The sequence below is a fragment of the Lissotriton vulgaris genome, unplaced genomic scaffold (assembly GCF_964263255.1).
Source record: "Lissotriton vulgaris unplaced genomic scaffold, aLisVul1.2 SCAFFOLD_974, whole genome shotgun sequence".
NCBI lineage: Eukaryota > Metazoa > Chordata > Amphibia > Caudata > Salamandridae > Lissotriton > Lissotriton vulgaris.
Genome location: NW_028248043.1, coordinates 160,058 through 448,415, shown reverse-complemented (window position 1 = coordinate 448,415; position 288,358 = coordinate 160,058). Strand labels below are relative to the sequence as shown.

Here is a 288,358-nt window from a genome sequence, read left to right as displayed (position 1 = left end):
CTGGCACGACTCCGGCTAAGCAACGGCGTCCCACTGCGCGGGAGAGGACGACTTTAAATAGGCGTCTCCCAACCCAACTCGAGCGTCAGGACGCTCCAAGATGGCGCCCGCGCAAGAACACACTCACTCCAAACCAAGATGGCGCCCAAAGTATCCAAAGTATCCAGCCCCGGGACCCGGACCCGCCGAATGGCGGTGAGTTTTCCAAAAATTAAGTGCGAGTGAGGGGACAGAAGCCCAGCAGAGCGGTGAGTAAAATCAGGGGATAAATAACATAAGATAACCAAGATAAGCTAAAGGTCGATTTAAAATATCAAATTATCACAGGCAGCTGGCAGCGCGACCTGCGCTAGTGCAGCAATGATCAGAACGATTAACAGAGCGAGTCCGCCTTAAATAGGCGTCTCCCAACCCAACTCGAGCGTCGGGACGCTCCAAGATGGCGCCCGCGCAAGAACACACTCACCCCAAACAAAGATGGCGCCCAAAGTATCCAAAGTATCCAAAGTATCCATTCCTGTACAGCGTGTAACACTATAGCGTGCATCACTGTACAGCGCGCAGCCCTTTACAGCACAGACGCCTCTACTACCACTGTAAAATGCACACTCCTGTACAGCATGACACACTTCAGCGCGCACCCCTCTATAGCACAGACGTCTCTACAGGGCGCATTTCTTTGCAGCATGCACCCTTCTACAGGGTGCACTTGGGTACTGCATGCATCTTTATACTGCATGCGCCTCTATACTGCGCGCCCCCCTTTACAGTGTATATTGCTCTAAAGCACACGCCATTGTACAGTGCACACCACTCTACAGCGCATAGTATTGTACATCGCACATTTTCTACAGTGCACAGCATTCTACAATGGACACCACTCTAGAACGCGCACCACTCTACAAAATGCGCACCTGTAGAATGCATAGCACTCTACAACGCACAGCACTCTACAATGCACACTTTAAAGCGCACATTGTTCTACGACGCACCTAATTGTACAATGAGCACTACTCTACAACATACACTACTCTACAACACACACCTATTTACAGCGCACACCACTCTAGCACGCACACTAATCTACAGCACATATCACTTTACAATGCATACCAATCTAAAGCACATATTAATTTACAGCGCATATCGCTCTGCAACATGCAGTCCTCTACAACACATAGCCCTTTACAGCGCACAATGCTGTACAGTGCACATCCCTGTATAGTGCATAAACTTCTACAGCATATAGCCTTTTACAGCGCATACCATTGTACAATGCATGTTGTACTACAGTACACGTCGTTTTACAGCGCACGCTCCTCTACAACGCATGCTCCTTTACAGCGCATGCCCCTTGACAGCGCATGCCTAATTACAGCACATGCCCGTTTACAAAACATGCCCTTCTACAGCACACATTGTTTTGCAGTGCATACTACTATACAGTACATACAATTCAATAGCACATACTGCTCTACAGTATGCAACACTACAGTGCAAAACATTCTACAGTGTGCAACATTTTACGCACATATCAATCTACAAAGCACTACTCTACAACGTACACCGCTCTACAGCACATTCTACTGTACAGCATACATCACTCTATAATACACATCACTCTATAACATACAGTACATATTACTGTACAATGCACCACAGCTCATGGTACAAAGAGCCAAAGGTTTGGGTGCCCGTCATGGTATTGCAGCGCCAACCTGACAAGGGGCAGGCTCATATGATGAAGCATGACACCTAGCTTTGGGTGTGTAAGAGCCCTAGTTACGATAAGGGAATCCCCCCTCCCTTGTCCCTGCAAACACGAAGTGGTCCAGTTGGACTCACTATGCTTTGGCCCCTCTTGGTCCTCTACCAACCACACACAGAGGAACTTCTTACTCTCTTTGCTTACTAGTCATTTTGGGGCTTGTACATGGACGTCGTTAAACACGCCCCCCAGTCCCTCCTTTTGTTGAATAAATTATTAAAGAGATATCCCTCAACAACATAGGTAGCTGCTTATTCAGTATACCCAAAGACATGCCGCGCACTGCTCCAAGCATACGTGCCCGTGTTTCTAAAACTAAAATGCTGTAAAATATGTGTGTGACGTGCAGCCTCACATACAGTCAGTTGCACACTGTACTATCTATGTAATGTGCTTAGTGCAGCAATACAGATATAAATACATAAGGAAGTCAGCCACACAGACTGAAAATCGTTCCCTTATTAGTTATATGTATCATGTGTTAGATTCAGAGTATTCATATATATATATTCATATATATATATATGGAAAAGCAATGCGCCAGGCGCTTCGAGAGGGCTCACCAGGAAACCATCAGCCATCCAGCCTTTAATAGCCCCAAACACACTCACAGCATCCCTCCAGGGTTTCAAAAGAAGTCCGACGCGTTTCAGGGCAGACACGCCCCTTCCTCATGGACAACACAGTGCACAGTAACACTCATCTGATCAAGTTGAATGCGTTTTTATTCAACAAGTGGGACGTCCTAAGTGGGCGTGGTTTAACATGCTGCACTCCCAGGCATGCTGGAAGTTGTAGTCTTTAGAGATGAGTGCAGATTGTTCCTTGAGTAGGTAGTGCACAAATGTCACAGATTTGTCATCTTGATTAAAACACCTCACAAATTGAAGGTCGGGGGGTTGGCTGGAGTGTGCAGAGTTTCTTCATGATGTTTTCCTGCTGCAAGGCGCGAAGATGAGTATCTCCGCTCGAGTCTCTGTCATGTTGGTTGCCTTGTAGCATCTAACGAAGCGGAGCCGCTCCCACGGTCGAGGCAGACCAGAGAAATGTGGAAAAGCAATGCGCCAGGCGCTTCGAGAGGGCTCACCAGGAAACCATCAGCCATCCAGCCTTCAATAGCCCCAAACACACTCACAGCATCCCTCCAGGGTTTCAAAAGAAGTCCGACGCGTTTCAGGGCAGACACGCCCCTTCCTCATGGACAACACAGTGCACAGTAACACTCATCTGATCAATGCATTTTTATTCAACAAGTGGGACGTCCTAAGTGGGCGTGGTTTAACATGCTGCACTCCCAGGCATGCTGGAAGTTGTAGTCTTTAGAGATGAGTGCTGATTGTTCCTTGAGTAGGTAGTGCACAAATGTCACAGATTTGTCACCTTGATTAAAACACCTCACAAATTGAAGGTTTCCTGGTGAGCCCTCTCGAAGCGCCTGGCACATTGCTTTTCTATTATATATATATATATATATATATATATATATATATATATATATATATATATATATATATATATATATATACTTACAATTAAAAGCACACACTTACTTTACAGCTCAGTTGTTAACTCTTTGCACTGATGCTCAAAAACAATAAATATTTGCCACAAACCTTGGAGTGATTTGATCAATAAATGCCAATTTCCCAATACCCAGCTCCCAACCACCCTTTACACTTGCAGATTAGCCTTAACAATTGCAGATTAACTCGTTGTAGTGTACATTTGAATTTCTTTCAGTGTTCCCATACAACAGCACTCAACCTCTACACAGCACATTTAAAGCACGGCAGCGAGAACATTACTTAAGTTTCAAAAGTGTATAAGTGCTAGGAGTTGCAGCTCGCCTCAGTTCTGCAGTAAAACCGGTTAGCTGAGCTCGAATCTGGAATTATTCTCAGGGTCTGAAGATATCATGGAGGTGATTTATCTCAGCCTTTCATAATTTTGTGTTCCACACATTCCGCTCAGTATAGTGTCAGAAAAATGGGTTCATTTCAGATCCCTGTGTGCAAGCAGCTGTTAGGAGCGCACTTGTGCGTGCTCGGAGTTCACTAGTCTATGCTGAACAATCTGCATCTGTTCACGCCAGAAGTGCGTGAGTGTTTTCGGCATTACCCCCTGGCTGATAACTGAATCCATGTGAGTCTGTCATGACTAGGAAAAGTGGACGGCAGTCAGACATGTTTGAACTGGAAACAAACCACCAGTCTCTGTGCCCTTTCATCATTCAGAACTCTTGTTCCGCACACCCTTTGTTCCATTGTCCTTACCCTTATGCCCTCTTTCGTACTGTTTCCTCCCTGTGTTTTTCTCTGCGCTATTCGCTTCTCTTCGCCCTTTATGCTTCAGTTCTCTGTGCCCCTCTACACCCTTGGATTCTCCTGACCTCTGTAACCTTCTATTCTCAGCGTCCTTGTACCTCTTCCTGCACCATGCGATGCTCTGGGTCTCTGGGCCCTTCAGTTCTCCTAGCCCCTGCACCTTCCTTCTTGGGACCCTTTGGGCCTCTCTCCCTGGGGCCTCCAGTTCGGTCTCCCTCCTGTACTCTCTGTTTCTCTGTGCCCACGACCCATTCGTCTCACTCTCTCTCTTTCCTTGCATCCTCTGGTACGCTAGGCCCCTCCTCCACCCTTGGCCTTGGGTTCTCTCACCCCCTCCCTCTGGTTCCTCTGCATATTGCAGTTCTCTTACTTGAGCCTTCGGATCTTTAGTCCCTCTCTTTCTCTGTGGCCCCACTCCCTTCAGTACAGTGGGCCTATGCAGCCTTCGCCCCCCCCCCCACCCCTACAACTTTTGGTTCCATTTGCTCTCTTTCAAGTTTTCTAAACACCTCCACCCTTCGGTTCTCTGCTTCTTGCACCCTTCGGTTCTCTGGCCCCTCCACCCTTCGGTTCTCTGCTCCTTGAACCCTTCGGTTCTCTGGCCCCTCCACCCTTCGGTTTTCCTCCTCACCACTGGGCCCTTCAGTTCTCTTGGACCCTGCACTCTTTAGATCTCGGGGCCCTTGCGGCTTTCGGTTCTCTCTCTCTCCCAGCACCATGCGCTTCTTTGGGCCTCTGAATCTTTCAGCTCTCTTCTCCTGCACCCATCGGTCCTGGGACCTGTTATGGCTGTCTGTCTATCTCTGCTCCCGCCGGCCCTGGGGTCCCTTCTTGCACCCTATGGTTCTGTGGCCCTCCTGTACCCTACGGTTCACTCTCTCTTCGCCTCTCTCAGCGCATTACTCTTCCGTTCTCTTGCTCTCCTTGCAACCTTTGGTTCTCCCCCCTGCATCTTTCGTTTATCTTGCTACATATTTCGGTTCTCACGTCCATTTGGGTCTATAATAATAAGAAATAAATGGGGTCTCTTTTTCTCTCCTTACATCCTTCGGTACTCTGGGCCTCGGAGTCCTTCCGTTCCAGGAGTCCCGTCGCGGCCGGCAAGAGGGGGTAAAGGGGGGTGGGGGGAGGGAGCTCGGCGCGAGTGTGGAGGGAGCGACAGAGTAATGTAAATAAAATTTCAACTAAACTTACCTTAACACCTTCCTCCCACTGCGTCCTCCGGATCACGTGCCACCGCTCCTGCTGCTCCTGGCTGGGTCTGCCTTAACCTAGGCAGCCTGCCTCCCGCTCCCCTAAGCCACACTCACTGCATGTGGGGGGCGTGGGGCCCCTCAAGAGATTCATTCCCGGTCTGATCTGGGCGGCGCGAGGAGGGGCCCAGTCCCGAGTTAGAAATGGTATCTGTTACGCCAGGGCCCGGGCGTGCGCATGCGCACCAACCATTTCATTAATGAAGAGGCCATGGCATGTGCGCACTGAAGAGGCTTGGTTGCTACCTTTGCTGAGTGAGGGGCCCCCTGAAGCGCGAGGCCCCCTGCCCCCCCCCCCCCGCACTGCGGGGGCCTGTGTTACGCCCCTGTGGAGAAGGGGCAAAGTCAGCCACTGTCCGATGGCAGAACACCGAGGGACATATTCAGAAAGGCATATTGGAATATATGAAGCAGGTACTTACTTTTACATGCCATTGTGAACTGTCTCCAAAAGATTAAAAAAAATAATAATGATACACACTTGGTGCACATAAAAAGCTCTGCACTCTGTGTGTGCACTTTCACTAATATGGAATTGGACGTTTGGGGCCGTTTCACAAAAGTGCAATAGCATGTGAAAGAGCATTCGTGCATTACTACTTCCTGGCCTCATAAATGCCTTTGTAAACAGACCTCTCTATCCTGTAGGATGTGCCTCCAAACAGCCTACACCGAAAATCAATTGGTGCTGGGGTGCGTGCAGGGCGGCTGGGGCCTCTCAAAGTATAAAGTCCACTCTGTCGAGCAACTGTTGGATGAAAAGTCCCATGCACAACCAGAAAGAAGCATCTCTTATTAGGGCTCCAAAAGTTAACGTTAAAAATCTTTATTCATGCTATTTTCACTTCATTCTTTTTCTTGAAATTATCAATATCAGGATTTCCGTCCTTTTACAGCATTCTTTCCATTTAACAATAATTTCAGCTCTAGCTCCTCCTCAGACTCTTGACAGGCATCCCTTCCACAGAAGTTTAAGTGAGTCATGCATTAAACTGAGGCAACGCCCTCCACAGACTTTTACACCACTCATATTAAAGAAGCATTTGCAATGCAATAGATCTCGCATTTACGCAAGTTTAAGCCATTGGCATTGTAAATGACAATGCCTTTTATGTTTTAAAACCAAAACATAAATAAAAAGCATTGTCATTTATAATGCCAATAGCATAAACTAGTGTAAATACGAGACCTATCCTCTCCATCCATCCATCCATCCCCTCCACTCCACTCCATCCATCCATCCATCCCCCCACTCCATCCATCCATCCATCCCCTCCACTCCATCCATCCATAAATCCACCCATCCATCCATCCCCACTCCATCGCTATCATCTTGCAAATCATCTTTATACACCAATACAGACTTTGTTAAAAATGTAATGCAACACATTGTCATATACAATGCCAATAACTCAAACTTTAATGCTGCGAGACCTATTGCATTGCAAATGCTTGTTCTTATTCATGGTGTTTATGTAAATGACCGTGTTCAAGGGAATTGCTCTTTTATATTCATTAATAATAGTGCTACAGGGAAAGCACCAGGACGATGTATACAAATCCAATATAGAATTATGGGCCCCACTTTTAGCGAATGTCTTAAACAGCTGTAATAAACATGCGTTTTTTTAACACATGGCAAGAGGCCATTGTGATCCCCATTTTTAAGAAGGGGGACCGTAGTGAACCAAAATGTTATCGACCCATCTCGTTATTGGATTCACTCATGAAGGTTGCTGGGAGGGTCATACTTAACAGATTGCAACTTTGGGTGGAAAATCACGGTATACTTTCACAGTATCAATATGGGTTTAGGGCAGGACTTGGCACAATGGAGCATGGGCTGAACTTAGCATTGATAATAGCCAAGTATGTAGCGGCTAAAAAAGTATAATTATTTTTAACTTTTGTAGACCTAAGCTCGGCCTTTGACTGTTTGAACCATGACAAACTTTGGACCACATTACTGAAACTGGGTGTTCATCCGAATCTGCTAAATTTTATAAAGGAACTATATCGGGGGGCTGGAGCAAGGGTAAGGAACGGAAACAAGGGAGAATGTACTTCCAAATTTGATATAAAAAAGGGAGTGAGACAGGGGTGCATGCTTGCACAATTCCTGTTTAATTTATACATAAACTGTGTAGCCTCTCATTTTACGGAAGAGCCGCAGGATTACCCCAAAATTAGGAATACCCATGCCCCCATTTTATTATATGCAGACGATGCAGTAATTATGGCACAGACCCACGTCGGCCTTCAAAGATTGCTTATCAAATTTTCACAGTACATGAGTGATAGAGGCCTAAAGATAAACATAAGTAAGACCTTCACTATGAGCTGTACTATGAAGAAGTCCCCAACATGTAAAATCTTTGTTTCAGGCACAAAAAAAGATACAACTGACACATTTTCTTACCTGGGCATTAACTTTGATAAAAGGGGGACCTGGCCCTCGGCAGCCCAGGCTAGAAAACTGGTATTCTCACGAGCAATCGGGGCTGTCCTAAACTTCGATAACAAATTGGGGGGACGTCCAGTCCCAGTATTATTGGATATTTACAAATCTATATGTGTGTCCACTGCAATATACAGTGCAACGGTATGGGGGATTAAAGAAACTCACACATTACAGCTGTGTGAGAACGCATTCCCCCACTACCTGTTAGCCGTCTCACAGTCCACTTCTACCTATGTGTGCCATCAAGAACTAGGTATTCATTATATCTCAGACCTTATTAAAGTCGATCCATATTACTGTGTCATAAGGAGTGGTCGAGTGATGAGACAGGCCTGAACAGAAATGTAATTTTGGATTGCCTTAAGTTAGAGGGGGTCAGAAGGATTCCCTGGATCATGTATGTCAAAAGATTTTAGCCGATATTGGACATGAGGAATATTTTGACTCCCCGAGTTGCCTTGCGACAGTTTCAAGGAAGCAGCTGAAACAAACTTGCTTGCAATTTTTAGAGAACAAGCGATGGATGACTGAGAAATGTAAGATCTCAGTCATGGAGAACCATTTGATTCTCCAAGGGCAAGGCATCCAGCCGTATTTGATTCCGGTGCAAAGCTGTTATTCTCGCATGCTACTCACACAATTTAGAGGGGGGGGCTTTTTTAGATTGGTTATGTTTCCTGATTTAAATTGCTGGTCCAATAATCTGATATTATGCCCCTGTGATGATGTTTCAGCACAGTCCACTTTACACTGTATACTTTCTTTCAAATTTTACAGTTGCTCAAAGAAAATATTTTTAATCCCAGTTCTGAGACAGTGGGGTATAAGACAATGTAGGACAGCGGTATGGGGACTGAAAATGATGGAAGACGAATTGATCATGTACCTTGTGTCATCATTCCTAAAAACTATAATTAGAACTAGGATCTCAATGAACTGATTTAATATAAATGTTGTAATCACGGTAACCTCTCCCTTTTAAATGTATTTTACTCTTTTTTAATATACTTATATGAATTAAGACGCAAATGTTTATTTATTGCTTTTATTGTGCTTTTATGATTTTTCTTCTATCAAAATCGAATAAAGCTGTTTTTGACTTTGACTTTGACATATAGTGCAAATGGGTGACCTTTCAAATTCAAACAATAAACAAGACAATAACAAAAATTCTCCGCCCTTTTTAGGTCTTTTACTTTGGCTAGGCCTATTTTTTAAAATAATTGCTATAGTGAGCCAGGACATGAGATGGTTGTACTTCGACGTTTCAACCCTGTATGTATGTATGTATGCAACTACTTAGCAAGGAACGATTTGAAGCAAGAGGCTATTCTAGACAAACAATAGAAAATGCCATTGCCAAAACAGCGACACTAGCCAGGGATGATTTATTGGTTAGAAATAAAGAAAAAGATCAGTGTCCAAACCAAACTGTAGAGGACGATAAAAGCTTTCGCCTTATAATTGGATACAGCAAACAACACAAGGCAATCCAAAAAATCATTCAGGGGGAATGGTCTATACTGCTCAGTGACCCCGTATTAGGACCCCTGCTACCGCAGAGGGCGTCCATTACATACAGTAGAGCTCCCTCAATGAGAGACTACCTGGTGGTACCTGATCCTGAAATAATTAATAAACCAGCCTGGTACCAGAACGTAAAGGGTTTCAGAAAATGTACAACATGCAAGGCATGTACACACGGGGCCAATACAAAAACTTACCTTAGTCCATTCAAAACAAAACCATACACAATAAAAAAATGTTAACCTGCAAAGCCGAATATACGGTATATGTTCTAACTTGCCCATGTGGACTTATCTACGTAGGCAGCACTAAGTTACAAGCACATGTTAGAATACTCCAACATCTCCGCGCCATAACTAATATGGACAATGCCTATCCGGTGGCTCAACATTTTAAGGCACGCCACGGATCTAATAACAAAGGGTTGTCTTATTACCTAATAGATGCAGTCCCTCCCAATAGGCGAGGAGATAGGGAGAACAAATTACGCAAGTTGGAGACCAGGTATATTTTATTATTAGATTCGAAACATCCCAATGGATTGAATCTAACGGAAGACCTTTACACTTGTCTAGAATAATGATGACCAATAAATTTCCTGTTCACATGCCCAGCGATATGATAATTAGTGTTCAATCCAACAACAATCACAACTCATCACTTTTCGGAAGATAGATATGATACACATAGATGAATTTTAGGTTTATGTATTCAAGAATTTTTATAACTTTTTGTACTGATGTTTTTTTTTAAATATTTGTAAATATCTTAGGATGTTTTAAATATTTTTAAATATAAATCGACTTGTATATGAAATCTTCTGATAATATGATCATGAGTTGTAAATATCAGTTTATCACGATGTACAGATATGCTTATTTATTCAATGGAATCGATTTGAGTGTTGAAACCCTTGAATCTAGTATATTTTGGAAATCCTAAATAGTTCCAAATAGATGTAGATTACACACGATATGAAGTTGACATGGAAAATTGCTTCAGACAGAATATGATATTATATAAGAGATTAAACAGTAATGACGAGAGAATGTATATGTCTAACAATACGGGTACACAGATTACATTAGCGAGCTTAGACTCATTTGGTCTGTGAGATAAAAATGGTACGAACAATAGACCAATTGACATGATTTTAACATCACCAGCACATAGAAGCACAATATAGAAACATTCGCTATGTAAGATGAAAAACCTCTATACAATAACAAATACAACTGAAATCAGGCTTTCGTATTTTACAAGGATTTTTTCAATCAAAATATGATGTTATTGATTACTAAAACGGTTTAAAATGTATAATAATGTAATTTACTGATATTTATGCATTAGCCAAAATCTCAATATGAGAACATATACAAGTTTGCACAGTTGTTAAACAGCGCAGAAATGAGAAGCGCATAGAGTATTTTGTCTATTTCCATAGTGAAATGAACTCACGTGATTCACTGAATTAATGCACTGTCACTTTAAAAATGCTTCCCGAGTTTGAACAAATTGTCGAGTGAACAAGCGGCGTCCGCGCTGCGAAACGCGTCTCAGACACTTGGGTGAATAAAACTTAACAGCACGAAATCTGGGTCCGTGTCCTGTTTTGCTGGCATCGCGTGAGTGAATACGTGGCGGCCGTGCAGGATTTGAATATATATATATATATATATATATATATATATATATATATATATATATATATATATATATATATACCACTGAAAAAACAATAGGTTTCACACGTTATAGTTAGGAATTTGCATTTAAAAAACCTTAGAAATTCACTAAAAAAAACATAGGTTTCACACATGTTATAGTTAGCTGGACATTTCCCTCATACAAAACCATTGAAATTCCCCCGTTATAGTTAGTTCATCTAACTATAACTCACGCGCTCGCAATGCACTGCTAATTACATCACATATTACATCACTCATGACTTGGTCAGTGACATCACTCATGACATCTCAAATGACATCACTGATGACATCATCCAGTGAAGTTTTTGTCTTTCTGAAAAATAAATATTTTTATATATGTATATCTAAAGGTCGATGGAAGAATAAATGGGTAAATTAGTGTCTAAATGGATTTTTTTTTGTAAATTTGATTGTATAACTGCCTTATTAAGTGTATCTTAGTGAATACATGTATTAGCGAGTAATGTTTAAATATGTAAATATCTGTATCAGTGTCTCACTTTGTGTATAAGTGGCTGCATGGGTTGGTGAATAGCTACACGAGTGTCTATATGGGTTATTAGTTGTTTTTTTTTAGTATCAGAATGAGTGCCTGTATGGTTTGGTGGTGGGTATTACTTAGCGCACAGATGCATGAATGACTGACTCACTGTTTGTATGTGTTTTGAAGACAGCATGTGTGCATGACTGTATGGGTGGATGAGTGTGTGTATGCGTGTGTTAGTGAGTGAATGACTGCCTCAATAGTGTCTTTATGAGTAAGTACATATGTTTTAAACTAGTATATGTGAGTATTGATGTATATTAGTAAGGATATATGACTGTGACAGATTGGAAGAGTTCCTGTATAAATAAGTATGTGCTTCTATAACTGATTGTTTAAGAGAGTAAGTATGTGTACGTTCCTGTAAAAGTAAGTGTAGTGGTGTGTGTATAGCTGTATATGCAAATAAATGGATGTTTGATAGTTTATTTGCATGTGTGAGTATGTGTGACAGTAACTGTATGGATGAGTGTCGGGTATAACAGGATGTATAGGTGTATGAGTACATATGATGAGTGAGTACATGTATGAGTGGCTATAAAGAAATGTTGGTGAATGAGTGGATGTGTACATAGATTTTGGAATTACTGAATAGGTTGTTTTAACTGGTATTGGTAACTGCATTTTTTTGTAAATGTTAGTTTCTATTTTTGAATGCGTGTATCAAGGGTTATATTAGGGTGAGAGGAGGTCTGCCACTCTTTCACAAGGATGATGTCATCAGTGATGTCATTTGAGATGTCATCAGTGATGTCATGAGTGATGTCACTGACCATGTCATGAGTGATGAAATATGTGACATCATCAGCAGTGCATTGCGGGCACGTGAGTTATAGTTAGCTGAACTAACTATAACGGGGGAATTTCAATGGTTTTGAGTGAAATGTCTAGCTAACTATAACATGTGTAAAACCTATGGTTTTTTCAGCGAATTTACAAGGTTTTTTAAATGCTAATTCCTAACTATAACGTGCCTAAAACATATGTTTTTTTCAGTGAAAAAAAATATATATATATATAAATATAACTGCAAATGTCCTCAGCGGGGGGAGCAACAGTAAGCTGGTGCTGGCGGCAGGATAAGGACACTCCTGCAAGTTTATGTTTTAGCGAAAAACAATAATCACGCCGCACTCCTCCTGAATGGTTTCAAAAAGCTGGTTTATTCACCCATTTTCATCTTGCACTCCTACGCGTTTCGAACTATACAGTTCCTGTTCACAGTAGCATTACAAGTCCTTCATTGATTTCTACTTATTTATACCGCGACTCCACTGTTGCCATTATGAGGCATTGCGGGCTCTGTAGTTTCTTTAGTTTTATCAACAATTATCAATGCCGCAGGTTATCGGTTTTATGCTTTTCCTCCCACTGTTCATTGTAGATATTTCAATACCTGAGTGGTATGACAGTCCGGGTGGTGAGCATGATTATCATGTATCCCTAATTATTAATGATTTTTACACGGCTGAGTGCCTGTAAACCCGAGTTTATCCGGATATTTATTAGAATTTAGAAAAGTAGGCTAAGTGCTCATTACAACGATTCAGGGTCTGTACTTGGGCGTGTTTACCGATAAGCCTGTTCCATAGATACAAATAAACAATATAAAATAATATTGATAACTACTAGTAAATATGTGATACATTATTTCATTTCCAACCTTCAATAAGATTCAATATCTTTGTATAAAAAATTCACATGTATTACAAATATAATGAAAAGTCCGTGAAGATCATAGATTCGTAGATTGCAGCCAAGTTTTGGATACTCGCATATTTCCATTATAATACATGAAGTTTTGTGTACTGAGTTCATATGTCCTACAGAGTCTTATAAGTGTACATGCATTTCTTCATCTGCATTCAGACCTCCGGGAACCTTGGTTTTAAAACGAATAATCAATTTTTATTCCAGACGTCTCTATTACCCCCTCTTTCGTGTTCCATTACCATGGCAATGCCCGAATGTTTTATGTTTTGCCATGTTTTGTTTTTGTGGATCATCATGTGTTTGGCTATAGCATAAGATGTGTCCTTATTTTGGATCGCTCTGATATGTTCTAGTATTCTTTTTTTCAGAGCACAGATTGTCGATCCAATATAGCGCTTGCCACATTCACATTCAAGTAAATAAACTATGAAGTGAGATTCACACGTGATTTTAGTAGTTACTTCGAAATGTTGCCATTAGGGTCTTTCAATGATTTTAGATTTCTTCCAACCTTGCATGCCTTGCATGACATACATTTTGTAAATCCTCGTTGACGCTTTTGCAACCAGGTTTCAGCTTTTCTCTCTGTAAAATGACTATTCACCAGTATATCCTGGATTGATGGAGCTTTTCTGAACGAGATCAGCGGTTGGTTTCCAATCCGATTTCCAATATCTGGATCCTTTTTGAGTACGTTCCAATATTTGATGAGTGTTTTTTTAATTTGAAAGATTTCTTTTGAATATGTCAAAATCAGACGGGGAATGTCATCCTTATCTCGTTCGTCTGATTTTTTCTTAACTATTAGTGTCTCTGCTCTTGTTTTGGTGCGTGCCCTTTCTTCCCCACGAATAATATCAATAATATCCCTGTATTTGTAACCTCTCCTGGAGAAGCGTGTTTTTGTTTCTTCAAATTTGTTCTCCATTTCGGTTGTTTCAGAACAGTTTCTCTTCATTCGGAGAAATTCTCCGTACGGGATACTACGTTTTAGGGATGTTGGATGAAAGCTTGACCCATGCAGGATACTGTTTGAGGATGTTTTTTTGCGAAACAATGTTGTTTGAAGTTTGTTGTTTTTTATGTACACTTTTGTGTCCAAGAATTCTATTTCCTTTTGTTGGACATTGAAGGTGAATTTGAGACCAACTTCATTGTTATTGAGGATGTTGATGTATTCAAGAAGTTTAGTTTTTGTACCCTTCCACAGAAGAAAAAGATCGTCAATGAACCTTAACCAAAATACCACGTGAGTGGTGTATGGGTCGTTTTCTTCTCTCCAAGCCATGCATCTCTCCCACCATCCCATGGTGAGATTCGCGTAGCTTGGAGAGAAGGAAACCCCCATGGCAGTCCCACGTTTCTGTGAATACATTTTGTTGTTGAAAGTGAACACATTGTTTGTTAAGCATGTTTCAATAATGCTCATAATCATTCTGGTATGTTGAATCTTTCCAACTGGTCTTTGTTTCAGAAAATAGGAAATTGCATTCAAGCCAATATTATGATCTATAGATGTGTACAAAGACACAACATCAATTGTCACCAATAAGTAATCTGGTTGCCAAGCAGTGTCCATAAGAATTCTCAAAAAATCACCAGTGTCCTTTATAAATGAACTTAAAGTCGGGACTATCGGGGCCAAGAAGAAATCCACGGATGATGCTATGTTTTCCAATAAAGATCCACAGCTTGATATTATCGGACGTGCTGGTGGTTTATGTAATGTTTTATGCACTTTTGGCAAAAAATAAATAGTTGGAGTTATTGGATATGTGACTGTTAAAAAGTTCTTCTCATCTTGATTTAACAATCGTTTTCATGCCATTCCGCAATTTGTTTGTGTACTTTATTTGTCATTTCTACAATTGGATTTTCTGAGATTATTGTGTAATTGGCCGTGTCACTCAATTGTCGATTAGATTCTTCGATCTAGTCACTTCTGTCCTGAATCACAATATTTCCGCCCTTGTCGGCTGGTTTAATTTCAATAGTATTGTTGTCTTTTAGGGATTGTAGTGCTTTTCGTTCGTTCCATGAAAGGTTTTCCTTTTTTTTGGGATTTATGTTTTTCATGGTATCCAATTCTGCAACTACTAAGTCTTGGAATACATCTATGCGATTACCAGGATAGAGTACCGGACAAAACTTGGATTTTTTCTTGAATTTTGTTCCTGGATGGATGTGTAATTGAATTTCCATCTCTGTTAGAAGTTGTGTATCCGTTGTTTTAGTCTCCTCAACTTGGTGTGCTAGTTCAAATGCAATTCTCATACTCGGTAGTTCAGAAATTGCCAATGTTTCTGGTTGCTCAGTTAGAGGCGTTATCAGTGATGAATCCCTTCGTGTTTTACTAAAAAAAAAAAAACGTTTTATTTTCTGTATTTATTTGTACATGGCGATTTTAGTTTCCACATTGTCTTGATGTTTTTCCGGGCAGAATGTTAGCCCCTTATTTAGTACTTTTTTCCCTGTTTCGGAAAGATTATAGCTGGATAGATTGATGATCAAGTTAGGTTCAATATTTGTTTCATTATTCAGGTTTACTTTTTTTTCACTGTCCTGTTTTGCAGTGGATAACTTTGTTTTTCTTCCTCTTCTGGTTTTGTGCTTTGGGTTTTGCTTATAAATTGACCCCTTCCACGTCCACGGCCCCTGATGTTTCCTCTGCCTCATCCCCTTGTTGTTGTTTTCGGATTCTGTTGATCTTGATATAACATTTGCATCTTGTCTAAAAAAGAATATTTTTTTGTTGTTATTTTTGAAATGGCAGTTCTTTGTTCTCCCTCACTTATATCAGATTCTGTTTGACTTGGTATCGTGATAGTGGGGATTTGTGCAATTGTTTGCTTCGTGCTGACTTGTTTCTTTAGAATGTCGAATCTTTTCGCAAAAGTAAATATGGTGCCGTTTTCATAGTCAGTTTTGTCTATTGTAAATTTGCGCTGTTTCCTTTCCTCTATTTCATTCTCGTGTTTATCAAGGTTTTTCCCATGATTATACGTAATTTATTGATTTCATCCTCTTCCTCTCCGGTTGCTGTGATCAATTGTTCTATGACCTTGATTTTTGTGTGAATTTCCTCCACATTTTTCTTCGCGTATTTTACTATTATTTGTATAATTTTACGCGAACATTCCATATTATTGTGGCCCCATTCTTCAAGCATCTCAGGTCTTGTGTCCGGGTGATTGGGTAAAGTAAAAATGCGTAATGCTCGTGGTACTAGACCTAGTTCAAGATATTTTTCAAGGGTGATTATTTCCCATCCACGAGATATTTCCTTTCTAAGAAGCTTTTCTAGTTGCAGGAATAGCTGTTTCAATGTGCTTATCACAGCATTTGGGGTGGAAGATGTTGAGGCTGTTGCCCCTGTAGTGGGTTCAGTTTTTGAAAACATACTCTCTGCTTTTTCCAAGCGCTTGGCGGCTCTCTTCTCCATGATACAATTTTATTTGTAATTCGTGACTCTTTAAGGTTGGAACAGTGATCTTTTGTATCACATTTATTGTATAGGTAGTCTCAGTCCGCTAATCGATTTCTTTGATAGCCTGACTTGTTCTGCATCCAGTGCAATACGTTGGCAATCATATCCGAGGCGTTGCCTCATGGGTTAAATGTATTTTTTTATCAGGATAGCGTTATGACTTTTTTGTCAATATCCCTCTCAGTCCTTCAGTAGAAAACCGAGTGAATGGCACTCGCTTTCAGCTCAATTATAAACAGCAAAGTTACTTATACTGGCATACACAGTAGCATTCACTTACCCAGAAGACTCCCGAATCGCTTGATGTCCTCCGACACCTCGTGTCGAACCTCTACCGGGTGTTGCCAGGTAAGGTTTCTCGCTGATATCTTGTTTGTTTGATGATCCAAGTTGTTGACGAGCAGCGTGTTGTTCAGAACAGAAGCCGGCAAAGTTACTTCGGAAAGGTCCCAGTTTTCATCTGCATTCTGTCTTTTTACTGCTGACTCGTGACTCAATTTCGGCAGATTGTTCACTGGATCGCTTTGAGCTGGGCTCTCCCCCATAATCACTTATGTAAACGCAAATGTCCTCACCGGGGGGAGCAACAGTAAGCTGGTGCTGGCGGCAGGATAAGGACACTCCTGCAAGTTTATGTTTTAGCGAAAACAATAATCACGCCGCACTCCTCCTGAATGGTTTCAAAAAGCTGGTTTATGAATGGGCGTGGCCAAGATGGCCGCAAGGTCGGACGTGTAATCGCGGAGCTCCTCGCCCTGGTCCCTCGTAACCCCCACAAAGCCCCCTAAAGCACAGCAGATTGACCCCCCAGGCGCAGCAACAACGCTACACAAAGCGAGGTGGACCCGAAACCCCCGGAGGGTGAACCTACGGGGCTGCTGCTGGACATTTGGCCGCTGCCGCAAATCGAGACGGGAAAGGGCCGAAGACAGAGCTCCGAGCTGCCTAGACCTGCTGCGACCCTGCGGATGCCCGAAGCTACTACGGGGCAGAGCTGGTGAGTCGGCGACGGCTCCCCGGTGGGGGTGTGCCCCGAAGCGCAGGAGAACCACGCAATAGCCTCCGGCGAGGACAAGACGCCTCGCGGCTGAGGAGTGCTGCGGCCCGGGCGAGCCCCTAATCTAGCCCCCGGCTTGGGCCTGCACGGACGCCGGAGCGGCTGCCGGGAGGAGACACGAGCCCCGCACTACATCGGCCGGGCCCCCGGCGGTGAACCGACTGGGACGCCGACACACGACGCCTAGGAGCCTGCGCTGGGCACCGGGAGTGGACGCGGCTTGCGTCCGGGGCTGGCCTTGACCGGAAGACTCTGCACACCGGGCCCCGGCTTGGGCCTACAAGGCGAAGGCCAACGGGGTGCGCACACCGGGGGCCCGCCTGCTCCGGCGAGGTTGCGCCCGGGATCCCCAGTGCGACTCCCCCGCACAGCACAGGGCACTGCATCGGGCCCACAAAGACTGCACACCGGGCCCCGGCCTATACGGCAAAGAATTGCGATGTGCGCACATCGGGAGCCCGCCTAGCCCGGCGGGGTTGTGCCCGGGATCCCCAGTGCGACCCCCCCGCACACCGCAGAGCACTGCATCGGGCCCACTTTGCAGCACCTCCCACGGATCCCGGCCCAGCCTGAGCTCCTGTGCTTCGGCAGAGGGCCCATCGACAGCCTGGAGCACTGATCCTGCAACGGGGAGGCCGCTTGGATCTGCCGGAGATATCGGGCCTCTCGCATAGCAGTGGGGGTCCCTGATACACCACCTGAGCCCCACCTGACACGTCAACGACCCGAGGCACAACACACTCTGAGGTGAGGAGCTGGGGAGACTCGGGGGGCCTGGTGATCGAGCCCCCGGTGGGAGGAGAGACGAGATAAGCCTGAGGCCGAGCACTCTCCACCTGTGGCCTCCAGGCCTCCATAGCACAACGAAGGGAGGGGTGGCCGGTGCCCAGACCGGACTGAGGCCGACGGGCCCACACGGCGGAGGAATTTAGTGGGCGTGTGCAGGCCGGGGGCCCGCCGGACCCCACCACAGCCGTCCCTCTCGAGCCCAGGCACCAGTGCCCATTCCTGGAGAGACCGCTGCGATCGGCCCCAATCGAGGTCACTGGGCCCCACTTGCAACAGGAAGGGCCCCTGGAGTAGCACCTGCACCCCGCCTGCCGCGGGGGCGACCCGAGACACAGCGCATGTCGAGGTGAGGAGTTGGGAGGAATCGGGGGGCCTGGTGGTCGCGCCCCCGGCGGGAGGAGCATTGGTGTGGGCCCGGGGTGCTGGGAGCCGGACTTGAACTACACCCGGAGGGCGTGCCACGGGCCCTGTGGATGGATGGTGCTTGGCCCCTACTGCACTGCCATCTGCAACCCGGGGGTGAGGGCCGGCCCCTGGCAGAGTTGGGACGCACGCCACGTTCGCTTGCACCCCAAGCCCCACCATCGCGGCACGCAGGTGCCTAGAGCCACAAACCCACCTGCAATTGCATTTCCACTCCACTGGGGCACGGGCTGCTCATCTTCTCGCCCCGAGATGTCGAATACTACCCGCAGAGGGGGTCGCCCGATCAACAAACTCCTAATGAAGTCCTCCTCCAAGTCGGAGAAATCCCAGGCGCCCACATCGCCGGCAACCCAGACTGGCACCCCGACCAAAGAGACTGCAGATGCCCCTATCACGAAATTGTTCCTAGAGTCCCTCTTCAACACGCTGTGTGAAGACTTCCAGACTCTCAAGCAGGAATTGGTGAGCGAGCAGAGGAAACTGCGCCGGGACCTAGATGGTCTGGGGGAAAGAGTGGTAGCGGTGGAAGAATCGAACCACGCACGCTGTGAAGACTTGGTGCACCTCCAGCAGGAAGTTCTCCGTCTCCAAGAACAGCAGGTACCTCGAAAACCGCTATCGGCGGAACAACATACGGGTTCGGGGGGTGCCACTGAAAGCGGAGGGGAACAGCGTCATGTAATATCTTCAGGACCTCTTTCGTGAGGTTCTCAACGAACCTGCAGACTTCCCCATTCGTATTGACCGAGCACATCGGGTGGGATTGCCTCGCCGGGCCCCGGCCCCTCCACCGGACATCTTAGCGTTCCTCCCGGACTTTCCCCTCAAGGAGAGGATACTGAGAGACGCCCGTAAGGCACAGCCCATCCGCTTCCGAGGCCATCCCATAGAGCTCTATCAAGATCTCTCGGCTATTACTCTTCAGAAACGCAAAGACTTCAGAGTTGTCACCGCGTTCTTGAGGGACAAGGGTGTGCCCTACTCCTGGGGTCACCCTTTCCGTCTGATCTTCAAATGGGAGGGAACTTTACATCAACTCCGCTCACTTCAAGACACCTGTGCCTTGCTGGCCATTGAGCTTCCCGACGACGGTTCGGACGGGGCTTCCACCCCGAGATCGTCACAAGCGACCTGAACCCACTTGACAGAAGGAGACTGGCAACAAGTGAGGAGATGCCGCGTGCCTAAACACCGCCTCTGCCCGGACCCAGGAACGATTGCCAAGGACAGAGCCGCGGCCATTGAGGAGGTCGTTAAGGAAACCTCCGCGAACTCCTGATCTGAACATCGATGGGGGGCCAAGTTTACACTGCTTCTTTTGAGTGGGGGAGGGAGGGGGGTGGGGGGCCGCGAGGGCTGCCACTGCCACGACCCACTTCACCTCTCTCACCTACAGGCCTGACTTGACTTTGGATAGGCCTGGGACTATGACTTTGGGTTGGGAATCACGTGTTGGGGTTAGGGTGGGACAGGGGGGGAAGGGCTGTTGGGTAAGGAGGGCTGGGGGGGTTCCGGGGGAGAGGGGGGTTCAAGGTTGGGGAAGTTGGGACTTGGGGTGGGTGGGAAGGAAGGTACTGAATACCTCCCGGTGTGGTACATTAGAGTCGCCGCCAGCTGGCATGGGGACCTGGCGGACCCCGGGCAAGTCGAACACATTGCACTACTTACACAACTCCTATGAATGGCTAGTTCTCCGCTGAAAGTTCTCACCCTAAATGTGAAGGGGCTTAACAACCCTATCAAGCGCAGGGCTGTCCTGTCCTTTCTAGAACACTCAGGTGCAGAAATCTGTCTGCTCCAAGAAACTCACCTACTCTCCAAAGACTGGTACAGGATGCGCTCAAGGGCATTCCCAATCCAACATTATTCATCAACCCTGGAGAAGAAAGCGGGGGTGGCCTTACTAGTGGCACGTCACTTTAGGGGGACGGTAGGGGACAGAGTAAGCATGGGCGAATTTTGCGAATCTCGCGTTCGCGAATTTTGCGGATTTGCGAACTCGCAATCCGCAAAATCCGCGAATTCCCGCGAATTTGCGGATTTTTTTTTTTTTTGTGTTCGCCCGTGTTTCTGCCAGTTCGCGAGGGTTTTTACAATTTCGCAATTTGCGAACTTACCTGTCGGGTCGCAAGTTTTGCGAACTTGTTGTTTCTACGTGTCCAGCCTGTTTGGGACACTCTTCTTCATCACTGCCACTCTCTGTCACCACTGCCACTCTCTGACTACTCATGCCACCCTCTGGCCCACCCATGCCACCCTCTGTTTCATCACCACACCCTCTGGTTGTCCAGTGTACATTATTTTCGGCAAAGCAAAGCACACCTTCCCTGCCTCAAGTGACCTGAATTAATTTGGGGCTGATTAATGTGTCACAGAATATTTTTTTAGCTGGCACCTGCTTCCTTAGTGCGCCCTGATTAGTGATCTTTTGCACTTGCTAAGTGCTTTCATTGTTGCAAAATTAGTTACAACACCTGCCCTGCCCCAACTGACAATAATGAATTAGGGGCTGATTAATGGATTTTAACTTCCAGCCTGGCTCCTGCTTGTCTCCCTTAGCTGTAATTCAGGACCTTTGTGGCATATGTGTAACTATTCTGAGGTTCAGAGCAGGGTCACATAATAGTTGCAACTGGCAACTGAACTCTGGAGGGGCCCCTCAGGAAGCACTACAGGAAATGGCTACTAATGATGAGCCTGAACTTTTGAACCTGGTAAGTAGTTTCAGTTTTGCTAAGATCGTATTTCTGCAATTTAGCACTTATTCGCGGGGCGCGAAGTTGTACTGGGAAGCCGCGAACTCACGCGAACAGTGCGAGCAGTGCGAGCAAAATCCGCTGCTCGCGGATTTGCGGATTTTGCGGGAGATTCGCGAATCTCGCGGATTGCGAATTTCCCGAAAATCCGCAAAATCCGCGAGCGAAACGGATTTTCCGCCCATGCTTAGGACAGAGTGGCTGAAATCAAGGGGAGATTCCTAGCCCACACACTTCACATAGGGGGGCTGGACATGGTTTTAGGAACTCTATACGCTCCAAACGCCAAACAAGAGCCATTCCTCAAGGGGGCACTAGCGGACGCACTGCAGCCTAATATACAAGCGGTACTGGTGGGTGGAGACACAAACCTGGTGATGGATCCCAACATTGACAGGTCCGGCCACCGACAGGGGTTTGCCGGGGCGATCACAACGGAGGGGAGCCGCTGGATATCGGAGGAAGGGTTCACGGATCTATGGCGCAGACACCATCCCGCCACCCCGGGTTACACTTTCTACTCCCACGTACACCGCACATACGCACGCATTGATCACTTCTTCGGCAGCGCGGACGTGTCTTCCTTGATAGACGATGGACAGGTGCTCCCGGCGGCGCCGTCAGACCATGAGGTGCTGTTGCTGCACATGCACACCCCGATAGTCACTCAACGAAAAGGTAGATGGCTCCTCAATGACGCCCTCCTGCAGCACGAGGGGGTGACGCAATGGCTTCGAGACCGCATCACGCAATACCTACAGACCAACGACACCCCGGAGGTTTCCCTAACTGCGGTGTGGGGGGCTCTTAAGGCGGTGGCGAGGGGGGAGCTGATTTTGGTGGCTGCGGCGGAAGGAAAAGAGGCTCTCATTATCCGAACAAGTGCTTGCACTCGAGCAAGCTCACAGTCGTACCGGGGCTCCCAGGATATGGAGACAGCTCAAGGCGGTCAGAATCCAACTCGCCAGTTTAGATCTAGATAGGGCGGAATACGCAGCCCTGCGACTGCGACATACGTACTATGTGGGGGAGAACAAGACAGGGTGCTTATTAGCGAGCTGCCTCAAGGCCAAGACCCCGAGAGCGAAAATATCCTCCGTCCATGCCCAGGACGGGACACTCGCCCAGGACGACGTCCAAATAGCAGAGGCCTTCCGCGGGTTTTATGCCTCGCTGTACACGGCGGAACCGCCGAGCGAGCAGACACCCCCCGACATTTATATCCGCGACACGAAGATGATGAACCAACCAAGGTCTCCCTCAAAGCTCCCATCAGAACCGAGGAGGTCATCTCCGCGATTGCACATCTCAAGCCTCTGAAAGCCCCAGGCCCAGATGGCTTTTCGGCCAGCTTCTATAAGGCTTTCTGCCCCCAAATCGCACCACTGTTAACCAGACTCTTCAACTCCTTCCAGGGCAGGGGATCTATCCATCAGGACATGTTCGACGCTGACATTGTAGTCATCCCTAAGCCGGGCAAAGACCCGTCCCAATGCAAGGCATATCGGCCCATCTCCCTCCTTAACCTCGATCTAAAATTGTTCACAAGCGTGCTAGCCGCTAGATTGGGCCCGTGCCTGCCAGGAATCATTGAGCCAGACCAAGCGGGATTTATCCCCAACAGACAGTGTGCGGACAATACCAAACGCCTGCTTCATGTCATTGATAAGGCCCACTACAATGACTCCGATGCGGTCCTCCTGTCGGTGGATGCCGAGAAGGCGTTCGACAGGGTGGACTGGGGATACCTGGATGCCGTCCTGGCGCGCTACGGCTTCGGTGACCGGTTCCGCACTTGGGTTGCTAGCTGTTATGCCGCCCCACAAGCCAGGATCTCGGTTAACGGGATACGCTCGACACCCTTAGACATCCGTCGGGGAACCAGACAGGGGTGTCCTCTTTCACCCCTGCTCTTTGCCCTATACATCGAACCCTTGGCCCAACGGATCCGAGATAACAAGTCCATAACAGGCGTCAGTTTCGGCGGGGAGCAACAGACCATAAGCCTATATGCAGACGACATCCTGGTGGCCTTAGAGGACCCCTCGACATTGGTACCGGCTTTCCTGTCGGAGATAGAGAGTTTCAGGAAGGTATTGGGGTTCAAGATGAACGTAGAGAAATCCCTCATCTTGCCTCTGGGTAGGAACGCAAAAGAGACACATCGAGGCCACCAAACGTATGGGGACCTTCGAGTTCAGATGTCCATACCTTACTTGGGCATCTCTCTGACCCCGAGCACAATCCAAACAGTTGAGGGGAACTATACGGCTCTACTTGCTGCCCTCAAACGGGACCTCGAGAGGTGGCGCCGTCAGCCGCTTTCCTGGCTAGGATGCGTGGCAGCAGTAAAAATGACCCTGCTCCCCAAGATCTTATACTTATTCCAGACCATTCCGGTTACGCCCCCGCTTGGCGTGATCAAACAACTGCAGGACTCCATCACACACTTTGTGTGGGCGGGTAAGCGTCCGCGTCTCCGCAGAGACCTAAACACGTGGGCCACAGCGGACTCGGGGTACCTGACTTACTTCGCTACTTTCAGGCAACGCAACTTCGCTACCTCCTGGAATGGAGCAGGTCCGAATCGGAAAAACTGTGGTTGTTTCAAAATCGAGCCATGGGTCGGATGTCCCTATGGAAAATCCCATTCCTGAGACGCACGGACAGGCCCTCATATCTCAAGAAATCCCCCATTACGAGGACGATGATGCAGGTATGGGACAAAGTAGCGGTGCCGAAAGGCCTTACCACGTTCCTGTCCCCGATGTCCCCCCTGTTGGAGAACCCGGAGTTCCCTCCGGGACTGGCCCCCGGGTCATTTTCGCAATGGCGAGAATCAGAATGCAAAGCGGCTGGTGATCTCTTCGACCCCAAGGGCTTTATGCAACTTCGCACGTTACAAGACTATTACACACTTCCACAGATACAATGCTTCCAGTACTTCCAGCTCAGACACTGGCTCACGGACAAAGACGTGCAACCTCACGTAAGCAGACCCCTGACAGACTATGAAAAATGGCTCCACACGAAAAAAACTGATAGACACGCAATCACTGACCTATACCTGATGCTTGGCCCACCTCCCCCTGCTGCACAGTCGGCGGGACAGAACAGATGGGAACATGAACTGGGGTGCACCTTCACAGACAGGGAGTGGCAGGACATATACTTCAGAGCTCACCACACCGCCCGCAATGTAGCCAGTAAGAAAGCGGCGGTGAAAATAGCGTTCTACTGGCACCTCACACCGGCACGACTTCATCAAGGCAACCCACGCAGGGACCCTAGGTGCTGGAGAGGGTGCGGGCAACAAGGGACACTCACCCACATCCTATGGGAATGCACAGAGGTTCAAGGGTATTTGGAGGAAGTGCTCAAGAGCTTCGACAAGCATTTCGACACCGAAATTCCACAATTCCCAGCATATACAATCCTTGGCCTTCCCAATGCCATCACGTTCCCTCTCAAATCTATCAGGGGCAAACAGATGGGATTAGCGATGGGGGCAGCCACCCAACATATCCTGTCTCTCTGGGGCACCTCTAGAAAACCTACTCATACGGGATGGCTCCACCGCCTGTGGTATATCATGGGCATGGAGAAGATACAGGCCTCCCTTACCCAAACCAGAGACACATTTCTAGATACATGGCAACCCCTCGTCTCTCTCCTTTCAGAGGAGTTTAATGAAATCACCTGCCCAAAATACCTCAGGGTGCTCAGGCTCCCAAGCGATTTCCAAGGGGAGCCTCGTTCACCTACCTGACCGCCACTTATCTTACCGACACTGGGAGAATTGATATCTTCACGAATGCCGCACCGGGGAGGGGGACTTGTGGGTGGGCAGCGGGAGGGGGGGAGGGGGTGGGAGGGCTGGGTGTTCAGGGGACCAGATTAACGCTTAACTTCGTCTGCAGGGCCTCCCCAGCTTTCAAAGTCACGTTCTACGCAGCTTCGATGGGCCCAACCGCTGGGGAGAGGCGGGGTACCTGTTTCTGGCAGGGCGACCGCATGCTCGCCCGTGCCGTTGTTGTGTCCTATGTCTATTGTGTTAATGCTTCAATAAAAGATTTAAACCAAAAAGCTGGTTTATTCACCCATTTCCATCTTGCACTCCTACGCGTTTCGAACTATACAGTTCCTGTTCACGGTAGCATTACAAGTCCTTCATTGATTTCTACTTATTTATACTGAGACTCCACTGTTGCCATTATGAGGCATTGTGGGCTCTGTAGTTTCTTTAGTTTTATCAACAATTATCAATGGCCCAGGTTATCGGTTTTACGCTTTTCCTCCCACTGTTCATTGTAGACATTTCAATACCTGAATGGTATGACAGTCCGGGTGGTGAGCGTGATTATCATGTATCCCTAAATATTAATGATTTTTACATAGCTCACTATTCTAAATTCTAATAAATATCAGGATAAACTCGGGTGTACAGGCACTCAGCCGTGTAAAAATCATTAATAATTAGGGATACATGATAATCATGCTCTGACTGCGGGGGATATTGAAGCTCTAGCCGTTATGAATGATCTAGCAGAGGAAGGAGATCCTATGACCATGATACCACCGATAGTCCAAAGCAGGAATTGCGCAGGTGTGACTCAAACTAAACCAGATAGTCCCTTCAAGCCTAAATCACGGTTCTGTCCCATGATGCTAGCTGATGCCATCAATACCTTTGCAGATGTGATGGTCAAGGACCTTTGGAGCCATTGCAACAGAACAAGAAAGAAGAAATCAGGCAATGGCAACCTCACACAACAGCAGAGGAAAGCAATACATGACTTGGAAAAAGATGATAAGATCATATACAAACCATCCGATAAGGGCGGAAATGTTGTTTTGATTACAAGGGATTTCTACATCAAGGAAGCCCTATCCCAATTGGAGGATCAAAAGAACTATATAAGGGTGACCAGAAAGACATTTGATGACAGTGTTCACGCTTATCGCTCCCTACTCAACAAATGGTATCACAAAGGGATGCTCAGCAAGGAGGAGTTTGCCTTCCTGGAATGTAAGCATCCAACGGTACCGACTTTCTACCAATTGCCTAAGCTGCATAAGCATCCTACAAGTCCACCTGGACGTCCGATTGTTTCGTCTGTGGGAAGCCTGACGGAGCATATGTCAAGGTTTGTGGACTACTTTATATACGATTTTGTGAAAATGTTAAAATCATACATAAAGGACACATCAGACTTTCTCCTCAAAATTGATGAACTAAACTGGACTAATGACTTGGTAATGATGACACTCGACATCTCGAGCCTCTACACAAGAATTGATCATCTCCAAAGGGTAGAAGCAATAAAATGGTACCTGGAGAAAAGGCCCATCAATCTTACGGCACATAATGAAATGTTACTTGAGTTTATAACTTTTTGCTTAAGTAACAATATATTCTTGCTCCAGGATCAATTTTACAAACAGTTGTGTGGCACCGTGATGGGCACCTGCTTCGCCCCCAGCTACGCGAATTTTTACGTTGGCTGGTGGGAGGAGCAGGTGGCCTGGGCGGCAGAGAATGCCGTTTGGACAGAGAGAGTGATATCCTGGAACAGGTACATAGACGATTTGTTTATCGTCTATCGAGGGACGAAAGAATGTGCCAATGCTTATGTCGAAGTACTAAATAAGAACAATCTTAATCTCAAGTTTACTGGTGAAATTAGCACTGAGACAGTCAATTTTCTGGACCTTAAGGTGTTCGCAGCTGAAGGGAAGATCTGTACTGCATTACACAGAAAACCCACAGCTGGGAAGTCTGTGCTGCATGCCATAGTTGCCACACAGGGAAAACTATATCTAGTATACCCTATGGCGAGTTACTGAGAATAAAAAGGAATTGTACACGACAAGAGGACTATGAGAGAGCGGCCAGGGAAAGTATAATGAGGTTTCAAGTGAGAGGATACAATAAAGAGACACTACATGAAGCAAAGCTGAAAGTTGATAAGAAGTTGAAATCAGAACTAATTTAAAAAAACAGCACAGTGGTATCCAAAAAGCAAATGGCCGATAAGAATAGCATGAGACTGATTACAAACTATTCTAGAGATGCCCATGAAATCAGAAAGAAGTGTGTAAAGAATTGACACATACTCAAATCTGATCCGATTATCGGAAATGACTTACCTAAATCTCCACTAATAACTTTCAGGAGAGCCAGGTCATTGGTTTCTAGTATTGTGCGTAGCCACTGTAGAAAAGAAGAAAAATCCTCGCCATTTGGCAAATTGACAGGTTTCTATCCCTGCCTTAAATGTAAAGCCTGCAGGAATAGTAAAAAAGTGACCAGTTACCAAGTACCTGGGATGAAAGAGCCCAAGAAGATCACTAGTTTAATGAACTGTAACACAAGCCACACTGTTTGGTATGTCCGTGGGCTTGCGTTACATTGGAAGCACAACTCATCCTACCAAGATTAGGATCTTGGAACACCTGAGGGCTATACAAAACAGGGATCCCACCTACCCAGTGGCGAGACACTTTGGAGTGTTTCACCACAGCAACATAGAACTCCTTAGCTTTTACTGCATGGATCAGGTGCCTGCAGATATAAGGGGAGGGAACAGGTTGCTCCAGCTAAGAAGGTTAGAATCTCGCCATATTATCGAGAACCAGACCAAAAAAACAGGTGGCCTCAATGCTGGAGAGGAGTTAACAGTCCATTTATGATTTTCTTTTGGAATTGACTCTTCCTAATACTGTATGTTGTATATTATAGTGCGCTTTAACATTTCCGTGTGTATGCCCATTCAGGGCTAAATTGTACTGTATTGTTGATTATAATATTTTGTGCTTTACTGAATATATTTGCCCATCCAGGGCTTAATTGTGCCAGTGATTGTAACTGAATCTACACCACTTAGTAATGGTGGCTTGTATAGCACATGAGTCCTTTCTTCCTTTCTGTTGATTGGATGTATTTAAACACTGCCTGATGGTGGCGCCGGCCTCTAATTGAAAAAGATAGTTGCCGAAACGCGTCTGTGAAAGTGTTTGCCCAATAAATTAATTTATTGGACCTGTCTCCGTGAGTGCTATGTACTTTGTGCAAGGAGCTTTGGTCTCAGCGTGACCCGTGGGTTCCGTCACCTGCTGCTACAGCACCCGGCCGTGAGTGAAGGGGAGTTGACGGATAGTGAGCCTAATATATATATATATGTATATGTATATATATTACCTACTGGAGGTCGCCAGTAGGTATATATAGTTAGGATTTTTTTCCTATGGGATTTTTGAAAATTCTATGTTGAATAACTTTGGCGTTTGTGGACGGAATTGGCTGAAATTTTCAGGAAAATGGCACATTTTGTTTCTGAGCAGCCCTTGAGAATTTGGGGGGGTTTTGTCAAGGGGGGCCGAGAAAAAAGGGGGGTCCCAAAACGCATTTTTAACATTGAGTTTTCCATAGGGCGGTTGGACTCACTTTTAGCTCGAACGGCTGAATGGATTTACACGAAACTTGGCAAAATTGTAGATATGGTTTGCCCGACGTGCCTTTGCTATGTCTCAATATATGTGCTCCAGTGGATTTTGAGAAATTAACGTTTTAAAAAACAGATATATCTGTGACAGCGCTCCAGTTAGCGCCCCGGTTCGCGTACCTGACGTGTAATGGAACTTCGCGAAGCGAAGCTGATTGGCTTTCCGGTGTCTGTAAACATTCTAAACAGTCAAGAGTGGCCGCCATCTTGTGTCTCGGTAGGATCGAGACACAAGAGGTGGGAAAAACAAAGTGGGAAATGAGCATAAGGGGGCAGAGTACATCCTCCCTGACCCCCTAGGTTTGATGAGGGGGCTTTAAAAGGGCCTCGCGGGGTTAAAAAATAATAATTTTTATATCGTTTTTTTTTGGGGGGAGCGCTCGGTACGCGCACCGGGAAGCGGTCCGGAAAGCGTAATATTGGGAAAATAGGATGAAAGAATGTTCAAATATTGTATGTTTATTGATTGTTATTTTTGTTTCCTTTGTAGATATCTTGCAGGTTGTTTCAGAAGTTATTGAGGTATATGGAATTCATAGCGTAGTCTGTCAGGAAAGCAGAAACACCATGGAGGCAGGAGATGATAAAGAGATGTTAAATACACATTGGAGATGATATAGTGGAAGAAAGGAAGTAACTATGAGCAAACTTAAAGTTGCACAGTATATTTAAAGTCTGATTTTACATTAAAATCAATGTGCTACTAGTTTAAAAAATACATATAAAAATGAATAATGTCTCAAACAATTTTTGAATTATTATATATAAATTTATTATTATGATTTATTTTCAAAATTAAAAAGAACTTCTAATAATTCTTGGTCAGATTTTGACTCATTTTCAATTAAGAAATCCACAGCTTCAACACATTGCAGAAGTTCTATGTCCATTGATTCATCAAAGAATTCTGAATCATTTTCTGTGTCTTGGTTGCATTCTGCAACAATTTCCATGGTATTTTTCTGCTCTCCTTCCATTTTGTATGCTGTAAAATGAATTTCAAAAAAATAGATAGGGCACTGTTGGGTTTAAGTACAGACAGGTAGTTTGGTTTTTTAAACAGTGATTTTTTCGTTGGGCAGTGTATGGTATCAAACTGGAAGTAGAAATATCAAAGAATTTATGAAATAAACTCTAAGTCAATTCTTAATTATACAAGACGAGTCTAACTCCATCCATAACTAAAACAGAGAAGTCTATTTTATTCTATAAGTATTACAGAGGGATAGTATATAACTATCAGAAAATGTGTTCCTAATTAACTTACAGTACAGAACATACTTCAGTTTTTAAAATAACATCTTACCTTTCAAATAGAACTTTAAGTTATCAGTTGAAATGTACTTGATATGTACTTCAAGAAGTAGTAGTCAAAATGGCTGTTTCTCTCTCTTTCTTTATATATATTCAGGTACATAACCAATCAAATGTCATGAAATAATAGAAGATATTGAAAGTAGCATTTTGATTGGTTGTCAATTCTAACACTTCATAAGTGTTTTGGTTAGGTAATTTACCTCAGGATATTTAATCAGGCTTACAGCATAATTTTCACAATGAAATTCCATCAAATTTGGGGAAATGGTAGGGACTGCTATGTAGTAGGGGCTATTCTATATTTGATGAAAGTGTCTGTAGTGGTTTTTCTGTAAATTACTTTCCCATCTTTTTTTATCGAGCGCTTACCGGTGCGCTCTCCGGTACACGAACTGGCAGCGCTACGGGAGTCCTCCATTTTGAGTATTGGTAGAATTGAGACACAAAATGGAGGACAAACAATGTTCGCAATGGGTAGAAGGGGGCACGGTAGACACTTTGTGACCCTCTAGGTTTTCGGAGGGAGGATTAGGATGCTGATACATGCAAAAATAAAGAAAATTTTTTTACAAATTTCGCGGGGGGAGCGCCCGGTACGCGCACCAGTAAGCGAACCGGGGAGCGTACTTTGGAAAAGAAAAAAAAAGAATTCATTTTACAGCTTTTGATATTTGCTATTAAAAAACCATTGAAATTCACTGAAAAAAACCATAGGTTATAGACCATATATAGTTAGGAATTAGCATTTACAAAACCTTGAAAATTCACTGAAAGACACTTATACATCCACTCATTCTTCAATATGTAAGACATATTTTAACTTTACAGAAACATACAGTCACTGGATGATGTCATCAGTGATGTCATTTTATTTGTCATTAGTGATGTTGTCAGTGATGTCATTTGAGTTGTCATCAGTGATGTCATCAGTGATGTCACTGACCATGTCATGAATGATGTAATATGTGACATCATCAGCAGTGGATTGCGGGTGCGCGATATATAGTTAGTGCATCTAACTATATATGCGAATTTCAATGGTTTTGTGCGAGTAAAATAAGGTTTTGTAAATTGTAATCCCTAACTATATATGGTCTATAACCTATGTTTTTTTCAGTGAATTTTTAAGGTTTTGTACATGCAAATTCCTAACTATATATGGTCTATAACCTATGGGTTTTTCACTGAATTTCAATCGTTTTTTAATAGCAAATATCAAAAGCTGTAAAATGTATTCTTATTTTAATGGAAAAATATATTTTATATGTATTTATGTAAAAAAATGTATGCATCTGCCAAACCCTGACCTCTTAATAGTGAACTGTGGTGGAAATGATTTGGGCACTATGACTGGGGTAGGTCTGGAAATGCTTTTCAAAGACACCTTTGAGCAATTGATGGCACTTTTTTCCTCAAACTGCCTTGGTATATTCAAATATATGCCAAAGACAGAAATGGAGGCGGTCCAATCAAATTTGTCCACAAATTGAGAAAGCGAGGACGCATGTAAATAAGTCTGTTTCAGCTTACATGAGAAACCATGGAATGGGCTCCATCTACAACAATAACTTGCGTTACTACATGCAAGATATCTACAGAGGAGATGGTGTGCACTTCTCAGATGAGGGGAACAGAGTTTTCATCCAGAATTTAAGACTGTGTATTGGTACCTACTTAGAGTACCTAAATCTTCCACAGACCCAAAAGCTCTTTTCAGAGCTACCCTAACTATGATCACTCTAAATAAATTGTAAATGTAACTTTTTTTTTCTAATTTTCACAATTTACACTTTCCGGAGCGCTACCCGGTTAGCGCACCGGGCGCTAATCGCGCGAAAATTTGAAAAACATTTTTTTCTTTTTTTTGGGCATATATGAGCCTCCTCATCCACCCTCACAAAACATAGGGGGTCAGGATATGTCTCCCTTGCCCCATTTTACACAATCCCAGCATTGTTTATCATCCATCTTGTGTCCAAATTAGACCTTAACGCAAGATGGCGGACTCCAGTTACGCTGCCGGTAAGCTACCCAGTGCGCAAACCGGGGCGCGCAACGGCACACGCAGCAAAAATAAATGTGGGAAGTTAATGTACCAAAAAAGCACTGGAGACACTTTCACCAAATTTGGAATAGTCCCTACTACATACCAGTCCCTACCATTTTCCCAAATTTGATGGAATTCCACAGAGCCATTCAAGTTGTAGCCCTGTATAATGGAAAGGGGCGACCAATCGGTCCCCCCGAACGTATGGTGGAGTACCCCGATCCCCCCGGGAAGCCATTTTTGGGCGGGAGGCGCGTCTCGGCTGGTATGCCCGAAGCGGCGTAGCCGGGGCGCGCTTTTTTTCCCGCCCAGGAGTGGGTTGTCCTAGACACCGAAGCCATCCGCCACGCCCAGGGAGGCGGAAGGGGGTGGGTTCACGCCCGCCCCGAGAAGAATAAAAGGAGCCACAAGCCAAGAAAGCATCCTCTTCTTCCTGTGCTCTGAAGCTGCACCTCCTCGCTGCACGTGAGCTCGAGACGGAACGAAGAGCCAATTTTGAAGTTTGTAATTACTCTCTTTTCTCTTCTAGCGCTGCAAATCATGCCGGGCAAGAGAGTCGCGAAGAAGGTCAGCACCGACCAGATGCTCCGGATGTTGGTGAAGGACATGGCGGAGATGAAAAGGAAAATGGCGGCCAGGGACGGTGCGGGAAGGCCAAAAAGACCCAACCCGACGGAGGCCCCGGCCGGCAGAAGGAAGAGGGCCAGGAACGGGCCAAACGACGACGAGGTCCCGGTTCCGGAGGCTCCCCCGATGAGCCCCCCGAGACCAGCGGAGATTCCCGCGCCGGCTCCTGTCGAGGGTCAACAGATCCCCGTTGTGGTTACCCCAGTGGACGAAGGGGACATGCCCCCGGAATCGGCCGCCCAGTTGGCAGCATGGCTGGGTAATAGCAGCGGGCGTCCCGCGGCTCCGGGGGACACGGCTGAGGAAGCCAAGCAATTAATGAGGCAGTTGCGGCAGTCCCGCGAGGCCGCGAAACCTACTTGTCCGTTTATTTCCCTGCAGGCCCCAGTAGAGCAACCCGCAGCGGGCACGAGTTCGGCAGCAACGGCGGTTACAGCTTCTAGCTCAGGTAAGCAGCTAATGCCGATTGCGGGGAAGGGGTCGGTACCCTCGAGGAGGGAGAGATTGGCTCAACATATCCCGATGGAGGTCAAAGAACGGATATGGGCTGAGAAATATGTAAACATGTTCTCCTTACTAACCGACCATTATGAGATCGAGCATGTGAAAGTTCAGAAGGAACTCATGCATCCGAGTGTTTGGCGCGCAAAAATGGCCGCCTTTAGAGTCAATGAGACGATAGGTAACTGGGGTAGGGCTTTTGGCATATTTACTTCAATTATGGGGGAACGGAGACCCGATTTATTGACCGAGTTACCTGTGTACCAGTCACGTATTATGGAATATTCGCAGACATATAGCGGCAACGAGTGGTTTTGTTATGATAATATTTTTCGTAAAGCCAAAGAGTTCGATGCATCTATGACGTGGGATTGTTATGACTCCATTTCTTGGCAAAAAATGGAGCAATCAGGCATGTTGAAGGCACCACTAGTGGGGGAGGGCGGGGGTGAACTTTCCCGCCAACCAGCTGGGGCGCCCTTTCGGGCGGGAGCAAGTAACGAGCATCACCCTAAGCCGAGTGGCAATACAGGTAAAAAAGGGGTATGCTGGAACTTTAACAGGGGAAAGTGTACGAGGCCCCACGGGTCATGCAAGTTTAAACATGAATGTGGGGGGTGTGGGCAATCTTCGCATCCCGAGACCATGTGCAGAGCCAAAACGGGTGATAGCGGCAGTAAGGGAAGCGCCAAACAGGTCTGACATTGTCCGAGGGGCGGCTTTACCTACACCGGTTGATACCATGGCAATGATTCCTTGGCTCAGCGAATACCCTGATCATGTCTCTGCTGGGGTGCTGCGAGATGGTTTTTCTTACGGTTTCCGCATCCCGGTGGGGAACTTTCAGGGGAAACCACAGTGTAGGAACCAACTCTCGGTCCTACATAATGCGGCAGTGGTGCAAGCAAAGATTGTGAAAGAGGTGGCCCGGGGTCGGGTGGCAGGACCATTCGACGCGCCACCAGTTCCTAACTTCATTTGTTCACCTTTGGGAGTGGTCCCAAAGAAGGACCGGGGTGAGTTCAGACTGATTCATAATTTGTCAGCCCCGAGGGATATGTCAGTTAATGATGCAATAGACCCTGGGCTGTGCTCGGTGAGGTACGCATCCTTCGATGATGCAGTCGCCATGTTGAATCACCTGGGGCCCGGAGCCCTGATGGCCAAGTCCGACATCGAGTCCGCTTTCCGGTTGCTCCCAGTACACCCAGACGACCAGCGCCTCCTGGGCTTTATGTTTCAGGGGCGCTATTACATTGATAAATGTATGCCAATGGGCTGTTCCATATCGTGTGCTTATTTTGAAAAATTCAGTTGTTTTCTGCAATGGGCATTCACAAGGATTACGGGGTTTCAGCATGTCATGCATTATCTGGGCGATTTTCTGTTTCTGGGGGCAGCTGGGGACACAGAATGTGCACAGGCTCTAGATGAATTTTGTAATTTGATGAGACAGTTTGGTGTGCCATTGGCGCCAGGTAAGACCGTGGGGCCCTCAACTTCGCTCGAGTTTCTTGGAATAGAGCTCGATTCCGAGGAAGGTTGCTTCCGCTTGCCAGAAGAAAAAGTGCGGAAATTCAGGGATTCCCTTGAAGCATGTATTAGGGAAACTAAGGTGAACTTGCATCAATTACAGCAGACTGTGGGACAGTTGAATTTTGCCCTTAGAGTGATGCCAATGGCCCGCCCCTTTTCCCGTTCGATTGCACAAGCCATGGTCGGTCTTAAAGAGGGGCACCACCGCACAAGGCTCTCGGCCGAGATTCGCCAGGACATGCGCATTTGGTTGGCATTTCTGGCGGACTTCAATGGTCGGGTTGTCTGGACGAAGCCGGCGGTGTCCTCCGGAGAATTGGGGCTGTGGACAGATTCGGCGGGGAGTATAGGCTTTGGCGCCATCTTTGGCAATCACTGGTCGGCCCAAAGGTGGCCGTCATGGTGGCACGAGTGTGGACTTACAAGTAACATTGCTTTTCTTGAATTGTTCCCCATTCTGGTGGCTTTGAAGACATGGCCTGAGGGGTTTAGGGATCACTCTGTGGTGTTCTGGTCTGATAACATGACCGTGGTTGAGTGTATCAATAATCAGGCAGCACGATGCAAATGGATCCTCAAGGAAATTGTTTTACTATGTATGCAATTGAACGTGCTCTTCAGAGCGAGGCATGTGCCAGGGGTACTGAATCAGGCTGCTGATGCGCTTTCTCGTTTCCGTATGCAGGCCTTCTGGGGTTTTCTGCCCACAGCGGACCCGGTGGCGGCACCATTTCCCGAAGCTCTCTGGTCTCTCGGTGCCCCGAACTACAAAACCTCGTGGGAGAGAGTTTAGCACCTAGGACAAGGAAGGCATATGAAGGGGCGTTCCGTTCCTATTTGTCCTTTTTGGGTTCAGCCAGGGGAGAGCTCTGGGGTCAGGAAGAATTGGTCATAAAGTTTTTACTGTCTCTACGCAGGGCAGGTAAATCGGTGGCCACGGCCCAGAGGCATCGGGCTGCCATTTCCTTCATGGCGCGGGCTCATGGTATCCAGGACCCTACAGCGTCTTTTGTGGTTCAGAAAGCGCTGCGAGGGTGGCAACGAAGCCATCCGCCACGCCCACGGAAGGCGGAAGGGGGCGGGTTCACGCTCGCCCCGAGAAGAATAAAAGGAGCCACAAGCCAAGAAAGCATCCTCTTCTTCCTGTGCTCTGAAGCTGCACCTCCTCGCTGCACGTGAGCTCGAGACGGAACGAAGAGCCAATTTTGAACCCACCCACCATCCCCTAAAGACAGCAAGTTGTTTGGGTGTAAAATTCGTTTTTTCATAATTGGTTTTTTCTTACAGGTTCTTTCGAATAAAGTTTATGATTCGATTGCAATAAAGTGGATAATTTTGTACGTATACTTGATTAAAGATATTCATCGGAGTGTTTTTTAAGAGATGTTTTAGGTAGAGATGTGATCCGTTTTTATTAGGTATGTCTCTTGTTTTTTAGTCATTTCTCTTGTCGTATTTATTGTCGGGCGGTAAGGTCATGATCGGTGAGCAGTCATTGGAAGATCCCTAGGGGGGGGCGTCACCCATTACGGATGGGAGCGCCCGGGGGGAGGTGGCCATTGGCCCCTCAACGGCGAGGCGGTCCCTTCTAAAGACGGGACGCCTAAAGGAAAGGGAAGGCGGTCAAGGCCCCTCCCTGGATAGGAAGGGCTACGGGCCCCTCCTGGGAATTTCCCGGGGCCAGGACATCTGCGACGGCAGATGTGGTAAGTTGTGTAAGGTGGGGTCTACGCTACCTTCTAGACACCTCACACGAGTCCTCGGACGACCACGTACATGGCGTCGAGTTAACAGGGGCCCCCGTCAAGACAAGGGAAATTGGTATGGCACACGAGGTGAAGTCCTCTGTGCGACCGCCCCTCACAAGTGAGGGGGGAGTTCTGGTTTAGGGATCTGACACCGGTTACGACCTTGCCGTTGGCCCTTAACGTTAGGATGTACAATTTCAATTTGAAATGCAATGTTGTAAGGATGTTAGTATCGGCTAGGAGAACCTTTGTATTAGATATATGTTAAGGTTAGCCAAACATCTTAATGTTGATATGAAATTGTACATGATATGAAACTGTTTATTTTAATGTTTTGATTTTGTTTCATATTTTAATAAATACGGCCGGGAAGGGTAACTCCCTTCCCGCCTTCCAAAAGTTCAAGAACTGTTTCCGGTTTCCCAATTCTTGGGGATTGTGTTGAGAGGGGGTGGCGGGTATCTCAGCCATAATAACCTGAGGTAAATTACATGGCAAAAACACATTAGACAGAGTTGACATTTTCAACCAATGATAACATTACTTTCAAGTTGTATTTTTATGTGCTGACATTTGATTGGTTTGCTACATGAATATATATGAAAAATAAGAGGGAAAGACAGCCATTTTGACTGGAACTCCCTGAGGCACATTTACAGAGCATTTCCTGAGAGACCTAAGACAATATTCCAAAGGTAAGTTAATAGTTTCTAAGGAGAAATATGTTGTGCACCTAAAGTTATTTTTATAAAAACGTTTCCTGTTAGATATTTACTGTCCCTCAGTTATAGTTATAGATTGAGTTAGGCTTCTCTGTTGTAGTCATGGATTGAGTTAGACTTGATCACATGCAGTACTTTATATTTCTACTTCCTGCCTTGTAGAATACACTGCCCAAACATAAATTCACTCTTAAAACTCAGAACTATGTTGTACACGTTAAGTTAAAAATAAAAATGTAGAAGTTTCATACTTAAACTCTATTTCTCTCTCTCTTTTTATTCTACCTTAACAGCAATTATGGATAAAGAAGCACAGGAACCCAAAGTACAATAAGCAATACAGGACAATATTGACAATTTTTTTAATGTGACAGTAGACGAACAACTGTTGGAATTTATGGACAATTTTGATAAACAAGAGACAATTTATGAAAATAAAGATCATGAAATTTCAGATGAAGTACTACTTGAAACTTCCAAAGATTATTAAAATTAATATCAATAAAATTTTATTTATAAATTAAAACATTTTTAAGACATTATTCATTTTTTTTCAAAATGTAAGATATAATAGTAGAGTAATTATAAAAAAGTCAGACTAATGGTAAAGAGTACAACATTTCTATATTACTATGTGCTCAGCTAGTGCTCAAAGGATCTGTTTCTACTTTCCCATGAATCTAGGAGAATAATTTACTTACTTGATGTGTTTTAAAAATGTGTTTTTTGACTTAAAATGGCTCAAAGGCTTTGTAAATATGCCCCATGCTGACTATGAAACTCTAGCAGTATATATCAAGAAACCTAAATGACTTCAATAAACGTTTTTAAACACATCAAGTAAGCAAATTATTCTCCCCCATTCATGGGGAAGTTACTTAAAATGCCCTAACACACATGAGGGCGTATTTACAAGGCCCTTGCACCACTTTTGCATCACTTTTAACATGGGGAAAATAACTTGAAAGTGGCTCAAAGGCCTTGTAAATATGCCCCATGTTGGCTATGAAACTCTAGCAGTACATATCAAGAAAACTAAATGACTTCAAGAAACGTTTTTATACACATCAAGTAAGCAAATTATTCTCCCTGAATCATGGGGCAAGTGAAATATTTGTTTAAAGAAGCAAACACCATTTTTTCCTTCTCTGGGGTAGGTCTGGAAATGCTTTTAAAGGACACCTTTGAGCAATTGATGGCACTTTTTCCTCAAACTGTCTTGGTATATTCCAATATATGCCAAAGACAGAAATGGAAGTGGTCCAATCAATTTTGTCCACAAATTGAGAAAGCGAGGAAGCATGTAAATAAGTCTTTTTCAGCTTACATGACAAACCATGGAATGGGCTCCATCTACAATAATAACTTGCGTTACTACATGCAAGATATCTACAGAGGACATGGTGTGCACTTCTCAGATGAGGGAAACAGAGTTTTCATACAAAATTTAAGACTGTGTATTGGTACCTACTTATAAGTATCTAGAACTTACACAGAACCCAAAAGCTCTTTTCAGAGCTACCTTAACTATAATTACTCTTTTAAAATTTCAAATGTACCTTTTTTCACTAATTTTCACTTATGTTCGCTTCCCGGTTCGCGTACCGGCAGCTAACCGCGCGAAAAATTAAAAAAAAAATGTTTCCGACATATATGAACCTCCTTAGCCACCCTCAGAAAACCTAGGGGGTCAGGATACGTCTCCCGTGCCCCCTTATACCCATTTCCCACATTGTTTTTCCTCCATCTTGTGATTAAATTCGACCGAAACACAAAATGGCGAACTCCTGTTACGCTACCGGTGAGCTACCCGGTTCGCGTACTGGGTAGCGCTTTTACCGCGAAAAATCGTTTTTTTTTGTTGTTGTTTTTTTGACCCACGGGACTCTTTAATAGCCCCCACATCATTCCTAGGGGGTCAGGAGGGGTCTACCATGCCCCCTTTAATTAATTTCCCCCTTTGTTTTTCTCCATCTCTTGTCTCTCGATCCTACCGAGAGAGAAGATGGCGGCCGTTCCGGACTGTTTAGAATGTTGACAGACACCGGAGAGCCAATCAGCTTCACTTCGCGAAGTTACGCAAACCGGGGCGCTAACCGGAGCGCTGTCACAGATATATCTGTTTTTTAAAACGTTAATTTCTAAAAATCCACTGGAGCACATATATTGAGACATAGCAAAGGCACGTCGGGCAAACCATATCTACAATTTTGCCAAGTTTCGTGTAAATCCATTCAGCTGTTCGAGCTAAAAGTGATTCCAACCGCCCTATAGAAAAATGAATGGGAAAAACGCTTTTTGGGACCCCCCTTTTTTCTCAGCCCCCCCTTGACGAAACCCCCCCAACTTTTCAGGGGCTGCTCAGAAACAAAATGTGCCATTTCCTGAAAATTTCAGCCAATTCCGTCCACAAACGCCAAAGTTATTCGACATAGAATTTTCAGAAATCCCATAGGAAAAAAATCCTAACTATATATACCTACTGGCGACCGCCAGTAGGTAATATATATACATATATATGTACACTGGAAAACTAAACACCCACACACACAAAGTTTGCATCTCTGCAGCCTCTCTTATTTTTCACCTTATTCATCTTCCGCTCAATCAACACAATATCCACAAATACACACACCTACTTGCTGCCTTTCTTGGCTGAGCTTATCAATTATTCTTCTTTAATTCAAATTCAAAGTGCAGGCCCTTTATTCAGCCTTCTTGGTAACTACTACCAGTGAATAGCAGTAGGTAATTTGCACACTTCCGTCCTTTCTTGCGTCTTTTCTACCACACACTGGGGCAGATTTACAAGCCCCTTTCACCACTTTTGCGTAATTTTCCCATGTTAAATATGACGCAAAAGTGGCGCAAGGGGCTTGTAAAACTGCCCAACTGTGTGTACTTTATGCACTAACTTGCTTCCTTAGATGTGGTACTCGTTTCTCTTGCTCCCACTGCGGAATCCAACACCCTATCTGTTTAATGAGCTGGAATTCCAAAGATCCACTTCACTGACAATGCAGTGGGTAATTTGCGTATCTCCAGCCTTTCTTAATTTTCACCTTTTTCATCTTCCACTCAATCAACACATCATCCACACATACACACAACTACTTGCTGCATTCCTTACCTATGATTATCAACTATTCTTCGATTTCATATTCCTATTCAAAGTGCAGGCCTTTATCGAGCCTTTTTATTGTAACAACTACCGGCCGAAGGCACTGTACATTTTCACACTTGCTCCCTTTCATGCCTGGGATTATCAATTATTTTTCAATTTCATATTCTGATTCAAACTCAAGGCCCTTTATTGAGCCTTTTTTGTTGTAACTACTGTTCCAGGAATTCTGCTCCTACACAGAACTGTGCATAAAGACTTAGGACCTCAGTGAATTACAGTATACCAAAACCCACCTTAGTACCCAAACCCCCTACCAGACTAGCAATCAGTGACTCATTGGTTCTTCGTCCTATAGCAAAAACACCAATGACTAGTCAACCCAGAAGATGCAACTTAGATTACCTCAAGTAAGGCGGATAACAGGAGCACTCTTTCGTTATAGTCTTACACCAGTCCAAAACAAGGAGTAAATAAAGACACGTGCAAGTTTGAAATGTTTATTTCTAACGCCGTGATATCATGTGCAGTACCTTAGATAATACAACTAAACATATTATCAAAAACAAGGTTGTCAGCATTGTTACTATTCCATAAAATACAAAGGGAGAAAGCATCCTATAATGCTAAAGGGAAAAATACATTTAAAATATACCTACATTTCACCCTCCTTACCTAGCAGGTTAGTTTATAACTACAGAAGGCCTCATAGGATTACATGGGCCGACCCATACCTCTGGTACTCAGCAGTAGTGGATCATATTGAGTTCTGCACAAACTGTCAGGATACCAATGGTCTCCAACTGTGTGTAATTTTGCCTCCACAATGCATTATTAAACGCACCAGTATCAGAGGTGGCTAAAGCTGCATATGTGTTATGGGTCGAACGTGCGACGATCATTCCGAATAACAGACATAGTATCCAAGATAACCTTGTTCTTCCATGCTCTCACTATACACACTAAACTAACGAGACAGCTTAGAAATGCAGCAAAACAAGTTATTCTCATGTGACCCAAAATACTCAGTGTTCCCTAAACAATAGCGCAAGTGCGTGTCGTGTGCAAAGCAGAGCAGGAAAGCAAAAATGGCGTTTAAGCTTCTAATAAACCCATGCTAACTTAACACGTTGTGAGTTCAAGGCTCAGCCCACGACACCCTCCCTCGATCGAAGCACGTGATATAAACGTGGGTCAATTAGGAACGCAGAGTCCAAGCCTGAAAAGCAGATTCAATTTCAAATTTGCAAAAAAAATATTCGCTGTTTGATAGAAAACAGTAACTAAATAATAAAGAATAGGTAGAAAAATCAAAGAGTCCTAATCCAACAGTGTATAAGCATACAACGTAGCAACAGCCTCCAAGAGGAAGTCATTGTTCTCATCTGAAAACATTTCAGCCATCCAATTCAATAGTGAGAATGAACATACATGTTCCTCAACGACCGGAGCCTCTATCACCATCGCAGGAAAACTCCGGTCATCTTCAATGTAACTGCGTGCCAAGAAGTCAAGCGCCGCTGCAAAAACATTCCAACATCCCATTATTCCATGTATCGCTGCTAAAGCCATAATCCAGCCGCCAGAACAGAGCAAGTCATGAACCACTAAGGGGCTCATCAGCTGGGCATAATCCGCGTTGGGAGACACCGTACTGCAGAGACACAAATTCAGGGCCCAGTCGAAATAGCAGCTCAGGCAATGGAAACCAGGTTGAACGCATGTGAAAAAGGAAAATCGAAACGATAATCCATAAGCTGCACTCAATGTAGCCAGAGGCAGCGCTCCATAGTAACTAAGCATTTGGTTGCGGAGCACCAACAGCCGGAACATATTCTCGTGAGCTGCAGGATGTGCATCCATATTTAAGTAAACAAATTTATAGAAGCACACCAGCAACTAATGCGAGTATTAAGGGGAATCCACCAAAGATGCTGGCAAAAATGGAATGAAAAAATGCCGAGAAGGCACCAAATATAGTTTGAAAAGAAGTCACAAGACCTTTGAAAAAGTAAGGTAACCCAGTAGTCAAGGACACATTAAAGATTCTTTGAATTAACTCCCCAAAATGCAGGAGCACATCTGTATTTAATAAATCTCATGCACTTCTGTGCGGGTGTTTGATACATGAAGGACAAATGTTTCTCATGCAGATGTAAGAGCGACCTCTTTTTGAGACAATAGAGCTCTTATACGGCTCATTTGGTTGACTCTGCTTTCAAGGTCGGAATCGACGGCCAGATGGAAACATCCAGCTTCCCATGCAGAGGAGTACACACAACGTTTTTATAGCAAACCACATGCTCAGTTACCGTAATCATGTAAGAGATGCCTGCTAACATCGCACAACAATCTGCATTATTTCAAATTAAATAACTCCTGTTTGCCAGTAAACTGAACGTTGGTATGAAAGCAGGTGTCGGAGTGCCTTTCAAAACTCAGGCCAAATTAGACGCATCTTGATTACAAGAGCCATGCAATTGTATGTCTCTACAAATTAAGGAGTGATCTGGTGCTATTGTGCAATCCTCGCCATTCAGATAGACTTCTTTTCCCTCCCTCAGGCACCTATATGTAAATGATAATAACCAAGCTTCATAGAGATAAGCGCTGCCTAAAGATCCATATCTGCCTATAATATAGTATTTCATGCAAACCTCAAACTTAAACAGGCTAAAAAGTAACATTATGATACAGTGGATAAGCCACACAGCTGAATCGGATCTCCAATGAGAGACCACTTGTAACCATTCTCAGAGTGCCCTGTGCTCTGATTTGACAGTGAGAGAGTGATCGCACCATAGTTTGTACTGCTAATCATTCTCAGCATACGCTACGAATACGCTTTCACGTTACGCATCGCATCAAAGCATCCGTGTGACGTCATGTACGGCGCCCCCTACGCAAAGACGCGAATATTTTCAATTGTTTAAAAACATATCTTTATGTATTTAATGAACATTCTAACAGAAGACATTATCTAGGATAATTATGAAAACAGTTTTTTTTTAAGTTCCAATAATCCTATATTACTTTTAAAAGCAATTACACAAATCGCGGTGGAACGTCATGCGTACTCGCATCGTAAGAGTACCGTAACCACAGCGTAAGCATACGCAAAGCCATGTGACTTTAAAAGAAGAGATTTGATTGGTTCATAACACTTCCTATTACAACTGTTGAAACTTCCGTCCCATTTTAATAATTCTACTTTGACTTTCTAAGAAGAAGCATCTCTTCTGAGAATCTTGTCAAATAGACCAAAGTTTACCATAATAACAGCAATGGAGTCATCTTCTAGCCATTCTTTAGAGGAATATTGCATTCCTGAAGAACCTCCAAAGAAGAGGAAAGAAGCTCTAATTTGGCAGTTTTTTACTTTTCCAGAAGGGCAAAAAAAGGTTAATGCTCCAAAAGTAACCTGTAAAAATTTCCAAACTCTTTCAAGGGGTGATCCATCTCAAAAATACTCTTTTGGCACAGCAAATATGGAGCGACACATGAAGAACTTACACCCCAACAACTTTGCTCGAGCTGCAACACGGAGGTTGAAGGACAACCCACCTGCTGCTGCACCAAGCACATCAACTGCTGTACCAGGGTTTTCAGCAAGCAGTCCACACCCACAAATTGATCCTGATTTTGCTAAAGTTAAAATTCTATGCATTTATTGCAATAAACTTTTGTGTTATAGGGAACAGTCTATTGACCTGATAAAATGCAGGAAGCAGAAGCATCGCTGTCCTCGACATACGTTTTTTTTTAATTCTTTTGTTCCTGTTGGACACTTCCAAGCCCCCCATTATAGAAAAAAATTGCCCCCGGAATTTGCCCCCCCCCCCCAGAGCTAATTAAGAATAAAACGGACTTCTAGTTTTTTCTTCCTTTTCCACCGCGGACGAGTACCATACGCGTACCACGCGTTTTTTTTATTTTTAAAAAAAAAACATGTTTGCGCCTAAAGATCCATGTGGGACCTCCTGAGCAGCCCTAGAGGGTCAACATGTTTCTTCCTTGCCCTCTTTCCTTATTTTTCAACTTTGTTTTACTGTTTTCTTGTGACTCTGTGCTACCGAGGCACAAGATGGCTGCCAACACTTCCTGGTTTTGCGTGTTGACAGACAGTTGACATCCAATCAGCATGCAGCTCGTGCTCATAATTGTACGGATTTCTGTACGCGTGCCATACTTCGTCTCTAGAAATTGCTATGATTTTACTTTTGATTTTCTCAGGAACTACTGAACGGATTTACACTATTTAACAAAAAGCACAATCTGCGAACCGAACTCTACCTCTCTGCCAAATTTGGTGGAATTCCGTTTGGCCGTTCGGGGTTTAGCCCTGACTAAAGGTCCCTATGGAAAATTGCATGGGGAAAATATGTTTTGGGACCCCCATTTCTCTTGGCCCCCACTTGACGAATCACCCCCAAACTTTCAGGGAAGGAGCGGAGCAGGCCATTTTCTTAGAGAGATTTGCGAAGATTCGTCCACCGGCGCCAAAGTAATTTGAAAAGAATGTTGTGGATTTCCTATAGAAACTAGGTCCTAACTATAGCTACCTACTGGCGACCGCCAGTAGGTAATATATATATATATATATATATATATATATATATATATATATATATATATATATATATATATATATATATATATATGTTTGTAGATACATCAAGTAGGGTCTTCTTCAGGACAAAAGAAGGAAGTGCGACAGCCTATGCAAAGGAAAACAAAATATTAGTATATTAGTATGGTGTGGAATAAACAATTTACAAGGTTTGAGCCGCCAAACTCTTGGGTCACTCACCCTTGGTGGTTGGGAATTCACAAGATTAAATCTATTAACTCCTCAGAGTCAGGAATCAGGTTTTATTCAAGGATCATCTGCAAAATGATGAGATTGACAGTTACTATCTGCATCCCTACATGTGTATAGCTACTACTCTATGCAGTTGCTGCATCCGTTACATGTACTTACCAATCCACCAGCTTTTCAAACTTTAGCTGTGTGCCTGTAATGAGAGGGAAAGACTAAGTGTATTCCACACATGGACTCCCAAAGATGACCCTTCAATATACGGTCTTAGAAACTCATCCCTCTGGATTTGCTCGTCGGCCTCCAGGGGGTAGTGGGTTCAAATTGTTAGTAGTATTCAGTCCTTAGAGATCATCATGTATTGATGCCAAAGTTCATCTGTGCTTGCTTCCCAAACCTCCTTAAATACTGGAGGCAACATGGACATAAAATTTATTGAAGAAGCTAAACACTCAGAGGTGCACAACAAAATGCTCCCGCCTACCAACATCCCAAAAACAGTCATAGTCTCCTTACCTGTATTCTAGAGTGTGTCTCACCAACTCATGGTCAAGTGAGTTGCGGCCAGTTTTCTCTGCTTAAATGGATTGCTGGGACATCATGTGACGATGTCACATGGCCATGTGAGTTCTGCTGTCCGTGCTAACTTGGTGGCCATCTTGACCTCTGTTGCCCCATCAGGATACATGTGAGTATTGAAGCACCAGTGCAGCAGATGCTACTACCTCAGCCCCAATAGAACAAGATACATTTTCCTGATAGACTCATGTCTAGCAGAGTAATAGTGTCACATGGTCAAAAAGAGGTCTGACGCCCGTGACTAAAAACATGGCATGCCATCTCAACCTCTGTTCCATCATATGGAGTGTAAGGGCCCAACCATGTGTCAAATGAAAAGTAACAACCCAAATGGAACAAAATACTTACTAGAGAGATGTGCAACACCCGCTCGTGGCAGTGCGGGTTGAGAAGGACATTAGGGATTTTGCTCATGTAAATGAAAAACGTGGTGGCCATCTTGACATCTGTTCCACCTTATTGAAAAAGAAGGTTGGACAGACACATGTTAGAGGGTCATACAAAAAGGTGTGACTGAGGCCTATGAAAGATTTAACGTGTACAGTCACAAGATTACAAAGTGCCGCATGAGCCAGGACCTGCTGCAGGGTTGTCTATGTCAAGAGCAAGTCCCTCAAACCATGACCCCTTGCTGATTCGAATGGTTGGAAGACAACGGTGCTGTCCATTACCTGTGACATGGTTATGCAATTTTAATAGTGGTGGCAGTTCACAAAGAAGGTCGTATAACCAAGGTGTAGTAAAAATAGGTGATGCATGGCAGGTTAAGGGCAAAAATCAGTTACTTATCGGATATATGTCAGAAGGCCAGTTTGCCTATTCAGTTCCTCAACCTTGTTTGAACCAGTATTTACTGAATCCAAAACATGTATCCACTTGCCCTCCCTGGTGTTAAGTTTAGACTCTATGTCTCCTCCTCTCAGGTCTCGTGTCACTTTCTCAATGACCCACCACCTTAGACTTTCCACTGTGTGTTTTTGTTCATGGAAGTGTTCAACCAGAGACGCCCTTGTGTCCTGCATCTAATCCGGCTGCAATTCTGCAAGATGCATTGCTTCCCCTTTTGCTTTGTTTGGCCTACATATATCCTATTGCAAGGAAACCTTATTGTGTATATAACCTCCTTAGTGTTGCAGTTGGTAGGATGATGGGCTGTGTATGTACAACCCAAGTGACAAAGTGCCTATCTTCCGTGGGAAGTTCACAGGCCAAACGATGCAAAAGGTTAAGCAACACACCTTGCAGCATTGCAGCCAGATTAGATGTGGGACACAAGGGGCAGCTCTGGTGGAACACTTCCAGTGGAAAGCCTAAGGTGGTGGGTTATTGCGAAAATGACACAAGACCTGAGAGGAGGAGACATTGGGGCATATTCTAAAGGATCTATCACCGAGTTATCTGCACTTTATCATAGCCAAAGTCGCAATAAATGTATCGCCCCATTCACAAGCCGGTAACACAAGTTTTCCGGTGATAGCATTCTCAAAGAACACCGCCACAGATGACCCGCAACTATCGCTAATGAGATGCAGAGTAGGCGGTCCTGAGCAAAAACCCACGACAACACCATATCTCAACATTCTCAAAGACCAGCCAGATCTGCAATAAGATCACAAAACAGGCGATAAGGCGCGTTAGCAGCAGGAAACTAACACCAGCTCTGACCTGCTGTAAAGTCGGACGAGAACCGGCACCAGACAATGGAGCACAGCCCAGAGCCACACATGAAGAACAACAGATACCAAGGCGCAACTGAAGATGCACCCCGGAGCCCCAATAGGGCAACAACACCCAAAGCCACCAATCATTCCACACCATACTAGTAGGAATTTTGTTTTCCTTTGAATAGGCTGTAACACTTCCTTCTTTTGCTCCGAAGAGCCTTACTGGATGTATCTAAAAACACATATATATACAGGGTCAAAATGTTGACGCACAACCATCTCATGTCCTGGCTCACTATAGCAATTATTTAAAAAAAAATAGGACTAGCTAAAGTGAAAGACATGAGAAGGACGGAGAACTTATGTTATTGTCTTGTTTATTGTTAGAATTTGAAAGGTCACCCATTTGCAATATATGTCACCACAGTCACCCATTGAATTGTCTGTGTATTTATTATTGTGTTTTCTTTGTCAGACAGCCCCCATTGGTATTATCTTTTTGTTTAAAATTGTTTACACAATTAGTGAAAAAATAGAGAAACAAAACAAATAATTTAAAATATACATATGCATTGGGAGATAGGGTCAAATGCCCTTAGTCCATTAGCTTGTAGACATTGTGGATCAATGCACAGGACAGCCCTTTGGTGTTGGAATGACTGCATTTTCCTGATCATTGTTTGCTTTGCATTCAGTTGAGAGTGGCTAAGACAGACAATGGAGTTCCAGTCAGTATCTATCACAACTTGCTAGGCTCCCACAGGTTTCAGCTCCTGCTCTTCAAAGCCGTGCATCCAGCAGCTCCTTTAATAAATTTCCCTGGTCTCTTGTTTTTTTTTTTTTTTTTTAAGTTGACTGCCTTTGAGTTCCTCTGATATGCTTTGCATTCTGCTTATTTAGTAGGCTGCCACACTACATGGTAAGCTCTATCAAAATGCTAGAAAGTGCCAATGCATAGCCTTTTTGAGATCTTGACAATGTAGTGTCTTATTCCTACTGCCACCACTTAATTTACCACAACTGTAATCATTAACACTACCAACATCATTAAAATACTATCATCACCATTGACACTAGCATCATCATTACCAGCAACATGTTCTCCACCACCACAGTTACAACCACTTCACCCCTGGTAACCCACCACCATTACCACCACAACTACAACAATCACCACCACTAACACCACCATCATCACTATTAATGACCATAAACACTTCGCCAACATCACTCTCATTATCTCCACTGCTACCCCCTTCCTAGCCCACTATCACCACCACAACATTCGTGTGTGTTTGCATAGTTAAGAGCTGTGTGTTTGACAGTGTTGTGCTTGTCTGTGTTACTGAAACTGTGATGTGGGATATGCGTCAGAAATATTGCATGTGTGCTGTTCGGAACAAAAAAAAGGAACAGGCCCAAAGATTTGCCAATCCGCCAATCATTATATATCAGTCGATCATTTCTTTATTCAGCAATCTCTAGCCAATAAAGAGTCATAAAAACATTGCATACCAATAAGTGCATTTCAACACCCTAAAATACAAATCAATTAAAATATATAGTTCATATTTGTCAGGAGGATAATTACAAAAGTGATATATTATTATATACTATTAGCTTTAATAGTACAGTAAATTATTGTAAACATTTCCTAATTTGAAGAGCACTTTGAATACAATTTATTACAGCGATACATATTAACACCAGAGGCAGGTTTTTGCAATATGAGAACTGCCGATCTACATTTCCTCATATTTGCAGAACCCAAAATTGCCAGTAAAGAGCGCTTTCTAGACACCACATACAAGGTACAAAACAATACATAGTGCAGTGTGCTTTGCGAGTACTGCAAGTCACAGGGACAGCATTGAATGTTCATGAGGGAGAAACCACAGTAGGGAGATTACACTAAATACAACCATTATCGATCTAAAATGAGTTCAATAAAACTATGCAGGGTTACTTACAAATGAAAGGTAAGGTTCCATCCTAGCGGGAATCGAGATTAAAATGTGAGCTCTTTCAGTAGTCCTATTCAATTCTTGCAGAGATCTCGCATTTTAAACTTTCGATAAACTTCTGGGGTTAGACTACCCCCCACTAACCTGACCCACATGTCGTGACAGACAGGCACTTGGTCCTATATATTGAGACCATTCCCCTAATTAGTCTCTGTCCTAATTTAGGTGCAAACCTGAAAGCAGACTCTGTGGCCCCAGAGATAACGTAATGCCAGATTCTATATAGAGTCCCCCAGTTAAATGTTCTATCTATAGGTATACCTAAATAGGTAAACATTTGTACACACCCATGTCGAGTTACAGCGATGCTATGATAACGAGTGGAGGGCCTGAATAGGGTCTGGCAGATGGCTTACTACATCACAAACATGATGGATATCCCATCCACCATATTACGAGTTTCATTATATCCAATGGAAGATAATGGAACTCGTAATACGGCAGATGGATATTCCTACGTCTGTGATGGAGTAAGCCGTCCGCCAAACTCATAATCAGGCCCTGAGTGGAATGTGGCCTGCAGATCTTGGTAAATGATTTCGGCAGACTTGTTTCTAATTCAAGATCCTTCATAACAACAGTAAAATAGTCCAGTAGACTCTGAGTGTTTGTAATTTGTAATTTGTAACTGTGTTTTGTATCGCGCCAACTCACCGACAGGTCTCAAAGCGCTACTGACCAAGTACAGCAACAAAGATGGAATAAGAGTATAGAGGTGTCTGATCTAGTAGCCGACTATTGAGATGGAAAAGCGTCTTTGAAGAGTAAGGTTTTCAGGGACTTCCTAAAATGAAGAAGATTAGGTTCTCTGCGAAGCGCCTCCGGTAACTTATTCCAGATGGTAGGGGCCTGATCTGAAAAAGATCTGCCTCCTTTTGTTGTTAACTTGAAACGTGGACAGGATAGCAGAAAAGATCCGGACGATCGCAGGGCGAGCTTGGGTTCGTATATCTTGAGCCTTTCTTTTATGTAGGCTGGTGCCTGTCCGTGGATTGCTTTGTGGCAGATACACATACTCTTAAATTCGACTCTCTGCGCTATAGGCAGCCAATGTAGCCTATAGAGCAGAGGGGAAGCATGAGTCCTCCTCGGCAATCCAAAGATCAAGCGTGCTGCGTCATTCAGGATAACCTGAAGACGGTTGATGGAGTTTTTTGGAAGGCCAGCAGGACTGCATCGTCCGCATAGAGCAATGCCGGTACTGGGCAACTACCCAACTGCAGCTTATCCTTTACATTCATAATAAAAAACCTCTCCAATACAGTTATATATAACGTAAATAAAAATAGAGCAAATACAGAAACACATTGGTTGCCTCTGTTAATATAGGTCCAGTCTGTGCCTTTTTCCGTCGGATTCAAAACACACCATTGAGATACTTTTAACCCCTTGTGGTGATGACGGCCCCCAGCCGTCATGAGTCACGGTGCTCGTGTGCTGATGACGGCTGGGAGCCGTCATGACCACGCCCGTGATCGGAATGTTCAGCACAGCAGCGGAATTCCAGCCGCAGCCAGGGGGTTAAATGCAGTTGCCTCAAAAAGCAGACTTGAGGTTCCTCCACACCCAGTCTCAGCATAATGGACCACAGCTTAGAGCGAATTAAATTGTTAAAGACACAGTTCAGGTCCATAAATGCTAGGTGCAGGTATTCCTTCTTAGCCCTGGCGTATTTTGGTGTTAACAAATATATATTCAGAGATTAATCCATAGTCCCAACACCATTCTGGAAACCTTATATTGGACCTCTGATACAACAAAGCTTTCCTCTGCCCAGGTCTCCAACCATGCCAACAGCACTCTCCCCACAATTCTAATAATTGAGTCCAGTAGCAATATAGGTCAATAACAGCTTGGGCCGCTCCTATCCTTTTTCTTGAATATTGGGGATATTGTTGATCTTAATCAAGAGCATGGTGGAATACTTTCAGTGGTAGTGCTTATTAAAATTTTTGTAGGGGCCCACCATGTGATGTTATTTTTCTATATGTCCATTGGAATGCCATTCGGGCCCAGGGCTTTGCTAATAGGACCGTTCTTAAGAGCACTAGCGCCCTCCTCTACTTTAAAGGGGATCATCAAGTTACTATTATTTGACATCAAAATGTTCCTCTCATCTGTATCAAAAAGGGAGGGTGTAAAAGAACCGGAGGAAATCTTGCAATACTGCTCCACCTCATTATCGAACAATATTAACAAATCAATTTTTGATGGGGGAGGTATCATCACAAAAATGCAGAACGTTAACAACCTTCCAATAAGCCTCATTGTTGTCTTATTGGCATCCACCAAAGACATCCAAGCTTCTTTCCTGATCTTGTATTTTCCATTTAGCAAGTGCATTTTTGTACCGTTTCCTATAAATTTGCACTTGCTTATATCTTCTGTGTTTGGTGATATGGCTACATTTTCAAGCATCACATGGTTTCTGATGTATATTTCTCTTATGGGCTGTTTTTTCACCTACCTTTGTTACCAGTCCCAATATTTCCTTAATTTCTCATCTCTCCAGAGCAAATCCAAGAAATTCTGCTCCCAATATGAGCTATGCTGGCAACCAACAGGACAGGACCTAACATTCCTTCCTTGCACTCTTTCCCATTCTTCCTTCCCTCTTAGGTTCCCACCTTCTCTTTTCCATTCTGCTACAAAGTGGCTTTAAGAAAACATAATCTCCTTACCAGTGAAAAAAATAAAAGACGCAACCTAGCATGCTTCCTCCTCTGCCTTCCTTGCTCCACCCTTTTTAGGTCTCGGAAAGACAGCACATGCAGTGTCTCAAAGAGACATTTTGCTTTTAATCTGTGGGCTTCAGCCCACCTATAGGCTTCCCATTTGCTCTTTCTATCATCTGTCTCATATTCTTTGTCACTATTTCTCCTTGGCATGGACCAACTAAAATTAAACAACAACTGCTCCCATTTTTTCTGACCATGTTAGGACCTACTTGTTTCTTTCTTTTTCAGCACAGTACTCGTGCTTTTACCAGCTTAATAACTTGTTCACAGATCCCCTCTCCCCTCCACTGCTTTTCCCTTCGGTGCTGCTTTCGGTTTACCCAACCTCCACCCTCTCATATCTACCTGCTCCCTGGTACCTCCCAGTGCTTGTCCCATCCACAAACCGCTCCCTCCCCCAACCCAGTCACTGCTTTAAACCCCCATTATAATCAGTTTTGTTCTAGTGAGTGGTGTTGTTCTGACTTTTGATGTCCTGTTACTGTATAGCTGACTTGCTGATTGGAGCATGTGTGCACGGCTGCTATTACTTGGCACATGTGTAGTCTCTGTTGATTTTCTGCATGGGCATGTTTACAACCATATGTAGTTTTTCAGCAATGGTGTTTACAGCTGGAAAATCAGACCTCAAATAAATCAGGTATGTGTTATCACGGGGGCATGCCAGAGCTTCTAAAGTACCCATGTCTTCTGCTGTAATTGCATAGCCATGTTTCTCCTGTTCGTGTTGCACTTTGTTGCTTCTTATTTCATAGGGTGGGACTCTTATCTCATTACATTTCTCCCTTTGGGATACTTTCTTTATTTTTCCGCATTCACAGGTGAAGTGTTTCCTTGCGCGATTGTTGCTTAACTTGCATTCTCTTCAAATGAGCCAGGGAAAGTCTTGATGTCATCAAGGTCTTCCTGCCCCTCAATGTCCATGGCAAAAGTAGTCCTTTTATTGTGGTTGCCAATGTAATGTATTTCCTTATGCTCACTACTGTAAACCAATAAATATAATGGGGTTACCCTGTGCCCCTCTGAACCTGGGTAAGCTGTTATGAGCTACAAACAGTCCTGTAGGGTGAATGAAATCTACTCAAGGGGAATTGTAAATTAATGTTTTTCATTAAACAATAAATGCTAAAAGGACCTTTAAAGGATACCTCAAGCATGTGTGAAAGTTCTCCTACTCAAAATGCACAAATCTTTAAAGAAAAATTATTTACAAAAATCACCGACACAACACAACCATTAACTTGTTTTAAATACATTATTTTTCATATATCAAAACATGTATATCTAACTCTTGTCATATTTCTCTTTTCAACTGCTGTCCAGTGAATATAAAGAACAATACACCACATTCACCTATTATAAATAGTGAAAATCACAAATCTCCTGGTGATCACATACACAAACATAAGCCCTTGTGTTGGAATTGGCCCTTTTTGGCTAAGGTTCCTTAAACTTTTTGCCTTCCCCCTAGACCTTTTTTCGGACATGGTATTGCCAACTTAGATGCTTTGGGCACTTTGCCACAGCTGATCAGTATCAAAGTGCAAGTGCTCCCTGTGTAAAGTGAAATGGTTATTGGATGTCCATAATTGGCATGTTTATCTTACTAGTAAAGTCCCTAGTAAAGTGCACTATGTGTGCCAGGGCTGGTAAAACAAATGCTACTAGTGGGCCTGCAGCACTAATTGTGCCACCCACATACGTAGCCCTAAAGAGAGAACTCAGGCCTGCAACTGCAGTGCCTGCGCGCAGTTTGTTAATCTGCCTTATTGTCCTGACAAGTGCACTCACTTGGCAGGCCTCACCCATCCCTTTTTATACACATCAGACAACCCCATGGTAGGCCAAAGGTGCCCTCTGGGAAGGGTGCAGTGTATGTGAACGGTAGGACATGTACTAAGGTGTGTACCATGTCCAGATCATGAAAAACTGCCAAATTCATTTTTCACTGTTGCTAGGCCATCTTGCCCTAGTCCAAGTGAGTCTCAGCGATGCTGTGTGGGTGTGCTTCGTGCAGCCTGAGACCTTCGTGAGGATTGCCCTGTGATCGTGTGCACCCGGAGTCCAAGTGAGTCTCAGCGACGCTGTGGGCGTGTGCTTCGCGCAGCCTAAGACCTTTGTGAGGATTGCCCTGATATCGTGTGCACCCGGAGCTCAAGTGAGTCTCAGCAACGCTGTGTGCTCTGTTGCAGCCTGCGACCTTCGTGAGACTTTGCCCCGTGACTGTGTGTCCCGAAGCAGTCTTGTTCTCTGCTTCAATCGACAGCGTGACCAGTAGTGTTGCGATCCTCATTGCCATCGACCTGAACCGGCACCCTCAGAGGAGCTGTGAGAATTCGCTGCCACTGACCCGAGCCTGCCTTTGCCAAAGAGACACCTCAAACCATCACCGTCGGGGGTCTGAGTTCCACTGCCCAAGATCAACAAAGTCGTATCGGAGGCCCAAGCCGCGAGGAGAGGAGAGGGAGAACATTCCCCCCAAGTAACGCTCAGCGAGCGTGCGTGTGTCGCAGCCTGGGGCAGGGTGCGGGTTATGAGAGAAACAATCTCGGCCTGTCCCATCTTTGCAGCGCGAGCCTCCGCTCAAGTCCATATCGCAGCCCATACTTGCCGAGGAGTGTCAGTACCGGGGACGGAGTGTGGAGCTGCACTTTGTTTTCGATTATAACAGTGTTGGGGGCATATTTTGGCAGTAGCTGACCACGAGTCAGTAAGTGTGGAATAGAGACCGTCCAGAGCACCAAGAACGATGCCAGAGTACATTATTTTTGCATTATGAGCTGCCTGATTGTTGCATTATGAATTTCATTATTTTTGCATTACGAACTGCCTGATTGTTGCTTTACCAATTACATTATTTTTGCATTACGAACTGCCTGATTGTTGCATTACGAATTGCATTTTTTTGGTATTACGAACGTCCTGATTGTTGCATTACGAGCTGCATTATTTTTACATTACGAAGTGTTTGATTCTTGCATTATGAACTGCAAAGCATTGCATTAGGACTGCATTGGATCATCGAGAATTGTTTATTAATTCTGCTAGAACCTGCAAGGGTTTGCTGGCCTAATAACCGGCAAGGTGAAATATTACAAATACACATATGTTGGATATTTATTGTGTGGTCTCCTCATATATCTTTTTTTTTATAAACATATAAAAATAATTATGAAACTCATGTGGAGTCCATTTGTGGTGTTATCACTGGGTTACTGAGACCGTGGTTGCAAATACTTTACACATTTGCCTTGAAGATAAGCCTGGCTGCTCGTGCCAAGCTACCAGGGGGTGAGCAGGGGTTATCAAAGAGGGTGTCCCTTCTTTCCCTGACTAGAAGAAAGGGTCCCTATTTGGACTAAGGTACCCATCTCAGCCAACTGGAGACACCCAGTTCTAACACCTTGGAATCACAAATAATCAAAATGTACCTAAAAATGTTTTGTTCAGTCTATCCTTAAATCTTCTTTACACATTCCAAGGATAGATGACGTAGGACATAACATAATGTCATCGACGTTTCGACCCTGTGATCAAGTGTTATTCATTATACATCATGGCGGGTCTTCCTCAGGACTAAAACAGACCAAAGAGCAGCCTTAAATGTATTCAAAGAAAGACACAAATGGTGTGTCCAAACCGGTATCCATAAGTTATGTAACATTATATCCCAGACCCCAGCCGGGGTTCACTCAATGTAGGGATGGGGTTATTATTTCCCTCCTTCTATTGAAGTCCTCTTGGCCAATCGTGGCTTCATTTAAAATAAACAGCCGCAGCACCTGTCTTGTCTGCTGTCTTCCTGCGTGTGAGGAGGGTAATAATAAACCCATCCCCACATCGATTAAACCCCGACATTATTTTATGTCCTATGTCTGCTATCCTTGGAATATGTAAAGAAGAAATAAGAATACACTGAACAAAATGTTTTTGGGACATTTTGATTATTTGTGGTTCCAAGGTCTCATGTTTGTGTATGTGAACACAAGGAGATTTGTGATTTTCACTATGTATATGTGAGTGTGATGTATTGTTCTTTATGTTCTTGGAACTGCCGTTGAAATGAGAAATATGAAAAGAGATATACATGTTTTGATATATGAAAAATAATATATTTAAAATAAGTTAATGGTTGTGTTATGCCAGTGGTTTTTGTAAATAATTTTTCTTAAAAGATTTGTGCATTTTGAGTTGAAGAAGTTTCACACATGCTTGAGGGATCATTTATAGGCCCTTTTAGTATTTATTGCTTAATGAACAACATTATTTTACAATTCCCCTTGAGAAGATTTTGTTCACCCCACAGAACTGACTGTAGCTCGCTACAGTAAATCATCCCAACACTGTGATTCTTTCTAGGTTTTTTAATGCAGTTATATATTGCGTCAACAACACCAGATGGAACTGGAGAACTTTACATTAACACCAGTTACTTTTTTGTGAATTTTTAGATAGCACCAGCACCACCCGAAGATATTGGAACACCTTACATGAACATCAATTACTTTTCATGAGGACACTGTAAACTTAGGAATATCACTTAATCTCCCCGTGGTAGCCCGCATTTGCTGTTGGTTGCCCTGTCAACCTCCCACCCAACGCTGCTTGACCACGATGAACTCCTGTTGAACAGATCCCCTCTTCTCACAGATCCCCTCCTACCCCAACTCTGCTTTTCAATTTTTTTTGTGCAGTGTTTTGTAGCGTCCTGCTACCAGCAGAAACGGCCGCTCCTCCCGCTGCTCCTGACCGGTATCGTAGCACTACAAGCCTTTGCACTGCCTCAGCCTGCGTAACTTATTGACTGCCCACCTCACTCTGCTATACTGCTGCTTGCAATAGAAACTGATTTCTGCATAACTTTCGGCGTATCGAGATAGCGTGTGATTGCCCCGCCTGCCCTTTAATATTTAAATAATAGCGGAGGCACCTTCGAAAGCAGCGCTAGACAGAAATTGTGTGACTCGCGCTGTTGTGCTGCCTGCAGTCTTCCCTGCCCGATTGCCAACTCCACTGCCATTTGCAGTAGAGACACTGCAGATCGGACCCCAGTCCTGGTCAATTACCCGATTGCCGCCATTTTGTTGGTTTGTTATTATTTGTGCCTCCCTGCCCTTAGCTCCACCCCGCTCCCGCCTCCCAGCTGACCCCCCCTCCCACGGATACTGACGAGGCTGCTCAGCCGCTGTTGCGCTGTGACCGTCCTGCTTCCAGCAGAAACGGCCGCTCCTCCCGCTGCTCCTGACCGGTATTGTAGCACTACAAGCCTATGCAATGCCTCAGCCTGCGTAACTTATTGACTGCCCACCTCACTCTGCTATACTGCTGCTTGAAATAGAAACTGATTTCTGCATAACTTTCGGCGTATCGAGATAGCGTGTGATTGCCCCGCCTGCCCTTTAATATTTAAATAATAGCGGAGGCACCTTCGAAAGCAGCGCTAGACAGAAATTGTGTGACTCGCGCTGTTGTGCTGCCTGCAGTCTTCCGATTGCCAACTCCACTGCCATTTGCACTAGAGACACTGCAGATTGGACCCCAGTCCTGGTCAATTACCCGATTGCCGTCATTTTGTTGGTTTGTTATTATTTGTGCCTCCCTGCCCTTAGCTCCACCCCGCTCCTGCCTCCCAGCTGACCCCCCCTCGCCCCTCCCCTTCCACCATCCATTTATGACAGATGCATTTCGCGCAGCGTCCACGCGCAGCGATCGCGCCCCATGCGCGCTGAAGGTGCGCCAAAGGTAAGCCCGTCTACGCCCGTCCGCGCCAAGCCCGCGCCCAGCCCGCGCCCAGCGCCAGACCCCCTGGCCCCCGTACCACCCACCCCTCCCGCATTACATACGACGCCACCACCCTCTTAGCCCTAAACCCCGGTCGACTCCCCAACTGCGCCCAAGCCGCTCCTGGACTCACCCATGGACCCTTCTCTTGCAACTCCTGCAGGTTCGACGGCACCAAGAACAACTCCTCATCCACGAACACCAAACAGAAACCGGACACCAACCACCTAAAATGCATCCTGCTCAACACCCGCTTGGTCCACAAACACGCCATCGACCTCTGGAATCTACTAGACACCATCTCTCCGGACGTCGCCTTCCTAACAGAAACATGGATGAACGCCTCCTCAGGCCCAGACATCACCATTGCCATCCCGGAAGGCTACAAGATCATCCGATAGGACCGCATCTAGCAAACAGGAGGAGGCATCGCCATCGTCCATAAGAATTCCATCCGTATCTCAACCAGCTCTGACGTCAACCTTGCCAGCGCTGAACACCTTCACTTCCAGATTCACACCGACCCCAAGACCACACTCAGAGGCACCCTCCTCTACCGGCCTCCAGGACCCCGTGCACAATTCAGTGATGACATCACTGACTTCATCACCCCACATGCCCTCCTCTCCGAGGACTACATTCTATTGGGAGACCTCAATTTTCACTTGGAAAAGAGCAATGACAGTAACGCCACCACCCTTCTGGACAATCTCGCCAACCTCGGACTCAAACAACTCGTCAATACCCCCACCCACAATGCAGGTCACACACTCGACCCTATCTTCACCTCCAGCAAACATGTCTCCTTCAGTCACACCACAGTTCTCCATTGGACGGACCACAGCTGCGTTCACTTCATCTACAATAAGACCACAACCCACAACCATCCTCAACCTACTCTGCGAAGAAGCTGGAACAAAATCACCACCGACCAGATCTCCTCATCGCTTCTTCAAAACCCCCCTGCCCACTCATCGAACGCCAACCAAGCAGCCATTAACCTCACTCATTGGCTAACCAACAGCGCCGACATCCTAGCACCGTTGAAAAAATGCCACATCAAACTAGGCAGAAAAAAACGCCCCCTGGTTCAACGATGACCTCAAGAAATCTAAGAAACTCTGCCGCTCCCTCGAGAAGGCCTGGAAAAAAGACCCAAACACCAGCACCAAGGACGCTTTCAAAAACGCCACCCGCATTCACCACCAACTAATCCGGTCTGCCAAGAAAGCCGCATTCAAAGACCGACTAGATAACAACGCTCACAACAGCAAGGAATTATTCAAAATCGTCAAAGAATTTACCAACCCCTCAGCCAACTCCAACGACATCACCCCCTCTCAAGCCCTTTGCGACTCCCTAGCTTCGTTCTTCCACGACAAAATTGCAGACATCCACAACAGCTTCGACAACCAACCCGGAGACCAACCCACCCAACCTTCTGCCGTACCTTCACCCCCCTTAAACATCCTCAACGACTGGAACCCAATCTCCACTGAGGACACCATCCGCCTGATGAACTCCATCCACTCAGGATCCCCCACAGACCCTTGCCCTCACCACATCTTTAACAAAGCAGATTCCATCATTGCACCCCACCTCCGAGATGTCATCAACTGCTCCCTCACCTCCGCCACCTTCCCAGATAGCTGGAAACACGCCGAACTCAGCGCCCTTCTGAAAAAACCCACAGCTGACCCCACCGAACTCAAAAACTACCGCCCCATCTCGCTCCTTCCATTCCCGGGCAAAGTCATCGAGAAAGCTATCAACAACCAGCTCGCCGCCTTCCTCGAAACCAACAAATCCCTCGACTCCTCACAGTCCGGCTTCCGAGCCAAACACAGCACTGAGACCGCACTCATCGCAGCCAACGACGACATTCGAACTCTACTGGACAATGGAGACACAGTCGCCCTCATCCTCCTTGACCTCTCCGCAGCCTTCGACACAGTCTGTCATAGCACCCTGCTACAATGCCTCAGAAACATCGGAGTCCAAGGAAAAGCACTTGAATGGATCACCTCGTTCCTTACAGGAAGAACTCAGAGAGTCCGCCTTCCACCATTCAAATCGGAGGCCACTGAAGTCATTTGCGGTGTACCACAAGGATCTTCACTAAGCCCCACCCTCTTCAACGTATACATGAGCCCCCTCGCGACCATCGCACGCCAACACAATCTCAACATCATCTCCTACGCTGATGACACTCAACTGATCCTCTCACTCACCAACGACCCGAACACCGCCAAAACCAACCTACATGAAGGAATGAAAGAAGTAGCCGAGTGGATGAAGCAAAGCCGTCTGAAACTGAACTCAGATAAAACAGAAGTCCTTATCCTAGGTACCTCCCCCTCCGCCTGGGACGATTCTTGGTGGCCAGAGGCCCTTGGAAAAGCACCCATCCCGACGGACCACGCACGAAACCTGGGCGTCATCCTGGACTCCTCACTCTCAATGAACAGACAAGTCAACGCCGTTTCATCATCTTGCTTCAACATTCTTCGCATGCTCAAAAAAACATTTCGTTGGATCCCAACCTAAACTAGAAAAACGGTCACCGCATCACTCCAACGCATCCAGAACGCTTCAGCCAGACTCATACTAGACATCCCGCGTAAAGACCACATTTCCGGTCACCTGAAAAACCTCCACTGGCTCCCCGTCAATAAGAGGATTACATTCCGCCTCCTAACCCACGCACACAAAGCACTTTACGAACTTGGACCCGAATGCCTCAACACACGACTCTCCTTCTACACCCCCTCCCGCCAGCTACGATCCTCCAACCAAGCCTTTGCTACTGTACCTCGCATCAACAAAACCACCATGGGAGGAAGATCCTTCTCCTACCTGGCAGCTAAAACCTGGAACTCACTTCCCACTCACCTTCGCCTCACTCAGAACCACCTAGCATTCAGAAAGCAACTTAAAACTTGGATATTCGACAAATAATTCCCCTCCCTTCTTCAAGCGCCTTGAGACCCTCTGGGTATGTAGCGCGCTATATAAATTATTTGACTTGACTTGAATTTGACTAGCGCCAACACCATTCAAAGGAATTGGAGTGCTTTACATAAGCACCAGATACTGTACGAAAGGACACATTCATTTTTGTTGGTCCAGATCATTAAGTGTTTTCCCAGAATCAAGGATGTTAAGCCGATGCCAAAACTCAAACCTGGTTTCCCGGCTCACCCTTTCTTGTCGTTGTTTGCCCATCACCCCATCCTTCCTATTTCCCTGCTTGACCTGTCTCCCCAGTACCTCCCTCGTCATCGTGGCATTTATTTTTTGTAAGATTCGATGGTAGTGGAGCACTCTTTCCATCTTCCATCTTGCTATAGTCTCCCTTGTACACTTAGACACATACCACTAAAATGCATGCGTGTGCACATAAACAAATGTATTAACAGTTGTTAAAACACAAACACCATTTCTTTTTCTTTTTCTTTTTTTTGCATAATCTGATGGTATTAGAGCGCTCACTCCCTCCTCCGCCTTGCCATACTGCGAACACGAGCAAATGGTATTGGAGCGCTTTAAGTGCTCACCAGTTACATTCCCCAGAAACACATTCATTTTTGTTGCTAATCCCTCGGGCGTTGCCGAGACCTATTGGCTTGGCCAATGCTTGTTTCTTTCCTGTTCCTTTCTCCTCTCTTATGTCAGCTCCTTTCATCTTATAGTGTCCTCAACACAGCAACATCGCCTAAGCACGTCAAAAAGCACAAAAGAGGCAATAATCACACACAAAAATTCTCATAATATCCCAATGCCCATTAGAAGTCTCTCAGTAAAGTGTCACAAGAAAAACACAAAGATGGTGAGCTCATAATTCGTGTTTTAGAGTTAGGATTCAAATTGCGACGGGATCAGAGAGGCAGGCACTAGGCAAAATGCCGATCTACCCCTGCCTCAGCAATGGGGCCGCATGTTTCTATTGTGAAGCCTCTGACACCTTCGGGTAAAGTCCGCGCGCTATATAAAAACGCATAAAATAAATAAATAAATAAAATGTCTTGCTCATAGTGTGTCCTAGAACCAGCCCTACGGAGGGACCAATATCAGAGGTTAGGGGGGAAGGACTTCAATGAAGACGTCAGTGCGTGTTATGGCATACTGACCGGACGACGTCACAGAGAGAACTACTTCATGCTTGAGAACATTGACAACAGACAGGCAAGTGTGATATCATGCAGGATAAATATATATGTACTATACTTCTGTTCCTATGTCTCTCTTAACACCATATCCTAGCGAACACATTGAGAGGTACTGAAAGTACCGACGGAAACTATCTGGTCTGGTCAGACTGAGTTTTTTGTTGTTGTCCAGAACAATAAAGTGCGTGTCACAGAGAATGATAAAGTGAATAGCGGGAGTGCATAAAATGATCGGCAATGCGCTTTTAATGAGCCACCTCTGTGCATCTGTTGCTCTGTGCTATGTGGACACAGAGCTCACCGCCAAAGCCATCATTATTCCAGACTCATCTCCGCCTCTCACGGGTGAAAGGCTGAGTCAACCTTGGTGGGATTTGTGGGGATCAAGCACGGTGTTGACAAAAGCTCGCTGGGCCATTCTAATGCTGATTAACCACACGGACGGGACGAGGTGGCGCATGGGCGGGTTCGGAGACCTTTCATTTTCAGCGACGGGGCCCTGCACGAGGCTTAACAAAGCTGTCAAATGTGCTCAAATCAGACAAAAGGCGCCAGCGCGCCTCTGGCTCCAGCTAGAGCAGTGGTACCCCCGGGGCGCCACAATCAGCCTGTGAGTTCTGGAATCAGACTGAAAACTGGAATGTTCACATCACTTTCACAATAAATAAATACATACAAACAGCCTATGTATAATCATGTGCAGCATGCGTGTGTATGTTTGGCCATGAATATATTATTACATGTATGCAAATATGGGTGTAGTAGATATATAGGAATAAATTCATTGAACAAAAATAGTGCGAAGTGTAATGCATAAATGTGAGGCTACTATATACAATACCAGCTTCCTAACTCTAACCTTGTGCTCATGAGTAGATTGCGACTCACCGCAAAGCACTTCAATGCCTTGTTGGGGGTAGGAAGCGATATATACAATCAACCATTACAATTGTGGAAGTTTTGGAAGCAAAATGAGGTTTCCACAAATATTTGTGTGTTGTGATGTTTATTTAACTGTCTAAAACAATGCATATTTTGTCGCTTTGCAAGCGTCCTCATAACTAGCATTCCAGACGTTGCCAGAGACACTGCCTATTGCGGTAAAGGGGTATTAGTGAAATAAAAAACTTAAGCATTAGGTTAACATACAGCAACATCAACCTCAAACTAACCCAATTGCCGCCTCAACTCAACTTCCCATGACAGCAGATGAAGAAACTCTGCCGTCGTGGTCTGCCATCATCGGGAAATTGCTGCTACCGTCAAGATCATCCACTCAGGGGCTCAATCTGACCCTTGTCCCACCATGCCTTCACTAAAGGTCTCTTATCAGCAAAGCACTAATGGAAGAAACCATCCGCTGACCCAGCCATTCTTTCCAACAAAAGACCTATCTCCTTGCTATGAAAACCGGCAAAGCTCTTAGAGAAATGAATCAATTGACACCTCAGCAACAACCACCTTCTTGACGCCATGCAGCCTAGATTCAAGCTCAACCACAGAACCGAAGCAATACTCTTTGCCACCACATTTGGCACCTGTATGATCCTTGACAGAGGCGACACAAAAGCGCTCATTCTCTTGGACCTCTTTGCAGCATTTGACAAAGTACCACACCCCATCCTCATCAGGCCCCTGCATGAGATTAGCATCCCCTCTCTCAGCTCAATCTGCGCCTTCTTAACGGATAAAACACAAGCTGTCAGCCTGGCACCTTACTCCTCCGGAGCCGGAAAACTCATCTGCGGAGTGTCTTAAAATTCATTGCTCATCCCCACCCTCTTCATTGCATACATGATACCTCTGGTCAACATCATTTGTGCACATGACATCAAAGTCCTCTTCTTTGCAGATGACACTCAACTGATACTCTCCTTCTTGGACAACACCCCCAGCACAAGAAACAAGTTCAGCGCCTGCATGACCTAAGTCGTCAACAGGATGAAAGCCAACTGTTCCAAGGTCAACACCGACCAGACAGGAGTAATGATCTTTTGCAAGAACACCTCACCATGGGACTCCAACTGGTGGCAGGTCAAACACGGACCCACACCTATTCTCAGAACCATGACAGGACCATCTGAATATTCAACAGCAAATTGGACATCACTGCACAAGTCACCTTCATCACTGCATCCAGCTTCCACTCCCCTCATCATGCTGAGGAAAATTTTCAAATGGCTCCCAAGCACATGACAAAAACTGTCACTCACGTCCAAGTCACCAGCAAGTTGGATTAAAGGAACACCTGTATGTAAGCGTCACCAAGCAACTCACTATGAATCTACAAACCATTCATAACTCAGCAGCCAGACTCATCCTCTACCTCCCACACAGAGCTCACATCACACCACACCTCAGGGAACTACACTGGCTCCCGATGTCCAAACATGCTTATTCAAATTCCACACACACACATTCATTCCAAAACACAACTTAACTCCCACATACTTTAACATCCACATTCTCCTTTCACCAATCATCCAGACTACACCTCTCCGCAGGACTCCTACTTGCACACCTCCAGCTCATACACAGAACCAGATCAGGAGGATGAGCATTCTCTTACATCCCTCCTAAAGCATGGAACGACCTCCCACTCCGCATCAGAGCCTCCTCTTCTCTTTTTGAAGTCTGCAAGAAGCTGAGGACCTGGCTTTTCAATTAACCAACCTACCATAGGCAGGGCAAGACACACACACCTGCTCAGCACCTGGCTACCCTTGCGGGTGATAGTGCGCTTTACAAATACATTTAACGTGTATTTGTAAAGTGCATGTTCAACCCATGTGGTAATCTGGCACTAAATAACAGGTTTTTATTGTTGTATGGTATGAAAAGCGCCCAACTGTGACTGATGGATGAGCCGTGAGCATCATTATTTTGCAAGTTTGATGCAAGTTAAATAAAGTTTCCTTATGAATAAGAATCATTGGTGCAACGTAAAAAGATGGCCTCCACTGCAGAATGTCACTGCTAACAGAGCTGTTAAGCAACCTCTCGGCTGCTATCCAAGTGCAAAAGTACCATGTATTGACTTCCTGATGTGAGTAAATAAACCCCACCCATGCCATCTTAATGTCGCCCCACCCCATATGACTGAGTAATTAGGGAGAATTTAAGGAAGCCAGTCAGTCAGCATCAAGTACTTTACTTAGACCTGAAGTAGCAAAGAACAACTATTAACAACAAACAAAGGTGCTGTTGCAAGAGCTGGAAATTCCAAGATCCATGTGCACCCAACTCATCGGCCTAAACCTGCCATCCGAAGAGCCATATGCAAAGAACTGCCACCAACCCAAGTAGGGCCTAGACCTGCAATGCTCAGTGTAATCTGTGATGGGCTACACTTCTAATCAATGCAAAGAGACGGCACAGGAGAAAGTGCTGCAGCCTTAACAGAGATTTCTGCTCCTGCAGGCAGTGGAGGAGTAAAAATGAATCTCAAATACAAAAAATGGCTAGTGCCCCCTAGTTATCTGGAGACCATCTTGCGGGGAGTGAGGATGCTGCATTTTGTGACTAAAGCCCTAAGAGACGTGTTACTAGCTCTAAAGATCTGTACTCTGCTAGCAGTCAACCTTCTGGATTATACAGATTGTGGCAACAAATAAATTTAAGTGGTGTCTTCTGATTTGCAACAAGGAACACCACATACAAGAGCTTTGGGAATGGACAAGTTAGTTTTTGGGCACATTCATGATAACATACCTCCCAGAGATGGATCACCATTAATGATCAAAGAGCGCCTCGGCTTCATTAAAAATACAATGTATTTTCGACAGTAAATTATACTGTGGTCCTGAAACTGTCCAAGAAAGTGTCAAAAAGCTGTATTTAACTGAATTTGAATTGAGGCTAGATTGACAGCAGTATTGACAAATTCTGTTTCATTGCACCCTTAAAGTCAGCTTCATTTCTTACTGGTTGGTTACTGTTATATCAAAAAAGCAGCTATTCCTGGGCTCATTTGCATACCCATGATGCCATGGACTCCTTTTACCACTTTGGAAACACGACTGAGGGCGGATGAAAGGAGCTGGACTGCGGACACATGCACTCTCTAGTAGTGCATTACCAAAAGTGAAAAACAAATCCTGCAAGAGTCTGCAGCCAGTGGAAGGACACTGGCCACAGACAGGATGCTGTGCTTGGTCCATGCTCCATGGCAGGGGCACGCAGAGAAACCGCAGGAGGAATCTGGGGCAAGGAGGAGGCTCTGAAAAATGAGAAGCAGGGAAACGAGAGCCAACCAATAGTTAGTAATGGGCGGGCTCTAAATCCCTTTAATGATTTTTATTTTTTTTGCAAGAGATTTCGCAAGTGCAGTGCAAGCACTGTGCTTTCAAAATATTGTGTGAAATAATGTGGTAAATTTGGTAATGTGTTCCAGATAAGTCCAACCTGGCCTACAAAGCATCGATCCCGGTACAAACCTTGTTAACAAAGGGCCAACTAAGAGCATACTTCCAGAACTTCGAATTGCATCTGTAAACTTATAGGAATGCAAGGGATTTCAGTGGCACAACGCAAATGTAGTTTGAAACCACACCTTACCACAACAGCAGGCAGGGCTCATTAACAAAGGGGATTCAATAACACAGTGGTAAGTTGAAAATCGATATATTCTTTATTTAAAAAAATATAATAATATCCATTTCAATTTATAGTCACATCAGCAAGGAAGAAAAAGATGAGCCAGATGTTTCGAAAATCTTTCACCACGCTGTGATGATATGTAAAGGGCACGTCCAGAGGAAAGAGCAGTACTAGAAAAGCGTGTAAAAGCTAAGAGGTGATCTGGAGGTTAACCTGATCACTACCGTGAGCCAGGACAAAGATCTCCTTGCTACTGAAACATGATGTCACCTCCCATGGCCATCGCCAATTACGCTGCCATAGTTTCATTTTTTTGTAGTCTGTCTAGTGACTCCGCACATAAAGAGTTAAAATATTAACATGCGAAAAGAAACACCTTGCTACTAAAACAAAAGAGGTAAACATGTTTAATCTGTGCAGATAAACACTCCACCCATAGGCAGTCCAAATGCACCACCACATTACTGGCCGAAAAAGACAAACCCAGTACAGATTTTAAGCTTCACAATTGATCTGATCTCCTGAGTGTTTTAGTGTGTCAATGATACATGACAGATCAGGTTGACCAAAGGTAGGCATACTAGCTTGTAGAAATAGAGGAAGGCTGGGAGAATGCACATTTTAATAATGCTAACCCGCTCCATAAGTAAGAGCAGAAGACTATGCCACGTTTGTAGAGTAAATCCTCATGAGCTATTGAACTCTATATTCCCCAATCCCAGGTTCCTGTTGGTGTAAAGATCAGCCAAGTTTTTGCTTCACTCCACCAGAAATAATAACAACTAGAACAGCTTCCTTTCCTGTTTGCTCCAAAATGTCAGCTTCCAATGTGGAAATATGACATTTAATCTAGCAAATGGGCTAGGCCTGCAGCCGAGCTAATGAAGATCAATCGTTCAGGGATCTTTTTTTGTGGCTGCAGTTATGAAAAGGCAAAGAAGCGTGTTGAATCGGTGAATCTTGGAGTTCTCTTGCAAAGACGCATGAGGGCATTAGGTCTCATCAGGGTCCCATCAGGGTCCAATGTGCTAGAATCTGTTGACCGTGAAAGCTTAGACCAGAGTAAATCATTCCACCTCTAAAGTAGTTTGGCAGTTCATGTAGTAAGTAGAGACAAGCAAGTGTATAAGTCATGCATTGCTTTGGTACTCTCACCACTGAATTACCTCAGATCAGTGCAACTCACTCCTCTCCACAGTTGTGGAGGAGTCGCTTCTCTGCAAGTTGGCCCCTTGCAGATATTTACGCATATATGGGCTGCAATGGGGACTGGACTGAAATGCAACTCAATTGGTTTCATTTAACTCTTTAGAGAGCCCCCATAGTGCCAATTGTGGATTTAATAATTGCCAATGCTGCATGCATTCTCTTATGACCAGACACCGTGAGTTGTCTATCTGCCTTCAACTGCCAGTAATTCATATGGAATAAATTGTCATCTTGTAAGATACACTCATGAAGCATGATGAGTGCAAAATTATAACTAGTCGAATAATTACCTAAAAGCCAGCTGCTATTGAAGGCTAATTAATGTGCACTCCCAGCAAATCTGCACATCAAAGTTCACATTGTTCAAAGATCACAGGATGCACAACTTCTTTTACCCAAAAAGGCAAGTTCAGCCCCTATTCCAATGGAGTTTGAACAGGATTTCCTATATGTTAGACGGTTCATAAAATGTTTCTCAAGTTTAATTGAACTCAAAATGGAAGTTGAGTAACAGTCAATACCTTATGTTCAATGTGCAACAGAAGTAGGAATATGTTCTCTGACAACATGATAACTCTAGCAATTATTACTTTTGCTTCACAATAAATACGTAATCAACAGATTGGTGACTATTAAATGTATCACCTAGAAGAGTTAAAAGGAGAAGTAAGCATGTAGAAGTTCCTGTAGCTATAAAAGTTGTACATTAAGCAGTGGCTATAAAAACTATTCTGGTACTGGGAAATGCCCAACAACAAACTTGGGCAAAGTAGCTTAGAGTGGCTGTTATGTGCTAGGCACAGATAACATCTCATAAACCAGACACTCTTGCAAAATAAACTTCTTTCATCATACATCTAGTCTGTGTGTTGTTAGCTAAAGAAACATAAATAGAGGCTATAATCCAAACAAAAAAATAAATTGTGTTTTTTTATCAGTTGCTTCTTCAGGCTCAAATGAATAGGTCAATACTATATTTCGATTAAATAGGTAATGTAAAAAAAAGAGCTGGTTTCGTTTAGATTTAACAGAAAATGTACGGTCAATCGTCATTAATTCGGTTAACACTTCCAATCTTACTGTCACCAGTGAGTATATAAAAAATAAAAGGAGTACAAACAGCGGTTAGAGTCAAGTAGAAGATGGAAACTGAAGGTGGGGAAAGGAAGTAAAAAAAAAACGGAAGTTGGGACAGAAAGCAGATATGAGATTCTGGCTCGGACTGCAGCTTGTGCAAGCGCCGATTAGTCAACATTCAACTTCAGGTTGTTTTCATCTATATTCTCAATATGCCTACGCCAATAATTTATACATTTGCATTCGAATGTTCACCAACATTCTAATATGCTAACGTTATCGGAGATGTGAGGTCATGAAGTATAATAAAAACTCATAAAACGTGTTAATTGTGCCTTTTACAAGCTCTCCGAGGTGGCCTGAGAAGCTGTTGTTTCTTGTATTTTGATAGGGTGAAAGGATGCTACTTAAACCATTACCACTCTAAGCCCCACCACCCTCTCCACTGTCCCACCCTTTCCAGGTTTGTTTAGGCAGTGATAAACTGAAAGCCCTGCCTCTCACTCACACAGTGAAAATGTTTTCTAGTCTACCAGGTCTGTATGGTTAATGTCATTTAATAGCTGGGTTAAAATTCCAGATACGTAATGTAAAACTGTGGCTTAAGAAACATAATCCAGTGATTGGCTGGTTATCAATTTCCAAACATTTTCCAAATAAATTGCCCAAAAACAAAGCTTCCAAATTGAAATTGATGAGAACAACAATGGTCTAGTGATTCACAAAGTACTGAGGACACTTGAAATGCATCCGATTGGGACAGTGGGAGTGTCCTTGTTGGATCAGTAGTGGTAAAAGTAATGATATTAACAATACTACTCCTAATAATAAATATAATTATTATTATAGCTAAATCTAGTGGTCAAAAATGGCAAGTCAAACATAACTAAATGAGCCCTAATGTTTACCTATATCTGATGCCACGCATGTTGAAACCACTCGTGGCTTATCAACGAAGTCTGTACCACTACAGTGTAGTACCATGAGTTCCATTACAAAGCAAGTGCTTACAACAACTTGCTTTAGGGAAGCACTGGACCTTGGAATAGTTTAAATCACAATTTCGACTCCAGTTGGTGTATCAGTAGGGAAGGTGTTGGACTTAAAATCCAGCAACAGTCCAACACCACATTTCCTAAAGCAAGCCATTGTAATTTAATTTAATTGCGGGTTTATATAGCGCTAGGAATCGACTCCCGGAGGAGTATCTCCGCACTTCGACCGCTGGGGAACCCGTCCTGGCTCACCCTGAGAGATGGTCCCTAATGGGTATCTCTAAGGTGCGACCAAGCATCCCCGGCGGTCTGGGGGCGGCCATTGTGAAGATGAGGCAAGCTAATGCCCAGAGTTGCCGAGTGTGGTCCCTGACTGGAGTAGGCACCGAGGCGAGAATTATCAAGCCCGCTGGCCATGGTCCACGACCCTGCCGCGTCGGGAATCGAACTCTGGTCCCAGGCCGTCCTCTGCTTACGGGTCTGCCGCCTCTAACCAGTGAGCCACACCACTCCACTAATGATTTGCATTGTAATAGAACTCATAGTAACGTCATAGTTGTGGTACTGACTGCGTTGTAAAGGCACTACAATGTAATTCCTGAATTGTAATAGGTGTTTCCTGATTTATCCTAAGGCTGGGGGCAGCTATGTGAATGGGGATAGCTGTAAGGTGTGCGGAGATCTGCTGGGCATTCAAGAGAGAATATTAGCTTGTCCTGTCCCCGTGGTCTGAGCCATAAGCTAACCAGGTCTTCCTCCGAATGTGGGTTACAAATGCACCGCAAGTGTGTGTGGGAGCCCTTACCCAGGATGAGGTGCAGATGGTGCCTGCATGCCTGTTCCCCGTGTGGATCATCACTTAAGTGCCAATCTGAGATGCAAAGTACGCAGAACTTCTGCATTTGGCGGCAGTGAAAACTGGACTCCGTCAGAGAATCAGTGCAGGAAGAACAGTTGAAAAGATGAACACGTGAGCAAAGGCCGACTTACTGTATTTGGTAAAAAATGGGCAATTAAATTAATGTCCTGTGAGATTATTCACATTACAAGCTTAGCAAAGCCGTTAATACATGGTGTGCTATGTTGGCCTATCTCGCAAATACTAAAAACTCAGACATCAGTATAGTGTTCCTGCTGGCCTTCTCTACTCATTACAGAAAGACTGCTTTCAAACTGTGGTTCTTAGTTTGGTACAAAAGAAAATACAACTGCCACAAATGGGCTTTTAGAACAACTACCTTTGCTGATGCATGCACAGCACGCCTTTTCTTAAAAATCTGCTATGAGGCTAACCCAAAACCAAGGATTTTACACTGTTATGAACAGACAGGATACCCGCTTACGTTTGTTTGATATAAAATCCTATGCAACCTTGGGATCCGTTCAGTGTCTTGTTCTATGTTGTTGTGTATATATATATATATATATATATATATATATATATATATATTTGTTCACTGGCTTAGTACTGCGATGTCTGCACTTATTGGACACATAACGAAAAGTATTTTGTCCGTATACAAAAAATTTGAAAATCATCATAAAAGATATTGTGTCCTGTACCCTTTTTCAATAACATTGATTATGATGCAAGTTACTAATGTAGTTTTCACACTTTCAAAGTGTCTGTGAATGAGTCCCGCAGGGCAATAGCTTAGATTACTTTAGGGAACTTAGGCAGCATTCTTCAGCATGCATGCCTTAGTTTCAAAGGTAGATATGCTCACTCAGTTTGAGGTGTATAAGATTAGAGGCTTTTTTGGATACCCCCAAATTTCATCCACAAACTAGAAGCAGCCGGATTTAGCACAGTGAGTGCGATGAAGGTGCATTAAAGACAAGTTTTCTTGAACGCCAAGTAGCTAGTGACAGAAGGCATTAGTAAAGGTTAACTTGGCAAATATACAGGATTAGTCAGGACTTTGGTGAGGACAGAGACATGAACAGGTATGAAAAGCTTAGGCGAGGAGTGCTTTCACAGGGATATTACATGGGTAGGAGGCAGATAGTAAAGGTTGAACAGATACACATGCCATTACTTCATCTTCACCTACATATTTAAACCCATTGACATTGCACTCGACATGATGCTGAATTATTTCCTCACTCAACTAAGCAGACAAACCATACAGAACACAGCAGGCAGCCACCTCCCTCCACATCCTAACATGCACACATCCTGCGCCTCAAACAGCTTCACTGACTCACCATCCACAGCTCTTTTCAATCTCCTACAACACACATTCAAAACCTTAGATCACACTAGTCCAGCCTACCTCAATACCGCCTCAGATTTCAGAAACCTTCCAAACACCTTTGATTAGCCAGACTTGTACTAACACACATCCAATGCATAGGGCACACAAGAACAAGGAGTAGTGACTTCTCCTAATTTGCTCCAAAAGGGCAGACTAGCCTTCCTCTGCACATATGCGCTGTCTAAAATTAGTGCATTCCACACAAAGCTGAACATTTGGCTCTTTGACTAGGTTAATCCATGTATCAGCCCTGACTGCTGTTGAATCAGCGACCAAATACTCTCCCAGGTGATAATGCACGTTACAAAAAAATCATAACATTACACAGAATTCTGCACCCAATGCTTCATGAATGGGTAAAATGTTTATCTTGCTTGCCATATTCATCCTCTGATAGAACTTGGGGCCTGATGAAGAGTTTGGCAGTCCTGGAGCGGGCCACCCATGCCAGTGGCCAGCTCCAGGACCGCCAAAACCATAGTCCAACCGCTCACCAGATTAAGAGTTTTCTCCTGGTCCAGCAGGCAGTCCTTTGGCGTTCCCACTGCAGTGTCTATTAGAAAGGCACTGCAATTATAAAGCCAAAGCCTGTTACTGCATGGCACAGACTGCAAAGTCCACACCATGCAGGAAAAGGATTGCATGCAGACAGGGGTATGCATCCCCTGGACCGGAGACAACAGGGTCCCCTGTGGGACTCCCTAAGTTTCCTCAATGCTGAACTTGTAATGGCAGGCTCACCACCATTGAAAGAGAGGCAGTCAGGAAAGTCCTAATGTGCTCGGTGGTGCCAGAGCAGCCCCACCAAGCATATTCGGGTATCTGACTGCCGCAAGATACGTGATCCCCTGGCGTTGCTGGCGGTCTCACAGCCATATGCATAATACAGTGGGCAGATTATTAGTCTGGCTGTCCGATGGTCCACCAAACTCGTAACCAGGCGACAAGTACATTACAATCACAGCATTGCACATAACAGTGAACGTGACATTTGCTACGTTCTCACTGGAAATCATGGTGGTAAGGGGCAGTGAAAACTGTCTAATGCCCCCTTGCCATGAAAGATAGCACCCATGGTGAGAGGGGCATTTTGTTTTTTTTAAAAGAAAATCCTCTTTTGGGATTTTGTTTTTGAAAATAATTTTTTTAATTGATCAATGGCTTTATCATGTTGATGGAGTAGTGCGTCAAACCTAAAAAGGCATTGAGAGGAAGAGCAGTGATGGCAGCTCCTGTAAATGTTTTTTAATTGACAGCAAGCTTGTCACTCATTTCTAAATTTAGCTGTTGAAGTAGTCTAAGCATGACAGACATTAAGTCCTCAGCCTCCTTTGTCAACCTTTACGAAGATCTCCTGTTTAGTTTTTCTTGCAATCTAAACACCTGTAGGTGTCCAGCATGGTGTAACTTGCATTGATTCTCTTCACTTTCCCATAATGTCATTCAAAACTTGAAAGTGTGTACCTGGCTAATATTACTTATTTACTTACATTTTGTGTTGGAAATTTCTGTAATCTGTTGAGTTCCACAAATTGACAACCAACCAACGTTCCCATGTGGCTCCACATAAAAACCAAACACAAATTTTGTGGGTGGCCGTAGCCCCTCCAATTGGCAAATGCTAGAAACGTAACATAGACACATTACATTTATGCAGTGAAAACACTCGATTTTTGCAATGTGGGTAGCTGGTGATTTTGGGCCCTAGCTAAGCCAGCATCTAGGCAAATCTTCAACATTTTTGAAAACTAGACAAGCTGGGGAGTCCAGGGGAGCGTGACTTGCATCACTCTCACCAGGTAATTTTACCCAGTAGCCCTTGCAAACATCAAACTTTGGTACACAACACACATCTTCCTCACATTTCTGTGATCGAAAATTCTGAGTTTTTTTAGTTAAGATTTTAGGTAAAACACCAGGGGAGAGCCAAGGAAGTCACCCTACCCTGGATTTCTCCAGGAGTCTACTTTAAAAATGTGAACGTTTGCTAGGTTTCCCTAGGTGTCGGCTAAGCTACGGCCCAAAATCCACTGCTATCCTCTTTACAAAAATAAAGGGTCACTTTTTACGTGGAAAATGTGATGTATCCCTGCTGTGGTTTGGGCCATTTCTTGTTGCGGGCAAAAGGCCTACCCACACAAGTGAGACACCATTTTTATCGGGGGACATCTGAAAAATGTCAGGTGGAAAGCAGTATGTGGCTCCCTGCAGATTCCGAAACGTTCCATCACAGATATGTGAGGAAAATGTGTTTTTGTCAAAGTTCTAGGATTCCAAGGTATACTGGGTAAAAATAACTTGAGAGCCACGCAAGGCACCCCATCCTCGATACCCCTTGGTGTTTTAAAAAAAGTTTTTGCTACGTTTTCCATAGGTGCCGGTTGAGCTAGAGTCCAAAACCTACAGCTACGCTCATTGGAAAAAAAGGAGTCCGTTTTAAGTGGAAACATTTGATGTGTCCATGTTGTGTTTTGGCCGGTTTCCTGTTGTGGGCACTAGGCACATGCACGCAAGTGAGGTAGCATTTTTTTTTCCAGAGACTTGGGGAATTTCCAGGTGGAAGGAAGTTTGTGACTGCCCACAGATACTAGAACTTTCTAGACTGCCCACAGATACTAGAACTTTCTATCACAGAAATGTGAGGAAAATATGTTTTTTATTCAAAGTTTGGGGTTTGTAAGGAATTCTGGGCATTAAAACCTGATGAGAGCAATGCAAGTTACCCCACCTCTGGATACCTGTTGGTGTCTAGTTTCATAAATGTGTTTGGGTCCAAAATCTACAGCTACCCGCATTAGAAAAAAGGGTCAGTTTTCAGTGGAAAAATGTGATGTGTCCATGTTCTGTTTTGGCCCATTTCCTATTGTGGGCACTAGGCCTACCCAGTTCAGTTCAGTTCAATAACTTTATTCGGTTATTATGCTGAAAAAATAACCATAAAAGTACAATTATTATATCACAATTTCAAATTTTAAAAAGATATAGAAACAACCATGGTACATTATAAATAAGCTGATTAAATTTCATACATGAATTGATTTCTGTAATCTATAAAAAAAAAATTTAAACGCAGAAATAAATGCAACAGTTAATATATTATCTAGTTTCTGGATGGCTAAAAAGGCAGGATGACATTGCCTGAGTTCCATACTCTTCAATATGGGTACAATCCATCTTGTCCTAGAAATAGTACAAAATTTACAAAACAACAAGATATGCATGTCCGATTGGCTGGACAAATAGTCGCATGGACATTTACACAATTGTCTTGTCCAGTCATTCATCTTGGGGAAACATAAGAATCTAAATAAAATGTTTAGCCTAAACCGCGTTAAAAGAAACCTTTCAAAATCACTCATGTGCAGCTTAACATACGGTTGAATATTAAAAGTGGTCATTGTTAGAGGATGAGCCACCACAGAAATCTTTTTCATCTCTGTATTTGTTCTATAATCTCCCAAATGCATCATACAAAGATTTTTATGTTCTTTCCTGGAGACCTGGCACATCGATAAGGGATCACTATAGTATTCTTGGTGGCCTATTTGTGTAAGGAACGTCTTTACGCAGTATATCCATCTTATCTTACTAACATTATCAACACTCATCGCATCCTTCAAGACCAAACTGTTAAAAACACAATCCTCAGTAGTCCATACCCTGTGCCACAGAAGAACCGGTTGTACCTTGATAACATCTTCTGGGTATGGTTGTCCAAGTTCAGCATGGCAAATGTACGTGGAGACACAATCCGGGACTGCTAGAAGATCCCTCATAAAGCGGTTTTCTGTAGTGATTTCACATTTACATAGCCCCATATTCCGGCACCATAAATTGCAATTGCTACACAGGTTGCTCCATAAACGCATAAAAGTTCCCCAATCTGTCGTCTGCCCATTTTTCTACTGAAATTAGTGAAAGCCAGTAAGGATTTACAGAACAGTAACCTTCTTGATTTTATTGCGTTATTCCATGATCCAGACTGATCAAACAGTATTCCCAAGTAGGGAACAGTGGGGTTAAAATCCAATGGTTTCACATTAATGTACTTTACTTTTTCCTTTTTATCTGCACCAGTACCACAATTCATACATAACGTTTTCATACAATTAATTCTCAAATCCAAATTTGTCATGAATTGGGAGAAAGATGTAACCATCCTTTGCAAGGCCACTGGCGTCCGGGCCATCAAGACCGCGTCATCTGCATATAGGAGTGCAGGGACAGAGCTATTAGCTATCATGGGCATGTCCCTGCACTCCTGTAACAATGTTCTTCCTGGCAAATCCAACTTTACCCCTTGCTCCAGAATAAAGCTCCCTAAGGAAAAAAATTATATTTTCACTAGGCCTATCCACACAAGTGAGGTACCATTTCTATCAGTCGAATTGTGGGAGCAAAGAATAGTAGAACATTTATTATAACCTCATAACCTGCTGCCAAGTGCTATACCAGTTGTTAAAGTCAATGAATCTGAGTTAAAGGCCCAATCCGCAGGTGTGGGCCTATAAAGAGGGAGAGGGCCTTAACAACCCTATAGACCGAGGCAGAAGGGTTATAAGGCTATTAGAACATTCCGCCCATTGTGGTTAGATTCTTCTAAATTAAAAAGGGAGATATATAAAGACAAACATTGGAATGTTGGAGCAGAAGGCTTATCCCAGCCATTATAATCCCAGAGCCACTCCATTTTCTACAATTGAGCACTCAACATTCCAGTGGTCTAATATAGCCTTATAGCCCACTTCCCAGGGCTATACCAGTTGCTAAAGCCCCTGAACCCGCGGAGAGGGCCTGTAATGCAGGAGATAGTCTTTAACAACCGGTATAGCCCAGGGCAGAAGGGTATATGGCTATTAGAACATTTCACCCACTGAGAGTAGAATGTACTAAATTAAAAAAGGAGAAACATGTAGACAAACATTAGAATGTTGGAGCTCCAAGCTTATACCAGCCATCATAAGCCCAGAGTTACTCCATTGTCTTCAATGGAGATCCCAACATTCCAATATTCGAATAACAATTAGATTTTGCTGCTTTTGTGCCTTTCAAATGTAATCTAGTGTATAAGAAAGAAGTCATTTTGACAAACACCCTCTATGATGTATGGGCACCCACACATTCAGAGATGTACAAATAACCACTGCTCCTAAACATCATATCTTGTGACCATTTTAGAAATACATAGGTATCCTCGATACCCATTTTTCACTCTACATGGTTGTATGATAGAGGCAGGCATGGCTAAACCATGTAAGCCTCTACCACACAGCCCCAACCATGAATGAATCTTAACCCTGCATTCCTTTACCACGCATGTCTTTACCAGGCAATTTCTTGGTAAATGCATGAATGGTAACGGGGTATGCATTGCTAAGGTTGCCACTACTCCGACTCCTGCCCTAAGCTACAAATCCCCTACCTGCCCCCGCCCGAGGCCTAAAACAGAAAAACTACCCATTCCCCTACCCCTGAGGCCTAAAAACCTGCCCCTTAACATTCACAACCAGACCCCCTCCCACCCCACGATGTCGCAAGCCCTTCACATACACTACCAGACCCCCACGCTGTCCCTAAAACTACCCATGTCCCTTACACTGCCCTTAGGCCTAAAACCCCAAATCCAAATTTTAAAAAAATACTCTGACCCGGCCTCCCATAAGCCTGAAAAATGACCCCAACCACCCATTCCCCTCCCCCTGTCCCGAGGCCAAAAACCCTGCTCCTTAACATATAATACCAGATCCCCTCCCAATCCCGTGCAGTACCTAAAACGACCCCAACCCCTTTCACAGCCCTTAGGCCTAAAACCCTAACCCCTAAATTTTAAAAAAATGACCCTACCCCCCCCAAACCCTAAAATCTACCCTGAAAAATACCCGACCCTCCCCCAGCCCTGAAAATTAGCCCCCAGCCCTGCCCTGCACCACTTACCTCACCGCATCCTCAAGCTCTGTTTCTGGCGAGGTCTTCCTGCTTCCGTCCTGCAGCAGCCACCAGCTAGACCACTCACTACCGTAACCACACATATGCGTGGTTGAGGCAAACATTGTTGAGGCAAGCGTGGTTGCGCTTGCGATGTTAGAACAAGCATGGCTGAGGCTACAGTGTTCTGACTGTTTCCACTCTACATTTTCTCCACATTAATTGGTCTATACTCTAGTACACAATCAAAAATCATTGTACGGTGCAGCTCAGTTGTTAGCTGTGGGTACCTTGGCCTCTAGGAGAGCCTACAAACCCTATATATCCCTTTAAGCAGAAGCATCAAGCGGACATAATGGTATATCGCTTCTGTCAACCATCGTGACACAAAGTTACAGATGAAAACGTCGCAAATGGCCGTTTTTTCCTACTCATTTTTAAAATGTCTTCATTTCAATGGTTATTTTCCTTGAGAATTTTTTGAAGTATCTACACAAATGAGCCCCTACATAATTTTGATTGTGTCTACTTTCTATAGTTTTCCTGGACTTCACCCATGGGTTTTACACTTGGTTTCCACCACAAACTTAGTATGGTGGCGGTCCCACATGTAGAATTACAATGCGACCGGCACCGTGGCGGTCGCATATTGCACTTTTACCATTGCAGCGGGTGCTGCTGGCTTCAGCACCCGCGGCAATGTTAAAAATGTATGTCGTGCATTTCCCTGCACTACCTGCCAGGCACCACGCGGTGCCTGCCACTTAGTGCAGGGAAATGTGGGGGGTACCATGGGTACCCCCCAGTGCACCACCACCTTCCCCTAAAACAAGAGGGGCCCACAATGGGCCCCCCAAAACCAATCCCCGCCTGCCTTTCCATGGCGATTTCACCGCCATGGAAAGGCTGGCCACAGCCAGCATTGTAATTTGGCGGACAGTGCCTGCTGGAGACCGCCACAATTTTAGGCATGCTGACCACTCTGTCAGGCAATCGGTACGATTGCCTGTGGCAGAAGCATGGCGGACGGTCTTTGCGACCGCCGGTCGGAAAGCCTTTCCCCCGCCATCGTAATGTGTCGGGGGGAAACTTGCTGTCCAATGGCAGAGGGTCCGCCAATGCACGGCTGGCGGTGCCGGGGTTTCCGCCATCGTATTGACCCCCTCAAGAAGAACAATCAAATCCACAGTGACACGCAATAATTTAACTAAATTCTTTTTCTAAAAGGTTTAATAGAAAATTCAAGGCATTCAAAAGTTGTTTTCTCATTGCAGATTCAATGGTTGCTGTGTTTTATAGCCTTTCAATTCTGCCGTCCAGGTGACACCCACTACCAATTCACTGATCATCTTGTGGTGAGTGGGGAGGGGTGTTGGAGAGGGAAGCACAGGAGGTTGGGATTCGTACCTCCTCAGTGGTGGATGGGGATCTAAAAAGCGTTAAGTCTGTCAGTGCCTTTCCTTAAGCCTCAATGAATTTCTTCGACCATAATGCGATTATGTAATGTGCTAAGTATTTCCAGCTTCAACTACGTTTGCTATGATGAAAAATGGTTTACTCAAACCCTCAAGTAGTAGGTTACGGCTTTCATTGTAGTCAAGTGGGGACGTTGCACTTGGAAAGTGGCGGCCATCTTTAAAAGGCAAAAATAAATACGAAGGCACCCCAACAAAGAAGTAGGAAGACCAGTCAATGCAGAAAGGTTGCACCCTTTGTACAAAGTATTGTGAGACTATTGAGATTTCCATTTAAGGTGGAAATCTTGGAAAGAGGCCAACATTCTACAAAGAAAGAAAAATACCTTAATCATCTGAAGCGATTGTCAAGAAACAAGGAACTCCCTGATCAAAAGATTATACAAACAATTAAACAAATGAAGCCTTACTTTAACAGTTCTAAAGACACTGATGCTATAGCGACATGCCATGCAATAACAACAAAGGCACAAAGCATCCACATAGAGCACCAATAGAAATGCTGCAAACAAGCCAGGACATTAAAATTGAATACACAAAATACATTAGTAAAATGGAAGTAAAAATAGTCAAGGAGAAGAAAGGGTTGGCGGCATAACCGATTGCCCCTGAGACATTTGTCATCAATATCAGATTGCAAGAATTTACACCTTTGCTCACACCACAATGATTTTGCAGTTTTTCGAATTTACTGTGCAGGAATTGTGTATATGAGACCCTTGATTTTGTGGTGGGATCAAAGATATTCCGATTCTAGTAGGGATTCTGCTCGAATGCATTCTTATTTTACTGCTCATTTGGGACTTGAAATATTTCCTGTTTTTTTACACTCTCTCTATACTTTGCATTTGAGAGACTTTATGGCAATGACTTTGTACCGTCTGTATAGATTTTTTGTAATAAAAGCCTTTAACTTTAATGAAATTGAGATTTAACAACGTCTATGATCCGGTAAACTGGGCAAGAACCAAATGAGGTCAATTTGGGAGTGCCTACATTTGGGGTACAGTTTCTTTCCCACATTACGGAAGTAAACCTTAGATGCCAATCTGCCCAGTACTAGGTCGTTCAACATCCTTAAACAAGATCTTGCACGGACATTGAGCACGCTTCCAGGAGCAGAATTTATTTTCTATGACAGTGGAACACTAAGAAATGAACCTTTGTGTAACAGAAGTACCTCATACAGCTGACAGAATTCACATGGCTACCAAAGAGTGTTGATATTAAGTATCACCTAGGAAAATGGGGAATAATGTAGCGTTATATGTGTTGTGTTACCAAGTACATGCATCTAGGAGATACACATCTAAAAAAAAATGCAGGAGTTAGTTTTATCAGCAATACTGTATTTTCATGTGGTGTTGCTTTCATATTTTCATGTTGTAATTATGATGCTTTGTCATTCTAGAAGCTCTTCCCTCCAGCACTCTCCCCAAAAACCCACCCTCCCTTCCAACTTCAATCTTCCATTGAAAGTGGAATGCAGAATCAGTACTGCTAAGAGGTGGTCTTTATAGAGGTGTGCTGTCCCTGAGGAGGCAGACGCCCAAGAGGGTGCATGGGTCAGCAGCAGAAAAAACATTAACTTTAAAATGGAACAGGCGGTCCCTTCATCATTGCTCCCATTATGTATGTTCAAGGTCAGATCTTGCTACCTACAAGTGTGGGGATGACTGCGGAGAACCATGCCTCCATTTAATCACAGGTGATCCCTGCCCCCGCCCTCAGCGATGGCGGGCTGCCCTGGCCGATGGACTGTTCGGCGTCTCTGCGCTCTTGTTTGTTAACCAGTTGCGCGATTGAAAGTCAATAGACGGCCTGCGGAACGAGCGGAAAGTGGTGGAGCTCGTAAAAAAAAAAAAGGAGATGTAATATGGTGTAATAATTGATTCGAGCGGCAGAAAGGTCTGGCCACACTGCGGATTGCTCCGGATTGCTGCGTATTGTTCCGGACTGCTGCGGACTACTCCCCTGGTGTGCTGCGGTAAGATTTCGCTCTCGGACCGGGCCGCATGGTAGAGTAAGCAGAATTGAAAGTTGGCTTCAGCAAAGGCCCCGGGGGTCAATTCGACCCGAGCATTGTGACGAGTAGGTGAGAGGGAGTCGGCGGCAAATAGTCTGGCATTCCCCTGGAAAACTATTGTATTCTGGGAAATTGAGTCTAAGGCACTAGAATGGGGAAATATTAAACTCGTCTTCCTAAGGTCAAGACTCCACGACTTCTAGCCAAGGAAGTGAGAGAGGCAAAAGAGGCAGCTCGTTTGGCTGGGCTGGAAAGCACCCCTCATGTACATGGCCTTGATTCTACATTTGAAATCTCTGAGGGAGAGGATGGAAAATCCGCGGCTGCAGCTATGGCTGCAGCTATACAACAGCCAGCCCAACAGCCAGCCCAGAAAGGGGTAGTCCATGGTAATGATGGAGTAACTACAAGCCCTCCATCACATTTGCAAGAAGAAGTTGGATTGCATATGCAAAAGAGTGTGAGTGCCATAAAGGAGCTCAAACAATTGTCGCTCTTCCTTAAAAAACCAATGCCGCAGGCTTCCTCTCCTAGTCTCAGTCTGTGCATACAGAACACCCAGGAGCATTCAGGCATCACCGGAACCGCGGTAAGGAGTGATGTACCAGAATTAGGATCTGAAGTCCCAAGATCGGACAATGCACAAGTACCTCCAAATGCCCCAAATGCTGACTATCAATCAATCAATCAATCACTGACATTTATAAAGCGCACTACATACCCGTAGGGTCTCAAGGCGCTGGGGGTCGGGGGGGGTGCTGCTACTGCTCGAACAGCCAGGTCTTCAGCTTCTTCCTGAAGGAGAGGTGGTCTTGGGTCAGGCGCAGGTCGGTCGGGAGGGAGTTCCAGGTCTTGGCGGCCAGGTAGGAGAAGGACCTTCCTCCTGTAGTCGCTCTTCGGATGCGGGGGACGGCGGCGAGGGCGTGGTTGGCTGATCGGAGGTGGCGTTTGGGAGCGTAGAAGTTGATTCGGCTGTTGAGGTAGCTCGGGCCTTGGTCGTGTAGGGCTTTGTGTGCGTGGGTGAGGAGGCGGAAGGTGATTCTTTTGTTGACAGGGAGCCAGTGAAGGTCTCTCAGGTGTCCCGAGATGTGGCTGGTGCGTGGGATGTCGAGGATGAGTCTGGCTGAGGCGTTCTGGATCCGCTGGAGTCTCTTCTGGAGCTTGGCGGTGGTTCCGGCGTAGAGGGCGTTGCCGTAGTCCAGTCGGCTGGTGACGAGGGCCTGGGTGACGGTCTTCCTGGTCTCCGTGGGGATCCACCAGAAGATCTTCCGTAGCATGCGCAGGATGTTGAAGCATGACGAGGAGACGGCGTTGACTTGCCTGGTCATGGAGAGGGAGGAGTCCAGGATGAAGCCCAGGTTGCGTGCATGGTCTGTCGGTTTGGGTGCGGTGCCCAGGGCGGGAGGCCACCAGGAGTCGTCCCAGGCGGAGGGTGAGGGACTCTACTGTTATTATTGAAACGCCTGACCAGTTTAACTCTTTTCGCCATGAGCCTGCTCTATTCACTAATCAGAGCGAGATGATTGCAGCAAATTTGTCAAATACTGAGAATACGCAAGTTGACAATCAGGTTATAAATCAGGTTGTGGATACTCTGAGTTTAGGTATTGTACCGATACCTGTGGTGAGATCCTTAGCTCAGTCTATACCCCCTCCACAGGAGTAGTTGGGGGAAGGAATGCTACCTCCAACTGTAAATTCGGTCAGTCCCAACCTCAATTTTGATGCTAACCCCAATTCTAACTTAATGGTTGAGCCAGGGGGGCATTTTTAAATGAGCATCAAAGCCATGTTAAATCTGATCTTAGAGGAGGTCCGTGATTTGAAAAAAAAACAGAAAGCTGAACTGGCCTCTCTTAATCTACGACTAGAGAAGATTGAAAGTACGATGGGAAGTCTTCCAGTTAGGCTGAAGAGAGGATATTAGCCTTAGAGGGCCAGCTATCCTTACTTATGCAGGAGGTTAAAACACCTGCTAAAAGCAAACATGCGTTGGAAAATAAACTGGAAGAGTTGGAGAACCACTCTCGAAGATCGAACCTTCGCATAGTAGGTGTTCCAGAGGGAGTGGAAGGGTCCCAAACCCTGCAATGGGTGAACCCTTTTATCAAGCAAAGAGTCATTCCCGAATTTCAAGGGGACCTCACGATCACGAGAGCTCACTGTGTCCCGGCTCATCCATTCCCCAACTCGTCTCTCCCACGTACTATATTGATACATTTTGCCGACTTCCGTATAAAAGAGACAATTTTAACTAAAGCGATTCAGCAGCGGCAATTTGTGGTAAACGAGACAACTAAGTGTCAAATTTTTTCGGACAGAACAGCCGCAGCGGCCCGCCGTAGGAAGGAATTTGTCAAAATTCTTCATCTATTCAAGGCGAAAGAGGCACAAGCTTCAATCGCCCAGCAATCTAAATTGAGAGTCTTGGTGAAAGGGAAATTCTTCATGTTTTCTGATATAAATGAAGCTCAGGAATTTCTAAAAGAGATTTCTCAGGTTCCGAAGGGTTAGAGGGGCTAAGAATATATTTTTCTATGATTTAGTTCTTCTGTTTTGTCCTCTGTGGGGGTAAGGGTAATATAGATCTCCGGTAAAAATCCTAGGATGGAAAGGAATGGATGGATGGTTTTTTTATTGTTATGAAGTCAGAATAGCGAAATTAAACAGCATGTTAGGTCTAATCATGAGGGTCGTATATAAGGCATTATGAGAGAAGGGTAGGCCACAATGCTGGGGAGGTTGGGGCAGGATCACCAGGGTGTAACGACACAACACCCGAGTTGAATTGGGGGAGGGAGAAGTGGTGGGTGTGGTGGAGGGAGGAGGGTCCACTTTTCTGGGGGGGGGGGCACAATACAAAAAGGGGAAAAATTAAGCTGGTTATTTTTCAAGGTTGTATTAATTATTTGCATCTACTTCTAAGTGACTCTGGAAAGAGGGTGGGGGGTTAAGTTTATGGATTTTGATTTGCATATGGCTAACAGGTCAAAGTTGAAAGTTGTCTCATTTAATGTCAATGGTCTGAATAATCAGAGAAAAATGCTTGCAATTGAAATGTGGCTAAAAACTGAAAGTCCAGGGGCGATTCTTTTGCAAGAAACCCACATTCCAGAACTCTCAGAATTTTCTATGTTTAAATCTTGGGCGGCCTATAGGGGATTTTCGTCATCCTCATCCTCAGTCTCTCATAAAGGGACTACAATATTTGTAAACAAAAACGTACACGCCGACTATATTAATTCAGGTAAAGATCAACAAGGGCGGTGGTGTTGGGTTACATGTTCTTTTAGAGCAAAATTCCGACCATTAACATTTGTTAGTTTTTATGCACCGTTGGTCCCTGGCAATATAATTGTGGGGGGGGACTTTGATATTTTGATAAACCCTTAACAAGATTCCTCTGTATAGGGGAAAAGACAAACAAAACTTAAGTCTATTAAGGTCCTGCAAAATTATGGAGTAATTTTAGATCTAGGTGACCCCTGGCGAGCAGAGTTTCGCTCGAAAACTAAATTCACATGCTGGTCAGGTCAGTTTTGCTCCTCATCTCATATTGATTTCTTTTGGATATCTCAGTGTCTTAATTTTTTTTCAGCAAAAATTTTTCTATAATGGTTTTTCCGATCATGCAATGCTAGCACTAAAGATCAATCTGGGGGGAGGTACGAGACACCCGAAGCGTTAGATTTTAAATAAACAATACTTTAATGATGAGGATTGGGTGAAGTTTATGGGGTCGGAGATTAAAGAATTCTTAATTCAGAATATTAAGTCTGCTGCAATAAATGTAGTCTGGGACTCACTCAAAGCTTTTGTTCGGGGTTTAATAATAGGAAAGGACGCAACAAATTCAGAAAAAGCTAGGCTAGATAAAGGAAAATTGGAAGATAGGATCCAAGTACTCCATGAGTCATTTTTACATAATCCCTCTGCTCCCATAGAAATCCAGCTTGACCAGGTCAAACGTGAGCTTTGCTCTGTGTACTATACCCAAAGCAAAACTATTTATCAACAGTTTCATCAGAAGACGTATGAGGAGAGCAACTTCACTGGCAGACTCCTGGCGAGGCAGGCCAGGGAGCAGGCAGTTGCGAACCAAATGAAATCACTAATTTGCCCCTTGACTGCTGTATTTACAGAGGATCCAGTGAAAATCGGGGACATAATGCTTAATCAATATGTGATCATTTATGGCAAGCTTCAGACGGTGGACGATCATTTACTAGAAAAATTTCTCCATGATAATCCGCCACCTATTCTTTCGGAATCAGAGAAATCATCCATGGTTAACCCTTTTTCCTTGAAAGAGCTGGAGGAAGTTGTGAAAAGCCTACCTAATGGGAAGGCTTGTGGCCCGGATGGTCTTCCATCTGAAGTTTTAAACTTTTTTTTTATTCATTCTCAGAATTTTTTCTTCAGTTGATAAATTCTCTGTTAGAAGGAGGGGTAGTACCTGAATCCTTCAGATAGGGGAATATAGTGAGTTTTGTGAAAAAGAATAAGAACAGGAGGGATCCCAATTCCTATCACCCAATAACGCTACTTAATTCGGACTATAAAATTGTCACCAAACTTTTATCACTTAGGTTTAATATGCATGCGGCAAATTTGATCCATTCGGATCAAAGTGGGTTTATCGTTGGCAGACAATTAGCTACGAACACCCACTTTTTGACAGAGGCTTTAAATATTTTCGATATACAGAAGATACCCGCCTTAGTTTTACTATTTGTTGCCGAGAAGGCTTTTGACCTCGTGGTTTGGGAGACACTGTTCACAATTTTGCAGTATTTTGGCATTCCATTGCAGATTACATTTTTAATCCGTATTCTGTATGCTGACGCCGTAGCCAATGTAGTTATCAATACGGCCGTGGCAGGGTCGTTGAAAATTAAATGAGGCACAAGGCAAGGGTGCCCTTTATCGCCAGTTCTGTTTGCGTTTTTCATCGAGCCCTTGGCAATAGCCATTCGGAACTGTGCTGATATCTGCCCCCCAATTCCATCAATGCCAAAATTAAAACTGTATGCAGATGACATCATGCTCATAATTAAACCAACAATTGAGGTCCAAGCAAAAGTCTTCCAGTTGTTTGAAGACTTTGAGGCATTAGATGGTTATCGTATAAATAAAGGGAAGACCGAAGTACTGCAATGTGGGAGGGTAACTTTAGATCTCCACCCTGATATTCGTAATTCTGTAAATATCAGCCCAAAGAGATATTTGGTTTTCTTTCTGAATCTATCAACGATTTATATCAATTGAATTGTGTTCCTCTTATCAAGAAAGTTCAGGGTTTGTTTTCTCGGTGGAGCACGCTCCCCCTTTCTATTTTAGGCCGAGTGGCCTTAATCAAAATGTCTGTCCTTCCGTTATTTCATTTTATGTTCTCCTCAATACCATGCACTTTATTAGGTTCCTTTTTCACTCAGGTAAAGTCCATGTTTACAGCGTTCCTCTGGGCAAAGAAAACCCCTCGAATTGCACTCAGCACTTTATATGAGGATTTGGATCAGGGAGGATTAGCCCTTCTAAACCTTAGGGATAGTACGATGCTTATTTTTCACAATACTTAATCAATCAATCACAGCATTTATATAGCACACTACTCACCCGGAGGGTCTCAAGGCGCTAGGGGGGGGGGGTCCGCTACTGCTCGAACAGCCAGGTCTTGAGCTGCTTCCTGAAGGCGAGGTAGTCCTGGGTCAGGCGGAGGTGGGTCGGGAGGGAGTTTCAGGTCTTGGCGGCCAGGTAGGAGAAGGACCTTCCTCCTGTGGTGGCTCTTCGGATGCGGGGGACGGCGGCGAGGGCGTGGCCGGTCGATCGAAGTTGGCGTGTGGGAGCGTAGAAGTTGAGGCGGCTGTTGAGGTATCCTGGGCCTTGGTTGTGTAGGGCCTTGTGTGCGTGGGTGAGGAGACGGAAGGTGATTCTCTTGTTGACCGGGAGCCAGTGCAGATCTCTCAGGTGTCCGGAGATGTGGCTGCGACGGGGGATGTCCAGGATGAGTCGTGCTGAGGCGTTCTGAATCCGCTGGGGTCTCTTCTGGAGTTTGGCGGTGGTTCCGGCGTAGAGGGAGTTGCCGTAGTCCAGACGGCTGGTGACGAGGGCCTGGGTGACCGCCTTCCTGGTCTCGGTGGGGATCCACCGGAAGATCTTCCGTAGCATGCGCAGGATGTTGAAGCATGACGAGGAGACGGCGTTGACTTGTCTGGTCATGGAGAGGGAGGAGTCCAGGATGGAGCCCAGGTTGTGTGCGTGGTCTGTGGGTTTGGGTGCACTGCCCAGGGCGGGGGGCCACCAGGAGTCGTCCCAGGCGGAGGGTGAAGATCCCAGGATGAGGACTTCCGTCTTGTCCAAGTTCAGTTTCAGGCGGCTGCTCATCATCCACTTGGCTACGTCTGTCATCCCTTCGTGTAGGTTGGCTCTGGCGGTGGCGGGGTCGTTGGTGAGGGAGAGGATCAGCTGGGTGTCGTCGGCGTAGGAGATGATGTTGAGGTTGTGTTGGCGTGCGATGGCTGCGAGGGGGCTCACGTAGACGTTGAAGAGGGTTGGGCTGAGCGAGGAGCCTTGAGGAACGCCGCAGATGACTTCGGTGGCTTCTGATCTGAACGGTGGGAGGCGGACTCTCTGTGTCCTTCCAGCGAGGAACGAGGTGATCCATTCCAGTGCCTTCTCCTGGATTCCGATGTTGTTGAGGCGCTGCACTAGGGTGCGGTGGCAGACCTTGTCGAAGGCCGCGGAGAGGTCTAGGAGGATGAGGGCCGCTGTTTCTCCGTTGACGAGCAGGGCTCGGATGTCATCGGTAGCTGCGATCAGGGCGGTCTCGGTGCTGTGGTTGGCCCGGAAGCCAGACTGCGAGGGGTCCGTTCGTCTCGAGGAAGGCGGCCAGCTGCTTGTTGACGGTCTTCTCGATTACTTTTGCAGGAAACGGGAGCAGCACCTAGATTCAAACCTTCACCGCAACCAAACCTTTATTGTAATAATTTTATTAACCTAATTTTTAGAGACAGTCAAATTCACTCCCCTTTGTTGATTGTTAGATCCCCGAAACTGGTGCTTTATAATTTCCTTTAAAGGTTTTTTAAAAAACGACAGACCTTTCTCAAAAAGTACTGTATTCCTGCAATTAATGTTGCTAAATTGGTGAAAGGAATCTTGCCCTTGGCAGGGGTAAGACAGCCTTTATATCTGGCATCAAAATGGGCAGCGGTTGGGTTTACCAAATTTTCAGACTTTTTGAGAAATGGGAATTGGGTGACAATAGCTGAAATGTCACAATTGATCTCAAATGATTTTATTTTGGTAAATTCATATAGCATGCTATATAAATATCTTGCAGAAATAGATTTCTCTTTTCTAATTGTACAGAGCCAGTTGGTTGATGAACTACTAGTTAGAGCATCGGATAAAAAACCAGGCACCTAAAAGAAATATCTAGCCTCAATTAAGGGAGTGGATATTGAGCTGAAGGCTATTAATAAATGGTCGGATCATGAGAATGTTGAGATGTCTCTCTATATCTGGTCAACTATTAATAAACTTAATTTTAGCACATTGAGAGGGGCAAACCGGCGTAGGATGCTGTTTTTTAGCAAATGGTTATTGTATCAAACTCCTCATTCTCTTTCGAAAATGTATGCTAACCAGTCCTCTCAATGTTTTCGATGTACAAATCATCCATTAGCCAATTGGTCGCATATTATGTTGGGCTGTCCAAAAGTATTGGGTAGATCTATTCAGCTATTTGGAACACAAGTGTAATATCCAATTGGCAGTAAATGATAAATTAATTCTATTTGGTTTTGATCCAGACCTTTCTTTTATGGACTCAATGATAAAATGTTTGTATATAGCAATGGCAGTAGCTAAATCGCTGCTATTGCAAAAATGGCGCACAGACTTGATTCCCTCAGTCTTGGAGTGGGGTCATAAGATGAAATTAGTTAAGAAAAGTGAATGCATTTTCACACTACGAATGGGAAGTACTAAGAAATTTAACAAGATATGGGGTATCTACTTTGATTAAAACGAGGGGGGGAGACTCTTTTTATGTCGCTTCTGTAGGTAGGGTTGCGGTGTTGAATTTTATGAACTTTTGATTGTGTAAATGTTGATATTGATCCTTGCTGTGTGTATTATTAATGTATTATGAATTTGTCTAAATTGCCCTAGATGAGATTCTTTTTGTCTCTTTTTGAAGTAATGATGCAATATTTATATGTTTATATGCTTATGTTTTAACCACATGGCTGCTGCGGGGATTTTTGCCCTGTGCTGCAGATTTATTATTACCATTATTCATGACGAGCTCAGTTCGTCATCAGCACACGACACCCGTGGGTGATGACGAGCTGAGCTCGTCATCAGCAGCGAAAGGGTTAAATTTCCGGCTTCAATAAAAAAAAAATTAAAAATTAAAAATCATTGCTCCCATTAGAACCGCAGGGAAATTGACTAAAGATCGTATCATATTTTGGGGGCGTGGCCTAGCAATATGGTCGACAGGACGTGAGCCTTCTCAGCTCGCCGTCTGTCCGCCTAAAACATCCTAAATTACTCCTGGAGGCCATGCTGAAAAGCAATTTTTGGAGCGGGAAATGATTTGCGAACCCTGCTGGGTCCGTTTTTATAGAATCTGGTGAGGCAGCAGCTGGCGGCTGTGCCGAAAAGAGATGGTGCATAGAGCCAATCAGGCCAGCACTGGACGTTCTGCTGCGCCTGGAGCCCAAGTGTCGGGAGCCTGTCCCGGCAGAGGAGAGGACGTGCTGAATGAAGAACCTCGCCTTACCTGCATGATAGCTGCTGATGGGGGCTGCTGGCTGCATGACTTGGGCTGCTGCGGAGTGGCGATCTGAGGCAGAGTGTGCTGCACTCCCCGTTTCCTGTGAATGAGGCGGCCCTGCGTGGATCTGTGGCACAGAGGTTGGAGCTCCTGTGACTCACTGTTTTCCATCGGTGTCTGGGAGTGGATTGCGGCTGATTGGACACTTGACTGGAGCGGATGAGTGAGCCTGGGGAGAGTGTGGCTTACGTGGCCGGGGCCTGGCAGGCACTGGATCTGGTTCATGGAGTACGGGCCGTGCCCGGCGCACCCCCCCTCCAGAGTTGAGGATAAAGTGCGGGGCTCTCAAAAACACGAGACAGAGCGGGAGTAGAGGGTCTTGGCCATTGGTAGGGTCCCCCCTGCCCTCCCCATTCTCAGCAGGGAGAACTCAGGACAATATTGAAAATGTGGAGGAAATGGCTATAAGAGTTGGCCTGTTGATGCTGCTGCGGTGCCCCTGGTGAGTGTGCAGCGCCACCAGAGACTACAGCTGTGCCTTCTTGAGTAGTGTGGTAGGGCTGGGCATGCTGTAGAGTGGCCTACGCTGTTCACCTGGCTAGATGTTGCTTGGACCTGTGCACACTAGCGGCAAGTGCATGCTGCCCATCAGTGGCCCTGCTGAACTCCGCTGCTGAACTAGCAGACGTGTTTGGGCACCTTGGAGCCGACCCTTGCCTGCAGCCTTGGGGCCGAAGAGTGGCGGGTGTTGCACTGCTGGGCCAAAGACATTGTGTGTGGGGTGGGAGCCCCTTGTGTCATGCCACCTGCTGACCCAGTCGCCCAGTGTATTCTTGCTCAGAGACTTCCACTGCATGAATAGCGCGTTGGTATGGGTGCCAAGTGCACGCGCTGGGGTCACAATGGGCAAAGACAAGCCCCAGAAGACTGCTTGCCCCAATTCATTTACGCAGTGTACCACGCCTAGGCAACCCTCAGCGCCCCAATTCATTTACGCAGTGTACCACGCCTAGGCAACCCTCAGCGCCTGACCAGACAAACTGGAGGGGCAGACCAGGACTCGGGCGGGAGGGGTAAGAGACCGGATCCCACTAGGGCGGAACTAATGACGGCCATACAGGGCTACAGAAAAACGCTGGAGGACAGAATAGACACTGTCTCTGTGAATGTGGAATATTGTCCCCTACAATGTGCAAGGGTGAAATCTGTTTGATTCCAGAGCCGGGTAGTGATTCGCAGGACCCGGCAGAGTAACCGCCACTGAAAATGATCAACTTAGATATAAAAATCTTATGTAAAGTTCTGACCAACTGTTTGGGGCCGCATATGGCTCACTTTGTTCACGAGGATCAGTGCGGTTTTATACCGGGCCGTAGTACATCTATGAATGTGCGACAGCTGGCGCATGTACTACATGAGCCACAAGGGACCCCTGAAGAGATGGCTCTGGTGCCCATTGACCATGAAAAAGCGTTTGATACAGTGGACTGAGGGTATTTATTGGATATACTTGGGCACATTCATGGAGATGGGTTAAAATTCTATATACTGATCCCACGGTGTGTGTGAGAATGGGCCACGCTTGGTCGGCGCAGTGGTCGTTGAGGCGCCGGTACTGTTTGCTGTGGCTATAGAACCTATGGCAGTATGGGCAAGTGTAGGCAGGAATTGGGCCGCTGGGGCATACAAATCGGGCTTAGCTCACATCTCATTTCGCTTTATGCCAATGACTCGTTGTTTTATGTTACGTCTCCGTGCGAAGCACTACCGCAATTGTTGGGGTTGATGGACCAGTTTGCAATTTATTCAGGGCTGTGCATTAACCGTCGCAAAGCCCTCGTGCTCCCCTTAGCAGGGATGAGAGAGAGGCTGGAGAACTGTCTAGACTGGGACTGAGATGGGAGACGTACCATTTCAGATACCTTGGGGTACAGGTGGCTCTCGGGGATACTAGGCTGAATTAGCTGGGGGGGTTGAGTCCTTGAGGTGCTTCATGGAATTCTGGCATACGCTGGAATAGTGGTGGCAAAGATGGTGATGCTGCCAAGATGCCTTTATGCTTTACAGAGTGAGTTGTGCCCGATCCCTACAAAGGTATTTCGGGAATCGAATTCTCTCCTGGTAACTCTGCTTTGGGCAGGGAAGCGTAGTAGCGTTGTGCAACATGTGCTCCAAAAGCGGTATGAGGAGGGTGGACTTGGGGTCCCCAGATTTGATCTGTATTATTATGCAGCTCATTTGCTGCATGCTGTGAAGTGGATGGATAAAGGGGATTGTTGGGAAAAGCATCTGCTTGCTGGACGAAGGCTGTCATAGGACCTATTCATGATTCTGATAGAAGGTGCTGGGGCGAGTCCGGAGTTGCCGTATGTGGTTAAGCAAATAGCCTGGTTGTGGCAAAAAGTTGTTGAACGAGTACTGGGGTGGGCTCCTTCCATTCGGAACTGTCCATCTGGCAGTTTGCTCTGGTGCGCAAGATGGTGGACAACATGTCCTTTCAGGCATGGAGAGAGGGGGGCTGCATGGTGTTGGCAGATTTGTATATTAATGACACCTACCTCACATTAGTGCAGACATGTGAAGGATTTGGCTTAGGACCGCGGCAGAAAAAGGAGTGGGGAAGAGCATGTACGCTAACGCGTAAGGTGACCTGCAATGCCCGGTTGAAGTTGCTACATTATCATTTTTTGCAACGGATATACATGACTCCATCACATAGATGCCTCCCGATCGCATGAATGTCTTAGATGTCATGGAGCCCATGCGCATTTCATGCATCTGGCGTGGGAGTGCCCAGAGGTCCACCAGTCCTGGATTGATGTAGTAGCGTGAATCCGCTGAAGGGTGGGAATTGCGCTGGAGGTTGCCTCCTGGGGTTGGCAAAGCAGAGCAAGAAAAGAAAGAAGGCAAATAAACTATTACACCTGGCACTGGTGCTAACTAAACGGAGGGTAGCCATCTGTTGGATGGGCGAGAGAGCTCCCTCTTTTGTGAATTGGCTAAGGGATGTAGGTGAGTGGTCTTTGGCCGAGGAATTGCATATCAAGGTCTGTTGAAGAGACGAAAAGCTGGATGAGGACATATCAAGTTGGAGAGAGTTGTGTAGAGAACGGTTGTCTTCAGTAGGATCAGGCTGTGAACAGTCTCGTGGGTCTGATGGGATAATAGTACGTGAGGTGCTTGTGTCAACCCTAACGATCTTTGTATTATGTCCCTGAATACGCTGCTAAGCCACGGAAAGTGTAAAAGTATAATTACCTGTAATAGCGCCTGGGACTGTAATGCGTGACCTAAAGATCTGTCGTTAAGTATTGTCTCCAAGGATTCTGTAGACGACTGTTCAAGATTTTTGATTGTTGAAACTTTATAAATAAAGTTCTTTAAATAACAAGATCGCATCAAATTTGCGGTGGCAGACACCTAGTTTTCAACATTGGTCACACATAATTGGCACTCAAAATCTTCCAGCAGGTATGGACACAAAAGATTCAATGACATTCAAGCATGTCCTCAAGTATAACCTGCAGCTCTCTCTTCTATTCTGCTCTGTGATGCTTTTTCTGTCACTCATGAGTATTTTATTTAGAAAGGGGGCAGTGGTTCATCACATGGAAGAAGCAGCCCCCTACATCCTCCTGACTTCTCCCCGGGATACTGAACACCCATTTCCTGTCAGAGGCAAAGTGTCAACAGGAAGTCGTCGGGACAATAGGCAAAATACATCTGTGCAGCCGCAATAGATATAGAAAGTTGCCACCTAATAAGGAGTAGCAGTCTGTGGCAAGTAGAGATCATAAAGAGGTTCACCGCTTACTTGCATATTGGTATTTTCTGTGGTGATATGCAGGAAAAAATGTTAGAAAAACGCTGATAGCAGCCCAACTTAAATGCCTACTTTATCATCCAGTGAATTTTATAGGTAGGTGTGTTCCTTTATTAGGAATAGTCTTTTATATAAAAAAAATCAAACTGCAGTTGTTCACAACCGAATCTGTTTAAGTAGCCAGACAAAAAAGTGAATGTGTTTGTATCCTTCAATTATTACGCATTACACGATGCACAGTAAAAATATACCTCACCAGTGAAGACTTCTTATTAACCTGTGAACTCTGGATTGTTCACTTGAAAATTTTTAATAACTCATGCCTCAAACTAAAATGCAATTTAAAAAAAAGGTTTTCGTGAGAGTTTAACCTTTAGCGTATTCATGGGAAAACAAGCAGCCTGAATATCTGAAGGGAAAAATGCTGGCTATGGGAGTTGAGCCTGGGCTGACTTCAAAGACATTCAAACATAAAAATGATAACCTCTAGCAACAAACTTTTCCTTCTGATTTTAATTTGGGGTTGCGTTTTCAGCTCTTTAGATGAACAATGAATTTTGTTTAATAAAATTACGTGCCAGGAACATTTTATCTTGCTTTGTTTAATGTATTTTTATCTTGTTACATAAAGAGAGATCATTCATGAAAGACTGCCAATCTGGATAAAAAGTATGTTTTATAAAGGCAATTATTGGACCATAAGAGGAAAAAATGCTTATTGATGGATTAAAAGAGAGTATTTTTTCACATATTACAAAAATGTACAGCATATAGAGACTTTATTCTTATAACCAATAATTGAAATGTTATATGTCCAAAGTCCTAGGGCTTTGTGAGTGGCTAAATATTGAGATTGTTACAACCAATGTGTAATATTAATATATACCCACTGCACAATTCTTGTAAGCAAGTGTCATGCGTTTGGCTAGCCACCAACAAATTAAGCAAGCTTTGGAAATGTTAAAGAAACAGAGCTTCTTTGTAGATCGTCTAGTTAAATTCAATTTGGGAATCTGTATGAAACGAACCAAAGAACCTTTTATTTGACTTACTTGGTTACAAACAGTAATACATCGCAATATATTCTCTATGGAAGTGGACAGTGACAGGAAAGAAAGGGATGGTGCTATGATCTATTTACAAAACTGGAACATTCAGTCCTTCTTCCAACATGGATCCAATAAGTCTGGCCTGAGGGACCTAATGGCTTGGCCAATGCCTTTTGGCGATGCTTTACAGTATCAGTAAGATGAAGTACAACATGGACAAAAGAAAAAAGTAAAAACGTGCAATGACACAGCGTCATTTTGTATGTTTGGTTTTGTGCTTGCGTCACTACACGTGCTTGCATCACTACACGTGCTTGCCTCACTACACGTGCGTGCATCACTACTGCCAATTGGCCAAAAGCGGTACAAAAGGGGGTGATGATGGACGGAGCATCTGTTCAGACATGGCTATATGCAAATCAGTCTGACCCTGTGCCTCATGGGAACAGTCAAGCCCGAACCGCCAAGCCGCTTTTGGCCACCATAAGTGTGGCAGGGTATGCTCAGACGTGAGTCCCTTGCTCACTTTGCCACTGGATTCAAGCAAGCCGGGCTGAAGACGACTGGAATGCCAGAAACCGGTCCTCGGAAGCTTGTTTCTGGTCCAGGGAAGTCATGGCTTGGCAGTTCGGGCTGGACTGTTCCCATGAGGCACAGGGTCAGACTGGTTTGCATATAGCCATGTCTGAACTGAGGTGGCAGAGTGGGCTAAAGAACGGTGATGGATTAAACCCAGACCCTTTGACTCGGTGTAAGTGTTTGATTGATTCAGATGCTCCGTTAATCACCACCCCCTTTTGTACCGCTTTTGGCCGCCATAAGTGTGGCAGGGTATGCTCAGACATGAGTCCCTTGCTCACTTTGCCACTGGATTCAAGCAAGCCGGGCTGAAGACGGCTGGAATGCCAGAAACCGGTCCTCGGAAGCTTGTTTCTGGTCCAGGGAAGACATGGCTTGGCAGTTCGGGCTGGACTGTTCCCATGAGGCACAGGGTCAGACTGATTTGCATATAGCCATGTCTGAACTGGGGTGGCAGAGTGGGCTAAAGAAGGGTGATGGATTAAACCCAGATCCTTTGACTGGGTGTGAGTGTTTGATTAATTCAGATGCTCCGTCCATCACCACCCCCTTTTGTACCGCTTTTGGCCGTCATAAGTGTGGCAGGGTATGCTCAGACGTGAGTCCCTTGCTCACTTTGCCACTGGATTCAAGCAAGCCGGGCTGAAGACAGCTGGAATGCCAGAAACCGGTCCTCGGAAGCTTGTTTCTGGTCCAGGGAAGACATGGCTTGGCAGTTCGGGCTGGACTGTTCCCATGAGGCACAGGGTCAGACTGATTTGCATACAGCCATGTCTGAACTGGGGTGGCAGAGTGGGCTAAAGAACGGTGATGGATTAAACCCAGATCCTTTTTTACTGGGTGTGAGTGTTTGATTGATTCAGATGCTCCGTCCATCACCACCCCCTTTTGTACCGCTTTTGGCCGCCATAAGTGTGGCAGGGTATGCTCAGACGTGAGTCCCTTGCTCACTTTGCCACTGGATTCAAGCAAGCCGGGCTGAAGACGGCTGGAATGCCAGAAACCGGTCCTCGGAAGCTTGTTTCTGGTCCAGGGAAGACACGGCTTGGCAGTTCGGGCTGGACTGTTCCCATGAGGCACAGGGTCACACAGATTTGCATATAGCCATGTCTGAACTGGGGTGGCAGAGTGGGCTAAAGAACGGTGATGGATTAAACCCAGATCTTTTGACTGGGTGTGAGTGTTTGATTGATTCAGATGCTCCGTCCATCACCAACCCCTTTTGTACCGCTTTTGGCTGCCATAAGTGTGGCAGGGTATGCTCAGGCGTGAGTCCCTTGCTCACGTTGCCACGGGGATTCAAGCAAGCGGGCTGAAGACGGCTGGAATGCCAGAAACCGGTCCTCGGAAGCTTGTTTCTGGTCCAGGGAAGACATGGCTTGGCAGTTCGGGCTGGACTGTTCCCATGAGGCACAGGGTCAGACTGATTTGCATATAGCCATTTCTGAACTGGGGTGGCAGAGTGGGCTAAAGAACGGTGATGGATTAAACCCAGATCTTTTGACTGGGTGTGAGTGTTTGATTGATTCAGATGCTCCGTCCATCACCGCCCCCTTTTGTACAGCATCACTACACATGCATGCCTACAAAATTACGTGGGAAGTATTCTTTGTTTTTTTTCTTACCCTAAACAAAGTAATAATGAAAAAGAAGTAGCGTGAGTAGCTTTTTGTAAGGCAGAGCAGCCATCAATTTGCCACCAGGTGCTACCCACCAATAGAATAAAAAAAAAAATTTCAATTAAAAAAAGGGTTCCGGGGAAAGATGGAGTGGGTGAGGGGAAGCAATAGAGAGTGGGTAATTGGGGGCTGCAACAGGGTGTGGGTGGGAGGAGGAAAAGGAGCAGCATGGGAGAGCACATGGGGGATAGAGAGAAGCATACCAGCGAGAAGACAACATGGAGGGCATGAGATGCACACAAGAGAGAACTTGCAAAAAACTGAAGAGAGCACCATGGAGACCGGGGGGGGGCAGGTATTTGGTGGAGGGAAATAGCTGGAATACACCTGCACTCTCATGGTGTTCTTAAGCAAGTTCCCTAAACGTGAGTTGTGGAATCAGCCAATCAGAGAGATGATAAAGAGGCTATGCTCCAGGGACGGGACAAACACAAGACGGACAAGCTGAGACAAGGAAAGCCGTTGAATAAGAAGGAACTGAATGTGCCAATATAGCCAACCAATGGTGAGCAATGGGTTGGCTTTAAGCCCCTATAAATTCTTGGTTAAGTCCGAAATAGGTATTTTGCAACCAGACAGCACAGACCGGACCTAAAATCAGCCGTACCAACACTATCTGCCAGCTTCATGGTCTATTCCTGGTGTGTGCCGAAAAAGAATCAAACATGCAGTTATGGACCTTCAAGGGTCTCTCACATGGAAAGGCTAGAAATTTTTCTGGGTAAGTGTTACAAAGTACCTTGTATATGGTAAACAATTTCCAAAGTATAGAGAGGTACCATTTGTTTTTTACACATTGGAAAATGCTCAGGAACATAGGGTGCAGTTACAGGCTACAAGCATATAGCTACAGGATACCCCATTAGGAGGAAAAGACTTCCCTTCTCATCTTCCTGTCTCATCTAGTGTAACTGTCAGATTGACACTCGGAGTGACATGGTAAAGGGCCATGTAGGATTATACTCCTAATCAAGCAGACACAAGGAACACAGGGAAAGCAGAGTACAACAGTCAGCTAGAGCAATGATGAGCGCCTGGTATACCTTTTAAAGCCAGATACCAAGGAGCAAGCGTTGCATAGATCAGGGGTCACCAACCTTTTTTATAATAAGAGCTACTTATGTTCAATGACAATCCTCCAGAGCAACTAATATTAGAGATGTAATAGTTGTCACATCAGACAAGATTACATTGGAGGCCACCATAGTCAAAGATTACCAGCAGTGATAACTTCAGTACATCAGGCATGGTTGCTAGTAGTACAGGAAAAATGCTTCTACGTGGGTAATGCATAACAGCTATAGCTGCAATGCCCCAAAACCAAGTTAACATTAGTGATAAGTCTCCCCAAAACCATTTAGTTTTATGTCACTCAAATATTAGCGTCACATATATTCTGGAAATGTAACCATGTTCCCCAAATATCAGCTTAGGAGTTCTGAAAATACACACATTTACGTCTCAAATACATGTTTTTTAATTTCGGTATAGATATATCAATTCAACTGTAAGAAATGGGGTTACTGGGTGAGGGGGTTAAACTTCTCAAACAGCAACCACAATCCTTGTCAAGATGAAGTTACAAGTAAACCTCAAATTAGCCAGTGCTCAACCCTCTGGCACCTTGGCACAGAGCAGTCAGGCTTAACTTAGAGTCAATGTGTAAAGTATTTGTGCAACACTTCAAACAGTAATAACAAAAAAAAGCCCACAAAAAGTCCCACTCAAAATTAGAATAGAGTACATTTTAATGAATAAAATGAAAAACACCAATCAATTGAACCGTAGATCTGCAATAGCACCAAAAAGCACAAAGAGCCAAGTGTGGTTATCTGGTTGCTGCCATTCAGGCCAACCACGATTGAGTATGGGCCGGCTACAGGGACCCAGTTAGGCCCGCTGAACACAGTACCAGTAGCGGCTGCTACCGACCAGGGGTGGTGAGGCGGCGGACCTAGGGAGAGGAGGGAAATTATAATGTTTTTAAAATGCACTTACCTGTTCTCTGCTGATTGCGGCATCTTCATTCTCTGTCCTCCTCTCTACTCTGCAGGAAGCATCTAGCCTGCCAGAATCCCCTAACCAAGCACAACATTGCCTTAGTTGGTTCAGTACTCAGACAGGGACTGGCAAGCTCTGCATTTTCTCCACTCAGGCTGTAATGTAGCCTGGGTGGAGAACAAGCAAAGTGTGCATGACGCTTTGGCTTGCCTGGGAGGGCTGGTCAAATCATCATACATCCACCCCTCCTTCTTGTGTGAAGCCCAACCAGCCCCATTTGGCTTCAGCTGAAAGCAAAAAACTAAATGATAAGAACGAACGTTATTATCATTCAATTTTTTGCATTCAGCTTGCAGCTGAAGCAGTGGGGCATTGCTCCTCTGCCTTAGCGGAGGAGCCGCCACTGCAAAGTACCTAAAGACCTGGTTGTGGAGCGATGCAGAGTCGTTGCGTTACGTTGCGCTGGCTGGCATCAAGAAACCGTTGACGTGGAACTTTTGATGAGAGGTACTGTGTCCAGATGTGTCACGCAGTAAAGTCAGTGCCCGTCAATGGGAGCTCGTGATGCAAGGTCTTGTGTCATCGCCGAGGAAGCCACTGGGGCTTGCGAAGACGCACATAGCTATGTTTTGCCTCTGAGGTCGGCGTGTGTCGTGCTGGGACAGTGCAGGTGAAGCCACTGGGGCTTGCAAGGACTTTGGTCGAGTTCGGCTGGTTGTCCGCATTAAGATGCATCGAGCTGGGTTTTGCCTGCGAAGCCACCAAGGCAATGCACGGTTTTGCATTGGAGCTGTGAGGATTTGTGAGGCGCTGCCGCCAAGATGTGTCACGTTGCTCGAGGCTTATGGAGCGGTCAATGCAATACGTGGCCCTGCATAGAAAATGCTTGGTGCAGAAAAGCCTTTTGTGTTCCTGTGGCTTGAGAATAAGAGGTCAGCTGACTGACCATTGGGCATCTTGGAGTCCTGGGACACAGAGAAGAGTTTCCTGAAGCTCCAACAGCAGTCCTTGGGCAGCAGAGCAGCCCTTGTGCAGCAAAACAGGTCAGACTTCACAGCTGGGAAGTTCCCAGGCCCAGCAGGGATCTGAAGAGTTGGTGTTTGAGGCCCAATATTTATACCTGGTGCCTTCTTTGAAGTGGGAGAAGCTTCTAGAGAATTCCTTTTGAAGCGTTCAGGTTTCCTGCCTTACCTGGCTCCAGACTAACTACAGGGATATGCAATATTTTGTCTGAAGGCAGGACACAGCCTATTCATGTGTGAGTGGGGGTTAGGTCAGCTCCGTCCCCCATCCTGCCAGTGATGGCCCATCCAGGCACACCTACTTTCTATTGTGTGTGGCTGCCTGGCACACCTACGCTCTATTGTGTGTGGCTATCTGGGAGGTATAAACAAAGTCCAACTGCCAACTACACCAAGGCATGTGACCCAGGAGCAGGTTTCAGGCTCCAAATGGATAAGGCAGGAAATCACCAACTTTCTAAAAGTGCTTTTTTTCCAAATCGTTATTCAAAATCCGACTTTACCATTGAGGAGGATTTTAAATTACATTTCCAAAGACACCAAACATGAACGGTCTACCTGCTCCCAATTGGAAATTAGAGCTTATTAACTGTAATATGGCAACTCCAGTGTTATCCTATGGTAGAGGCAGACCTTGCTGTAGTGCAGTCGTGAAAAACTGATTGGGGAGTTTTTCACTACCAGGGCATTTAGAACATGTCCTACTTTTTAAATACGCTGCACCAAATCAAACTGGCTAAATCGTCAAACAAAGAACTCTTCAGGACTGCTGCCAGCTTGGCCGCTTCCGGCCCTCCAAAAATTCAGTCAAGAGCTGTGAGAGGAAATCTCCACTTTATTCTTACAAAAGGTGGAGGTTATTTTCTAGTCTTTTAGACTCTCCCCCTTGGGAGGAACGGATGCTCTATCCATGGTGGCCAAAATAGCGACAGCAACTGATCCAACGCCTATTCTCGGCAAGTTCTCCCCACTGGTCACAAAGATACTACAAACCTCCTTGCCGCTATTAGATCAGGCTCTCCCTATGACTCCTGTCCAGTCTCTGTGATTAAATTAGACCTTCAATCTATTGCTATATCACTTACTTCCGTAGTTAATGACATGTGTCAGGTCATTATCCAAGAAAGTGGTCGACAGCATAAATTCTTCCACTGTTCAAAAAACTAAATCTAGACCCTAGGGATACCAATAACTTCCAGCCAATCTCCCGCCTTCCATTCCTGGCGAAATTGGTAGAGATGACCATGAACATACAACTGAGTGCCTTCCTCCAGTTGAATAATATTTTAGATCCTACCCAGTACAGGTTTAGGGAAGGACACAGCACAGTCTGCCATTATAAAATCTACTGAAGAAATAAGGAAAGCCCTGGATCAGAGATAAAATGCTGCACTAATTATGCTGAACCTTTATGTGGCTTTTGATAAGGTCCACCATGATCTTTTGATGGACCATTTGCCAGCCTGTGGGCTTCAAGGCCTAGCCTGGAAGCTAGAACGCAAATTGTGGCCTTGGACATTTTCTGTTCAAAACCTTTTTCCTTGCCTTGTGGCGTGCTACACAGGTCTTCCCTCAGTCCCACACTATTTAATGAGCACGTGTCTCCCCTGACGGACCTGATTAGATCCTTCGGGTTTCAGCTCACTTCTTTTGCGGATGATGCTCAAATTGTGGTGGCTCTGCTTCCAGGGCAGGAGTCAGAGAAGGGCAAGAGGTTCCATGACTGTATGAGCTCAGTCAAGATGTGGATGACCCAGAACTGCCTGAAGTTAGACTCTGGCCAGACTAAGGTCATTCTTTTAGGAAATAATGCAAATTTTTGGACCCCAAACTGGTGGCTGGAAGAACTAGACACACTCCCAAAACCCTCTAGGAAAGTAAAAAATACGGGAGATATAGTGGACGAAAAACTCACTTTCGGGAACCAGATAAATGTGGTTGCATCTGACAGCTGCCACCTCCTTACAATGATCAAAAATATGATGCCATTTCTGCAGTAGGACTGTCATCACTTAGTTATAACATCCTTATTCTATCAAAGCTGGACTACTGCAACGGCCTTTAGTTGAACATTCAAAAGAGACATTTGAACAAACTTCAACTTCTGCAAAATGCAGCAGCTAGACTGCTTACCTGCACACCAAAATTTGTATCTGTCACCAAGGAAATCAAAGGGCTGCACTGGCTCCCAGTCAGACAACGGGTGCATTTGAAATGCTTGTGCACTGTTTTTAAAGCGCTTCAAGCAACAGGAACAGAATATCCGAAATGCCAATTTCAATGGTACATCCCTAAAAGAGCCCTCTGTTCTTAAGGAGCAAAGAGGTTGTTAGTACCCTCTTTTTAAAAAGTCAACTGTGGAGGGAGAAGTTTTGTTGCCTGTGCCGCAAGGGCTTGGAATGATCTCCCTCTCCATGTTACAAATGCCACAGATTTAATAGGGTTTAGGAAAGGATTGAAAACATGGCTTTTCAGTATGTAGGTTTCCCATCCCATCCTCTGGTCAGAGGGCAGTAGCTAGCGGTAGGACTCCCTTGGGTAACTGCTGCACTTTAGAAATATAAATAACATAACTAAGCCCTCTGGGGTGTGTAGGACCTACCTTAGGAGTGATTTTATGTATTTAAAAAAAAAAGGTTTAGGCCTGGCAAAAGGTTTACTTTGCCAAATCAAAATAGCAGTTTAAACTACACACACAGGCTGCAATTGCAAGCCTGAGACAGGTTAGTGACACTACTTCAGTGAGTGACACAAAACGCTCTGCAGGCCCACTAGTAGTAGTTACATGTCCTGGGTACACAGAGTACCACTTTACAAGTTACCATGTTTTTAGAGAGTGAGCACACACACTTTAACACCGGTTGGCAGTGATAGTGATAGAGACCGAAGGCCAACAAAAACGGATCAGAAAAATATGGAAGAGCAAGACAAAAGTTTTGGGGGCAGACCACCCCAAGGTTGACAGGTTTAATATTAACCAAGCAAACACTTTTAAATTAGTTGACTAGAATACACAAACGAGTGCTACTTACAGTTTGCTGGAGGGACAACAGTGGCTTCCAAGCTACTCCTTGGAGAGGCTTGGCATCGATCAAACTATTTAAAATGTTTTTGGAAACTCATTAAGCTTCAAAATGATTCTACATGGTTAGTCACAATGAGGTGGTGTGGTCCAAGCCACAGCTAGTTGAAGTGATGCCACTGAGAGATGGTGGAACAGGAGCCCAAGTTATACGACTTTGCTACATGTATACAGAGAGTGTTCAGAGTTCTGTCATTGGAGTTCAGTAAAGTCCAGGCTATTAATCTATAAAAACCCATCATGACAAAGCATGCAGCATTTGATTAGCTTTCTAAGAGTCCCTGTATTGCTCTGAGAAAAATGTACACCATCATAGATAAGCAGCCTCGATCTGCATTATAATCACATTTAGCTTACATTCACAGTCCATAATTCATCTATTAATGTATTTAAAACATATCATTGAAGTGTTTATGGCTCAGTTTGAACATCATTTCTCAACAGCATTTATGCTCAAAGGCGTTAGTTTTGAGTAGCGGTTAGAAAGGTTTACGCAAACATAGGCTACAAGGTGCTATGTCCCAAGTTGGCAGCATGTGACTCTTTCTGGAGTTTTTGTTCTATTCTGAATGAGATACAATGTCATCAATGGATCTGCGGGGACTGTAGGCTGCATTTCCTGAAGACCGAGTCGAGCCCTGCGCACTTGATTCAGTTTTCCCAAGATCTGATAAGGTGGTAGAAGTCAGACAGAATTTAGGATGGCTAACAATCAGTAGCCTGTTCATTTGAAGTTGTAAATGTAAATGTAAATGTACAGGAATTTATATAGCGCAAATCACCGAGCGGTTTCTAAGCGCTTGCTTAGGGAACCCGTCCTGGTATTCCCCTGTGAGATAAGCCCGGCAGGGTATCCGCAAGGTGAAAGCCAGGCATTCCGCCGCGAGGGGCCGTTGTGGAGATTAAGCAAGCTATTGCCCAGAGTCGTAGAGTGTGAACCCGTGAATCGAATAGGCACCAGAGCGAGAATTGTCGAGTCCATGGACATTTTAGGACTCAAGACCCCGCCAAGCCGGGAATTGAACCCTGGTCCCGGGCTGACCTCTGCTTCCAGGTCTGCCTCCTCTAACCAGTGAGCCACACTTCTCCAGTTACTCTGTCAATTGCAAATCTGGACAGTGACGGGTCCGTAGTGTACTCCATGCATAGCACCATAAAAAGGCCACCTTTTCTTGCTTGCCAGGTAGTCAGAAGATGGCAGTGATTAATCAAGGCGGATTCTAAATGAATATGCAGTGAAACAAGAGGAATTAACTTGCCAAAAGTTCAAAAGAAAAAATGTGTTGCAGTGAAAGTCCACAAAATGGAATTTAATTAAAGTGGGATCCTCGGATTATACCGAATGGCATCAAAATGGTTGAATGCATTTAAGTTTAAAATAAAATATATATTTTATATTTATTTTGCTTCCCGTTATGAGTAGATTCTTCCTCTGCTCGCTGAAGCGCCTTATTGGAAATTGTTATCAGAGGCTGATGTGCTAGTTCAATCACTATCACCAGGGTTATTGAATATGCACTGTGGAGTGTTCAGTAGAGATACATTACCATTTAGTCGGGTGATGACCTGGGAAATAACTTCAGCTGCTTATTTGTGAATGTGGGAAACCCCACAGGGAGCCATCGTATTCCAAATAGCGATTAGAAACTATTACCCCCGTATTATACAGTAAGTAAATAGAGTGAACATCAGCATGTGCTGTTATGCAAGGTATGGGGTGCCCAGGTAGAGCGACTCCAATCCCTTTGTAGTAGAGGAAATAAAGGTAAAATAAGTCAGTCTGTATTGATATGCGAGGTTCATGGAGCCCACAGAAGTAGCATTATTTGGCAGCCAGCTAATTGAGATGTATGAACACCCGCTGGTATGCTTATCTCATTGGCAGGCCCACAGTAAAAAATAAAAATACTTGAAGAATACGGTAATACCAAGGAATGGTTACTGATACCTTACCTCGTTTTAAATTTAACAAGCGCCTGGTGATACTGATTAAAAACCGATCCTCAGGCCCTGTGCCTTATAGGTAATGACCTGAAAACAACTGGGGTTGGCTCGAAATCAGCAAGGCTGAGCCACAATCTATAATCAACAAAAAACAAGTGCCTATACTGATAGTAATTTAGAACGGTTTGGCTACCAGAAGAAAGAACGTTTTTCAGGGCTGGGGTGTGCTTATAAATTGCTTTTTATTTTTAACATCCAAGTCAAAGAAGAGAAAAGTATATTTGTCTTAATCATATACATTTGAACAAAAACAATATTTTTTGTAAACACAGGAAAAATTATGGACAAAACACCGTGAAGCGTTAAAATCCAACATGCATACCAAGTTCATTCATATCACAATCATACCTTGCCATTCATACACAAAACACATACAAATACACAACATGACTAGATAAAAATATATAGTCGTGCTGGGTATTAGGTCTGCTGCAATATGTACAATTATATATACAATTTAATACAGTGACTTTACAAGTATAAATCAAATAGATCAACAGAATCAAGTACGAAATCAGAAAAACAATATGTACAACAATTTATAGCCGGTAATGTGACAATATGTTCACACTACGGGAAGAACCACAAGGGAGCAGACACTGGACATGAAGGGGCCTACGCGTTTCAAATCCCTATGGGTTGGAAGGGATTCTCATCAGGGCCAGGTAGCTCTAAAGAAAAAAGAAGAAGAAAATTCTATTGTGTACATCCGAACCAACTTAAAAAATACCAAGAAACTCGAGTGAAGGACCACCCAAGGTTCCTTCTGCTTACCACTATGGAGAATATCCGAGAGAGGGGTAACACCTGTGTGACAACGAAAGATAAAGAAAAAGACTACATAAGTAAAGGTGAGTGTTTAGAGAGGACTATGCATGGCCGTCATCGGAGAAAGCTTTTACCTTAAATATATGCGGTGGCCACGTTGTTGTGGGTTCAAGTTGAAAAATAGACGGTTGAATACAGCTGGATGGCCTGAAAGACAACGACATGTATTTAATACGCTGAAGAGACGAGGTACGGTGTGTTATAGTCGGACACTAAGCCAAATTTCTTACCGGGGGATCGTGAGTGTTCACGTCCAAGAACAGGATCGTGGATTGTAAAGAGTTCGAAGATTTTTCTGCCTCTGGCTGGGAAGAAAAAATAAAGGATTCTTAGTTCCGCGTTCAGGGTGTATGCGAACAAGATTCAGTCAGTTGAACTGGTCGAACTCTGGCTTACCGGTGTAGAGCAATGGATGTTTTCAAAAGATCGCCGGCGTCTCCAACAGCACTAGTCTCTCACACATGCGTAGAGTGTAATACTGCTTGCATGCCTCTTCTATATGTAGTGCTTGATTGCGCATGCGTGGAGTCTTTGAAAACAGTGACTACTGTGTTGCCAAACGGGAGAAAAACACGGAATGGCCCTCTTAGAGTTTGTAGATCTCTGATATCTCATTGAGTCCTCTAACTGCTGTGTCGAATTTAACAATTAGATAGGCTTCTCTTTTTGACAATATTTGATCCATATCTCCTCCTCGTGGATCCTTTTCAATGCGAGAGATCACTGTCCATTTGATATCACTCATCAGATGTTTGTAACGTTTCCAGTGGTTAACCAATGGAGCAGTTTCAATCCCATTTTTTATCCTGGATTTGTGTTGAGTGATTCGGGTACGGATTTCTTGATTGGTCTTCCCAATGTAGAGAAGTCCACACGGACAGATAATGCCGTAGACTACATACTTGGATCTACAATTGCTGAAACTATCATGTTTCCATGAGATCCCATGATGTTGAAACAGGGATCCTTCGATGGTCAATTCGCAACAGAGACACGTCCCACATTTGTGATGGCCTGTAATGGGGGACAATCCCATCATCTGTCTCAAGGACGGCTGTTTGTTTGTTTTTATTCCAGCTCTTATTACATGGTTAGCCACGCTGTTCTCTTTTTTAAAGGCGAACAGCGGGAGAGCTTGCAGGCTAGCGTCCAAGTTTTTTACAAGATGCCAATTTTGGATGATGATTTTTTTGAGATTATTGGCGTTTGGACAGTAGGTGGTTACACACACTTGTCTGTTGGAAATGGGTTTATTTTTCCTTTCGAGGAGACTGTCCCTTGGGGTCCATCTTGCCCTTTTCATGGAATTTCGGACTAGTTTTTTAGGGTAACCCCTGTCGCACAATTTGGAGACTAGATTTTCTGCATGAAATTTGTAGTCCTCGTTCAAGGAGCAATTTCTACGAATTCGTAGAAATTGCCCATAAGGCAAATTTTCTTTTAAACTCCGCGGGTGGTTGCTAGAGAATAGTGTTAATGCCTTATTCCTGTCAGTGGGCTTGGTGAACAGAGATGTTGCTAGTGTTCCTTCAAGTGGAAAAACTTCAACGTCCAAGCAGGAGATTTTTGTAGCTGAGTGTGATATGCTAAATTGTATGTCCAGTGTTCTCGCGTTGAGCCAATTGTAAAACGACAAGAGAACTTCTTCTCCCCCAGTCCAAATCATGAAGACATCGTCTATAAAACGCCACCAGGTGGCAATGTATTTTTTGAAAGGATTATTATTGTGAATGTACTTGTCCTCGTAGAGTGACATAAATAATACTGCCAGCTCCGGGGCAAAGGGGCACCCCATAGCAACCCCCTTCGTTTGGAGGTAGAAATCATTTCCGAAACTGAAATAGTTCTTTTTTAAAGCAAAAGAGGCCAAATCAACTAGGAATTTTGTGGGTACCTGGACGGGTCTGGGTCGTAGATCTAAAAAGTATTCCAGTACAGCCACAGCTTCATCTTGAGGTATTTGTGTGTAGAGCTGTGTGACGTCCAGTGTTACGAGCAGGTCTTTTTCCTTTTCAAATTTTATTCCTTCCAACTTAGTGATGAAGTCCGTTGTATCCTTAAGATAAGAAACAACGTGGTCCATGAACTGTTTCAAAAAACAGCCGACGTACTTTGCCACGGTTCCAACAGGGAATCACACCCCGCCACAATGGGTCTACCTGGTGGCTTCGTTAGATGTTTATGGACCTTGGGAAGGACGTAAAATAGAGGTATTTTTGGGTGTTTATTTCGTAAATACTCCAGCTCTTTTGGGCCTAGAAAACCTGCCTCAAAACCTTCCTGTAAGATGGGAAACAGAAGGTTTTGGAATTCCAACGTGGGGTCTTTTCCGATCTTGCGGTAACACGTTTGATCATTTAACTGCCTCATTATTTCGGAAGTGTAATCGATTACACATCCGAAATAATGAGGCAGTTAAATGATCAAACGTGTTACTGCAAGATCGGAAAAGACCCCACGTTGGAATTCCAAAACCTTCTGTTTCCCATATTACAAGAAGGTTTTGAGGCAGGTTTTCTAGGCCCAAAAGAGCTGGAGTATTTACGAAATAAACACCCAAAAATACCTCTATTTTACGCCCTTCCCAAGGTCCATAAACATCTAACGAAGCCACCAGGTAGACCCATTGTGGCGGGGTGTGATTCCCTGTTGGAACCGGTGGCAAAGTACGTCGGCTGTTTTTTGAAACAGTTCATGGACCACGTTGTTTCTTATCTTAAGGATACAACGGACTTCATCACTAAGTTGGAAGGAATAAAATTTGAAAAGGAAAAAGACCTGCTCGTAACACTGGACGTCACACAGCTCTACACACAAATACCTCAAGATGAAGCTGTGGCTGTACTGGAATACTTTTTAGATCTACGACCCAGACCCGTCCAGGTACCCACAAAATTCCTAGTTGATTTGGTCTCTTTTGCCTTAAAAAAGAACTATTTCAGTTTCAGAAACGATTTCTACCTCCAAACGAAGGGGGTTGCTATGGGGTGCCCCTTTGCCCCGGAGCTGGCAGTATTATTTATGTCACTCTACGAGGACAAGTACATTCACAATAATAATCCTTTCAAAGAATACATTGCCACCTGGTGGCGTTTTATAGACGATGTCTTCATGATTTGGACTGGGGGAGAAGAAGTTCTCTTGTCGTTTTACAATTGGCTCAACGCGAGAATACTGGACATACAATTTAGCATATCACACTCAGCTACAAAAATCTCCTGCCTGGACGTTGAAGTTTTTCCACTTGAAGGAACACTAGCAACATCTCTGTTCACCAAGCCCACTGACAGGAATAAGGCATTACTATTCTCTAGCAACCACCCGCAGAGTTTAAAAGAAAATTTGCCTTATGGGCAATTTCTACGAATTCGTAGAAATTGCTCCTTGAACGAGGACTACAAATTTCATGCAGAAAATCTAGTCTCCAAATTGTGCGACAGGGGTTACCCTAAAAAACTAGTCCGAAATTCCATGAAAAGGGCAAGATGGACCCCAAGGGACAGTCTCCTCGAAAGGAAAAATAAACCCATTTCCAACAGACAAGTGTGTGTAACCACCTACTGTCCAAACGCCAATAATCTCAAAAAAATCATCATCCAAAATTGGCATCTTGTAAACAACTTGGACGCTAGCCTGCAAGCTCTCCCGCTGTTCGCCTTTAAAAAAGAGAACAGCGTGGCTAACCATGTAATAAGAGCTGGAATAAAAACAAACAAACAGCCGTCCTTGAGACAGATGATGGGATTGTCCCCCATTACAGGCCATCACAAATGTGGGACGTGTCTCTGTTGCGAATTGACCATCGAAGGATCCCTGTTTCAACATTATGGGATCTCATGGAAACAAGATAGTTTCAGCAATTGTAGATCCAAGTATGTAGTCTACGGCATTATCTGTCCGTGTGGACTTCTCTACATTGGGAAGACCAATCAAGAAATCCGTACCCGAATCACTCAACACAAATCCAGGATAAAAAATGGGATTGAAACTGCTCCATTGGTTAACCACTGGAAACGTTGCAAACATCTGATGAGTGATATCAAATGGACAGTGATCTCTCGCATTGAAAAGGATCCACGAGGAGGAGATATGGATCAAAAATTGTCAAAAAGAGAAGCCTATCTAATTGTTAAATTCGACACAGCAGTTAGAGGACTCAATGAGATATCAGAGATATACAAACTCTAAGAGGGCCATTCCGTGTTTTTCTCCCGTTTGGCAACACAGTAGTCACTGTTTTCAAAGACTCCACGCATGCGCAATCAAGCACTACATATAGAAGAGGCATGCAAGCAGTATTACACTCTACGCATGTGCAAGAGACTAGTGCTGTTGGAGACGCCGGTGATCTTTTCGAAACATCCATTGCTCTACACCGGTAAGCCAGAGTTCGACCAGTTCAACCGACTGAATCTTGTTCGCATACACCCTGAACGCGGAACTAAGATTCCTTTATTTTTTCTTCCCAGCCAGAGGCAGAAAAATCTTCAAACTCTTTACAATCCACGATCCTGTTCTTGGACGTGAACACTCACGATCCCCCAGTAAGAAATTTGGCTTAGTGTCCGACTATAACACACCGTACCTCGTCTCTTCAGCGTATTAAATACATGTCGTCTTTCAGGCCATCCAGCTTTATTCAACCGTCTATTTTTCAACTTGAACCCACAACAACGTTGCCACCGCATATATTTAAGGTAAAAGCTTTCTCCGATGACGGCCATGCATAGTCCTCTCTAAACACTCACCTTTACTTATGTAGTCTTTTTCTTTGTCTTTCATTGTCACACAGGTGTTACCCCTCTCTCGGATATTCTCCATAGTGGTAAGCAGAAGGAACCTTGGGTGGTCCTTCACTCGAGTTTCTTGGTATTTTTTAAGTTGGTTCGGATGTATACAATAGAATTTTCTTCTTCTTTTTTCTTTAGAGCTACCTGGCCCTGATGAGAATCCCTTCCAACCCATAGGGATTTGAAACGCGTAGGCCCCTTCATGTCCAGTGTCTGCTCCCTTGTGGTTCTTCCCGTAGTGTGAACATATTGTCACATTACCGGCTATAAATTGTTGTACATATTGTTTTTCTGATTTCGTACTTGATTCTGTTGATCTATTTGATTTATACTTGTAAAGTCACTGTATTAAATTGTATATATAATTGTACATATTGCAGCAGACCTAATACCCAGCACGACTATATATTTTTATCTAGTCGTGTTGTGTATTTGTATGTGTTTTGTGTATGAATGGCAAGGTATGATTGTGATATGAATGAACTTGCATGTTGGATTTTGACGCTTCACGGTTTTTTGTCCATAATTTTTCCTGTGTTTACAAAAAATATTGTTTTTGTTCAAATGTATATGATTAAGACAAATATACTTTTCTCTTCTTTGACTTAGATGTTAAAAATAAAAAGCAATTTATAAGCACACCCCAGCCCTGAAAAACTTTCTTTGTTCTGGTAGCCAAACCGTTCTAAATTACTATCAGTATAGGCACTTGTTTTTTGTTGATTATATATTATAGGTAATGAAACATGTAGGCCAGTTATAAAAATGTGGTCTAAACATGGAAAATTGATGTTGGTAATGTGCTAATTGTCTCATACCAGTAAAGATAATTGGTCAACTTAGACACATTTTTACACGTCACAAGATCATAAGACCAGTGTCTTTAGCCACAGAACCACCACAACAAGGAGGACACAACACAAGCCAGTCAAATTCAGTAGGGCCTTGCTGGTTAGAGGACAATTCAGCCCAGCCAGTAACATTAGCTCACAGACAAGTTAGGCATAAAGAGGTTCCTCATACATGCACCCAGAGGAACACGCTTATGATAAGCCTAAGGCACTGAACTTGTCATTCAGTGTTACCCAAGCTTACTTCTGTATGGTGTCTCCTCTCAATATAGGTGAAGGTAGTATTCACCAAAATATTCCGTAAAGAACACTTACCACAAGTTCAACATTTGAGCTTAATATAAGCTAGTACCAGTCCCAAAGTTTCTCTACAAAACTCTTTAAAGTTATACAACTACTACATAGTAGCTATCCTGGTGACTAGAAGGGGCAATTTACAACATGACTGAGTAAGCAAATCTAAATCCATGTCATTCGAAATAAAGGCACACCCTAGTCTGTAGGAACAATGTTTTGGAATCTGGCCCTTCAAGACCTATGGATGTTAGTTCTTATTTTGAGTTTACAGAAAATGTGTGTGAAGGGTAAACCCGATCATAACCCAGTTACATCTATAGTGTGTTTGATTGAAAATGTGCATGTTTTCAAGGCTACACAGCCCTTCTGCACATTATAGCAAACAAGGTAAAAAGAAACCTTGACCATGCAAAAGGTCAAGGACCATTATAGAGCACACCTTATGAAAATTACAAATACACTTCATTGAGTTTTTTATCCTTAGCTATGCTAAATGAAAACAAATTAAAATATATGTAAATGTATCATTCAAGATAAAAATGATACTTGTTGTAGGCTAATGGAGTATGTTTGAACTTATATTTATTTTAGCCTCCTACTAAGCATGAATCTATTCACAAAGCATTTCTCATGAATCTGCATGTGTAAGGCAATTTTACTTACTGGAAATCAGGTACGCGAGTATGCAGGTCATAACACTCATGAGTAAGTCACACCCAAGCCTGAAGTACGACACAAGTGCTCAAAGGATATGCTTTAAAAATAGATCCACAATGAATAAGTGATATGCATATCTGAGTTTTCTGCACCCAAAGCATCAGGACAATTTCAAACACAACCATAGTAAATTGATGAAAATTAAAATAGCAGCAGAGATAAAGTTGAATTTCACTGCAACAATTCTCACAAAAATATATGTTAGCTGAAAATAACTGACTGATGAATTTTTTTTAGGGGGTAAGTATATATTCGGATCTTGTGATAACTCTGGGGAGCTCAAATAAACCTTTCTCATCTAACCAGGTATTAAAATGTGCAAAGACACAGTCACTTTGGTGCAAAAGGTTCCACTTGCACAGTCAAAGTTGTAAAAAAAGTGAAATCTATTCCCATTACTCCTATGTCTTTGAAGACTTCAAATTCGATGTGATTCACACACAATTCCAGCAGTCCTCCTAGAAAGTCTTGGTCCTATATTAGCACTCATTTTTTTTTCTACATTACAAAAAAATATTTTCTTCTGGAAAAGTTCTTCTTGTACACCTCTAAGAAACACTTACTCCTCCCCTTTACTTCTGTATTTCTGAAGGGAAAAAACAGGGACTTGCTTCTAGAAAAGCACCCATACGCTAAGTTCATGGATGTACGTAATGACATTTGTTACAATACTTATCTATGTAATATCAACTAAAATGGAAATACAATTTAATTGCAGCATACCAGGACTACATTTTAAATAGATCAATGTGTTATTAAAATCGTTCATCACTTCTCAAACCTGAATGATTGAACTGTTAAATATTAATAAATAACTTCTAAAAGTGAGGTCCAAATTATCCTCATTTTTACTCGAAATGAAAAATTGGCTAGCATTGCAGCTTTATATGTTGAACAGATTATATATATATATATATATATATATATATTTTCAAAGTCCGCTCTGGCGTGCTGCCTGCGGCCCCGAGGGAGGTGGCACCAATGCCGGCCAAGCACGCCGGTAAACACAATTTCAAAGTTCCAAAGTGATAGTGCTCTCAGCTCGCAAAACAAACGCGTTTGTTTTGCGAGCTAAGAGCACTATCATTTTGGAACTTTGAAAATATATATATATATATATATATATATATATATATATATATATATATATGGATTTACATACAGATATGGCATAAAACAGTTATTTATATGTAAGAGTGTGAAGATCTATACAATTTTCATAATACTTTAGGACAAGCAACTAATCTAGACAGTCTATATTTCAATCCTTGAAACAGTGAAGCAGGTGGATCATCATCAGAATAAATTCAATTTTTTGTAATTTCAAATAATAACATACACTACTCAAGAACAAAATAAAACACTTAAGTGAGCCTCTGGAAACAGAGTCCAATCCGTTTTACAGCGTGCTTTATGACTAATATGATTATTACTAAGGCTGAATCAATTACAGTACAAGCCTGTTTTTTTTAGTTTGTCTCACACTTCTCTTCAGATCTATGCAGCTTGCCTATACCTATGCTCTCCAACATATCCAACTAATTTGCTGTTAATTTTATTCTTAATAAATCTGATTCTAGGTAACCAGGTAGACTATGAGGTGCTCTACACCAAGTCTGGGTAAACGTAACTATAAGTCCATAGTAATAGTGGTGCTGCTAGGGGAAGAAAGATTGGTTACCTATACAATCTTGTCTTTACCTTCTTCACGAGGGTAACAAAACACATCAAAAAGTCTACCCCGAGCACACAAATGATAAAACAAGTACCTAGTATAGTATAAACAGTTCTGGAGTAATCACAGGGATCCAAACATTAAACGTTCCAATGTCCAAAGATTTATGAAACTTTCTTCTATTAAAATGTCCTGTTGATAGCACAGTATAGGACCCAAATCCACAGATATGAATGAACAGTTCTCCTATTCATACAGACATTAGCAACCAATTCCGCAATTTGATTTGAAAGTTCTCCAGTCCAAACAAACATAAGCATCCAACACGTATATATGTTCTTGTATGATTTGGAGAAGTTCATATTCACATGTTCATGTTTTGGGTTTGCAGCCCTGAAGAAGTCCTTGGTGCACTACGTTGCACGACGAAACACATGTTGGCTGCTTATGTAATTACTCAAGAACTGTTTATACCACACTTGGTACTTGTTTTATAATTTGTGCGCTCTGGGTAGACTTTTTCATGAGATAATTTCATTCTTGTGCAGCCATTTGACGAAAGCAATGAATACACCCAATAAATGCTGCCTAAACAAACCACAAACACATTGCCTATTTGTTGTTCATGTTCATCACTGTTATCCAAACAGCCTGCCCCCACACTTCTATGTGCTCCTGTTCAGTGATTTTATAATCGCAGAGAGCAAGCACTGTAGTAACCAAAATTAGTTGCTTAAATTCCATACACTATATGTCCTACATGAAAGTTTCAACTTCAAAAACTATACCAGAAAGAAGTCAGTGATCTTAAAATGCTTGCATTAATAGCAGTCACAGAACAAAACATTGTAACATCACTAGATCAGCAGAGTCAACAAACTCCAAGCTTCTTTAACCCCTTGTGTGCTGGTGACGGCTCTTGTCCGTCATGGCACACGGTGCTTGTGTGCTGATGACCGCCGGGAGCCGTCACGACCACACCCGCGATCGGAATGTGTCGCACAGGAGCGGAATTCCGGCCGCGGGCAAGGGGTTAATCTGCTCATGTGCTATATAAACGACTAAGATGAATGCATGATACAAAATGTTCAAGCCAATACTAGTGAGGAACATATTTTCCTTCAACCCCAATTGCCCAAAAAGATTTCTGCAATGTCACTACAGTCATGAAAGCCAGCAACCAGCAAAACCTCCTGATCGTCTGGTAACCTGGTCTCATTCGGAGTCTGCCATATTACACTAATGGGTGTTCATCTAAACAACAAACATGAACAATGTGCACCCTGAAAAGAACCTTTGCTCCCTAATTGCAACTATACGTTTGTCCTACTGAGCAGCTCAAGTGAATTTCAGGACAAAGGTCGCCTCACTCTAAAATCCCTATACATAACTTGTACGATCCCAATAAAGAGAAAAATATAGACCAGTCATAATTGTTAGCTTGACTTTAACACATGCACTATTTTTGAAATGCAGGAATTTGCCCTATGCCTCTGGCATATTTTTAGATTATTAGTAAGTCAATAAAATTGGCAACACAATCAACTACTAAATCACCAGATGGCACAAACCTTATATGATCAAGTATTAAAATAAAAGAACGATTTACCAACTAATGTAGAGCATCTTGTGTGTGATATTGGGCTACAACACCAAGTAGTCTTTAACTCCTGCAAGGGCAGTATAAAAGTGCAGATGTATAAAAAGCATTCGCAAAATTGTCCTTCCAATTATCCCAGTATTGTGCTTTTAGGTTTTGACAGGAAAAGTTTCAGCGCTCCGACCATCATCTCCTTGTATTTGCTTTATTCGCCCCAAGTTGGCAGGGTATGCCCAGACGTGGGTCCCTTGCTCACTTTGCCACTGGCTTCAGGCTAGCCTGGCTGAAGAGGGGTATTACTCCGAAATCGGTCCCAGGATGCTGGTTTCTGGTTCAGGGAAGTCCTGGCTTGGCAGTTCGGGCTGGACTGTTACCATGAGGCACAGGGTCAAGACTGATTTGCATATAGCTGGGTCTGAACTGTGGTGGTGAAGTGAGCTAAAGAATGATGATTCATTCAGCCCAGTTCTGTGACTGAGGGCGAGTGTCTGAAAAATTCAGCGCTCCTTCCATCATCCCCTTGTGTTTGCTTTGATATTGGGCTACAACACCAAGTAGTCTTGAGCTCCTGCAAGGACAGTATAAAAAGTGCAGATGTATAAAAAGTGTTTGCTAAATTGCCCTTCCAATCATCCCAGTATTGTGCTTTTAGGTTTTGACAGGAAAATTGAATCACAAATGTTATTAGGTGAAAACATTCAAGTGTGAAGGATACTGTTGAATAGTAAATTGATCGATTAGTTGAAGTTCTGCTAGTCAAGCTTTATGACTTGAACAAGGCTTAGCACCTATTTTTTCGTTAGGGTTTTGTTAAGAGTCTGGCGTGTCCCTGGCATCTTAAGGCACATGTTGTAAATGCACAGTTTAAGAAGGGTATTTCACATTCTTGCAAGTTACACTGATTGTCCATTTCTACATTAAAGATCTAAGTGAATGTGTAATCTTTGCTTACTAGAGGTGTTCTAAAATAATATAAAAGGATACATTTTAGACTAAACTAAATTTATAAATCTCAAAACTGTGGAGTCCTAAATAGAAAAAACGAAATTGGGATGGGCAGCCAAACGTCTAAATACAAAGAAATTCGATTTTACTTAATGAAGTGAAATCCGTGCTATAGAAAACTCTTCGGAACATATTCTAAAGGAGCTATCGCTAAATTATCAGCACTTCATCGCAGCCAAAGTTGCGATAAAACTAACACCCCATTACAAGCTGGTGCTAACAGCCCATATCACCAGCAAACCAGCGATAGTAGCCGCAAAAAACATCGCCACAGATGACCCCCGCAACTATCGCTAATGAGATGCAGAGTAGGCTGTTACCGTGCAAAAAGCGGTGACAACACCACACCGCAACATTCTCAACAGCCAGCCAAATCAGCAATAAGTCACAAAATATGCGATAAGGTGCATTAGCTGCATTAAATTACAACCTGCTCTGACCTGGTGTAAAGTCGTACCACAGCCTGCAAAAGAAAAGGGAGCCAAGGCCAGAGCCACAACTGAAGGGCCATGGAGCCACTGAGTATGGAGGATGGACACCCAAGAGAACAACAACTCCCACCACCACCAACTCCGCCCCAACACTGAGGCAGCGCAGGCAAAGACAGAGACCCTCGGAAAATGCACCAACCTCAAAGACCCAACACCAGAGAATGCCATTGCCCACTACAGGCTCAAAGGGACAACCATCCTCTGCATCCTGACCACCATTGCCCACAGGCTGACGGTACCAACACAGCAGACAACCAACATCCTACCTCAGACAAAGCTGCTGGCTGTGCCGCATGTGTGGGCCACTGGTACTCTCCAACCAACAACTGTCAGTCTGAGGAGTTTCACAGCCAGCCCATTAAAAGTTCCACACAAGGGTCGTGGGTGACAAGATCAGCTTGGTACCCCACTATCTATACTACCCCTGAACTGTGCAGGAACAGCTGGAGACCAGGCAAGGCATCCACGCCATAGCTGGCTTCCTGCATGTGTGAGGGGGCAATTGACTGCACACATGTCCTACTTGTGCCCCCTGGCAACACTGCATACAATAACCACAACAGAAAGCACACATGTTCCATCAATGTGCAGGCAACAGTGGACTACCTGGGAATCTCCACCAAAGTCAACGCCAACCACCCAGGCAGTGTGCATGATTCTTAAATCTACCCACATTCCATCATCAACCAGCGCTACCAGGGTGGCATGTACAGAATAGCACTGCTCGTTGGCAAGTAACAACTGAACACACCACAGCTCAACTCCACAATCATGCAACGCACACCACTGAGAATGCACACGTTACAAGCTCATATACCAAACAACATGCCCGCCCACCCACCAGACAACAGCACAACTCACAGTGGGAACCTGGGCCAGCCATGCACATAAGCCATCAACGGCATGGCACCTCAGCCACACAATAGCAGATTGTGGGGAGAGGGGGGGACCAGGCATGTGCGAAGGAGGCATGTGACTGTTGAATGAGAATGTACACAATGCCAAGTGTGACGTGGATGTGATGGCCAGGCTGCAGTATGCAGACCACAGACATATCCATGTCAACACACTGTTGGTTTTTGGAGTGTAGTGGACATTGGACGCAACCATGTCACCCCAGCCAGTGGTGAAGATCGTGGAAATGTAGCTGGTTATGTACTCCCTGGAAGCGTGAGCGGAGTGGGCTGGCGCGGCAAATCCCAGGCCAGCATAGGGGTGTGAATAAAAGGCACGCAACTCTGGGAATGGTCCTCTTCCGGAATGCCCAACGTGTCTGCCAGGGTGGTGCCTCTAACCCTGCCACGAGGCCGACACCGTGAGCGGTGTTGCTTGCGACCCTGTGCGCCTGCTGCACCCTGGGACTCTGGTCCCCAAACCCATCTTGCTCGCCATTGCACACCCAGGCCTCAATGCTCACCTGCAGACACCGGCATGTGTCAAAGAGGGCCCACCACGTGCCAGTGCAAGCTCCAAGCCCGAGGCCTGCAACCCTAGTAACCTTCTAGGACCATCACAGCCTCCGCGAGCGTGGCCCGCGGTACTCTATTCTCGTTGATGTACTCTACCGGCATACACACAGCTGACTAGTAGGTCACTTTTGGAACTGAGTCTTGATTACACTATGGCAGAGAACATTATTTATGGCTGATTTTATCTCACTATACTCCTTTGGATGTGGTGCCAACAAGTCTGTGCATAGCATTACAACCACACGTGTCTCTGGGCCCACGCGGACTACTGCCCTGGGGCCACACAGCGCTCTGGTACGACACACATGTTGAAGTGAGTGTTGATTTTTCAATGGCAGAGTTCATATTATTGTACACAAGGAGAGGTGTAAAAGGATGACGCGTTTCAGTCAGGAGGGAAAAAGGATAATTGTTACGGCGGTGATCGAACACTACCAACAGCCCTGGTGTCACTTACTGCATCGCGAGCCAACGACACATGGCTGTGGACCCCTGCTGACCACTGCCTTCAACCTACACTGCGGTCAAGTAGGTCACACATTTGGGACTGAGTCTTGATTATGCAATGGCCGAGTACATAAGTTAATGCAGAGTTCAAATCACTATACTCCCTTCAATGTGGTGGCACCGACGCTGTGCATAGCATTACAACCACACGTGTCTGTGGTCTTTTGCTGGAAACGCCTTCGGCCAACACTGCGGCTGAGTAGGTCACACATTTGGAACCGAATCTCGACTTGGCAATGGCCGAGTTCATGTCATTGTACGGGCATCATCGCAGACTGCATCCCCTCTAACCCCCTTGTGCAACTAAGTCTATTCCCCGACATTCATGGACACTCTCTGGTAGAACTTCTGTGGCGACTGAGTCTAGGGACTGGGGGTTGTCTTCATCCTCATGTAGCTGATACCGAAATGGTGGTGAAAACAAGGCAGTAGCATTCCACTCCTACATTTGCTGCTTCAGGACAGCTTCTGCACTCTGCATCCTGCCCTGGAGAACACCCTCACTGTCCCCCGCAGCACTCCGCCACATTCCCCTTGGACATCGACGAGGACCCGCTCAGTCAGTGTTGCCCTGCCTCAGTGCACCGCAAGGCACTATCCTGTGGCGTGGTGCCTGTGCTGGCTGCTGTGCATCCGGGGCCACTAACTGTGCAGCTCCAGTCAGGGACCCTCTCTTCTGAGATATTAGATGGCCTCTGAGACAATGGACTTGGGTCATCAACACCATGTGTTTGTCTGCTGCCTCTGGCCTCAACTGAGGCCCACCAGGGCTCACACATCAAATAAAGTCCTCACCGGCCCGAATGTCGCATCACCACAGGAGGCACACGCCACCACAGCCAGGACCTCCAACCGCCAGTGTCGAAACGGTCGTACTGGCACACTAACGGAGTTGCTCACACCGGTCATGGATGCCATCATCTGCCTAATCCCCTGCTCAGCACTCCAGGTGCCACTAACTCTGCGCATCGCGAGTCATCGTCCATTTCTGTTTTGGTCATGTGCTGTGGAGAGCTCAAGCAGCAATGTTACTGCCTCAAGCAGTGTGGAAGACCTGGGACGATGATGAGGATGATTATGTAGGTGTGACACCCCCCTCTGCAGCTGGATTGGGTCCCCGAAGGGACCCAATCCTAGACATTTTCTTCACACGAGCGCGCTCAGCTCTAGTACCCCAACCTCAGTACACTGCAACTCATGGACACTTCTGTTTGGTCATTGGGTGATCTCTGTACTTGCTCCGGCTACCACCATAATGCTCTGCTGTGGTCTCTGTAATGCTGGGGTTTCCTGTTTCCGTCTTCATAGTGTTCACTGTTGTATTTGTTGCCAGCATCAACAACTCCCTGAAGGCTGGCTTACACTCACCCCACACACATCCAGCACAGGCTTCTCTGTACATGCGACACTGCCAATAAAGGGGCGTGTGCACATGCCCATAGCCAGTTCCACAAACTATCTGCGTGTGTCCCTGTGGTCATGATGTGTGCATGAGGGCCCCGGGCCCTACAACATTAGATTGTGCTGTGTATAGCGAACGCAACCATGTCATCGCAGGCAGCAGGTCAGAGTTGGAGATGTAGCTGTGTCATCAGCCACTCAATACATAAGAGGGATGTACTGGGCCATCGTACGGAGGACCAGCATGGGTGTGTGAATTGTAATTCCAGGGCTGTGGGCGTGGTTCAGTAAAGGAAATGTGCAAATACATGTGTCTCTGTCGCAGTGTGGGTCTCCTTTGTGGGGAGTAGGTGGTCCCTGATGGGACTTAGACACCCCATATGTGATGTAGTTCGGCTTCCATGAGCTCTGACCCCACCGGCACCTGTTCAGACACCTCCTTTTGGCATTCTGACACCTGGCATTGGAATGTGATGTCTGCCTCTGAGAATAATTGAGAGCCAGCTGTGGTGGCGGGTGCTTCCTGCTGTCTGGTCTGTGCAGGGGCTGGGGTCTCCTCTATGTAGCTTGGCTGCCCTGCTCCTGGGGGTGGGTTGCCTAAGATGTCCATGAGCTGCTGTAGATCCTGGGTGTCGAAGGTGTGGTGGTTTTCTCCAGCATCACTGATGGGTCGTCTGGTCTGCTCTGCCAGAGGTGTTGTTAGTCCCTCTGTAATGTGAAGGGGAGATACATTTTGACGTGGTGTTGACATTTATGTTGGCGCATTGCTCTTGTTGACATGCAGACTGTATGACAATGTACATTGTGACTGTTTGGGCGGTGCTGGCAATTTGATGGGGGACTGTGGCCATTTGGACTACATGACGGATATGAGGTTGTACATGTACATATGCATCTCACAGTTTCCTGCTCGGTTTGATGTGATTGGCCCGTTTCTGGCCATGAGGGGACCCAGTTGTGTCCCCTGTTCCGCAGTGTTGGTATTGCACTTTGTACCACGTTGTCGTGGGATGTGCTGTGATTGCTGTGTTTGCTTCAGTGTGCCACAGGGATCAGGGACATGATCCAGGGTCATTGTGGGTGCGCAGTGTGCTACACATCGTTGTACATGTGTGCCATTGTGCCCATCTCCCCCCAGTTCCTGGTCGTTACTCACCCAGTTGATGTTGTGTCAGGTCCCATTGAGCTGTGTCCGTACTCCCACCTCCTTGCACCGCCTCCACACTGATGACTGTGGCCTCCAGCTCCTCCTGTGGCGCAGGACTCCCACCTCCTGTCGCCGTTGCTGCCTTCCCGTTGGCAGCAGGTTTGTGCTTTGGTTGGTTTTCACATCATGCCAGCGCATCTTTGCCTCCTCCATTGACCTCCTTGACACTCCAACTGCATTTACAGTAGTCCAATTGTGGGTCAGTTAAAGGTAATGTTCTGTCACCTTCGAGACGCTAATCTGGTTTGCCTGCGGACTGCACTCAGTCTTCCTCTCCCTCTTCTCCTTAGCCTTCCCTGACCCCGTTGTTCCTTGCTGGTTCTCTGTGGGGCTTGTGGGGTTGGTGTTCACCTCTGCACTCGGTCAGTGTGCACTTTGAATTGTTTTTGGTTGCATTTATAGTGCATTTTCCCTCCTGACGCATGGGATTTGCAGGCCTGCCGCTGCTTTTTGTATCGAGATTGGCCTCATTTCAACTTTTTTTGCGTTCGTGTGTCGCATTTTTGGGGCTTCGGGTTGAATTTATCGCAGACATTTGCGCGTTGTCGGGGCCCTATCGCATGGAACCTTCGTGTTGTGAATACTTAGTTTACACAGCGTTATTTTCCCGCAATAGACTGCGATGTTGAAAGTTGCGTTATTGGCTCAGAAATGGCTTACTATATAGGATTGTCTTTCAGAACTACTACCTGTTTCTGGTCTCTAAACCTGGACGGTAGATTGGTGAAGACTAGAGATTTTGGGAGGGTCTAGGCCCACATTTGTTTAATAGTGAATTTACCCTGTCATGTTTAGAAAAGTTCAGCACCTACGGACAGGTCCATGTTGCTCAGAGGTTGTTGGATAAGGGTCCCAGACTATACGGAGGGGTGTTTAATTTGGTTGGTTGATTTCATGTCGGTAGTGACATTGGAGAATTCTTGTTTGGAGATGATTGCAGAAGGAAAATATGTGTCCTCCCTAGTATTTGGCTGCAACACCATGCACCATGCATTCAACATTGTCCATGAAATAGCATGTGAACAAGTTAATGTTTGGGGACTCTTTGATCTAGGGTAGTTACCATGTTCTAGATCTGCTTTGAGTCCAAGTTCTTTAGCATCAACGTCTTCTTCCTTGTATAATTTTTGTAGTTGCAAGCTTCAAACTTGAGCCACTAATTCTGGTTTCTAAAGTGTTTGCTCTGAGATTACAATTTAATTGAATAGGAGGATTCTGTTTATGTGAGGGCAGACTGCTTGGGTCACAGTAATGAACATGAAACACAAAATGGCAACGTTTGTGGTATGTTTCTACCCTGGTTGACATCTGTAGCAGATTATATGTTTTATGCTATTTCTATATTTACATCCACTTGGGTATTCATTGACAAATAAATACGTATTATAAATATAATCAACGCGAGCCATCCAATTTCTTTCATTTGACCACACTCTTATATGATAAAACTCCAATATATTATCCTTGGGACTAGCTTGTGTTTCTCATTATACTTGGCTACAAACGTGGCAATGACTTTTCTAGGCAGCAGATATGGCGAGTATATATATCGCTTTCGCCAATTCATTGTCTAGGAAGAAAAGATAGCCTATCAATAGAAAATAAGAGCAACTTTAGAATCATGAGACGGGATAAAGTGAAGGGAAAAGGTACAGTTTTATGGATCTGAAGAGAATGAAATTATAGAATACAATAAAGTAGGTTAGTACATAGTTTAGCAAGAGTAAAAAAAAAAAAAGCAACATTTGAACTAGGGGGCGATTAAAGAGAAATAATACAGCAGAGATAAGGAGGTGTCACACGCACAACCTTTTGAAGCCAGGATTCAGGAAGTGAAATTTAACATAATAAGTGAGGAGCCAGCAGAGGGAAGCAGTGATGAGACAAATATTGACAGGATAAGGAAGAGTAGGCGGACAGCTGGGCGGAAAGGAAAAGAAGAAAGGAATGGAAGCAGACAGAAAGGCAGCCCGGTGAGAAGAGAAGCCAAGGAGTCTGAAAGAGTACTTTGCTGGCTGCATAAAAATTGAAAGTGCAGAGGTTATACAGATAAAAAAAACAGGTGAGGAAGATCGCAGTAAGTAGGCAAGGTTAAATGTTAACCAATTGTGATGCTGGGCTGACATGCAGCAGGATAGGAAGAATGTAGTTTGAAGGAATATGTGTGGTGAAAAAGTCTGAACAGCAGGAATTAAATTATTTTCATTTTAGATCAACTAAAGTGGAGAGAATGGCAAGACAGGCCAACATGTTAAATGTGCACTTTCATATTTGTATGTGACATTAAGGTCACAAGTACAAATTCTGGCAAGCCCACCTCAGCCTAATATGCTTCAGAAATGTATGTTCGAAGTCCCGTTTAATTGATGATGTACACGGCACATATTTTATTTAGGTTGACATATTATATACAATAAAGGCCCCGCTGTATGTTAACATAGTCACTGTTGCAAACTGAATACATTGGAGAAAATGACACAGCTTTGTGGCCTATAAAAGAGCCTTGGCTAAAATTAGCTGCAAAATTTTCCACAACCTATTGTTATAGGTGCGCTCACTTGGCACATCTTTTCTAATGCTCACAATGAACAGCCAAAGAAGGGGTGTTCCTCCATTCTCTGTAGAGCTCGACATTTCCCCCTACCAGAAGGCAAGCTAGACCTGGTGTAATTTAAGAGCCTGTGAAAAACAAAAGATATAACACCTTCGGTGTGCTTCCTACTGCTGAACAAAGGCATTGGTCAGTATCCTGTGCCGCAGACACCAGGGCTGAAAATGGACACTCCTCCTCACTCCAGCGATTGCAATACACTAATAAACAAGCATTTGCAATGCAATCTGTTTCGCATTTACAAACATTTGAGCTATTTGCATTGTAAATGACAATTCCTTTTATTTATGAGTAGTTCTAAAAAAAGGTAAATAAAAGGCATTGAGACCTATTGTATTGCAAATGCATTCAGCACCGGTGCTATAAAGAGGTTTAAAAAAAAGCATTAGGAGAGAGCATGCCCTGCCTGCAACAGCAGGCAGGAGAAAGGTATTTGAGAAAATAGTGCCCGGAGTGCAAATTGCCATTTGTGTGCAGTGGAGAGAGGCCCTGGCTGAGGACTCCTGGGACGCGCATGTCAAGGACAGCCAGCATTGCGCTGTGTATAAATCAGATAGTATGCACAGTAGGGATAGAACTGCCAGAACTCCTTAAGAAGCAAACATCCTACAAATGGATTGGCATTTGTAGCAGATGACCCTTCACAACATAATATTTGAGTGATATATCCCAATAGTACAAGCAGAATGGTCAGCAGTCAGCCTAACACGCCTCTGGTGGTTTGATGGTTCCTATGCAACCGGTTGACAGGGCTCAGTTTGGATATGAACTTTGCACATGTGGTATGCTCTTACCTCTGATACGTCATGAGATCTCCCTACCGCTAGAATGTGCTGGAGGAAGTATAACGTTCTTTGTACATTAGTGAAAGCACTTTTGCAATCCTACAGCCTTGTACAAGTTGTCCTCTGATGTCATCACCAGCATGCTCGCTGGCAAATACATCATTTGACTCTTGTTTTGATTGATTTCCATAGCTGAAACTTTTCTTATTGGCTTGAAGTGTGTGTTGCCATCTAACACTAGCATAAGTGGTCCTTATGTCAGGCAGCAACCTGAATAAGTTGGGCACTTTGCCTCCTGCTGTATGCGATATCAGTAAATGCCTGACCCTATTATCAGAATATTCTGTGTCTTTAGGTAGTTCTTGAATTGCGCCACCCATTGTCGTTAGAAAGTGAGTAAAGTTGGGACTCTTTGCCCCAGATCCTGTGTTTTAATGGACCCCGCTCTTCGATCTTTAAATAACGAAGAAGAAGCCCTGACCCATAGCGCGAACTCGACCCGAAGGTATTGGAGCGCTTTACATGAGCACCGTATTTGCATTACACACTTAGGCACAGGGGGGTTAAATGATTTGCCCAGAATCACGGGCTGTGGACGCGACCTTGAGGCTCGAACCCTGGTTTCCAGCACCAGCGTTGGGCGTTTATGGCAACACAACTAAATGGTAACCAAATGCTGTGTTTGATCAGTCCATAAATAGGGCTTACCACGACATATCCCAGGAGAGAGTATTAAAATCATTTGCGTCTCACCTAGGTGGGATTTGATGCGCCTGCGCTGAATGTGTGACACATCATCAGTTGCTGACCAAATGGAAGCCAGCTTTAAAACTCTGTGATGCCTTCGTAATGTCCCCACATGGGCCATGCTGTCTAACCGAATTGTGAGACACATGTAAAGTCTTATGAGGCTTGATTCTATGCTTATAGGCCTCTACAGCTGCACACAGCCCTGGGGATGTTCAGAATTGTCCAGCGCACCATAAATCCGCAAGGAATGCATCATGGCGGCTTATGTAGCATGTTTACCAGTGAAGTTTAGCAAGCTTTTGTCAGACCAGGAAACCCTGGGTCCATGAAGCTGAAAGTGAGTTTCCATCATTGCTGCATCCTCTAATAAAAACAAAAAAATAAAAAGAATTGTCACTCTAGCATCAATGAGAACATAGACAACCGAAAATTTGGAAAATGTTAATTCATTTGCCCACGGTGCTGACCTTTAAAGTTTGCGATCATTGCCAGTTGATGAGCGGCGGTCACAGTGCTTTGAAAACGCAGCAGGCCTACATTAAGGCCCATGAGGGATGAGTGAAACCATTTCTAGGGTCATGAGAGGCTGGGGCGGTCGAGCAGATGTCCTGTGTGGGAACCATCTACCGCAGGTTCTAACAAGCATTACGTGCCCCTCCTTTATGGACAATAGACGCCCTTAATAACCCCTTAATAGAAGCTGGTATTTATTGTTGGGACGACTTGTTCATGGATGGGGCTTTACTTCCATGGGATTATCTTATTAACAAAGTCGGCCCTGAGCTGTCAAGATTTAAATATATTCAGATTTCCAGCTGGGCTCAGTCATATAACAGTCAGCCAATGCGACGCAACAAGCAACCTATAGGCGGCCTTAGTGACTTGGTAACCTCTTTATTAGACAGCCCAGTGGCAAAAAAAGAAATCTCGCGATGGTATAACAAAATACTAGACGAAATAGATGTTAGTTTTCAATTACCAACAAATTTGTGGGCAGAACTAATGCCAGGCCTTGATGTGGAAGAGCTCTGGATTGCTTCCTGTTCATTGCTTTGGGATTTAGTTAAACCATCGTGGCTCCGTCGGAACCACCTCTTTACTTTGCATAGGGCATATTATTCTCCTCACAGGTTAACAAAATTCTCATTAACAGGTCCAGTTTCATGTCCTAGATGCGGGTTAACTGCAGCCACGGATACACATATGTTTTTAGATTGTCCAAATTTATCAGAATATTGGGAAGCTATTAAAAATAAGTTGTCGCATTCTGTGGGTGAACACATTACTATAGACCTCGCTCTTGTGATCTTTGGTCTGAGAAATAAAACCCACAACGCAGCAACAAGATTGATATTCTATTCCATCCTTGCGGCACGTAGGGAGATATGTAGACACTGGAAGGATGCTCTACCACCTACAGTGCACGAATGGCGAACATCACTCCTCCAAATTTCCAAACTTGACCTTGCCAGGGTAGGAAATCCGAATACTAGAGCATTCTGGGCAATGCTTGGTTAGTCGTGTTCTCACCTGGGGTTTTTTTTTTTTTCCCCCCAGGTCCTATGATTAATGTGAGCATTGCCTATCCTGGCTATCAAGACTAATAGTCTAGATTCCAATGGGGTCTTGATGATTCGGGCACTATCAACTGAGGAACCATCCTATGCGAGTTCAAGATTGGTCACTGTATTTAGTGCTGAAGGGAACTGGCCTCGCCTCTCGTTAGACAAATCCCCTTACCAGCTATAAGCTGAGTTGGCATAGTACATGACCAGTTGGCTCTTTGCTCTGTGGTGGTTTTCTTCTCGGTTTTGATAGATTGGAGCTATGCACACAAATGAGGATTAAAAAAAAAAAAAAAAAAAAAAAAAGCATTACGTGGTCGACAAAAACTGAATGCACGTGCAGCAAATAGCGCAGGAAAGTGGAATCACCCAGTGGGTAAATTCACTGATCGGTCCAGCCCGATCCTCTCTGGACAGGAAACAAGCATCCTGGGACCGGTTTCGGGGCATCACCCCACATCAGCCAGGCTAGCTTGAATCCAGTGACAGAGAGCGCCAGGGACCCACCTCTGGACATACCCGGCGCATTTAGGGTGAGAAAGGGAACCAGGTCCAGACTGATTTGCATATGTCTGGGGTCAAACTTGAATGGCATAGGGAGCCAAAAAACAATGAATTTAGGCCTGGATCTCTGTACTGAGGTGAATCTATGACATTGTTCTGCATTCTGTCCATCAATTGTATTTTTTGCATTTATCGGGATATATAGCAGGGCTTTGCTAAACCACCAAGAGATTAGAGAGTTTCTGCAAGTTTGTCTATCGCCCTATATCATACTCCATTAGAACACAACCCAAACTTCCAGGTGTCACGCTTTCTGTCCTCTAAGAAGAGGTTATAGTTTCCTCTTGGGCCTAAAGAAATCTAGCAAGTGTTACCCACATACTTTCAGGGCACGCCACTGGGTAAAAACAGGGCACGTCACTGGGTAAGAACTAATAATGAATGTTATCTGCAAAACTCAGAAAATGCACACACCAAAAAAATGCTATTTAGTGCTACAACATCCAAACCTGCATGACAGACATGCAGATACATTCGTATAAAGACAGTGCGAAAGAAGCAATGAAAATAATGATCTGAAAATCAGCGCAGTTGTGAAAGGAATCTCTGAGGAGATAATCAAAAAAGGTGCTTAAAATAAAGAATAAAAGTAAAAACCAAGAGCCAAATCCTTTAAGAGACAACAGAGCACAAAAATACCGATGGTAGAGACTCCAAAGAGGAGTAGAAGTAGAACTCCACTGGAAACCAGCCTCCGAAGTAAATATCCATTGCTTCAGAAAATCAAGGATACACTGACCTAGGATATCAAAAGTGGAAGAGAGTTCAAGGAGAATAAAAAGAGAAGAAAACAGAGTGCCAAGCAGAAGTGAGAGGGGCACGGACATGAACAGGAGTAGTTTCACCGAGTCATCAGAAAGGACTCCGATCAGACAGCGGTAGGGCAACTAATGTGTATGTAGCGGTGAACTCCAGTATGTACTCTAGACTTTGCTTATGCAGAGTATGTTATTAGATTAGTATTTTGGTTGCTGTAGAATCTTTAGATCACCTGTGGGTTAGTTCTTAAGGTAACCATGAAAGGGAAGGAGAGTGGTTCAGTTCTGGACAGCTGAATGAAGTATTGTGTGATTAAGCTGTTTTTTTTACCTAAGTCAAGACTCTGAACTTTCTTCTTTGTTTAGACTGAGAAACATTGTTTGAGCTGAAGTGTGTTTAGAGTGGATGGCATGTCCAGCCTAGATTATTGGCCCCCGGTTCACTGCACTCTCAAATATGGTGGAATGTGAGGTTGGTACATCAGATTGTTGCTCAAGGAACAATAAAGCATAGTTTCTAATTTAAAAGTGGAGAATGGTCAAGGAGGTTATAAGGAAAGGGTGGAATGTAGTCATGATTTCAATATCCAAATTTATATAAACCGGAGCAGCAGTAATATAGAGATGCCAATAAGAGTATGGGTGGGATTTTAAAAAACTGGAAACTAAATACGAACCTGTCCGTCACCATCAATAATGCACTGATACATACCAGGCCGCTGTTCTCTCGTGTCACGATGAAGGAAAACAAAGGAAATGCCATTTTCAAATCTTAAATGTACAGGTGCTTGGACAAGGCAATGTGCTACAGGTCGCCACAATTACATTACCAGAGTAATTTTAACATTTTGTTCCTGAAAGTTATAGTTTCAGTCAAATAGTGTCTCTTCTTTATTAGTTCAATGTCCAATAACAACAATCTTAACTCCAGCCAGCTCTGGTCAAATACCAACCCCATCAGGAGCAGCCTGCCTAGCTGTTCAGTCCATCTCCAACTGTCACCACTCATCCACACAGGCACCCAGGCATTCCACGCATCACAGTCACACCAACATTCCGTTACCATCCCTCACTGTGGCTGAGCAGCTAGGAGGACTAGGCTGGTTACATGTAAATGCAATATAGAGGATATAACAGTGCATTTGGGATCTAGCGTTCCTCTTCCTTTCATACAGCATTTTTTTTCCTGGTAAAGCCCTAGGTTGGAGAGATTAAACATGATCAGATCAGAATCAACTTTACACCGGCAGAATTTCGTGAAAACTTGATCAAATATTAGCAGCTTGGGGTTGAAACAGTCGTCTGTATGGTCTAAAAGGGGTTAATAAGCACCTTCCATAAATGCACTAAAAGTTATTGAGGGAATGTACCTTCTGAAAAACTGCACATGAAGGAATGCTAATAACAGACATCTCTCTTCTGTCTTCTCCTCACTGAAAATGCCTGCAGGAGAGGTATAAGCCAGCCACTTCCTCTACCAAACACCAACTTCAGTCTGTTAAAGATGCCAGTTACCCAATTCCATTACGGAGACAGCTATAAGAAACAAAATAGCTGTGGATCCACTGTCCAAGAACATCTCTGTACATATGGTCCCAAAGCTTAAGGCTGAAGCAGAACAATGGCTGGGAATGCTCAGGAGTTTATTGTAATCTATAGCGAGTGTTTATAGAATTGTGCAACATCTCTTTCCATTCCTCAGGACACATAAGGTGATGAATGGAATGCTGAAACAATGTCATACATTCACCCCAAATACAGAAATATAGGCCTAAATCCATTGATTTTTCACTCACCATGCCATTCCAGTTTGGACCCAGTTATATGCAAATCTGTCTTGACCCTGCTCCCCCTGGACAAAGTTGGGTATTTTTTGGTTCGAAGAAGGGCATGAAGTTGTGGGATAAAGTGGTTGGATTGGTGATAAGAGCGCTCAACTGACTGCAATACAACACTAGCAAAATGAAATAGAGGAGCTATCTTTACACTGCTCCGTGGCATCGCAGGATACAGGAAATACGCTGGTGTTCATTCATGTCTATGGAGAAAAAGTGTAGGCAAACGTCATGATTACGGTTGACTTATTTAAAACCAATGTCCTGGGAAGGACTATGGTAGAAAAGAATTCCAACTAAGCAAGCTGGAAAAGCAAGATGCAAGAAACACACATACATACAATGGGTAGAGGAGAAACTAACAAATTATCACCAGTCGTAGGACAGAAAACCAAGGGAAAAGTTGAAATACAAAGAGGAATTTATACGTAGACAGAGCCAAGAAACAAACGTTACATTATTACAGTAAAGAAAGGGTTGTGTAGGAAAGGCCATTTGCATAAGGTGCAGTGGAAAATTCTTTTAATGAATTATGCTTCCATCCCTTAGCAAAGTTCAGCAACAGAAACATGTAAGCTCTTCTCAGGTAAAAACAAGCTATGTGAGAAGTTGCAACCAATTTCACATTTTCACCATTACACGTTGCTTTTGCACCACTTCACAGTAAATGTTGACTTACCTAGCCTCTTACTTTTCCGTAAGCTTACCCCCTGAATGTTCGAAGGGTGTGAAAGGCCCAAAGAACAACATTGTGATACTACTTAATATTACAGAAAACTTTACTTGGAAGAAACTGTCGTTCACCAAGCAACACACTTCAATGTCCAAAGCACTTTTATTTGCACAGTAGGCTCGAAACGAATGCTTTTGGGCGAGGAGGAATGCCGCTTTTGCGCACGAGGAATGATGTAAAACATTTGCATTCCTTCAGGTAAAAAGCATTCATTTATAAAAAGGTTTATTAAAAAACAGGAATGTATTCACAGGAAGAAAGGCCAGCCAACCATCCAGGAACACTTGTTTATCAAGTTTTACACAAGACACTAATGTCAAACATACCCATTTGTAACTTAATTCTCTGAAAAGATTTCCGTTCCGCCTCGTGCCCTAAACGTATATGGACATATACACTCCCTACGCCTTCGATCCCAAAGGCTTAACTTGTGTCCCATCTCTTGGGCAGAGAGCAGCCGAATGTGCGCCTACTTTCAGTCCGATGTGCAGCGAGCCTTCAAGTCTAGCTTTTTACCACCGGGAAAGGACATTTCAACCTCCCAAACAAACCAGGTTTCCATTAGTAGTAGTATAGTATAGGCATTTATATAGCGCACTACTTACCCGGAGGGTCCCAAGGCGCTTCGACCGCTGCGAAACCCTTCCTGGCTTCCCTGAGAGATGGTCCCTTAATGGGTATCTCCAGGGTGAGACCAGGCATCCCCGGCGGTCTGGTGGGGCAGTTAGTGAAGATGAGGCAAGCTAATGCCCAGAGTTGCCGAGTGTGATCGCTGATCCATCAGCTTTGAGCACAGCAGATTTATGCAAGCTGAAAATACTCAGAATACCCGATGGAGGGCTGGTCAACTTGCCCTTATTTCTGAACTGGTAAAGCCTTTCGGAGGACCGGGCTCTGTCATGGGTCTCAAACCAGGAACCCGTCATGTGAAACTCAGGCCTTGGCTTAGCTGCTTGCTTATCAACACCTCCTAAAGCCGTAAAATGAAGACAGTCATAAAAGGTACAAACTAAACACTTCGCTCGTGCAGCTGCTAAACGTCGTTTTCATAAAATAAATTAAACCTAGGTAAACTAATAAAAAATTCAGCTTTTCCACTGCAAAAACCGCTGTGCCAAAAAGAAACCCTACACGTTCAAGTAGGAATTTTAATTATCGTGAACTTGGTAATGGAAAAGTCTGGGCACTTTGCCAAAATGGAATGAAATGATTCCAATATCCACCTGGCAGAAGGGGAGCTACAACGGGGCTGTATTACACAAGGGGCTAGCCCCCAGATTCATCATGGTCATGTTTTTGCGAGTCCTTAATAGCGATTATTAATGAATCGCTATTAAAGACTCGCAAAACGGGATTCATGTAGAAATCGCAATATTTATTGAGATTTCTACAGCTTCCTTATTTGCCCATAGGAATGAATGGGGAGTCATTCCTTATTTGCGAATCGCAAATAGCGATTCGCAAATAAGGATGCGATTTCAAGGGTGCCAGGGTGTCCAAAGGACACCCTGTAGCACCCCTGAAATGGTAATGTACACAGGTGTTGCGCACACACATGTCCAAAGGACATGTGTGTGTAACATACAACTTAGAAAAATGCACTAAAGTGCATTTTTCTAAGTTTTCGCTATTTACCATGTAGTTACACTTCGCGGTAAATAGCGGCCCCAGATTGCGAATTCGCAATTTTAAAATAGTTCATGAATTGCATTTAAGGAATCGCAAATTGAGATTCCTTAAATGCAATTATTTGCAATTTAGCGATTTTTATAATTGCGATTTATGCATTTGGGATGATGAATCCTAAATGCAAAAATAGCGCTCGCAAAGGGCCAGATTCTCAGAATCTGGCCCTTTGCGAGCAGATTTCGGCTTCATGAATCTGGCTATAGATGTACGGCCAGCAAAATTGCTAGTTGCAATTTGCCACAACAGTGTATTTAACACGGTTTGCAATTCACAATGGGGTTGCAAATTGCGAGTCTCATTAATATTAATGAGCCTCTCACAATTTGTGAGCCCATTGGGAATGACAGGTCCTCTCAGGTATGGTGGCCTGCTGAGCTCAGCAGACCACCATGTCTGGGGACTGCTTTAAACAAAACAGTTTTGTTTAAATGCAGCCAGTTTTCCTTAAGGGAAAAAGGGATGCATTTAAAAAAAAAAAAAAAAACGCAACATTTGTTTTCTTTTTTTAAGGGCAGGTAGTGGATGCTGGGACCACTGCCTGCCCTTAAAACATATTTTTTAAGAGAGTCACAAAATGGAAGGGGTCCCCTGGGACCCCTTCCAAATTCCGACTGCATTACCCGCCCTCTTAAAGAGGGTGGTAATTTGCAAGTGTTTTTCAACCGCAATGGCCGTCACAAAACATTCATACATTGATTTGCGGACGAAATTTGGCAGGGAACGGGCCTTCCTAATTGTTGCTCGCAATTCCTAAATAGCGAGTCACAAATAAATTGAGACTCGTTGTTTAGGAATTAAACATGTCCCTGGGCCATTTTGCATGCGCAAACGGGTTGCAAACCCGTTTGTGCATGCAATTTAGGGTCGTACATCTGGCCCAAAGTGCCCTGGGGAAACAACTGGCATTTACGCCCAATGTGCACGCCCCAGTGACAATTTGGTATTATACAGAAGGGGCCACAGACGCTTGTGCAGCCCCTACTATAATACTGAAAGCACTGGCGCACATAAAGCACCAGGTCTATCTTTAAGGGGGCATTCTCTCATTTGCATGGGGAGTGTCCCATGCAAATGAGGAAATCCCTTTCCATCTGTGCCGTATTATAGACGCGGGCGCAGAGGCAAAGAAGATCTCAGAAGGCTTTAGTGAGAGGCTGAGTTTGCGTTGGGAGAGTAGGAAGTAGTGGCGCTCTGAGCAGTGTGATCTTGTTACTGAGATAGTTGTGCAGTAGGCACGCGGTGCAGAACAGGACAGGGGAACACAAACCCAACGGGAAAAACACCCCTGAAATGGTGTAGGGAGGCCTAGACCAAACGGAAGGAGAACAGATCCTGCGCACACACAAATGTAGTGTGTAGTCCTGGTGGGAGGACTAGCGATTCTACTGAGAGAAAATTGTTGCTTCAAGGTAATGGATCCATTACCCTGACCCCGCATGACCTACAGACGCACGTATCGGGTGCGCTCCTCCCTTGATACAGGCACCTGACCAAAGCCCAGGACGCAACCGCCCTGGCCCTCCACGCCTGCTAGCTCAACAGCTCCCTAGCGTTTTTTCACCTACAGTGCACACAGAAGTAGCTAGATGTCCACCATTCCGTGCCTTACCGATCTCATCACTACTGTAGCCTTGCAGCCCTGATGAGTCATACCTCCTTCACGGTGTGACAAAACACGTGTTGGCTGGCTACTATTTTTATGTATTGACCATTACTTGACTTATAAAAACTTTATTCACATGAACCTTGATATCCTACGTTCTTTTGTACCTTGAAGCAACAATTTTCTCTCAGTAGAATCGCTAGTCCTCACATAAGGACTACACACTACACTTGCATGTGCACAGGATCTGTTCTTCAAGATCTCAGAAGGCGCTTTGACAGTGCCCCACCTTCAGGGCGCCCCCTGATAGCGACACTCACGGCACTCGCCTAGAAGGGGATCTCCAATCCCCTTTAAAAGTGCTGGCGGGTTGTCACATGCAGAGTGAAACAGAGCGGCTGCTTCAAAGACGCTCCGTATTTCACTTGAATGCACAGACCCCAGGACTGCACGTGTTTGCGGCTGCCCTGTGGGCAGCGCATTCTCTGTAATTGGGCGCACTTTCCCTGTTTGCACCCAGTGCACCTGTTTTAAGGTGTGCCAGAGCGCAAACAGGGAAAGTGCACCGCATACATAATAGGGCCCAAGGTGTTCAAACAAATTTTGGGGTGTTATTACAAATCGTGCCCTGGGGGTACAATAGCGGTTCAAAAGGGGGTGGTGATGGACGGAGCATCTGAATCAAACACTCGCACCCAGTCAAAAGATCTGGGTTTAATCCATCACTGTTCTTTAGCCCCAGTTCAGACATGGCCATATCCAAATCAGTCTGACCCTGTGCCTCCTGGGAACAGTCCAGCCCGAACTGCCAAGCCATGTCTTCCCTGGACCAGAAACAAGCTTCCGAGGACCAGTTTCTGGCATTCCAGCCGTCTTCAGCCCGGCTTGCTTGAATCCAGTGGCAAAGTGAGCAAGGGACTCACGTCTGAGCATACCCTGCCACACTTATGGCGGCCAAAAGCAGTACAAAAGGGGGTGGTGATGGACGGAGCATCTGAATCAATCAAACACTCACACCCAGTCAAAAGATCTGGGTTTAATCCATCACCGTTCTTTAGCCCACTCTGCCACCCCAGTTCAGACATGACCATATGCAAACCAGTCTGACCCTGTGCCTCATGGGAACAGTCCAGCCCGAACTGCCAAGCCATGTCTTCCCTGGACCAGAAACAAGCTTCCGAGGACCAGTTTCTGGCATTCCAGCCGTCTTCAGCCCGGCTTGCTTGAATCCAGTGGCAAAGTGAGCAAGGGACTCACGTCTGAGCATACCCTGCCACACTTATGGCGGCCAAAAGCGGTACAAAAGGGGGTGGTGATGGACGGAGCATCTGCACTGTTCCCATGAGGCACAGGGTCAGACTGATTTGCATACAGCCATGTCTGAACTGGGGTGGCAGAGTCGGCTAAAGAACGGTGATGGATTGAACCCAGATCTTTTGACTGGGTGTGTGTTTGATTGATTTGGATGCTCCGTCCATCACCACCCCCTTTTGTACCGCTGCTAGGGGTACAAAGGACATGTGCGCCTGTTTTCTGCACCCCCTTGTGTATGGTAGTATGAGGGGAGGCGGTGCAGATGCTTGTGAATCTCTCCTGTAACGGAGCACCAGTGCCATCTTCATTGGGAGGAGTTCCTTCATTAACATGGAGGCGTGGTCTAATGCTAATGAGGACTACTTTGCCTCTGCACCCTATTACGTACGCAGGCGCAGAGGCAAAGTAGCTGTCAGGAAGCGCACTAACTGTGTCACAAAAAAGTGGAGCACAAAATCACAGAGCCTACTGATGACATCTCCTGCAGGGGAGGGTAATGGGGGTCCCAAGGAACCCCCAGAGTTCTGCAGGAAGAGCAGCCACCGGCAGGGGGCTTTCTGTTCCCTCTTTGAAGTGCAGACGCCGCTTTCACAGTGGTCAAACTGGCTGCTTTAGTCAGCCGGTCTGTTCCCTAATGCACTGGCTCTAGGGTAGCACACGTTTTCAGCGGCCCTTGGGGCACCACATTACTTTGATTAGGGCATATTGTCCTCGTTCGTGCCAGCGTACCTGTTTAAGGGTACTCTGGGCACAAAGAAGGACACAGTGCTGAATATGTAATACATGAACATATGTCAGATTTTGTCCAAAAGGTAACAACTGCTATTTATAGCTACATTTGGCAGGGCGTCGTAGCTCAGCTACACTTTGTGAGCCCAGAGCCCGAGAGGGGTAGATTACTGAGCGAGCTAGCAGTCAGCAGGCTCACTGTCTCGTGTCTGTGTGCACTTCACAGCACACATCAGTGCGCTTCTCACCTCTGCAAGAGAAGAACTGAATGCATTCTTGCAGAGGCCAAACCGCAGACGAACACATCTATTTAAGCAACACCTATACCATTAAGGGACGTCTAACCCGACTGGGTTCACATTTCAACTTTTGGAAAAGAAAACTATTGAGAAATGTTCGAAAATGATAGACACTTCGGCTGTGAATAATCCTTTCACATTGCTGTTTTGTAGAGCCATCAAGTAGGAGCCTGCTGTTAGCCAAATGCCCTTCAGCCCCTCTTTCAACAGAACAATGTTATTCGACCCATTTTGGCTAATAGACATTTTAATTTCCAGTTTGTTTTCACAGAATGTAATATTATTTCGCTCAAATAAAAATTCAATTGTCCAATTCCTAAACAGTTATTCTAGGTCCCAAATTAACAATTATCAAAGCAACAGTCCTCACACCAAACTTAGTTACCTCAGTATAAAGTAAACGAAAGATACACATCCATTCGTTGGGCCTAGTATGTGGTGGCCAAAGTAGGTCCATATTGATGGAGCAAGGATTCGCACGTAAAGAGACTTGCTCAGATTCAATCCTCTTGAAATACCACATAATGCATTAATAAACCCGTTTCATATTACTAATATTGCACCACACAACATTTCTAGTATCTATAGGAAGCTTATTTATGTGCTTTTACTAACCGTAACTAGAGTGACCCAATATGGCCACCGCAATGTGGGATCTTTACTGCGCATGCGTCTGTCACACTCACGTGACATGACGTACTCTCTGCTTTGGTGGGAAACTGTGCTTCTGCGCACTAGAACTAAAGATGGCTGCTCTGTGTTTCACATGCTAATGCTTGCACTAAACCCTGTTCGTTCTGCCTGACCACTATCGCTATAGTTAAAATAATGTAACGGGAATAGAGTAGAGATAAGTGGTAAACAGTGCATTAATTTATTCTTTGTTCTAAAACTGTTTCTCTTTGACTTTGCCATTAGCTCGTATTTGGGCCTGATGTGCCATTGCTGAACTCCATCTTGAAACGCACATCGCGCATGTGCTGAATTCTCCCAAGTCCACAAGCTATGGAATTGAATCCATGCCAGCAACAGTCTTGCATGTGATGCGCCTGGGAAAATGAACGCTTAACACTCAGAAAGGAAGACAACTTAAACATCTTCATATACATTGTATTTGTTATTAAAACATCCGTTGTCTGGTGGAATAAAACTGCATGGGAAAATAAAATTATGAGAGGGAACATTAATTTGAATGAAATGATCTCATAACTGGTATAGTGTGATGACCTCTCATCGCTTTTGACCAATCAAATTGAGGGAATGGTGTGATGACCTCTCCTCGCTTTTGACCAATCAAATTGAGGGAACGGTGTGACGACCTCTCCTCGCTTTTGACCAATCAAATTGAGGGAATACATGAACTTGCAACATTGGGGGGTGGTACGCTGCCCTGGAAAATGGAATGTCTAAGGTAGGTTTAGCTAGTTAGGTTGTCCGACTTGTCCGAATAGCTGACCGCTCACTGACCCAACGTACTCAATAGGTAATCGAGAGCAGAGGTGCTGGCGGAGAACTCGGTCAGAAGAATCGATAACCCAATCAGAGACTGACTCTTAGCTGCAGAGAGGGGTGTAACGCTGGTGTTGCACTTTAGCTGCGGGTGCCTGTCCTGACCTGCAGTGGTCCTGTCCCGATCCAATTTGGTCCGTACTTGTCCTTATTCTGGTGTGCACCTGTCCTGTCCTGCTGGCACTTGAACTATCGGGAGTCCTGTCCTTTATCCCAACCAGTGGCTAGGGTTGGTTTTCACATTATTCTAGGTAAATATAAATTAATGTGGGTGTGTCATTGTATTGTTTCCCTTTTCTTACCCTTCCTATGTTTCAATGCTTAAAGAAAATCTCGTAATAATTTCACATCATCTTGCTTTGATTATTTTCTCCCTAATTAAACGTGCCTTAATTGAATTGGTCTGGACTGACATTTAATAATTTACACACATAAAGTGTTTAAACCTTTTCAGAGTCTGTGGTTATTTTATGAATGAAATGTTGTTTTACTGCCTATTATGCTAACACCCTTGATCCCTTAGGACTCTAAGTACCGGTGTAAAGGATTGGTAAGTCAATGGTATAGGTCCTAAATGGTTAATTAAATTCTGATTAGCGTAGGTTTACCTGTTTAAAGTGTGTATGTTTTTAGGGGCCCAGGTGAGTATGTAAAACGAGCAAATGAGCCCGCGCTCTATCAGTTTTCTTTTGGTAGCAGAGTAATGGTTAGGGTTTAGCTTAGATAGGTAATTAGTCTTGTACCGATTATTTTAATTTGTATTGATTTTATGTATTAACCAAAACCCGTTTGTATTGTTATGTTTGTTTGGCATCCCCGGGGGAAGAATAGCGGGTGGTAAATGGAAGCCAGACTGCAGTGAGGTCCCTGGCCTAAGGAAGTAAGTGTGTATAAAGTTAGGTAGAACTTGAAGCACTGATTTGGGATTTTTTTTGTATAAATATTTGAATAAATGATAGCAAAGGAGTTCGCTAGTGAAACTTAGGCCTTATATCTCCTAGAAAGGGTAAGCCTGAGGGAGTAACAGGTTCTCTGATGCTAGTGTGAAGAGTAAGAGGAAGGGATTACTCGCTGTGTATGAAGAGTAAGTGGAAGGGATTTACTCGCAGTGAGAGAAAATTATCTTTCCTTAGAATTAGTCACTCAGGCACAGTGGCGAACGTTTTTACGTTAATTAATGAATATTTAAAAGTGAAAAGAAATAAGTTCTCATATTACCTTGCAAAGGAGGGAGTCAGTTGCGAAGCTGCGCTGACATCACCAAGAGCCTGCTGGTATTGGTTGAGGCAGTGGGTGTGTAGCTGAGGTAATAATTGTAAAGGAGGGGTGAGTGCAGGAGCATGAGAACTTGTCTCACGAGAAAAGCTGCGCAATTATTAGTCAAAATTTAATTGAAATCTAAACACTGATTGGTTACTGAAAATAAGAAATGCGCTAGTATTGGTGAAACATTTAATAAACAATTGAGTGTAGCTGCATATTAAATTTATAGGTGCAAATTATATGTGGCATATAGATCCAGCAATTATAGGAAACAGACCCGATAGGAGGTACTTAGGTTTTTCACAAGAGCAGTTCATAAGAGGACGATCTCATCATGTACGGAGGGAAGAGAAAAATGTCGCTTTTGAATAAAATTAAGAATTTCTTCAAGAAAGATAAAATGATTAAAACTAGAGAAGGGATTATTATTCCACCACCAAATATGCCAGCATCATACATGATGGTAGGAAGGGGCTACACCAAAGATGACTGAGTTTAGGCATTTCCAGAAAATTTTACTTTTAATTGTAGAATTTTGTACAATCGGAGAACACGCATGAATTGATTATATCCCAGACCTAGATTGACCCAGTACGAAGCATTAGAAGAATGGGAAACTGAGGCTTTTAAGCGAGATAGACTCAGAAGTGACAGAAATTGGAGGAAATTCTATCCTAGATTTTCCCAAAGAAACCAGAGATAAGCAAATGGAGACAATCCTGGTTAGTGGAAGGATTATATCATGTACTGACTTTAGAAGAACCAAGAATCAATCAGGAAGCAAGTGCACAGAGAAAAGGAAAAATGTTATAACTAGTGGTGACTGATGATGATTATTTGGAGGATTTGGTAATGAAAAATCCGCCAACTTACTATGATGAAGCAAGTAGAGTTAACCCTAGTGCTCCTTTCTTAACACAACCCTTGGTTCCACAAATTGTACATGAACCCTCACTAGAAAAAAAGTTACGGGAAAGAGGCAATAAATAAACGGAGAAATGAATTGATTCAGAAAATTTCCCAGTTGAGTAAGAGTCCTGTAACCTTAACTATACCGGTAACTATAGGCCCTGTTGTTACCTTGAATGGAGTTAAACAAATCTGTCCTGAAACTCCTGTTTTGACCACACCTGTAGTGCAGCCAAGAAAGGAAACCATGATTGTTGATGGCCAAGCAAGTGAGTGTGAGTCAGTAGTATCCCTAATGGATTTACCTATAAGGGAACCCGGAGGGAACCCAGAGGTAGCTCAAACAGGAAAAACACTCCCGAAAACCATAGATGTTAGATGTTAGGTTGGTCTTCTAAAGCGCACGGCTACTCCAAAGGAGTGTCCCAGCGCTTTAATTGGTGACCGGAAAAGACAGACATCTACAACATAAAACAGAACTACTACAGTGAGTAGAGAGATCCAGCACTGGAAAGAAAGAACACTATCAGGCAAAGAGCCATGTTTTAAGGCCCTTCCTGAAGGCCAGTAGATTGGATGTACTGCACAGTGACAGTGGAAGAGAGTTCCAAAGCTGCGGAGCTCGCAACCTGAAAGAGCGGCCTCCAATGCGCGCCTTTTTTACTCGGGGAACCTCAGCTAAAAACAGAGACTCAGACCTCAGAGAGCGAGCCGGGTGGTAAAAGGCAAGTCTCCCTTGGAGATACTGAGCTCCCGTGGCATGCAGGGCCTTATGGGCCAGTGTCAAGGCCTTAAACTCTATCCGCTTCCGGATGGGCAGCCAATGGAGTGACTGCAATAGGCTGGATACTCTGGCACGTCTGTGGAGGCCAAAGATAGCCCGCGCGGCCGCGTTCTGCACCACCTGCAAGCGTTGCAGGAGAAACTCCGGTAGGCCAAGATATAGGATGTTGGAATAATCCAATCTTGAGCCGATTAATGCCTGGACCGTAGACCTCCTGTGCTCTTCCGAGAGCAGGGGGAAGAACTTCCGGAGCATCTTGAGGAGGCCAAAGCAGGTTCCCGAGAGAGCCCGTTGTCTATCTTAATTCCCAGATTCTTAGCTATCTGGGACGAGTGTGCTGGAGGGAACATGTCGGCAGGCCACCATTCATGCCACTCTGGGTCAGATAAGCAACCGAAGAAGAGTATCTCAGATTTATCTGAGTTGCACTTGAGGTTGTTTAGCTGGAACCATTTGAAAACAGCCCCAAGGCACTCACGTATACTCTCTACGTCGAAATCTTCTCCTTTCTGACATGAAAAGAGGAGCTGGGTATCGTCGGCGTAAGATACGATCTGGGCCCCGAAAGACTCCACCAATGTCACCAGAGGGGTCATAAAGATGTAAAAAGAGAGTCGGGCTCAACACTGAGCCTTGAGGGACTCCGACTCCCAATGAGGCGGCATCTCGGCGGAGCTCGGAGAGGCCCAGACCGTTTGTCGGCGGTCAGCTAGGAAATATCTAAACCAGCTGAGCACCGTCCCCCTCAGACCGATCTCAAAGACTGGCGAGGAAACCCTTGTGGGGGACGGTGTCGAAAGCCGCTGACAGATCAAGCATGACGAGCATGACTTTGCCTCCCGAATCCAGCGACTCTTTAATGGCCTCAGACACCTCCAGCAGCGCCATCTCGGTGCTTAAATTGGGGCGGAAACCAGATTGGGAGGAATGTAGTAGATCGTGGGACTCCAAATAGTTGGAGAGCACGATATGTACATGTTTCTCCAAGATCTTAGCCAGTGCAGGAAGAAGCGAGATAGGCCTATAATTGGCGAGATCCCCTAGGGCAAGGCCGGGCTTCTTAAGGAGGGGAATGACTATTGCCTGCTTCCACGCTTGCGGGACCACCCCTTGACTCAAAGAAAGACTCAAGAGCGGGTTTGCCAAAGGATTTACAATATCCGCCATTTTCGTCAGGAATTTGGCAGGGCAAGGATTCAGAGGTGAACCAGATTTAAGATTAGCCATAAATGCTAAAGACGCGGATATCGAAAATGGCGGGAACACCGTCAGGACTGGACCTGCGGGGATCGGGGGAACTGGCCCATCCACGGGGCTAAGAGGAGCATCAATCTGCCTCGTGGGGAAGGAATCCTGAATCAGCTTTATCTTGTTGGTGAAAAAATTGGCAATGGCAGACACCCATGACTTAGAGGGGTCAATCTGAATCGAATTAGACCGAGGAGTCGTAAATTCCTGGTAAGAGAGGTAAGAATGGAAACCTCATCAGGTACAAGAAGTGCTACTGTAGTGTCCCCAGAAGAAATAGAGAGATGGTCTTGAGAAATAGAAAGGCCAAAATCACAGCCGAAAGTATTGGATATTTTCAAATTAAGACTTTAATTGGAAGACCTGCTTGCTGGAAATGTGGGGTTAGATAGATTCAGTGAAGATGAATTGTTGTTTATATGTTGAAGTATTACTCGAAATACAAAAATTTTCCATGAAAAATAATGAATTTGGCTTTTGAGATGGGAATTGATATTGGAAAATCTAAAGTGTTACAGAAACCTTACCGAGCTGTATTTTCTGAAAAAAATTTAGAAAACATGAATGTGTCAGGACGAAAAGTGCAAATAAAGGAATTATTGTCATTGTTGCAAAAGTGGGGTGAATTAGACAAGTGGAAAGCTAGATGGACAAACAAAAAGAGGAAATCCAAGCAAAAAGCACTGCAACTGAATATTTATTAAAAGAACCAGAAAAGGTAGAAAGGTTGTGTCCAATGAGAGAAGTGCCAGGAGGAGGGTATGTACATGTCCCATGGTCCCGACAGGATATTTTATCATTTACAAATGATTTCCCGAAACTCAGAGAAAAACCTGTAGAGTGGTACAGGCAAGTCGAAAGATTTGTAAAACTCTCAAAAGTACTGTTAAAAGATTTAGATGGGTTGTTTGATATTGTAGTCCCCGCAGATTTGTGGACAGAATGTAAGATCACCATAGATTGGCCCAGTGGCGAGTACTCAAGAGATCCAAAGACAGGAGCACCATCAGATGATGTGATGAAAAAGTACCATCAAGTCATAACCTTCCTGAAAGGGAAAGTACCCCCAAAAGAGACTGATTGGACAAGAATAGACAGAACTACCCAAAAAGAAAGATAAATCAGTACATGCATATTATGAGCACCTTATACAGGTATTCAAGCAGTACAGTGGTTTGGAAAACATGGATACGAAAGACATGACATTTTATTTATCGGTTTGTGTCAGGGTTAAAGTCAGAAATTTTGCAGATGATTAAAGATCATAAAATCTGCTGCCAGGCCAAGCCTGTTGATGAACTACTCAAGTGTGCGAAATATTGTGGGGATGAAATTGACAATAAATGAAAGAATTTATAAGAAAAGGTAATGTGTGCACATGTAAAGTTAGCAGAGCAACAGGAACTCCAGTTGAATCAATTGAAAAATAATCAGAATCAAGGAGATGGAAATGGGGGTAAACCGAGAGGAAGAATGAACAGAGGAGGCAAATAAAAAGTTTCCTTGTCATGGATGCGGTAAAATGGGGCATTGAAGGAACGAGTGTAAGGCTGTGCTGAGTAATAATGAACAAACTGACAATTTGAATCCACAGACGCAGAATGGTGTCAAGGAAGCAACAGTAACAGGTAATACAGTACCAGTTACCACTTGCACCTATGCCACATTCTGGGAGCCAAGGTAAATACAGCGTGGATACCACAAATTGGGAGGGAAGTGGTAGGAGAGACGCAGTGACATCACAATTTCTTTTGAGTGACGCATTTTTTAAGGAAGATAGTTACTGACAGTGCCTGAGAGGGGAGGACGAGGAGTGCGTACTTGGCGCATCCTTGCCGGTAGATCAGTCAGATCCATACATGGAGGGAAAAGTGGAGGGAAATGATGTTACCTTTTTGTTGGATACTGGCGCTACCCGTTCTACTGTGAGAACAGCAGACGTTCCAAACCTACCCCTCTCGGGAAAAGCGATCCAAGTAGTGGGCGTTTCTAATAAACAAATGGGCATTTCTAATAAACAAATTAGTACCCCTGTTACAGAACCAATGGAAGTCAGAATAGGGAATTTTAAAGAAAAAGCAAACATTTGTAGTGTGCGACTCCAGTCCAGTGAACCTATTCGGTAGGGACTTACCGTGTAAAATGAATTGCACAATCTTTTGCACCCCAAATGGTGTTGACATTCAAACCCCAGACGAAGATGGTGTATACATTTTTAGCCAAACAAGAAACTGAAAATAAAAAGATGATCGTGGAAGATCTCCAAAAAGAATTACAGCATACGGTGAATCCTGAGGTGTGGGATTTCACGGGGAAAGATGTAGGATTAATGGCAAATGTTGACCCCATAAAAGTGACAGTGAAAGAAGGTGCAGTTTACTCGCTCCCTACATTGGCTTCCGGTTAGGAAGCGTATCCTCTTTAAGGTTCTGTGTCTTGCCTTCAAGATCTTGAGAGGTATTGGCCCGGAAATCCTGTCGAGCTGTCTTTCCTTCTATGTTCCTACCCGTAGCTTCCGTTCCCAGGGTTTGGCCCTCGCGGTGGTCCCCAGATTCAGGCTCAGTCGCATGGGAGGCCGCTCGTTTAGGGTAATGGCCGCGTCAGCATGGAACTCCCTGCCTGTTGAAATCCGTCTGATGGAGGACCTCTTGACCTTCCGGAGGGCTATAAAAACCTTCTTGTTTTAGCTGTTTTGTTTTTATTCTCCTGTTGTGTTATGTTCTACCTTGTCTCTGCGCCGGGACGCTCCTTGGCTGGAGTATCTGTGCGCACAATAAATTACCATAACATAACGTAACAGTTTACCCAAACATTCGACAATACAAAATGAGCCCTGAAATAAAAACAGGTGTTGCAGAAGAAATGAAGCGTGTGGTTGAGCAAGACATTTTACAAGAAATAATGAGCAGTCCATGTAATTCACCTATAATTGCCATATAGAAACCGAGCGGAAAATATAGGGTCGTGCAAGACCTCCGCAAGGTTAATAAAAATGTCGTCCCATGTTGTCCAGTTGTGCCAAATCCTGCATTGATTCTGTATCAGATACCGGGGGAGCCGGATGATTCAAAGTAATTGATTTGTGCCATGCATTTTTCTCCATACCATTACATCCAGATAGGAAATTTCTTTTCTCATTCAAATTCAACGACCAGGTTTACGTCTGGAATCGTGTCCCTCAGGGGTACACAGAGAGTCCATCGATTTTCAACCAAATATTGAACAGATGTCTTGAATCCCTGGTCGTGCCCGGACAGTCTGTTCTGGTGCAATATATAGACGACCTGTTGGTAGCGTCTAAAACTCGAAATGACTGTTATAGATACCATTGCATTGCTGAATCATTTGGCTGAAGGAGGGCATAAAGTGTCACCTGGAAAGATACAGTTTTGTACCACATCAGTTAAATATCTAGGGCACCAGATAGAGGTGTCAGAAGACTTACTTCCGAAAGAATCAAAATAATCAGTAACATGAATCCACCTCAAACACAGAAAGAAATCAGAATGTTTCTCAGCGTTGTAGGTCACTGCAGGCAGTGGGTTGTGGGATTTGCAGTCCTAGCTAAAACCCTGATACAAATGACAACGAAGAGAGGAAAAAGACCCAGTCGAGTGGGATGATGAAAATATGACTGTCTTCTTGAAGCTGCGAGACGGTCTGTGCTCAGCTCCAGCTTTAGGGATGCCTGATTATTCAAAAGACTTTGCACTGTTCTGTGATGCACGTGACAATTGTGCATTGTATGTCCTGACCCAAACTCACGGTAATGAGACGTCCTGTGGCATATTTTTCTGCTACACTGGATCCAGTGGCATCTGCATTGCCGGGATGTCTGAAAGCAGCAGCTGCAACTTGCATGAGACTTGAGCAAAGTGAATCCATCATTATGGGACACCCTGTAACTGTTTATGTCCCACATGCAGTGGGGATTCGGTTAACCAAAACACGTACTCAGTATCCAACTCTTAGTCGGCTGACTAAGTATGAGCGAATCCTTTTAGGTGCAGGAAATTTGACCATTGCTAGATGCACTGTCCTAAATCCAGCTACACGGTTACCTGATTCACGTTTTGAAGAGGTGAAAGGGGAAGTCGAGCATGATTGCATTGACCTCACAGAATACAGTTCTAAGCCCCGTCCAGACATAAGAAAAGAGACATTGTTAAAATCAGAATATGAGCTATTTGTAGGTGGCTCATGCATGAGACATGAGGAAGGAGGATTGAGTGCTGCTTATGCTGTGTGTACTTTGTGGGATCCAGTTGAAGCATCCTATTTACCAGGAGTCAAGTCTACACAAATAGACAAATTTGTTGCATTGACAAGAGCCTGCAAATTTGGGAAAAATTAGAGCATGACCATATACACTGATAGTCAGTATGGTTACGGGGTGGTGCAGGACTTTGGCCAACTTTGGATGCAAAGGGAGTTTCTGACTTCTTCGGGTACTCCTATTAAAAATGGAAATTACGTAAAAGACTTACTAAGTAATTCAATTGAAGTGGCTGTGGTCAAGTGTGCTGCGCACAAATTGGGAAATGACAGTGACAGCTGGTAACCGATATGCTGACCAACTAGCCCAGCATTGTGCCAAACATAAGATGGCAATAAATAAGAAAATCGATGCATGTGGAAACAGCTGCCAACTTCTGTAGCTTGAAAGACTGAAAACATGGGAGGAAGTGAGAGATTTGCAAAATGAAGCAGGAAATAAAGGAAAAGGAAGAGTGGGAGAAAATAGATGTCGGAGAAGGGTTGAGGATGGTGTTATTATTTACCTTGAAGGGAGACCTGTGTTACCAGATTTTATGTTTGCTCCTGTGGCTAAAATATACCATGGAAATTCACACATAGATAGGGATGCGCTGGTTAAGCTATTTAGACAGTTGGTTCAATGCGAGATTCAGAAATGTAGCAGAGAGTCTTTGCCAGAGGTGCATAGCCTGCCAACGAAAGAATCCTGGTAAGAGAACTGTAGTCTTACCAGGAAAGATTGGAAAGGCAGAAGGTCCCTTCATACAACTTCAGATTGATTTAATCCAATAACCCCTGCCAAGGATTGTCTTCCTGTTTTCAAAATGGGTGGAAGACTACCCTATCCGCAGGAATGATAGCCTCACTGTAGCCAAGCTTCTACTTAGGGAGCTCATACCTAGGTTCAGTTTTCCAGTAACAATTGAATCAGACCGAGGGTCTCATTTTAATAATGAAATAATTAATCTGATCTGTGAAGCACTCCAAATTGAGCAAAGACTGCACTGTGCACACCGCCCAGAGGCTTCTTGAGTGGTAGAACAAGTGAATGACACAATCAAGTCACGATAACATAACATGTGTATTTGTAAAGCGCACATTCACCCAGAGGTCTGTTGGCGCTGAATAACAGATGTTCATTGGGAAAGATGTATGAATCTACCCGATTGGAGTGGCCCGATGCTTTACCTCTTGTTCTGATGGGACTCAGAAGCATCCCAGACAGAAACACAGGCTTGAGTCCCCATAAGATACTCATGGGAAGAGCAATGAGGCAAGCATGGATACCAGGACACGAGCACTAAATCATCAATTATATTTATCAGCTTAAGTACTGCAAAGAACTGGCTGACCAAGTGTGTTCTATCTCTCACCAGGTTGGGGGAAGACGCTGTCACCAGACAATCATCTCCAGCACATGACCTGAATACAGGTGACTGGGTAGTGATAAAATAACATACTTGCGAATCTTGCCTAGCACCAAGTTGGGGAAAGCCACTTTAAGTGATATTGGTTACCACCACAGCTGTGAAGTACAGGGGAATTCCGAATTGGATCCATGTCAGTCACACCAAGAGGGTAACAGAACCTGATGAAGTAGGAGCTGAAGGTTGTGCAGCTGAGGGGTCTCAAGAAGTTGATCCAGAAGTAGTTGATGAGGAACAACCGAGCACCAGTCAGGAAGAATGGATTCCAGTAGTCGGCATACCTGCAGAATTTGTTAGAACCAGAAGTCAAACCTATCTAGATAGACAGAGTGATAGTGAGGATGAGTCGGGAATAGAAGAACGTACTCAGATTACAGAAACCCAAGCCAATGGTAATTCTGACTAGGACCAGATAAGGAGAGATCAATGTACTCAGACATTTGAAACTCCAGCCAGAAGTCCTGAGTCTGAGGAGGGACAGATAGGTATTAGGGAGAAAGCTCAGGCAGAAGACAATCAAGAAATCTAAAGACTTGAGCAGTACCAGATAGGTGTAGAAAAACGTGTTCAGGAAGAAGGCGGCAAACAAAGTCAAAGTCAAACTCAGCACACTCCTGAACAAGGGCAGATTATTATCCATGCAGAAGAAACAAAATTAAGACCTGGACCGAGTCAGATAGAGAGGGATACAGAGAACGACATTGAACCAGATGTGCCACAACTGAATGAAAATAAAAGAGCATCTGAAGAAAGTCAAAGCATAGTGCCAGCTAAAAGACTCAGAAAAGGGAGATAAGGGGCCTAGGTTTGTCAAAAGACTGACATTTCGCCTTAAAAAAAATAAATGACGAACCAGAGCAAGTAAATGAAATATCAAGCCAAGCTGGACCTTCCACAGAGCAACCGAGAAGGAGAAGTCCACGCTTTGAAATTGTTATTCAGTCTTTTAAAGAACCTGAGCGGACCTATGTCATATTTGAAGATTTCGAAAATCTAGAACTGAGTGATGAGGAACTGATTGTTGATCCGACTGATGAAGAAGCGAGACCAACTTGAGAAAAGATTCACAGGTTAAAGTCTGTGGAAAAGTTACAAAGAGAGGATAAAGTCTCCTTAGTCAGAAATGGCTGATTATAATGTTAACGGAAAACCGAAAAGAAATGGACTAAAGACATGTTGTAGAATATGCACATGTAGTATATTAATAGTAGTTAAAGCTCACAAAGACAATCTAGCATGTACATTACACGAGAAAGAAAAGATTTTTCTAGATTTAGTAGAGAAAAGGAGACTGGATTTCCATGGAAAAGCCTCTGATCAGAAACGAAAGAATCCTAAATAGGCTGAAAATAAAGAGTTTACCTCAAATGGCAAGACTCAAGCTGCTATGTTACTGGATTTTGAAAAGAAAGGGAAACACTGTCTCCATAGAGAGAAAACAGATTATTACAACAATATATTCATTGGTTCCAGTGAGTGTGATCATAATTTCAAAGTAATTGGGGGTTGGGGTTTCAAAGATTGAACTGCACCAGTATTTCCTGGAATTTACTACATTTGTGGGAACAAAGCATACTTTAAATTGTCTGATCATTGGTATGGGAGTTGCTATTTTGGAATAGTATTCCCAAAGGTATATCATGTAAAGAAAATCACTGGAAACAATGAAGAAACAAATGGACTAACACGTTGCAAAAGAGCAACATTTGCTGAAATTGTAGGCGATATATTTAGTGCAATAATACCTTCAGTGGGAGTGGTTCTGAACACTCAAAGAATTTGCAAATTGTCAACAGTGGTGGATCGATTATCGACTGACACTGCTAGTGGATTTTTGAAGATAAATACCGAATTAGTTGCTGTAAGATCAATGATTTTACAAAATCGACTTGCTCTTGATATATTATTGGCAAAAGAGGGCGGAGTCTGTAGAATGTTGAAGACGCAATATTGTTGCACTTACATTCCAGACGAAAGTGTTGAAATTGGGAAATATGCAGGAAACAGTACACATTTGAGAGAAAATTGAAACCACTGGAGGTTGACAGTGCATGGAAGAGACTAATTAGTGGTCTCTCTTCAATAGGTAGTTGGTTTTGTAACGTAAGAAAAAGGTTTATAGGTAGAATACCGATGCCAATTGTGAGAGTAGCCTTACTGATTTTAGGGATAATTTGTTGCAAATGTCGCAAGCATAAAAAGACATACAGTAAATAAAGGAAAGAAAAGAAACTTTAATGAAATTGAGCTTGAAGAATTAAATGGGATTTATACAAGAAAATGAAAAACTTTCACATGAATAATGGGGAAAAATCTAAAAGTGTATGACGAAATAGAGCTGAGTAAAAGTTAAAAGTTGGCATCTGTTTCTTTAATTTGTGATGATATAAAATATCATCAAAGAGGGGATTGATGGAGCAAGGTTTTGCACGTAAAGAGACTTTCTCGGATTCAAACCTCTCGAAATAACACATAATGCATTAATAAACATGTTTCGTATTACTAATAATGCACCACACGACATTTATAGTATCTAGAGGAAGCTTATTTATGTGCTTTTACTAACAGTAACTCGAGTGACCTAATATGGCCGCCGCAATGTGGGATCTTTACTGCGCATGCGTCTGTCACACTCACGTGACATGACGTCCTCTCTGCTTTGGTGGGAAACTTTGCTTTGGCACACTAGAACTAAAGATGGCTGCTCTATGTTCCACATGCCAATGCTTGCAGTGCTACTTGTACTAAACCCTGTTCGTTCTGTCTAACCACTACCGCTATAGTTAAAATAATGTAACGGGAATAAAGTGGTATACAGTGCATTCATTTATTCTTTGTTCTAAAACTGTTTCTCTTTGACTTTGCTATTAGCTCATATTTGGGCCTGATGTGCCATTGCTGAACTCCATCTTGAAACTCTCATCGGGCATGTGCTCTATTCTTCCAAGTCCACAAGCTATGGCATTAAATCCATGCCAGCGACTGTCTTGCCTGGGAAAATGAACTCCTAACCCTCAGAAAGGAACACAACTTACAAATCTTTGTATACTTTGTATTTGTTATTGAAACATCCATTGTCGGGTGGAATAAAACTGCATGGGAAAATAAAATTATGGGAGGGAACATCAATTCGAATAGTTGAATGAAATGATCTCATAACTGGTATGGTGTGATGACCTCTCCTCGCTTTTGACCAATCAAATTGAGGGAATACATGAACTTGCAACATTGGAAGGTGGTACACTGCACTGGAAAATGTTATATCTAAGTTAGGCTTAGCTAGTTAGATTGTACGAATAGCTGACATGTCACTGACCCAACGCACTCAATAGGCGATCGAGAGCAGAGTTGCTGGCGTAGAACTGTCAGAAGAATCGATAACCTAACAGGGTCTGACTCTTCGCTGCAGAGAGGGGTGTGACGCTGGCGTTGCACTTTAGCTGTGGGTGCCGGTCCTGACCTGCGGTGGTCCTGTCCTGATCCAATTTGGTCCGTACTTGTCCTCATTCTGGTCTGCACCTGTCCTGTCCTGTCAGCACCTGAACTATCTGGAGTCCTGTCCTTAATCCCAGCCCGTGGCCAGGGTTGGTTTTCACACCATACTAGGTAAATATAAATTAGTGTGGGTATGTCACTGTATAGTTTCCCCTTTTCTTCCCCTTCTTAGGTTTCAATGCTTAAAGAAAATCTCGTAATAATTTCACATCATCTTGCTTTGATTATTTTCTTCCTAATTGAACATGCCTTAATTAAATTGGTATGGACTCCGACATTTAAGAATTTACATAGATAAAGTGATTAAACCTTTCCCGAGTCTGTGGTTATTTTATGAATGAAATGTTGTTTTACTGCCTATTATGCTAACACCCTTGATCCCTTACGACTCTAGGTACCGGTGACAAGGATTGGTAAGTCATGGTATAGATACTAAATGGTTAATTAAATTCTGATTAGCGTAGGTTTACCTGTACAAAGGGTGTATGGTTTTATGGGCCCAGGTGAGTATGGTAAAACGAGCAGGTGAGCCCGCGCTCCCATCAATATGCAGGCCCTAGTTTCAAGCTAGCCACATGAAACTGACATACAATAAATATAAACTAAAGGCATTGACAAAGTTTGTGGTTATTTTTAAAAGCATTGATAAAGCAGGACTAATTGCAATGTTATTATGCGCCATTTTCTCTGTTTTGATTTCCAAGTTTAATCGCCCTACTGTGTTCCACGATCACTTACAAGCTCAGCTCGCAGACAAATGTGTCCACCAGAGCTATTGTTGTTGTGTGTTTCTCCTTGAATATTGTTGTTTCTTTCCAGTAACACTTAAAGTTCAAAATCTGAATCTCTAGCATCACCTCTTACAAAAATTTCGAACACAATAGTCATAATGATGCTGTTATGTACTGCTATCTTTTGTCTTGACGGTCTTTTTCTATTTCAGTTGCAGACACAAATCTACAACTCGTGTGCGAACAAGAGCACTTAAGAAGATGGGTAAGTGCACAACTTACCTTTGCACGTGACGAGTGGACAACGTGCTCTCCATTGGTCCTGAAGAAAGCCCCCATCGCAGCTTCTCTCTCGCTCTCATTTCTGATTACAAGAACATTTTTAAAATCTGACAAGCATCCCTGATCTTTCTTTGGACACCTCTACCATAGTTAGAGCCCCCACGCCCCAAAAATATTCTAGGACTGCAGTCCTTATTTTTCTGGTACACTTCTACAGCGAGAACTCAATTTCATATGTTCTAGATCACTGGTTCTACACCCTCCGCCCAACCCACAACTATTCCTTTCACATTGTCTGCTGCCACAGTTACTGCTTTTGAGAATCCATGGTGTAAAGAAAACACACACTGTTAAGCAGCTTTGTACTAAATACATTTTTAGGAAGGAAGGACGCCTAGGCTTACATTTTATCACAAATATTGTATTGTGTTCCATCATTAGGTTAAAAAGTGTTGCTATAATAGAACTAATGCATCCAACAATTATTTGGCCTTTGGCAACATGAACGGACTTAAACGGTTACCCCTGTGGGTCAGACTTTGCCCTATACACATTCTGTTGCAACAAAGTCTGCACAACATTTATGAATAATTAAATTTCATACTATTCACTGGTGTGTGGGTTTTTAGGGACACCACAGATATAAGCTTGCAAAAACAAATGAATATGCTAGGCCCAACTAAAAACTCTGTTTTTTGGAAGTCAGAAATGTGGTGAAGTAAGGCCTTAGTCATACATTTGGAAAACGAAATTGACTTTCGTGAGATTTACAACTGACCTCCAAAATGCTCAAGAAAATCAACGATAGCGTCAGCTTTCCCGGACTATCCCAATCTGTACGGTGTATACAAGACGATGTTCTAAAGGGTTATATATTCTGCAAGAGTAATTCTGGTACAAATGCACAGTGCTCTTGAACCCTCAACTTATTTTTCTGCATGGAAAATATTGCCTTGCACGACCATTCTGTATGGGGGTACTCCCTCTCTAATCACACTCTGGGAGCACATTTACTCCTGTCCTTCGCATGAGTAAATTAGTGCCAATTTCAAGGGTGGGGACACCACATGCAAGAGGTACATGAATACCCACAAACTGACTCATTTGTGGTTTCCAACTAATTTTGCTCTTAAGCACACGTACAAATGTGCGCGGCCAGGGAGGGCCTGGGGAACCAAAAACAGCACCGAAAGAAAAGCTCAAACCAGCCCCACTTCCTACGTCTCCTCTCGCAATCTTTCATTTCATCTATTGATTCTCGCTCTCCTTCTCTCCACTCTGATCCTTCTCCCTGCCTTTCCCTTCACTCACTCCTTCTCGCCTCCCTTTCGCTCTCTGATCTTTCTCTCTAACCTTCCCTCCCTCTATAACTCTATCTCTTGAAGCATCCCCATGCCTGCTACAATTAACCTCCGGGAGCTGGGAAGAGAGACCGCGGCACCATGAGCTGCTCCGGGCTTTTAGAACCAGCCTCCAAGGCCTTCAAACCACCGGGGAAATGCCCATTGGAATAAACGGCCTCTCCAGCACTGTGCACAACCCGGATTGGTTTCTAAAAGGGTAAATGCGAAAATTCTGACATTGTGGTAGAATCTCGGAGCCAATATCTCACCAGAGTTTCTTTGTTTTGATGCCATCATTAATTGGTCTTTAAGTTTCTGTACATCTATGGGAAAGTCTATTCTGTGTAGGGAGCACTTAAGCAATGCCGCCTAATTTTTCATTCTTTGGCTGTTCTCCCTTAACATTTCACAGACCATTCTCTGCTTTGCAGTTGCTATTCACTTTCAAAGGCTGTAATAGGTTTACAGTGGCCAGAATCACACTACACCTTGGCTCTTTCTTCGGGCAAGCGGCTTGATGTACTGACAGCTGGGAGGATTACTTCCACGCCTGAAAAAAAATATGCTTTTCGATTTCAAGTCCCTATGAAAACCGAAGAGCCAAGTGCCAGTTTGTAAAGCCCAAATGGCAAGCCAACGTTAACCCACCCTACCCACTTGATGCCTCGGTCAGTGCTTATCCTGCGGTGAAGCGCCCGGAATTCCTATTCACCTCTACTTAAACTATACAACACGCTCCCCCCATTTCGTCACAGCCTTTTCTAGAGTTTTTTTTTATTTGAATTATTTGAAGAATCGAGTTAATGACCCCATCTAGTTAAAGGCATACTGGCAAAAAGTTCCAGACGGCAAGTGCAGAACAGTATTCTCACCGACACTGAATGGATCTCTTGAAATCCTCCTCAGATCAAATTCAGGTGTGATCAATAGTCACAAGAGACGTGGTTCCCAGCATGCTAAGCGGGCTGGAGACCCAACGAGTGTGTGCTCGGCTGCCTTCACATAAAATGTTATGGAAACAGTTGCCAAAAGGAGGGAAAGGCCACCCTATACCTCTGCAAAGAAGGTTTCTTTTAAGATGAGATTATGGGAAACTCTCTCTGAAAGACTGGCTAAATATAGGAATAGGAGGGATGGGGAGACAAGCAGCATATCCAAAACGCCTGTATAAAGTTGCCAACCGTAGTGCCATGGGCGAGAAAGACGAGTTTGATCTACTGATCTAGCTTAGCTGGCCTGTATTATAAACACACTGCCAGGAATAGGCACTGTTCTACCAAGTTTCGTGTCAATTAGGCCTGGGCGAAGCACTACGCTACGCGGAGTTTGCGAAGTTTGCGCAACTTCACACTACGCGAGCTGCACGCAGCACAGTGCGAACCCGCCTAGTGCAGCGTAGCGTAGTGCAGTGCTCATTTTTTGCTTGTTCCCGGTCCTGAACGTCATGTTCGCGACCGCGAGCAAGCAAAATTACATCCCGGCGAGATTCTCAACACGGGGAGGTAAGGTTTCTCATTGTGAGTGGTTGCGCATGCTCGTGACCGCTCTCAATGAGAAACTACCAGTTCGCGTTGAGAAAGCTGCAGCTTGAGTAATAATTAAGGCTCCCAGTTTTATGGTATTTATTTTTTGTCCATTTCTGTCTGTATTTATCCATATTTATTTTTGGGGCATTTTTTCTGTATTTATCCACATTTATTTTTGCCACAAGTAAGACCGACGACACAGCTAGTCTTTTTCCACATTTATTTCAGTCCCAAAAAAACACATGTGCAACTGCTTGTGCACGGACACAAGAGCTGAAGGTTTGTCAACTGTGTTTTCACCATGGATCGACTGACCATCCAACTATTCATTTATTTATATAACACTTTAGACATGGCTTCAAACAGTGAATATAATTTGCCATGTGATTAAATGAGAGGGACATTTTTTGGGGGTTTGAGTTTAAAAGCGCTGCTGCATTTGTTTTGTCTGTGTTACTGAAGAAGGCACTGCAACCATCTGGCTATGGCTACCCTTTGCCTTTCGAACACCTATGACTGGTGGTGTCCATGCATTCCTTTCTTCTGTGGGCAAATTGTCTGATATTAAAAAAGACAAAAGTACTGCCGGTGGCAATGTTGCTTACTATTTACTGATGTAATTTCGAGCTTTTAAGCCCCTTTTTTGAGAAACGATATCCCACACAAAGTGTCAGTTCACAGGTGTATTGCACAGTCAGTATACCAACAAACAAGGCCTCTGGACTTTTAACGAACAGAACAAAAGCTCTAAAAATATCAACCAGCACCTCTCCTCAGAAACATCGGATCATTAGTTCACTCTGGTGAATTAAAGGTCATGAAGTTGTCTTTTCTTAATCCTTGTATCTGGTATTTCTTTGGCACCGCATCCCTATTTATTTCCCGAACTCTGAAAGCCTGGTGTCTGAGGAAGCCTTAATAGCCATACACGTAAATGATCAGGTAGTAATAGTGAACAAAACAGGCAGGATGTGAATTGAGCGTTCGTTATTTCAAGGGCCAAACTAACAAAACTATTAAATGTATCATCTTGACTATTTGAAGGCACAGCTCGCAAAATACAATGCACAATCCATGAGCTGCAGTTCTCCTAATCCGTAACATCAATGAACGTTAATTGCTGTTTTAAACAAACAAAAAAACGATACCAACCCCCCTGGTGGCCTATTCATACGGGGTAGGGGGCCGGAGCCAGAGTCCGAGGCTGCAGTGGGACAGACATTATGCGGAGCGGCATTCAAGGGGTAGTGTCCTGGGTCGCTGTGAGGCCATCATTAATCTGCCCCCTGAGGCCACAGAAAAACACTTAACTTGCGAAATAGCGCCTGGCTGGCACAGAGCTCACACGAGCAGCGGAGCCCTGGAGTGACGTATTCAAAAGAAGGGCTGGGGCAGCAAGAAAAGGAACAGGGGTTTAGCAACTCTGGGCTGAAGCACTGCAGCGCGGTCAAATTTACTAGTATTTTGCCGTTTCTACATATAAATACAGACAACGGAAAAATCATTTTCCGTCTGTATTTATATGTAGAAATCCGTTTAAACGGAAAACCGGGAGCCCTAGTAATAATTTACTTGAGCAGCAGAAAACTACAGCTCGCACTGTGCAAGAAGCCGTTTTCAATGATTGCACAGTGCCAGATGCTTGTCCGCACTGTGCAATCATTGAACACATCTTGCACAGTGCGAACATGCTACTACGCAGCTCGCGTAGTGCTACGTGAAGTTCGCGTAGTGCGAAGTGCACTTTGCGTAGCGTTTACTTCGCGAACTACGCTCACCCTTAGTGTCAATGTATCTACAGTTGCTGTAAAGTTGCACTTCTAGAAAAGCAAAACACCTCGCCGTCTGAGTTCATTTCTACTCATCAACTTTACATCTGCCAGGTACCTACAATTAAAACATGTGTCACAGTAAATGCATTTAAAATTTATTGTCAGTGCTTTTTAGAGAAAGGAATATATATTCAATGTGAACTATTGCGTGCACATGGCGGAAACTGCAATTTTGGTGCGTTGTGCATGCAGCTTGCAGACTTTCTAAGCAAATGTGCAAACCTAGCTCAGAGAGCATCTGGAGAGGGCTTCTTAGCACACGTTTACCTCTCAGTCACAGACGAGCACAGCCTTCTGAACGTAAGGAATTACAAAAACAGGTTTGGTTTCAATATTTGCTGCAGATCTTTGGAAATAATAATAGGAGTGATCTAGAAACATTGCAAAATTGTATAGTTTCAAGTTCCACCGCATGACTCAAGTTCTTGTCTAAAGCGCCAGATTGTTTAATAACCAAAGTCTAATAAATAAAAACGCTCGTCCCATCTCTTAGGGTCCTATGGCGAGACATCTCTTCGGGTCCTATGGCGCGACATCTCTTCGGGTCCTATGGCGTCACACCCCTTCGGGTCCTATGGCGTCACACCCCTTCGGGTCCTATGGCGTCACACCCCTTCGGGTCCTATGGCGTCACACCCCTTCGGGTCCTATGGCGTCACACCCCTTCGGGTCCTATGGCGTCACACCCCTTCGGGTCCTATGGCGTCACACCGTTCGAAACAGATTACATTTTGAGACAAGACAGGATCCAACAGTGCAATTACCATAGTGCTAACCATACACTCCTAGCTTTGGTAATACAGCGCTTTGTCCCTCAAATATTCCTCCAGGCACTGAACTGCAAAAGGGTCCACATCTGTGTCAAACTTATTGGCAAACAGGTGGTGTGTTCGGAGCATCCAGGACAGGTCTCCGGCACCAAACACACAAATTGATCGCACATGAACCCCGCTACAGTGCGGGTACGGAGCTCCCCTAGACACGTCCCCTTCAAAGTAATGCCACATCACAAACCTGGCAATGGCATTCATGTCAGAAACGTCATATTTCTCGCTATTTGGGAGGTAGCCTGGAGCTCCAGGAAAGCGCTGAATGGAAGCCCAGAGGTATTCATCCGGGCTATAAGTGTCTTTTGCCCATTCAATAAATTTAAGGATTTTCTCATCTTCCAAGACATACTCAACAAATTGCCTGCTGAGGACAAAGTAGGCACTGCCAGACAAGATGGGCATCTCAAAGGGAGGAGCTTCCTTCTCTGCTCCCGTGCTTCTGATGCTTCCGTCAATGATCTCGTGATGCTTTCTCCATCTCCACTCTTTATTTGAAGGCATTCGTTCACTCTCCAGGCTGTTTTCCCCTTTCAAAGCTTTCAGTTTCTCCACCATTTCCAGGTTGGTTTTAATTGGGAAATCCATGCCACAGAGGTTGATCAGGTACTTCCACTTGGCACTAGTCCGATGCAGGTCCTTCATGCAGTTTATGTCTGCCTGCACCCTGAACCAGGTGGCGTACACCACGCTCTCCATCTGGCTGGACAGAAAGACATTTTCAAAACAAGAAGCTATACCCTTTATTGCAGCCAAGAAGGATTCTGGGGCTTTTTTGTCCACGTGAATGCAGTAATAGTTCTGGGGTGCGTAGATCGAACGCAAAAGCTTTTCAAACATATCTATTTTGTGGTGAACCACAATGGAGTACGCAATAGGGAAAGCAGCTTCCTCCTTGCTCAGCGGCTGCAGGATGTACTTGCGCGACCTTATAAAGGAGTCGCACTCTCTGGTCATGTTAATATAGTCATTCGTGGTGAGCTTTGGCCGATTCCTGAAGGACACCTTCAATGTTTCAAGCTTGGCTTGAGCAATGGCCTCCGCGTCGCCCCTTAAGATGGCCGTGCAGTTTACAGCACTGTTGGGGTGGTCTTCTCTGATCTCCAAGTGGCGGTGGTCCACGAACGACGCATGTTGGTGGATTTTCACAACTGAGAGTGTCAGAAGAGTAAAGGCAGCCACTAAGAGAAACTTGCAACGTTTCAGTTGACAGTGACGACGTTTTCTTTTCAGCATTTCAGATGTTGTCTGCATTCCAAATTGCGAAATAATGCCCCGCCACAGTGTTTGTCCTGGAAAGGTTTTCAGTGCACCTCACATGAGACAGACCGCATGGTGGAAGGAGACCAAGTATTATCCTAACAGAGGAAAACAGAAAAAATTCAGATTAAGTGAAAATGTTTGTAATCTGCATTAGTTAACTATTTCTAGCCCAACACATCTAGGTTTTCCTTAGCATTTTTTAAATATATTTCTAAAAATAGCTTTCACCCGATAAGGATTTAAAAACATAAAACCTTGCAGTTTTGCGATTTTTCTACTCCGATGGAACATTTTTTAATAATATCAGCACACATTTTTAAACAAATTTGGCACGTGAAGCCAGTCCTACGCATTTTTTTTTCTCACAGAAAACGTTAACATGAGGCGTTTCACTTTGAGCTTTTAAGCTACTTTTACTCATAAGGCATTGGAAAAGCCAGCACACACTGTCAATTCGTTTCGCATTTGTGAGAAACAGAAAGTCTGTATTCTAGTAAAACACAGACCATTAACACCAAAGAAGAATATAGGGAGAAAATACTAATTGAAAACATAACGAACAAGTTTAAACAAACGAGGCAGCAATTCCTCAGAAAACATTAGGTGCCAAAAAAAAAACACGTTTAAATACATATCTAGTTCTTACCTGGAATGTGCAACTGCAAGCATATAACAAGATCAGACTTATAGGTCAACTTAAATGTTAACTACGGTAACAGGCCTTGACTAAAATATTCGCATCTTTCAGACTCTATGGGGATGCGGGTTGGATGCTTGTCTTCAGACACTGAGGCCCTGATAAACTTACACTTTTGAGTTTACGACTTTTTGCAATCCACAAAATAATTTTACGGGTATCTTTAGAACTATGATGTCCCCGTACTAGTAGAAGACTCATCATATAAAGAGATAGGCAGTGGTAAATATACTACTTGTAAAAGTTATTTGATAATTTCAAAAAATCATAAACTTACACAGAAGTGTACATTTACCTTCATGAATCAGGCCCAGAAAGACAGAGCTACTTAGTCACAGGTATCCTAAACAAAATCAAACATTCCATAGCTTCAGTCCCTCGAACTTGCAATCCCAGACGCGACAACTCACACAGTGCTACCGTGGGTCACACGATTTCGGCTACCTTCACACGGTACCCGAGGAGAAGCCGAAATCACACAGTGGCAGGAAAAATGAGCACAAAACCCCTGTAAATAGTGGATTTTTTACTCGTTTCGGAGGCTGTAAACAGCCTATGTCTATAAAAGGGTGGAAGCCACATGACCTATTACAACATGTCAGGCCAAGTTAGAGTGTGACTACCGGATGGATGCAAGGCAGCCAACCCAAGTTGTGTTGATGTATGATCAAAGAAAAGTGTTAATCAAATACCTGCAATTATATGTTCTGGTATGTTAATGATGCAACAACAATCTGTACCAAGAAATGTGAAAATCTGAAACACATTTAAATAAAAAAAAGGGTTGAAAACACCACAGGACGCTGGCGTCAACCTCGATAACCCTTTGTTTTTTTGAAGGGAATAGGGGAGCGTGCTGAGGGGCAGGGTGCTTCAGAGTTCTCGTCACACCAGATCAGCCCCTCAAACATATCTTGCCAGTTGGCAGGCATGCAGTCCACACCTAGAAAATACATTTTAAATACCAGACCTCTGAAAAAGTTCAGGTTCGTACACTGTGCCCCAGATAGCTTTCACCATTTAGTAAATAAATGGCTTGTTAATAGCCCATTGGTGACAGTGTAGCCAATAATAAGTAATACCTGTGGATGCACACTTGTATTAAGAAATATTGATCTAAACAAAAACAAAAGAAAGAATCCAAACTCCACAAAAACAAGTAAAATTAGGAAAAATACACAGCAGTCACGTCTGTAACCCCAATGTGCTGAGGACAATAACGTAAACCCCTACACAGTACGCCTTACTGCTACGGGCTAATATGCATTTTCTCCCTAAGGCGAACTCCCAATGGAGACACACTAAAAGAACAAAATAGTAATGATCATTGAGCAGTAAAAAGTTACATAAACACTAACTTGTCACAAACATTTTACAACACAACCCACTAAAATCATGCCCCAGTCAAACTAAGTATATATTTATGAATCTAATTGAGCGAAGACTGAAGCGGCCAATGATGATCTCAAAGGGGACATGAAGAACGTCACAGCTTCCCTACTCTGAACAAAATGAGCCTGGTATCTCCAAGGAAGACCCTATATGAAGATTAAGATTTCAACAATACTGGGTTCTTGACCAATATAATCAACATATGTAGACACTAAATAAACCAAAAAATACCCCAAAAGCATATGTAGACCCCCCCTCCTACAATAGTTGCAGGAGGCGCAGAAAAACAGTACAGCTGAATTATTTATTGGAGGCTATGATGCTACTCACATATACACAGGCACCACATTAAAGTGCAAGCAGAGGGCTTTCTTGCATGTTGAAAAAAATATATATACACCAAGCCCCTGCTTCATGGGCTTACACTTGTGCAACAGTTCTAAAACAAAAGGCAAAGGCAAACTGAGAAGATTATACTTGTTGGGTTCCAGGAAAGATCTCAGTTTTGGCTACAATGAAAGTATGCTCAACAAATCAACACGAAACTAAGGAGAAAATCAAGATTTCTACCTCACTTACTAGCAACTCCTAAGAACTGGATGTTGGTGGGATCTTAGTCATATGTCGCGGATGTTTGTGTTGATGTGGATGTTGGACGGAACAGAATTTGTCATTTATCTGACATAGGTTACAGAAAGAACAAGAAAGTAGAACTTCTCTCAAGTACACAAGTAGAAAACCTACAGGGAAGCTCAAAGGAAAAAAACTTTTCATTTGCAAATTCAGCGTGGTCCTTAAGCTCTACGGGAGAGGACAAGCTGACATACATTTTAGTTTTTGGCGCAGCTGCCCATTAATCACCCAGCAGAGGCAGCTAATCTCATCAGCAGACACTAAATGGGAATATGCCCCTGCTTTCAGGAGCAGCACAGTAAATGAGAGGGTTATCCGTCATCAAAGTGAGTTCAAGAGAGCAGAGATCTTGATAACCAGGAAACTGACCTCTGGGAGAGGAACTCCACCTTAAATGTACATTAAGGGGTGTGACTAAATTAGACCCTAATCATAACTGCTTCTACTTTGTTCATGGCAGTAGTGGGGACCAGCAAGGATAGACGCTGTACGTAACTGGTACAAAGCATGTAAGCCAGACTACTCACTAATTAAGAAACTATTATTCTAGTCTTATTTTAAAAAAACTTTGGCAACCAGTTACATATTTTGGTCATCAGAGTAAACAGTAGGTTTTAATGTAATTAATTTGGGACCTATATTCTACATGCAATAAGTAAAGCATATGATGTAAAAAGGTCTGAACCTTAGTCGAATCTGCTTCTGCGCCTTTTGTTCGAGTTAAATGAAAGTGCCCCTTAACCAAACGGGCGGCTGCATTGAATAGAGATCAGGTAACTCCATGAGTGAATCAGTACAGCAACACAGAAGGCTGCTAGCCGAGTTAGCATACTTGGCACAACACAGCATTTAGACAAGAGATTACACATCTGCTTCTGGCATCGTATAGATGACAACACTGGAATCCCCAAAAGTGAGATATTTATTGGATTAGGGCAACTGAATTTAAGGTGGCTGGAAATCCCACAAAGCTCCCTTGCGGATTAAGATTATGGGGCTAGGTCCCAGGACACCCAAGAGTTTGGTACATCTAAAAAGTGGAATTTGTGCAAAAACTCGCTCTCCTGGTGGGCTCACACAAGCCCCTCAATCATATTGCACACATTCACAGCCCTACCAGTTCAAGTCATCCATTAATATAGTGACATGTTCAAGCAGTACGTACATAAGGGATCTTCACAGGGCATCTGTAACAGTAATAACAGAGTCGTGCACTTCCTGCTGATTTCCTAGTGTCTCCCAATAGACAGCATGTCAATGTGACATCATGGGCACATGTCTGACAGACTGGTATCACCAGCTCAGTGAACCTCCATTCTGGTATACTCATATCCAAACATGTTAAACAAAATGCGGTTTCATACACAGGGAGGCTGCATGATCCAAAAACTCGGATCATACTAAGACGATTCCTTTCTGCAGACCGTTTCAACCCATAACGCTGGAATGCTTTCATGTGCGCCAACCCTATGTGAAAATGTAACCTCTTGCTCTACACAAATAGCTCTGCCCTCAGCAATGCACAGAATAAAAAATCTGTGCATACAATTTTCTGGACCTTCAAATCCAAGTAGCAAAGGATGCAAACGAGTCGTCTGAAATTAAGGAAGCCCTTGTACTTTGGAGACATGGTTTTCACCTGTTGGGAGCCTCCACACTAATCCAATGGCTAGTTCTGCTTGTAAAGTAATTCCCTATATAGCCCAAGTCCATTGTTATGTTAAGCATGGATCAATGATCCAAGGTCTAAAAAAAATGACAAGAGGCTAAGAACGAAACGTAACCGAGCAGAGTCTTGAGTTAAGGAATAAATCATGATTGTATGGTTCAATGATTAAGGTCTAAAAAAATGACAAAAGCAGCCGAGAACCAAAAATAATTACGTTTTGTCTTGAATGAAGGAGTAACGTGAGCCTCTGACAGAGCACAGGGAGACAACTTTGTTAGTCCTAACCCGGCCTTTTCAGACCTTAAGTGACTGCTGCTCTACAATCATTGGTTCTTTCATCTGTAGATGGAGGTGAATGCAAAGACTAGATCATATTAGTACAGTGAATGCTCTTGTTGTGTGAACTCATTAGTCTCCTTACACAGCAGTAAAAAGTGAGCCTTCCCCCATTAATGAGGGTGCAGAGTGATAGACTGCGTGTGTAGTGCAGCGCTGCTAAATGTGTGTGACTTACAATGTGGACGTATAAGTGTGTCTGCAACCCATCTGGAGTTATCCCGAAGTATTGCGTGGAGAGCCGCCTGACTGAATGATGCAAGATGGCCCTTACAACAGACTGCGCCATCTTCCAGGGTGCAACCCTGGGAAGTGCCACTGCGAGAGATGGACCTGCCAGGTATGAGGGAGGACACAGAAAGAGCTGCCCTGAGCTCTGGAAAGTGTTCCTCAGGAGAAGCTAGGTCCTCCAATCATGGTCTTATGAGGAGATTAGAAAAGTGCTTTGTAGTCCAGGCCCAGAAGCTTTGGGACAAAAACTAGTTGACATTATTACCCAAGCAACCTTCATTCAGGGTAGATCGGCAGAAGTCGTCTAGTTCAAACAATAGAGGCGGTGCTCCCCACTCCGTAATGTTCCAGACAACTCCAGCCCAGAGCTATCCAGACAAATGAAGCTCATGCGGTCATGAACCAGGTTATTTGGGATATATATTTTTTTTTTTTGTAAACACTTTATTGAAGTCAGTAAAGGTTATTTGGGATATTTCCCCCATTTTACAAGGATGTAACTTGTAGCATAGCACTACAATCAGCCAGGCCCTGCATCGAAAGCGGCCCAGTACAAGATTGCAGGTACTGGTCAGTATCACTGTTAAAGGAAGCAGACATTAAAGAAATGAAAAATATTTGATTCAGCCTAGATGGTCACAAGGGCTGTGGAGGGATCGGAGATCTAGTTATGGGGCGGACTGTGTGCTGTTTGCTATGTAAGCAACTAGGCGGGGGTTGTCAAGGTTGTTGAAGCAGAATGTGTGCAGATGTTGTGCGACTAGGAGAATTTACACATGAGAGGCAGCCAGTGGCGGCTGGTATTTGAAGGCAGTGGAGAGGCGGGTTGTGAGGAGGAGGAAATTAATTAAAAAATGTAAAAATTCACGCAGTTTCCTGTCTGCCACTGTCACCTCCTCCTCCCAGTCCTCTTCCCCGCTTCCAGGGCAGGATGCACTTGGCACCTAGCTTCCAGATAGCCAATCATAACGCTGCAATGCAACGTTGTGAATGGTCTGTGTGCCGTGGATCTGCGCTCAGCCAGAGAATGTGAGGCTGGGCATGCTCTCCAAAGTGCGCTTGATTGTTTGGCCGGACCCAGAGGGCCAGCCAAACATTAACGTGCCCTTTAGAGAGTGCAAAGCACTTCCCTGCTCACTCAGCAGAGCAGTCCTGCTCAGTCTCACCCACAAAGCTGCTGCAAAAAGGAAAAAATAAAACTGCTAACAGAGTTATTATCATTTTATTTTTCCTTTAGTGACACTGCTTAAAAGCAGTGGGGCGACGCTCCTCTGCCTTAGCGGAGGAGGTGCCACTGAAGGCAGTGGGCGGGGTGACTGGGGACAGGGGGTGCACTCGAGGCCAGAGGAATGTCAGTGGGAAACAGAGAAGATTTAAAAAAAGAAACAAATAGATATGGGAACAAAGAAAGTCCGAATTAATTCATACATTAATGATAAAAAAGTGGCATAAAGAAAAAGCAGGAGAGTTGGGGCAGAGTGGTAAACCAAAAAAAAAAAAAAAAAAAACGCAAACTTGCAGTGAACTGTAGAAATAGAGTACAGCAAAGACGAGGCTTGGCATTAGGTAATAACAGATGGAGAAAAAACACTGTAGGAAACCAATTGCTTAACTGTTCAGATTTTGTTAAGTTATTTGGAGTCCTTTGCTTGGGCAAGCCAGGCTTCTGGCAGGGCCAACACTCATTGGGCTCACCAGGCTTCTGTGTCCCCCCCCCCCCCCCCCGTCATGTGTGTCAGCCCGGCTGAGACTGCTTTGCGTGCACACACAGCTGCACCAGAGTACTTCACAGGTCTTTATAAGACCATTTACATGTTAATGAGGCTTTTGTTGGGGTTCACCCCTTCTTAGAGCCACTCTGCCTATGGCTGGAAGAATTACACACCCCCCCCCCCTGAAATTTGGCTCTAGTAGCCCACCTGGCTTATGGGCGATATATTTACCTAATTTTAGAGACTGGCTGCCACGTGAGCAATCATCTTGATGGTTTATGATCATCAATATGCAAACGGAAGACAAAATGTTCTTGTATAGTTTCTCAGTTCATCTGCTGTTCACGGCCTCCCTCCCTTTTCATTCATCCTAGATTATGCGTGCACTGCCAATAACCTTTCGTTTAACCGTAGTCCGCTCCAGCTTGTCTCACCGCCACCCACTTTCCATTAATATTTTCTTTCAATGAAAGAACTTACATCCTTATCCTCTCATTCTATCCTATCGGAAATCGTTTTTGTACCGCTGATATGCACCCGCTTTTTAAGTCTCAGCTAGACTGCGGATGAGCTGTCTCTTGCAGACTTGCTTTTTTACAGTTAGTGGCCTACAGCCTGCCCACAGGCTTACTATTCGTTTGCTTCCATGTCGCTCTCATATCCTTTGTTGCAGTTTGCCATGGCATGTGTGCGTCCTGCCTCTTCTTGTGTTTGACCCTCCCCTTGAGCATGGACCAAGTACTTGTGTCCATCCACTGCTCATGCTTTTTGGAGCTACTTTTTAAATTGGGTTTGCGTACTCCATACGAGTGCTTGCATTTTCATTCGCTCCTTTCCCCATTCGTGTGGTTTCTTTTCTGGCTCACCCTCACCCCAGTCTGGTTTTTCTATACCTCCCCCATCCCCGCCGCCCTTTGTTTACTCTGCATGAGTGCTTCCGTTTCTATTTCTTTCATAACAGCAAGCAAATGGCACTGACTTGGTATGCCATGATGCTTCCCCCAACCCCTGCTTCTAAATTGCTGTTCCTTCCCCTTCGCACTTGGAAGCGGGAGAAGCAACAACGTTTTGCAGGCAGAACGTGAGCTCCAACAAAATTGTATAGATTGGTATATATAGCCCTAATATGAAAAGATTTGAAAGTGAGATTGATTTTGGTTTGCACTAGCCATACAGTCTGTGCAGTCTGACAACTTTCTACCAGATTGCTGGTGTAGGTAAAAAAAAAAACATTAAAAAAGGAGGAAGCAGCCAAATTCTGCAATTAAAGCCCTTGGCATTATGGGCATACAAATGAACCCTGGAACGGCTTTCTAGCCAATGCAACACAAAGTAGTAAGCAGTGAAATATAATTCATCACCATAAGCAAAACAAATTTATGGGGAAAAGATGTATATGTTTTATTAACAAAATACCTACATTTAAAAGAGCTCCCAAGCATTTGAAATTATATATTTGTATTTTTCTTCGTGTACCTACAATGGGACAAGTGTGTCCTGGGCCAGAAAAGTATTTTTTTCACTTTTCAAAATAAACTGCCTTCCCAGCTATTGATAATAGAAAGAAACATGCACTTCATCATAATAAAGCCCCTCCCTCCACTGTCTCCATCGTCCTGCCACTGCATCGCCCCCTCCCTCCAAGTGCTTTAGCTCCCCTTTATCGCACCCTAGTCCAATCTACCCTACTGAACCCAATTCAATCGGCCCCAATCTACCCCACTCCAATCTAATCCACCACAATCTACCCTTCCCAACCCCACTCTAATCTATCCCTCCACACCTCAATGCAATCTATCCTAATCCAATTTACCCCGTACCTACCCCACTCCAATCTAACTCAATCTACCCCACTCCAATTTACCCCAACTCTACCCTGTATCTATCCTGCTCCAATCTACACGACTCCAACCCTCCCCAGACCTACCCCCCACCCAATCCACCCCGTGCCAACCCACCCAATAGCTACCCCGCACCAACCCACCCAATAGCTACCCAGCTCCAACCTACCCAATAGGTACTTTGCTCCAATCCACTCCGTACCAACTCCGCTCCAATCTACCCCAAATAAAATCCACTCCACCCCATACCAACGCCACTCCAATCCACCCGCACCAGCTCCACTCCAATCCACCCCGCACCAGCTCCACTCCAATCCAATCCACCCCTCACCAGCTCCACTCCAATCCAATCCACCCCCCACCAGCTCCAATCCAATCCACCCCGCACCAGCTCCACTCCAATCCACCCCGCACCAGCTCCACTCCAATCCACCCCGCACCAGCTCCACTCCAATCCACCCTGCACCAGCTCCACTCCAATCCACCCTGCACCAGCTCCACTCCAATCCACCCTGCACCAGCTCCACTCCAATCCACCCTGCACCAGCTCCACTCCAATCCACCCTGCACCAACTCCACTCCAATCCACCCTGCACTAACTCCACTCCAATCCACCCTGCACTAACTCCACTCCAATCCACCCTGCACCAACTCCACTCCAATCTACCCAGTATCAACCCACTTCAATCTGCCAGTCTACACCGTATCTACCCCACTCTAATCTACCCAGTTTCTATCCTGTATCTACACCACTCTAACCTATCTCCTATCACCCTACTACAATATACCCCATAAGTACCACAATCCACCACGCGCCCCACCCCAATCCAATCCACCCCATTCCAATTCAAGCCATCCCAATCCACACCCACTTCAACCACCCCACCCCAATCCACCCCTCTACCCCACCCCAATCTGTCCCACTACAATTTACACCAATCTACCATAATCTACCCTGCCCCAACCTACCCCCACCCCAATCTTTCCAAACCTACCCCAACCAAACTGCCCCAACCTACTCCATCCTAATCTGCCCCAACCTACCCCAACCTCCAATCTACCCACCTGTCAATTGACCTCACCCACTTTTAGCCATGCTGAACAGAGGTACACTGGTGTAAAACATGGCTATAACACATTGCCAAAGCCAATAGCTCTCGCATAAGTGAGTCCTATTGGCTTTGCAAATGTTGCTTTACTCCTGCTACTGCACCTAAAGTTGTACTGCTGCACTGTGCCTGCTGCATGATTTTTTTCTACTACTACTACTACAAACATTCGCTAAATATACAGGAACTGGAGGCTGTTGAAGTATAACCCTGGGCAATGTACAACACAACACCTCTGCTGCCAGCAGCTCAAGGAAACTCTTGTGTACACAAATGCTTATAACAGAAGGCCCGGGCAAAAAGCCACAAGGGAGTTACATCATACAAAGCAATCTTACTTCTGACACTGTATTTCTTTAGCTTCAGCCTCACTAGAGGCTGAACACCACCACAAAGATCGAAGTGATACCAATTGGGGTCAGGTGACAAAAAGTATAAATTCTTCAAAAACAACTGCTGTGAACAACAAAATAAGCACATCAATGGCACAAAAGCACTAATAGTGCCTAAACGGTATTGAAAGCAATGGGTTTAAGTTAGCCTTTCAACAAAAAAGAAGGGAAAGTGCTAAGTTTAAAGAAATCGAAAGACACTTAAGGATAGCAAAAGTGAAACGGATGAATCTACTTTGACAATTGGAGGTTCCGTTGCCCAGGGAATAAATAGGATTCCCTTGCCACTTATCCTGGTTAAAAGTCAACTGTTAACTAAGAAACGAGAAAAAAAAATCTAAAAAACATTAAGCAATCTTGTGGGTCAGGGTTGAGCACTCAAAATGACAAATTAGTTAAATACAAATTAACATCTACCTTACTGGCCTGGCCTCTTTGGCAGGTTTTTCTCCTGTATTTTTCCTTCTGACCTGTTTTTGACTGTGTGCTGGATTTCATTTTTGCTGGTTTTTGAACTCTTGGCATACTACAACTGCTGATCAATGCATGTGCTCCTCGTTTAAAGTATATCTGCAATTGGTTTATCCATGATTGGCATATTTAGTTTACTACTAAATCCCTAGTAAAGTGCACAAGGTGTGCCCAGGGCCTCCAAATCATATGCTACCAGTGAGCCTGCAGCACTGATAGTTGTAGTGTTACTCATGTGAGTGGCACTATGTCTAAGGCCTGCCAGTATCTCTGTGGGCAGTTTTCAACTGGTATGGTGACCTGGCATGTGCACCAACTTGCCAGGACAAAACCTTCCCTTTCTCTACTTGTAAGTCACCCCTTAGGTAGGCCCAAGGTAGCACCATGGGCAGGGTGCAGTGTATGAGAAAGGTAGGGCATATACTGGTGTGTTTTACATGTCCCGATTGTAAAATGCAGCCAATTTAGTTTTTTCACTATAGTATGGACTAGGTCTCCCATAGGTTATCATTGGAGCTGCTTTGTAACCGCTTACAAGTGCAACTTTAAATTGGGAAGAGGGAGATTTGGAGTTTGGGGTCCCTGAACTCACAATTTAAAATTTCATCTTCCATTAAAGTTGGTTTTGAATTTGCATGTTTGAAAATGCCACTTTTGGAAAGTGGGTATTTTCTTACTTTAACACTCTTTGCCTCTGCTTATCTGTGGAATCCACGTCTGGTTAAGACTGACAGTTGGGCTGTTTGTGCATTCACTCTAGGCAGTCACACAAAGGGAGCTGAGGTGTGCCCTGCATATCCTAATGGCCCATCACTGGGCTGATGGGTCTTCCTGAGCTAGAGTGGTGGAAGAAATTGTCACCGACACCTGGAAAGGGCTGTGCCTGTCCTCGCACCAAGCCATCTCCACACTCCTATAGGTAGTCTGGAGCCAGGTTAAAGAAAAGCAGGGACTTGTGCACTGCAAAGACTTTCTTTTGATGCTTGCCTACTTCAAAGCAGAAACTAGGATAAGAACTGGAGCTGTGACACCAGAACTTCGGAACATGTCTGGACGAAGAGGCGATTCTGCCAAGAAGAGCTGCAGAAGCAAGCTGTAGGAGGGGAAATGCTACTCTGCTTGTTGCAGTGTTGGGCTGGCCTGCTTCTTGCTCTGTTTTGGACAGTGAAAGGTATTGACTTTGCTTTCATCATCCTGCTTGCCAAGGTTCTCCAATGGCTAGTGTGTGCTTGCCTCCTGTTAAGAAGTCTCAGAGCCATCAAAGACTTCACCTGCAGCCTCTGAACTCCTATGCTGGGAGTTTTGACCTGCCAAGTGGTGCCAATTTCAGTCCTGGGCCCTTTGCGGTGGTTTTGCTGCAAAGAAGCCCAAAAATACATGCATCAAACTTCAGCAACTCGCACCCGCTCGGAGTCAGACTCAGGCCCTGAAGTGTGGCTGAAGAAACAGATGCATCACCTGCTCGTTGCTGGGAAAATCAATGCTGCGCATGTTTTTGCCTCTGTTGTATCGACCCCAGAGCATCCCGATTTTCAAAGCATCGCACCTGTGCGCCAGGTTCTTCATTGACGTAGCCCAGCAATAAGGAAAGGAGGCTGCGCGTCCGGAAACTGATGCATCGCCTCTCCTGTCAGTAAGAAATAGATGTATTACCTCCCCTGCGCGGCAGTAAGGAATCACCTCCCCTTGCAGTAAGGAACGGACACATCACCACCTCTCCGAGTAAGGAATCGACGCATCGCTTTGTTTTCCGGCGCTTCATCTCCCCTATGCCTGTTGTCATCTTCGATGCATCCCAGGTATTCTGTCAAAAAAGCGATGCATCCATAGTTACCAATGTACTGAACTGTTTTGAAACTTTTAAAAGTGATATCTTTGCTTGTTTATATTGGATTGGTCATTGTTTTGGTCTAGAATTATTCAGATATAGATTGGTTATTATTCTAAACTGGTGTGGTGTCCATTTGTAGCGTTTTCACTTTGTTACTGTGCGTTTATGCACAACTGCTTTGCACATTGACTCAAAGATAAGCCTGACTACCACCAGAGGCCCATGCGTCTTATCGCCCGATTTCCCTGCTCAACACGGAGGTCAAAGTACTAGCTAAGGCCCTCGCCAATAGACTCAAGCCGTACATTACCGACCTGGTGCATCCAGACCAGGCTGGCTTTATGCCGCAGCGGGCTACTCGCCATAACATACGACGGGCGCAGGTTGCAGTTTCGGCCTGGAGACGGCTTGGGGGAAAGGGCTGCACTGTTCTTAGCTGATATGGATAGGGTGTTTGATTCCCTAAGCTGGACATATTTGTTCGCACTATTGGGGCGTCTCAACCTGGGCCCTCGCTTTTTGGCATATGTGCGGCTCCTATATACAGATCTCACGGCGGCGGTGCGAGTTGGGGGGGAGATTTCCCGCTCCTTCCGGCTTGAACGTGGGACGAGACAGGGCTACCCCCTCTCCCCATATTTGTTCGCCCTTGCCATGGAGCCCCTTGCGGCGTGGGTGCAGATAGACGCTCAGCTCAGGGGCTTCCAGTGGGCCGGGGGAGTGACGGATAGGATAGCGTTGTACGCCGATGATGTGCTGTTTTTCATCACCGACCTGGAACACTCAGGGCCTTGGTTCCTGCGAATCCGGCAAATTTTTGGTGAAACATCTGGACTATATTTGAACCCTCGGAAGTCTACACTATGGGTACTGGGCAGCCCGCAGCCCGTTGGAGATTGGGCGGGGGAGCTCCAAATAGTCACAGACGGTATGAAATACTTGGGGGTGTTTGTCGGAGGACGCCTCCGTTGCGATGGAACGTAACATTACCCCGGTGTGGGAGCGCACCCGAGACGACATTAAAGTCTGGTCCAGAATGCCACTCTCCATACATGGTCGGTCGGCCATCTTCAAGATGGTGGCACTCCCGCGGTTGATATACCAGCTGCAGAATCACCCAGTCCTGATTGCGCAGGGTTGGTTCAGGCGCCTCAATTCAGCGCTCAGCCGCTTCCTGTGGGAGGGGGGCACGGCGCGGGTTGCCCTGCAGACCTGCTTCCGGTCCACCTATACTGGGGGCCTGGCCACTTCGGATATTCTTTCCTACTACCAGGCATCCCACTTGCTGGTCCTAAATGACTGGTGGTATGCCGACAGGAGCGACTCCGCTTACGCGGTGGAGAGGGCTCTGATGGGTACGGCGTCGGTCCATACGCTGCTATATTCGGCATCACTTAGGAAAGCCTTGCCATCGGCCACACAGGTGGTCTTTCAACTCTGGAGGCAGACGCTACGTAGAATGGGTTGGTGGAACGTGCTAACCCGTGAGACCCCACTCTAGCGCAATGGCCGCCTGCCCCAGATGGACACCTTGCTGGGATTTCGGGGATGGGATGCGATTGGCATCTCCACCTTAGGCGATGTCATGACGAGGGGCGCGCTCAAGTCCTTTGATGACTTGCGCGTAGAATATCAGATGCAGAGAACCCAGTTTTATAAATATCTTCAATTTCGACATGCTTTGACACCATATATAGCGGGGTTGGATGATCTGCCCGAATTTAGCCCGCTAGAGGCGAAACTATTCATGGGGGAATTACCAGACAAGAAACTGTCCCGAATATACCAATCCATCGTTCGGCACTGTACCACAGACCTGCAGCACCTTAGAACAACATAGGAACAAGACGTTGGGGACATGGATGAGGAGGATTGGGTGGAGGCACTGGAGAGCCCAAGGGGTGCTGCGATATCCACACGCCTGCGACTCATACAATTTAGGTACCTACACCGCACGTACTATATTAGGCAGCGCCTATGTAGGGCGGGTCCAATTGCATCCCCGGATTGCCTCAGGTGTGGGACGGAGGTTGGAACGTGATTGCATACAGTGTGGGAATGCAGGGCGTTGCAGAGATTTTGGACAGGAGTGCTCCGGTGCTTGGATGAAGTTCTAGCCTGGGTACTTCAGAGAGACCCGAAACTGATTCTGTTACATGTTATGGCAGGGGTGGGAGGGAACAGATACAAGCGCCACTTGCTTCTCTTGGGCTTAACATTGGCGAAACGTGACATTGCGCGTTCGTGGAAAGCGCCCCAGGCCCCCTCTCTGGCGGCATGGAAGCGGGGCATGGACTTTTGCATGGGGATGGAGCAGCCTGTGTTTGTGGCCAGGGGGTGCCCACTCAAACATTATAGGGTGTGGAAACGGTGGGCGGACTATCGTGGCCTGGAGCTGGACCCACCTCCCGATGACACCACGGACCAGCTTCGAATGTAGCGGACTACCTTGGCACCTATATCCCATTGTCAGTGGCAGTGCCACACTATATACTGAATGTGTATTACCAAATAGAGCAGGCAGCAGTGCGCAGGGAGGGGAAAGGAGTTGCGGGTGGTGGGGGGGTGGGGGGGGGGGGCGTTTGAGGGACCAGTTTGTCATATCCTGGATTGGTACTTTTCTTTCTTTTTATGCTGTAATGTGAGAAAATGACTGCATAGGTGTTCCGATTTCATGATGTTGGTGATTGACTCTGGGTGACAGAGCGTTACGATATATATATGCTTACTATGCACTCAATAAAAATCTGTTTAAAAAAAAAAAAGATAAGCCTGACTGCTCATGCCAAGCTACCAAGGGGGTAAACAGGGGTTATCTTGGGTGTTTAACTCCCTTACCCTGACTAGAATAGGGGTCCCTCCATAGACAACGGGCAAGCCACTGCCAACTAGAGACCCCCATTTCTAATACTTCCAACTGCGCTGCAAAAAAGTAGGATAAGCACATTTATTAAACAAAAAAAATACATCAAGGTATGTTATAGGAAAAAAAGAGAACATTCAATTGGGCGGGGGGGGGGGGTCACAGATGTAAGGCAGAATAGTGAGAGTGTGACAGTGTGGGAGTGTGAGAACCAGGATACCTTCTTAATAAAAAAAACTTGAAAAGATTTGAAAACCGGTGAGAAATCGGGTTGAATGGGAGGGGGTGGCCCCTGTTGAAACAACAGGGGCAGGCCCTAACAGGGTTAACCACTAAGTAATTAAATTAACCTGCGCTTAACCCTTGGCACAAAAGCGGTCAGACTTAACTTGGAGGCAATGCATAAAATATTTATGCACCAACCAACTAGTAATGACATGAAACCACAACACAAGAAAAATCCTACATCAATTAAGAAAAATAGAATAAATTGTACCAAGAGGACAAAAATACAATGAGTAGAACCAGAGTTATGAACTTTTAAAATGTAAGGTAAAAACGAACACCTAAAAGATCCAAGTACCAACCAGGGACATCTTGCCGCGCAAGACTAGCCCAAAGTAGAAAATATGTCTAACCACTATGGAGTGTGGGTCAGATACAGTTAGTGGATTGGGCCTAGTCGGCACTTCCCTTTGGACTTAGAAATTCTGAAAAAAAAGTTTTGAATAGGTACATTTTAGCAGGGCAGGTCTGCATACTGTGTCTGAGAAGGTGTCGTCGTCATCAGGGAGCAGCTTGACAAAGTCGCACGAAGATTTCAACTTTCAGACTTAGTCTCTTTTTTGGAAGTAAATCTCCAGCTGGACAAGGTAGGAGGCCGCACTTAACTAGAGTTCTATGAGGCCAGATGCCCCTCTGGTAAACGACTGCTGGACAGTACTTGCCGCTGCTGAGAACGTAGCAGGAGCTGCTGTGAAGTCAGGCTGACCGCAATGTATCTTCAGCAGATAGACTAGCATGTTGGTCCCAGTCTTCTAAATTGTTAGAGCAGTTTTCAGCCAAAAATGTGCTAAGCCCCAAGTTTTGGATTGTGGCTTTCTGGGCACTTTTAGCACCACAACCAAGAGTCTCAGACTGAAGGGGCACCACTTGTAGGGGTTAGGGCTCACTTAGGCTGGGACTAGGTGTGGGTTCAAGATAGTGGGAGTCTTATGTCCCTAAGGCGCTGAACAGAGGGCCAGGAAACTAGGCCTTAGAGTCACTCCGATAGTCCTGGGTGCAAGTGATGAAGCAGGGCTCGAGCAGCAGGGAAGGCCTTTTGAGGGTTCAAGGCAGACTTCAGGCAGCAAAGCAGAATTTCCAGGTGCAGCAAAGCAGCAGCCTTCTGAAGTACACAGCAGGCCACAGCAGCAGGAAGCCTTCCGAGAGGAATGTGTCACTTTATTCTGCAAGTCGGAATTATGCTATGCCTTCACAGCACTATCATTACACTGAATGCATCTTTAGTACACATTCGTTCAGCACACAAGTTATAACGACTTGACTTAGGGGGCGCTGGATTTTGGAATAGGTTAATTAATTTACTATTCCAACTCCAGTATGTGCAACAGTGGGAAAGGTGTTGGACTTTAAACCAAACCATTCCACTAATACGCCTCTAAGGCAAGTCGGTATACCGCCTTACGCGCTGAACAAATCCGGACTTATGTGCTTGTTCTTTTGCGGGCGCTGTAATGGCACCACAGGATTCTGGCTTTGCTCTGAAGGACTGGACTTTGTCCTTTGAGAGTCATTTCGCTGGGCCAGAAATTGAATTGAAGAGTGGGTCGGAGGGTCTATTTTTTATACATGGTGCCTTCTTTGAAGGAGATATTTCTAGAGGTTTCTCTTTGAAGTTTCCTGACTCCCCTGCCCTGTCTCCAGGTTGCAGGGACAATGCAGGGTTGACAAGCCATTTGTGCGAAGGCAAAGCTCAGCTTATCCAGTGACAAGTGGGACTAGGCCCAGCTCCTCCCCCTCATCCTGCCAGAAGATGGCCAAATAAGGAACACCGGATCTCTCTATTGTGTGACTGTCTGGAAGGAAATCACAATGTCCAGTTGCTCACTACACCCAGTCATGTGACAGAACAGGCTGCAGGCACCTAGTAGCAAAAGGCAGGAAAATGGCAACTTACTAAAAGTGTCATTTTCAAAATTGTAAATTAAATTCTGATTTTACTATTACAGAACTTTTAAATCCAATTTTATAGATACCAAACATGAAATGTTTTAAATGTAATAAAGGCTAACCTTTAATTGGGAACATGAAGATAAGGCAACCCAATGTTATCCTATGTCACTGGTAGGCCTCACAGTAGTGGAAAATGAATGAAGGAATTTTTCACTACCAGTACATGTAAAACTTAAAAATACATATCCAACCATTTGATTACAATGAACTCTGTCCCATGGGTCAACTAGGGCCTGCATTAGGGGTGACATATCCAATAAAAGGGGAGTTTGAAATAAGTCATTGGGTTATGGAGCCCCAGGTTGGCCCTGGAGCAGAAAGGCGGCTCACCCAGTAAGAGTAATGGCAGCTCTCGAAGCAATCCACTAAGCAACTAATTACAGAACTGTATCACATCTTACGCCCCCCAGAACAGGTGGTTAAGTCAGCAGCCCAAAGACGGTGGGAGGCTGAGCTTGGACGGACATGGACTTCCAAGTAGTGGGCAGATCTTCATTACAAAGCTAAACACTCAGCGCGTAACATTTCTAGTGTGTAGACAGCCACTAAGATAATGATGTACGGGTACCTCACACTCTCCAGACTACTTAAAAGCAACCCTGACCGTTCCCCCACTTGTTGGAGGGGTTGCGATGCAGATGGTACACTACTACACCTGTTATGGGGATGCCCTACCTTCACAACCTACTGGACGCAAGTACTGGACGCGATTGACCGTCACTTTGATACCACACTATTACGCTTCCCTGAATATGTCTTCTTGGGAGTATCCGACAGACCCCACAACTATATGTGCTTGGCATGGAGTGCATCTCTTTTTCGCTTCAAGTAGATGAGGCTTCCTTCGCAGAAGAGTGGCATCCCTTTATTGCCTGGTTATGCTCTGAATTCGGTGAGCTATCCTGCCGCTTACTCACGCTGATCCATGACATGACCCAACTACCACTGCACTGATTAATGATGTGCCAGACCCAATCACCATCTTTCTGACAAAGCAGCTCGAATGGGGGAGGGAATTGGGGGGAGAGAGGGCGGCACGAGGGTTCACCTAGTTTATTTTGATGCTCTGAGAAGCAATACGATGGTTGCTGGCTCATGACCTGGGTTTCATTTCTTGCTTCATCTTGTTTGTTGTTAAACCAATAAAAATCTTTCAATATGAAAGGGGAGTTTGGGCCTTGACAATGGACTTATATTGCCAAGTCAAACTGGAAATTTAAAACTGCATTCAGGCTTCAATGACAGGCCTGGACATGTTTTAAAAAGCTACTTATGTGGATGTCACAATAAGTGCTGCAGGCCCACTAGTGGCATTTAAATAACAGGCCATGGGTATAGGTTATACCACTTCACAAAAGGACTTCTAAGTAAATTAAAGATGCCAATGTGTAAGCCAATGTTACCATGTTTAGGGGAGCGCGCACAAGCAATTTTGTGTGGATTATAGGTGGTAAATCTCATAGTCCCCTAAGGCCAACAAAAAAAGAATTTCAGCAAAAAGAGAGGGAAAGTGACAAAATGTGGTAAATCTCATAGTCCCCTAAGGCCAACAAAAAAAGAATTTCAGCAAAAAGAGAGGGAAAGTGACAAAATGTTTGGGGAAATACCACCCTAAGGATGATCAGTCAAACACAACCTCTTTAAAAAGGAAGAAAAGAAATGGAGGCAAATAAAGACAATCATGTTTTACACCACCCAGAAAGCAGACCACCTAACTATAAGAATGGTCAGAGCCCGAAGTCTTTACCTTAAACAACACACACTCTTCTACAAACGCCAAAGAGGAGTACGCACAATCGGTGAGATAGGATTAATTTTTCTTGTAGCATAAACTAGGTGAGCCCTTAATAAAATGCAAACTTAGGTGGAGTAAAGTATCGCATGTCAGTGCAATCGCATGGCACTGTCCCCACTAACTGATGTTCGTCTTAACAAGCACTTCTTCCCTAGCCACTGTAAAGGAAGGCGTGACCGTTTTTCATTCAGGAGGGTGGGAAGGCTAGCTGGTCCAGGCTGTGATATGTGAGAGCGAAGAGAAACTTGGAATTTTATCAAGGTCAATATCAAAATAAGGCAACAAAAACTCTACAGTCATGCACAGTGCTTTAAATGGGCCGGTACTCACTGGTACAGAGTACCGGCACTTTTCAATTTTCTTACCTGGAGTACCGGAACTTTCCATTAGAGAAGGAGAGTACTGGTACTCACAGGGGCTGCCAGCACATAGTTCTTAGCGATTCCCAGACTCTTAGTGAATCACAGAGCATCTGATTGGCAGGCTGTGGCATGTGATCAGACAGCAGAGCTTGCGCTGCAATCAGTAACGAGCAGTATCTTCACTTGTTTGAATGAATGAATAACGTGTGCTCATTAATCAGGTCTTGCATCGCCATCTTGCACACAGCCACCCATTCTCATTGCCAGATTATGTTTATATGAGTCTTGTTGTGCAGGCTAATGAATGCACAATCAGTCTGCCCGTCCTGTGGTATGTTCCGGTGTGCTTCGGAGCAGGCCTATTGAGTGCCCGGCCACCGGGCGCACTTTAGCAGACACAGGTGTTCTGTCTGGGGCTCTGACCAACATTAATTTGCATTGAGCTTTATCTCGCTTGTCATGATGGACAGAGGGGGAAAGAGGTGGGCCTGCGCTTCTCCACAACTGCTTGGATTAAAGAGAGAGAAAGGGGAAGAGAGGTAGGGAGATAAGAGTGATGCAGAAAGTGGACAGAGTGATTGGTAAAGACAGGGAAAAGAGATGAAAAGCTCTAGAAAGACAAGAGAATGAAGAAAGGCAACTGAGTGAAGGAGGAGAGAAACATAGGATAAAAAGAGAATGGGCAAGGGAGAATAAGACAGACGAGGCATAGGAGAGAAAGGAGAAGTGTGGATAGACAAATATAAGATACGAAAAAACAGGTTCAAGACACAAGGGAAAGAAAGTAGAAACTAGCAAGGGAAAGTTTTAGGCATGTGAGATAGACAAAAGTCAAGGGGTGAGAATAAATGGGTGGGCATGGAAAATAGGTGTTTCATGGGTAGGCGGAGGAGACATCAGGAAGAAAGAAAGTTGAAAATGCCTGTGGACACCACGTAGCAATGCATCACCAAGGGAATCTCTAGGAACGGCTCTTTTTGTTCTTTGCTTGGTCATCTGGCAACTAACATAATCGTCAAGTGGTTCAGTGTTTGATAAGAGTACTGCAAGAATTTGGTAGGGGCGCTAGCAATCTATTCTAATGTATACGCCTCATACGCTTTGCAGCTCATTTAAATGCTGATCTATAAACAAATATAAAGGATATAGATGCAATTATAAAATCAGCTTAGTGTTTTATTCTCAATATCTGTGCCACAGCTGCAACCTTCAAATCAGCCGACCCTGTACTATGGTTCTTTGAATAGCACATTGCCCTGGCCCTTCAGTATGCAAATGCCTACCTGTCTGGATACGCCTCCATCCCCATGCTCTTGACTGTGTGCAAACTGTGCAAGTGAGCAGGGTTTTGGCTTGAGGCCACAGCCAAATCTGTAATCAAGGAAAGATAAATCTATTGGAAGTCCCTCAACAGTTGAGAACCGCAGAGGCCTGTTTTGCAAATCGCTTGTCCTCAGTCAGAATCTTATTGAAGAGTGAACTCAAAAACGTTCTCCAACCTACCACCCCCTATGTAATGCTTCTTTCTCTCTTCTGAACTATCACTCCTTGTACAAACTTGCAGTGAAGCAACTTCTCTTTTGCTCTCAAAATTTGTCAATCTCCTAACTAGAAAAGGATCATGGTTTATTATTGCGCATTTTTCTTGCACAAATTACCCACAGTATCCATAATTGTGCATAATGTGACAATACAAATAGCTTTCATGATCCATAAGCGCAGAGTCAAATTGCACACAGAAAATGTGAAAGTTACCGTTAAATTCACCTTTGTGTACACGCAGAGACCCAAAGAATGCTCTACAGATGTCAGAACAGTTGCTGATTTACTGTGTACACTTGCACACCAAGGAAATCCTAAATGTTTATCTCCCAACCACGCCCTTAGCCACGCCCCAATCCCCGCCCATTTCGTTAAAGCTGGTGAGTACCTGCACTTATTTTTTTCCATTTAAAAGCACTGGTCATGCGTGCAGACTGGCGAGAGGTAGAAGAAGCAAGACAACTATATTTAAAATCAAATATTTGCTATTGCGTACTCTACAATTACACCTACATGCACTAAGATAGCTTTATCGTTTTATTCGGAGGCTGCGGCTTAATTTAATTTTGCTCATTCATCTGCTGCGTGTACAAACCTGGTTTCTAATCTCGGATATCGCTTGTCTAGAGCTGCTGTGCAGAGCGCTGAACTGGGTCCGACTGTGGAATAAACTCACACTACTCCGACTATTTTATATCTACGTAACTCCAGCGAGATAAGCGAGCTGGCAGGGTGTAACCCTCCGAAGGTTTACGCAGTGAGCGTCCCATCCGAATTTAGATATTTATAGAACTTTATCCTGTGGGAAAATAACCACACTAGCTCAAGCTAAAAATAATCGCTGCTGTGCCCTGTAATTCAACCTAAAATGAGTGACAACCAAAATATCTGTGTTGTAGACACGGTTAGACCCAACACAGTGAACCGATTTAGAAGTTTGCTCTGGACTCCGCTCACTACACACCAATACGACGACAGACACGGAAGTAAAGATAAGGGCCCTTTCTCAACCCCTATTGGCCCTGTTCTTTTTTTCCATTAATCTGTCTCTTTCCGTGTCTCTTTCCCTTTACATGTCGCTCCCTCCCACCTGCAGGGCGCAGCAGTTTATCTGTAGCCCGAGGGCCGCAGAGTCGTCATAAATTGGCACACGCATATGCCAGCATTCCTAAGGATGAGAACCTACCGGCTGAGCTCACAGTTCAGAAAACTACTTCTTGGAAACCACCCTATGCTACAGCAATAACAAACACAGGCAGCCCTGAGCCACAGGACAAACCTACATACAGCCTTCTAACAGCATGGGCCCTGGAACAAGCATGACGTGCAGCAGGTAACTTCTGAAGCGCAGCTGTTATTCTGTAGTGTCCTTGCGCTCTGCACTAACAATGTAGGAAACACAGAAACAAGATACAAAGGCGCAGAATTAGTTGTTCAAGAAGAGCCATGTTTTCAGCTTCTTCCGAAAGCGAGGTATCTCCAAACCAGCAGCTGGTTATTCCAGAAGGTAGGACCCAGAGAAGAAAAGGACATGCCTCCCATTTTAGATTTACATATCCGCATGGGACATTCCATGCCAAAGAAATGAGACTATATGGATCTAGCCACTCACAACACGGGTAGATCTAGCAACAGAACACAAACAAATAACACACACAGCATATACTTACATGATTCACCCATGTGACCCCCTCCCCTTGTCCCCCCCATGCATGCAGCACCTCTATCTTCAGTTCAATTTTTTTCTGTCACCCAAGATGAACTATAAATGTTCTGTGGTCTCACAAGGTCTACAAGGGAACTATTTTTTGGGGGTGGGGGGGATCTATATATTTTAAGCACATATGTATTCGATTTTATTTTTACATCAGAGTTGCCTCACTTTAGTGCATCATCTCTTCAAATGGTGCAGGTTAACAGAGTTTAAAGACAAGCCATTCATTCTCTGTCTGACCACACAACTGCCCAGGCAATGCATGCATAAACTAACAATTTACTATATCACGAATATAGAACAATTCTCCCGTACAATGAGCCACTTCAGCCAGGGTAACTAAAATAATTACACATATAAGGTACACCAGGGAGGTTACAATGATGCAATTAGGTGGCGGCGTTGATGTGTTTGTCAAAGTAAGCCTTTTTGACTCTCCTATCACGGTATGGAAATTTGCACAAATCCTGAAAACAAGTGTACTCACTGCAGCCACTTCCCTGGAATCATCTGGCTACCCCAACACTCGCAGGAATGGCATCAAAGTGTGGTCACTGTACTATCTTCAAAAGGTGAAATTCTGTGGCTACCCCTTCTCGAATCAAGATTCACGTGAGGCATACAATGCTTTGAAGCACGCACATTAACCTGCTGAGCTATGTGCCTGGCAAAATAGTCCCCAGACTTGGCATTTCCGATTAGGTCACTGAATCAATTGGGACCAACACAATACAATCAAGAATTCGATCTACTGTGCCCTTCCACAAATAAAAGATTACAGAAGAAGCGTACCAGGTCTGGAGAAGGCAAACATCTAGCTACAGTTGGAGAAAGATTTTCTTCCACGACGTAAGGTAATGGACTAGCTGCTATTTTGTGCGGAAATAGGGGCTGAGAAGGCATCTTCTGCATTCTGAGAAGAATGCACCTTTCTGGTACAAGTTGGTCCCTGACTGCATGAGTGGAGCTCAGGGGCAGTCCGGCTGAGGTCAACAACAGCTGTGACGAAAGACCATCATTGTTGAGAGCGCTTAGAGTTCACACTCCATTTATCCGAAAAATCTGGAGTGAACAAAGGAACTTCGAGCTAGCACTTTCAGCAGTAAAGTGAAACTCGCATAGGAAGCAGGAAAGGAAAGATAATCACAAGCTCTGCATCTTAAAGTAAGTTTTGAGGATGTTAATAACAACGTGAAATGGAAAAATATGAGACTTCTCAAGATGAAAGGACAATGTTGAAGATAATCGAAATGCATTTTGTAGCTAGGCATGCCCTGTCCAGGGAAAGGAGTCAGGAGAGATTTGGTGGGTTAAGGGGGAAACGGGGGAGGTTAGAATGCAACTCAAGATCATTCCTTGTGTATCCATGAAGGTTTGGGTCAACTTCACATACCATTTGCCGCCACCAAAAGGTCAGATTTACCTCTCAGGCACCAGATTGTCCTCAACCAACCCAAGGTGACAAAGCGGTGTTTGATAAAACGTGCACTTGTCAGTCTACCCTTCTTTTTTTAATTTTTAAGCGACATTTTTCCATAGTACCAATGTCTAAATATCTTAAAGGCCGCTGTTTTTAACGTTATATTCTGTAGGAGACAATTAAGATATGTATTTCTGACCTAGTTGTGCTAAGAGTTTATTTTGCAAGAAAAGAGGTTAAAATATATTTTCCATCCTCAACAAAATAAGTGCTCGGGAAATCCAAGCACTTTGTAGGAGGTGGAATAATACACCAAAAATCCACTAACAAGAGGTAAAAGGGAAATAATCTTCTGGGTAGAATCAAAGCCCACTATGTAGCAGTGGTGCTGGAACACTTTTTAGAGTGGGTTGCTGCCATTAATTTTAGATCAATGAATTGACAGGGACTGTGAAAGATCCAGGCATCATACAAAAAAACAAGCGTAGCAAATGTGCCTCGCCCATTCAGCAGAGAGTGGTATGCAGCTGATGGTGTATTTTGGAGCACTGGTGTGGTAGCACACTTATTTACAGTCACCACATTTTCTGTTGAATTGGGAACTAAATTTGCATAGATATGAAGATTTACTGGTAAAGAATATAGCGCAAATCGAATATATGTGTGGAAATCGTGTTTCAGTGAATACATCACTTGCACATCACTAAGAAAAGTGACTTGATTTTTTTGATCCTATTAAAAGCTTTGTTTCCATCACACTGCAAAATTAGAAACAAGTACTTCATTTGTCCATGCCGACTTACTGATATAACCTGAAATGTGTATAATTAATAGATATTTAAATGTTGTTGTGCGTTAGAAAAAAACTGGCATGCTACAACCTTTGCTTACCTCAGCTGGATTGTCACCTAGATCACTTTCACAAAACCCTCTCACTTTGTGTCAAAGAATTAAAAGTACACAACTGTATCCCAATAGGTAGCAGTTTGCCAGAAGATATAGACTGATATGTGACCTTTGTCTTTGAACGCGCAGTACATGTGACAAGTTCAACACAACTTTTAAAAGGCATTTTTATTGCTCATTCACCTTCTGAACTCCAGCATGATTAGATCTGGGTGTGCTGCAGCATTTCCAGCACCCCAATTTCCAGCGCCTATGCTTTGTAGATTTCAACGTTTGGTAACAGGTACTTGAGACAGCTGTGCTCTCAATCTGGACTTGTCAGGAGCATCACAGTGTGCAAATATAACTAAAGTGCTCCAAAGTGTACTGCATTATCACCTGCTCCTGGACTAAATGGCTGACGTGTCCTTCTCAAGGATAAAGTGCAAGGCATTAAATTACTTACCTGAGGAAAGCATTCTTACAGAAGGCGTGTATACACTTTGCAGGGCAAGCTAAATAAGCCGCTTATGTGCTCCAGGGCAAACACAGTTACCGGTTTTGTATAGCGTTAACAATCCGCCGGACTACAACTTAAAAGTACTCTCCAGGACTGGATATACACAGAAAACAGACAACAGGTATAATGATGGGGCCAACAATGTGTTACTTTACAATGGTGGATACCTAGGTGGAGGACCACAAAAGTTATTGCCATCAACCCAAAGGTAAGGGACTTTCTCCTTGGCCTGATCGGCCAAAGCTGCCTGTAAATGGACAGTGGTGATAGTGGTCCTGGCCGCAGGGCTGATGAGGACCTGAGACAGCTGTAGTTTTTACTAAGCGGTTTCTTTGCCTAGATTAATCATAAACCAATACAGCTTTACTCTCTTCTTGGGCATGGTCTGAGTGTAAAGATGGGTTGTGGTCAAACTCGTTCCACAGTAGTTGCCTCTAGATGGCTGTAGTAATAGGCATTCGTCTCCCCAAGGGAGAGGCTGCAAGACTGGCAAATTGCTTTTCTGCAGCATTCAAGACATGATAGAACACAGCTTTGTAATCTTGGTAATTGCAAGCACCAAAAGAGTTAGAGCTGAGGAGTGTTTGGAGACAAAGAATGTTCCATCCTAAGGAGTATGATACACTCTTCCCCCCCAAGGACTTTTAGAAAGCTGGATCCCAATGGGACTTCCTTTATAGGACGTGAACTGGCTGTGGTGTGGAAGCGAAGGCTGCCATCAGAGCATACATGCCCTCATTCCCTGGGAGGCTTTTCAATAAGTACTTCCTGGGCCCTAGTGGTTCCGGAGTGGTAGCACTTGCTTGGATGCAGATCTTTATGGCTTCTAATAGTAGTAGTAAGATCGGCGTTTGCATTGCGATGCTCAAAGTGAGACCCGTTGACAGCCTGAGTGATGGACTCACAGGTGCCTCAAATTCTTGATAGCATTACTACATAGAACAGAAAAGTATGCAGTACCAGGAGCTGGGGCTACACCGGTGTGTCAGAAGAGATGAGCAAGCCTGTACCTGGAGCTGGCCAACAGAATAGGGAGACGCACCAGATGGGCTGCGAACCGCACCAGGAGCGCTGGGAGTGGAGAGGTGGATCAGTCTTACTGCCCTTTTGTTTCAAAATGTCCAAGAAAGAGTCTGAACTTCTAGTGGAAGATAAAATGGAGGCAAAAAGTGGAATGGAGTCTGTGGGTACAGAGGTGGCCGCCACATACAAGTGGTGGGGTAGCGTGGGTGGGGGAACGGGGGAGTGTATAATCATAGATACTTTTTTTTTTTTTTTTTAAGTTAAACTTAGCTGCTGCCAGCCGCCTCTCGTTGTGCTTCGATGCTGTGTCTTCCTTGTCCCAGGAGACACTTTGACTATGTCACAGCCTCCCTGTCCAACCCCCGAGCTGCACAGCAGCGGGGATTGGCCCGAGAGGGCTGGAAAGTCGCTCCACTCAGGTCAGGGTGTCTTTGGGGTTTCTCTAACCCAGCTGTTCTATACAGCTGGGTTAGAGAAACTGAAATGTGCAAGTGTGATTTGGTCGGCCTGAGGCGGCCAGCTAAGCATATATGCGCACTTAGGGAAGGCAACTAGAAACTCCCCCTCCCATGCCCCGGCCCCACCCCTCCCTTCACATGCTGGCTGAGCCAGCGGCTTGAACATAAAACAATAATAAAATATTTTATTTATTTGCTGCTGGCGCTGAACCAGTGGGGCGACGCTCTTCTGCCATTGCGGAGGAGCCGCCCCTGTGTGGGGAGCAGGGAAGGTTGAAGCAATTCCAGATCTTGCGACTACTGTACAGATGAGTTGGATTTGTTTTCCATTATTGCCCATTCTGTGAGAAAGGGGGGGTTAGAAAAGAATCTAAGAGTTATTGGGTCCAAAGGTGATTAGCCACCACTGCTAGCAGGGTGCCTTGAGTCGGTTATGCACCAGGGAGCCCAGTGCAAAGTCCTGATCCTCCAAAATGAGAGGCCCAGTGAATCCTCTTTGTCGAAGAAAACTTCCAACATGGCTGCTGTGACTATGGCTTGAAGGGAGGTGTCAGAGTCCAGTGACTGCTGGTGCCCAAGCTTCTTCCTGGGCCTCAAATGTGTTCATAGTGAGTGTGGGCTCAAACAATTGGAAAGGCAGGAATCTTGCATTTCCAAACAAAGATTGTTGCTTGCTGACTGGGCTATTTCTACCCCCTCATAAACCTACTGCACTTCAGAAGCGAAGCTTAACCTGCCAACTGGAGGAGCTGTCAGGGGGTGGACTGGGTTTGTCAGGTGAGCCATCAGAGGGCATGCACAGGAGCATCTGGACTCTAGTTACTCATTCACGCCAGAATAAAAGAGGACAACAGTGTCCCCTGGCCTGCAGGAGGAGACTTGCTCAGTGCCCTTGAATAATAGGGGAAAAGTCCCCACACCCAGAAGAAAACTCATTACCAACCTAGTGCTTCGACCTTTACCAAGGTTACTCGCACGGACTGCAAAGTACCTGGATGTGACATCACTCAGGAGGTGGAGTGTCCCTTTAGAGGAAACCTCACTGACAAGAAAGGCATTTCAGAGTACTGCGAGTGACCGAGGCGCTGTACTCATTACCTGACTCACCTTTCTTTGGTGAAATCCAAGATCTGCTGGATAAGCGAACCCTCACCTTGCATGCAAACCAGCCTTTCAGGAGGGACCTCAAACCAACAATAGCTCTATGTAGTCCTCCAGGCAATAGATGCAGAAGTTGTGTCAGTGACAGTCCACCGCTGTAAATCGCCAGTGACAATTGATGTGAAAACACCAGAGCATTGCAGAAGAAGCTAACCAACATGAACGAAGATGATAAAGGGGAAAAAGATGGGGAAAAATAGAAACTCGGTTAGGCAAAAGGGTGGCAAAAGAGTGAATGTCAGCAGGGATGGAGGGGCATGCCTTGAGCATGGAGACGAGGGCTGTACCATTATGCAACCCGCTGTTTATAACAGCATTCAAGCAGTGTCCGGTCCAAACCCTAGACGTGGCAGAGAAACCACATGTGGGAATGAGCCGGGAGAGAGGAGTAATGTCCCCATCCACCCACCATCAATCAGTTATTTGCACTTTTTGTATCTTCTTGGTGTCCTTATCTTTTGATCTACTCTGTTTAGCATCATTGCAAAATCACCTTCACAATGAAACGCATTACCCTTCTCTGCCCCTTGAACATTAGGACTCTGCCAGTCATAGTTCCTCCATTCACATGGAATCAAAGACATGTGTGGAAATGTCGCAAAAAACTGAAAAAAATTAGACAATATCGGTGTTCATATCGAATAGGACGGTGCAACAATGCAGAGTACCTTACCAGGCTCTGGTCTTAACAAAAACTGGCCCAGACAGTCTCCAAAAAAGAGTGCCGGTGAGCCCCGTGGGATCAAATTCTGCACTGCTTTTAGAATAACGTACCTAAAAGAATGATCACAAACCGAGACATTTAAATCTTCATTATAACTTTTTAGAGTTCTATCATTTTGTAGCAATAGCAACTTTTGTACCACCCTGCCAAACCAGATAGATGCTTACAAGAGACACCATAATAGTACTGGTTTCATCATTTATTTTCTACATGTACTTGTATCTGCGAAGCAACATGATGAGACCTGGCGACCAGTTAGTTGCTTGCAGACAAACTGCTAACATAAAAGACAAGCCGGTGTGTGGCCTCATAAAATTATGCGCCTCTATAACTTTAGATAGGACGATGATTTGCGTCCTTTTCATTAACTATAGTAAAATAATTATAACTTTCTACACAGAATGGCCCCACATCCTTTCCCCCCCCCCCGTGTGACGTCCTGATGAAGACCCCGTGAAAGGACTTTAGTTGGCCTACGGATAGGGGTCGAAACGTCGACTGTTTTTTCCTTTTGTTTGATTTTCCGGCACTACCCTCTATGCTCTAATGATTAGATGTGACCGTTGAAATCTCATTATTAATTGTTTTCATAAGTTTTGCCCTGTATTCGGGCTATTGTATCATAATTGTTTTGATATTTGTCCTCAGATTTTGTATTGTTATTTCCTGATACTGTGTCAATTCCCTTTTACACTTCCTTGAGCACCAACCTTCCCCCCTTCCCTTTTCCCCCCTCCTTTGGGGTTCATAATCTGTATGATTTTGTTTTTGTACAATTACGTAGTATTGGTGATAAAATAATATATGCCAATGTTCCAACTGTTTCAAAAATTTGCTTTAATGTTCTCTGAATGATTATAGTGTATGTAACCTACAATACACCTTGCCCTCTCTACGGGGACCCCCTTTATATGTATCACATAACACCCAGGTCCCCGCTGACTGCATGGGTTCAACCCCCCGTTTTGTAACGGGGTGTGTGGCCAGAGGCCCGGGTAACCACCAAGGAAACGCTCTCACTTTCTGATAAATAGATTTCACCAAATGGTTGTCTATATTTATGTGTACTCGTGAATACAGCGTTGTATTTGCTACCTCAACTACACGTGTTCACACATTCTACCAACAAACGAGGGACACTGCCGACAGTGCCCCGTCCTTGGGGAGAGGATGTGGTCTGAATCCAAGGTTCGAGCCCCGGGCCGCGTCCACATCCTGCGATTCTGGGCAAATCACTTAATCTCCCCGTGCCCGAATGTGTCCTTGTGTAACGTAACCGGTGCTCATGTAAAGCGCTATATAAATCTGCACAAAAAAAACAAAAAAAACGGTGACAGTGCAAGCTACCACCGACCGCTGCCAACGTGCCTGTCCGATCAGTGGAACCGTGAATGGAACTACATTTCCTATGCCAGACTATGAAAACGCACTGTCGGGTCCAAACAAAAAAATACCCCCATTCTCCCGCCTTCAAATGTGCCATCCCGCGGACCTTGTGCCTGAGGTGAAAAAAAATAAGAAAAATACCCTTGAAACCACCAGCGAGACCCGGCTCCCGTCACCACAATGCCAGTTCTGCAGCCTGACCTCGGTCCCCCTAGAAGTTGCCGCTTAATGCGGTGACTGGCAGGAGGGAGGGGCCAGCCAAGCCTTAACCTCATCACCCACCTCTCTTGGACTCTTAAAATTCAGTTAGTTAACAAACAGTGTCTTGTAGAAGGAATAAAAGGCAGAAGGCAATTACGTCAAATCAATTCTACTGCGCACACTTGCACCTGTGTGAGAGAAGGGCTTCACAATTCGCAAACAAATAACACATTTACCACCTCTGCGCTCCTGACTTCAAATAGCTTGAAATAACGTGTTTTTGGATTAGTGGCAAGGACCGCATCACCGATTTTTTAAAATACTTTTTGCGCCAATTCCAGGTATGAAAAACAGGAGCAGCTTGTGCAAAATAATCTGGTTGTCTTTTAAAGCGCCGAATTGCCCCCGGCCCCAGACTGCAAACAAAACAAAAGTTTGAGGGAGGATACAATGTTTAATCTTCCACAACTCGTTAAGTAGTTTATCTCACGCAGTAAATAGCGCCCACAGGGCCTAGGTGCCTTTTCGGCCGTATAATTTAGAAGGCGCCCCCAGCATTTAAAGATCCTATTATGTCGCACTTCCAAGTCCTATGCATACGCGTGCACATTCTTGTCACCAATTCCTCAGGGGACAGGTAGTCATTAAGCCTCGTGTTCTACAGCTTTTGCAACGATTTTAGAATTCAAAAACCGACATAATGTTCAACAGCTTCCTTGCTAATCATAGTGCTTTTGTTACCCGTGTCACACCTAAGCCCAGCATTCCATGCCATTAATGCTACTGTATGTTAACTACTCAAGACGCAACTCCCGCAGATTGTGAGCTGTATGACTATACACCAAGATTGTGGGCTTTTTTTTCCAACCTTGAATGGAGTGAACTAATTGTCTGTACGAGTAACAGCCACCAGAGCCCCCATTTAAACAGTCGCTCTAGTGGAAGAGCTTCTCGTACGGCCGTTCAAGTGCCTAATTTACTCTAGAGAATATCATAAAATGTAGAGTTCTCCTAAGTGGTCAAAAGTAATTTCATAAACACCCCTAAAAAACCCCTGGATATTAAAAATCACCAGTTTTATTTTTAACTCCCCTAAAACCCTTTTCCCTTCTGTGCAAACATGAGTTTTACAAATCATGTGCAAATGTTTCTGCAGTGGTACGTCACTGCGTAATCTGTACACTACTATTGGAGTTTTCCAGTGACTATTTTCCTATATTCATTTATGTTCATTCGCTTCCTTCTTGCTAACTACTCTTATGACACTGTCGGCAACAGTTGAATTGAGAATTTATAGAGCGCGTACTGTTACTCCGAAAGGAGCATCCTGGCGCTAGCCAGTTAAGGTCCTGCAAAAAAAGAGAGAGGTGGAACCTATATAAGAAAGTGACAGACTTCATCTGGTGAAATGGTATCAAACGCAGCAGACAATTCAAGCAGGATTAATACTGCTTTCCTGCCTTTGTTTGCGATGAATTTTTAGTGTATTGGATAATTCTAGTAGGGGGGATTCTGTTGAATGTTTTGGGCGAAATCCCGATTGGCGTGGTGGAGTACCATAGAGGTTTCAAGAAATTTTGAAAGCTCTTTATTGACTATTCTTTCAGTGATCTTTCCCAAGATTGGTAACCAAGATATTGGTCGAAGATTTGATAGGTTGGAGAGATCTACATTCAGCTTTTTCTTCAGAGGTTTCACTATAGTAAGTTTCCATTTGTCAGGAACTTTACCAGTGAGTAATTAATTATTTACAATGTGATAATCAAAGGTTGACGATGTGTAACTTTTGATGTAAAATCATGGGAAGAGAAGCGTCAAATGGGGAGCCTGATTTACAGGCTGCAATTGCTGACCGTGTATCCTCCAACTAGGCAGGTTGAAAAATGCATGGTGGGGCTACTGCCCGCAGGATCCAGTTCCTGGTCAGTGTCGGATTCTGGTATCATTACTGTCTCAAAATCCTTTTGAATGCTCTTGTTGTCGAAATATTTTGCGGTTTCATTACATAGGGTCTGAGAGAGGGGAATTTCTTTACATAATACTTTTGGATCAGTGAAGGATTTGACAATCGCAAAAATCGTTTTTTGATAGTTATTGGCCTCCACTATTTTGTTATGGAAGTAATCTCTTTTTGCTATTTTGATATCTGTCTGGTATTGTTCCCTACTTGTTTTGAAAGCTTGCCGGTTTACTGGGTCATAAGCCCTTCTCCACCTACGTTCTGTTTGCAGTGGAGATGTTTAGATAAACCTGGAGTGAACCAGGGATCTTTGTGTGATTTGGCTTTGCCTATCTTTCTGGAAGGGTGACGAGGGATTAACTCATCACTTATTGACAACATCCAAGTGTTGAAACGATGGGAGTCCCCTATACAATCCCCAATGAGGGCAGGGGTACAGTCTTGTGCGGTTTTGGCCAGCATAGGGTTGGAAGCTAATTGAGACCACTTACGCCCAGGCTGTATCACAGCGGCCTTCTTGGGTATGTAGGTGGTATTAGGTATTGTGATTTCTAAAGAGATGAGATCATGGTCCGACCATGTCTGAGGTATAAGAGTCTATTGAGAGGAGGGAACAATTAAGACAAAACTCCATCAAGTGTATGCCCGGCCAGGAGTGTCTACGACCTTACTAATTGGCATAGTCCAAGTGGATTGATTATTTCCATGATGGTGGCCACCCCTGGTTAGCTACAATTTTCAAGATGGAGATTAAAATCTCTACGGATGGTAAAGTTAGCGTATTTGAGCAGGTAGTGGCTGAGCGTTTCCCCTAGAGCTTCTAGAAATGTAGAACTAGAGCCGGGTGGGCGATACACCAGTGCAGGAAGCATTTATTATGAAGCAGAAACCGAGGCTTTCTGCTCCCGTAGGAGAGCGAAGATCAACGTTTTTACATTGTAGTGAGTCCCTATGAATAATAGCCAACCCCCCTCCTCTATCTGTCCCTCTATCCTTCCTACAGATCGTGTAGTTGGGAAGGAGTGCCGCTACAATGTCTGGGTTGCACCTTTCATTTAAACAGGTTTCAGTTATACAAGAAAAGTCCAATTCATTTTCTAAGATTAACTCTCTAATATCCAATGCATGTTTAACTAAGGAACATGCACTGATTAGTCCCCCTTTTATCATAAGAGTACCAGAGGTAGAGGTTGTTTTTTGTTTTACGTCACTGTGTACTCTGGGTCAGTAAAGGGCAACTCAGCTCGACACCTGATACAGGTGACAGGTCCTGTAACTTTATTTACTTTTAAATGGTTATCAGAATTACCGGTAATGTCCTCCTTACTTAGGAGATCCACTTTCTTCCGCCATGCTGACTAAAAACAAACTTGCAATGTGCAACAACTGCAATTTCTAAATAAAATATCAGCTGTACACTAATAACAGAGCCCCACAGAAAGTCCCAGTTAATAGATTAAAAGCGAGTCCTTCTAAAATGTAAGTCTCTCTCCGTAGGGGCACTTACCTACCTTTTAGGCATATCCCACCTTCCGTAGAAGCAACCTCATATTGGTCCTTTCCTCTGCTCCTAATGTTTTCACCATTGAAATCAGTTGGGACCCAGTTTCTGCTGCCAACTACAGACATGCTCAGCTGACCAATGGGCCCACTTCAAGCATCTGTACTTGGCCCCAGGGTCACCGGTTTAAATCATGGATGATCTACTCGGCCTTCCATCCTTCCAAAGTCGATATAATGCAATCCTAGAAAATAGTAGGTGCCATTTAAATCATTATTTGTGTCAATACACACAGATCCATCTGCCATTCTTCAGCACATGTACATCTCTTACATGGGGGTGCGGGGGTGAACAAAGTTCAAAATAAGTCTCCAATAGTTTCTCTGAAGTACTTGTGAAGTGATAACAAGCTCTGTGCCTTGGTTTCCTTACATTCTTTTGGCATTTAGGGCTTAGGCTCAAGATGGCTCCCAGCCCGGATGATACTTCAACAAAAGAAGGGCAGATGGCCCTTTCAATCGGGCCTTTAGTTTGGGCCCAATTGAAGTGAAGTTAAGAAAGCTCCTCACACCTGCAGGTTTCTGCTCCGAACAAACAGAAAGCAGGAACGTGATACTGGCTTGTGACCACTTGGCCCTCAGTCCTGCCATCCCCATGTGCTGCTCCTCTACCAAAGATGACAATGACAGCTGACTGCAGTGCTGCGGAGCTGTTCATTGCCACGCAAGACATCGTCCGCCAGTTTGTGATTTTTAGCCAGTAGCACGCTACCTTCTGGGACTTGTAGTTTTGTGTTTTTCTTATATAAGTGCAGGCTCCTACCCCTCAGCTAGTGACGACCTGTTTGCTAATAAACGTATAAGAAAGTGAGTTTAGCTCATGACACGTTGTCCCTATGTAGATATGTGACTGACTGCTCCACAGTTCTACCAACACTTCAGATACAAGGTAGGGAAAAAGCAGTAACATGCGCCATAAAAACCATAATTAACAAGACAAGTATTGCTTAAGTACGTGCTAAGATACTAAAACTATGCACAAGTGACGTCTTTCAGCATTGCATTGCATTTCCACACCTTAAATCCATAATAAGGTACCTTTGATTCTGTCTGAGGAGATTAATACCAAATCAATAACTGGTACTGAAAGATTCTAGGTCTGAGAAAACGAGGCAATATACATCAGCATGTGCAAAGAGAAGTCACTCTTCTTGGTGTATTCATTTACATGGCTGGCAACCCAGCAAAAGCAGTCTGTGTTCTAGACCCAATTAAAAAGGCGGCTTCTGCATATGTAATTTATGCCACTGCTCGCAGCACCAGCGCAGTTCAATGCGCTATTTCTGCTCTGCGCCGATCGGGCAAAGTTAGGCACCGGACACTGCTTTTCATACCGAAGCAGGGCTCATGGCTCAGGGCTCTTGGCACCAGGCCATCTGTAAATTAAAAAGGAAACAGTCCCTAAAGCGCAAATTCCAAAGCTACCAGATATTGTTCGACATGAGAGCTTGTACTGCGGGCCAGAGGAGAAAGGAATGGTGGGCAGATTTGCTAGTCTGTCTGTGCGCATAATCTCACGTAGCATTCACGGAGGAATGACATTGTCCTTTCTTGCATTAGAGTGTGACTGGAGAGTTAAAAGCCATGCTTAAATTGGAGCTGATGGTTACCAGTGCTTGGCATCAGCACTTAATTGTCAACACCAGCGCTTGTGACAGTCTGCCACAAGGTGGCTCTTGTCTGGGTAATTTAGTGAGGACCACAACAATAATTATTATTTCACTATTGGTTAAAAATTACCATTACCTGCCGCCTAAGTAATTCTTATTGCTTTGTGGGCCTGAAAAATTCTGAATTGTCGCACTTATAGGAGTGTGATGGTTAGTAGTTGTGTTTTTACGATCTCTGGAACATGGGTAGGACAACGTGTGGTGCAAGCTGTAGTGGCGTCCTGACCAGAGCCCTGGAACTTATATTTTCACAAATGTTACACTGGTTAACGGAATTTTTAACACATTTTTAGAAGGGAAGTAGTTATGAAACAGAGAAATGGACAACGCTTCCTTCACCTCCCACTGCAAGAAAAAAATATGCCCATGTTCCAAAATAGCAAGACGCTGATTTGCTTAAAAAAAGGAATAAAAAAACAAAAAACACCAGCCTATGCTTGCCCCACAACCCACAGAAGCTTGACAGACACCCACGTAAGTGCCATTTTTCAGGACAGGAAGTGGCCCAACAATATCAGTAAAGAAGTTTCACTTGCAGTCTTAAAGGTTCCTCCTCTTCAAGTTAGAACAATAGTTTTGCTCTAAATGCCACCAACATTCCTCTGTGCTAAAATGAAACAAGGAAAACAAATCATGTGTATTCTTTAGAAAACACCTTCCTTCAGAACTATCCATTAATAAGTCTACATTGTACTTGTGGATGATAATTTGTTCTGTTTATGTTAGGTTATGTTAATTTCGATTAATATAGCGTCAAATCACCGACAGGTCTCTTAGCGCTTGCTTTGGGAACCCGTCCTGGCTTTCCCTGCGAGATAACCCCTACAGGGCATCCCCAAGGTGAAGACCAGGCACCCCATTGCGGTGCGGCTGTAGTGGAGATTAAGCAAGCTATTGCCCAGAGTTGCAGAGTGTGAACCCATTGTTCGTAGGCACCGAGGCGAGAATTATCGAGTCTGTGGACATTTTTTTGAGCTCAAGACCCCGCCGCGTCGGGAATTGAACCCTGGTCCCGGGTCTGACCTCTACATCAGGGTCTGCCTCCTCTAACCAGTGAGCCACACTTCTCCCACTTATCATGTAAATATGAAAATAAGACTAATGGACAAAACTCAAAGTGCATAAGATTTCGCCGTTAGAAATTTCCTTCATTTGATTTTGCTCTTTATTTAAAAGAAGCAACTCGACCAGTTTTTCTGTGTTCGGCGTTGGGTACATCCCGATTTCTTTTGATGCGGAGATATGGGCATGACACAAGACAGTTCTCTGATTAAGGCTGTGCTGGTCCATATGAATTGAAGCTTGAATTGGTCCCACTCGAACTCTGTTTACTGGAGGACCTAGTAACAAAGTAGATGTGCTGGCACTAAACACAGCACTTTGGTAAACTGAATGAGAGTTACATTCAGTGAAGCAGAAGTCATTTACCACCTCGAAACAGTATCTACTTGAGAAACTGCAGAAGTTTTGCAAAATCACTCAAGATTCTCAGGTCATGTTAGAATCTGCCCATCATCCTGGTTTTTGAAAATAAAAGTATCTAATCAAGGTCACAGAGTGTCACATTGAAGTCCAGGAGCTTTTCAGAAGAAGGAGAGAGTATACATGAAGCAAATGCGATAAAAAGGACCATAAAGAGAGTTTTATTCAAGCTCCCATCTAGTTTCAAACCCAGATGCTATGGGGATGAGGCACCATTAGTAGTAAAAACTGAAGTCCCTTCCTCTCCAGGAGTAAGGTAGTCACTGGTGGTTTGAAATATATCAGATCCAGATTCAATGACATGAGGGGTGTTCCGTTTCCAACTGGAGGAGTTGAGTGTTTGCTGTCAAAATTTTTAAAGATTTCCTTTTAAGCTCCTTGGACTTTTTTTTTTTATTACAAATGCTGTAATTCCCTGGAAATAGCACTGCTTTGCGTAGTCAACCAGGCAACAAGGGTGAGGCTTAAGTTATGAATTACTGCCAATCCATAAAGAAGGGAGTACGGGGGAGGTAAATATTCTGCATTGTATAGGCAAAACCAAACGCTGGCCTATACTAAGGTCTCCCAACAGAAACTTGGTGTACTAGAGAAGATTAACGTGGACAATTCACAACGCTGGAAAGTAACAATGTGCTGAAACTTGCCACCATGAAGGTGTGACTAGTGCATAGCTATTACATGTACTGCCTACCACGCATTCAACATCAAGTCCTTGCCTTATGCCTCATGACTTCTTTTAATGTTGCTTGGGAACGACTGATAGCGCATTCTGCCCTTTAAGAAGGGGCTGTGAAGTAGTCAAATTGACTGACCTAGGTAGTGAATCCTAAGGAACAAGAAACCCGGAGGCCTCTAAATATCATCGGACAAAAATCAGGCATTCAATGCCAAGGGTACGGCAGTGATATAACAGACGAAGTGGTGATCTTCCGCCAATTTTGGTACCAAATCCAGCAATAGGTGGTTCTTCCATAAGCGTTTGAGAAAGACGTCAGCAGTTAAGAGGAGATTCTCCTCAGAAGAGTCTGATTCATAAAAGGAAATTAGTTTAGAAGCATCAAGCTATTTGTGAGCCAGCCAAGCAGCAGCAGAGCTGTACGCAATGGCACTGTTGGTACAAGGACATGTGAGGGAGGGTTATACAACGAAAGCTTCCGCTAAGTTAGTAATCATCAGATGCGAAACGTATCCGAGGCTTACGGTATTAACTATTCAACAGAGCATCACTCCTGGGAAAGTTAGTGCAGTTTACTCATTAATAATAAAAAGCTAAGATGATGGCATGAGTCAACTAAAATATAAAACCGTTCCAGTCAGATGATAAAACTGGTTGACTCCACTCTGCATACAAGTAGAAGCTGCCCGGCTTTCAGTGATTTAAGGTAACTGAATGTTATAAAAACGTAGCTCTGGCCAACTATTCATTGATCCATAGTCTGGTGTACTCATTATGGCATGGGTACTCACAAACATTTTCCCAGGGGCCACAAAGTACGGTCTGTGGTGTGACCAAGGGCTGCACTGATGCCAGCAGGGTGACGGTAGAGGGTCTGGGTGGGTCAGGGATTGTGCAAGGAGGCCTAAAAAATTTAAACAGGCAGGCATTTATTTGCAGGTTAATAAATGCTTGCCTGTTTATTAAACATTTTTTACTAAATATTAGCGCTCAGCAACTAAACAGCAGCTCATGCTGCTGTTTAGCTGGGGGGCTGCATGCAAAGGTCAAGGGGACTGCATGTAAAGGTCAAGAGGGCTGCAAGCGGCCACCTGGCCGTACTTTGAGTTTCACTGCATTATGGGAACCATTTGGCCTGTGAACACTCAAGATAAACTACTAAGGTGACCCAGATTTAACCAACTAAAGAATACAAAACCATTTCACCCATAAGTAGTTTTCTTACCATAAGAAAGTAAAGATTCAGGATTGACTGCAATTTACCAACTACCGCTGCCCTTGCTATTTTGCCCTTACAAGGGAGGACAGAAGTATTTGGTTTAATGGCACATCTAGAAACACCAAATATTCAAACAATGCATACAAATTTTAGCTAAACAACTCACAACCTTAAGAGAGACATCGGAATAACATGAAGTAGGGCATGCTGAACACGTTTACCGTTCATGTTGAAGTCTCGTTGGAAAACAGAAATGTACTGAATCAGATCAGGAAGATCTTGTTACGGCATAGCTGACACACGCAAAGTCACACTATGCAATCATTCCACCATCTTGGTGTGTCATTGTTTTGTACTCCAAGATTCCTTTTAGCAATCTTCTCCCCACCTCTCCACCCTCTAAAACAATAATGCTAGTATCCAGCGCAGGTTTCTAAAGCAAAGGACAAACAGTGGAGGCCTTGTGCTGACAGAATGACACAATAATACTTAAATGACAAGTAAGTGGTTAAACTAAATCTTATTAAGTCATCTCTACTGAAGTCCAACAGAATAAACAAGGAAGTCTTTGTCAGAAGCTTTGTTGCATGCAACAAAATGGGAACAATTAAGAAAAAAGCTAAGGACCTGAGAAAGTTATCCCCTTTACTTAGTCCAGAACGCACCTTTTCTATACGCTGCCACAGGGAAAACAGAGGAAACAGTTTGGTGCAATCTCATACAGGTGTAAGAGATAAAACAAACATGACAGTTCACTATCGGCCTTTGATTGAAAGTATCAAAATGGCTCGAGGAAAAATACTGTGATTTGACAGATCCGCTAACATTGATATTATACAAGTACAGTATTAAAACAAAAAACAAAAAGATGCTTAACTTGAAAAAAGGAGGGGGACAAATGAAAAAAATATGAACACTGAAAAGCAAAAAAAGGAAAAAATGGGGTAGTGCAAGGTGACTGTTGGACTTGGCCTTCTCTGTAGGGTCACCCCGAAAAACATTTTGCCTTCACCAAATCTATTCTTTCCGATTTAGATTTTGTTGGCCCTAGGAATCTGTGCACTTTGCCACTGCTAACCAGCTCTAAATTTATTGTGCTCACTGCCTAAAACATGGTACCATTAGCTGACACCTGACTGGATACCACTGTACTACGACAATATAAGTAAAATAAACATGCCAAATACCCAGGACCTGCAAATTAAATGCTACTAGTAGGGCTGCAGCAGTTATGTCACCCACTTAAGTAGCCCCTTAAAACATGTCCCAAGCCTGCCATTAGAGCCTGAAAGCAGTGTTTAACTGTCAATTCGATTTGGCAAAACAAACTCCTTGCTAAGCCTCAAACTCCCCTTTTATTACATATAGGTCACCCTTAAGGTAGACCCTAGGTAGCACGTAGGGCAGAGTGAAAAGGTTGTACATGTACTTTTAAGTTTTACATGTCCTGGTAGTGAAAAACACCTAAATTTGTTTTTCAATAATACTGTGAGGCCAACCTCTCCTATAGGATAACATTGGGTTGCCGTATTACATATAATACATGCTAATGTTTGACTGGGAACAGTTGAAAATGTAATATCTGGATTCAGTAAAATTGTAATAAGCAATCCTCTTTAATGGTGAAGTAAAATTTTAAGTTACAAATTCTGAAAAGGCCACTTTTAGAAAGCTGGCATTTTCCTTCCCTTTTTGGTGTCAGCAGCCTGTTCCTGGGTCACATTACTGGGTTTAGCTGGCAGCTCGATTTAGTTTTTTCCTCCAAGACAGCCACACAGTATAGGAATTAGGTGTGCTGCTATCGGCAATGAACTGACAGGATAGGGAATTGGCAAAGCTGGGCACAAGCCCACTTACAACTGAATAGGATGTGCTCTGCTTCACATAAATGACTTGTTAATGCAGCCAACCTGGAGCTATGGTAGGTGAAGCAGGAACTTCACGCATTTTAAAGGTAATTCTCTAGAATCTTCTACTTCAAAGGGGACAAGGGGTAAAAGAGGGGAATCTCAGACCCACTCTCCAGTTAACTTACTGAACCTGCGCAAGGACTTTGAGGACTGCGTGTTGCTGTGGCCTGCTGCGTACTTCAGAAGACTGCTCTGTAGCACCTGGAAGGAATGGTGTGCTGCCTGAAGCCTGCCTTGAACCCTCAAAGGCCTGCTCTGCTGGCTGATCTCTGGTCTACTACTTGAATCAAGGACTACGAGCGTGACTCCAAGAGCTAGTTGATTGGCACCTGATCAGAGCCCCAGGGACATAAAAGGCTGTAACCATATTGAACCAGCACCTGGACCCAGCCTGAGTGAGTCTTAGCCCCCCAAACTGTGCCCTTCACGTCCTGGACCCTTGGAGGCGCTTAAGGTGCCAAGACAGCCAAAATGCAAAACTTGGGACTTCAGACATTTTTTGTCTAAAAACTGCTCTGAGAACCGAGACATGACAGGGACCAACCTGCTCGTCTATGCACCCAAAGTGCATCACCGGTCTATCTGACTTAGCGGCAGCTCCTGGTACGTTTTTGTCCACAGCAGCAAATCCTGTGCTTTGCCAAAAGGGAATCCTTTCTTGTGGAACTCTCGTTGGCTACAGGCTCCAGCCTCGTCCCGCTTGAAAGTATCAACTTAAAAAAAAAAAAGTGACTACATCCAAACAAAAAAAATCTTCACTGTGGCTTCTTCCCGCAGCTCCTAGATGACAATACCCCCTTCCTCAGACACTGCTTGCAGCCTTGCCCCACTGAACTTAACCATCTCAGAAAACGTTTCTTCTACTTAGCTTTTAATTCTTAAGGTAAGCACTGACCGGGCCCAGTCCACTTTTTGTATCCAACTCATTCTCCATCGCGGTCAGCTATATTTTTCGACTTGGACCTGGACTCATGTGAATATATGTCTGTGGTAGGCGCTTTTATCTTTTAGGTGCTAGATTTTCTTAAACTTTAAAAATTCATAATTACTGATTAGATTTTTTTTGTTATTTTAGTGTCAAATAATGTAAATGTAAATTGATACTTGTATAGCGCACTACTCACCCGCAAGGGTCTCAAGGCGCTTGTACGAATACCGCTGTGGAACCCGTCCTGGCTTTCCCTGTGAGGCGTCCACTCCTGGACACCCCCAGGGTGGAGGCCAAGCATCCTTAGTGTTGTGAGGGCAGTTGTGGAGATTAAGCAAGCTATTGCCCAGAGTTGCAGAGTGGGACTCTATGATTAGAATAGGCACCGAGGCGAGAATTATCAGGTCCGTGGAATTTTTAGCCCAAAACCCGCCGAGGCGGGGAATTGAACCCTGGTCCCGGGCTAGACCTCTGCATCAGGGTCTGCCGCTCTAACCATTGAGCCACACTATTAAACTGTACTCCGTTTTTCCAAAACTGGTGAACTTTCACTGGTGTTTTCACATTATCACCGTTTGTGTGCTGCATAAATACTTTGCACATTTCCTCTAAGTTAAGCCTGACTACTTTTGTGCCAAACTACCAGAGGGTTACGCACAGGTTAATTTAGTGACATTTGTGGTTCACCCTGACCGGGATCGTGGCTGTTGCTTGAGCAGTGTTAACACCCCACTGAACTAATAACCAGTTTCTAACAGTGACTAATGAAAATGATATTGCAAATAAAGTGAGGTAATAAAAAAAGTCTAAAACATGAAAGTAACTCAAGTCCAACAACAAGGTAAGAGTGCCAGAGTGGAAGAGCTACAGGGAGGAACTAGACAGAAGAGAAGGAGGGTTGCAAACCAGTTCAACTGAAAGGAATGAACCTAGGCTGGCCCGGTTTTAATTACTTCTATATAGTTTGAGAATTTACAAAGCAATCTGCGAACTCCCAGGGTATATGAGCAGTAAGGATATGGGTCCAACCTAAGCAGAAAATCGAAATGCAAATTTAACATTGAAAAGCCAGGTAGCTGGAAGAAGTGAGCGATAAGGGAACACTACATAAAGTGATTCAAAAAGTGAAAAACTACTGCGAGAAGAGAAATGCAATGGCCGAGTAAAAGAAGTGGAAGGAGAAATAGATAAACCAGAGAAGTGGAGGAGGAGGATCATCAGAAAAGGACAGCTAGGAGACACAATGATGTTCAATAATAGTTCTAGAGCACTCTTGCACAAAAATGACTTTTGGCACGGATATAAGAAACAAATGGATTCTGACAAGTCTCTTATTCACAGACAAGAGAAAAAAACGTGTTGAACTACTTTCAGAAGAGAATGTGGGAGGATATGGCATTAAAGTCCAGAGGCCAGAAATTTCAAAGGTTTAGGCAAGGACACAAAAAGTGCAATCTCCAAATTGAGGATTTGTGAAAGGCTAGACAGTGCTGTGAGGAATGTAAATTGGTGACAGGGACAGTGTCTGCATAATTTTGCAGAGAGAAAATTACAGACATGAAAATAATACATCACCGTTTGAGGAGGGAGCAGGTGTTCACGCCTAGGCCTACCCAAGAGGCACTTCTGCCAGCTTGACCAACAGCTCCACATCCCCCCCCCCCAACCCCCACCCCCCAAAAAAAGCTTGCCGCCAATGTCCTGGAGTATTTTTAAAACCCTTAATAGGCATCTGCATAGTTAGCACCTACAAAAATGACCTGGAAACTTACTGAGTGGTGGGGTTTCCAAATCGCCTCCGCTTCAACTGTGTGAACTCATTTTAGTGTGACCATGTCAAGGGAGCAGATAAAGTGTGTCAAAGTGACACAGTGTGAGTTGGCAGGTTTAAAAAGGAGAGGATTATCCATGCAAACATTTATGGGCCATAAGTAGAATCCTAAAAAGAATTGTAGCTGGACAGGAAATACATGCAGCCGTGTCATAAAAAATCTTACTTTAGCAAAACAAGGGGCCAAAACAGTCAGCCTGTCTGCTTTGTTTTCAATTCCTTGTAGTCTATATAGTAATGATGGTTTTTACCAAACAGTAAATAATAATTTGTTGCAGCAACCCAATCTAGAGCCTATCAAAGTGAAGATAGAAGATCTCCTACCTTCCTACATAAGGAAGTGAAGAACCGGCTTGATCTTTTTCATTTGAAGAGTACAGGAAGAAAACTACATGCAAGGTTTGATGCTACATATTGAACTGCGAGTATAATTTAACCCAAACCTTTGATGATGCTACACGGTTTTGGAGACGGTCTGTAAGAATTGGGCCAAATTTAAACACGCATTGGCATAGCCAATAGGTCTCGCTTTTGGGACCTTATATGTTTTTAGCCATGCAAGTTGATGTTGTTGCACCAAGGATATTGTACTGCATAACGGCGAGCTGTGAACCTGATAAGTGTTAGGACAGTGCGTGGGGCAGGGGGTAAGCACGGCCAGCTTTGAACCGAATGATAAGTTTATGGGCAGGGGGTAAGCAAGGCGAGCTTTGAACCTGCTAAGTGCTAGGACAGAGCAGGGGGCAGAGGGGGTAAACACAGCGAGCTTTGAACCGGATGATAAGTGTTAGGACAGAGCGGGCAGAGGGGGTAAGCACTACGTATTAAGGGTAAAATGGTCACTTCTATGACATACCTAAAGCTGCTGGTTGAGAAGCTTGCAATGGACCCAGCCTCCCTTCCCCTCCCCTCTGAAAGGGGGGGGGGAGAGAAGGAGGAGAGAAGAGCTGCAGACGCAACTGCTGGCAGACTGGGACCTTGAAGCCAAGAGGTGGGGGCCAGAGGAGCGAGCAGCCCAGAGTAGAAAGGGAGAAAGGGACACTTGTTTTTGAGAAATGAAATGCACTGTTCATGCCCTAATGACAAACTTCCATGGCTTGAATAGTGGGGAGGCTTGCAAACAGGAGCAGTTTCACTCCTCCCTGTCCAATGGGAGGGGTCGAGAGGGGACCGCGCTGGGTTGTTTTCAACTTTGGAGATAAGGAGAATGGAATGCAGAGGGAGGAGAGAACAGCCAGGGCCTGTGACCCATGACGAGAGGAAAGCCATATGGCGCCTCTGCTCGTAAGCGCGTGCCGGCGCACATGCACGCAAGCTCTAGGCCACAGTGGTAGCATTTTCTGTAGCCCTTACTAAAAGTCTTGCCAGAGTACAGTGCATGCGCAGCTCTAGGCTAGACCTAAAAAGACGATAACAAATGATTTTCGCAAACAATCAAGATGAGTCTTTAACCAGAGTAAGTCCATCCAATGTTTGATTTTGCAGAGACAGTCTTAAGGTAGCATAAGGAGCCTTGAGTAAGCGTAAATGCGTAGCAACTGTACCACAAAGGAAAATAGGCACTGCCCGCTGAAATCTAGGCATGAATGGATAGACCAGAGGATACCTTGATTTTAACTTTCACAATATATTACCATAATACTGGCTTTGAAATGTTAGAAGTGATAATAAGGTGTATTTTTATAGTGCTTTATGTCGTTTCTAAGCAGTGTAAATAGCAGATTGTAATAATGCCCAATTTATTAAAGTAGCCCCTGCTGCACATTATAAGAATATTCTAAGTCACCTTGGACTTCTATGACCTACAAAGGATTCGAGGTGGTAATTGAACTGTGTGGTGACTTACAATATCCATGCAATATAGGGTACATCGGGGGTCTTTATCACATATATTGCTTTAAGATCCTCACAGCTTTGCGAGTCACAGCGGTTTGACATGGTATCTTAAGAATTTCAAAACATTTTTAATTAATCACATCAGCACGAAAGTCGGTGAAACAAACTGTATTTGGCATTCTAAATGTGAGAACATGCTATCAGGACAACATGTTCAAATTTATAAACATCCTCATGGCATAACAGAAACAAGCACTGTAAAGCTAAAATGTCATGCCTTTTAGTTTTGCCAGTGCTTTTTCCTGCTCTTCAGCATTGGCAAATGATAACTATGGTTAACAAAATAGCCTGGTTATGAACGCATTGTCATGTGCCATCGCGTACATGTAACTGCTGCAGCAGCCATTTTAAATGTTTTATTTACCACTGCAGCATAGAAGGATGCCCATCTTGATGCAGTAAATTAATGAATATGTAAAGAGGATGCAAAAGCCCATTATTTATTAAGGAGTGGCAGAACAAACTACAGCTACCAGGACTTTCTAGAAAAAAAATTATATTTAAAAAAGTGATGGGGAAAAGGGGCAACTTCAGATGAGCGGGGGTGGAGACAAATGGACAGAAGAAGCAGGGAGCAAGGAAAGAGGAACAGTGTAACCAGGCAGTGTTGGGGGCGTGGGGACTTGTATAATTTAAACAAACAAAAATTAAAAAAACAGGAGCAGCTTGGGAGGGAGAACCAAAGGATGAACGTGGAATGGAAAAACATGGAAAAGGCAGGGGTGAGGATGTTAGGAGGTAGTGGCACAACTGGAGCGTAGAACAGAAAGAGCAAAAGAACTCCCACGAAGTGCTCAAAGAAGTTATTTCCTAATGTGGAGCCGTGGAAGGATACAAGTAATTCAATCTGGAGAGGACATGGGGACCAACTAAAAACAGAAATAACAGTCATTACATAAGAGGCAAGAAAATGAGACGACCATGAAAGTAAACCAATGGTAAGCATCGGACTGACAAAGCCTACTCAAAGTATTGGTACAGTACTCAATAGATATTTGACAGAAGGCGGCTTAACGTGGTCTGTAGAAGTGACCAAAACAACTGAGCTCAAGACAGGTTGCTATTAGTGATCGGTCAGTACATGCCTAGGTCGGTAAAATAAGAATAAATCATATGTAGAAGTAAGCCGTGTCATTTAATGTGGAGCATTTCTTCGTTGTCCATCAATGGAGGAACACATTGGCCACAGCAACCTGCCTTGTACGTTTTTCAATCACCCACATTATCATCTTGAATCTGCACCCCTACTCATTGGAGATAAATTGTCAACTTTACTTGTTGTCTAGCAAGGCTCTTGGAGGATATTTTAACTGAACCCATTTGAACAACTTGAACTGGTGGACTACTTGTAACAGCCTTCACCACTCTGCTTGAATTGTGGCCACAATCCGATTCGGTATTCAGGTTTGCTTGACACCATCCTCTGTGAAATTACCAGAAAACGTTTTAATAAGCAGTGGTGAAGGAGAAGATTGACTTCACCTACAAATTGATCTTATCTACAGGATTTTGATTGGCGCTTCTGCTGAAAATGAGTGCCTGTACTGCATCTTTCACATGGTTAGGACCGAGATGGTCCTTGTGAAAAGCCAACAATAACGTCTATAAGCCTGATTGGTCCCTCTGTAAAAGATACTTAAATGCAATAGGTCTAATCTGTTTTTTTTTTTTTAATATTATGGCAGAAGCATTAGGCAGGACTTACTTATTGTGAAATGCATGTGTCAAAGCGGACAGGCCCCAAGGTAACGTTTTTACACCACATTAAGGCATATGTAGACTGGTATTTTAGAACAAGGAAGCTCACAGACTACCACAGAAGGCTTGGATTTTGGTGTTAGTTATTCCCCTGACAAACCCCTTGTGGTAGAAGGTTTTCACAGTGAAAATCCTTCTTAGGCCTCTTCATTTGAGAGGTTGTGTATTGTTTTGCCAACAGTTGTTTTGTACACATTTATACATTTTACAGCTTTATGCCTAATAGCTATTTTGCAGGAACGTTTATTCTCAATACAACAGGCCTGCCTGAGCTGGTTATTGAAACAAGCCAGTGATCATGCCTTTGGGCCGGATTAGTTCATTGGTCAAAGTTATGTCTGATGTCACAGATCTGATCTGTCGATTACAAAACTTTGACAATAAGTAGTGGGGCTAAAGTAATTATTCCTCCAAATATCCCAAAAACAAACAGTGTCTCATTACATGCATCTCTAAACAGTGAAACACTAATAGGGTTAAACAAGCATTGGCATAGCCAATAGGTCTCGCCTTTGGGACCTTATAAGTGTTTAGCCATGCAACACTTGATGTGGTTGCACCAAGAATATTGTGCTGCATAACTAAATACTTATAAGGTCCCAAAGGCGAGACCTATTGGCTATGCTAATGCTTGTTTTTTTTGTGATCCATTTATTGAAATGTTTGACATGGTCGCCATACAAAATCACAGCTTTATGAGGGATGAAATAAGGTAGGCTTAGGATTACATTACATTTGGAGCGGGGAATGCACCCCCACAAGGTCTAGAGTAAGTTAGCGGATACAGCATTGCACGACTTATCATATGGTCATATATTGTAATAACAAAAAAAAGGAGGCAGGAGATGAAAGAAATACCTCCAGCGCAGGCAGTCAGTGAGTTGATGTAATAACCATAACATTTTACATCAAATATGTTTATAACTAATTACCAGTGAGCAACCAGTTAACTCTAAGGAAATAGGAGTGATTATTGGGGTGTGGGGGGTAAAAAGGAAACCGCTCATCTCGCTGCTTCTGCCAACCTAACTACTTGTGTCATTTGTTCACCATATATCAATATGGGTATGTATAGGCCCTGTAATATTCGGCAGTGGGAATTCAAGCACTTCAAATACGTGTATGACTTCAAACTCTTAATTTAGTAGCAAATACGAGGCGTTATTTTTTACCATTTACTTGTAATGCTTCTTTCCTTTGCCCAAATGAGTTTGTGCCTTTAATTTTTAAATTAATTAATAGGGTGAATACTATCTAGTTCCTGATAGATGACTGGCCAAAAGATGATTGTAAGCTTTTCCTTTTTTTGAAACTTGGTAACACTAATGAATGTATTATTTTACATTACCTTTATTTCCATCGTTTTTTTATCCAGTATAGTAGAACAAATATTGAATATCACATTAGTTCTCCTGATCTTTATACCTAAACAAAGATTGGCACTCTCGGCTGCAGCTGGTTTGCCTCCACTACTGTGATGACCGCTGTTGGGTTGTGACCTGGGCAGGCGCTGCCCCAGTCTTCGTGAACCAGACCGTTTTTTCAGCCAATGTTGCTTATGCATCCACGGAGTGGGAGTATCTTTGATTGGCTTTTAAACGGCTTGTTTTATGTAAACATTGGCGCAAAGATTGTGGATCTTAAGTTACTTTTAGAAACTATACAGGGGCAGAATGTGACCTTTTAGGAATATTTGAACAATGCGATGCGATTGGTTGCCCATAATAGTGCTTTCGTGACATTTGCCTGTGCATTGGGGTGAAACCAGTTCAGAAACCGCAGGGTCTGGACAGTTATCACTTGCCTGAAAATGCCTGGGTGTTGGGTGGAGGGGAGAGGCAGAAGTCTGTCGACATGGCTAGAGCATAGCTGGCAAATACACGTTTGCCACGTTTTTGCCTATAACATTTTTTAATTGTTGTACTCTTCTGGGTATTAATTAGATCTGCTATGTTCTGTTTGGGCCAGTACGTTTTTATTTTAGTGATTGCACACTAACGCCAGGAAAGGTGTTCATGAGAGTGATCATGCTGTACCTGAAGGGCGTAGGCTAGATTGCTTGTGTGCCGGCCTGGGTCGCGTATGGGTGCACGTCTGCTTGACATTTAGCTGCAGTAACCTTTCTAACACAAGTAGTTTTACTGTCTAACCTCACCGTGGAACATTTTAACGCTGTTTAGTATAGATCTTCAGGAAAATAACCACATAATGTCGCCCTAGTTCTAGTGATAAACATTCTTTTATCACATGACAATTTCTATTAAAAAAAAGTAATACTTTTGTTAAAAATGTGCGAATGTTATAACATTTTTGTACACGAATAACATGCAACCAGCTAGTGATGATCAGAAGCCCCAAGTCAGCTCGTCTCCTATGCAGTTTGCGATAGAAACTTGGAAATAAATGTAATGTTGTTGTAAAACTGGATTTGATGTTGCGCTTTCCTCTTGCAGAAGGACCTTACAGCAACCCCTTTTAATAGCAATTTTGATTTGTTGAGCCTAAATATAGGCTAAGAAGGTACTACTGATAGGAATGGCCTACAAAGGTTAAAGAAACAAGCATTGGCACGCGGGAAGCTTCTAATGTAAAAAAAAAAACCACGATAGTGATGCGCGAGCGCGCATCGTTTATCTTTGTAAACTGGTGCATTCCGTATATGTTTATGGACCGCAACGGGAGAGGTGAGGGGCAATGGAGGCTTTGGTGGGGGGGAGAAGTCAACAGAGACGAACAATGTTGAGTGGGCGGGTGAGCGACTAGGAGCTTGAGGCGGGGGAGGAATAATAAAATGAAAGCTGAACGCAAGCGCTAGGCCAGCCAAAGCAGCTTGTAGCACTTTTCAAAGCCTCTACTAAATGTCTCACTGGCTCTAGCGAGACCTAAAAACATCTCGCTGGCAGAATTTTTCTGAATTCATACCAGATGAAAAACTAGATTAGATAGTAAAATCGATACAAGAATAAACTCGATTTGGATATATAAAGTGTGTGGTGCAAATAGGGAATACTCAGCTGGAATCTGGAAAAAAAATAAAACTGGTGGACAAAACACTGGAAACTGGGGTCTAAAGAAGCCCAAGAAGTTACGGTTCTTTTTCTAAATGTCTCCACACATTGTTTAACACGTGAATTTGACTGGAACTAATATTGTTGACCCAACCACCCATTACACCAATTGCAGCTTCCACCCATAGTTCTGAAATGCAGCCCCTTCCACCTGTGCTCACAGGGACAGACCAAGAATGCCACTAAACTTACAAAGTCACTTAGGCATATTTATGCTTTTTATTTAGGTTGGTTAAAGATCTAAAAGGAGGTCATTAAGGGTTCGTTGGTTCTGAAGACTTTAAACAATGAACACTATTGTTTAATCAGGTCACCCTGGCCTGTCCATACTTGGATAATATATATATATATATATATATTTTTTTTTACAAGGATCACTGCGCACTATCTCGGGTTAAAACAAACCCAAAGAAACGTGTCGTCTTTGAGTGAAAATCGCAGGCGCCGCCAACAGAATTCATGAACAGGTTCAATAAAATCCCTGGCTCTAAATAGTTACATTTTATTACTTCAACAACAGGCAGCAACAAAAGTTGCAAAATGGCTGTCTGTTTGGATGAACGTTGCCGTGATAGAAGTGAGGAAAACGTCATCTGGGGTGTCAGTAATACCAGTTAAAGAACATTTGGCTAGTGGAAAACAGTTTTTCCACTAAACAGACAAATGATGATACCTTTTTTTTCTATTTCGTTATGTACGTAAAATCTTTGCAATTCAGGTACAGGCTTTTTCCCGTGTGCATACTATCAATCCACCAGCAGTTGCAATCCACTGATAAGATATATGTGGTGTTGAGTCTAAAAAACGTTGGGTTATTAATAACAAAAGGGTTACCCAGTGAAAATTAAAAAGTTTCTGACCCGATTATATAGCATGAAGAATCACCAACACCAAAGACTCTGAATATCCCTTTGATGGGACATTTCCATCCCGTGGGATTTGTTTGATGTTGAGCAAAATAACCATGAGGTGGGATGCTGCCTAAAGTAATCACCCGTGGCTGAGATTATTTCAAGTATTCTATCCATCACTTTTTGTACACTTAAGTGTGTAGCCCTAAGTGGGACAGAAACGTCCAGACAAAGGGTCCAATGCACACTGGGTCACTATAAGCACGCTATATCTTCCAGATGATTCTTACTAGAGCGAAACAGGTCCTGGGTTGCTTGTGTCCCGGTTCAGGGAGGAACTGACCTGGCATTGAAGCAGGGTCAAGACTGATTTGCATCCTATCTGCGGTGGCATGGTGTGCAAAATGAAGGACTTGGACGCGGCCCAAGTAATTACCAGTGGATGAGATTAATTCAAGCATTTCTGTACACCTTTGTTTGATGACGTACAGTTGGGTTGTAAAACCGCAAACAGCATCACTTCTAGATGGCCCCTCCAATATGTAGAGGGCGTGTAGTAGGAGACCACACAGAAGCAATATGTATTACCTCCCGTCCCTCCCTCGCCTTCCTTCAGTACAATTGAGGCCCGCCTCCCACCCAGACCCACCCCCAGCATAAAAACTCTGCCCGCCCCCACCTGTTTTTTTCTGTCTCCCTAGTGAGACTTACCTTTCAGCTCCTCTCTGTGGCGGTGCCGGGGAGTCTTCAGTCTGGTTCTCTGCTACGGCGGTGCCCTCTGCAGCGTTCTCCTGGCTGTGCCGCCTCTCCTCGTCTCCCTCGTGGTATGGGGGCGGTGCGGTGGTTCAGGAATCCTCGGCGGTGTCCGGCGGTCCTCCTGTGGCTGGGGCTGCGTTTCCGGGTCGGGCTGTGTGGCTGCCTCCTCCCGGTATGCTGTCTTCCCAGAGGCCAGGTAGGGCGGGTTTCGGCCCATTTTTCCTGTTTTGTTCCTGCTTAGTTGGTTCTAATGCCCTGCGGTGCGGCCCTTGGTGCTGTGGCTTGGCGGCGGTTCTCGTGCCTTTGGTGGCTCGGGCTCTCGCTGCCTGGGGTGCGTCTCCGGCCACTGCTCCTTGTTTCCTTGGGTGGTGCCCTTGGCGCTTGTCTGCCCCTGGGTCGCTGGGTGTTGTTGGGGCCTGCTGCCTCTTCCCTACTGCTGGTTCTCCGGTCCCCCTGGGGTGCCCTGGCCGCATGGGCTCCGTGTGGGGGTGTTCTGCCTCTCGTGTCTGCTTCTGTTGCATGACTTGGATGAGGCTGCTCTGTCCAGTGTTCTGGGGTTCGGCGGTGGCTTCTGTGCCCTCCCATCATCGTCCTGCGGCTCCTGTTCAGGCTGGTTCCTGGGATTTGGGGGGTCCTTCTGCCGCCTTTGGCGTTGCGTAGGGCTCTGGGTTCTTGTCATGGTTTTTCGCTGGACTCCTGCGCTGGTCGGGGGATGGGGGGGGCTTTGCTCTTTTTCTGCCGGGCTGGAACTGTGGGGTTCTTTCTTTGCTGTTCCCGGCCCTTCTGGTTAGGGCTTGTCCTTCATGCCCGGTGTGGTGTGTGGTGCTGTGGGTGCGGCATGCGTTGCCGTGCGTGGTATTTTTCCACGCTGTTCCCCCTGTTGTGCGCCTTGTCCTGGCTACTCTGTCCACGGTGGCCTGCCCGGCTGGCGGTTGCCTGTGTGACGTGCCGTGGCGGTCTCGCCTCTGCCCTCTGTGTTCCTTCTGCGCTGTGTTGGTCCTGAAAGGTTTTCAGGTTTCTTTACACGCTCGGTTGGTGTCTGGGGTTTCGCTTCTGTGCTACTCTTCCCTCTCTTCCTCCAGTGGCTTTGCTTCTTGGTGGTGGTCGCCCCTTTCCTCCCGTTGTGCTGCCGGGCTCTGTCCTGGCCGTGCTGCTTGGTGGGTCTGCTGTTCTGCTTGGCTGCTGCTGTTGCGCTGGTTGGCCTGTTCTCTTTTTCTTCTGTGCCCTCCTTGATGTTGGGTTTCATAGAGTTGGCGTCGGCGGCTCGTGGTGGCTGGGTGTCACCACCTTGGCCCTCTGTTTCCCTTGCCTGGGATGGGGCGTTCTGCCTTTCCCGCGTGCCTTGCACTGGGGCCTTTCCGTTCTCCCCGCTGTGGGTGTCTCCTCTGGCTTTCGGGTGCTCATGGTTTTGGCCTTTTGTTCACCCTGGCTTGCTGCCTCCTTTTCTGGGTGCCGTGCCCTGTTGGGTTCCTGTCACTGCTGTCTGGTCGATTCCCTGTCAGTGGGTGGTCGTCTTTGGCATTTCCTCCTCTGTGTCTGCGGGACATTTCTGTTGACGGGGTCCTATGTGCGGTGGTTCATGGGTGCTGGGTCAGCTTGGTGCCGGTTCCTCCGGTTCGTTGGGGTTCCTCTGCCGGTGCCCGTCTACGGTTCCTGCTGGGTGGCTTTCCTGGACTGGGTGTCCTGTTTGCTTGCCTTTTGTTCCCTCTGCTGGGTTCCTGTCGGTGGGGCTCGGGTTTGGGGCCCGCTCCGTTTTATTGCTGGGGCTGTGGTGTCCGGTGGCTTTGTGCCTGTTCCGGTTCTCCTGGGGGTCTGCTCATGGCTTCGGCCCGATTTCTTGCTGGGGCTATGGTGTCCGGCGGCTTTGTGCCTGTTCCGGTTCTCCTGGGGGTCTGCTCCTGGCTTCGGCCGGTTCCCTTCCGTGTGTTGGCCTTTCGGGCGGCTTTTCCGCGGGCTCTGCGTGTGGTACGCACGTTTTCTGGGTTGCGTCCTTCCCCCTTCGGCCTCGGGCCTTCAGCCTGGGTCTTCCGGCATGTCCGGTTGCTTTCGTGGCTCTCCATCTTACGGCGGGGGTGTTCCCTCTTCCTTCTCTGGTCGGCCTCTTGCGACTTACGGCTGGAGTGTCTTTTTGCTCGGTCTGTTCAGGAGGTCCTTTGTGGTTCTTCTGGTGATCGGGCTTTTGGTGGCCCGGGGTGTGTCTTCGCTGATCCCCTCTCTGGGCCTGGGGTTTGTCGGGGTGCCGTCTTCGGGCTGTGCTCGGCCCCGTTCCCTTGTCCGGGTACCTGGTCTCTCTTCCTTTGTGGGTTTTGGCCTTTTTGTCCCAGGGCTCCTTGGGCGGTCCTGTGGCTGCGGGTGCTGGGGCACCTGGCTTCTGTGGTGTTTCTGGTTGCCTGGGCTCGTTTTCTTCTTCTCTGCCTGTCCGTCTGGCTCCTGTTGGGTTGGTCTCCGGGGTCTGTTGTCCCTGCTGCCCTTGTCGGTCCGTCCCCGGGGGTGCTCTCCTGGTGGCTCGGCCGCTGTTGCCTTCTGGCCGGTTGTTCACTGGCTCCTCCGGCTCCGCTTTTGGTGGCTTCGGTCGCCAGCCTATCCTTGGCTTTGCTGGGTTCTGTTTGGGTTCCGGTTCTGGTTCCTGCTGGTCTCCCGGGTGTCCTCTTGCTGACGGATTTGTGGCGTTCGGGCTTGCCCTGGTGCCCTTTTGGGGCTCTCTGCGGGGTCCGTGGGTGTTGGCTCAGTCTGTCGTCCGGTGGCTTAGTCCTGTGCCGTGGTCGGGTTGGTCCCGGTTCTGGTCCTTGATCCTTGGTTTCCTGTGTCCTGTGTCTGTGGACTCTGGTCTGGGTGCTGGGGCTGTCTGCTCTCTGCCTTTGGCGGGTGGCCTGTGTGCTGGCTGTTCTGTTGTGCTGGGTCCCTCCTTCCTCCTGGGGTTTCTCACTCCTTCCCTGTGTCCGGCCTGTTGGTGGGTCATTGGGGCCTCCCTGTGGTGGTCCTGTTGCGGCACCTGGGTGGCCCGGTTCGGGTCTCTGGGCCAGGGGCCCGGTTCTTGGGGTGGTCGGCGGCTGGCCCTCTCCTTGGCCTCTGGGTTTTTCTGTGTGCCTTCCCCTTCCCCCTCGCTGCTTTTCTGCTGCTCTGGGCGTTTCTGGTGCGGGCCCTGTGGGTCTGTTCTCGGGGGTTGGTTGCTCCCTGTTGGCCTTGAACTCCTTGTTTTCCTCTCCTGTCCGGGTTGTGTTGCGCTCAGTGAGGGTTCCTTCCTGTGGTTCCGTGCCCTTCCCCTGGGTTCTGTGCGGGGCTTGCCCCTGCTGCCTGGCGGTTGTGCGGCTGGCCTTGGCTGGGTTGGGGGTTCTCGGCCGGCTGGCGGTGGCTTGTGGGCTTCCCGTCGGTCCTCCTCTCGGCTGTCCTATGCTTGGTGTTTGCTGGCCCTTTCGGCCCGGGGTTCTGCTCTGGTGTTGTTCCCTTGGTGCTGGCCTCCTTTTTGTGTTGCGGTTCGCTCCTTCTGGGGCTCTTCTGGGATTGTCGGTGGCTCCTCTGCGGGTGCAGGGGGGCGGCTTTCCTGCTTCTTGATGCTACTGGCTTCCTTGCATGTTGCCTGGGGTCTGTTGCCTGGTTTTCTTTACCGGGTCTGGTGTGTTTGATTCCCTGCCCTGTCGTGTCCTTTCCTTCGGGGTCTTTGCTGCTTGTGTTGGAAGTCCTGTCCGGTCCGCCCTTTGGGCTCCTTGGGGACTTGGGTTGCGACTCTCGGCTTTTGGGCCTTGTTTTTTGGTTGCTGTCGCCCCTGCGGGGCACTTGGGGGTGTTTGGGCCCTGTCTTGTGCGTTCCCTTCTGTCTGGTCTGTATGGTTCTGCTGGTTTTGGGTCCGGTTCCGTCCCTTGTCCCTCCGGTGGCTCGGCGTTTTCGCTCTGTCATGGGGTGGTTTTGCCTGTGTTCTGTCCTGCTCCTTCCTTGGCTGTAGAGTCTCGTTTGCTCTGTTTGGCTGTCCGGCCTCTTTTGCTGTGGTGCCTGCTGGTTGTGGTGTCCTTCCGGGTGGTGGACTCTGTTTGTTCGCTTTGGTCCGACTCCGGTGTTTGCCTTCCCCCGCTCCGTGGGGTTGTTGGTTTCGGTCCGCAGTCTTGGTGGCTTTTCCTCTGGTGGGGGTTCGGGCCTCAGAGTCTGGTCCTCTTTGCGAGGCCGGGGATGTTGATCTGCTGTGTTTTGGGCACTGTTTTGTGTTCCTTGTCACTCAGTTGTCCGTCCCTGTTTTCTTCTGCTTGCTATGTCCTCAATTGTACTGAAGGAAGGCGAGGGAGGGACGGGAGGTAATGCTTCCATTTATAACGATAATGGCATTACTCCTAGTCCTACTCCCTCGCCTTCCTTCAAGGACCCTCCCTCCCTCCCGGTGCGGTTCAACTGAGTGCTAGCTCAGCTGGTTTGTGTACAGGTGGAGGTGGGGGCGGGCAGAGTTTTTATGCTGGGGGTGGGTCTGGGTGGGAGGCGGGGCCTCAATTGTACTGAAGGAAGGCGAGGGAGTAGGACTAGGAGTAATGCCATTATCGTTAGAAATGGAAGCATTATTGTTGATGGATAAGATTTTTTTCTGGATCAATTTCTGGTGTTTCTCTGGTTTTAAATTTGTTTATTTCTTTTTTTAAGGCGTTATAAACAAGTCTAACCACAACTTCACTTCAACCCTTCATTTTGTCACTGAATATACGTGCAGATGTGCAGTGTAATATGCTATTCATTACCATTGTTGAGTGTGGGAGGGTTCATGGCTCCGGAGAGAAACTTCTAGAGCAGCGCAGCGGTTCCCAACCTTTTTAGAACCATACCCCACTTTTTATAACAAACTTTCATAACCCACCTACCTTTAACCTCTTAAGTGCTTCGAACGTTCGGTGGCCGACGGCACCACTACCTCAGGAGTGCTGCCGTCGGCCATTGAACGTTCGAGCCTCATAGCTGCAATGGAACGTCCAGCACTAGAGCTGGACGTTCCATAGCCGTTATGAGGTTAATGGACATGAGGCAGGACTATTTTTTAATGTAAATAAAACATTGTGTGGCAGCAACTGTTATTTTCAGGCAGCACATTTTCAACTGAAATGGCCACTAAATGTGCACAGACATATCGTTTTACTGATAAAACTACATAGTACATAAATGATAATGTGTGGAAATCGGGTTTCTGTGAATATTTATCATTAGTGCATCATCAAGTAAGTTTCTGGATTTATTTTGATCCTGTTAAGATCTGTGTACAGCACAATTTACAATTACAACAAGAGTTCTTTTTTACTTTCTTACCTGCTGGATGCATACAGTCGGTTTACAGGTAGTTACATTTTGTTGTGTATTGGAAAAAACAACATCCTACATTGTTACATAATTCACTTTAAAAACACCTCTCGCATTGCAGTCCCAGAAAGAAAAGCAAACACCATTCCTCAGTCTGACATACGACTGTCTTTGGATCACAGCAAATGTGGCAAGTTAAACTCAGAAATTAAAGACATATTTATTTATTGCTCTGACTTTCACATCCCACCAAAGAACAGCCTAGGACCCATTTTTGTGGAAACATTGCTCTAGGGGTCAGGGGGATTACCCATTCCTCAACAATTGTAATAAAAGCAGATTTTCTGCATTTTTGGTTTATGCCATGTCATTTTATCTTGTTTGTTTTGAAATATATAATTAAGCAACACCGGGATGCAAGGGCTTAAATCAACGCAGTACATTAAATCACATCGAAGAGGCTCTCTCTTCATACAGAGAGTTGTTTTCATGGATAAAGTAAACGCAATTTTTAAATCGGATTTCGTAAACAATGATTTTCTCATGTAAAATTTGCTGGAGTGTCATAATAAACTGAAATTTAATCTGTATATGGTTGTAATACATTTGTGAATATGACTTTCTTTTTTTAGTACAACTACTCTAAATAACGTTATTGGGCCACATTTATTTTCAGTGCCATGGTGCATATACAGGTACACACTTCATCCTAACAGTTTTAATAATGGACAATAACATCGGACTAAAAAGGAGTTTCTGGTTCGGAAGTTTTCATGAAAGTGACACATCGCGTTAGGATATTGAAGGCTAAACGGGCCAACATAGCGAAAAATATGTTGTGCGATCCTTGGTAAACGCTGGATAGCATGTTCTTTGCAGGAAGAAAATTGTGATAGGTGTACAGGTATATATATCCCTGATGAACGTCTCTTAAGGGGACGAAAACCTTGGGAATTAACTTTATGGCTCCTGTGTATTCATGGACTGAATGAAGAACGTCTGTTCCAGACTGACTTGCACTATTTTGTTACAAGTTACAATTAACTACTAATTGTCCAAGTGATATTCTGCAGCACTCCCTATGTTGGTTAGAATTGATTTACAAATAGGCAAGGCTCATGGGCAGTAGGATCCTGTGAGGTGAAGCGCCACCTTTTTGAATGATAAACTACTATTGCTTGTGCGGTCCAGTGGGGCCTTGGAGTTTTCCGTTTACACGCAGCCTCAACTGATAAACGGATTGAACGTTTACTGTGAAAACTTGCTAAGGCAATAACCTGGAAAGTGATTAGCGGGAGAGAAACAGTACGTGTGTAAATGAAAAATAATTAAAGTAGAATGGATCAGAAAATTGTTTGAGACACTGAATTGTCAAAAAGTGCTTCAACATCCAAAAAGTTAGGACAAATTAAATAACAAAATGAAGCGTTTTATTCTGATAATCCCAATGTGCGAGTTCCTCAGTCAAACATGCATATCCTTACTCTTAGGTGTAGGTTCTTTAAATAGGGTCAAGGTGGTAAATGGCGAGCAGATGGTGTGGCGAAAAGTTTACTTTCAACAGGAACTTTTTTCTGTAAACTTCGTTTTAACTTGCTAATTGTATGGCATACTATAAACAAGGGTCGTGTCCAAAGGAACACCCACTTACTAAGCACTGCAAATCATTTACAATCAGTGTGTGGCGTCTGTGTCGCTTAGTTAATTTGATTCACTATTTACTGTTCTGCACCAGCAAAACTTTAACAAGCACTGAAAATGCAATAGTTCTCACATTTGTCAGAGTTTAAGTAATTGGCTCTATAAATGCCAATGTTTTATAACCATGCCAAGTTGCAGGGTGCAGTACCATATGTGGCCAAAAATGTATTAAAATGCTGAAATGCACTATACATGGTTTTCCATGAACCAACCACAGACTAAGTTATGAATTATTGCTACTCCTACTGTTGTTGCCAGAAGGCTTCTAACCCTTAAAGTTCCAGTTACATGTATGTGAATGCACTTCTATATGCATATGCAGGAAAGCATTATCTTAGACGTTAAACGCAGGCAGGGCTATACGTGGGCCGAGTACTGCCGGTGATCAGTTCTTAAAAGCAGGTGCTGAGACGGGTCCTCTATCGGGCTCTCCCTTTTTTGCATTCACCCTTAGGATGAAAAAAATAACTAACTAAAGCAGTACCACACTTCGCTACCTTTGGTATAACTTCAAAGAGACTCGTTATAGTTCTTTCACAGTCCCACCACTCCAGAACTGAAGGATTTTCAATATGCTATACTACAATGCTATGGTTGTTGCTTATTTGTGTTAAGCAACTAACAACCATTGACAAAGCCAATAGTACTGGCTTGTTTTAAGTGCTATCAACATGGAATTTCTGCTTACGTGCTTTTAAGCCACGCCCTAAGTACATCAGCCATGCCCCCTCAAGACCCGCCCACCCAGTTTTTTCATTCCATTTAAAACTGTGATCTTTTGCCTGACCGCCATGGGACACCTGCTTGACCACTACACTGGGTTCACCTGCATGCCTGTTTATCCATTTCAGTGCATATTGCAAGGCAGCTCACTGCAAAACTTTGTAGAACAGACTGACACAGCTTGCAAGACAAACCCCATCACAGATGTGTGAAACAGCACTACAACATAACTCCATACGCATTTTAGAAAGCATTGTATAAAGACTACCACGATACAATGCATGTTCATGCAATAAATAGAGCCTACAGGAAGCATCGCTCAATACCGACTTGTAAATGTCACGCTCAGAGATGTCAACGCGTTGCGGTCATCAGCAATCAAACCTTGGTGCCTTTCCATGGCAGCTTAGATCATTTCGGTTTCATTTCCTCAGCTGAAGTAATTGCCTCCCTTCTTGCTTTCAGGGTTGCAGGTTTGCGGTAGGAGTCAGACTGTGAGAATTTGAACGCGGGGGACTGTTGTACAACAAACACTGCGCAAGAAGAGTATTCTTGCAGGAACCACCCAGTTCTGACAATAGAAAACTTAATGTGCAAGATGGAAACAAGGAAAACATCTCCATCCACAGTGGACACATAGGCACAGCTGTGGCAATCAACGTTATTTGCAAATTAAATAATACAGAGCTTTCCAGTTAATAGCTAAGGAATTCCAGACTATACCTCGCCGTCCAATGGACCATATAGAGAGTAGCCACCAGGAAGCACACAGGTTCTCACAAATGGTGCATGTGTTTCTCGAAATGGTGCAGCCCAATGCCTTCCCTCCAGGTAAGAAAACATCTTTAGATTTATACTGATGGTAATGACTTGTCTTGCAATTGCTTCCTCATTATGAGCGAAAAGTTATTGTAGAAACAGTGACTGTTTTGGAAATATTTATGTGGTATTGTTAGTCTTGAGTGTTCTGATTGAGTTTACTGGACAACCAGGTCACGTGTCCCTGCTTTAGTGTTTGTGTACTCCATGACCTGTGGTGATTAGCCGGGCTGAGGGTGCTCACTTGGCTAATGCCTGCAATGAATACAATTATTCTACCTTCCGGTGTCACCCTAACCTTCGGTGCACCGGGTACTCCATAACCAGCTCCTCTCCAACACGCACAAAAATCTTGCACAAAATGGCGAAATTAAAAACCTACAATATATTGGGCACCTTAATGGTAACACCGAACTGATCCAGGGTTCCGTTCGCTTCTTTCTGACACGAGACGGGATGCTGTTCTCTTTCAACAAGGGAAGAGGGAGGCATGATTGTTTAGTGAAGAACAGTTGCTTGAATGAATGGATGCTTCGATTTTAAGGCTGTACAGAAAATGCCTGACTCATTGCTCTGCGAGAGCAGTGGTTCATGTTGTTTAAATCCACAGAATTCCTGGAAAGTCTTGCTTCGTTTCCAGGATGAAATTAGCATTTGCAATGCCCTATGTCTAGCATTAGGAAAATGTGAGCTATTGGTGTTGCAAATTTTAAGGTCTATTTTTTCATTTGAAATTATGCCAGCAGTAGCATAATAAGAAAAGTACTTCCACAAATGGAGGAAAGGGAGCAGTACCACAGGCTGTTATCAGGTGTGCCACAGACGTCTAGTAACTGCCTGTGGTAGTGCATCCTTTCCCCAAGGCCTAACATTTAAATTCCATTTCCCAGTGGCTTAGGGAGCGAGCAAGCATTTTGTCCTTCATTGGTGGATTTTTTAAATGTTATTGCAAAGGCTACAAAAGCCTAAAAACAAAATTGCTTGCAAATGCTCGCACTCTGTCTTTAAGCCACTGGGTAATGGAATTCCTAGATTAGGTATCATTTAACGAGTACAGTGTCCAACAGTAACAGCCTGTGGTACTGCATCCTTTCCTTAAGCCCTAATATTGAAATTCTATTACCCAGTGGCTTATGGAACGAGCACAAGCATTTTGTTTTAGGCATTTGTAGCCTTTGCAGTATGCCACGCTTTAACTTCACATGTTTAAAGTTAAAATGTGCTGTGCTGTCAATAAATACAATAAAAGACTGGCGGCCGCCATATTAGAGGGTAATGCAGACAATGATGTAAAAGCTGCTACCCACCTTTGTTGTACATTTACTTACTTTTTTAGCAATGACCGAATGACGCTTCAACTTTCAACATTCGAAAGTTGAAGTGCATCATACCGAAAATCCTATAAAAGCCAAACAAATGCTTGCGCATGAATATATAAAAAAAAACATCCAGAGTAACAACACATGTAACAGAGTAACAACTCCTGTTGTAGCCACATGGGAGGCTACAACAGGAGAAAAGGAGGTAGTACTAAGCATATTGACGAATCAAAAGTCACCATTTAAAAAAAAGACAGTAACAGGAGCCAAGTGGAAAGATGGACGGGAAATGGGCGGAGCTCAAAGTCCATACCTGAATATAGCAAATCTCGAAGAGACAGCGCAAACGCTGCCTAAGCGAACCCTAAAAAAAGTGTAAGCATAAGTGAATGCAGGCCAGTTATGGAGCATCTAATCTAAGGGTGCAATGGCTGGGGAAGAGGTTGTGATCCTTTGACCCCTATGTATTGCCAGGGCAAGTTAATAAAAAGGCCTCTTCTTATGCAGTGATTACTGGGCTAGAGTTCACACCATGAACAAAAGGCCGTTCCTGAACAGGAACACATGCGAACACCTCAACATATAAGTGAGGTACTCTCCCCTGTAAAGACTGAACTAGCTATGAATTCCACAGCGCATTTAGTTACACAATCAGTTTCTTTGAAAGTGGTGGAGAACTATTTTTGACGGGCAAAAGGTGCACACAGTCACATCTAGAGTTTTATCACAAAATATCTGTAGTCTCACAAGAATTGATTGTGCAGATTGTGAATCCAGATAACATTTTTGGAAAAATCAAAAAGGTACATATGAACAAGCTAAGACCTCATACAGTAGCAAAGAGATTAATTTAACACTGCAATTGTAAAGGAGGTTGGCATGACATAAAATTAAGACTGCTGATATAGCTGACAGGGTGGATCAAAAGTAGGTCGGTAAGACATTGTTTTTATGATATGAAGCAATCGTGTAGGATGAATTTTGAGGACTGCTTTGAATCATACCACACGTGGTGCTGTGTGTGTGAGAGAGAATGGAGGCTTTTCCACAGGCAGAGAGTGGTAGCATCTTTTGCAATATAAATGTTTATGAATAAGAAACATGAAAGGAAACACATTAGAAGTATCATTTATCATTGCAGACCATGATCTTTGGACCACCAGAGTAGGTCTTTATGTAAGTAATTCAGTCAAGCTGAGCTTCTAGTCTCATGAACACCTTTCATGCTCATGACAAGCTCAGCTCGTCATGAGGCATGGTGCTCCTGTGCTCATGACGAGCTGAGCTCGTCATGAGCCGTGGAACGCTCACACGCAGGGATAATTCCCCTGCTGTGCTGAACGTTCCACGAAAACGGGTGTGGCCGTGACGAGTTCAGCTCGTCATGAGCACAGGTGCACTGTGCCTCATGACGAGCTGAGCTCGTCATGAGCATGGGGGTGCCGTGCGCGTCACCCGCACAGCAGGGGAATTACCCCCGCAGCGAAGGTGTTACAAAAGTTTCTTTGATACCCCACTATGGATCAGGGAGCATCGTATAAATGAAAATCCATTTCTGCAAAACAATTGCGGCAGTGGGGATGTGCACTGCAATTGGTCCTTAGCATTTACATCAGAATTTGTGCCGCACAGCCCTAGGATGCCTTAAAACTTCTTACTTCTTCAAACCTACTTTCACTGCATAAATAAAGAAAGTTTCCACAGAGCCAAATAGTGGCACCTTTACAAGTTGCTATAAGGCTTCAGAATAAGATCTGTTATTTCAAATCCTTCCGAGAAGATGGGCCCTGTGCATGCATTCGAGTTCTCATTTGCAATCCCTGAAATAGGTCAAATAAGGACACTGCTTGCACTGGGCTTCCGCAGGGATCTTCTCTGTACACAGGATATGGCAGAGGAACAGCGTCATGCTGGAGCGCTGCTTGGGCAAAAAGGGTCCAGGAAAGGCAAGGTTATGTCAACAGTTGATAAGGAACACTTCCCAGAGAAAGAAACAAATGCAGCACGGTTTATTACATTTAGAAACCTATGTTAAAATGTGATATTTAAGCCCATATTGATCATTGCCAAAGAGTGCATACTTCTTTTTGCCAACACCATTTGCTGGAGATCCAGTTATGTGTCTATCAAAGCAATTGCGCCCTTATGATGAACTGCATAAAAAAATAATCTTACTTTGAACTGTTTGTGAAAGGGCTGGATAGGACATGTTTCACATCAAATTAGTTCACACATGGAATTCAAACCACTTAGGAACAAATGAAGTGCCGTATGAAGCGTACTATAAAAAGGTATTAAATCTAATTTATCTGCAAGAACAACGACCACAACCAGTCAGACTGTCCCCAGTACATTCAACCATTGGCGTGACGAGACTCCCTGACAAATAACTTTCAAATGCACTAGGTGGAAGCACGCAAAGCCCGCATTTTAGAATAAGCCGCTGAAAGATGTACATGAACTTTTGTGCTGCCCGTTGAGATCTCATTCTAAAAACACACATTTTATAATATACACACACACACACACACAAGCACACACCCTCCTCATGGTGTAGTTGTAGAAAACGGTTTCATGGGGACTTAAAACTAGATGCAACAGTACAAAGCAGAGCACAGCAACTTTACCAGCTATACGTGCCGGAACATTGTACGTTTCTCAGATGTTACAACAAACCAGGAAAACAGGGGTACTCCGATCTAAGGAGGAATGCAACTTGGAACTGAAACTTAATAGACCTAGTCAAAGAACGTGCTGTAGTTCACGACTTAGCCAGGCTGCAAACAAAAGAGAATGGAAAGTCCCATATTGACCAATCAGAGTTTGGCTTGTGCGCATCTGCTGGACCAGAAACATTCACAGGTAGACTGAGGGTGATGGAAAACTCATCTCAGAGCATTGGCGAAAACCCAGGTAGTGAAATGTGCAGGTAATCCGACACAGCCAGACACCACAGGTTATCTATCCACACTGTTGCTTCCATAGGGAAGCGGTTTACTTGATGGTAGTTCATTGGTATGAACAGATTAGATCTCCATCTTTCAGAACTACAAAAAACAACCAACAAAGACCATTCCGCTCTGTCATCAATCGCTATCCAGACGAGGCTCATCTTTCCATCCCCTACGAAAGCAGGTCCCTCCCTCCGCGCCAGATCAGAAGCATCTTTGACCCCTTTACTCAATACTCATGTTGTACAATCTACAAATAACGTGCATCTCTACTTAGTTAAATTACAAAATTCACGTACTTTTCAAAAGTTAAAGTTCCTTAGAATTGTTAATTTCTAGTCTTTATTTTGGAGAGGCTAGAAATCAAGAGAGACTGTTGGGACTTTCAGAGAAGACCCCTGTAAAGTACTCTCGCGGATCCGTGAGACTTCGATAGTCCTGCTCAGAAGTTAGCACGAGAACTCTGCTTAAAGTGCTACAAGGGAATTGTGATGGAAATAAGATCCGTTTATGGCTGCTGTCGATTGTCAGCGATTTATCAATGGAGCAAGAGTAACTGGTTGCGTGCAGTGTACTAGCAAACCAAACTGACTAATCAGAGTGCTGCCATACAAATAACCAAGGAACTTACTAGGAGGGAACAAAAGACTGCCCGTGAAAAAAGTTACAACAAAAAAAATAACCCCCCACACGTTGCTATTGCAGATAAAGACATCAAATAATTCGTATCGGAGTCTAGTAAGAGACTAAAATGTCATGTTGCGCTATTACCACGTTTATACGTTGTAAAACGTCTTCATTTTTTGCACAGAACACTACGGAAAGAGTTCCGGTTCAACTGTAAAAGTTTCATTTCCACTTCAGGCACCATTTCTGCTCTCCGCCAATTCCCTCCGCGAGACGCCACACACAATCGTTTCATGGCACGCCTTGTCTGAAAGCTTTATACCCAAGACAATTCACCCGGAGGTAGTTTTCACACCACTGATTAAATACAATCCCATCTGAGGCTTTCCTACGTCGAATTAACTCTAAGCAGTAAACAACCCACATCAATCTTTGGCCTTCTGTCAAGAGTTACCTTGGTCTAGCCCTATAATACATTCACGCATAACGAAATACGTTGGACAAGAAGACTACAATTCAAAATTGGGTTTGAGGAGGTCATGCCAACGGCCAATGTTCTTTCCGAATGACAGCTAGCACGAATATTGGGGTCCAAAAATACAATTAAGATAAAGTTTGCTTTTGAGTAAGTGTACGAATTACAACGAGCATTACAGCACCAGAGATGTCCATGGGGCAAATATATTTAACATGTTGGAGAGATGTGTTATAAAGTATAAAGAGGCAATGCAAAATTAAAAGATGTAATATTGGTGCAGAGATATGGAGACATGTGTAAAAGGCAATAACGATTTTTTAAGAAAAACAAAAAGGTAAAGTTTGCTTTCAGTGATTGGTCTCGTTAAAGTAGTCTGGCGAGGATCATACGCTGGCTTTAGCAACAGGTTTCTTCCAATTACAACTGATCAGATCTTACAAACCAGACCAGGAACGGAGTATCCATCAGTGATGATTTTTCACAGGCATATTTTGTTAATAAACATAAGTGGGACCTTAGCCTCCAAATAATCAGTTTTACAACCTGCACAGCAAGCTTTATAATAATTAAAGCCCAAATACATTCATAGTGATCGTTTTTAAAATATCAAAAATATATATTTTTTATTTGTAGTCGCAAATTAGTGCCCTCAAATTAAAATGTGGCACTGGCATGAAACCAAGAAAGAGTTCCAAGGCATTACATGATGACATTGCAAGTCCTTGCCTAACTACTGGTCTTCAAAAAAATCAGTGACTGCTTTGCTGGGCATCATGATGAAATATACACTACAAAAAAAAAAAAAGACTAGAATGGTTCTCCCGTTTTATGCAAATCAGCATATTTTAACTTTGTCCAGGCAACGCATGGTAAGCAATGCTACCATCTAATCATTTTTATGTATGCAAGGGTGAAGCGTTCCGGGGCTGTACATGAAAGGGCCAATGGTGCCAATGAGACAACTGTTGATGGCGTGTGCATACTTCCAGGTGAAAAGCCTCGCTGGATCACCGATACCATGTAATATGCTTCTCCATCCCCCCACCCCCAAAAAAAGAAAATTGAACTAAAGAGGCTTTACTACACAGCACCAGAATACTTATGATCTTAGGGTTTAATTAGAGTTTTATAATTTTAATAAGGGGACAAAGGCCAGAGGATCCATGTCTTGTATCAGCAAATTAACTCCAATATCTGTGAGGCTTTAAGCAAAACTGTGTTAGTGTATGTACTAAGGATTTCGAAATTGCTTTACCAATCGTGGAGACTTTAAGATAATGCACAGATACTAACTTTACGCTTTTGTTAAGGTCATTTGTAAATCCTGAGGCTACATATCACATAACTGTTGTGCAGGGGCAATACAAACTAACTACTCTAGATCAATGTTTGCTATGTGTTTAATCATGCCAACGACAAAATATTCTATGAGTTAATCCTGCACCAGGCTATAACTAATGTGCCCTTATATACTCCACAGCTGTTCTCCAACTGTGAACCATATACTTTTTTTCTACTAAATGCATCAATGGAGGATATCATTCCTTCAGGCAAGAAGATTTTCTAGGAAATGTCCCTTCACTGGCCAATAACAGGTTTTAGTATATCTGCAGCAAAATAGTGGCAAATCCCTCTGCAGGACAATGTAATGATCTTGCACAGATCACAGATATCTAGCTTACATTTCCCGAACCTAGCAAGAACCCTAGTCCCAGACCAATTAATAACAATTTAACTGCGGAGAATATTGTCCTAATGGACTTTCCTACTTTTATCCCGGACAGCTTCACACTTACATTTAATTAAGTCAAATCAGGTTCCCCATGTGATCCAGCACCTTCTTACATTCTCTCTAAAGTGGCTGCACTCACCTTCCCAGAGTTGCTGGAAATTGCCAACCTATCTTTAGCAAAAGGAATAGTGCCCCGCCACATGGAAACATTGCCCAAGAAATTACAGACCCATCTCTTTGCTATCTGGTCTGAGCAAAGTGGTAAAGAAACATGTAAAGAAGCCTTTCAGACTTTTTTGAAACAAACAATATCCTGAAACTCACGCAGACCTGGCTTCTCCCTATGCACAGCACAGAGATGGTCCTAGTAGAGGAATAAAAAAATGCTCCTTGATCAAGGAGGTATGATAGCCATCATCATCGTTATCCCAGATCTCGGTGCAGCATTCAACACAGTGAACCATGAGATCCTCAATAAAAAGAACTTACAATGCAGGTCTTATGGGTCAGGCACTAAACTGGAACATCTGACCATTGAAAGGACCTTCCAAATCTTTATATAGATCCGGTTTATCTGACATCTTTCCTTTGTGGTGCGGAGCTTTCCAACTCATACATGCATCCATTAGAAGTAACGGTGGGCGTAGTGGGGCTACGCAAAGCTACGTGAAGTGGGCGAGAAACTACGCCCACCTACGCACTTCGTGTAGCACCACTACGCACCACCCGCCTCCCTCCCGCCCTCCCTAAATACTAAAATTACCTTTTAAAAATTAATAAAAACCACTTACCTTGTACGCTGCGTCCCCCGGGGCTCCCTCTCCTAATCGCGCCGCTGCCCGCGCATGTGCATTTCTCGCGAGAAATGCGCATGCGAGGGCAGCCGTGCATGCGCATTAGGCGCATGCGCGGGCGTGATTACGAGAGGGGGCCCCGGGGACGCAGCAGACAAGGTAAGTGGTTTTTACTCATTTTTAAAAGGTAATTTAAGTATTGAGGGAGGGCGGGAGGGAGGCGGGTGGCGGGCAACTTTGCTACGCCCAAGGAGTGGGCATAGAGTTGTCTGCTTCGCCTACTTTGCAATGGGCGAAGTAGGCAACACTAGCGAAGTACTTAGCCCAGGGTTCATTAGAAGTTATAGTACAGTCATTTGGGATATCTATGATCTCATATGTAGATGACACCCAACTGCTGCTCTCTCGAACACAAGGAGGTGACTCCCATTCTCCCACACTAGGACCTTGTGTAAAGGCAAGCAGCTAGCTGGATAGCCGATTCCTGCCTCAAACGAAATGGGGAGAAAACTGAGCTGATGGTTCTAGGCAATAACTTCAACACCCACCTCAATTTGGGTTGGCCCGAATGCTTAGGCACTCCCCCCTGCCCCCAGAGTGGTTATTAAAAGTCTGGGGTACGGTTGGACAAATCATTCGGCAAGGAGGTTCGGGCCACACAACACTACATGCTGCTACGGCATTCTCAGAATGCTCCATAAAATACTACACCTGCTACCCCTCCATTCCAGAAGGCTCATGGTCCAGGCTCATATTCTCTCCCGTCTCGACTACAGGAACTCGCTTAACTCAGCAGCCTCAAAATCAGTCATGAAGAAAAAAAAAATTCAAGTGATGCTAAATGCAACAGCCCGAACTCTGCTGAATATTCCTAAACACAACTCCACAGGGCAGGGCCTCGGCACCCAGCATTAGCTACCAGTCGAACAAAGTGTAAAATTCAAGTTACAATGCATAAAACACAAAGCACTCCAAACAAAAAGCCCTCCTATCCTCAGAACCCTGGCACCCCATTATATGTCAAATAGAGCCCTCCACTCCACCAATGCCCGCCAGGTCACAGTTCCATGCATAAAGAGAGAGAAGGGTAAGGGCAGTCTTTGTGTACATGATGGCCAAATTACGGAACACCCGTCTCTTCACAATGAGACTCCGTGACAATGAACTCAATTTCCAGAAACTTTTAAACCCATGGCTATTTGATAACTAGTAGGCCCCCGTATTTTTTGGTGGACTCTGTGTTGTGCTGCTAACGCTGGGATGCCACAGGTCGCCATGCAGTCTACAAATGCACATAGAATAGTGAAAGAAGTGACTCTTCACTATTTTTCTGAAAGAGGGGAGCGAAATTTCTACATGCTTGTTGCAGAACCTTAAACAAATAAAAATAAAATCGGATTGAACATTTGGTTAGTTTAGTACTGCCTGGATTCTAGTAGTAAATACGTCTTGCCCCACAAACCACCGAGACTTTGTGCTGCTTAGTCAGATTCCTCAAGATGAAGTGATTTGTAGGTCTGGCACAATTTTCCATGTAATCCTCACGTCAATGGGAGCCTATGAAGATCTTTTGGGAGGGGGGGATAAGGATCAAATTTCTTTGAGGAGGAGATGAATGTGACATCCCAAGACACATACATTTTGTGTCAGTAGAACATGTATAGGCTTCTCCCGAGACTCTCCCTTCCTATCCACTGCCTGTATTATAAGACCGGAATGCCAGACGCATGTGCTGTCCATCAGCTTCCTCCTGTAATTCCAGCGAGGGGCGGAGCCTTACACATAAAAACAACTGGGATCGCATGCAATGGGCTGAGCAGTAGTCAATGTGGGGAGGGGGGGGGGGCATTAGTGCCCAAATGAGTTTAGGCTGGACCCACTTCATGACATATGTCTTGGTTATCTCTGCCCTCTCCTGCCTTAAGTTCAGACAAGCAGCGGTGCACACTTTAATTCAGCATTCAACTATAACAAGGTACTTCTACTACATCATCTGGACTTTGCTTAAGAGTGCCTACCTCAAGGCTGATTAATGGCAGCTAAATTATCTGATGAGTCGAGGGATGGTGGAGGGAGGTCTTCAGATGCATATCATGACGCAGTCATGGAGATGTTCCGCTGCTGGGATTCTTTGACAGCTGAGACTCCCGATCACCAATGTGGCGTGTGGCAGTCAACTCCTGGCAAAGGTTTTGGGTTTTTCTGGATAGTTTTCGAATACAGCTTTTACAGATTAGTTGTATTAATGATTTTTTTTATATCTTGGATCTGCACACATTAGGTACTTGAAACAGCTCTATCGCAAATAATTCTAGGGATCCTGAGAAAGGAAAATAAGGCCAAGGTCTTTTTGTTTCAAGTTGGCGGAGACCAACAACCAATCGGTATGCCTCACTCCTTGTAACTGCATCTGCTTAGTACGCGGCTAACCACTAGCCAAGGTTTCATTAGAAAGCAAGATTTCCAAGCCAGTCGATGACACCACACGGCTCTACATGAGCCCCATATTACGGACAAATAATTTGCTATTACAGATGCCACAATAGGCAGAGAAAGCATCACTTAGAAGGGCAGCTTTCACCTTCGTATGCACAGGAGAGGGTAAGTGGCTCAGCTTTCAAAACACAAGGAACACGAGATGAATACCCTTTCAAATTATTCCAGGGTGTATGCCACCATTCAAATGAGGTAGAGTTGAGAGGTAGGTCATATTACACAATTCTAAATCATGCAACCACAAGGCCTACTAGTGGTATTAACACATGCAAGCTTGCTTCAAATGCATTCATTTGAACTGCAACAACTGAATCCACAGGGAGCCTCTTCTACAGAAGCAATGTTCTTGTTCAAAACAAACCGCAGAACAGTGTCTACATCTGTCCTTTCACCCTCTTGGCCAGCTGCTCTGCCTCCATTATTCTGTGAACAAAAATGTTCTTCCGATATAAGAGCAGACAGAAATAAAAACAACACACCACAAACAAATCACATGCCAGTGTTGCCATCCTGCCAAGAGTACAAAGGATTTCTTGTCATCCTGGAACAGTGCCTCAAAGCGGAGATGTCAAATATATTCATTGTAAGCTAGTTGTGCTGAAGAAGTGCGTTTAGTTTTTTTCTCAAGTATACAGACACTGGGTGTGGAAATAAAATCAAACTGCATGGATCAGGAACATCAGTGTTAGGGTGGCTACAAGTGCTTACAGCAAAACTAAAGACTTTCCGGAACGTTCAAGTTAACATCCATGCGATTAAAGATGGGCACAAGTGACGAAGACAGCAAAGTAATTGTTGTGAAATATCCTATAACCTTTCCAGCAATTGTAAAGGGATCCTGCCATTGCTGCCTATTGTAAAAGGAGATGTGAATCACCCCGCTTCACTCATTTGGCCCTGTACAAAGGACACCAGACTGCCCCAAAATGCTTCTATTACCTGCTGAACCCAAATGATCTTGGAACATTATGCCTTTAAGCTGAAGATGACACTTTTGTAAAACTGCCGGATTTGTACCTAGTAAGATCCACTTAAGTAGCACTGAAATATGCAGGTCTCAGATCTGCCATTGCAGCTGTGTGTGCAGTTTTAAACTGTCATTTCAACCTGCCAAAATAAACATTTTACCAGGTCCAAACCCTCCTTTTTAATACATATAATACGCACTTGGGGTAGGCCCTAAACCACTAACAGGGCAAGGTGCAAAGTATTTTAAAAGTAGGGCATGTAATTTAAAATGCGACATGTCCTGGTTGTGGAAAACTCTTAAAATGTGTTTTTCACTACTGCAAGGCCTACCTCCCCCATCGGATAACATGGGAGTTACCTTATTATATCAAATCAGCTACAATTTCCAAATGGTAACAGGTAACAATGTCATATTTGGTATTTTTGAGATTGTAACGAAAAATCCCTCTTATACTAAAGTAACATTTTAAATTATAATTTTGAAAATGCCATGTTTAGAAAGTTAATGAGTCATGGTTGAGCAACTGCACTTCTTCCCTTTAATAATTGTACTTGTAATCCAACTCACGGAATGAAATGCGTGCGAACAGAAGCCGTGAAAAAGCCCCTAATCACAGCTCAATTTGAAAAAATACACATAAGGGCACTTTCTCTTGCGCCCAACTGTCGCTCTGCTGAAAAGGAAATCCTTCCTGCATGAGAGACTTTCTCCAAATTAAGAAGAAATTATCATCACGGAGACAGAAGATTAAGAACATTCAAATGGAACGTTTTTTTTAAATGAAAGGATTTCTTACATCGACATAGGAATGGTGGGACAGTTGAACTTTGATGCTTTAATGGTTTTCTTTTATTAAATGCGTTTTCAAATATTCATTTATTTTCAGGTCACACACTTGACGGATGGGGTTAGGGAAGTCCTATTTACAACAGTTACTTTCAACTCTATATTGGTTTTCACATGTTGAAGGATCCAGGGGGGGTGGATTTTGTTTCTTGTGACAACAGGGGAGTGTATTGTGGGAATTGTAGTGTATTGCAGAGGGACATGCCATGGGGGGGTGGAGTGAATTATGGATTGATTGGTTACAGGTGAGAGCTTCTTTAAAAACAGCTCGAGCGGCAGTGAAAGGGAACTGGATTTTGTGAAGAGAAAGTGAAATGAGGTCATGCTGCCGGTTGTGGCGCTGAGAAGGTAAATGGGAGATAAGGAGGGTGATTTGGAGTTTTGGGGAATCTGTTATCTGGTAGGGAGTTGAGACTCACTGTATATGTTGGTAAAACTGGCGATGTTCACTTTGTGAGTTGGCAAAGGTTGTGCGCAAGTTGGAGATTTTCACTTTTAGTGTTAACATCGGATGGTTTGTATTTCAATTTGGGTGTGGGTGGAGGCAGAGCAGCGAGAAGGGCTTTTTACACATTAGTAATGGTTGAGCAGCGAGTTGAATTGTTTTTCTATTTCATTTTAGTTAACCCCTGATGAAGAATTGTAAAGATTTGAAATGCATTGGGAGAACACTATTATAATAAGACCACTTTCAAAACATGTTTGACCTCACATGCCCTCGTAAAAGCCTGGATTGGCAACATTTGGCACTTGAAAATGTTGAATAAAGCATCAAAGCGCAAAGATGCTGTCTCCGTGGTGGTGAAATATTAAGAAATAAGTATGACATAAGGTTCTGGACTACGATTGATGAATAGACAAAAATGACGTAAATTTGGAGGAAGTGTCTCATGCAGGAAGGATTTCTTTTTCAGCAGTGCGACAGTTGGGCGCAGGAGAAATGTGCCCTTATGTGTATGTTTAGAAAGTTGGCATTTTCCTGCCATAGCCATTTAGTCCCTGTAGCCGGTACCTGGGTCACATGACTGGGTTTATCTGGACTTTTTGTATTCCTCCTAGATAGCCACACAAAATAGGGAGCTTAGGTGTGCCACAATGGGCCATCACTGACAGGGTGGGAGGGAGGGAGGGAGGGAGGGGTTTAGCACAGCCCTAGTTACCCGAGTCTAGGTTTTGTCCTGCATCCACACAAAGGGCCGCATATCCCCGGTGTTAGATTTGGGGGTCTCTAGTTGTAAGAGGGAGGTACCTTTGTCCAAATGGGGACCCTTGCGTCTAGTCAGGGTAAGGAGGTACTCTCCTAAAATAACCCCTGCTCACCCCCTTGGTAGCTTGGCATGAGCAGGTAGGCTTATCTCAGAGGCAGTGTGTAAAGCATTTGTGAACACATACAGTAACCCAGTGACACCACTACAGATGGACACGACACAAGTTGTAGTATAAAAATAAAGTATTTTTATATAGATTTAACACAAGACCACAAACGACAAAAATACACAATACTGTACTTTAAAAAGTTAGAATTAGCTTAGTTCTCTTAAGATGTAAAATGCGACAGAGTTAAATGTACCTTTGAATGCTTAACGTTATACAATGAAAGTGTTGCAGGGAAGGTGATGTGTCGGTTCCTTACACGCAAGAATGGTGATGCATCGGATCCCTACTGATTCGTACGCGATTCGTTGGTTCTTCTCGGCGTGGGGAGGTGATGCGTCGGTTTCTTACTGCTCTTCCGTGGCAATGTGACCAGCAGCACTGTGATGCGATGAAGATCCGGTGTAATGAACAAAAACGGTGTCTTCTCCTTGATGAGACACGATGCGTGCACACCAGACGGCCGTGCGGTGACTCAGCGATTCTTCTGAGCTGCGACAGGCCCTGCGACACTTCCTCGTGATGCAGCCGTGTCTGGTGCGACGTCGATCCCCTTCTCCGGCAATGCGAGGCGCTTCGGCAATGATGAGACAGCTGCAGATGCGGCACGCTTTCCCAGTGATGCGACGACAGCGACGACACGCTTCTCCGATGATGCAGCGGCGTCTGGTGCAACGTCGATCCTCTTCTCCGGCGATGTGACGACAGCAGCTGCAGCGACAAGCTTCTCCTTCGTGAGTCGCGCTTCCAGCTCCTTGTGACACGAAGTCCCTCAGAAGGCCCAACACAACAGCAGGCACTTACAAAGAACTATTGGGGTTCTGGTTGGTGAAGTCTGTTTTCCCAGAGACTTCAGCAGGAGGCAAGCTCTATCTCAAGCCCTTGGAGATCCTTCACAAGTTGAATGAAAGTAGCACAAAAGTCCTTTCTCCTTTCTTTGGCAGTTAGGCAACTACTGCAGGCCATTCCCTCAGACAGCACTCAGCTTATGGATAGTTTCCTCCTCAGTTCCTCTGGTTACTCTACTCAGCAAAGGTTTCTTTTTGTTTCCCAAAAGTGATCTAAAGTTCTGGAGTCTGGGTCCCCATATTTATACTAGAGCCCTATTCAGGTCCCAGGTGCAGCCATATTCAGGTCCAAGGTGCAACTCCTCCCACCCATCTACATGCAGATAGCTCTATTCAGCCCAGTGCTTACTCACCCTGTCTCCTGGAATCCCTCAGCCCCTGTCACTCAAACTCCGGTCAAGGAATACACAACCTAGCAGAGACAGGCTTTGATAGTTAGGCAAGAAAATACCTACTTTTTAAAAGTGGTATTTTGAAGCACAGAATGTTAAAAACTGCCCATTCTGGCCTATGGGGAACAGGTAGCCTTGCAATAGTGAAAAACGAAAATGGCTGTAATTCACTATTAGGACATGCCACACACATCAGGGTATGTACTACCTTTTACCTACAATGCACCCTGCCATTGGGACTACCTTAGGGGTGTCTGATATGAAGAAAAGGGAAGGTTTGGTGACTGGCAAGTTGGTGCACTTGCCCAGTCAACATGGCAGTACCAGACTGCACAAAGGCTCTGCAATGGCAGACCGGAGACACACTTTTACAGGCTGCTTCTGTGGGTGGCACAACCAGTACTGCAAGCCCACCAGCAGCATTTGACTTACAAGCCCTGGGTAAATGCAGTGCACTGTACTAGGGTCTGACTAGTAAACTAAATCCGCCAATGACGGAGTCACTAATCCATCCATAAATTTACAATAGGGAGAGCATATGCACTTTAGCACTGATCAGCAGTGGTAAAGTGCCCAGAGTCATAAAACAGCCAACAGGTCAGGAAAAATACAGAAGGAAGGCAAAAAGTTCAGGGATGACCCAGCAAAAAGGGCCAAGTCCAATACCCTGTAGTTAGTGTGGGGTCAGAACAGAGAAGGCAGGATGCCTGGGGACTTCAAAAGAAATTTTTTAAAAAGCGTCTCCCACCTTCCAGAGGAGGGGCACCAGGTATAAATAATGGACCTCAGACGCCAACTCTAGAGTACACTTCTGGACCTGTGGCTACTGTTCCAGGAAGAAGGACTGCTATACTGCCGAAAGGATGAACACTGTCCCGGGCACACGTGTGAGTGTGTGACAATGGTATGGAAGTCTCGTTTGAATCACAGTTTGCAAGGGTCAACACCAGTGTAATGTTAGAAGAGCTATTTTAATGAACTAGCGACTGAAATCAAACAAACAGCCAGCCGACAAGTGTTTCGTCACAAGGAGTTTCCTTGTGACTCTTCAGGACTGTGTGGCGTATGGGATGGAAGCACAACGAGGTTCCTCAGAGCCAGTGATAATTCCAATCCGGCTAGAGGTACATGGTGGTCTGAATCGCAGATGCTGGGGTGCAGAGGCACCTAGGTTGGTAAGAGATACAAGACTTCCACACCGTTGTCACACCCTTACCACGTGTGCCCGGGACAGAGTTCATTCTCCAGTGTGGGTCCATGACCCATACAATTCGGGGGGTTATTGGGTAATTCCCCTGACCTGGCAGTACCCTACTTAGTCTGATCCCTGTGTACACCACGGGATTTAGTCAGAGCGCCAATCTTCTTGGCCTAACCAAAAAACCCTCCTGGAATAAACTCCTTTGATCTTACATCTCTACTGAGTCTGCCAATCATCCTTTCACCTACCCCTAGGCTTTTTTTTTTTTTACTGCCAAAAGGACAGCAACTCTGCTGGACTGCTGCTCTGAAGGAATGCATCCGTGCTGTGCTGACCTGCTTCCCTGGGTGAGGTGGGCTGCAAATGCATTTGTTGAACCAAGGAGCCCAGAATGACTGGAAGGGCTAGTTGGCTTGCCTCTTGAGTGGAGCCTCAGGGACAGAGGGTTTCAACAACCTTGAGCACAGCACCTGGACTCTGTCTACCCTGCCTTCAAAAAGGCTTGCATCGCCTCAGCCACTCGTACCCTCTTCGGAATAGGAGCTGCGCAACGCATCCCTCATAGATGGCAGCTTAGATGACAATGCATTACCCCGTACCTCAGCTCTTAGGATCCGAAGCACTATCCCGACTGCGCAACGCATCCTCAGTGCAGTATTCGCATCGCAAGCACTTTGAAAGGATCCTTGACGATGGCATCAGCCTTTCCAGAACAGACTCACTGCATATCGGAACAGACATCGCTTGGCTGTATGATGCATATTCAATGCGGACCCTCGCAAATCTCCATAAATCACAATTGAGGGTCCCTGTAGACAGCTCATGCTCCATTATAGTACGCCTGAACTTGTGACTTTGTCCGGTCCAGCATAACCAGATACCCACAATTGGCGCTTTGTGCATTTTTATGCTATTTTCAGTGATCTCTTTAAAAATTGTATATCTCTGGTTGTATTAATTGGATTTATGTTTGGAACTGGTTTTATTTTTTTTAAATTTGCTCTGTTTTTCTAAACTGGCAAGTGATCCATTTGTGGTGTTTTCACTATGCTACTGTTTAAAGCGGTGCACAAATAGTTTACACATTGCCTCAGAGTTAAGCTTGACTGCTCTGTGCTAAGCTACCCGAGGGTTCAACACTGGTTAAATTAGGGTTTGCTTTTGACTTCACCCTGAGAAGAATGGTGGTTACTTCTTGAGAAAGGTCTCATCCTCCTCAACCAAGAAACTTTGTATTTTCCACCATCGATATTCATAGCGTTGACCGTGGGCTCCTGAGCAAGCCTTTGGGCCTGCTACTTGCAAGTACCAAATTAGGAAATGCCACAACGCGTCCATGACCACAGAGTGCCTTCACTGGATGCTCTGCAAGTGCTAGCAGCAAACAAAGTTACTGCATGACTTGTGGTGGTCGAGAAAATAAAATAACTCACTTTGCTTCAATCATTCGATGGCTTTATTACCAGCTATCCCTTGCCTCAAAGTCTTCAATTTAGGTATTTGAATGGAAAAAGATAATCACCTACAACTCTGCACCCTCACTAACTTTCTATTACATTTCTAGTTAGGGTTTTTTTTTTTTTATTATTTCGCAGACTTCACCCAAGGCACACTGATGCACGAACGATTATCGGTGCAACTCTCCCACATGTGCTTCTGCTTTTCAAGGGAATGCAAGTGTATCCTTCCACCGTAAAGGCATGGAGACCGATTTTGGATTTCAAAAAGAAAGGGAAAAGTAGGCTTGAATAAAGAGTGTATTAGTCCCTTCACCATTAATAACAAGCGACACAAATTGGTCTGTGGATCTTCATGCTTGTTCATTTACACAGAGCTGCCACCTTATCATGCGAACACTACAGAGACTTTTAGGACACCATCACATAGAATGAATACCATGGACCCTTCCTGAATAAGAAGTGTTTAAACGGGTGCTGGGAGAGCTTTGTTTCAGTTTTTTCCTGAAGAAAACACAGTAATGGTATTTGCTTAGTGCAGATATTGCTTTGCACGGTTTTTCTTATCATGGCTCGAGGAAAATGCAAAAGCTCATCCTTCTTCTGAAGCTTTTTAAGGGTGTGAAGTAGCTTGAGTAGTGCGACAAAATAGGTAGTTTCAAGCACATAAGGTTCAGGCGCGGTGCGTTCATTGGGGCGTAGGGGCGAAGCCCCACTAAGCCCCATGGACCCACCACGTCGTCACTAGAAGCCAAACACAATTATTTAAAAAAAATCGCGCTATCTGCCGGCCGGGAAACCGGGAGACACCCGACCTTCCCGGAGTGCGCAAGGGGCGGCGGGGGGGGGGGGGGGGGGGGGGGTGGGGGGGGGGGGGGTAGGGGGGGGGGGGAAGGATCGGGCTGCTGCAGCTGCGCAAGTGTATTTTTGGGCACAAACATGCCCGCGCATGCGCAGATCGTTTTCTTGTGAATTCCCCCTTAGAGAGAGGACCAGGGGGCGGGCCGCAGCCCCCCGGGTTACACAGGGCGACTGGGCGAGGAGTCATGGTGCCCCCCCAGCCAATCCTGGCGCAGGATTGGCTGGTCACTACATAGCCCTGTTACATAACCCCTGACGGATAGCACGGCCGACTTTGGTGATGGGAAACCAGGTTCGAGCCTCTTATCGAACCATAAAAATGTATACATGACTTACACTGGTGTTAAATAAATAGATATTTTAAAAAACAAATAAAAATGATGTTCCGACTAAGGTGTGAAATTGGTGTCGAATAAATACATGTTTTTAAAAACAATTAATATTAATCATGTATCATTGGTGCTGGAGTACAAGGTTTGAGACTGGTATTAAACACTGACAAGCTGTGTGCAAGTTATAGGGTCATAAAAATACATGAATGATGGATGGATGCATGAATGGATGCAGGATGAATGATGGGTGGATGAATGGATGGGTGGATGCATGAATGAATGATGGATGCAGGATGGATGCAGGATGGGTGGATGGGTAGATGAATGCATGATGGATGCAGGATGGATGCAGGGTGGATGGATGGGTGCATGAATGAATGATGGATGCAGGATGGATGCAGGATGGGTGGATGGGTGCATGAATGAATGATGGATGCAGGATGGATGCAGGATGGGTGGATGGGTAGATGAATGCATGATGGATGCAGGATGGATGCAGGGTGGATGGATGGGTGCATGAATGAATGATGGATGCAGGATGGGTGGATGGATGATGGATGAATGATGGGTGGATGAATGGATGGGTGGATGAATGAATGATGGATGCAGGATGGATGCAGGATGGGTGGATGGGTAAATGAATGAATGATGGATGCAGGGTGGATGGATGGGTGCATGAATGAATGATGGATGCAGGATGGGTGGATGGATGGATGATGGATGAATGATGGGTGGATGAATGGATGGGTGGATGCATGACTGAATGATGGATGCAGGATGGATGCAGGATGGGTGGATGAATGAATGATGGATGCAGGATGGATGCAGGGTGGATGGATGGGTGCATGAATGAATGATGGATGCAGGATGGATGGATGGATGCATGAATGGATGCAGGAATGGATGCAGGAATGGATGATGGATGGGTGGATGGATGGGTGGATGCATGAATGATGGATGGATGCTGGATGGGTGGATGGATGGGTGGATGGATGGATGGATGGATGGGTGGATGAATGAATGATGGATGCAGGATGGATGGGTGGATGGATGGGTGCATGAATGAATGATGGATGCAGGATGGATGGGTGGACACATGAATGGATGCAGGATGGATGATGGATGGGTGGAAGGGTGGATGGATGGATGCATGAATGAATGATGGATGGATGGATGCAGGATGGATGGGTGGATGGATGGATGGGTGGATGAATGAATGATGGATGCAGGATGGATGGATGGGTGAATGCATGAATGAATGATGGATGCTGGATGGGTGGATGCATGAATGAATGATGGATGCAGGATGAATGCAGAATTGGTGGAGGGATGGATGGGTGGGTGGGTGGATGGATGGATGGGTGGATGCATGAATGATGTATGGATGGATGCAAGGTGGTTCGGGCTCGCTCGCTGCGGTGCAATATGCAAATTAGTTTACGCCCCACCACTTTCAAATGTCACCAGCCGCCCCTGATAAGGTTTTCATTTTACTTCTGAGATGTTAAGGGCCGTGTGTATTTGCGTGTGGTGTGTGTGTGTGAGGTGAGTAACTTCTAAAACACAAGTCGAGTCACCACAAATCTGGCAAAAGCGTGAAAACGATTGACAGCAGTTTCACAAGTTCCTCGAGGAACTCATACTACTCAGTGCCTTTTCCATGAGCATTTATTTGCCTTAGTGTGTCCCGCCTAGAGACGGCTGGAGGACAGCTATAGCGGCCTCACCGTCCTCAGGTAAAGAACAAATGTCATAAATAAAAACTATATAGGAGGAGCTTGGAGTCAGCGGGCTTCACGCATGGTTCAAGTGGCAGTCACATTTTGCTTTTGTCCACCACAGCGCACAGAGTAGGCCAATGGATCGGACCATTCACCCACTGGTTCTCATGCACAGCGAGTGATATTTTCCTGACCACAGCCACACCCACTTTAAACAATTAGCATCTGAACGCGAGGGCTGGCGGGATAATACTGTAATAATGCTTTTTTTTTCCTAGTCAAAGTCGTTTGTTGCCATTCTTTGAAACTATGCATTCAGGTTAGAATGACTCAAAGCCAACAGAAACGTTTCTTTGTACCGATAATAATCATATTTTCTTGTGATGTGCACCAAAACAATGAACAAAAAAAAGTATCTAATGCGAAGTTATTTACCTACTATGTGCAAAGCTGATTCTTTTGCACAAATGGCAAGTCTTAATTCATGTGGAATTTAGTTAGAAGGTCGTGTGCATCACACTGGGACAAAATCCAGAATTTTAGTGTGAAAGTAGACCACGATTTTATGCCTGGAGGCTGGAGCACGCCTGGGAGGCCGAACTAACCAAGACACAGCATTCCGACCAGGCGTATGTGCAACTGGAGAGCACGGTGTCATTTGTCCGCCGGAATGAATAGGACTTTTCTTATTTGCTCCTGTTCAAATAAAGGTGGCTCACACCAGCGTTACAGGGCTTTAAAGAGTAATACAAATGTTAAGAATGCCTTCAGATATCCCGTCATTTGTACTGACATTAAATGTATTTCTATAGTAATAATTGACTGGTACACCCATTCATCTATTCGCATGCACAGACACTGAGCAGCATCAAAGGAACAAATAAGCTTTGAAACAGCCGAACAAAACAAAGGACAATGTTCCTTCGGCACACATATCCAGGCAGAACCATAGGAGGTGGAAGTGGCCGTGTATGCGAGGTTGAAAGTCCATACTTTTTAATTTAACAAAAGAGGCCCCTATTTTTGCTAAAATACACCCAATCAAGGAGGGTGAAAGAGCAACAAAAGTGTCACAAAATATGTTGCCCTTTTAGCCACACCTTTGATCCTGACTCTAAGCTCATAGCTTCCCCCTCCCCGCACATACTTCGATGACACGCAGGATAGCAGTTTCGACACTTTTTCAATGCACTTAGACTGCTGTCCACAATTTAATGTAGCCGGCCACTATGGATTATACGTATGCAATAAACAAACAGTACAATGTTCTTCTCCAATCTTGACAGCCAATGTAATGCCGCTCTTAACAATACATATCACAACTAAATACAGTAACCACAAACCCACCTTTCAGTCAATGAGAATCACAGTGTTTTGAGATTCTCCGACTTTCTACAAATCACAGGCATGCCCTATACAAATGAAGTTAACGCAGCAAAATAAGCTGATGTCAGTGTTCGATATACAATATTTGATATAAGCTAATGCTCCCTTCAAGCGGATAAAATTCCATACGAATAAACTACTACACTAACATAAGTTTAAATAACTTCGGATACGAGGAACTATTTTGTGTGCAATTTTTGCATTAACACAAAGGAAATGTAAGTTCTAAGGTACTGCTTGAGCAGGAAAAAAAAAAAAAGACTGGCACTACTGGCGTGTGGCTAAAATTAACTTAGGGCCCTGCTACGAGATGGTCAGTTAATTCCGACCCGTGCATAAACCGGTTTACACAATGGTTGGAATTACAAGTTTGAAGGTATTTAATGCGTTAAATAACTCAACAATCAATATATTTACTTAACAGGGAAAGCCATACAGTATTTATTGTAAAATGCAGATTTTGGTGCTTTAAACATAAAACATGTTCATGTTACTCCCCTTAAACTCTTACTAGGTGCCATTTATTGCACCAGATAAATAATGTACACCATGGTACATTAAAATCAGGTGTGCTTAATAGCACCTACACTCCTAAACATGGCTATAGTGATAAGTACTGGTTATGAAGACGCATTCCTGCTTGCATGTCCTGACCAAACTAATAGAAGGCGCTACACTTTTCTAATTTTTCTTATAGTATTTCACTACACCTCATGTTCAATAAAGATCTGTATTGTTTTTATGAGTGAGTGGATGTACAGAAGCAATCGAAAAGCATTGTTGACCAATACTGGTTTTAAGTACAAAACTACTTCCACATTCAGAACGCCAAAACCTAAATCCATGCCATAGGCATATGTGGAGCACACTCCATGTACGCACATGTTTGAAGAGGCTGACTGCTCTGCACACATCGCCACCTGAAACTACTGCAGGCTGGATCACCTGTACAGATTTGGGCTGCACCATGAAATGCAGAGCTGTACAGCACACACCAATAAATGGGGCCAGGTGTGCCAGCTCAAGCTGAGAGCACCTTGTGCAAGCAGTCAGCAAACCTCCAGAGCCTGGCGAACTATGGGATTTGCCTTCACTCAGCATTATTGTGGTCAGGGCAACTTGCGGCCCAATCACTGACTGAGCACTATTCCAAACCTGATGAAGGCCCTTACTAAGAGGGAGATCACAACTCATGGTGAGGAAACATTCCTTCTGCTCGCTCCTATAATACTCCATGGTTCTCAGCTTCTGCAACCCGGTTATTTGTCACCACTGCCGCCTGGAGACGCTATAACGAACCACCAGGTGATGTCCAGGGCTCTGAATATAAAATGGCAGGAACACACTTGCTTAGTGTCTGCATTCACTCTCCCATATCTTGCCCTTACCAGCGACTGCCACAGTGAGGTGCTCCACCACATCTACCTCCCAAAACGCCGTCCCCAGACAGAAATAATTGTGACCAATCAAGTCCACGATGCTTCCCAATGAGTGTTTCTTCCTCTCTGGCAGCTTCGCACTGCATTTGCGTTTTCCCGGTACACATCTGTGCATTACGGATGCTCTACAGATGTGAGGTCCGTTTTTATTTTCTGAACAGATGGGCTGAATAAAACGGCTCTAGCTTGCCAACGACTCTTGTTCCTTGCAATGCTCTTGAAAGATCTGCAACCAATTCAGTTTGTTGTCACCAGTGTGTGAACCCCAAAAGCAAAGGAATCAGCTGAGACAAGCTCTTAGCCTGGTTCACAAGCAAACCTTGCAGTGGAATCATCAAAACATGAAGGGGAGGTACGAGAAACGGTAACACCACCTGAAATCTATTTCAGCAAACGTCAAAGACAATATGAAGTGATCGCCAAAGCAACAAGATAAATAAGGTCCACCATGAACATCTGCACATCAAAATGTTAAGTACTGCCTTTAATTAACTCCAGAAATCCATTCATTCATATTATGATTTACATTATCTGAAACACTATATAAATTAATATACAAAGATTTCCATATATAATTTTTTTTCAATTCAGCCCATAATTATTTTTCATCCTGCTGCCTGCAATATGGACAGACCAATGAAACATACAGGTCTTCAAGTTGCAAAACGTAAATAATGAGGGATGGGGATAATTTCTTGCCCCTCACGCGAGACAATTTGAGGAAAAATAAATATTTGTACACACCGATGAGCTAAATGTCATGGTTTTTATTTAAGATTATGTATTTGCCCTGTTTTATGAAAATTGCCTCCAATGACTTCTTTTTTAAGGTGTATATACTTTTATGTATTTTAACTAATGCAAAATAAAGTCGGACTTGACTCCAGAAATACATTCGTTCCTATTATGGTTCACATTGCCTATCTGAAACACTTTACTTAATGCACAATTAATATACAAAGATTTGTATAATATATTTTATTTTTTATTCAGCCCATTATTTAGTTTTTTTCCCCATCCTGCTACCTGTAATATGGACATACCCATAAAATGTACAGGCCTCCAAGTAGCAAAACGTAAAAGATGAGGAAATGGGTGAATTTCTTGCCCCTAACACGAGACAATTTGAGATTGCAGGATATACAATTAAAAATAGAAATGGCTAATCAAGTAACAGGCCTCATGTTACTACGTCTCACGGGACAAAGAAAAATCACTGTGCAAGTGTTGCATCCCACCGTATCCATTTCAAGATTTTCTCCCAGGCATCTTCTGTGCAAAATAGGCCCAATCTTGTCCCCAGCGTGAGATCAGACAAGACTTAACAAACCCTGTGCTTCAGGCGTATTGACTGGATGTGACTTTTTTTTGGCAACCATACCGATAAGTAGAAGTAGTTCAGGACGCACAGAAAAATGACAAACGATTCCTTAAGGCCTGTCGTCCTCTAATAAACTGTTCACATGCGCATTTATTCTTAACTTGATACACACGGAGAACTGGATGAACAGAAAACGTACTACTACTATCCCTTAAAGGCTTTTACTCATCACTTCCGTTGACGCAATAAAAATGTCACATTCATCAGATTACGAGTGGTCCACAGACCTCATTTCATTCTCTGCTGGCCGCGCTATGGATAAAACAATAGTAGTGAAAAGTTGGCTGTATCCGTCATTTGCGAGGCTTGGGTATATGAGAGTAAGTTTTTGGTGAAAAGGCACCCTAACTGTATAAGCACATTTTGGGTCACTGTCACGCTCGTGGTAGCCTCGTTTTGTCTTTTTAGCCATACCTGAAAAAAAAATGTAATCTACAAATTTCAAGACACCAGAATGGGCTAAAAAAAAAAATACACATTAAGTGAAGTAATAATTTACATGCTTCGCCAAAGCCAGTAGTACTCACTATTTTTAAAGAAGCAATGGCACTTAACATTTTAATTCTCTTCAAAATCCTCAATCAGCAGATCGCAGGGCATGCCGCAGGAGCATAGGCCCTTACTAAAGGTCCCTCGAGTTTGGTACGAGTAATTTCTGTAAAATGCTTTAGCACCTGAAGTCATCATTCCAGGTCACCTATGCATAACTTGCCCCATTTTTACGAAACTGCCACCACATGTAAATAGTAAAATATAAGCAAGGCAGTACTATGTCAAGTGTCTTAGGTTAGATGTGTCATATATAGCGGGTTACGTGTGTTAGTTGAATCAGGAGGGGAATTGGAAGGGTGCGAGATGCAAAGGCAGGAAACTCCCACCTGTTTTTCCTTTTTTACCTGGGGATCTGAAGAGCTTTCTGTCCGGTGAGGGGGCAGAGCATAAAGACTGCCTAGCGCTTAGGCCACCCCCATTTATTTATTTCTACATTTCCCTGGTGTGCAGTGGGATTTATAGCTCTTTGGTGCAGGCAGTTTATGTGTAACTGTTCCAATCTGCCTCAACGGAGGTGGCAAAAAAACTTGCCTAGGGATCAGTGGTGTAGAAAAGCATGCCCGCATATGGGCCAAGGCACACTCCTTTCTTGCTTACCCCTACATTTTGCTGGTGTTTAGTGGTCTTTCTGCCCTCGTGGGGCAGGCAGAGTAGGGATAGAACCCACAATCTGTTCCCCCCAAGGGGCTGAAAAACTGCTGGCCCCGTATGGTGGGAGAAGTGTCAGCCCATGCAAGGGTGCGCTCCCCAATATACCTTCGCTGGTGATTTACAAGGGTAGGTTCCTGCTAAGAGATCATCCTCCTGCAGAGATCTCAGAGTAAGAATCCACTAGGTAGAGATGCCACTGGAAAGGGAAAAATACCCCTTTTTCAATGGTACCTCTCAAGACTAGATCAAAGCTCAGCTGTGCCCACAAGCAACAATTAAACCAAAAGCAGGAGAAGCATTTAGGCAAAAGCAAATCTAATACATTAGAGAACACACAATGACCCTCAATCACAAGCAATACATGTTGCATCTGCAATTTACAAAAGGGATACTTGATCCCAATACCAAAATGTGATGGTAGCCCAGATAGGACAATGCAACCATCCTTAAAATGACATTGCTTGGGGCGTTTTACAAAAGGGGGTGGTGATGAACAGAGTGTCTGAGTTAAACAGACCACTCTTACCCAGTCCAAAGATCAGGGCTTGATCCATCACCGTTATTTATCTCACTGCCCCATCCCAGCTCAGAACCTGGCTATATGCAAATCAGTCTGTCCCTGGCCCAGTGCATCATGGGAACAGGGCAGACTAAACTACCAAGCCAATTCTTCACCAGAAAGGAGACAAGCTACCGGGGACCGGTTTCTGGCATTTCAGCCTTCTTCGGCCCGGCTTGCTTGAATCCTGATGGAGCAGTGAGAAAGGGACTCATGTCTGAGTATACCCTGCCACACCTATAGTGGCCGTAAACGATTTACAAAAGGGGGTGGTGATGAACAGAGTGTCTGAGTTAAACAGACCCCTTGTTGTAAATATTTTTTTCCACCCTAAGCGTGGAAGGGTATTCTCAGATGTGAGACCCTTGCTCATTGCACCATCAGGATTCAAGCAAACCGGGCCGAAGACGGCTGTAATGCCAGAAACCGGTCCCCGGGAGCTTGTTTCCTTCCCAGTGTAAGAATTGGCTTTTGTAGTTTGGTTTGCCCTGTTCCCATCATGCACTGGGACAGGAACAGACTAATTTGCATATAGCCAGGTTCTGAAACTGGGATGGTGCAGTGAGCTAAAAAACGGTGTTGGATCTAGCCCTGATCTCTTGACTGGGTGAGAGCTTTCTGCTTAATTCAGAGACTCTGTCCCTCACCACCCCTTGTTGTAAATATTTTTGTCCACCCTAAGCGTGGAAGGGTATTCTCAGATGTGAGACCCTTGCTCATTGCACCATCAGGATTCAAGCAAACCGGGCCGAAGACGGCTGTAATGCCAGAAACCGGTCCCCGGGAGCTTGTTTCCTTCCCAGTGTAAGAATTGGCTTTTGTAGTTTGGTTTGCCCTGTTCCCATCATGCACTGGGACAGGAACAGACTAATTTGCATATAGCCAGGTTCTGAAACTGGGATGGTGCAGTGAGCTAAAAAACGGTGTTGGATCTAGCCCTGATCTCTTGACTGGGTGAGGGCTTTCTGCTTAATTCAGAGACTCTGTCCCTCACCACCCCTTGTTGTAAATATTTTTGTCCACCCTAAGCGTGGAAGGGTATTCTCAGATGTGAGACCCTTGCTCATTGCACCATCAGGATTCAAGCAAACCGGGCCGAAGACGGCTGTAATGCCAGAAACCGGTCCCCGGGAGCTTGTTTCCTTCCCAGTGTAAGAATTGGCTTTTGTAGTTTGGTTTGCCCTGTTCCCATCATGCACTGGGACAGGAACAGACTAATTTGCATATAGCCAGGTTCTGAAACTGGGATGGTGCAGTGAGCTAAAAAACGGTGTTGGATCTAGCCCTGATCTCTTGACTGGGTGAGAGCTTTCTGCTTAATTCAGAGACTCTGTCCCTCACCACCCCTTGTTGTAAATATTTTTGTCCACCCTAAGCGTGGAAGGGTATTCTCAGATGTGAGACCCTTGCTCATTGCACCATCAGGATTCAAGCAAACCGGGCCGAAGACGGCTGTAATGCCAGAAACCGGTCCCCGGGAGCTTGTTTCCTTCCCAGTGTAAGAATTGGCTTTTGTAGTTTGGTTTGCCCTGTTCCCATCATGCACTGGGACAGGAACAGACTAATTTGCATATAGCCAGGTTCTGAAACTGGGATGGTGCAGTGAGCTAAAAAACGGTGTTGGATCTAGCCCTGATCTCTTGACTGGGTGAGAGCTTTCTGCTTAATTCAGAGACTCTGTCCCTCACCACCCCTTGTTGTAAATATTGCTTGGGGCGTGGCCAAGATGGCGGCTTGGGTAGACGTGTAATCCGGAGGCTCCCCGTCCTGAGCCCCCAGGCCCTACCTAAGCCGCTCGTTACCCTGATGCCAGACCCGCAGAGTTGACCCTAAGAGTAGGGGTTTGCTCACGGACAGCAGCGCGACCGCCGGCCGACTGTGGGAAGCCGCGGAAACCCTGACGAGCGGCACCGGCCCGAGAGGAACAGAGGGCGGCCCAACTCCCGGCCAGTGAACGGGACAGAGGCCGGCGGCGACCCCACGGCTCCTGCGGAGGGCGCCGGGGCTGCCTGGGGCGCCTCTGGGGCGAAGATAAGCCCGTGAGGGGACTGAGCGGCCCGCGCAAGCAGGCGCCGGGCGTCCCGGCCGGGGGCGCCTGGGAAAGGCCCCGGCTGCGGCCTTGTGCCTGGAGAGCGGAGCGCCTCCGCCCTTCGAGGTGACCAGAAGGTACGGCAGAACCCCTACTGCCCGTGGGGGGCTTGCGGAGTGCGCAGGCAGTGGAGGGGGCCAGCCCGGCTCTGTGACCCGAGGAGAGCGGAGGGCGGACAGAAGCGCCACGTGGCCCGGCGGGTAAAGCCAGGAAAGGCCCCGGCTGAGGCCTACCCACCGAACGACCACAAGCCCGGGACAGCGGAGAGCGGGACGCGTGACCGGGTGGCCTGCGGTGAGTCCGACGGAGTGTGCGAGGGAGCTGCACTGCTGGGGGCCCCGGGGCGTGAGAGGGAGGCTGTGCCCCGCCGTGGCCCCTTGTGGGGGTCCCATCGGCCCCAGAGAGAGACGCTGTTTGGGCTAATAGAGGACATTGCTGGCACTGCAACAGGAGGGGGCCCTCCTTGATGACATAGGGCGCCCACCACTGTGGTCTCACTGAGCTGGGCGACTGGCCCTTGGGTGGCACCGTGTGAAGACGGGGGACTTGCATCAACCCCCAATAATCGCGGCCAGGCCTGGGCCCCAACGATCGGGGTGAGGGGGCCGACAGCGGAACCACGGAATAGAGGGGCAACCTCGAGCCACCAGCGGGCCCTGCTCAGCGCATCGAGGAGAATCCTCCGGCCCTCGGGAGAGCGGGCTGCGGGGGGGTCGCCGCGGGCCGGGAACTACTGCAGGGGCCGCGGGGAAGTGAGCTGGATTGGGAGCCGTGGCCCTGGCCCTCCGAGAGCTGGCCTCCTGGCACATTCTTAGCCCCAGAAAGACTGTTTGCTCCCCCGACGAGCAGGCAGGGTCCCGGTTGGAGGTGACTGGAGTGAGGGAAGATGGCGACCAACAGCCGCAAGGGGAACCGCACCATCACGGACCTATTATCGAAAGGAAATCCCAAACCCGAGAAAAGCCCAGACAAGCAGACTCAAGGACCCCCAGCTAAGAGCGCAGATCGAGATGGGGGAGAGGCACCGGCGACGAAAGCCTTCATGGAGGCACTCTTCAACTCTCTCAAGGAGGACATTCAATCCCTCCGACAGGACATGGCGGGGGAGTACCGGGAGCTGCGCCGCGACGTGGATGACCTGGGGGAACGAGTGGCGGCTAATGAACTTTCTGGTCAAGCTAGGAGCGAAGAAGTGGAATTCCTCCGACAGGAGATTGTCCGCCTCAACGATCAGCAGACCGACCTCCAGTCCCATACGGAGGACCTAGAGAATCGTTCCAGGCGGAACATTAGGGTTCGGAACGTGCCCTCCTCGGCGGAGGGGGGAGAAGTTGCCAGCTATCTCCAGGGTTTGTTCAGAGCGATCCTCGAAGTGGGTGACGACTGAGATCCGCATCGATAGGGCACACCGGGTGGGCCCGGCCCGTAGATCACAGGGGCCTCCCCCTGACATCCTGGCTTTTCTGCCCGACTACGCCTTAAAGGAACGCATATTGAAGGCGGCACGCCTCAAACAGCCCATTCAATACCAGGGCCACGCTCTGGAGCTCTTTCAGGACCTCTCAGTGATCACACTGCAAAAGAGAAGAGCCTTCAAGCCCGCCACCTCGTTCCTGCGCAACGAGGGGGTCCAATATTCCTGGGGACACCCCTTTAGACTGATCTTCCGCTGGAATGGGACCCTCCATCAACTGCGTTCCTTGAAAGACACTTGCGTGGTGCTGGGGATCCCGCATGAGGAGCTTCAACTCGGCCAGGAGGGGGCTGGAGGCGCACCAGGGTCTCCGGCCACATCCTCGCAAGCAACGGGCGATGGCTGGCAGAGGGTACGTCGCGGCCGCTCATCCAGGAAACCGATCAAGCCTGACCCAAAGACTGTGGAGCTGGAGAAGGCAGCAGCGATTCAAGAAGTCTCCAGAGACACTGACGCTGGGACATGAGGTCCGGTAAGGGGGTTTTACTTAGAAACCTGCAGCGCAAGGGATGGGGAGTAGGGCGGGGAGTCTCGAACCGTCGAGCCGCCACTGCCCAACACCCACTACAAGTACTTTTTGACTGCAGTTCTGAACTGGGAGGCTGGGGTCGGCAGTTCTGGCCCGGACTTTGGACCTCCAGTTGGGGTTAGTTGTTCTGTTCCTTTGTTGGGGGGGGGGTATGGGGGGGGGTAGGTGGTGAGGTGCTTAGGCCTGGTGATTCTCGGGGCCTTCTGATATCTATGGAGGGGGGGGGTCGGCCACGGGCCCGAGCCAGTGCGGTATTGATAGAGTGTCCTTGGAGGGCAATCCCGGAGCCTCTGCCGACCGTTGTGGATTGTGGAGTGGGGACATGAGAATGATGGAGATGCCCCGGCGGAGGGGGGGGGGGGGGGGGGGGGGGGGGGCGGGGAGGGCACCTATGGCGGATTGGTCCGGTTCTATCCCTAAATGCCTATAACGATTGGGACATGGAACGTTAAGGGCCTAAACTCCCTGCAGAAGCGCCAGAAACTATGGAAGTATGTGCTAGACCAACACTTAGATATTGTGGCGCTACAGGAAACACACCTCCTGAAGTCGGAGGACCATCGTCTCAAACACAGGAAATACCCTCTTATTTATAGAGCCTCCGCGTCCACCAAGCAGAAAGGGCTAGCGCTGCTGTTTAGTCCGGCCGCACAGTTTGAACCTATGTGCGCCCAGAGTGACAAAGAAGGGAGGTGGGTCATGGTCAAGGGCCGCTTGAGAGGTAAGGTGTGCACCCTAGTGTCCATTTATGCCCCCAACACCGGCCAAAAGAGTTTTCTGCTCACGCTTCTGGGTAAAGTGACAGATTTTGCATAGGGGCCTGTTTTACTTTTGGGGGACTTCAACCTGGTTTGGCACCCAACACTAGATAGTACACACACTAGGAGGGCTGACATGGGTACATTCCCGGACTCTATCCAGGCGCGGATGGAAGACATGGGACTCCTAGACAGCTGGCGCGTGGCGCACCCGGACACACAAGACTTTTCATTTTACTCCCATGTACACCACACCTACTCCCGCCTAGACTACATCTTCTTTAGCCAGTCCCTCCGGGGTTCCTTACAAGGCGCGAAGATTCTCCCCATCTCTGTCTCGGACCACGGGATGTACACTATCTGTTTGACCTGGCTGGGTTGCGCCCCAAACCCAGCGCGGTGGTACTTTCCAGAAGCGCTAGTGAGAGATAAAGAATCGTGCATGCAATTGAGGGGGGCCATCGGGGAGTTCTTCTCCCTCAATGACCCGGAGGAGACCTCGATATATAAAACGTGGGACACATTCAAGGAGGTTGTTAGGGGTAAATGCATAGAGCTTAATTCGCCCCTTAATAAACAGCGCGCTAAAGAGAGAGAAGGCCTGGAGCAGGAGCTATTGAAGACCGAACAGACACACAAGCAGAACCCCACCAGGCAGACGCAGAGCGCGCTCACGGCCCTTAGAGGTAAATTACGAGCCATATACAACAATAGGGCGGAGTTCACCCTCCTCAAATTGCGCAGCCTAGCCTACACACAGGGGGACAAGGTGGGGAAACATCTGGCCAGACAATTAAAGGATAAGAGAGAGAGGGAATATATAGGGGGCATACGGGATAGTGCAGGAGACCTACAACATGGGGATGAGGACAAGGCTGATCTTTTTGGGGAGTTCTATGCGTCCCTGTATACTGCAGACGCCCCGGACGTGGACCGTCAGGGCGCCTTCCTGAGGAACCTACCCGTCCCTCAAGTGTCCCCGGAGTGGAATGACCTCCTCGCAGCCCCTATCACCATGGAGGAAGTTCTAGCGGCGATCAAATCCCTGAAGGCTCACAAAGCTCCGGGGACAGACGGGTTCACGGCAGCCTTCTATAAGGCCTTCACCACCGAGATTGCGCCCCACCTGGTCCGCCTGTTCAATTGCATGGCCACGGAGGGCTCGTCAGCGGCCTCCATGTGCGAGGCGACGATCTCGGTCATCCCCAAGCCGGGCAAGGATCCCTCCCTCTGCGCCTCATATAGGCCAATTGCCCTCCTTAACATAGACGCCAAACTTTACTCCTCTATCCTGGCCACGAGACTGGGCGACCTTATGCCCCTTATCATACACCCCGACCAGTCTGGCTTCATCAAGGGGAGGCAAACCCACGACAACACAAGACGCATCATCCATCTGATTGAGAAGGCCAATAGGTTCAAAATCCCTGCGGTGTTGATCGGTCTGGATGCAGAAAAAGCGTTCGACCGCGTAGATTGGAACTTCCTGTGGTCCACACTGCAGCGGTTTGGATTCTCCCCTCACTTTATTACCATGCTCCAGGCCAACTATAGACACCCTCGCTCTAGGGTCACAGTCAATGGGGTGCAATCGGCCCCCTTTGGCCACTCCAGGGGGACGAGGCAGGGGTGCCCCCTGTCCCCATTACTCTTCGCCCTTAGCATAGAACCTCTGGCTATAGCGATCCGGGAACACCATGGAATAGAGGGGCTACCCTTTACGGGGGAGACCCACAAAATCTCGCTCTTCGCGGATGATGTCCTCCTTTCGCTGTCCAATCCGCTGTGTTCCCTCCCATATTTGCAGGAAGTGCTCGTCTCCTTCGAGGGAGTAGCAGGCTTCAGGGTCAACCTGACCAAGTCCTCCATTCTCAACCTGACTCTTTCTCCGACTGAGGCCTCGCAGCTCAAAGCGCAAACTCCACTCCACTGAGCGCCCTCCTCGTTACAATATTTGGGGGTGCAATTGACTCCCAAGCTCAACCAATTATATTCGGCCAATTACCCCGGACTCATCACCCGACTCCAACGAGAACTTTCTCGCTGGAAACCGCTCTTCCTCTCCTGGCTGGGTCGCATACACGCCATCAAAATGACCCTCCTACCTAAATTACTCTATTTGTTCCAAGCACTCCCTATAGAGCTGGAGGAAGATTTCTTTGCGCGTCTCAAGACCATGCTCCTGAGGTTTGTGTGGCAGGGGGGGGGGGGAAGGGCGCGTTTCTCCTTTTACATGTTAAGGCGTCCGCAGCGTGAGGGGGGGGCAGGGCTTCCAGACCTTCGTCTCTACTATAAGGCAGTGCAATTACGCATCCTGGTTGAATGGGCACAGGTGGAGTCGGAAAAACACTGGCTCCACATGGACCGCAGCGTAGCAGGCAGCACAATCTGGGATCTGATTTGGCGCGCCAAGAAAGACAGGCCCCTCAATGCGTACATCAGCACTCCAACACGCACCACTCTCAGAGTGTGGGGCACTGTGGCTGGAAGAGAGGGCTGGACGTCCTTCCCGTCACCGCTCACCCCGATCCACTTCACCTCGTCTTTTCCTCCGGCACTCAGAGAGGGGCCTTTCGATGCCTGGAGGACGGGGGGCTGTCTTGCACTCACGCACCAGTTCCACGACTATGACCCACTTACTTTTGACAACTGCAAGAGAGAATATGGGGTAGGGGACGGGGAGCGATATCATCATGCACAACTCCTTCACTGGGCCCTAAGTCCGCAGATTCGGGAGGGAGCCACCAGACCACTTACTGCACTGGAGTTGTTCCTGCTCCAGGCCAAGTCCATGAAGGGGGCAATCTCGACACTATATCAGCTCCTACTCTCTACCAAGACTGCACCACGGCCGCGCTATATGTCATGGTGGGAGGGTATGGCACAGCGGGACATTGGGGAGGAGGACTGGGAACACCTGTGGGCAGATATCTTCCGCTTTAATCGCTCCACGAAACTGAGGGAGGCACACATAAAGGTAATGGCCGACTGGTACCTGTACCCGTCCAGACTGGCCAAGATCTACCCAGGGACATCCGATAGGTGTTGGGAGGAAGTGTGGACTACTGGGCGACTTCCAACACATATGGTGGGACTGCCCCACCATTAGGCCTTTTTGGGAGGAGATCCTTGCTCAGGTAAAATCCATTTTAGGGTACCCGATCCAGATCACGATGGCAGAAGCACTTCTGGGCCTTCGGGACCCCCAGTTAGAGCACCAAACTAGGGCAGATAAAAGGATTCTGTGGTTATGTCTGGGGGCAGCTAAACTGGCCATTGCCAAAGCCTGGAAACAGAAGGAGGCGCCAGCGATGTCACTGTGGCATTCCCGCCTTTGGCAACTGCTCAGCCTGGAACGCATGTCCGACATTTCCCGTGAGGACTTCAAGAACTTCGAGTTCCGATGGGGACCACTGGTCTCATTCCTCTCTAAGGGCCTCCCATCTGCGGTATGCCCCTCTATGATCAGGGCCTTACACCTGTTCCAGGTTTAGATATACTACACAGGCCTCAAGGGAGGACGCTACTCTCTAGGGCGCTTTCACCACTGGGGGGGGTGGGAGAGGGTGTTGGGGGGAAGGGGGAGGGTAGTTGGGGTTCTGGGGTTCGTGAGTTGGGGTTAAAATGTCCACCTTTAGCGGTCTGGGCGCTCTGGGAGCACGAGCAGGACTAAGGCTCTCACTGATACGGCTAGAAAGGGTGGCTGGGCTGGCCTGGTCTACGCAGAGGTGTTGTGCTGTGCCAGGGCACTGGGGGACTCTCCCGTCTGGACTTTGCTGAGACTCGACCCTGGCAACCTGAGCGATGATTGTTATAGACTCACTGTGCATGACCCCAAGGGAGCCCTGAGTCGTGGTTAATGGTTGCCCCTTCACCTGGCTACGCTTTGCATGCAATGCTCCTTGTCTTATGGGCCCCTGCGTGGGCATGTTGGCGGTTTGTGCCTTGCATATTTTTTTTGAATGTGGACAACAATAAAATTTGTTTACAAAAAAAAAATGACATTGCTTTAATGGACAGCCCATCAATCCGAGCAATTGATAACCATGACAAACATACGAAAACTAACAGCAGAACCGAGTTGACTCAAAGTCCACTCTCAATATACTTCTTCGTACTTGATTTATTGATGACAAGAGCCCTCGCTGTCTGTAGCGAGGCATAAAAATGGATCGGTTGAGCTTGGGTATTGGGCAAACAGCATTTCCATTAGTTCCAGTGCCTGCTGTGACTGAATGTGTGTCAGATGTGCTGAGAGCAAAACCTAACAGAAAATTTACAAAGCAAAAACTTCAGATTGACCCATTTCACGATCTCGAATTGGCTATGCAAAAAATACTTGAGGCATGTTTACCATACAAGCTCAAAGCAATAACTTAGGGCATCATTACGATGCTGGTCGGACTGACTCATCTGCGCGAGCCTTTTCCGACCGCCGAGGCTGGGAAGCTTCCCCCGCCGTATTACAATGCAAACACAGCTACAGCAGAGCACATATCACTGAACATGGTTGCTGAAAAGGTGTACAAAACTCAAAGTATGTGATATGTACACACCTGCATAACATATGTGGGAATAATCAGCTTCTCCTCTGGACCCAGTTCCTTTGAAAATACTAAAGGACTGTAGGGATATTATTCTTCCTCCGATGTTGGAAATAATGAATGGAGCCATGGAACAAGGTATTTTCCCGGTAGCATGGAAGAGAGCTATTGTAAGGCCTCTTCTTAAAAAGTCTACCCCGGATCCTGGCATACTGAAGAACTTCAGACCAATATCCCTTCTGCCGGCTCCCGCCAAGATGTTGGAGGCCCACTTGAACTTTCATCTTTCCAATTTCCTTGATGCCTCAGGGTTTTTGGATGGGTCCCAACATGGCTTTAGAAAGCTTCATAGCACGGAGTCCGCTTTGATTAAAGTCACGGATAATATCCGCCGGAAAGTAGATCTGGGTCAAACCACCGTGCTTGTACTGCTGGATCTTACAGCAGCATTCGATACCCTGTCTCCCTGTACTTTAACATCTAGGTTAAGGGAGGCAGGGGTAGCAGGACCGGCCCTCAGTCTCCTGAGTTCTTTCCTACATCAACGAGAGCAGCGTGTAATACTAGGAGATTACCTCTCCCCTGCTAAGTCTTTGCAATGCGGGGTGCCACAGGGGTCGGCATTGAGTCCGACCCTGTTTAATATCTATGTGGCCCCCCTTGCAAGACTAGTAAGATCTCAGGGGATGGAGGTAGTGTCGTATGCCGACGACACGCAGATTATGGTGTCCCTGACCCACTCTGTGAACGTCACCGCGTCCAACTTTAGGTCCTGCATGCAACTTGTTGCAGAGTGGATGATTTTCAACTCCCTAAAGTTGAACGGTGACAAGACAGAGGTCCTGGTCTTTGGCAAAGACCAGGGCATGTGGTCAGGTGAGTGATGGCCCCCATCTTTAGGCATCTGCCCCACTCCTACACAATCTGCTAGGAACCTAGGTGTCATCTTTGACACCCGGCTCTCCATGGAACTCCAGGTCAATAGGACAGTGGCCACCTGCTGGGGTGTCATCAGGACTCTGAAAAGAATCGTCCACTATCTTTCCCCACAGGCACGTAAGCAGGTTGTGATCGCTCTTGTTGGCTCAAGGCTCGACTATTGTAATTCACTTTACGCCGGGGCCAACAAGGGCCTTCTGCAGCGCCTGCAGGTTGTACAGAATGCGGCGGCGCAGTGGCCACCTGCTGGGGTGTCATCAGGACTCTGAAAAGAATCGTCCACTATCTTTCCCCACAGGCACGTAAGCAGGTTGTGATCGCTCTTGTTGGCTCAAGGCTCGACTATTGTAATTCACTTTACGCCGGGGCCAACAAGGGCCTTCTGCAGCGCCTGCAGGTTGTACAGAATGCGGCGGCGCATTTTGTTTTGGCCCTGCCTTGGCTGTCCTCTGTGACCTTGGCTAGGAAGAATCTCCATTGGCTCCCTATTCCTTCCAGAGTTTCGTTCAAACTTCTCTGCCTCACGTATAGTGCCCTGATGGCAGGCCCGGCTGATGCCCTTGGATCCTTGCTCACTAGGTATGTCCCGACCAGATGTTTACGCTCTCTAGAGCTAAACCAACTGGTAGTCCCACGCGCTAAGAAGGCTAGATGGGGGAGCAAGGCCCTCTCCATTCTGGCACCCCAGTTATGGAACACACTTCCCCTGGAGATCAAATTACAGCCTTCACTTGATCTATTCAGGAAAGCGTTGAAAACCTGGTGTTTCACTAAAGCATATCAGTAAGCTCCTGTATCTGACTGCCCTCAGCTAGTTGTTTGAGTTAGGCGCCTTGACGCCCATTGGGCATAGTTGCGCGTTACAAATGCCATTTCATTTCATTTCAATATGCCTTGTACACCCTGTACCCCATTGCTGGAGTGTGGAGGAATGTGCACAGTCCAGCCAATGGGGATACATACCACTGAAGGAATTACCTGGATTCGAGCACCCACAGGATCATTGTCAGGGTTCAGCTACCGAGGTGGAGGGGGAACCTGGAGGAAACAATCCACAGTAGAGACTGCTGGAGAGAAGCTGATTGGGGTGAGTATGCACCACAAATCCTTTGTTTCCCATGACTCGAGGCAGCCGGTCAGAACACTATGGTCGGGTCATCAGAAACCCACATCTCAATCCGGATGGCAGTCGGAGATCCCTGTACAGCTCTATAGATGCAGGTTGTCTCCGACCACCATCTCGGTGGTAAGAAAAAAGCTGTCAGAATCGGGGTCTTTCAGTGGTCAGTCTGAGTACACGATGCATGCATCGTAATCTGGCAGTCAGACCAACCGCTTCCGAAAAGACCTTCACGGGTTCGGCTGCCTTAGACAGGACCACAGAAGCTGGTACGACCGGCATCGTAATCAGCCCCTTACTCTTTTTCTCAAAAACACCACACTTTTACAAAGAAAAAAAACGCCCTTTTTATGTGGAGGCATGAAGAGAAATTAATGCGATTCTATGCTGGCTCAACTCTGGATGTCCAGGTCCCTCTGCTACACATGCATCAGCGACTGGTACACTGAACTCAAAGGGTCAATGTTCCTACAGCTACTGATATGCAGGCGCTGACTCGCCTTTAATCTTTCACCAAAGATATCCTCAATAGGGCTGTACAACTGTTAACAGTTAAACCACCTTTTTAATGTGCATAATAGGTGGAGAATAAAATATCCAACTCTCGCTGACCAAAAAGTGAAAGATAAGGGAAAATCAATGACGATTCCCAGAGAACAAACAATATTAACCACAGTGATGTTCTCAAGCATGACAAACAGTACACCTTTACTTACTCCTTGAACATAAAGCAGATATTGAGCTCAGCAGGGGCGGCTCCTTTTCAGTGGAGGAGCATCGCCTCACAGCTGAAAAAAAATGGTAACTTTATTTATAACCCTTCTATTTTTCAGCAACCCCGTGACCCGTCCTAAGTTAAGTGCCAGGATGGGGTGCCAGTGCTGCAGAGTGGCAGTAGCACGGAGCTGTGCGCTGTAAAATTCACGTCTCTTTGAACAGCAGTCTTGGGACGGACGGCCAGCCAGACGTGCGCATTTTGAAGTTCTCTAACCTAGTTGCCAGCTGGGTTAGAGAAGGTGCAGGCTTCCAGTGCTCTTAGGAGTACTGAGAAACCTGCTCTATCCGATCCTGGCACTGCTCTCATGCTGAGAGAGCAGTGCCAGGATTGGGTAGTGCAGTTTCCCGGTTTCCACGAGGAGAGAAGACACCCAAGGGAGGACTACATTGCGCTGCAAGTTAGAAAGGTAAGTCAATTTATTTAAATTTTTTTTGTGCTCACCACCCTTGGTACAAGCCAGCCACCACTGGAGCTAAGATCAATCAAGTTTGCCTTTATTAGCTGCCTTTCTGGTTTAAGACATGACTTTTTGACCAGCGTACTCCCCCCTCAAAACATTCCACCTACTGAGCTTTCACTTATGGCGCCAAATGTAAGGAGCAGCATGATACCTCCACCAAAAGTGTTTCAGCACCTCGTTGGGGTGTGAAGAACTATATAAATGCAACTGTAAAATAAAATGTATAAAGGGAGGGGGTGGGAATATATTTTCACACTATTCACCTTTACATTTATGGAAAATACTGTCTCTTTCACAGAAAAATACTGCTAGTGTGTAGAGAGACATGCAGGCGTCATCACTTTTCCATCTGCTGGTATCCAATCTTTACCTCAGCATCAGGACTTTAAGTGGGCCAGGTCTCACCAGGGATGAGCACCGGCAGTTTTTTAAAGGGAGTCTCGAAACGGGTCTCTATCAGGCTCTGTTTTGTGCAGGCGGTCCGTTTTTTTTCCTCCCGACTGCACGTACAGCAAACATATCATGTGCTCGTGCTCACACTGCTCATTTCTCACTAGTGGAGAAGTTGCGGCATGACTTTGTGCCAGGCTAGCATTGTAGGGGGAAGGGAAATCCTTTAAAGAGTAATTTTCTCTCTGGATTTCCCATCTCTTTTTGAAACTCAGGAGCAGCAACATTGTTGTGGTGTCACCAGGACTAAAGCCAATAGCCCTGACTTCTTGTAGGTACGATTTTACTTGTTGCATCATATATCTGGATGCAATGACAGTAACAGCAAAATACAAGTCGGGCAGCACACTATGTTAAGCACAGTTTTTAGCTTATGTGTTTTAAGCCACACCCTTAATTACATTGACCACGCCCTTTTGAGAGACCGCCCCCCCCCCCCCCCAATTTTTTCATCCCACTTAAGGCCCTTCTTAGCATTACTCTCCAATGGCAACTCTGCTGATAGGCTTCTTTAAAAAAAAAAAAGGTACTTTTTTTTTTTTTACAATACAGGCACTGGGGAGAGGAACAAGGCGCCATGGACAGGGGAGGCTTGTTGTTACGTTTTTACACTAGAGTACCTGGCCATGTGCTAATCATTAACACGCCTCCTTTTTTTTCAGCCGGCAAGTCCCAGTGTGTCAAAGTGCTGCTAGCTAAACGGCCAGATCTGGCTGATTATGTCAAACGTGGCACAGAAAGACCTTTCGGTCAAACTAAAGGCACCTGTTGATGCAAGACACACAAAAAGTACCCACACCACCAAGGTAGCCAAATAGCTATTATCCATATATTTTTTAACGAATAAAAATTCAAAATTGCTTCAACTGTTCTACAAGAGGATAGTATTATTCGAAAATGTGATTTAAATAAAATAAAAAATAAAAATCAGCCATAGTTGGTTAGTACGGAAACCATTAGCAAAATAGTGTGTTTTGGGGGCTTTTTATCTCTATAAATAAAAGTATGCAGTGCGTGTTGCTAATTAACTTTTGTGCTAAGAAAACTCCTACAACTCACAAGATGGTTGACAGACTTCGACAATGTAAGGTTGGAGTCGTTTTCCAACAAACAGTCTGTAACTGTTCTTCCAAGAAGCCAGGGGTCAAGCAGAATCACTCAAAGGAGAAATGCCAACTTCAGGGTAAACACTTAAACCAGTTCATCAAAGGAAAGTCCAGTGACTGCCAGCGGATACAAAACACGGTGAAACTGGTCATACTCCAAGGCACCCGAGGAGAAGTCCATTATTTTAAAAACAATTGCCCTTTTGATAATAACGATAAAAAATAATGTTTCAAGAGAGAAAAAATAATGAACACACTGTAAACAATAAGTATACTGGGTACATTCTATAAGCTAGTGGAAGTGAATTAAGTCTAGCATGGTAAAAGAAACGTGTCCTTTTAAATGTGCCACTCGTAAAAAAAAAAAGCTCAGAATTCAAACTATGGCCCTGGTATACAGAGGTTTGTCGAGTTCCAGGCCCACCTTTCTCCAGAAGCAGGTTAATTTTTGCAACTAATCGTACATGGAGGCTGTACAACACAAGGCAACTGTTTCTCCAAAATTACATACCATGTCTTGGGAGCATGTTGACTGGATAAATAATTTCCTATACTTCACACAGAAGAGCATTTTTTTTGCTGTTGAAGGGCGCCTCTGAAGACACTATCTGCAGCCCTCTCTGCTCGGAAGAGGTTACCATCCACGAGCAATCAGTTCTCACGAGATACTAAGAGTCCAGCATGTTATCACAGTAAAAAGAAAGCAGATATGAAAGGATATCATTTCTGAAAAAAATATACGTAACCAGAATATATAAAGAGGAAATAAAAAATGCCTCCAAATCTTAAACCTTCAGATTTACAAAGCAAACACACTGGTTACCCAAAGCATGAACGAAGCTAATCGTTTGACTGTTGTGAAGCGAATACGTTTTTTTCTCAAGTTACACTAAATACAAGGGACATCTTGGTGACTCGGAGTGTAGGCCCTCTCCGCAATACAAACACACACCAGTTATGGCCCAAACAGAAACAACAGTGTTAGTGCAACGGAGACAAGGTACGGGTCCAGCTCAACAGGTAGCAGTGCCACGTGCACTCACACTGAATACTTACAGCACAGAGCAGTGAAAACCACCCCCAGACACACAAACCAGGTAAAAAGTGAAGAGCAGCAGTGCAGGGTCACCGACATGAATCCAGCAGGGTACGTCAGTAACAGTGCAAGTTTCAGTCACTCTCAGAACGGTTACAGCCAATGCAGCAGTAGCGCAGGTTTACCCACTGCTGCTGCTCCTCCCAGAAGCCACAGTGCCACCGGCCCTCCACCAACCCAAGTTGAGTGCATCAGTTGCAGCTGTACTGCTAGTTAAGAACCGACCCTATACTGCAACCTACCACTGCTGCAGCGATTCCTAGGTGCCCATCCTGCTGTCAGTTTTCAACAATGCACCTGCTCCAGCCAGGGTGTGCATTCATTGAAAGAGCTCAGACATGCAGGGTCGAGTTCATATGCACAAGACACACAAATGATGGACAGAATGCAGAACAAATCAAACATTCACTCCCAGTGAAGAGATCTGGGTTAAATTCATAGTTCTTTTGCTCAGTATGCCACCCAAGTTTGGACCCAGCTATATGCATATCAGTCTTGACCCTGCCCCTCGAGGGAACAGTCCAGCCTGAACTGCCAAGCCAGGAACTCAATGGACCAGAAACAAGCATCCTGGGACCAGTTTAGGGGTATCACCCCTCATTAGCCAGGCTAGCTTGAATCCAGTGGCACAGGGAGCCCAGGTCCCACATATGGGCATACACGGCGCACTTAGGGCAAGAAAGCAAAAAGACACATGCCAGCCACTCAGCCTCCTATAGGTAGAAAAAATCTGAATCAGATCAAGGAGTACCCATAGTAGTCAGATTCCGAGAGGTACTTTGGCCAGTAGCACTGGCCAAAGGTCCACATGAAGGGCAGATGTACATCCTCAAGTGGCAGGCAAGAGGTAGTAGTCAGCAAGCCTGGGATCAGGAACAGCAGCGAAAGGCTGCAAGGAAATTCAAGAGAGGTTTCATCAAAGGTACCCCATTTACACAGGTACAGTAACAGAAGCAACACAAAGTAGAAAGAGGGGAAACAGTTGGGTCACCTTCTGCCCCAGGCCCCAAACCTTTTAGAACACACCTACTATATGTGCCAGGATACTTGTGAGTAATTGAGCGCGCTACAAAACCACCAATAAACATAAACTATAGTTAGACATAATCAAAAATTAAAATATGGCTCAACACCAACTATGACCACAGTGCTCGTATGTAGTGGATACAACACCAACTTTCTCAATGTATACCATTTAAAACACTGCTGCCATCTAAAGCTGTAGAAAAAATGCGGGGTGGGGGGGGGGGGAAGTCTAAAATTAAAAGAACATTTTAAACAGTGCAATGAAACTAAACTGAGATTTGAGTAGAACTGGACCCAAGTGATAAAGTAAGGAGGGGGCAAACAGTTTCCTATATAAAGGCAGGTGGTTTATTTAACACGAATATAGTTTAAAAAAAGGGAGTGCATGTTCCTCAGGCACGGGAGCAATGCCCAGACTGGCCCGGCTGCAATTCTTTCCCGGCATGCCAGCTCCTTGAGTGGCAGACGCCTGTGGGCAAGAAGGATAAACAAAAGAATGAGTAGGAAGTCTTAAGTTACGGCTTCAGAAAAGAGCAACTAACACGAGCACAGAATATATTCACACACAAAGATCAACTCCAAACAGAAACAAGGTCTCGCCTTTGGGATCTTTATAAGTGTTTAGCCATGCAGCACATAAGTTGCAAGGTAATAAACATCAAAAAGTACATTCAGCAGCCGGTCACATTTTATGCATCAGCGGCAGGACCAGAACAATTCCACCCTGCATGCCCTTTGAGAAGGATTAAGCAAGAGCATTAACAACAGAGATGTGGTGGGTGCGAAGCAGACATGGAAGGCAGCAAGGCAGTGTTGGATGGGTTGAAGGGTGGGTGGATGGGAGTGGGTCAGTGTTGAAGGGTGGGTGGATGGGCGTGGTCAGTGTTGAAGGGTGGGTGGATGGACGTGGGTCATGAATTGGCTCAGTGATGAATTGGCATGGCTTGATGCAGAAGGTTTTTGGTTCGTTTTGCTTGAAATCAATAAGACTGGCGAGGGCAGGTGCTGTTTCATGGGCAGGGTTCAGTATTGAGGTGCAGGGACAGCGATCTAATGGCTCTAAGCAGCAGGCAACACCCCGCTACAGGAACTTTAGAAGACAGCCCTTGTAAGCCAAGCAGCCCTCCAACTGCAGAACATGTGGCGAGACGAGATAACAAATTCTCATGGGTACTGTTCAATAGGTAGAGAAACTGAGCCCCGCCCTCTCCTATACTGCAATGACCTTCTGCTACCACCAATGGCTAACAGATGCAAACAGCGCCTACGTCTTCCTCGGTCTCGTAAATACTTCAAGAGTGCTCAGCAGGTTCATGTGCATACTTCGGAGACATGTCGGTAACCTTCAGATCACAGTGGAAATCCAAGCAGGGTAGCTTAGCAATCAATCAGCCTTCTACAGTGTGTGTGTGCGGTGGAGAGGGTCTACAGTGTGTGTGTGCGGTGGAGAGGGTGCACATCTTGATCGCACATGCCGATGCCTACCCCCCCTTGAACCACTAAGTATCGGCAGAGATGTTCCTCCTGCAGAAACTGCAACTAAAACAGGCAGCTCGTGCCATAATGAGGAGTTACGTATGTGCAGACGTTTGTGTCCTCGCGCTTGCATGAGTAGCTCATTCTGGTACTTTTAGTCTTGTTGCACAGTAAATCTGCAAATACTATAACCCGAGCTCTGCTCACTCCGCAAAGAGCATTCGTTTAAATCAAATACTGTACAATTTCTCTGGTTGGTAGTAAAAGAAAGCAGTTTAAGTTTGCTGCTTGACCACTCGCAGTTGTGTCGACTATCACTGCACCCATACATCTCAAAACAATGTGGCAGCTTGAATAACAGCCAGCAAGAAAATGAAAGTCAAGCCAGGCACATGTAAACAAACACGTGCACTGAAAAAAAAGTAACTCCAACAAAACGTCGGCAGGCAACCGGGCATGTTCCAGTACCTTGAATAACAGCCAAGCCAGTGTGAGCAGGCACATGTAAACAAAAGTCAACACGACCGCCATCTGTTTCCAATTAACAGGACCGCGAGACAGGCAAATATAAACAAGCACGGGCACGATAATTCAAAACAGATGGCGCTGCTGCTCGCTCCCGCAAGGTGGATGGCGTACATGCACGAGTGCTCACTGGAAACAATGCAGTACATGCACGAGTTTTCAAAAAAGTAAAGACCTATTCCCAGAGGTCATCTCCTAAGCAGCGCTTGCGCTGCCGCGCTAGGCTCGACCTAAAAACACGGAATACAAGCAAGGGCTCTACATGCCAGGGCAGACATTTACACAGTTTTACTCCATAACGAACGGCCCCAAGAAGTGAAAATACAACACCAATCAACCGTGGCTTATGAAGTGGTCCACTGCCAGCCAGGCAGGCACTAAACATGAAGCAGTGCTTATGCCACCGCTCTCTATTTTCAGTAGAAATAAACTCCACAGAGCACGTAAACCACCAGACAACCCTCGCGTCCTCAGGCAGAACAACACAGTGTTTCGGTCATCTGTTTCACACTTTTGCAACACCCAATACTATTGGGGCAAGATGACGCAGAAGGCCAAGTTCTTATCAAGTGTCATCTTTGGATGCCAAGGAAACAAAGTCAGACTGCACCCTCAAAATGCTAACAGAGGCAGGACTGGTGTAACTCAGCAGAAGCTGCTGGGAGCAAGGTGAAGCAGTAGTGAGCATCAATGCAAGAGGTGTGCCACAAAAAGTACAAAAGTTTTTTTGTGAAGCACGAGAACAAAAAAAAAAAAAAAAGACCCACACAAACGGTAGTACAAAGTTATAAAGTCGTGACTTACTGCAAAGCAATAGCTTTTTACAGATTTAAAATGAAGTAATAATGCAACTCATTTCAGAAGAAAAGCAGTCATTTATCATGCCTACCCAAGAAAAATCATTGCGTTCCAGTAATGCGACAGGGTTTAGAGGGCATTTCGGTCTCGTAACCTCCTTTAAATGGGAGGAGAAGCCGACTCTCGGTCATCAGTCAAGCTTTCCCACGCATGGTGAATTCCCTCCCCCTACACTCTGACAACATCTGAAAATAGTGCAAGGTCCAAGATACAACTTTGCATTTCTGCTCCTCTCCCACCTCCTTTAGAAGCTTCATGGATAAGTTTGCAGTCGCCCCAGAAATTCTGAGACAGTCGCAGAATTGAAGATCTCACCCGGAATATAGACAACGGCTGCTACTGGTTTCATGGATCCAGACAGGCAATGGAAAACCTTCAGGACTCATTCAAACTCAGGCCCTTTATTACTGCTGAAGGAACAGGAACACGAGAGGGATCCCTGCCAACACCTCTCATGGCTTCAATATCCAAGGAAAGTATGGCATGATCAAGAAACGGATGGACAAGTTGCGCTCTTTAATCTGGTGGGCATGAGCCACTTCTAAACCTGGTGGAACCGCGATCAATTGGACATTTGGAGTGTGCGTCACAATTTTGGAATTGGATTGCTATAATTACACTGGTGTATATACAGAGTGAACTACGGCTGCACATGGCACACAAGCACTGGTGGATATGTCACAATTCTGAAGTCCGGAGCCACAATTTAATCATTTTTCAATAGGACAACAGGTTGCAATTCAACCTGGGGACTCTGATTTGGTTTAAAAAAATAATACTGAGGATACCATGATCAGCTCCCTCAGATCGTGACAAAATATTTCCCTCCACCAAAATACTTGCCACTTATGTTTTAAATGCAGCCAAGCCCTGTGGTTTTTGATGAAACAAAGCCGGAAGCGGTCTGGCTTTTAGCAATTTTGTGTCTCTCATAGGTGTGGTGTTTTATTTAAAGATCCAGGTAAGTTGTCAACATAGGTCAAATGTAAAAAAAAAAATGTTTTTTAAATAAACAATCAAAGAAAAATTCAAAAGTTTTAGAAGAACAATTAACTTCTACATTTATGACCCCAGGTTATGTAATTAACAGTCGACGCCAGCTAGCCATCAGCCTTAACCACAATAAAAACCATGCCTACTTGGCACTCACAAACCAGAGCTTTACTTCACCCACTAGCTGTTTGTGGTTTGCATAATTTGCCTGGGTTGATCTATGGCTTCATTTGCTGGTAAGTAAGATGATCATATTGTCAGTACCGGTTGTTTCATATCCTGCAGTACAGCGTCCACTCGCCCATGTAACCACGTACTTGTTTTAGGATAGGTTGAATGAAATGGATTAGGTCCAGGACTTGAACCGGTGTGATGGTTAGAGATGTAGGTTTAACTTCCTGGATACATCATCTATAATCTGCAGCGTACATAGACGTGTTGTACACAAGCTCCATGGAGTTTAAAGTGTCTCTGCCACAGCGTCGGGTTGCTTAACTTTCAAGTGATTGCTTCTTTTTCAAAAGTTCAGCAATAGACATCAGCATTCAAGAGTGCTCTGCTTTTGAGAACGAGTCAGTATCTACCAAAATGTTGAAGATTTAAAAAAAGCCCCTGTCACAGACGCATCTTTTTGGAATTCCTATGAGCTGAAAACTGAAAGATCAGGTTGTACAATCAGAAGTGCCCTCCAGAGCTGTTGTTGACGGGGAGGAACCTTCGTGTGCTTTTTCCACGCACTACAAGTGACGTGGTTTGGCTAGTCTAGGTATACATACATCCGCAAATGCTTACACACAGCCCACTGAAGGCAAAACTAAAAATATATCTGTGCATCTCCCTCTTCTAAAAGCAACATATGTTTGCGTCTTAAGTCCCTAAAACACAAAATAAAGACAGGCTTTCTCCATAGCAGACCCAAATCTATGGAACTCCAGTGAAAAAGCACAAGTGCAAATAGGAAATCAAAGTGTTGCTGAACGAGGAAGGGAGTATCCCCGAGATATACGGTAAATTCAGCCCTGGGAAACAAGGATTTTCCTGTTCTATGTTTGTTGTGCTTGATTCCAACAATACTACTACCTGTTATTCCTGCACAGTGAATCTTAATACTCACATTTGTTACCATTTTTGATGATACAACAGATTTCATGTACTTAATCGTTGTGTAAAACGTATGCAATTCTAGTGTGTCTCTTTGCTTCCAAGGACCTGTCACCAATTTCCTGCTGCTGAGTCAGTGGTGAGAAGCGTGAACATGCTCCCACTATATCCAGTAACACTGCACGTACTAACCGTAAACGGTTTTCAGCTGGGCCTCCTTTCTAGGGTGACCAGATCTTGAGAACCAAAATTCGGGACATTTTGAAAAAAATAGAAGGACTACAATTTTACATCAATTGTGCTGTGCAGAATGACTACTTTACTCTTATCAACATAGGAACACAAAAGAAGCACTGAGAAAATAATTAAAATGGCCAGGCAATAGATAACCACAATAGACAAGGACATTTTGCGGCAAAATATTGCGCTCTAAGCTGCATTTTTGCGACACTCAATTACCATTCAATAGCTCTACATAGATTTGTTTTGGAATCTAAGTTTAAACTATGAGTCACCTTGGTAGAAGATATATAAAATGCTCCCCAAACTATCTTTAGGCCTGTGGGAATGCGCTTTCCACACCATTTATTTACATATATCCCCTCAGCACTCTTAGCAATAAAGAACAGTGTGCACCCTCACCTGTGTAGCACTTGGCCGACCAACCGGTCGTTGACCCAGGCGGCCCAAGATGAAATTATCTTTTAGTTGGTCCACATCATTATTGGTACAATGTGGATGTATATGATGGCTTGGGAAACTCACCACTCACCCAACGTTACAGTTAATAAAGTTGAAATTTGACTTTGGTTTTAAGTCAAATAATGGGACTCACTGCTCATTTTTTTGGCATCAGGTAGAAAAATATATGGAAAGTTGTATGACAGGAGGAGTCGCTGATCCATGCGCAAGTCAATCCATTTTTTTAATAAAATGATATCCCTTTTGTACAGGATGTGTATATTCAGGGGTGTGGAATTTAATAAAATATCTATTTCTCCATGGGGCAGGTTGCTTCAAAAATCTATTTGTCCTGTAACAAAATCCACTCACCCCTTTTGTGCCATATAATGCTGTAGCAAATTATGGTAGCAATCTCATTATATAATATGATGAAACAGGGCATAGGGAACTGTCACTCCTTAGCCAATGGTACAGCTGATGATATAATTTCAATTGGGTTACATGTCAAATCCTGCGACTCATTCCTGCTCAAGGGTTTGGCGTCAGGGGCTAAGTACATGGTCAATATATTGTAATGAGTGTCATTAATCTAGATGCAACTCAATTGTTTTTAATAAGGTGATATCCTTCACAACACTAGTTAAGTTCCTTTCTGCAGGATCACGTCGTAATAATGTGCATAGCAACAAGTGGTAGTAGTCAATGTCTGAGGCAAAAAGATAGTCATAATTCTGGTTCTTGGGGTGTGCTGAAATGTGTGTTCTCATGAATACGAATTGTCCTTTTTAAACCTCCTTGAGGCCGATAGCAGGATTTCTAGATCAAAACTGGATCCTAAGTCTCCAATTGTTTTTTGTGTCTTGAGTAGGCCTGATCTCTGTTGATATAAATACTATACATGTGTGTGTATATTTATGTATTAGTAGTAGGAGAACCAAATAAGTAACAGAGTCGAGCCAGGAGTCTGTCAGGGGGTTATGTCTTCACACAAACCGAGCCACTGACATAAGCCAAGCCACAAACATCACGTAAAAATAAAACAGTCTTTTCAAAAGTTCAGAAAAGTTATTTAACATGTTGATACATTTCATCTGAGCACATTACATTGTATAAATACTTTGCGAGGCACATATTAAAAGTGATAGTTTTTTAACATGACAGTTGTCCCCACCTCCTCACCCTGATGACTATGCCACGCCTGAACTAGGTGGCAAATAAGTTGTCAGGCGCACTCTGTTTGAACTTGATTCTTTTAAAGCATGGAGCAACATTATAGTCGACGAAAACTACAACGTCTACTTTAAGAGGTTTTTGTACAGTGCACATCCCGAACTCATGTATTTCTATGTGCTGTCATTTCTGGCACTGAAGAAAAAAGAAGCTTGCTTAAAAGAAATAGTTGCCTAGGATCACACCTTTTTGTCATGAGCGGGAAGCAGGGATTGATCCCATGTTTTCCGGTTTATTTATGCAATTCACCAACTACATGGGTATTCCTCTCTGTTTCGCATTAAAGTTTAATACTTTGACATCCATTCTTGGCATGAAATCGGAGCAAAGGATGTTTCGTTTTAGCTGAGCAGCTGACATGCTTCACACATGGGAGAGGCCCTGGAGTCCTGGCTCTTACTCTTAGAGACAGACCGGACGCCTTGTATGACATTGTTCTGCATTCTGTCCATCAACAGTTTTTGCATTTGTCACCCCGAGTGGGAAGGGTATGATCAGACGTGAGTCCTGTGCTCTCCACACCACTGGAGTCAAGCTATCCAGGCTGATGAGGGCTGAAAGCCTGAAACCGGTCCTTGGATGCTTATTTCCAGTCCAGGGAGGACCTGGCTTGGCAGTTCGGGCTGCACTGTTCCCACATGCACAGGGTCAAGACTGATATAGGGCTGGGTTCAAACTGGAATGGCATGGTGAGCAAATGTATGACATTGCTCTGCATTCTGTCCATCAACTGTCGTGTTTGCATTGCTATCGCTCCCAAGCAGTGCAGCCTGAAGGAACCGTGGAGGCTGCTTGTCTTAACAGGTGAGTAAAAAAAAAAAAAAAAAAAAAAAAAAAAAAAAAGTGCGCTCGTTGCGTGCTTCTTCAGATTTCACGGGAGGCTTGCCAGTCTCAAAATCGCGAGAGGAGGCTGTTTGACGTACAAGGTACCAGGGATTTGGTATCCAGGAACACGCAGACTCTTGGGGGACTCCCAGCTGTACTCAAAGGAGGCGAGAGATGAGCCGCGATGTGGAACCCATATATCCCGGCCGCAGGACCGTATTACATACAGGAAAGAGGACGAGTTCTACCTCACCTTACGAGACAGTAACCAGAAACATTGAACGTCTGCTGCAAGCGAGGGGAAATTATGAAAGCGATGGGAAATTAGGAAATCGAGGTACAAAAGCGCCGATACATATGCTGCCACGAGGAAAAATATCTAACACCCTACGGACGTATCGATTACGGTTGCGTACAATGAAATGACATATGAAAGCAATACACTAACAACTGCACGTAGTATTAAAGAAACAGTTACTGCGCCATGCCCGGGAGTTAGACAGGAAATGTATAATAATTTGATTAGTGAGGGTCCAAATAAAGAACACCACACCGTACGATTACACAAAAAGCAGCACACAACTTTGCGGCAGTGTTTCAAAAAGTAAGCACTAATTACAGACTTGTTGCAGTCACTTTTCTCACTATACCATAATTTGAAACACTCGCTACAGTATTTACAAGTATACAAACCGCGAGCGGGTTAAGTTACTGTACCAGTGTAAAATGAACAATTTAAAAGAAACGAGGATAACGGCGACAAACGGAACTGTTGTGACAATACCTTTTCAAATTGGCGAGCACGTCAAAATGTCAATGGTACACTATCAAAAAAAGATGATCTTTTCTATATTAAAAATTGTTTTTCGTCGTATAGGAATAAAGTACAACTTTTGGCATTTTACCAAACCACATCAGGGGTTCCAGCCGGGTATAGCAGCAGAGGTCACCTCTCCGGGGAATGTCACCCAGCACCGGCGTGGACCAGATCTACTTTTACCGAAGAAGAGGAAGCAGCAGCAGCACACTGTGTCACCTGGCAGCAAGGCGATGGCCATCAGCAACACGCCCCTACTTCCGTTATCTAAAGGGCGGTCATCCAGGAAGTGTGGCGCCGTCAAAAGGAAACACCTGCCTCCTGTCCCCACTGCTCGAGGTGCCAAGCCCCCAAACAGAAAAAAAAGAGCATGAACTCTAGAAAAAAATTCGAGCACCGGTGCACACCCCTGCTTCCATCCTAGGCACACAAGAGTGTGGCAGATAAAGCAAAGCTGTTCGTCCCTACTGCCCGGTACTCGTTCCTAAATCCCAAAGCAGCAGACCCTTTGTCGGCTCCGAGACTGTCGAGAGAGCCATTTACCTGGGGATGTTGTAGCCATTCATCCGAGGCGGCCCTTGTGTGAAGTGGCTGCGGGGTCGGGCGGAGCAGCGCCCCCAGGTCCTCCTCCACCCTCGGCGGACACTTTGTGAAGTTGGGCGCCCTGGAGGCGGGGGAGCCCACGGTGCTGCAGCCGCCGCCTCTGCGCAGTCCCCTGGGCAGAGGAGGAAGCCTCGGTGGCAGGCCCCGCCTCGCAGGCGTGCAGCTGATTAGTGAGAAGGCGAAGGGCGGGGGCAGCCGGAGGACCACGGGGCTAGAGGAGTGTCCCCACACGGCCCGGGGACGCCAGGCCGGGCGAGGGCGCCCTCTTCAGGGGCAGGCCCGCGCGTCCCATGCAGCCCAACTTTCTGTAGGGCAGGGGAGCTCAAATCACGTGTTTTCCGACCCCAAAAGGTGGTCGACGTTGTGTGTTTTGAATGGGAAACTGAAAAGAATGCATGCTTTGACGGAAAATGTTGCAAAGTGGTGATTTCGTTTGGGGGCGGGGTGGCGGGAAAGACAGAATGCCGCTCAAATGATTCGTTATACAGAAGTGATGAAATGAGTGCGGGAGCGAAACATTTCACAGGGGGATAAACAAATGTGCATCTGAAGTGTTTTTCTTCTGGCAGCCATTGGTGTATTTTCGTTAGCATGCCAAACTATGACACAATTTCTTGCTTCGGTAAACTTCTGATTATTTTAACTTTCAATCCTATCTAATACTTTCTGTGATAACGTGAGTGTGAAGGGAGGCGGCACACATCGAGACGCACTTATAAACACTTACAGAACGAAGCATTACAACACGTATGTTCAACCTCTGCCCCCACGATATGAAACGTATGACTTATTTATATATATATTTTTTTGTTTCAAAATATTTTTATTGAAAATAAATTTTGCATATACAAGAAAAAACACGCAGTTGTTTCCTTTCTTTGGGTGGTCTTGCATTATGTCCTTCTGTCTTAGTGGTGCCAGTGGGGGGGGGGGGCTTGGGTTGCGGTTCATTTCCTTAGATAAGCATCAAGGGCTTCCCACATGTCCTCTTTAGCTGTGTGGTTTGCCACCTTGTGTTTGGCGGTGATGTTGTCTGCACCCCGGAGGAATGTTACCCAGTTGAACCAGGGTTTGAAGGTGGCTTTGCTGGTGTTTTTCCAGTTTCCCAGGATGGTTTTCAACGCAGATGTTAGCAGAACATCCACTAGGTCGCGTTCTTCTTTGGAGTGGAGCTGTGTTCCTAAGAAGGCGGTGGCGATCCCTGCTAGGCCTCGTTGTGTCTGGCACCCTGTGATGTTGTCTATGAGGCCGTATACTTTACTCCAGAATGTTTTAACTTTGGGGCATTCGTATTACCAGTACGCACAGAATCTAAACAGAATAGGACACCAAACAGCGCAGATATACAAACTAATAACACCACGCACCACAGCTCTTAACAACAAAACAATAGCATTCTGGGAAGAGACGATACAGAGACCGCTAAACGAAGAAGAGAGGGCCAGATTATGGACATCTGCATCCAAAAACAAAATCACACCACAGTTGGCACAAACAAAATACTGGTTACTACACAGACTACACTGGACACCAGTATGACTTATAATTATGAAGTGAGAAGGGAAACAGATTTGAGTAGGTTCAAAACGAACCAAGATACATTACATTTAAGTTTGGTTACATAATGCTAGAATGCAAAAATTACTTTGATTTATTCTATTGTTATTATGTTCAGTTTTCATTTTAAATTATAATAATTGCAAAGATAAAATTGACTTTAGATTGTTGGTATAACAATGCCACATATCTTCTATTATGGATTAGCACATATTTAGAGTGTCGTTAGGCCACTACACACCATTTTTGCTGTAGACTGTGATAGTGCAAAATGTCACCAATGTGGAAATTATCTAATCATTTGATTTTTATTAACGTAAATCTAGAAGTCATTATGAAGAGTGTTCGACTGCTATAGGTCTCCACACTCCCCTCCTCTTTAGGGCTATCTCTATGACTTATTTTCATTTAATTCAATTTATATAGGGCTTTCACCAGAATACTGAACGCATGAAACAGTACAATAAATTCCAAAAGAAATGAAGGACCAATAGAGTACACTTATGAGTGCAAAGAAATTGAAAGAGACAGAAGGTACTCGTATAGACACGAATAAACATGGTGTGAGGTAGGAAAAGAGCTGACAGTGTGCGAATTAATTCCACTGCCTGGGAGCAAGAAGTGAGAAGAAACCGAAACAGGACAGATCATACGGCAGAGGACTTTAAACATGATGCAGGCAAGAGGCAGGCTGCAGAAAGCTGTGAAGAAAGAAGACCGAGATAAGTAAGGATAGAAAGGAAGAAGGCCATGAAGGCATTTGAAGGTTGTACAAGTGAAATGCACACAGAATGGAAAAAAGTCAGCAAACGGAGAACATAGAAAAGAGATGTGCGCTGTAGAAGATAACACTAAAAGCGAAATACAAATAGAAGCATCAAAGATAGATTGTAGAGATGCTAATGAGAAAGTTGGAGCACAACAAGGAGAAAAGTACAGTAGTCTGGACGTGCAAGGATAAGTGTGATTTTGACTATTTAGTTGCTTTGAAGGTGAGAAATTGGTGAATTTTAGGGATATAATATACATTTGAAAGCAGGAGAAATATGAAATGACATGGAAAGAGTGGGACAGAGATCAGATCCAGATTGGTATCAGAATTTGGAGAGGCAGGAACACTTAATAAATGCAATAACGAGTGAAGGTTAAAAGGAAAATGAAGAAGGGGTAAGAAAAAAAAGATTTTTTACTACAACATTCTTGAATGATAAGTGATAATTTTGTTCAACAGTTTGAAGAGAAAGTACAACAGATCAATCGGGCACAATGGTTAGGAGATCCATCGAAACAAGACTGTCTCACTCATATTTCAGAGGATCATATGTAAATCAGTGAAGGTCAATTCCAGCAAATTGTGCTGTATTGTTGTCACAAATTGCCTAGAGCAGGACACCCTAGTGAGAGAAGAGCTCATGAACTATGTCAGTCACAGTTTTGGTGGCCAAACTAGTGAGAATACGTCAAACAATTTGCAAGGACTTGTTCTGACTGAGCACAGGTGCTGAGCCGGGCGCCTGTGCTCACATCGATAGAATTCCTGGGTGCCTGCCGAGTTTGCTGTTCGGCATTTCTGAAGGGATTTCGAATTTCGGATTTCGGAAGATTACTGCAGACCACTGCGGGGGCTCACGGAGTCGGGGCTCACAGAGACGATAACGGAGCCTCTCTATTACTGCGAGGTGAGCAGAAAACCACATCAGCTGCCAGGACACTTGGGTGGGTGATTTTCAGACCCCTACCCCTACCTGCTTCTTGGGGAGTTTCTACAGCCTGTTGGTGCCTTCCGTTCCCCTCCCGCCGCCACAGAACTCCAGCTTGCTGCCACAGTGGGGAGGGGAACTACATCCCCCAGACTCGTTTGCCGGCAGCACCGCGCCCGGAGGCGCTCCATAAGGGAGGGCAGCCCCAGTGGAGTGCCCGGACACTTAGGCGGGTGATTTTCGGACCCCCTACCTGCTTCTTGGGGGGTTTCTACGCGGGCTAAGAGAGGCCAGAAGAGGCCGGGACGGGGCACGATTCTGGATTACTGAAGAACTAAGGTAGGATCTTTAGAGTGTATTGCCCAGAGCCTACCGAGCCTCTCCCCGGACACAATAAGGAAGTAGTCTAATAAACTGTCTGTTCACATGAATGGGTGTGTGAATTTAGCTGCCCTATGTCGACTAAAGTACTCTACAATCAAACTCCTGCCCAGGGTGGATCCTTGAAAGGGACACTGGACCTGTATCTAACCAGGGTGACACCGGCCATTGCTACTATCGAACACAGCCTTCCCAAAGATGTCACATGCTGTGAAGGATCCCCCTCAACTCCACCTGATTCGCCGAACACTGTATTGTTGAAAGAGCATAATGGGATTTGCAACACTAAGTATAACATTATATCACAGGAAGATGAACAGACTGGTCCCTATTCATGCCCTGTGGGTTCTGGAAGTCCTAAGCCCAGAGAACCGCAGCAAGTTATTAACAGTTCCCTGGTAAACCCGGATGTTGCTTTAGTAGAAATTCCCACCGCCCAATCGATAGAATGTCCACAGGTTCTTGCTCAGGGTATTAAACGTAAAAGTGTAGCTTGCAATGGGAGACCCTCGAAACACCCAAAAACCACCTTAAATCCACTTATGGTTACAGTTGCCACCATCCCTGAGAGCCCCAATCAATTACTGGAAAAACCTGTATCCCTCCTTCCAGCCACCCTGCTAGCTAGCCTAGAAGAACTCCTTAAAAACCTGCTTGTCCTGATAATCGACAGGATAGAGAGAATTGGGGTAAAGCTCGCAGAACTAGAGGTAAACAACCTGACAAACAACCAATCTCAGAGCATAGCTGCTTTAAATACCTATGACACCATTGTCAATCATAAAACCCCCCTGGGTCAACCATCGGACCCTGAATCCCGAGCACCCAATAGAAAGGAGCCTTTTAATAAATGCATTACAGCCAACAGCTCTATCTCTAGAGCACGGCCGACCCAACTAGGTAAGCTTCCCGAGGGTCTAGTAAAAACCAATAACTGCACACATTTACCACCAGAGGCAGGACCCTATGTGTGCGTCCTATCGGGAGTGCCGGAGCTTACTGTTGGGAAAACGGAAGGCCATTAGGGCCTTAAAAACAAAGTACAGTATTGGCTGACGAAAAAAAGACCACTCCCAACTAGTATCAATGGCAGAATTTTGAGTGTGAGAAGGGTGGGGTGGATAGGGTCTCGACCTAAGAACATGGTAGGTGATTTGGTAATTGTCAATTTTAAGGATAGGCAGGTCGTTCCATTTTTGCGTAGCTGGGAGCCACAAAGAGGAGATGGGCAAATAAAAACACGAGAATTGTATCACTTCTACCCCCGTACCGCATATACGTTGAACTCTGTTTATCATCATTAACTAAGGACAGAACGCTATAACCATGACGCAGTCTATTTGCCCCACTTCTCCCGTTTATAACCGGTTAATGTACTTTTGTTCTTGTTTTTAATTATAAAAATCTCTTTTAATGTAATATCTTTTGCGCAATCTTGTGTATATTTTAATGTAATGAATTTTGTATTCTGTATGCTTTTATGGTTATCGATTGTAACCGAATAAAGTACCTTTGACTTGACTATTTAGTTGCTTTGAAGGTGAGAAATTGGTGAATTTTAGGGATATAATATACATTTGAAAGCAGGAGAAATATGAAATGACATGGAAAGAGTGGGACAGAGATCAGATCCAGATTGCTATCAGAATTTGGAGAGGCAGGAACACTTAATAAATGCAATAACGACTGAAGGTTAAAAGGAAAATGAAGAAGGGTTAAGAAAAAAAAGATTTTTTACTACAACATTCTTGAATGATAAGTTATAATTTTGTTCAACTGTTTGAAGAGAAAGTACAACAGATCAATCGGACACAATGGTTAGGAGATCCATCGAAACAAGACTGTCTCACTCATATTTCAGAGGATCATATGTAAATCCGTGAAGGTCAATTCCAGCAAATTGTCCTGTATTGGTGGCACAATTGCCTAGAGCAGGACACCCTATAGAGAGAAGAGCTCATGAACTATGTCAGTCACAGTTTTGGTGGCCAAACTAGTGAGAATATGTGAAACAATTTGCAGGGACTTGTTCTGACTGAGCACAGATGAAGCCGGAACATAAACAAACTACCTGGCTTGCTAATTCCCTTACAAACAGGTCAAGGGATTCCATGCATACACGTTCTATAGTTGATTTGCCTCCTGGTGGGACAGGGAGCAGTGTTTTTGGCTTCCACGTAGAGGGTAAATACATTCATTTGCACCTGGCTCTATTTTTTTAAACACACATTTAATAGACAACTTCAGGATGTCTGGTGACCCAGTGCTCCAATAGTTCAGGTATTTCTTTTACTTCACATAATAAGGTAAACAACCAACAGTAGTCCAACATTGCATCCAACAAACCACACTCCCCTCCCAACCCTTCCATTCCCCCCCCTTCTGCGAGCACCCCCCCAAATAGTTCTGTTCAAAAGGGAACCTTTTGAAGTTCTCTGTTGGCTGCGTACTCTCCGTTGTTCCTGATTTCTACATCTAGATTCTCAACCCTAGATCATGTTTTCTCTAAGCAAAGCCCCCTGTAATCAACCCACGCCTCCCAAATATTGTAATAATTCAACTCCGATCTCTCCATACCCATGCAGTCGTTTTAGACCCTTTTTCTACTTCCCCACTGTTGGGGGAGTGCGACTTTCCAATGTTGATGTACATCGCCTTTGGCAACTAAAAATCCCAAATGAAAGAGCGGCAATATATATCTATTATTGACTAAGTCATCCCTTGTGTGGAATAGGACACGTTTCTGGTACATCGGAACCCTGCCGCCCAGGACCAAGCCTAAGACGCACAATTGATGGACGGAATGCTGAAAAAATCAAAACATTCACCCCAGTCAAGCGTTCTTGGTTAAACCCATCATTCTTTTGCTCACCATGCCACCCCAGTTTAGACCTGGTCATATGCAAATCAGCTTTGACCCTGTGCCTCATGGGAACCGTCCAGCCTAAACTGCCAATCCAGGTCCTCCCGGGACCGGAAGCAGGGAGCCTGGGACCCACGTCTGGCCATACCGGGCGCACTTAGGGCGAGATAGCAAAAGGCCACAATTGATGGACGGAATGCTGAACAAATCAAAACATTCACCCCCAGTCCCGTGCTCTCCATGCCACTGGAATCAAGCTATCCTGGCTGAAGAGAGGTGAAGCCTTGAAACTGTTTCCAGTCCACTGAGGACGTGGCTTGGCAGTTCGGGCTGGACTGTTCCCATGAGGCACAGGGTCAAGACTGATTTGCATATGGCTGGGTTGAAACTGGAATGGCCCAGATCTCTGTACTGGGGTGAATGTATGACATTGTTCTGCATTCTGTCCAACAACTGTTCTTTTTTGCATTTGTCACCCCGAGTGAGATGGGTATCCCCAGACGTGGGCCCGTGCTCTCCATGCCACTGGAATCAAGCTATCCTGGCTGAAGAGGAGTGAAACCCCAAAACCGGTCCTAAGATGCTTGTTTCCAATCCAGGTTGGACTTGGCTTGGCAGTTTGGGCTGGACTGTTCCCATGAGGCACAGGGTCAAGACTGATTTGCATATGGCTGGGTACAAACTGGAATGGCATGGTGAGCAAAAAAACGTTGGATTTAGGCCCAGATCTCTGCACTGGGGTGAATGTATGACATTGTTCTGCATTCTGTCCACCAATTGTTCTTTTTGCAGGACCAAGCCTAGGCAGGAAGTGGCATTCATCCAGAACGGCGCCACTCTGTTGCATTCCCAGACCATTTGTATGAAGTCATCCTCTGCAGCGAGGGGAATCCAAGGTAAGAGGGGGAGGCGACCACCTCCATCCTCCAAAACCTCCGACTGTGAGGAATACCCTGGGGAGCTAATTTAATTGTATCAAATGGAATTTGGCCGCTATTGCTCAGCCCCGGAACGCTCTAGCCTGCGTACATTCATCCTCTGAAAGTTAGTTTACATCTGCTTCCCAAGTGTTGTGCAGCGCACTGTAGGGGTCGAGTTGATCGAGGAGCAATGAGCAATAAACATTTGCCAGTTTATGGTCCCCCAGCTCTCCTATAAGCCATTTGCCCTCCAATGTTTTGAATTCAGGGGGGTCCTCCAAATCTGCAATGTATGGCATTAAAGAACACCTGAGGTGTAGATATTGATAAAACTGTGTCCAGTGTAGGCCATATTCTGTTTTGGCTTTGGAATGATTTAAGGGTAGTCCCTTCCATTACGTCCCCCAATGTAGTGATCACAATGAGATCCCATTGTTGGAACCCCTTGAGTGCTGCCAACCATCGCAGCCAGTTCCCACCCCCCAGAGGCGTCTGTTCCGTAAGTTTACTCTTAACCCCATCTGTTTCAGGGTGGGCTTAAATAACTTCAGTACCACCACAGTTGCCGGCAGGAGTATCAAACCCCTTACCCTCCATATAGAAGGAAAATAAACAGAATGCCTCCCAGGGTGTGTTTCTACAAGGCATATATTGGGTCGCCATAGGTATCACTCAACAAGTAAATTTGATGACCTGTAATATACTTTGACGTTCGCAGTCACTATTGCCCCGAGGTACTTCGATTGAAAGCATTTGCCGAGAGCAATGCAGGGGAATCCCTGGTTCAACTGGAAGCTGCGCAGCATGGTGTTCAGTTTGTGGAAGAGGGAGCAAGGGATCTCATGGGGGTAATTCTGTAACTGGTATATGAATCTCAGCATAGACACCATCTTGAAAATGGCCGATCTACCCATAAGCAACAGTGGCCGTAAGGACCATGTTTTAATGTGTGAGGCCAGCCTCTCTATGAGTGGTTGGATATTACGCTCCTAAGCCATCTTTGTGTACAATGTGATCGACACCCATAGGTAGGGGAAGCCCTGATGAACCACCTGAAGGTCTGCTGCCCATCTGACGTCTTGGGCTAAAGTTAGCCAGGAACACTGAGGACTTTGCTTCTTTAAGGTGAAGACCTGAATTCTCAGAGAATATCTTAAGGATCTGTAAGGCTCTTGGGCCTGTGACCTTGGGGTAGGTCACGAAAACCAGGATGTCATCTGCTTACAGCGCCACTCTATCGGAGACTCCCTCCTCCACTCAAACCCGCATCTGCACTTCCATCCGGAGACAGGCCACCAGCGGCTCAAATATGATGGTGAATAGGAGGACAGTGCCCCCCCTGTCTCATACCCCACAGTATTGAGTATGGTGCTGAGCTGTCACTCCCCACCCTCACCGTCATAATGAGATCAGTGTACAATAACGGGTTGTAGTCAATAAATCCAGCCCCAAAATTTGGATGTGACAAAAGGGGAAACAGATAAGCCCACCGTACCGAATCGGAGGCCTTTTCTATGTCGGTAAGGAAGATCGCCGCTGGGCTATCCAGGGTCTAAGCCAAGCCAAGGCAGTGCATTGTGGAATCACCTGCCTCCTGTTTTCCCAGATGAATAACTTATTGCTGTACCCCTGGGGTGTCTTTAAAGGCTTCCCACAGGGTACCCGGGAAGTCCACCAATCCCCTTTTCGAGGCAAAGTAGCAATCAGTTAATTGACCTATATGTTCCATATGGTCAAAGTCTTGTAGGGACCATGTACCTTCGCATTATAGGATGGAGGTGTTGCAGCCTCGTGCTAAGGCTGACTGGTGTGTGGTCTGACAGATCCCTGTCAAGTATACATGTCTGGGTGATGATGTGAGTCTGTGACTTTGGTATGAGGAAGTAGTCTAACCAGGAAAGGGATTGATGCATGTGAGAATAAAAGGTACATCCCTCTTTTCCCAGGTATTGTAGCCGCCATATGTCTGTCAGGTCCATGGCTTCCACAAACAGGGCCATCATGGAGCACCTGGTCCTGCCCTGGTTGTCCCCCTTGCCATCTGTCCTTCGAAGCGCTTAGAAGTTTGAACAACTGTAGAATCTCAAATGTAGTGTATTTACTGCTTTGTCCCTGTGGATTAGCCTGTATGGGTGGAACTGTGGTAAATAAAAAACTAATTATTTACGCCGTTCGGAATTTCTATAATTACCCAAGAAAATGGTAATGCATAAAATGAGGAGCAGAGTCCGTGGTCTTTGAGTTGAAAGGGTTTTATTCCAGAACTCGAGTTAAGGGAGAGCTCCTTCACCAAGCGGGTTCAGGAGTAGTCTGCTTTACTTGGAACATAACAGCACTTATATACAGTACGAGTACAATCAAAAAGAAGGAGTTCCTTTAGACTTGATTCAATCATTCATGATGTAATCATACGGAAGACATAGCATGCTTGTTCTCGTTTAAAGAATAACCTGAATAGCATTTACACATAGACAAACATATTGCATCGGGGTGATTGTGGTGACAAGTTACAGAGTTGTTAGTATTCTGAGGACAGAGAATCGAGGCATTGTTATAGGGTCATTTCTGTCGGAAAGGTAAAGAGGACGAGGCATTGTGCGTTCTTTACTTCTTATACAAGGGCGGTGATGTCTCACAATGGTATGTGTGTGCAGCTGGGAAGAAGGAGAATGGGCTGTAGTAAACTATTCTTCTTCGTGGCTGTCTCGTGTGCTTGATTAGGTTTTCCCTTGGTTGTTAACCCAACCCATGGCTGTCCTCGCAAACTGGGAGATCATTGACGGGAGAGAGCTGCTCGTTTGGTGACAGAGTTAGGGAGGGGGGGTTTTCGAGTCAACCAACTGACTGACTCCGTTCTGGTCTAAAGGAAAATATCGAACGGGACGGAAACCTGTAGGATACATGGTAGCTGGTCATTATTCTTTGCATGTGCTAGTATTATAAGAAAAAGAGCAGGCAAGAGGGGGGTATAACAGGATTTGCGCTTGAAGTAGGAGAATCGGCTTGCCTGGTCGATGTTAGGGTGGATAGGGTGCATGATGGGACACCAGGCGGAAAAGGGAGTTTTTTAGTCAAATTCCACATTCCCTCCTTGTCCCATAGAAACGCTATTACAGAAATTCTTAATCAATTTCTATATTCATCAGGTCGTATACTTGTTCCTGTAACATGATCATTTCATTTCTATTTCCTCTGTTTCGTGGACGAGGAGTACAGGAAGTGGCACACAGTCCACAAAGGGCGGGGCCACACTGGACACAGAGGCAACAGGTGAAGATAGTGGCAAAAACGAGGCCCAGGACTGTTTGTGCCTTCCACCCCCAGGTGGACAGGAGGTCCCACAACCAGCCAGTCAGGGACCATGTGCCAGTGTCCATATCCAATTTATCGGATAGTACATGAAGGCGGGATATAGCAGAATAAACTGATGGGGCGTTGTCTGGAATAAATACACAACAACTGGACCCTATTACCTTACACACACCACCACGGTCGGCTAACAGGACATCCAAAACTATACGGTGCTGCAGTGTCATGAGTCTATCTGCAGCTACTTCAGCTGTAATGTTATTTAAGGCGCCAGTTGTTTCATCTATGGCGGCCTGAACTATACGAGTTAGTTGCCGGATGTGGCGACTATTTGCAATAGGTCCCCAGAAAGGGAGAAAACCTTTAAAGAAGTCCCCAGCTTCTTGTCCTGCAGTATTTTCTGCATCTATGACCCCCCTTCGTTGTCTTCTAACTTGGGTCAGAGGGTCAATCAGGTGGTAATTGGCAGGGGCTGTGTAAGTCGGTGGTAAAGGAATGCGATGTAGCATTTTCCAGACCAGCCTTGAGGCAACCAAGTGCGCGCATGAGGTCCACAAATGAAATAGGTGTTTGGGGCAGTTACTATGGTCGGAAAATCGGGAGCGGGCAGTGTGTATGTCCTATCACACTCGCTGTTCCCCATTTCTTCCCCTTTTCCTTTCCCCCTTATGCAAAACCGGCCGTTTTGCGGTACTACCCAACCTCCTTGATCTGTCCGTCTTTGATCGACGGAAAACATTTCCCTGAAGGAAGCAATGTCATGGAACTGAGAGTAACTAATGTTTTCGTGGTCTTCAGCCCTCCCCCAGGTCACAGTGAGATCCACCATTTTGGAAACAGCCCTTACTATTTTAGTCTTCACTTCGTTCCAGTTACTCTCGTTTTTCAATTTGGTCGGGGGAATGTTTCTGACTGAGGCGGAGAATATCATGGCTAAAGCATAGGCGGACCCTGAATAACCAAATGGGAGGGAGAAAAAGGGCATTCCCTTATGTACGGAATGTGGCATCAAGCCACAAACCCAACAGTTTGTCTTGTTGACTATGAGTTGGTGTTTATGGAGGGTGGAAATGAATGTATTATTTATAAATTCCTTCCTTCTGTCCTCGAGGTGTGGGGGAAGATCAACATGGGAATGCATAGTGGTATTCTTTACAAGTGTGGAAGAATGCAGAGGGAAAACTGTACATAAGATCCATCCCAGACAGACTGCTACACAGCAAACAAGTAACATTGTAAATAGAAAGATTGAGAACCTGCTATGCAGTAATTTTATATAATTAGTCTTTTTCCATTGGCGCACCGCGTCGTTTCTCCTCATAATGTTTTATGGATTTAATATCAAAATGTCTCTGAACACGAGATCAAAACGTCTCCCAGCAGCCGCTTCACCAAGAGCTTGTTCCTGGGCTTAATTAGCCACCGGTGCGTTACGATCAGGTGTAATGTCTTTAGTCTGTTTTTGGTGAGATCGCAGCCGCGATCGGTATTCCTGTTGAGGAGTGAGTTCTGGAAGTGGGGAAAGTATATCCGAGGCGTTTATAGCCGTTGAACAGGGCACAGTGTCTGTAGGTGTAGGTCCAAAAAATTTCCGACAGTGGCTAGCGTGGAGCCACCCTTTGCGTCCTTCTACTTTGACGGCCGTCCTTGTGGTCAGGAGGACTAGTTTGGGAGCTGTCCACCTCTTCTCCAGGGGGCTGGTACGATCGAAGTTCCGCACTAGGATCCAGTCGCCGGGCCCAATGGTATGCTCTCCAGGCGTGGTGTGGTCTGGAAATGCTGCTGTAACCTGTGAACGACAAGATTGGAGTGCAGACATCAAGGAAGCCAGGTAATCTGTCAACATATTAGAATCAATGTCAGTCAGTTTTCTAGGAGAAGGGACACCCCAGATGTTAGGAGGTCTCCCGAATGTTATTTCGAAAGGGGACAGTCCTGTCCAGGAATGTGCCACCATCCGCATGTAAAAGAGAGCGACCGGGAGGGCAGTGACCCAGTCTATCCCTTTTCCTGCACATACTTTGGCTAGTTTTGTTTTCAAAGTCTGGTTGTGCCGCTCGACTAGGCCGGCTGCTTGAGGGTGTCGGACACAATGAAATCTCCAGGAATATCCCAATAGTAGAGAAACAGCCTCCATTAGTTTGGAGGAGAAGGGCTGTCCGTTGTCTGAATAGACGACCCTCGGTAACCCATACCTTGGGAAGAATTCTCTCACTAGTTGTTTAGCGGTTGTCTGGGCACCATAGTCTGGGACGGGGTATGCTTCAGTCCATCGTGTCAGTGTACACACTACCACTAGTGCATATTTGTACCCTCTGCATCTGTCCATCTGGATATAATCCATTTGGAGGACTTCGAAAGGATGATCAGGAGGCTGGAATCCACCCTGTTCTACTGGTACTCCTTTACCAGGATTAAATTGGCAACATATCATGCAAGTTTTTACTTTTTGTTTGGCTGCAGCTCTTAGATGTTTGTTGAACCAGATATTCCGTAAACTATCCAGCATACCTTTCTCGCCTAGGTGAGCGGGGCTATGGACCGTGTCAATTATGACTTGCACCATGGAATCAGGGAGAAACCATACTGTTTGGTCTTTGGTCATCCAACCCTGATCAGTCTGGACCCCTTCTTGTTCAGTCCATTTCTTTATTTCATCTGTGGTGGCATGTGTCTGTATGTCTAGCACATCCTTCAAGGGGTCCCTCACTATCATAGTGACAGTCTGTGTGGGTAGCTGAGAGTCTGATGTATTCACTGGTTTCTGGGCTGTCTGTTTAGCAGTCTGGTCTGCTAAGTCATTTCCTTTAGATATAGTGTCTGTAGCTTTGGTATGTACTTTGCACTTCAGAATAGCTATGGCTGTAGGTAGGTGTATGGCATCTAGTAGGGCTTGAATCAGGGGACCATGCTGTATTTTGGCCCCATGTGAGGTAAGGAAACCTCTTTCTCGCCATAACACTCCAAAATTATGGACTACACCAAATGCATATTGGGAATCGGTGTAGATGTTAACTTTCAATTGCTTTGCCCATATGCAGGCCTGTGTCAGAGCGATGAGTTCTGCTGCTTGGGCTGACAGGATGTCTATTCTTTGGGTCTCTATAACTTTACAGTCCGTTGTTACTGCATAGGCTGCCACTAACTCTCCAGCACTTGTCCTCATGCACAACCAATCCACATAAAGTGTTACATCAGGATCTGGGAGTGCAACATCTGTTAGGTCTTGTCTTGGTTTTGTCACTACATCGATCATCTCCACACAGTCATGTTGTGTCATGTCATCTGAGCTTGAGGGCAAAAGGGTAGCGGGATTCAATACGTTGCATCGTCTGATCTCTATGTGTGGCTGAAAGAGCGTTAGTTCGTATCCTGTCAGTCTTGCTACAGTCAGGTGTTGTGTCTGTGTTCTGTTCAGAAGGACTTCCACAGCATGTGGTACTTGTACTATCAGGGGATGTCCTAACACTATTGAGTCACTTTGTCTTATGGCCAGGGCTGTAGCCGCAACAGATTTCAGACATGCAGGCAAAGCTTGTGCTACGGGGTCCAATGTGCTAGAGAAATAAGCACAGGGTCTGTTTCTTCCTGCTTGGTCTTGGGTGAGGACGGATAGTGCTGTTCCGTCACGTTCTGTCACGAACAGGGTAAAATGCTTGCTGTAATTTGGGGTAGCCAAAACTGGTGCTTGACACAGAGCTAGTTTTAGGGCTTCAAATGCTTGGGAGTGTTCTGATCTCCAAGGGAGAGTTGTAGGAGTGGCTGCTTCCACTGTAGTTAACTGTATGAGTGGCTTAACTATGTGGGCATACTGAGGGATCCATTGTCTGCAATATGAAGTGAGACCAATGAATGCACGCACTTCTTTTTGTGACTTTGGCTGTGAAATGGTCGAAATCAGTTGGATTCGTTCTTGTGTAAGTTGCCTACCCTCTTTGGACAGTAAATGTCCTAAGTAAGCCACTTGCTGTGCACAGAACTGCAATTTTGAGGGAGACACCTTGTGACCTTTGTCTGTCAGGAAATGTAGAA

At 44.9% G+C, this 288,358-nt stretch overlaps 1 protein-coding gene across 1 annotated transcript; it reads right to left on the bottom strand.

The window, feature by feature from the left end:
* Window positions 1-154,683: 154,683 nt before the first annotated feature.
* On the bottom strand, window positions 154,684-273,783 carry LOC147664946 (beta-1,3-galactosyl-O-glycosyl-glycoprotein beta-1,6-N-acetylglucosaminyltransferase-like). Its single transcript, XM_086949868.1, has 3 exons — window positions 273,537-273,783; window positions 158,720-161,164; window positions 154,684-157,225 (listed from the first exon to the last, which is right to left on the bottom strand). Exon 2 carries the CDS (start codon window positions 161,058-161,060, stop codon window positions 159,765-159,767), a length of 1,296 nt encoding a protein of 431 aa, XP_086805994.1. The 5' UTR covers window positions 161,061-161,164; window positions 273,537-273,783; the 3' UTR covers window positions 154,684-157,225; window positions 158,720-159,764.
* Between the last annotated feature and the right edge of the window lie 14,575 nt (window positions 273,784-288,358).

Coding starts and splice junctions, on each gene's coding strand:
- LOC147664946 (XM_086949868.1), bottom strand. CDS start 161,060: ATGCAGACAACATCTGAAATGCTGAAAAGAAAACGTCGTCACTGTCAA.